Raw genomic sequence first — 288,358 nt, forward strand, 5'->3', positions numbered from 1 at the left:
GCCTTTGACCTTGGCAGATGGCTCTAGGCATGTACATAAGCAGATTGAGTCATTCTTTCTACCTCCTTTTGTCTATCTTCCTTTATTTTTGTCTTTATTTTCCTGAACTTTTGTAGAACTCTTACTGCGTGTCAGGGTGTTAACATCTGGCTCCGAAGAGATGAATGGAAAAGAGCACTAAGGAGGGAGTTGAAACCCCCAGACTCTTATCCAGCCTCTGCAGCTAACTCATTGAGTAACTCTGGTCACCTCTCTGGGCCTCAGTTTTTTCAGATATGAAAGAGGAATCAGAACCAGATGAAGCCAAGGCTCCCTCCAGCTCTGTGATTCTAGGACCAGCCCATGTCACAATGGGAGAAGGGCACCAGGTGTGGGGAGGGAAGGAGGATACTGGGCTAGTAAGGGCAGGAGTCCACCTGCACAGGAGCTGGCCCAAACCTTTGGGTGAGGTTGTCCTCCTCCCGGCGAGCAGACCCTGCTGGAATCCGCGCACAGTGAAGTCTTCGATTTGCTGTTTTCATCCTGGCGACGTACCCCTTTCATCCCAGGGGCTGGCTCTTACCAAGATGAGTGGAGTCTGTAAGGAGGAGGCTGGGAAGCCAGGAATTTAGCTCCAGGCAAGTAAGTCTGCAGGGGGTCTCAGATGGTCTGGGGAAACCGGAAGAAAATGAGTGTGTGTGACCCCCCCCCTCCCACGCCCCTCCTCCTGACACCCACGGGCCACAGGCAGTGGCCGGAGTGATTGATGGGGATGAGGAAAGGGCGCCCTGCGAAGCGGCTTCAGCCAGACTCTTTCTGGTCTTTAGCTTTTCTAGAAGAGAGAGTGGGTGGGAACGACCCAAGTAAAGTCCCAGAGACTCAACGCTGACGCACAGGAAAGCCTCAAGTGGGAGGAGAAATGCAAATCCCCTACTGACGATGGTGTCAGCGGCTGGGTTCTGGGGACCTTGAAGGGCGATTCCGACTTTGGACTTGAGCACCGCCTGGGACCCGGGCTGAGAGAGCCAGGTAAGGAGGCAGACCACACCTTGGCGTTGCTTCTCCGGAGCAGCGCGGGCCAGGAAATGCTCTGCAGGACGCTGCGGCGCCTTAGCTGTTTCCTTGCTGTTTTGACAGTTACTTCACGTTAACCTAGCTGAGGATGGGTAGTTTTAAAAAGAAGCGATCAACTCCACGATTCAGAGGTGCGCCGTGGCGGGTCTCTCGGCGAGACTCGGGCGCTCTGCCCCCGAGAATGTGACCGGTGGGTGGGACCGTTGTGGCTGCTTGGAGGTGTGTCCTCGCGAAGGGCGGAGTGGGCGCCCCCTTCACTTTCTTAGCCGTCTTCTCTCAACTGTAATGTCTGACATTAGATTGCGTGCCTCGGTTTCAGCAGACAGCCCCGCCGCTGAGGTAGCTAGTGATTGAGGCTTTGAGGAGAACAGTGATATTTTAGGGCAGGTCGCCTCCTTTGCATGTTGCGGCTCATCTCAGAACCAAAGTGGCACCATTAGCTGCCAGGCGGTGAGACAAAATGCCCGTTTATAGGGATCTTCTAGGACCAGGCATTCAAAGAGACTAGGCAGGCACTCAGTTTTCAAAAGAAATGCTCCATAGTTTTCTTGGGATGGGAGAATTAGCCCGTAGAGAGTGAAAGACGTTTTTAGAATCCTTTAAAGGCATTTCTAGAAGCTGCAACAGAAAAGAATGTCCTAAGACTGTGAACCTATCTTTTCCCTTTTCAGCCTTGAGTTCAGCTCTCTGGAGGATGGACTCAGGTCCTAGGAGTGATCTCTCTAACTTTAGGATGGGTTCAGTCCAGTTAATTCTTAGTTAGAAAACAGATTTTCGTCCAAATCATAGCAAGGGTTTAACAATAGTAGCAATTACAATTGTAATGCTACTTTCAGCACCTGTTCTCTTGTCATTAACTAGAATAAATTGATAGAGAGGGCAATGGCAATAGTAACATGGGAACAAATGTTCCAATTTTGGGTGGAATATGGTTACACCCAGCATCTAGAAAGACAACCATGTCTGGTGTCAGGAGACCTCAGGTTGATCCTTAGGAGCTGTGCATGTTGGGCAAGAGTCCTTTCGCCTATGTGTCCCTCAGATTTTTTACATTTTAAAGCTGGGGTAATACTATCCACCTGTGCTATTCGTAGCATCAGGAGTGCCACTCATTCTTCTCTTAATGAGCACTTAATGAGCACTTACAACACACCTAGGATTTTATGTGTAAAAAGTGATAGGAAAGTGAAACATTTCTTTTTTCCAGTTGCTTTCTTTAAGCAAAACATTGGCAATAATCTTTTTCTAATACATTTAGGTCAGGGAAAAGGTGCCCCCAGATGGTTGCATTTGAAACCTGAGGAATATGTATATGAAATATATGAAATTTATTATCATGATGTTCTGTAGGCAAAAGTAAATCTTAACTTACCTACAAGATAGGTTGAAATACTATCGTGATTGATCACATAAAAGTTTTTTCGGTTTGATCTAGAATTACTGACAAAACAATAAAAAATTTGACTTTGAAAAAAGTAAAATACTGTAATTTCAAGGAGAGATGTCATATTAATTTCCCTGAGTTAAGAAATATGTCTAAAGCTTCTACTGGACAGAGTGGGGTTATGTTGGGGAAACACATACTTTTGTTTTATGATGGGCTGCTAACTATGTATCAAGTGTGGTTTCTTCTTAAGTATCTTGAGGGTTTAACTACCCTCGGATGCACATCAGAGACTAATAAAAAGTAGACTTTAAAAGCTTTGCCCAGCCATAGCGGATCATTACAGAGAGAAAGAAAAATATTTATTTGTCCAGAGGTATTTTGAACTGAAAAATTTAGAGCCCACGAAAGTGTATACATGAAACTCTTCATAAAGATAAGTCTGAATTAGACTAGAAGTCTTGGAACATAAGGCTGACTCTAGAAGCCAGACAAATCTGAAATAAAGAAAGAAGGATTAGGCAGTTTTATATAAAAGAAGGTTTTATTGGGTGTTCCTCACACATAAAGCCCTAAGAGGGTCTTAGGAGGTATAGTTGAGTATGTTATTTGCCTTCAAGTTGCTCAAAGCCTAATAGTGTAGAGGCAGCAAGGGATAGGGAAGGAGCTTGTTGAGAATACAAACCTGTGTACACAGGTGTGGGGTAGGGTGAGGGGTGTTGAGCGGGAGTGAAAGCTTTCTAGAGAAGGCGGAACCAGAGTTTCTGTTAGAACAAAGAAGGACGTGGCTTGGGGGCCGAGAAAGAATCTTGTTTCCTTCACTAGTGATGACGTAGGAAAAAGCTCAGAACTACATTATCTTTGGATTGAAAACGTTTTTGCATTTCTGTTTTCTTTAATTGGGTGACTATAAGAGAAGAGAAATTTTTTTCTCCAGTTACTTGATGGACAACATTGTCTTTGTCTGAAATCCAAGAAAAAAAGAAAACATGTACCATAGTTATTAATTAACATTATTTTTAAACTCTAATTTTCCCTCTTCTTTGTAGTATGACTCAGTGGAATCAAGTCCAACAGTTAGAAATAAAATTTTTGGAGCAAGTTGATCAATTCTATGATGACAACTTTCCTATGGAAATTCGGCATCTGTTGGCCCAGTGGATTGAAAATCAAGACTGGTAAGATCAAACATTATTGTATTTTCCCTAGAGGTTGATGCACAAATGCTTTATGCTCTATCCACATGGGTTTATTCTATGGTCCACTTTTGACTCAGTTGATACATTCTTATCAGGTAAAGAACTTTCTTTGAGGATTTGGAAAGCTTCCTTAACGGAGGAGAATCATTGTCCTTTCTGGTTTCATCCATTGTAGATGAAAACTTAATGGTTCTAGTGCTTTGTTTTTTATAAGCTAAACTCCAACGATTTCTAAGTATTAAAAAGACAAGAAGTAAATCTATTGTTTATATCAATTCTCTATCACAGACTCAATATAAATATTTTTCTTAACATGCTTTACAAACATTTTCACCTTGTACAATTAAAAAAATTTTTTGCTTTAAATAGCTGTCTTAAAATTTTTCTTGTGATAAAATATACATAACATAAAGTTTACCATTTTAACCATTTGTTAGGTTTACAGTTTAGTGGCATTAAGTATATTCACACTGTTGTGCATCCATCTCCAGAACTTTTTCATCTTCCCAAACTGAAACTGTGTACTCGTTAAATAATAACTCCTCCTCATTCTCTCCACCCCGGCCCCTGGCAACCATTATTCTGTTTTCTGTCTCTGAATTCGACTAGTCTAGGTACTTCATATAAGTGTAATCACACAGTATTCGTTATTTTGTGACTGACATTTTACTTAGTATATTCTTTCAAGGTTCATTCATATGAGTAACATGTATCAGAATTTCCTTCCTTTTTAAGACTGAATAATATTCTATTGTATGTATCTACTACATTTTATTTATTCATTCATCCTTCGGTGAACATCTGAGTTGTTTCCACCTTTCAGCTATTGTGAATAAAGCTGATATAAATGTGGATGTCAAGTATCTACTCAAGTCCCTGCTTTCAATTCTTTTAAGTATCTACCCAGAAGTGAAATTGTATATAATATTTTGTTTATAATTTGAGGAATCTCCTACTGTCTTCTACAGTGGCTGTACCATTTTCCATTGCCACCAGCAATATATAAGGGTTCCAGTTTTACATCCTCACCAAAACTTATTTTGTGTTTTCAATAATAGCCATCCTAATAGGTGCGAAGTAGTACCTCATGGTTTGATTTGCATTTCCCTAATGATTAGTGATGTTGAATATACTTTCATGTGTACAATTTAATTTTTAAAAACCAGTAAATGCTTATCACTGTGGGATATATTTATCGCTTTAAAATGATTATGGTTAAAAAAAAAAGTAGACATTTTACTAAGTTGTTTCCTGCTGTGTAATAACACTTTTGTTTTTTAGGGAGGCAGCATCTAACAATGAAACCATGGCAACAATTCTTCTTCAAAACTTGTTAATACAACTGGATGAACAGTTAGGTCGCGTTTCCAAAGAGAAAAATCTGCTTTTAATACACAACCTAAAAAGAATTAGGAAAGTCCTTCAGGTGAGAATGCATTCTACTTTTTAAAAATATTTGGATTTACAAGTCTTAAATTTAGCAAAAAAAAAAAAAAAAAAAATGTAGCCTTATCTTAGTTCCAAACCAGATGTAAGAGGGAAAAAGCTGAATTGTCTTTCTATTTTAAATTTTGTGCTCAATTTTATTTCATTACCCAATGTTTGTTTTTCACCAACTTTTGAATCTAAAATACACTACAAGTGGGAGGGTATGTGATTTGCATGTGACTGTTTACTAGTTATGATCAAATTGAGAATGTGGAACAGAGATTTGAAAGATGCTAGGTTCATGGCTATCTCTCCATCCTCCCTTGCCTTTGTCTCTTACGTAACAATTTAGAGTTGGTATTGTTCTCATTCATAGATGGAGGCATTATGGTTGTATGTATCCTTCCAGATTTGGTTCAAACTTCACCTCCTTCAAAAGCATTCTGTGGTGCCCTGTAGCTTCCTATTCCAAAAGTTCACCCAGGCAAAGCCCATCTCTCTGTGTTCCCATAACACCTCCAACACATCTGTACCATAGCATTTAATACATTCTACATTAGTGTTATTTCTGTTTTTCTTCTCCCTCAAATTGTGGGTTACTTGAGGCAAGGACTTTATATTCAGCTTCGAATTCCCAGTGCCCACCACACAGCTGGACATATAGTAGGTGTGTAATATTCATTGATTAAAGGGATGAATGAATGAAGTAAGTGAAACAGAGATCTAAAGAATTAAGGGCAGACTGATAATGACCTAAACACAGAGATGCTTATGAAACAAACTGAACGTGGACGGCTCTAATATTTACTGAGTGCCTATACAACGTATTAGAGAACATGAAATATACATATGCCGTTTCTCAGTGAGGCGTCTTTAGAATCTCAAACTTACAATTAATGCATTTTTACAAAAATTTTCGTAGACTATGATAGAAATGTGCTTGATGTTACTAACACTTGTGAGAGGGACATAGATATTAATTTTTTATTGTTGTTTAGATTGTTTTTAATTGTTGTTATTGTTTTATTGTTGTTTGGGTTGGATTTTTTTCATTGTTGTTTTACTGTTACCTTTGCCCTTGTAATCCCCTACAAATTTGCAAGACACTTGGCTGGGGGTAGGAAATGAACTTGTTGCCAACAAAACAAGATTTTTCACAGTGTAAAGCAAACTATCTCTTCCAGAGGTAAGACATTTAACCTTGGCTTCATTAGTTAGTGCTCTAATCAATAAACCTAAAACAGGGGTTTGGCATACTGCTACCCACAAGTCAAATGTGGTCGCTGCCTGTTCTTGTACGGTCCATGACTAAGAATGGCTTTTACATTAAGTGGTTGAAAAAGAATAAAAGTAAAATAAATAAGTGGCATGAAAATTATAGGAAATTCGAATTTCTGTATTTTAGTGGAATGCAGCTTGCTTAGTCAGTTACGTACTGACTCTGGCTGCTTTTGCACTGCAGTGGCACCGTTGAGTAGTTGTGACAGAGACCGTATGGCTCCAAAGCCTAAAATAAAAATGTGTATATGTGTATTGTGTGTGTGTGTGTGTTCGCATGTGTATGTGTCTGTATTAAGCGTATTTATCTGGCCATTTATAGGAAAGGTTGCTGACCCTTGGTCTTTGCTAGAGGGACATGGGTGGGTAAAATAGGTGATGCATGGCCTTTGGAAATTCTGATTCTCAAAATGTGGCCTTGGACAAGTCACTTCATTTTTCTAAATTCCTATATCTTTTCATGTAAATGAGGTTGATTATTATCTACCTTTTGGGATTGTAAGAAAGACTGAAGTTTTTATTCTGGCAAAAAAAATAGCCTTTCAAAAAAGGGACCTTTTTGTTGATAGGGAAAGTAGCAGGATATTCTTAGTGTAAATCAAGGGTAAGTGTCCAGCCCATCATTTTTCTGAGTGGGGATAAGATTGTGAGGGAGCCCAAGAACCGGCGGTAATTCCCAGTCACATTTCAGCTCAAGCACAAATGTCTCTGCTTATGTCATGGGCCTTCCAGCATCTTGTCTCTGCCGACCTTTTCCAATAAACTGCCCCAAGCTCCTCAACATTCCTGCCCCAGAAAAATAGATCTACTCCTTGTTCCTGAGCACAACCAGCTCACTATTGCATGACTCTGGGCCTTTGTCCGTGACAGTCTCATGGCCAGGAATGCTCTGCCATCTCTCTTCCTCCAGTCCAGCTCCCATTCATCCCTCGAGGAGCTGTGGAGGTCCCAGGGCAGCAAGGAAGCCTTCACCAGTGCTTTACCCCTTATTCTCATTCCTCACGGAGCATGGGCTGCAAGATAAGCAGTATCTCATCTGTGCTGGATGTGTCTAAGCAGGTCACAAACTCTTTGAAGTTAAAAGTCTGAGTTCCTTTTGTGACCTTCCTCTTCCCTCCAGTACCCAGCATGGTTCTACTACGAATTAGAGACTCCCAAAACAGTTTGATTGGTTAGGATATTTTGTCTTTATTTTTATTTATTTTTTTGGCTGTGCTGTGAGGCTTGTGGGATCTTAGTTCCCCGACCAGGAATTGAACCCATGCCCCCTGCAGTGGAAGCTCAGAGTCCTAACCACTGGACTGCCAGGGAATTCCCTGGTTAGGATATTTTGAATGGACAAAAACATTTGCTCTTTCCTTTGATTTATAAACTATACTTATTGGGTATTTATATTAATTCAGAACATTGCCAATTATGTTAAGACAAGTCTTTTTGATAAAACAAGATCCCCCTCCCCTCAAAAGAAAAAAAAAAAACACCTCCTGCTGAAAGAATAGTATCACGGTTCTTACCTGGTTTGAACATTTTCATCCTCTGGCATTTTAAATACAATCCATCGTAACTATTATAGCATAAAAGAACAAACAGTATGGTATCAGGGGAACTAAGCAGGTATAAGGTAAATTTATTTTAGCCCTTGACAGAGCAACTGGGATCTCCAGTTTCAATATTTTAATTTACTATTTATATCCCACCTACTTCTGATAAGAATTTGGAATGGCTTGTTATAAAAGACAAACAAAACCATTGAACCAAGAGTCAAGGTAATCTCTGAGGTGGAAGCAGTGAACACTAATGTCCAGGTCGCCTTAGTCCCTCTAAGGGGAGAGGTAGCCTCAGGTGAAGGCCAGGAGCAAGGACTATGTTGGGTTGAATCCTGGCTCTGTGACTTCCTTGCTGTGTGGCTCAGGGCAAGATGTTTACACTCTCTGGCCTCAGTTTCCTCAGCGGTGTGAGTGGAATCACAATGGTACCTACCCCACAGGGATGTTAGGAGCATTAAAAAAAAATTGTAAAGCATGTGGTAAGGACTGTATTAGGATTTGCTAAAAATAAATATCTGTCCCAGATATTTCAAGAATGCTTCGCCCTGTTCTTAGGACTTTTTTAAAAAAAACAGACTTTATTTGTTTAGAGCAGCTTTAGGTTTACAGAAAAATTGAGCAGAAAGTACAGAAAGCTCCCATATACTCCCTCTCCACCTGCCTCTCCCCAGTTTCCCGTATTATTATCTGGCATTGGTTTTGTACATTTGTTTCAGTTGATGAACCTATTGTGGTACATTATTATTAACTTAAAGTCCAAGATTGCATTAGGGTTTACTCTTTGTGTTGTACAAGTCTATAGGTTTTGACAATGCATGATGTCATGTATCCACCATTTCAGTTTCACTGCCCTAAACATTTCCTCTGCTCCACCAATTCATTTGTCTGTCCCTCCCCCACTCCCTAACTCCTGGCAACCACTAATCTTTTTACTCTATAGTTTTACCTTTTCCAGAATGTCATATAGTTGAAATCATACAGTATGTAGACTTTTCAAATTGGCTTTCCTCACTTAGTAATACGCTTTTAAGTTTCCTCCGTGTCTTTTTGTAGTGTGATAGCTCTTTTTATCGCTGAATGATATTCCTTTTTATGGCGGTACTACAGTTTGTTTATCCATGTTGGGGATTTATAAACAAAGCTGATATTAACATTTATGTGTAGGTTTTTGTGTGCGTATGAGTTTTCAATACATTTGGGTAAATACCTTGGAGCCTGATTGCTGGATCTTTGTTCTTGGACTTTCTAGTGAAAATCTCTTTTCCTTATTCATCTTCCTGTCTGTGTCTTAGTCTGTTCTGGATGCTATAACAAAAATACAATTGATTGGATGGATTTTAAATAAAAGACATTTATTTTTCACAGTTCTGGATAGGAAGCCCAAGATCAAGGTGCTGGCACATTCAGTGTCTAATTCAGCTTTCTGGTTCATAGATGACTGTCTTTTTCCTGTAACCTCACAGGGAAGCTCTCTAGGTTCTCTTTTAAAAGAACACTAATTCCATTCAAGAGGGCTCTGCCCTTATGACCTAATCACTTATCAGAGGCTCCACCTCCTAATACCATCACATCAGGGGTTAGGATTTCAACATATGAATTGGGGAGACACAAATATTCAGCCTCTAACAACCCTTCTCTCTCTTTCTCCCTCAGAATGACTAAAAAAATTTAAATGGTGCATATTCATAATTTTAAAAATTGAAGCAATACAAAAATATGCAAAGAAAATATGAAATAATCTAAAATCTACTCCCCAGATATAACCATATTAATAATTCATGAACATCATTCCTAACATACATATATATATATATATGTATATATATACACACATACATATATATATGCAGATAGTAGGGCAGGCTGCTATTGACATTTTATACTCAGTTGCTATCAGTATCTTTGTAGCCTCCTGTGCCCCCACCCCCATCTCCACTCTGCTCTCTCCCCACCTGCAGTAACCACTAATCTAAATTTTAAGTTATAGAACCAAAAAAAATTTTAAACTATAAAACAGAACTGTGAGTAGGAGCTGACCTGGTGGCTGTCATATATTCTTAGATTCTAGAAATACAGGCCCCAAGCATGATAAATGAAAAGAAACTGCAGGACACCATAGAGGAAGAAAAGGTCCTAAAAGTAGCAAGAGAGACCAAATCTATTACCTATGTGAAAATGAGAGAGAAACTGAAAGCCAAATTTAAAACAGTATTAAGTGAGAGACGAGTGGAATAAACTCTTCACAGAGCTGGAGTACTGAATATATCTGGATAGCTGAATATATATATATATCCAATATCCAATATATATACTGGATAGCTGAATATCCATCAACTTAGACTTCTATACCCAGCTCAATTATTATACAAAATTAAAAGTTCACTACAAAGATACGCTCACAGAAGGAACTATGAAAGGGAATCAGACACAGACGTTAAGCGCACATGCTAAAATTTCAAAAGTACCACTACAAAAAGTGAAAATAGAGTGCATGAAAGATTGAAAGTGCCCAATAAGATATCAGAAAAAAATATCCATTATGTGGACAAAACTTAGCAATTCTAAGACAAACTGTAGTTTTTTCAAGGATGTATCTAAAACATGAAATAACAAAGTGATGAGATCAAAGAGGTGAGCTGGGCTGTCTTGTATAGAAGCTTGTGGGCCTTGGTCAGGAATCTGAGTCTTATACTGAGTGTGATAGGAAACCATTGAGAGGTTTGAGCAGAGGTGTGACATGAACTGATTTCTGTTCTTTAAGCTTACTCTGACAAATGAATTGTAGTTAGTCAAGGAACAATCAGGGAGATGTGTTAGAAAATTCCATTGATTTTTTAAAGCAACATACTGAAGTCAATCTTTTTCTATCACTGTGGGTTTATCAACTCTCCTAAACTTCTAGATGTTTTTCCTTTGTGTATTTGTTACTATGTTGTGAGGAGCATAAGTAGAAGATAATATTGGTGAATGCAACTTTTAAAAAATTAATATAAAATATCCTCTTTGACCCCTTTATTAAGTTTGCATTTTGAAACTTTATTGTGTGGCTTTCTTTTTGTTACCATTTGCTAATAGGCACATGAATCCATCTCTTCATTTTCATACCTTGTCTGTCACTTTATACTGAGTCTTTTATAAATATCACGTAACCAATCTTATTATCTAGTCAACAAATATTTAATAAGTTCTTATGTTATCAGTCACATCTTAAGCACTAGGAATACAATTGGAGGAAGTCATGAAGCTTACAGTCTAAAAAGTTCACACCTCCTGCATTTTTGTTTTTAACTTATGGGAACTTCTATGGCTACCCCTCACAAATTAGTGTTAAGGAAGTAAGGGGAAACAGGCAACAACAAACTTGTCTGAAAGTACAAAAAAACTCCATCTATTAGAAGGCTGAGTTCAGGGTTTTGGTGTTAAGTCTGTGGTTAGTAATCCCACCACCTACAGAGCATTTTTCACCCACCAGGGTAATGAGTCAATTAGTGAGAGTTTTAGACTCTGTGTGTGAGGGGGAGTGGGCAAAGGCAACCCACACCTAGCATGTTCTATTCCCTGTACCCCCATGTACACCTCTTTCTCAGAGGTGTTTGGATTTGCCTGAACAAAAACACGTGTTGGAGTTGAAAGCTCCTCAGAAGTTGGGCAAACAGTGCTTCCTTCCTGTCCTGTCTGTAAAAAACCTATTGTTGGTTCTGAGTATCAGGTGATGTGAGATTTTTAACATGACAAAGTGAAGAATAGGAGACACTATTTAGCGATATGGGGGAGAAAAAAGTTGCTTTAACTGCTGAGCAGCTCTGAATCTGCCAGATTGTATCCTCTAATTCATGCTGCTTTCTCAGTTCACTCCTCTTCCTTCCTCTCTGCACACCACATGCAAGAGAGGCCACCTCAACCTCCAACCTGAACAGAGCCTGGTGTAGCCACTCGGTGTTAACTCTGAAAGAGCTGAATGGAGGGTTCAGTCTTTCAGGTCATTTTCTGCACATGGGCGGCAGCCAGTGCGTCATTTTCAGGCCACAGTTATTTCCCCAAGTCCTCAGCACACACCCCCAAAATCTGTTTTCCTCTGAGAAAATTACCTGATGCCAACATCACAATGCTCATATTTCAAAGGCTAAGAGACCTGCATGTCGTGCCATCTAAGATGAAATGGGAGTTAGCTGTCAAGATTTTGTTTGCTGTGTAATCTGGGACAGCCATCAGAAGGTAGATGGTGTGCATCACAATCCTTGTCCTGTGCACGTCGCACTAAACTAGAAATCCAGCGTGATCAACTCAAGATCCCACCCACCTGAAACTTTATTCATGGGTCATTTTGTGCATATTCCCCCAAGCCTTCATCTTATCCAAACCTAGATTGCTCTCCCTCCTTATTAAGTTTTTTCTCACAGTTTATTACTTGTCTATAACGATTTGTCCTTTCCCTCTTTGTGAAATAATTACTTTGTCTATAGTGCACATGTTTTTAAATTCCAAATGATAGTTTGGATTTCTTAAAGTAGGGCTCATATAATTTGCTTAGTAGGTATACTAAGTACCTACTTCATAGACATTTGTTGATCGAATATTGGTTTCATTATATGGATTTTAACAGCAGGCTTGTATTGATTGCAGAAAATACAAGGGGAAAAGGACATAGATAAAACTCTGTTGTTCAAAGAGTCTGCGATCTAGCATGGAGACCAAAGTGCAGATAAATATTTATGATGCAGTGTGGTAGGCACCATGGTCAAGGGATCTGCAGTCATAATTGGCAGAGGTGGGAATATTTGAGCTGTTTCCAGTAGGATGATTCTGAACTCTCTGAAGAGAAAAAGGGAGGAAAGGGAATCATGTACAGAGGGAAAAGCAGGAGCAAGACAGGGGAATCCCTATCGTGCAATCAAGCTTTGCACTTCAAGCATTAAAGGGGGGTTGTATGAGGACCTTGAATGCCATGCTAAGCAATTTGGACTTTGGCAATGGGGAGCCATCAAAGGTTTTTAAGCCAAAGTGTGACATGAATATAGGTTTTTTATAAAACATATACAGAGCAAGCTTTATCTCTAGAAAGACCCATCCCTTATCTGCTGTAGGCAAAAGAATATTGGAGAATTCTCCTAAGGCTGAAAGTTTTTTCTTTCCTCATTCCAGCCCCTACTCTCCCTCTCCTCAAATCATCTAAATTTAGAGAATGAGCCAGAGATTGGATACGTTTCATTTTCCCTAACACAAAAACCAGCTATGGTGTTCCCAAGGGAAAAAAACACTTAAATTATTTATATGATGAAAAATCAAGTCCAACTCTTGGTTTTGGGAAACATGAAACCTGTGCAATTTATCCAGGAGCTGTCAAGGAAAGTCCAGACACAGGGATGAGGCCTGAATCTGCCGGCCTGACAACTGTAGCAGAAGCTTTAGAGGAGCTACCAACCCCAGAGAGAGCAGTCACCCCCAAGAATAAATTATCAATAGATTTCTATAGCCCTAGTGTGACAACTAACCTCACCACTGAGAACATGGGTGGAGAAACACAGATACCAGTTGAGGAAGAGGACATGAAAATGTTCAGTGTCGTAAGTTGACTTTTACTATCCATGTGTTTCATTTGCTGGGAGTGTCATGGTGGCTGTGAAGAAAAAGCTGAGCAGGTATTCACCTTAAAAGTAGGAGAATTGTATCATTCTGCCAACAGTTTTTTAAAAATTAGTTTCTTATTTCAGTTGTCCCTATCTCACGGAGATGAAGACGCATAGGAAAGCTAGCTACACTGTTCTAAATCCATTGTGACCTGGAAACTTTCCAAAAAGATACTTAGTCAAAACCAAGATAGTTTATAAGACTGGTTACCTTAGTATTTGCCACTTAAAACATTTTTGTACAAGTGAGTATAATAAAAGGGTAAAAATGGGAGCAAAAATAAACAAATCTACTTGTAAACAAGCTAGTCAATATAATCCAAGTCCGTTAGAAACCAATTTATGTTTAGCTTTAAAATTGTGAATTGAGTGAGTAATGATCAAGTTGCTATCTAAACTTTGTGTATAATTAGATTTAGTTCATAGGCATTGAGTAACTGCCTTTAATTGGTCCAAATCACTTTAAAGGCATCCATTGTAATTTATCAATGAAAAGTTCATTGTTGGTTTTTTTCACCAAGTCACCAGGTACCCTCTGAGCTTACATTACTGATTTCTCCAGAAATGACCTGAGGGACAAAAGATTTGCTCAATTGACCTATCTCTCACACTTCTTCCTTTAAAAAAATGAGGATCCAGAGCCAAGTACTTGGTACTTGGTTGATCATCAGCATCTATTTACCCTAATCCTCTGATTGGCTACTTTGGTTGAGAACATAGTGACATCACTCCCAGCTGCTGAGTGGGCTCCTAAGTGCACAGTGAGGTGCTAAAGTGATACAGGTAGCCAAGAACTACATTTACTAGAAAAATGAGAAGAACCTCCTGTGTGCCTATGGAGTCAAGAACCTGCCTATTTTCTGTCTTTGAATCTGTGATTTCTGCCTCAGTAGAAAGATGTGGAAATGAGAAAATAATCAGTACCATATTAAACTTTTAATGCAAGAGGGAAGAGAAATGGGAACATATTGTATATGTATAACTGATTCACTTTGTTATAAAGCAGAATTTAACACACCATTGTAAGGCAATTATACTTCAATAAAGATGTTTAAAAAAAAAAAAAAAAACAGCTAGTTGCCTTTCCTACTTTTACCAGGTTTTCATAACTTACCTCATCTCTGTCAGGATTTATTTTGGGAAAAATTAATATCTCATTGGTTCTCTGTATTTCAGTACACCATCAACTCACCATTTCTCCTCCTCTAGACTCTTCTATTTCTTCCTCTGAACAATAAAAAGTCTTCCAGAGAAAGAGGTAGAGATAGAGATGATAGAGATAGAGAGATAGAGATAGAGACAGAGACAGAGGCTTCATGGCAATGGTGTGGAGGATAGCGTGGCAGAGGTGAACATTGAGGCACAGAGACCTGTTTGCACATTATTGCAGTAGTTCAAGGGATGCTGAGCTAGACAATGACAAGGATAAAAAAAAAGTGCTGGAGTTGTGAGATAATTTGGTAAAAGAATTGACACATAATGAGTGAACAGCTATGAAATGTGTGAGAGAGCAGAGCAAGAAATAAGAGGTGATTGAGAGTTTTAGTCTGGGTTATTACATGATGTTGATGCATAGTGAAGATTAGGTTTGGGGAAGAAAGTGGGATAACAAGACGAGTTTGATGAATTCTATGTGAAGTGCAGTAGGAAATTAATGGGAAGTAACTGGAACTAATGTGTCTACATACTTACCTGTCTCCTCCACAAGGCTGTGAGCTCCTTGGCTTATACATCTTTGCAACCCTAGAGCTTAACACAAGCCCAGCACATCGTAAGGACTCAGTGTCTTATTTAATAAATGAAGAGTTCAACTGACGTTGAAAATGTGAATGTTGCCTTGTTGCAATGAGTATCCCTAAATAAATGGAGCAAATATAATGTCATTATTGCAAATGTAGTTTAGATCCCTAAACTCAGTTCACAGGATAAGATTTTCTTGATGAGATCAGCAATTTCTAAGGATGGAGGAAATTGGCTTTGGGAAGAAGTGTTTTTAGAGTGTGTGGTAACCGTGAGAGAATTCGGACTGGGTGGGACCAGAAGCAGCAAAAGCTGAGAAACCTTTCAGAGAAGGGAACACTAAGCATCTGGAAGCCTGGAAAAGATGTACTAACTCAGGAGAGGAGGAAGGGCTGAAGTGAAATGGAGTCAGAGACAATCGTTCTAGGACTAGCCTTCACCTGGGAAGGGGGAGGTGGTCTTTCTGAACCCATACCAGCTCCTCAGGAGCTAAGTGTCAAGAGCTCTAACTCTTTGTATTCCAGGAGTACAAAAGATTTTGAAGTTCCTCAGACAATAAAACAGAGTACAATGACAAAGTGATTGTTAGAAATTTCTTAGGAGGGCTTCTGCCATTCCTTTGCACTGCCCATTCCACTTTCATGATAATTGAATCTTTCCATCAATGAACATGGTATGTCATTATACTTAATCAGGTCTTTGTTTATGTTCTTTAGTGTTATTTTTAAGCCTTCACCATAAAGTTATAGTATATCTTTCCTTAGATTTATCCCTAAATTTTTTTTTTACATTTTATTCATATTTGAGTGGTATCTTTTTTTTAATGCATGCTAACGTTTATTTTTAAATATATTTTATTGAAGTATAGTTGATTTACAATGCTGTGTTAATTTCTGCTGTACAACAAAGTGATTCAGTTATACATATATATATTCTTATTCATATTGTTTTCCATTTTGCTTTATCACAGAATATTGAATACAGTTCCCTGTATATAGTAGGACCTTGTTGTTTATCCATACTGTATATGCTAGTTTGCATCTGCTAATCCCAAACTCCCAATTCTTCCATCTCCCACCCCCCTCCCCCTTGGCAACAAGTCTGTTCATTATGTCTATGAGTCTGTTTCTGTTTCGTAGATATGTTCATTTGTGTCAGATTTTAGATTCCACATATAAGTAATATCATATGGTATTTGTCTTTCTCTTTCTGACTTACTTCACTTAGTATGATAATCTCAAGGTCCATCCATGTTGCTGCAAATGGCATTATTTCATTCTTTTTATGGCTGAATAATATTCCATTGCGTGTGTGTGTGTGTGTGTGTGCATATGTATATACTACATCTTCTTTATCCATTCATCTGTCAATGGAGTTTTAGGTTGTTTCCATGTCTTGGCTATTGTAAATAGTTCTGCTATGAACATAGGAGTGCACATATCTTTTCAAATTATAGTTTTGTCTGGATATATGCCCAGGAGTGGGATTGCTGGATCATATGGTAACTCTACTTTTAGTTTTTTGGGGAACCTCCACACTGTTTTCCATAGTGGCTGCACCAATTTACATTCCCACCAACAGTGTAAGAGGGTTCCCTTTTCTCCACACCCTCTCCAACATTTATTATTTGTAAACTTTTTAATGATGGCCATTCTGACTGGTGTGAGGTGGTACCTCATTGTAGTTTTGATTTGCATTTCTCTAATAGTTAACGATGATGAGCATCTTTACATGTGCCTGTTGGCCATCTGTGTGTGGTATCTTTTTCTCTATTACGCTTTCTGTATGATTATTGCTAGTCCATAGAAATACTACTGATGTTTGAATACAGATTTTCCTGAACTCTCTTATTGATTCTAACTTTGTGTGGACTCTCTTTTTTACTTTATCTAGACGATCATATCATCTGCAAATAAGGAGAGATTTGGTTGTTCCTTTTTGAGTTTATGCTTATTTCTTTCTCTTAACAGTTAGGAATTTCATTACAATATTGAAGTGAAGTAGTCATAGCAGGTGAAATGTTTTATTAAGATAATGCTTGCTATAGGTTTATGGTGTTAAGGAAATTTTCTTATAATCCTGATTTACAGATATTTTTAGAAATCTTGACGAATATTATTATTATTATTTTTTTGGCCACACCATGCAGCCTGTGGGATCTTAGTTCCCCCACCAGGGATCGAACCCATGTCCCCTGTGGTGGAAGCATAGAGTCTTAACCACTGGACCACTAGGGAAGTCCCACCAATATTACATTTTATCAAATGATTTTTCTGCATTTCTTAAGATAATTATATACTTATCTCCTATAATCCATACTTAAGGTGTATAACATAGATTTTCTTATATTGAACCATTGTTACATTCCTGAGATAAACTCCTTTTTATATACTGCTGAATGATTTGCTAATATTTTATATAGGATTTTGCATCTATTGCAAATATATCCTTTTCTTTTATAGTTCTTATCTGGTTTTAATATCAGTATTATACTAACCTTATAAAATGAGTTGGAAATGTTACCTCTTCTTTTATTCTCCAAAGTAGAGATTACTTGATGGGATACAAAGCCACAATCTAAGGGTTTTTTCTTTAATATATTTTATATTTTTTTAAAAATTGTGTACAATATGATGATTTGATATACATGTACATAATGAAAGGATTACTGCAGTCAAGCTAATTAATATCATCTCACTTAGTTATCACTTTTGTGTGTATGATAAGAGCACCTGAAATCTACTCTCTTAGCGTACTTCCATCATTATTAACTATAGTCATCATGCTGTACATTAGATCTCTAGACTTATTCATCCTACATAACTGCAACTTTGTGCCCTTTGACCAACATCTCCCCAATCTTCCCCCACCCCCAAGCTTCTGGTAATCACCTGAAACATCCATATGTTTAGGTCTTAAATCTCTCTCGGCAATGTTTTACAGTGTTCTTCTGCAGGTCTTTCGTATCTTATGAATGCACCATACTTTACCCAGTCTTCTAGAACTGGGCATCTAGTTTCCAGTTTTCACTCCATTACATCTTTACAAGCATAGTGAAATTTAAAACCTCACATCTAACTTTTGTTTGTCATTTTTAAGTGCTATAATTATCATCTTAAAGTGCTGTATTGTATCTTACACTCGCTGCTCATTCTCCCCTTCCTATATTCTCATCTACAAGCAAGAAGTCAAAGGGCAAAGAAGGATAACCCAGGGTGTCCCACCCTTTGTTTGTTTTTTTTGTTTTTTTTTTTAATTTTTAGCTGTGTTGGGTCTTCGCTTCTGTGCGAGGGCTCTCCCCAGCTGCGGCAAGAGGGGGCTACTCTTCATCGCGGTGCGCGGGCCTCTCACTATCGCAGCCTCTCTTGTTGCGGAGCACGGGCTCCAGACGCGCAGGCTCAGCAGTTGTGACTCACGGGCCCAGTCGCTCCGCGGCATGTGGGATCCTCCCACACCAGGGCTCGAACCCGTGTCCCTTGCACCGGCAGGCAGACTCCCAGCCACTGCGCCACGAGGGAAGCCCCACCCTTTGGTTTTGAAAACCACAGCTGAACCACTTCAATCTCTTTCCTGTTATTTAAAATCTGTAGGGAAGGGTATTGCAAGAACAGACTTTGTAACCTTCTAATACCAACATGGTCATCAGAAAATGTCTTCTTTTGTCATTCTGCTGCAAATTAAACCCATTTTCCCATTATTCACTTGTCAGTGAATGAAAAAACTTATCAGTGAATGGAAGAACATCTGGTTTTTATTTTTTAAAACTAGTTCTCCGCGAATTAGAAAACAGAAACTGTATTTTGGGGGCTATTAATTTCCCATGTCTTTAACTCTTTTAGCTGTACATATTGGTCCTAATCTCCAACCTTGCTAATCAATTAATAAACATGCGCTTGTTGGTAGTCTGCTCTATAGGAGGCCTTTTAATAAGCATGTGAACACTTTTTCAGGTCTCCTCAGAGGCAGCCAACTGTCATGAGTTATTAACCCTCAAACAATACAAATCCAGAGCCTGATAGGTGGTTTACCTCTAAGTTCCTGTAGGTTCTATCTTTTTGCTAATGTAGCTCTATATCATACCTACTGATTTTTTTTTTTTTTTTTTTTAGAAATTCACGTTCTTTTATTTATTTATTTATTTATTTATGACTGTGTTGAGTCTTCGTTTCTGTGCGAGGGCTTTCTCTAGTTGCGGCAAGTGGGGACCACTCTTCATCGCGGTGCGCGGGCCTCTCACCATCGCGGCCTCTCTTGTTGCGGAGCACAGGCTCCAGACGCGCAGGCTCAGTAATTGTGGCTCACTGGCCCAGTTGCTCCGTGGCATGTGGGATCTTCCCAGACCAGGGCTCGAACCCGTGTCCCCTGCATTGGCAGGCAGATTCTCAACCACTGCGCCACCAGGGAAGCCCCATACCTACTGATTTTTAAAGAACTTTATTTCTTATCACAAACGTGATGTACATCCAATAATGAAAGTTTAGAAAACATAGATAAGTAAAAAGGAAGAAAATCATCTGTAATCCAATCTTTAACTGATAACCACTGTTAACATTATAGTATTATAAAATAGTATATTATAGTATATTTCCTGCCAATATTTCTACTCAAATATATCTTTCAACTTATTTTAAAAATTGGTATTGTTTTATATCCTTCCTAAGCTTAATACAGTCAGTTAAATAATCAACCAACCAACCATGGAATGGCATTCCATGCCATTAAATATTCTTTTTCAGCATCATTTGTATTCACCTATTAATTGGACATTTATTACTTTTTCCTGTTTTTTACCAATATAAACAAGTGAAGAACACATACCTATTGTCAAAATTTCATTCATATTTATGATTATTCTGTTAGAATGGTGGGTTTTAACTCTATGCATCAAAATCGCTTATAGAGTTGTTGTTTTTAATATACCCACTATTGACATGAGTGTAAACTGATATATTATTAATGAGAATAACACTAGTTACTGTACTAAATAAACTATCAGACAATAGGATTTTATTTATCATGCACATAACAGTTTAATATTGGTTACTCTGTAGATAAGTGGGTGGCTTTCCTTTTCATTGCAATTCAGGGATCCAAGTTTCTTCCACAGTGTGGCTTGGCTATTGCAAAGGGATGTCTTTGGAGATAGACAGGAGCTAGAGAAAGAGCATGAAGTCACAGCCACATCTAAGATTCCTTGGCCTAGTAATGACACACTATGTATGCATCCCATTAGCAAGAACTAGTTACACACCTTCCACACCATGCAAGGAATGCTAGGCAGTGTAATCTCTGAATGAGCTGCCACTTTCCACTTCAAAGGACTTACTGCATCCTATCAGAGAGGAAGCAGGAATTCGAGGGGACAGGTAGGTATGTCTGCCACATTTAGTAAAACCATTTTGGAAAGCAGTTTGTCAATATCAAAGTTCAGTGCAACTCATGAATTCCATTTCTGGATATCTATCCTACAGAAATTCTCACACAGGTAAAAAGAAGGATATCCACACAATGATGTTTTTTGTTTTGTTATTTAAGATAACAAAATGTGAAAATGATCTCAGATGTCCATCTTTAAATGATCTCAGTGGTTAAATAAATTGAATTATTTACATCCATAAACAGCTATTAAAATATTAGATCTGAATATACTGAAATAGAATAATAACTATAATATATGTTATAGAGTGAAAAAATGCAGAACAACGTGTTCTCTGTGATTACCCACAGGGAGTGAAGGGAGGAAGTGGAGGATGGGGAAGGATTTTAACTTTTTTAACTTTTAACTTTTTTCACTTTTTTTTCACTTTTTTAAACTTTTTTAACTTTCAGCAATTTTAACTTTTCTATTACCTGAAATTAAAAAAAAAAAAAAAGCCCAAATGACAACAGTATTTTCAAAACCCAGGTTCCCAGACCTTGCCCCAAATCTACAGAATCAGAATCTCCAGGGAGTGGGGCCCAGAAATGTGTAGTTCATAAAAGCTTCACAGGGGATTCTGATAAATTGCCAAGGTGGAGACCACAGCCTTAGGATAAATTTCTAAAAGTGGAATTACTATGTCAAAGGGTATGAAAAATGTCAAGGCTCTTGATAAGAATTGCCAAATTGTCCTTTAGTAACGTACCAATTCACATTACCACCAGCAGTGTGTAAAAGCTCATTCCACCATCAACACTGAGTGGTGCAAAGTGTTTTCATCTTTGCCAGTTTGAATAATGAAAAATGGTACCTCTGATTTATTTCGACAGAAGTGCTCGTTTGTTGCATCTGGTTCTCTTTCAGGGACATTCCGTCCCATCTATCTTCCTCTTGAATTTTGTAGAGAGATTCACCACCCTAAGTTAGCATTTCGTTATAAAAATCACTTGGGGAACTTGTTAAAAATGTAGATTTCTAGCCCCCGCTTCCAATTCTGATCGAACAGCTTGAAGATGTGGTTTGGGACTATGAAGAGGAGGGGTAGGATTCAGAGAGTTTACAAAGGAGAGATGCGTCCCAGGCAGAAGCAACAGAAGAAGAAATGAGCAGCGGTGGATTTAGTTTATGGGTATTTCATATCCCTAGGATAGATGCTTTGCTCATGATTTGCCAGGCCCTCTGCCCAGGACCCAGCTCCCCTTTCCTCCCAGCATTCATTCACCAGCCCAAGACCTATCTCCATGTCATTAAAATCCGCATCAATTTCTCCCTCCTCCACACTCCCCCAGCCCTTAGTGTATGAACAACTCACCCTGACACTTAATCACATGCTGCAATTTCTTTAGATAGATGAGAATCGACTTACAGTAATAAAGATATAGTCTAATGAAAATTGTAGAAGTATTATTTCAGGACAAGAAGAAATGTCCCAGGATAGCCTGGAAAATAATCCTGCAATAAATTACTTTTGTGTTGACACTAAATTAGAAACAATGGCATCTCTATAGAAGATGAAAATTGAAGTCAGGCAGCCTTAAAGAATTAGAAACGAGTGCTTCTCTGTCAAAACAAAATAGAGGTCACTTTTTACAATATCTTCCAAACTGGCAAAGATTAAAAACCTTTGATACCACTCGGGGCTGAGCGGTATTGTGGACTGAGCAACCCAGGTGATTCTTATGATCAGACAAGTTTGGGAAAGAGTGCCTCTCAGTCAGTATTCTCAACATTGCCTGCTTATTAGAATCATCAGAAACACATTTAAAAATTAGCCATGCTCAGCTCCATCCCAGAGATTCTGTTTCAATTGGGATTTTTTAAAGCTCCTCAGTTGATTGTAATGTGGAGCCAAGATTGAGACGCCGTGCCCAAGGCAATGCAAAAAAAAAAAAAATCATGTGTAGATAGCACATATAATGTATCTTATTATTTTTTGCCACTTTAAATGGAGGGGATAAATGAGTTGCTTTTCTAGTGGAAATGCTGGATTCCCAAGGATTTATTTAGTATCTCCCTCAAATCCATTGTCATTTGTGAGAAGTTTGAGTAAGTTCACTTTTATTCATTCATTCATTCATCCAACAAGTATATGCATTGAGGAAGTTCTCTGTCAGGAGCATTGCTGATGTTGGGGATATTGACTTCATGGTGTGTATAATCTACCAGAGCAGATGGAAATTTAAGTAATTGCAAGTAATTACATTGGAGCTGAATCTGTGGGTAGGCTTTAGTGATGTTCTGCTTTAGCCAAGAAAGTTAACCGTTATGGACTATTCCCAAAATATGCCACCTTTGTCTTAATTGAATGCATTGTGTTTAAAAAAAAAGCTTTCTAATTCTTTTAGGTTATTTCTTCTAATTTATTGTAAATCTAATTATTTTATTAGAAGATAATTTTCTATGGTACTCAGGGATATTTCTTTCTAACCTGAAATAACATTTCTCAACTTTTAACATTTCTCAACTTTCAGTAGGCTATTTTTGTTTATTATGACTAAGCTGATTCTTCTTTATCTAAACTTTATATTGCAAAGTAAATTGTATACCAACAAGACCAGCTGACCAGGGCATGAGTCCAGGTTGGAATGTAGTGGCCAGTAGGATCCTGTAGAGAAGGGGGTTACCAGATCGTAGGTCTAAAAGCATTGCATTATCAAACTGTTTCCCTCTTGTCGACATCAGTGGACAAAGGGTACATGTGATGTTTGTCTCATGTTGGGAACTGGAAACAATGGAAGGAGCCATCAAGATTTCCATCTGTCAGTCATGACCTTTACCCAAAGTATTTCATGTTATAAGCAGAGTACATTCCAAGTAAATGCAGTTTTTCTGACAATTCAACATCATTCAAAGTTTTTCTCATGATCATAAGGTTCATTTAAACCATAGGTTCCATGACCATAGGTTCGTTAATCCCATTTGACTAATCCCTTACTCCTGCAAGAATTAAGTGCTACTCTATAATAGACACAATCTTATCTGGCCTTTTCATGTAGCCCTGCTTGAAAACAACAAAGGACCTAATATGTAGAATCAGAGTACATTTTTGGACCCCCAAGAACTGATATATATTGATTACTATAGTCCTGGTATAACGTACATAAGATGATACCTAATTTATTAAGGAACTCTTCACTGTGCATTGGTAAGAAGTCATTATTTCCAAGGACCAGCCTGGACCCCCAAATACTTAAATGTAGCCCAAGATCCTCATTGGAAACATGGAGCTGTAAGCTATTGCAATTTTGCTACAGCAGGGGCATCATTCTGTCCAACTGTGCACAGATGAATAAGGACCCTAATGAGACACAATAAAAATGCTGCATAGGCTTTTGGGGAGTCTGATGAAGCAGCATTAAGCAAGACCAATGCAGATGTTTTCAAAACAGTAGAGCTTTCAAGGTCTTGAAGTATGGTTGACAGGCTATGAACTGCACAGATGTGCTAGGTTGGGGGAAAAGAGAGGACCCCTCTTATGAAGCTGTGTGTCCTGGTGTGAGACTGCCTAGGTTGCTTTATTGCAAGTCACATTAAGTTGTCCTAGGGCCCAACAGCTGCTTTGGTTTTCTTTGTGTTTTTTTTTTTGGCCTCGCCACATGGCTTGCGGGATATTAGTTCCCTGACCAGGGATCCAACCCAGGCCCACAGTAGTGAAGTGCCGAGTCCTAATGCTTTGCTTTTCTTTAATTTCCTATCTGCCTATGAGCCCTGACCCTTCCTCAGCCGAGACACATCCAGTTTCTTGTCCCCTTGGGTTGGCATTGTTTATGAACCTGACAGCATGAGGCAAAACATGACCACCAGCTAGAAGGGAGAGCCCAGTGTACGCACAACTACTTCAGGAGCAGTTGAGGCGTATTACTGAGGTCAGGACTTACCAGCCCGTCCAACTTCAGGCCTGTGTATGCTTAACTAAGAAATTATGGAGCTGGGAGAATGGAGTTGCTCCTTTTGCTTCAGTGAGGCTGTGTGAGTGAGGAGGCTGTGTTCAAATACTTCTAAAAAAATGATACAAATGAACTTATTTACAAAACAGAAACAGACTCACAGGTTTAGAGAATGAATTTACGAATTTACAGTTACGGGTGGGGGGAAAGGGTGGGGGGAGGGATAGATTGAGAGTTTGGAATTGACATGTACACACTGCTATATTTAAAATAAAATGCCTTTCCATTAAAAAAAAAAAAAAAAGAATTCTTATAAACACAAGGTGAAAGCACATAAGTAAAAGGAAGACCCCTCCTTGTGCTTAGTTTGTACCAAAGCCTAGAGTTCAAACTAGGCTTTAAAAAACATACCCTTTCCATCATCCTGCTTGACTCCATGAAGAAAAACTAAAGGACACAATACAGACTAAATCCAACTCCTCCTTAAGAGTACAGATCAAATCACACTTTCTCATTGCATTGATCTCTAACCCCAAAGAAGAATTATTTTCTTCTCTGGGCTTTGAACAATAACTTTGTGCACACCATTGTTAAAGCAGACATGTCATGGCTGTTTACATATCTGTGTTTTCTATTAGATTGTGAGTTTTTGAGAGCAAACAGCCAGGAATCACTTTGGCAAATGGGCTTTTAGTGAACTGGTTTTTGACAAATTGACCTGGTGGTAGAATTACATTTTATTCAACTTTCCCCATTACTTAGCACAATCTCTGGCACGTAGCAGATGTTCCATAAGTGTTGGTGGAATTGAAAAACAGATAACATTTTTTTTTTCTGTTTATAAAAGTAATGCACTTCCATGCTTGTCAAAAAAAAAATGTGGACTATAGAGGGAAATATCAACAAATTTAACTTTTGAGCACACAAACTAGTTTTGAGAACCAAAAACTAATAGCAGCAATCAATGACGACAACACAGAAACCAAGGCATATGAAATGTTGCCATTGAAAGTGGGACTATACCTTCCCCTGACCCAACAAAACACTGGTTGGCTGCTAAATTGAATTAGAAACAGACCTCCGTCCTCTTCCATTTTCATATTTGCTGTCTCCCCCTCAAAGGAATCCTCTAATCTCTCTACCCCTCAAGGGGCACGACCAATAGCACTGACCCTATGGCAGGTGAGATATTTTGGTAGGAGAGCCCCAGTGCTTTGATTGCGATGAAGGTGACGTCACATGTTATAAGTTGTGTCGTGATGGTGTTCTCACTAGAAGTGACTTCGTATTTCTAATAAATGCTCAGCTGAAAAATACACAGAGGATGGAAAACACAAATTATGCAACTGAGAACTGTGACTTCCTGTTGCACTTTGTGGAGGAGGTGAGAATAGAACAGTAAGAGAGAAACTATTCTTAAATGCTTCTTTTTTGACATATTGTTTCTTCTTTTGCTTTTCCCACTGTCTGTACTATACAGAGAGAACACTACATTATCTGTTTATTACACTATATGTATAAGCATCCTAGAAAAATAACATTTTAGATATGGAAAGGACCTTAGAAATAATGAACATCTATGCAACAAATAACCAGCAAAACGGTTTTGTTGTTGTTGTCGTTTTGGTTTTTTTTTAGAGAAAGGAACATTGTCTTGATATGTGGTCTCATTATCATGACTTTGATAAGACTTCAGGCTATAAATCTTTTTTAAGTTTTATGTCTTGTTCAGCTTTAAAAACTCTATTAGCAGCTTAGCATTGCGTACAGCAACACTTAAGTCTTGAGGTTTTTCATTAATTTCATTGATAATTATTCCCCTGTCTCTATGACAATTCAGTTGCTTAAACTAAGTCTAAAAAGCTACCTACATTGTAAAACAATTGTGGCCCAGACTAAATTCTAACAGCAGCTTCCTGTATATCACACTTTGCTCAGACCACAGCTTTCTTAAGAAACAGTGTATTTTAAACATCAGATTTGATCAACCATAAACTCTAGGGGAGCCTCCTGTCTGTGGTAGTTTTAAGCAGAAGAGAGAGGTGCAAAAAATACATATGAAAACATTTTCTCTATATAAATCACTTTCTCTATTTTAAAAACCTATAACGTTCATACAACATTCTCTGCTGCTCTTGGGGAGAACTTCCTCTGTGAAAAAGCTGCTTTTAAAAAAATTTAAAATTTCCAGAGATTTTCATTATACTGCTTTCTGTAATTATTTTTCCTTGATACTATTTCCCTGGTCCTTTTGCTGAAACTCCCACTTGAAGCACTCTCTAAAATTTACCTTTAACCTATTTAATCCCTCTTTCAAATGACAAAAGATGGTGACAGTTGGCCCTGGTGGCACCTAGTTGCCTTCCTACATCTCCCTGAGAGGCCAAAAGTTTCCTAGAGTTTCTTAAACCACTTCAGCCTTGTTCAAGTTTGGCTACCTTGTGTGAGTTTCTGAGCATTATTTACATCAAACTTTTTTATTATATCATTTGAACAATTTCCCTTCTCTTAAATTAATAAATTTTGAATAAGAGTTTGTCTCCCACATCTGAAGCCCTGTACCATGCACCTGCCATAGCTCTCAAGGTTAAAGGAACAACTACAATATAGGCACTAAGAGTGAAGGTCAGATTCAAAGAAGGGAAATATGGAGGAGGTGATGCTTCTTTGGTGTGGTTTTCTCAGCACCTAGATCAGTGCCTGACAATAATTTTTGTTCAATACAAATTTGTGGAATGAACCAATGAATGAATGAATAAGTGACATCGGTAATGTCTGCAAGCGCTGGCAGAATCTTTATAAACAGAGGTGTGAGCAGGTGTCACAGGTGGACAAAACTATGTATGCAAAGGCACAGAGGTAGGAAAGCAGTGTGAGGAGACATAGGAACCTGGACCAGGCAATTTGTGGGCACCCTTGGTCCATGCACTTGAGTCATGGGAAGATGGGTCAGAGCAATGGAGAACTATGGGGATACCCTTCCCGTGATGGAGCACAGTGAACTGGCATGGGGCGCAGGGCAGAAAATCCTTTTCCTTAATATTTGGTTTGGCCAAAGAGTTCGTTCGGGGTTTTCTGTAACATCTTATGGAAAAACCCAAACGACCGTTTTGACCAACCCAATATTTGCTCTCCAAATACACATATATAGACATAGGGCTACAAATTGTCTGTTTAATCTGAGTCACAGAATACTTATTAACTACTTTTGAGAAATGACCTTGAATTTTCTTCCTATGGTTTGTCCAAAGAGCCCTAGACCTGAAGTCGGAGTGTCTGTGTTCCACTCGTTAGCTGGATGACTTACCCTCCTTCTGCTTCAGTTTTCTTACCTGCAGAATGGGGGTAATATTAGGACTTACCTCACATAGCTGTTAAAACTAAGATGATGTCTGGGAAAGTAATAATAGTAATAACAAAAGTTTCATTTTTCATAGATTGATTCATTGCTGCTTTTGGGTTCATCACTATCCTATATTATACATAGATTGTGCCACAATATCTGCTTGTATGAAATATGTAAATGCATACACATAGCCATACATATTCATACATGTGCATGAATACATCTTAGAATAATGGTGCATGCTTAGTATACTCCAATATCTAATTTTATTAGCTCATTTAATCCTCACAACAACTCTGTGAGGTAGCTACTGTTATTTCCCCCATTTTATAGGTGAGAGAACTAAGGCTTAGAAAGGTCACACAGCTAGGAGGTGAGAGAACTAAGATACAATCTCAGTTTTTCTGAATCTAGAGCCTGTGCCCAAAATATTATACACATGTAGGTACTTTCCCCAATTTTTTCTTTATTTTCTCTGAAAAAATATAGTTTATGATAATTTCAATAATTTATTGAGATATAGTGACGTACAATAAACACATATTTAAAGTGTACAATTTGAGAAGTTCTGACGCAAGTATCCACCCATGAAGCCATTACCACAATCAAGATAATGAACATATCCATCACCTCTAAAAGCTTCCTTGGGTCCTCCCTTCTATGCCTGCCTGCCCTGGGTCCCTTCCACAGGCAACCACTGATCTCCTTTTGCTTACTAAAGATTAGTTTGCACTTTCTCGAGTTTTTATATAAATAGAACCACACCTTGTACTGTCCTTTTAACTGGCATCTTTAACTCAGCATAATTATTTTGAGCTTATTACTTTTTGTTGCTGAGTAGTATTCCATTGTATGTATGTACTGTAACAAGTTTGTTTATGATCATTTTAAATAATTCCCTATACCCTGCAATATGCAAGAAGTAAAAAAGCAAATCAGATTCTTAAATGTGGTGATAGTTCGTTCCCCTTAATTTATATTTCTTTTAATACTTAGTATCATGTTTCCCTGAAACATTAAGTAGATGTCTAAACTGAAAAAGAGTGAGATAGAGAGTTAAGAGAGAAGAGAACAGAGGATGGATAAGATTTGTCTCCCAGATGTATTATCACTCTGGTCTTTCAAAACCATGTTAATTTTGAAATTTTACCCTCACAGGCATGCATATAAAATCTATATTTTTGTATTCTATATATAAAGTTCTACATTTGAAATATTATGTTTACAATCAAATTAATCCAATATGGTGCTATAAACTACGGAAACTCACTCCATGATACAGTGCTTCAATTGTATCAGTTGAAATTCATACTTCTTTTCTTTGGTGATATAGTTGTGACCAATAAATTTTCCCACTTTAGATACACTTATACCATGAAAAAACACTTTAAAGAAAGACTAATGACTCTTTTTTTCAGAGTTGCAGACTGAAATCAATATGACATCTGGCTCCAGATGACATAGTAGAAAGACCCACGGATCTTAGGCTAGGATCTGGCTTCCCTTCTCCTCAGTTTCCCTGTTTGTAAAACAAGAACAATAGCTCTCTTGAAGGGCTGCACTGGGCTTTAAGTAAGAAGGCGTTTGAGAGCCTATGACACATGGAAGATATTTATAAATGGTATTTCCTCTCCCTGCCCTTCCCGAGTCCTTTTTCCTAGAGACTTCCTTAGGCTCCCAGGGAACTTAAGACTTAAGGACTCCTTTTACCATTCCTGTTTTAGCACTTTTCATATACTTTCTTCCCAACATGTATCAGAGGCAGGCACATAGCTGGTGCTGGAATATTTGTTGAATGAAGGCCTGAAGGGGACCTTTTCATCCTAGCACTGGGGATCAAACCAAATCCATGGTTGTGCAGACTGAGGAAGGGGAGCGATTGTTCTGCGGCCTGTTCCCATGAAAGGCATGAAGCAGTGTCTCTCTGGGGGAACTGAGGCCATTGTGTGGTTGGCATTTGCTGCGGGGCCTTGTAGATTGTGCTGTCAGTTGGTTGTTGGATCTTGGGTGGGAGGTGACAGCTCAGATTGGAAACCAGGGGTTTGCTAATTGTGGTCTTTCTTTGTGCATGAGGCCACCTGGGAAATGTAACAGCTTATCAAGGGCCGTTTAGCATAGCTGGAGTGTTGGCACACCCTCAAAGCCAGTGATTAATAAACCAAGAACCTTGCCATTGTGCGAAGTGCAAATATTAGTTTCCAGGGAGTCAATCAAGAGACCCTTGTGAGACTTTAAATGCTTAGAAACTTGAGCATGTTGAGTGAGAAAGAGAAAATGGCAGAATTGTTGCCAACATCAATAGGTTTGCTTAGACAGTGTTTCTGGGTCTGCAGTTAGGCCTTTTTCCACGAGTGGTTTGTTCTGTGTGTTCTGAGCCCCCATCCTCTGTACTCGTTCCCGCTCCAAAAAAGAAAGCCAGAGTTGAACTCTAAATGACCACATAAAACCAACAGTGGGGTTGTTTTGAGGGATGGAGTGGGACATGAGAAATAACAGGACTGAGAAATAAAATGTTTTCAAAAACATTTTTAAAACCACTGGAATCAGAGAAGTTCAATGCAATGTAAAACTTAAAGAAAAATGGCTAACCTGAGTAACCTTCTCCCTCCACTATTATAGAAAGACTTCTGGAGGGGCAGGAAAATTTGGTCTGAATTTCAGGTCGGCCTCTAACAAGGTAAATGGCTCCAAGGAAGCCACTTCACTTTGAGAATGCTCATTTCCCCCATTTGTGAACTAGTGATTCATGGCATCTATCCTACTGAACTACTTAGAAGAGGACAGACAAATGTGAGCAAATTGAGGACAGACAAACTGAACACAGGACTTAGCACATAGTGTTCAATAGATCTTTGTTGCATGAATGCCTGAAGGAGGCCTCCTCGTCTTAGCTGTACAAATGGAAAACATCCTTCTGGCTTCCCTCCTTCTCTTTAAAAATATTTCATCATATTTTATAAGTTTCTCTGAAAAGCTGAATTTTCATCAGAACTAATAGAGTTTCCTTTCTGCCTCTGTTCTGGTATCTGTAAAATGGGGATAAATCCATCTGCCTCCCAAGGTGTGTGTGAGAACCACAGGAAATCAGCGCAAGTGCTTAATGCACACCCAGTGCACTGCCGCTCAAAAAGCGTCTAAAAACGCTGCTTTTCTCAGGAGCAGAAACACACAGCTGTTTGCTAATACTTGTCAGTATCTGAAACCATTCAGACAGGTGGAGAGTCTCTTTGATAATAGTAAAGTAAATAAAGCTAATATTTTGCAATTTTCCATTAGAAACCAAGAGGTTTTTGTTTTTGCCAAATGGAAAAAGATTTGTCACACATGCAGTTTTAATTTTCAGGTAGTTTAGTAGACATGGAAAATTCAATTAAGAAAAGCTATTTTGTTAGTGAATCTCTATCAGATTTTTTAAGGGCATGTACCCAGAGTTTTAGAGTTTTAGGGGAGTTTCCATTAGTGAATAGCACTTGCTTTGGCTGTGACCTTTTGGCTGGTTTAAACCTGTCAGGTCCAACCACAGAATCACGGTCCCAGGGCACAAACTTGTTTTCTCCTTTTAATCTATTCGCCACCCCTGTTTTGCTGATGCTGACCAAAAGGTTTCCTTTTCTAAGTAAGAAAAATTCATCTGCTTAGCTTCGTATAACTTGTATGCATAAACTGAAGTGAAATAAGCAATATTTCATCTGTCCCTTTTCTTCTTCCCCCACTGCCTCCTCCTCTTCATTTCATATTTGACTTATTTGTCCTGAACACGCCAAAATCAGTTTCTGAATCTGTTTCTCAGAGCATCACTGCATGTAAGTGAAAAAGTATCTGTTTCCAAAAGAATATTCATCTAGAACAATACTGTAACTATCATTACATTTATATATAAATAAGTTCCCTTTTTTTTCCTGTTACATCTCCATAAGTTAAACAATGGATAATCTCTTTATTTCATCCTTGGTATGCTTCATAAATTACATAATAGTTTTCAGAGATCATAGAAACTACCTCTCTTCGTAAAATGTGGGCACTGATCAAGTAAGAAACATTCTATAGAAATTGGGGCCCTTCAGCCTATAGAAAATTTGGGACTTCCCCACATAATAAATACTTGATGAAAAACTAGAGCTATCATTGAGATTCTCTTTCTGTGACCAGACATTAAAACAGCAGGAAGGAGTAATAATAATCCAGATTGAAACAATGAAAGACAAAGAATTATACCTTGAATATTTCCACTTAGCCTGGGTAAACCGAAGCCATACTCACTGACCTGCTAACACATGTATATGGAATCTAAAAAGAAAAAAAAAAAATGGTTCTGAAGAACCTAGGGGCAGGACAGGAATAAAGACGCAGATGTAGAGAATGGACTTGAGGACACGGGGAGGGGGAAGGGTAAGCTGGGACGAAGTGAGAGAGTGGCATGGACTTATATACACTACCAAATGTAAAATAGATAGCTAGTGGGAAGCAGCCACATAGCGCAGGGAGATCAGCTCGGTGCTTTGTGACCACCTAGAGGGGTGGGATAGGGAGGGTAAGAGGGAGATACAAGAGGGAGGAGATATGGGGATATATGTATATGTATAGCTGATTCACTTTGTTATACAGCAGAAACTAACACAACATTGTAAAGCAATTATACTCCAATAAAGATGTTAAAACACACACACACACACACATTAAAACTAAAAAGTGGAAACAGTTTAAAAACAATAGCATAATGTTTAAGTGCACATGCATTCATGAATCAGACTACCCGGGTTGACTCCTGGTTCTGATTTACTAGCTATGTGACCTTTGACACGTTACTCAATCCCTCTGCACCTCACTATCCTTATCTTCCCTATCAAATGGGGAGAGTAGTAGTGCTATGCCCATTATCATAGGGCGGTTATGGACTAGATGACATAATTCATGTAAAGAGCTTAGCATGGTGCCTGGTACTCAAAAAGCCCTCAATGCATGTTATTTTATAAATATTACCATATCTAGAACTGAGTGTAAATGACATGTTTCTTTAAGACTGGTAACAGGACAATTACAAAAAAGAAATAAGGATGATTTGGGGAATTTCAGCTCATAAACATGCTTGCAGTACATACAGAGGTCATCACACTAGGTTTGACCTTGGGGATAAAAGGATGACTATCACACCATAGATCTCACAGAATAAGAAGGCTAATCTCTGAAACTTTTAAGCACTTTTCATCTTACTAACCTCCCTGGATATTGCATTAAAAAAAAAACACCTATATTTATTCCATGCAATCACAAGTTTCTGCTGATGTTAAGTGTGTAGAAGTACTTGAATTCAGCAGCTATGCAGATCAGCAGATCAGTATCAAATGCAATATCACTTGACTGACACACTAGGTATATCACCAAACACTAAACATGTCACCTCTTCAGATAGCAACATCCTTGTGTAGTTTACTTTACCGAGAGGATTCCAGGAATGCTCTCTCATAAAACTGAGGTTTCTCCACATACTGTAATAATCCTAATGGGATCTGGCCTAATTCTAATGCTGGGCATAGGCATATGCTGTCACAGGGATACAGTCTTGCTCTGCCCCTAAAGGATGTATGTTTGCTTTAACTAAAATGATTTGATGAATCATACACATTTTATTTTTCAGAAAGCTCCTTAAATTGGACACATTTTTATTTTTTTCCTACGCAGCCACTAAACTGTGAAACTTAAACAGAATTAGGCATGTGTTTTGACTTGTCTCCTGCTTTGCCAAGTTGGAAAATTCCCAGTACCGAGTGATCTGTTTGCCAGCAAAGCCACAAAAGTACAAATGAGACCCCAAGGGTTACAAGTTCTTTTGTAATATCTGTGTTCTAATGGATGGCTAATTATTTTTGGCTTGAGACCCATTAATAACAAAACAAAAATTAGGAGAGCTGGAATTCTAGCACCATTTAATTCAACTCTTAATGTTACTGATGATTCAATTGAGGCCATAATGACCTGACCAAAATTCCTCGGTAACAGAAAAGCTGACCAGGGATCTTTCTCCTGCTCATTCTCCTGCAGTCCTCACAGCAAATCCAAGTGATACACCCACAGTCTTAGGCTATCATAAGCCTCTAGGCTGATGCCAACACTATCCCACTCCAGAAGTTAAGGGTTAGCTGTTTTCCGTTCATATGTGTTAGCAAGGATAGCAAATACTATATTTAAAAATCAGGAACAACCTGAATGTTCATAACAGGGAACTCGTTCCATAACTGTGGCCTAGCCAAATAATTCAGTGACACACATTTATTTAACATCATGTTTTTGAAGGCTGTTTAATGCCATGGAAAAATTATCTTGATGTGTTATTTACTAAGTGAAAACTATGGAATACAAACGTTCATCTCAGTTTATATCATACTATATATACATATTAGGAAAAAATAATTTTAAAAACCTCAAGTAAATTACATAAAAATGTTACCGATGCTTATCTTTAGTGAGTAAAATTAGGCATGATTTTAATTTTTTATGTATAATTTTCATGTGTTTCATATATTTTATACAGTGGATATGGATTATATTTATAATCTGAAAGACAAAGATCATTATTTTAAACAATCCAATGTATTCATAATCAACTAGAAGAGAGGTGTCGGCAGCTGTAGGGACCGTCCCCTTTTAAAAGTAAGATGTCAGCATGAATATGATGCATGATGTACGTGCCAAGAACTCATGACTTTGGCTTGACTAGGACAGTGTAAAGACTTTTATTTTGAAATGAGAAACCACTGGAAGGTTTTGGTAGAGGAGTGGCATGATCCAACTTAGATTTTAACAAGATCACTCTGGTTGCCATGTTTAGCCAGGTTGAACAAGGATGGTCATGGTAGAGGTGGTGAGAAGGTTTGAATTCCAACTAGTTATCCATCACAATGTTAGGTTTTGAAACCTATTTTCCTACAACCTATCATTTATTATATGGGGATTTATATTTTTTTATATCTTTATTGGAGTATAATTGCTTTACAATGTTGTGTTAGTTTCTGCTGTACACAAAGTGAATCAGCTATATGTATACATATATCCCCATGTCCCCTCCCTCTTGAGCCTCCCTCCCACCCTCCCTATCCCACCCCTCTAGGTGGTCACAAAGCATCGAGCTGATCTCCCTGTGCTATGCTATATGGGGATTTAAATATGTATTTTATATATATTTTATCAGTAGAAATTGTGATGAACTGACAAAGCATTGGGTCTTCTCCATGAAAATAACACCAAGTCTGATTTTTCCTTTCCTTCTCAAACACCTGCTTCTATACCAACAGTTACTCTGTCTCTATGGAGCCAGGTAAGATGGGCCTTTGGGACTTCTCTGTCCAATCACCAGAAGAACCAAGTCTTAGTCCAGGGGGCATCAAGCACCAGCCAGGGCCCATCCTTAATAAAATTTTCACCAGTCAGCAGCAAAATAAGAAAATTTGCGAAGTCAAATTTATTCCTTTTAAAGGATTTTTTAAAAAATTCTATAATATTGTGTATCCTTTCCAGTCATTTGGGATAGGAATGTTCTGTTTTTTTGAAATGATGATGATATGCATGGCAATGTTTGTGGAGCTTTCCTTATATACTTATTTAAGCAGGATAAAAAGTTGACAACTTTATATCAGTCACCAAAACTTCTACTATTTTCTGGTCCATGAAATCCTCACGTCTGGAAAACACAGCATTAGTCTGTATGGCAAAATCTTCTTCACATGTGCCTACTGTGAATGTCTTTTTTTTGTTGTTTTTTTTTTTTGGTAACTGAATGAGAAATGACCACTAATTCTACAATTTTGTATCCACAATCTACTTTTATCCTTTCCCAGAAAACAAATGTTAGTTGGAACTGAACATGGGAAAAACATAATTCATTGGTTTAATTCCTTCATCGTTAACGCTTTGTTCAGTTAGAACAGAGTGGGTTTTTCTTTGATTATATAAGTAATGCATATTAATTATAGGAAATTTGGAAAATAAAGGCAAAAAGAAGATAATTATCCATAATTCTACCATCCAGATTTCTACCATGGTTGATACTTTAATATATTTTTTCTTATCATTTAAAATGTATTATAGATGGATGCATGCATTTTTTCACAAAATGGAGATTATATGGTTGTTTCTTTACTATATTACATCAAAAAGCTGTCACAGAGGCTCTGATACCTAGAAAGCTTAGCAACCCATTACTCATAGTCTCAAACCTTGTTTGCTCATCAGAAATGTACAAATGAAATTACATATATTTGAAAGGCTGGGGTGATGAAAAACATAGGCAAACTAGGGAAAAACTACAGATTCCCCAAAGTCTGCGAAACTTCCTTCATGTTAAAATAGAGATTAATAGACATTAAAGACATATTAGCATCTCAGTGAGACTAATATGGTAAAAATAGTGACAACCATTTTTTAAAAATCAAATTATGCTTCAGCTTGAATAGAACCAACACTATGAGCAAGAGAAATAGGGCTTTCTATTTTTGCTATTAGGAACTCTGACAAGAGATTAAATTTTAGCACATCCCTAAAGATGTCTTTTTCAGTCTACCATAGTGCCTGGAAATCATACCTTTGACTTTGGTAACAAAGACTTCAAGTTTACAATTGTATATAAAAATCTCTCCAAGCTTTTAGATAAAATACATAAGAGGAAAAAAAGACAAATACATACAACATTAAAACCTAAAATGACTGGACAGTTAAATACCAGAACATGAGTGAAATCTATACCAGTATGAGACAAATAAAACTAAATCAGGAAAATCAACCCCACATTCATCCATTGAAACATTGCCTAAAGATACATACCCAGGACTTATGAAAAAATCCTCATAACAAGAGACTGGCAAGCTCAAATTGATGTATTGAAAAACCAGCACACTTCTGAAAATGATCTACTCCACAATATGAAGAGTTTTTCAGGAAACCATCTGAATAAAATAGGAACAGAAATCTAAAAGAGGCAAATAGGTTTAAATGAAAATTTCAAACAGATAATATGAAAAGAGGGAGATGATAACTAAGATAGGAAGGGATTTTAAGAGGGAAAGAGAGAAACAGTAGAATTAAATCCATGTTGGACACAGGAAAGGATAGAACTGATACTATGGAGAATAAATAAGCGATGTGGGATGTATGCTTGAAGCACCCAATGTAGTGAAGTGAAGGAAAATGGAATATGGAAATCAGAGACAGAAGGGCCAACACACATATAATTGGTGAAGAGACCAGAACAAATGGAACAAAAATAACAACTGAAAATATATTCTAGAAGAATACTTTCTTGGGATGACAAAGAAAAGATTTAGACATGGAAAGTATGCTAAATTCCTTATTTAGACATGGGAATTTCAAAGCTTAACTTTTACTCCAGATACTTAAAATGAGGCTTCAATGGCAGTGTCATACAGCCATGGCATCTTGTGACTGGTGCAAGAGAAAATGGCAGAATTAGAGATGGTGCAACTGGGAATTGTACATAATCCACAGCCCATTCTATTAATGTGGCAGTGCATAGAGGAGTATGTGGTGAATGTGAGGTTATCCACCAGGTGGTTGTGGTGAAAACTAAGTTGTGAACTATTGGGTGCAAAAACCAGTTTTGATAAATTCAATGATAATTGCTATAAGTATGTAAAACTGTATTTATATCTTCCAAAATAGTGGAGAGGGTGACAGAAAAGAAGTGTAGACTATATAGCAAAAGACAGGCAAAGGAAATAGAAAACTGGTGACAGAGTAAAACCAAACATATTAAATATGGCAGTGAATGCAAGTGGATTGAGCTCTCTTCTTAAAAATAAGAAGATTCTCACTTAGAATCAAAACAGAAAATTCAATGACATGCTATTTACAAACAACCCCTAAAATGAGGTATAAGAAAGCTAAAAGTAAAAGGTTGGGCAAAGATATATCAGGCAAATGGAGAGAAAAAGAAAGTATGGTCACTATATATTGTTATAATAACAATAATAAAATAGAAATGAGATATAATAGCTGACATTTATTTAGTGCTCAGGACATGTAACATCTCATTTAATCCTCATGGTGGTTCTGAGGTTGTTAGACAATGTCAAATTCCAGTTCAGAAGCAATAATCAGGACAAATATTGTATTATTATCAGAGACAATTTCAAATGAAAGTATAACTTTCACAGACCAATATGCACCAAATATATTGAATCAAAATATAAAGTAAAAATTATAAGTACAAGAAGAAATGAGAGGGCTTCCCTGGTGGCGCAGTGGTTGAGAATCTGCCTTCCAATGCAGGGGACACGGGTTCGAGCCCTGGTCTGGGAAGATCCCACATGCCGTGGAACAACTAAGCCCATGTACCACAACTACTGAGCCTGCACTCTAGAGCCCGTGAGCCACAACTACTGAACACGCGTGCTACAACTACTGAAGCCTGCGTGCCCTAGAGCCCGTGCTCTGCAACAAGAGAAGCCACTGCAATGAGAAGCCCGTGCACCACAACGAAGAGTAGGCCCCTCTCCCCACAACTAGAGAAAGCCCGCACACAGCAACAAAGACCCAACACAGCTAAAAATAAATAAATAAATAAATAAATAAATTTTTAAAAATAAAAAAGAATGAGAGAAAGCAAGTAGTAGTGGGCCACTTTAATAAACTTTTCTTAGTTTCTGACATATCAAGTAGGCAAAACAAGATCTAAATACTGTAATTTAATGAGGTTGGTTTAATCAAGAATATATAATATCACAACATTTTAATGGTGAAAAATTATAAATAGTCTAAATGCCAACAGTGGAGAATTTATTCAATAAATCAGACTAGGGCTAAACTAACCATTCAACAGCTATTAAAAATGATATTGTAGATGTTTTAATGACATTGTGATTTAATTATCAATTAAATGGAAAAGCGGGTATGCAATAATATATAAAGTGTGCTCTAAATTTTATTTTTTTAAATGTCTGTAAATATATGTACATTTGCACATGGAGAAAATAAACTAAATGGGCACATTAAATGTTAACATTAGTTATCTCCAGATCTTGTGATTACGGGTGTCTTTTATTAGTGATTTTTGCATTTAAAAATTTCTCTTCAAAGGATATTTTTGCTTCTGCAATCTAAGCAAAACATAATTGACCTTTGTTTAATGATTGACTCTGATCTTATGAACATCCCACTTGGTTCTCACAATTTAAGAGAGAAAGGCAGGGTACAGATTTTAAAGGGGAGGAAATCAAAGCTCAGAGAGGTAAAGTGGCTTTTTTTTTTTTAATGTCATAGTTAATGGCAGGGCTGGGGTAAAACGCTGACTCTGACCTCAAATCCTGAGGACTTTCCAGTGCCTTCTGTGTAAACCATGTCTCCACAAAGGCCTGGCTCAGCATGGCAAGTGGTCCAGGCCCTCAGGTAATAAAATATATATAAACCCATGTATATTGTATAAACCCTTACAGCTTAATAGGATTTTTCATCCAAGATGATAGGAGAAAGAGGCAACTACATTTGGTTATAGGCTCTATATGAGCAAGAAGTGTGGGGGAAGGAGACGAATACATTTTGATGGAAGCTGACGGTACAAATAGTCCTGGAAGCCAGAGCTGGTCATCTTAAAAGGCTCAGGCACCTGAGGGATGAATTTCACATGGTTAGCGCCTTTTCTAGCGTGGCCTTGAGAGAAAATGTCCCTTTAAATATAAACATGTTAGTGTGACTTGCATTTTAAGCCTAAAGACCACTTTGAAGTGTCACTCTGGGTATCTGTAAACCAACATTAGGATTCCCAGTTTTAGAACTAGCTCTGAGACCTAGCCCCATGGTCACAGTTGAGTAATAGGTCATTTGGGCACTCACTTTCCATTTTCATGAGCTATTAGCAACCCTTCAGTTTCCATTTCTCTCAGTAGCTGAATGGTATTAATACCTCCACTGCAATTCAAATAGATTTCAGATTTTTGTTCAATGGAAAATGTACAGGGACACTTTGAGGATTGCTCCGTAAATGTCAGTGATCTTCAGAGAATGGTTTTATTTCTTCCGGTTGGAATGATTTTTCCACTTCTAGATTTAGGAGTTCTAATTTTTGCACAATATGTAAATTAATAAAAAAGTTTTTACTATGGTCTTTTTTTTTTTGAATCAAAAATGAAACTGCTTTATTATCAAATATTTTCATTTGAAGCTCTTAAAGCATTCAATACATAGGAAAATAATTTCAATAAACACATTTTATAATTTAAAAAATGTCAGAAACTGTTACAATTTCAAGATCAAAGAGAGTCAGTGATACCATTGGAAGAGACTAATATGTTCTAATATATGTACTATGGTCTTTTTTGATATGATGAAAATAGCTTTCTAGTTTTCCCCCAATTGCTTAAATAACACAAATCTTTGTAAAAATTCAAACAATAGTGAAGTCTAAGAAGAAACTAAAAATCCCCTAAAATTCCACCAAAATAAAATAACCATTATCATTTTTGTCACTATCTTTTCATGTTTTTACTGCACACTCACATATAATTTACCATAAATTAGACATAAAACATGCTGCTTTTTTATTACAAACTTTTTTCCTTTCTTTTTCCCTTACCTCCATCCACACCGTCACCCCCAAAGGCATCAGTGTTAACAATCAATGGGCACTCTTCCATACCGAGATCTGATTTATAAATAAAATGGGAACATGTATAATTTATCCCCACGTATATTGCGTGTGTTTGTTTGTTTTTTGTTTATTTTATTTTTGGCTGCGTTGAGTCTTTGTTGCTGTGCACGGGCTTTCTCTAGTTGTGGGGAGAGGGGGCTACTCTTCGTTGCGGTGTGCAGCTTCTCATTGCGGTGGCTTGTCGCGGAGCACAGGCTCTAGGCATGCAGGTTTCAGTAGTTGTGGTGCGCGGGCTCAGCAGTTGTAGCTCGCGGGCTCTAGAGCGCAGGCTCAGTTGTTGTGGCTCACGGGCTTTGTTGCTCCGCGGCATGTGGGATCTTCCCAGACCAGGGCTCAAACACGTGTCCCCTGCATCAGAGGTGGATTCTTAACCACTGCGCCACCAGGAAGTCCCTATTGTGTGTGTTTTTACGGAATTTTGTAAATGAGAAGAGAAGTTTTGTTAATTTCTCTGCTTTCCAAACTTTATATCACAGAAATCTCTGAATGTTAATGGTAGCAAATGGTCCATGGAGTGGATGTGCCATAATTTATTGAGTCATTCCCATTAGCGGAGCAAGCACTTTAATTCCAGTTTTCTCTACCATAGTGTTGTAACAAACAACCTTGTGGGTGTGTTCATATGGGCTAGTGCTCTTATTTTTACGGGATAGATTCCTAGAAATGTATTTACTAGTCAAACGTATTGATATAAGTATTTTAAATTTTAATAGGTATTGTCAAGATTGCTTTCCAAATAGGTTGTAAAATTTACATTTCCATCAGCAAAGTGTATGAAGACCCTCTTTCCCATAACTCCATTAATAGCAGGTATTTTCATTCCTTTTCATTTTTGCCTATCTGATTGTTAGGAAATAGTATCTCTTTTTACTTTGCTTTTCTCTGACTACATGTGAGGCTGGGCATTCTTTTTCACATTTATTGGTTACTTGGATGTGCCCTTTGTCAATTCCCCTTTCACTTTCTTCTATTGGGCTCTCTCATCAATTTTGAAGGGTTCTTTATATATTAAAATGTTACTTTAAAGATATTTTTCATTGTAAATAACTCTTTCATATGAGTTACTAATATTTACCTCAATCTATCATAAGTCTTTTGGCTTTATGACACCTTTTCCATACAAAAAAATCTTTAAATGTGGTGAAAAATCCACCTTTTTGTATAGTTTCGAGGGGTCTAGCCTTGGTTAAAAGTCTCCCAACTCTTAAATTATACATGTTTTCCTGAATTTTATTCTAACTTTTCTTTAAAAATTGTCTTTAATCTACATAGAATTCTTTCTATGGAGATCCAACTTTTTCTTCTGGATTGATAGACAATTATACTAGCAAGATTCTTTAAATAATCATTTTTTTCCCAACTGAACTGAAATGCCATCTTTTTGCATGTTAATTTTCTCATGTAATAATTCTCCACCACCCTCTGTTATGCTCTGCTAGTCTAGTTATATGTCAAAGCTATTGATTATAATATAAGTTATATAGTATATTTATACCTTATAAATAAATATACTACACTTTGCAGTATATTTCAGGATCTTGTATGGCAAGTCCTCCTCCCCTCAACTTGGAGACAATGACCTGGTGGTTAATTGGTTGAAAGCACACACTCTGGAGTCAAATTGAATCTTGGCTTCAAGTTGCTTCACATCTTTCTATCTCAGCATACCTATCTGTAAAATCAGGATGATAGTACTGATCACAAACAGTTACTGTGAAGATTAAATGAAATAAAACATAGAACACTTAGAAAATTCCCTGATATATTTTAAGCACTAAAAAATTAATTAGCTTTTGTAATTTTCTTAACTGTTGTGCAACATTTCTTTCATATGAACTTTATTGCCTCTTTCTTTCAATCCAAGTCCTCCAAAAGCAACTCTTGGAAGTCTAACTTCAATTGCATTAAATATATGTATTCATTTTGGGATAATTAACATTTTTAGGATAAAGTCCCACATCCTAAAATTCTGTTATGCTTATTCTATGTTGTGTTTTTAATTTCTGCCATCTCAGATCTTGTTTAAAGTCTTTAGTATGACCCTAGTTTAATTGATGTAAAATGTGTACCTTTCTTGTTAAATTTATTCCTAAGTTTTAAAAATACTTTCCTTACTATTTTGAATGCAACATTATCCCCATTGTCAGTCTGAGATGATTATTGCCAGTGTAGAAAAAAAGTGTCATCTTGTTTATTCATTCTAAAATTTTTTATTAGTCTCTTGTTTTCTCTAGATACACACTTACATCCGCAACAAGAGAGATGTGTGTATACCTTCTTTATCAATATTTACATTTAGGATTCCATTTTCTTGTCTTTATACTCTTAGCTAAATATTCTTCGATTATAATGATGATGTATCCTTGTTATCATGAGAGCAAGGGTGAAAGGGTGACTGAAGGATCCTACTAGACATAAGCAAAGGACATCGATTCTATTACTATCAGTAAAGGATGTGTCTTACCATACAGAGAGCAGGAGAGTCAGAGCATCAACCCCACTGTTCACATCTCCCCAAGGCAACCTCACTACCAGTGACAGTGGTCAACCAGGGTGAGGATCCCATCAGGTCTTTGAGAAGCAAAGTTGCCATCTCCAGGAATATTTCATACTTTGCTGTCCTCTTCCAACTAATCTCAAGACTCTAGTTTTATATCTTCCTGGCTACTAGGGTTAGGTGACTAACAAAAACTCCAGAAGGATTTAAAGACAGCATCTTTACCAACACTGAGATGGAATAATATGCTTTTTCTATTTTTTCTCAGTTAGAAGGAATTATTGTAATTTATTTATCTTCTCATTTGATTATTCAACAAGCATTTATGAGGTTCCTATAAGGTGACAGCTACTTCAAGTTCCATCTTGAAGAAGACCAGTTCCTGATCTTGAAAGATGCTGAGTATAGATGGGGAATAAGACATAGAAATAAATAATGGAAATGCTATGTGATAAGTTTTATGATACAAATTGGTATCGAGAAGTGTGCAAGATCTAGAATTTTACGTTCATCTCAAACTAACAAATGAGCTTGTTATTGTTTCATGGGTGCCAGATAAAACATGAGACTTCCGGATCAGTGGCAAAGACTTTATTATTCACAGCAAAAGTAGTAGTCAGAGCTTCATGCCCATTTGCATTGGTTTCCCATGTCCCCCAGGTCCTACAGGGGTGACACAGATCCAGCACACTCAGTGGGTTGTGTAACAGGAGAGGAACAATGAGCTTGAGGAATTCACTGCTTTTATAGCTAGGGGAAGCAAGCCTGCTCTTTAGCTGGGGGGAGACGTTAGCTCATCACTTAAGGTTGCTTGCTGCAAATGCAACCCTGAAAAATGAGATGATTGATGAGTGGTCAGGGCCTTGTATTCTTGGCATACCAGCAAGATCACACAGGGACACTCAGGGTCCATGTCAGATTGCCTCTACAAATAACGAGTATAACTGCCAGAGGTTATTAAGACTTAAGTCATCTCAGGAAAAGTGATTTAATAATTTTACAATCAAACACATGGTCATTTTTTGTTGGTTTGTTTAACCACTGCAACTATCTTGAGGTTCCATAAAGAAAGGTTAATCCTTGAACAGATTTATCATAGGAAATATTATAAAGATAATTTCCAGGGAAAATAAAATTAAATGCACCTGTGGCTGTAGGGGTCCAGTTAAATAAACAAGGAATGCATTTTTAATAAAGCAGTGGTGATTTGGAAAGGTCATAGTTTGTGGAATGAGATAAATCTGGTTTTTGAAGAGCTCCTTTACCTTAGCTTCTGAATTCTATGACTTTTCACAAATGACATGACCTCTGGGCTTCCTAATATGTACCTTGCAGGCTATTGTCAGCTTTTATAATGCACCCAGCATATAATAGGTAGTCAGTAATTGACAGGTTCTGTTATTGTTATGTTCAAACATATAAATGATAAGTAAAGTTTGTTAGCATCTAACTTGTTCTCTTCCTGTCATTTTGAATTAAGCAATTCATTTATCTCAATTACAAGACTCTGAGTTCCCCAAAAGCACTGAATTTTAGTCATCATAATGATCTAACTAGGTTCCGACTCTCCTTTTTTCTCTTCTCACCTGAATAACAAATTTTCAAAGCCAACATTCATCTTTTACAAAAAACCTTTGCATAAATAAAGCAAAGAGAAAGATCTGATATGGAGTATATATGTGTAATTTATCACTACTTGTTTCATTTTAATCATATAAGTAACACATGCTTAATTATTTTTTAAAATTCCAACAATACCAAAGAATTGAGGTAAAAGTGAAAATATCCAGCCACCCAATCCCATTTCCCCAAGGATGATCATTAATGAGAGTTTGTCACATTCCTTCCCAGGCCTTTTTCTTTGCATAGAAAATGTAGTATTGATCATTTTCTTCCAAAGATGTTATGAATTATGCTCAGGTGGGAGCACTGTATTATTATTTCTAATTGCTAGCTTGTATGAGTTGAGTTTTTATTCAAAGCAGCTTTTAATGCATTTGTGCCCGTGTGCAAGTTAATCCTAAAGAAATGCTGGGAAAGTCCCTACTCTTTAATGTTTTGAAAACCCCCAATACATAGTCTTCCTTTTTCTGGAGTTTATTTTGTATTCATGTAAGTATATTTCCCAGAATACAACTCGGTGTTCATTGGCTTCTTAATCAGTTTTCTTCCTTTCTGTGAAACTAATAAGAAGATTTTTATCTTGTTTTTACTGATTTACCATTTATGAGCTTTAAACTCTCCTAACACCCTGAAGAGGCAACATAGAAAACTCCTTCTATTTTCAGAGCGCTTTACAAGTTACAAAGCTCTTTCTCAATTGTCTGGCATGCTCCTCACAGTGACTCTATGATGAATGATAAGTATTATTATCTCAACTGACTAAGGGGCAACTAGAGTAATGAAGGTTAAGAAGTGACTTGCCTAAGGTCACACAGCTAGTAACAGCCACAAATGCAGGTTCCCCTGACTTTATATAGAGAATGCTCCAGCTGCTTCACAGAGCAATTGTCTAGGATGAGTTAAGCCTTCACAGACATAGAACATGCTGCCGGAAATAGACTCCAAATTTATAAAAAAACATACTTGATGCCTTTAAGAAGTATTTTCTTTTAATTTAAAAAATAGACTAAGACAAACTATTTATACCTGCAGTTAATTTTTAGTTTGTTTTAAAATGGATGTATTATTATTAGCATAAATAGAAATGGGGCATTAATTATTTGTATCCATGGAGAATCTATACCTCACTTCTCTTTTATTTATTTATTTATTTATTTATTTATTTATTTATTTATGGCTGTGTTGGGTCTTCGTTTCTGTGCGGGGGCTTTCTCTAGTTGCGGCAAGCGGGGGCCACTCTTCATCGCGGTGTGCGGGCCTCTCACTGTCGCGGCCTCTCGTTGTGGAGCACAGGCTCCAGACGCGCAGGCTCAGCAATTGTGGCTCACGGGCCTAGTTGCTCCGCTGCATGTGGGATCTTCCCAGACCAGGGCTCGAACCCGTGTCCCCTGCATTAGCAGGCAGATTCTCAACCACTGTGCCACCAGGGAAGCCCCTACCTCACTTCTCTTTTCTCAAGAAAATCTTTGTGGTGATGAGAGAATTTAAAACTAACTGAACAAGAGAGGCAGGCAACTCTAGTCATTTGAATTTGTTCATTCCTGGCAAAAGGAACAGCACAAAGATATGTGAGAACTATGACTTCAGAATGACAATATTTAAAAATAGGCTTAATTTTTTTTTTCTTCAGAGCTGTCTCAGTTTACAGAATAATTGAGTGGAAAGTACGGAGAGTTCCCATATACTCCCTTAGCCTCTCCCCGACACCCCTGGCAGAGATCCCCTATTATTAACATCTTGAATTATTAGTGTTGTACATTTGTTATAATTGATGAACCAATAATACATTTTTATTAGATAAAGTTCATAGTTTGCATTAGGGTTCATTCTTTGTGTTACACAGTTCTTTGAGTTCTAACAAATGCCTAATGTCATGTATCCACCATCACAGTAGCATACAGAATAGTTTCACTGCCCTGAAAATCCCCTGTGCTCCACCTATTCAGCCCTCCATCCCTCCCCTCAAACCTCTGGCAGCCACTGATCTTTTTACTATCTCCATAGTTTTGCCTTACAGTATTCCCGTAGCAATATGTTTTCAAGTTTCCTCCATGTCTTTGTGTAGCTTGACAGCTCATTTCTTTTCTATCACTGAATAATACTCCGTCATAGAAATCTACGCAGTTTGCTTATCCATTCACCCATTCAAGGACATCTTGGTTGCTTCCAAGTTTTGATGATTATGAATAAGGTTGCTATAAATATTTGTATGCTGATTTTTATGTGAACATAAGCTTTTAATTCATTTGGGTAAATACCTAGGAGCATGATTGCTGGTTTGTATGATAAGAGTATTTTTAGCTTTGTGAGAAACTGCCAAACTGTCTTCCAAAGTGGCTGTACCATTTAATAGTTCCTGTTGCACCATATGCTCACCAGCATTTGGTGAGGTCAGCGTTTTGAATTTTAACCTAATAGATGTGGAGTGGTACCTTATTGTTATTTTAATTAGCATGAAAGAAAATTGCTTTTTAAATCTATTAGACTGACCATTCTACATCTAAATCAGCCTTAAGACAACTGGATTAGCTCTTCTTCAATTTAGTAGTTTTTTTTTCACCGTAGACATATCCTTATGATTCTAGTGAGGAAATCTTAGGAAGAAGCCATTAAGAAAAATCGTGTGCTCAGAACAAAGAGAAGGAAACAATAAGAGGCTGGCTGTGCACCTGAAGCTAACACAACATTGTGAATCAACTATACTCCAATATAAAATTTTTAAAAAAAGAAAGAAAAAAAAAAAAAAAAAAGATCTTGTTGTTAATAATGTCCTTGCTCTTTGATCTTCATGGCAAATTAGTATATGTCAAAGCATTAGTATATTACATCGGTGGTAGAATTTCCTGTATCTGATTTTTTTCAAAAAGTCAATATATGGTCATTGTCCTCACTAAAGGTTATCACAGCAATAAAAAAAAAAAAAAAAAAAAAAAAAATAAGAGGCTGAAGCTGAGAGCGTGTTGTCATGGCCAGTGTGTTTGACACTGGTAAGGAGCAAGGATAAACATGATTTAACAGCAGTATTCGGGATGATAAAAGGGGAGAGAGTGAGCTGGCAGCCAGAATTGTGCAGTAGATTGCAGATTGCCAGTAAAAACGTGAATGAAAACATTTTACTCTGTAATTGGAGACAACTGCTTCATATCTCAGAGGTACCATAAAAGAAGAAATATCAACATTCGAGTGTAGTATGGTTGCAGGTAGTTTAAAAAAATGAGATGTCAAAAATTTCTCAAATTGAGGTTAGGAGGAGAGCTGGAATAGCAGAGGCAGGGGCTGCCCGGCCCATATCCCCTTGGACCTTATCATTTTAGTTCAATCGGGTGGACTTTAAGATGCCAGCATCTGTGTCTTTTTGCTTTAGGGCTAATAATGACAAGAGCTGATGTAAAAATACTCCAGTTCCCAAAGGCCTTGGGTAGATAACTCTAAGGCACATGTTCTACCCTATTCCCAGGGTTCCCAGCCAATCTTAGCCAATGGCTGGATAACACACCCTTTACTGGATGCCTTCTCTTTCTCCTCTCACTTACCCGCTCCCATAACTGTGTTTTTTGGGATAAACTCCCCATTATATTTCTTGCACTGGAATCTTTGTCTCAGGGTTAACTTCTGGAGAAATCTAGGCTCAGACACTTGTTGGTTACATGTTTCTTCAGAATCCTACTTCCCCTTTGGTTACTGTTGCCTTCCTCTTTCAAGGCTCTCCTGAAACTTCTTTTATTTGCCCTGGGACCCATTACTCTCAACCAGCAGGTGCCAGGTCACTGCAGCCAGAGAGCACATCTGATAAATCCTTCACAATGCAGAGGAAATTAATTAAATGTAGTGTTAACTCTCCCTCATATCTTTGCATTCTAAAGGGGATCCTGGGGGAAGAAACTCAAAAGAGTGAAAGTGTAGTTGTGAAATCTCAAATTTCGTGCCCCCTGAACGGAGGAGGTTATTTTGAGCAGCCTTATCGCTTTCTTTACCTCTGACTCTGGTAGTCCTTGGACCACCTGGGGGAAAAAGAGTAGATGAACTAGTCATTCTTTAGTGACAAGTCAAATTTAGAAATTAGATGGAAGGTAGTAGAATTTGAAGGAAAGCCAAGGAATTGAGCATAAAGCAGCAAAAATCATAAAATAGCACATTTGTTGTTTCTAAGACACCTTTTTTCTGCATTTTAACATCTCTGAAATCAAAATGCATCTTATATTCAATAGCATTTCTTAATTGCTATTGTCAGGTAGCAATCACAATGGCATTGCCATTTCCTGTGATGTAAAATTGGGTCATAGCTATTCATGTTGTTGTCACTTCAGTTGAATTATGTGCACAGTTGGTACAACACATTGAATTTAATTGCTGTTTAAGTGTCGTCAGTATAATACTGTGATTTAGGATTGAAATAAATGGTTTTCATGTATGCAGAATGGGACAGGAACAAATCAGCAGGGCATAATTTGATATTTGTTAAGCAAGTTAATAGTCACTAGATGGATGGTCCTAAATTCCATACTTTCTTAGAAAGCAACAATAAAGTGCTTTGCAGGATGTAAGAAAGGAAGGAAGATGTCCACTAGTAGAAGCTGTATTATATTTTATTACTGAGACTCATGCAAAAGGATTGCCTATGATACACAAAGCAACAGTGACAAGAGAAGTCGGCAAATTCCTCACAATAGATGAATAAAACCTCAGCACAATAGCAGGCTGGAGTAAATGAATCATGCATTGCCCAGGATTATCATTAAGATGTACAATATCCATTTATCAGAAACTTCCTGCTGATTTTGAACAGAATGCACTTAACTTCCAGCATGATGCCATTGAGGAAAAATTAAAATACGTGTTTAATCAAGTAGGTAATGCTGGGAATTGGGGGTGGTTTTCTTTGACAAGACAAAATTACACTGTCAATGCAAAAGGATTTTTTTTTAATTTTATTATTTTTTTTTAATTGGAGTATAGTTGCTTTACAATGTTGTGTTAGTTTCTGTTGCACAGCAAAGCAAATCAGTTATACGTATACATATATCCACTCTTTTTTAGATTTCCTTCCCATTTAGGTCACCACAGATCATTGAGTAGAGTTCCCGGTGCTATAATAGGTTCTCATTAGTTGTCTATTTTATACATAGTAGTGTACATATGTCAATCCCAATCTCCTACTTCGTCCCACCCTCCCCTTCCCCCCTTGGTAACCATAAGTTTGTTCTCTACATCTGTAACTCTATTTCTGCTTTGCAAATAAGGTCATTTGTACCATTTTTCTAGATTCTACATATAAGCAATATTATACAACACTTATTTTTCTGTTTCTGACTTATTTCACTCTGTATGACAGTCTCTAGGTCTATCCACGTCTCTGCCAATGCCACTATTTCGTTCCTTTTTATGGCTGAGTAATATTCCACTGTATATATGCACCACATCTTCTTTATCCTTTCCTGTACTGATGGACATTTAGGTTGCTTCCATGTCCTGGCTATTGTAAATAGCGCTGCAATGAACATTAGGGTGCATGCATCCTTTCAAATTACGGTTTTCTCCAGATATATGCCTAGGAGTGGGATTGCTGTGTCGTATGATAGCCCTATTTTTAGTTTTTTAAGGTTTTTTAGGGTTTTTTAACCCTAACCCTAACTGTAACCTCCATACTGTTACCCATAGTGGCTATACCAATTTATATTCCCACCAAAAGTGTAAGAGGGTTCCCCAAAAGGATCTTTAAAAAGATCAAGAGTACGAGTTTGGATTATGAAAAGTAGGGTATCACTGTAATCTTACGCCTAACTGCCAACTGCTGAAGGTACCACCATATTTAATTTAAACTGTAAACAATGTCTACGAATAGGAACTTCTTCAAAGATGTTATTAGGAGTGAACCAAAAAGGTACAGGTGGCGGTTGAGCTGATAGAGGATTTGTTAGACATCTTCTGGAACAGACATCTAGGAACCTGCTATATAGTCTAGTTCTCAGTGACTTTATGGACATGTATCTGAACAGTTGCCTAATAATTTCATGTAAAAGTACAATGGTTGTGAATCATGATGGCATAACTAGGCCACTGCAACCCCTCAGTGCTTCAGTCATCAAATCATTTCAGGACCATTTGCAGAAGGAATGTGAGTGAGTCCTGGTTCTTGTCTGAAAACTTTCTGTTGAAAACTTCTGGTAAGATCAAGGAAGTGCCAGCATCAAAACTCACAGAATGTAGATAATAGTGGTGCACATTTTAAAGAAATGCTGCATCACTGACTTTCTTGATGGCCCAGAGGACATTATTTTATGGGAAAAAACATGAATGCCAATGAATCTAATTTGAAAAGAGATTCAGAAAAGTTGAATTGTAAATATGCAAAGAAGTTTTATGAATACATAACCAATTTATTTCATGTATATTTACCCTTTTACATAGGTACGATGTGAATATGTGGTATTAAATATCTATATCTATGTTTAAATAAATCAAGAATTCTTTCAATAGGATGAAATAAAAATTCTAAGTGATAATAAGCATTATGTCATAGTTTATATTTTTGTTTCAAGGCAAAAAGCATTCTTAACAATAAAGGTCGGTTCATAGTAATGAAAGATTTGATTCACTAGTAATACATAACAAGTCTGAATGTGTATGAAAGAACCACAAGAAGAAAAATTCACAAACTAGATTTTAACATGCCTCTTTCAATATTTTATAAAATTAATGAGGCAAAAAAATCAGCAAGGATGCAGAAATTTGAACAAAACAATTAACAAAGTTGGGTTAATAAACTTGTATAAGACATTTGCACCCAACAACTGCAGAATTCACATTTTTTACAAGCTCACATGGAATATTTACAAAAAGTCCATATGCTGGGCCACAAAGCAAGTTTCAATAAATTTTAAGTGACTGAAGTCATTCAGAACATCTATTCTGATCAGAATCTTAAACTCTATAACAATCAATAAAAAGGATAATAGAAAATCCCTATCTTTGGATATTAACAAATACATTTCTAAATAAATCATAGTATGAAGGTGAAGTTCTGATTGATATTAGATAAATGAAAAGGGGAAAAAATGTTATCAATACTCATACAAGATATGATTTGTATTTGCAGAAAATCCAAAAGAATCTACAGATGAATTTTTAGACTTGGTAATAGATATTACAAGTACATTATTAGAATTGTTAAGAATTTAGCAAAGTTGCTGGATTTAAAGTCAATATATAAAAGTCAAATATATTTCTACATACCAGTGAAAACAATTAGGAAAGAAAGATACTATCCATTATGAAAAATTCCAGCTACATAGAAATAAACCTAACAAAAAATGTATAAGATCTCTGTGGAAAATTATAATGCTTAATAGAGAGACATTAAAGAAGACTTAAATAAATAGATTAGAACACAAAGATGCCAAGTATCTAAAGATTTAGTGCCATTCAAATTCTCAACTTGTGTGTGTGTGTATGTGTGTTTATAGCTTGACAAGGTGATTCTAAAATTTATGTGAAAAATGCAAAGAAAAGCTATTCTACTTGACGTCAAAAAACTTATTATACAACTCTAGTAATTAAGACAGTCTGTTGATAAAGCAGATAGAACCATAAGATGGGATGGAGTCAGAGGCAAACCCATCCATATATGGGCACTTGATTTATGACAGTCGGCCCAGCAGAGCAGTGGTAAAAGAACAGAATGTTCAATAAATATTGTTGGAACTGATATTCATATAGAAAAAAGTGAAAGGGACCTCTCATTATTAACAAGCTCCAAGTGAATTACAATTAAGGGCAAAATTCTAAAGGCTTAAAATATATTTATATAGGAATAAACCTCCATGGCTGTAGATTAGGGAAAGATTTGTTAAGTCATAAAAAGCACTAACCATAAACAGAAGAGTTAATAAATTTGACTTCACTAAAATTAAAAACTTCTATTTATTGACACTAAGAGATAGTGAAAAGAGAGCCACAGAGTAGAAGATATTTGCAGTACCTACACGTAAGAGAGACAGACACACGCTAGAAAAAGGGCAATTTCCCTTCCGTCCTTCGTCCCACCAACACTCACTTAGGGGTGGGTTTTCTTTTGTTTTTTTGTTTCTGTTTTTCTGTTGTTGCTTTTTTGGGGGGGTGGGGGGTGTCCATGGTCCATATACATGGTAACTACTGAAAGGTGAACATAACTACATCTTTGATACGAAAATTTAAAATGCTAATTTGAGACTCACAGACATAGAAAACAAACTTATGGTTAACAAAAGGGAAAGTGGAGGGGGGTGGGATAAACTAGAAGTCTGGGATTAACAGATACACACTACTATCTATAAAACAGATAAACAACAAAGACCTACTGTATAGTACAGGGAACTATATTCAATATTTTGTAATAACCTATAATGGAAAAGAATTATACATATATGGCTGAATCACTTTGCTGTACACCTGAAACTAACACAACATTGTAAATCAACTATACTTCAATAAAAAAAAAATTTTAAAAACCTGATCATTAGAAAAAGTGCTACTTTGGTTTTTGAATCTATAGCGGTCAATTTTCCATAAGATGTTTTCGTCTCATACATTTAAGTGAGAGCTAAGTTAGGAAAAATGCAAAAGGAAAGTGAAAAAATAGCCTGGATAAAAATAGTGATTCTTTACTCTTAACAAAGGAGAAAAAATGAATAATTTAACCTCACAAGACAAGGGGGAAACCAAATCTGAAAGGGAAGGTAAAAGAAGTTCAAGCAGGAAAGAAAAATGAAAAAGTATAGACAAAGGAGCTGAGAAATGCTGAAAGATAGTATCTGGATAATCAACAATGAAGAACTCCTGTAACAGTGAGAAAAACAAAGACAAATAGTGGTGATTCTTGGGATCTTAGAGGAACTCCTGATCTTGGATAGGAAAAGCTTTCAACGTTACATAAATAACAGTCTCCAAATTAGTCCTGGGAGAAACCCTTTATTTTCATCAGTGGAATATTTTTAAAATAAAGGCAAAATGAGCAAACACAGCTTTTCTTGGTGAGTTAAATGGAAGGTATATGGGAAAACAAATCAATGGGAAAATTTAAAAACAAGAACAAATTCAAACTAGGGAGAATCTGAAATCGTCAGCATGCAGGAATCAGAAATTTGCTATCCTTGCTTAATGAATAGGATAATTTTAATTTCTTTACCTTAAGAATTTCTGTCAATTCATTTTTGTTTTTTTCTTCTGGAGTGTTCTCATTTAAAGGGGAAAACGTTTTAAAAGCTATAGAATATGGAAAAGCAGGAAACCAGATACTTGGTGTTTACCCTAGTTTTACAAATAGAGATGCTAATTAGGATGCATCATCTAATAAAATTGTGGCAATGGTCAAGGCCTTAAAAATGTTTACAGCCAATAACCTCATTTCTTTCCAAGAAAGACCCTTTGGTTTACTAGTCTGTATAATCTACTTTTGATTATTAATTTTCCACTTTTATCTTTTCTGCTATTGCCCTTTTGGCCATTTCATGGATAATTAGCACCTCCTTCAGACAGGAGGGCAGAGGGAAACTAAATAAATGCATTTGTCTACATTTATTGTGTTTCCTGTTAATCCTGCCATGGAAGGGTCTAGCAACAAAGAAGTTTAACACTACTGACTAAAATGATGGTGTTGTTCAAATTAATCCTGTAAACCAAGAAAACCTACAGGTGCCTGGCAGGTAAAGTAAATGAGTGCCTAGGTCACTCAGTGCTGGATACTATGGTAACTATGGGTAGTACCTGTTCCCCTGAAGGGATTACAATATTTCAACTTACACAACATACCTTATGGCTGAATTAGACCCACAGGCTGCCAGTTTACAATATCTGAACCATTAGCATTGGTAATAAAAAATGTATATGCTTAGATGTCATAAAAATATTGTTGCTAAAACGTGTGATAGAGTTTCTCTCTAGCATACCGATATAGTTATGAGCTAATTGACATGAAGAGCACCAAACAGGGACCAAAAGAAATGCGTTAAGCACACCATGTAGTACAGAGTTAACAAATGAACAGCTGGGACCACCCTAGTTCATAACAATTTACAAAGAAGTAACTCTTGTAAAACTTATCCTAAGCCCAAAGTAAACTGATCCTCCTGAGTGTGTGTTCAGGGCCTTTCCTACAGAGGTGCTGAAGAACTATTTTTAATTATTAAAAATAACTTTTAGAGACAGAGCAATATGCTGCATAGGCGTCTACATTCACAATATTAGTTTCTGTGGCTTTATAATAGAATAGGTTGTTGAAACAAATCCCAAATAATTTCACATATTTATTTGGAGATTAGTTTTGATTTGCAAATAGTGATGTATATATTTAAGATTTTGTGTTGTTTTTTTTTCACTTTTTTTCAGGGAAAATTTCATGGAAATCCGATGCACGTGTCTGTGGTTATTTCAAATTGTTTAAGGGAAGAGAGGAGAATATTGGCTGCAGCCAACATGCCTGTTCAGGTAACATTTTCTTCCATTGTAATCTTGTTATCACCTGGAAGTCAATTTTTCTGAAACAGAAATTCTTGTCTTCTTTCCAGCCATCTTCTTCTACCTATGTTAATGGTCCCATCATCCTTCCACTCACTTGGAATCAAGGTCTTGGGATTATCTTTGAATAGTTCCTTTTCTCTGCCTCCTTATTGAGATAACTACCAAGTCTTTCCAGAGTTTGTTTCTGGAATCCTATCTATACATCCTTTTCTGTTTCCACTGCTCACACTCTGGTCCATGGTCTTACTATATCAGTTGAGGAACAGAGTAACCACCTCCTGGCTGAATTCCTAACTACCATTTAGGCTCTGTTTCTCTCAGCATGTTTATCCTCAGGAATTGATCTTGCTCAAACCCTTCAGTAGTTCCCAATTTCCTACCCCACAAATCCAAACTACTCCACGAGCAGGAATTTTGTCTTACAGAAACTCCATAAATATTTGCTTGTTTATTGTTTCAGTGTGCTTTGCCCTGCCAATAATATTTTAGATTATATTTTATCCCACTATGCTGAATGAACTCAGAGTCCCCGTCAAAGATAAGTAGAGGAATATGAAGTACCTGGGAATACTTTTTCAGTTAATCCTTTTAAAAAAGGAAAGAGCATGTGAATAATCAGCTTTCCACATGTCACACTCCATAAGTTAGTAAATCACACTAGTGTATTTATTTTTGAAGATCCAAGAAAAGTATCTTTTTTCAACTATTAAAAATTCTCAGATTTAGTTGCTGTCAGGTTATGGTTGTTTTTAGAGAAGTATGAAGCTTTAACAACGTACTCTTATTTTTTAGATGATAAAGAAGAATGGTATCACCTTTATTTAATTTAAAATCTAAAGTTAGTGAGTTTCTAAAGTAAATGTAGTTTGATTCAGTGCTTTTTGGGTAAAAATTGAGATGCTGTTACTAATATATGATATTCTCATATATATTCTGAGCTGTCTTTTTTTGTAGCCCTCTTATCTCTAGTCATTTTCTCTGTGTGTGTGTGTGTGTGTGTGTGTGTGTGTGTGTGTGTGTGTGTGTTGTTGTTGTTGTTCTCTTCAAATGTCAGGTATCAGCCAAATTAGAAACATTTATTTGAATAGATGTTCATCAAAATCATTCCACAAATAATCTGCTAGTGCTACATAATACAACAAAAGAAACACTGATTTGTAAATTTCGAACCAGTAGACAAAATATGGAGATACACACACACACACACACACACACACACACACAAATAATGGGGGCCTAAATGAGAGTGAATTTTACAAAGGCTTTACCCATCTGAAGAATGTGATGTAGTTGAAAAAACACTTGATTGACAGTCAAAGACCTGGGTTCCACTTGAGGTTCTGCCACTGATTTGTTATAGATCTTAGTCAAGTCATCATCCTTTCTAACCATACGTCCCCATCCAAGTGTAAGGTGAAGGGTTTACTGACATTGTAACTCTCAACTCCAGATAGCTACGTAAACGTTATATCTAAGGAACGTACTCAATGCCAGATTATTAGAGTGGCCAAGAAATGGGGCTTGCAGTTCCTAACGGCACAGACCGGTAGTGGTCTGTGGCCCTGGGGTTGGGGACCCCTGCTATAAACTGTCCTTTCCTTTGAGTGAAATGAGGAGAATAAGGGGGAAGAGAAATGGTTGCTTCTTCATTTACCTGCCTGGGACATAGAGGCTTCTCCCCCACTAGGGAAAGTAAAGCATAAATGAAGCTAGATCACATTTGGAGCCCAAAGTGGTTAACACCAGAGTTTGGACTTTACTGTAGTTGGTGGTGAGCAAAATGGGAGAGCCTTGACATCTCCAGACTTGCCTTTGAATTTTGGTAAAGGGCGAAGGAGAAGGATGGGGCTGGAGACCAGGAAACCTGAACTCACGTGGTGGGAGGGATGTGCAGAATGTCACACATGAGAATAAATCAAAGAGAAAGCTACTCTTAGAATTTAGAAAAGGAATTTAGGATCCTCAGATGAACACATCACTATTAAAGAGTTCTTTGAAAAGAAGGAAACAATGTTGTCCTTCTGTGCAACCAACAGAAACATTTCACAACATTCCACTGACCTTACAGCTTCAAACATAATGAGTACAGCTGTTAAAAATCATGATTTTCATATATATTTAATCACACAGAAAGCTGTTTACAGTGTGTTACAGAATGAAAAATAAAGTTATAAAATCATACTTAATATGAAAAAAAAAAAAAAGAAAGAAATGGGGCTTGGAGTAGCTGGTTAGCCTTTCTATTTAACCAGCCTAACATTTTTACATATTCTTTAGCAAACTCCCTTTGTTCCAATGTAAAAATAAATCTCATCCTGGCAGATTCAACATCCCTAATGCTGAATTTAAGTCCAACTTAATGTAGTTTCACTATACTAATTTTTAAATTACATGTATTCATTTTATAGAATTTCAAAAGCAATATGGATCTGTTATAGAAAATAAGGGGGAAAAAATTTAACCATAAAATCATCTGTAATTTTACTGCTCAAAGATAGCACATGATAATATTTTGGTATGTGTGTTCTTCCAGTCACATGTACTTGAGTTTACATGTCTATATATATATATCCAGATTTTTATAAATAAATAAATAAATAAGTATAAATATATATACATACATATACAAGCAACAGAGATCACAAACATATGGTGTCTTATAATTTGCTCTATTTCTTAACAATTTAACACTACTTGTATGTCATTAAATATTTTTCTACAGCATGGTTTTTAATGGCTGTAGAGTATTTCATATCATACTCATCCATACCTCAGTTCAAAGTATATTACATACACTACATTCTTCATAAACCTGTTTCATCAACATCATTGAAATTTCAAGACATTGTTTTTCCAGGGACCTCTGGAGAAATCCTTACAAAGTTCTTCAGTTTCAGAACGACAGAGGAATGTGGAGCACAAAGTGGCTGCCATTAAAAATAGTGTGCAGGTGAGTGATCTCTTACAGACACCGGGAAAGTCTAGCTGTTGTCACCATACTATGCATCTCTCTCTTATGTGCCCAAAGTTAGTGCGTACAGAAATCATAGGGTAATTTTTTATAAGATAAATCTCTCTCACACACTATGTTCATATTAGAAAAAATTTCTTTGTGGGAAGCTTTTAACTTCAATTTACTGGAGATTAGGGTTTCCGCACCAGACTCCATCAGTGAGAAGCCATGTGACCTTAGGCGAGTAAGCTGCTTCACACCTCTAAACCTCTGCTTCTTCATCTGTAAAAGTGAGGCTAACCACTGTAACAGGATTGTTGTGAGGATGACGTGAGATAATACTAGATGAAAAGCCTTTAGCTCAGATCTGGACACCGTTATATCTGAGCAGAAAAACATCACCAGGTTTGGAGAAGAGTAAAAGTAAAAATCTCAAAGACAGAAATGAACAGGAGGCACAGAGGAGCCACAGATATTTTTTTTTCTGAGAGGTAGAGAGGAAAACAATTTAGACTCAGTTGTCATAAACTATATCGTTTGAGAATGGAGATTTTAAGCAAAAAGATAGTTGGTACATTAATACAGAGTTGTATGGAGCTAAAATGAAAAAAGTATCCATACTCTCAGATAAGAAAAATATTAGTTGCATCATTTGGAATTAACTGAGAAATGAGAGGCAAGATGCTGAAATTTGCAAACACTCAGGAAGAGAAAATGGAAGAGCAACTTCAGTCTGGTTCTTCTAGCGCTATTCAACATTCATGGGCATTAGCTCTTTAGAAATGTAGATTCTGTATAGCTAGTCTGGGATATTACTGGGGATTGCAAGCACCAAACAGTGTATTTTGAAATACTGATGATGGATGATGTTGTTGTATTGACGTGCTTAATTGTAACAACAGAGTATGTTTTCTTTGTAAAAAGATGACAGAACAAGACACCAAATATTTAGAAGATCTGCAAGATGAATTTGACTACAGGTATAAAACAATTCAGACAATGGGTAAGTTTTTGTTTTGTCTATAATTCCACATAGGGACATAAAGGCAATGTGACTAGGGTTTCTTCTTTCCTGCAGAATGGATAAATTGATCCCTTTTTTTGAAGAGAGGGTGCAGGAGAAGTTAATTTATTTTGCTTCCTCCTTTTCTCTCCATATAAATATATCATTTTACCCATGATTCAAAGTAAATTATAAAGCTCATGAGAAATCACCCCTATTTCAGGATGCATCTCCAAAAAGTAAGAACGTTCTCCTATAGAATCAAAATATCATTATCACAACTAAGAAAAGTAATAATAATTGTCTAATATGATCAGGAAATTACTAATATTATCTCTAGGTGAGTTATTTAATATAATGTTTAAAAAGTAAAAGTAGAAATGTGACTCACTGTAGGAAATTTAGAAAGTAGAAAAAAGTATTACAAAATTAAAAACCACACAAAATTCTGCTATCTAGTTATAAACACTGTCAAAATATTAGTATATTTTCTTCCAGCCTTTTTCCTACACGTTCAAATATACATATCTATTTATTTATGAAAAATTGAAATCATCTTGTACATAGTTTTTTGTATAGCATTTTAAGCTAAAGTTTTATTTTATGTATTTCCTCATATAAAAAAATCTTCAAAACGTAATTTCAATAATTGTATAAATACCAAAATGTAAGGACACTGAAATTTATTTGACTATTTCATTGTGGTTAAATATTGAGGTTGTTTACAATTAGATGTTTTTTAAGAAATGTAAGGAAAGAATGATAAAATTTATAAAATCTACGATTTACAAGTAATAACATTTAAAGTGTGTTGCATTTAGTGGGACAATTGGAGAAATTCTCATTAGTTCTAGATTAGTTAATAGGATTGTACCAGTGTTAATATTCTGGCTTTGAACATTGTACTATGCTTATCTAAGACATTAGAAGAAGCTGGATGAAGGATATATGGGAACTCTGTACTATTTTTGTAACTTTTTTGTAATTCTAAAATAATTTTGAAAAACACATTAGATATAAATTCTTTTTACAGATGATTTACAGAATCATCCTTAACTACTGAAACCTTAGCTTAAAATTTATCTGGAAGGAAGTACTATGGATGATTGTGATTAAATTCTTTATTAACTTTCCATCTAAGATTTATAAGAGAGGATATTAGTTTTTCCTGGCATAGGTGAGATGTGACATGTCCTTCTGGCACCTTCAGGATGTCTTGACTCCCATGAAATGTTATTAAATATGTTCATAATTGTATGTACAATGTTTTTTCCTTTGGAAGAAATGACACAAACACAGGTTTCATCAGCTTATCAAAGGGGTCCATGATTCTTAAAAGGTTTAGAACAACTGCACATTTAATCAAGCATTACAATTCATTGAAAGCAGCCTCAACCTAAATTTCATATGTGAACTATGAATTTTATGAAATAGAATATACATTAAAACATACTGTTTACATTAAAACAGTAAAGTTATTTTGAACTTAATATATTACAATTAGAGTTACTTTAGTATCTTACAGTGCTTCATAAGCATTATGAAGAATAAAAATGATTATTACTAAATCAGCAAATATTTTGTTGATTATAAGTGAAAGGAAATGTTTTAAGGGAAATGAAAGATACATGGGAAACAAGTTATATCTTTGCTGGTGAAGACTGGAAAGTATTAGCTAATGAAGTTTTGAAATGATAAAATGCCATATCAGCAGGATTTTGCTACATATGGGATCTAGGAATTCGTGAATTTGTGAATTAATACAACCAGAAATGACTTCTTGGAGATCAGTGCTATTTTGTCTAGGACTTTGCCACAGTGTTGTTCAGGGGCCTCTTTTCACAATAACACAATTCAGATCAGCATTCCAAAACTTCATTTATTATAGAGATAAGCGGTTGGTATAAGCAGTCACTTACTATATACTAATAAAGTTCAAATTAAATAATACGATGTTTATTGTACATCTGTCATTTAAGGGGATAAATCATTTTGGGTTTTGTTCAGTCAGAGATTTTTCTTAATTTGCAACTCTTTCCCACTTCTTCTGGTTTTACTGTGAGGCTAGCCTGTTTTGCAAAGAAAAAGAGAAAGCAAAGGATTTAGTCTTTATTAGTTAATGAGACTATGTACTATAAAACGGCAACTCTTCCAGAAGATTGAGTAAAGGCATCAGGAGGGGTCAAATATGATTTAATCATAGGCACAGAGAAGGGCCCCTTTTCTTTCTTACACATCCCAACCAACCAAGGTCATTATTAATGTAGCGATGATCTAATAAAGAATCCGTTATAGGGGCTTCCCTGGTGGCGCAGTGGTTGGGAGTCTGCCTGCCAATGCGGGGGACACAGGTTCGAGCCCAGGTCTGGGAAGATCCCACATGCCGCGGAGCAACTAAGCCCGTGAGCCACAGCTACTGAGCCTGCGCGTCTGGAGCCTGTGCTCCGCAACAAGAGAGGCCGCGATAGTGAGAGGCCCGCGCACCGCGATGAAGAGTGGCCCCCGCTTGCCGCAACTAGAGAAAGCCCTCGCACAGAAACGAAGACCCAACACAGCCAAAAATAAATATAATAAATAAATAAATAAATAAATAAAATTTTTTAAAAAAAGAATCCATTATAAAAACATGTATATCTCCTCTCTCCCTGCCCCCAAAAGGACCATTGTGTGAAGAATGGTGTTCTCTCAAGGTCTGTAAGATGCTTGGATGTAATCCTTCCTGGCAGCCAGGGATTTACTTCTAAACTCATCACTAATGGCCCCATTTAGGCTCTTGCATCATGGGATCTTAGGATGGCTGCTTACAGCTGGCTTTGGCTTTCAGGACAGAGAGCTTCGCCTTGGAGAGGACTCTAAGTCTGATCTCTTTTCCTTCACAGATCAGGGTGACAAGAACAGCGCCCTAATGAATCAGGAAGTTTTGACTCTGCAGGAAATGCTGAACAGCCTGGACTTCAAAAGAAAGGCTAGTGAAGAACTTTAATTTGGTCTTTTGCCTATTTTTCTTCTTTTTCTACATCTAGTCCTACTAGATTAAGCTCTGAAATTAAGCTCTTTGATTTTATCAGTTCCATTTATGCTGAATGAATAAAAGGCAGTGTTTCTAGGAAGAGTATCATACTGTTTGCCATGCTTCTTCACCTAAGTTTACAAAGCAGAACCCTCCTAGAGTCTATTTATCCTGCTTATGTGGTACATGTACTGTAGCTACCATTAATTTCAAGGTGAACATTTTACCCAGTTTTTATTTGCCACTATTTCAGACATGACTGTTTTAGTTGCTATACTTAATATGCTGGAATGGGTTCTACTGCACATGTATAATTAAAATATTACTTGACAACTACTAAAACTTTGTTGCAGAAATAAGTGTCCCAGTTTCTATTCTGAAAAATGACATTGTGCTAAATAATTTTGTAGATTTCAGGAGAGTCCATTGAGACCTGAACATGTTCAATCTAACCTCTTCCCCAGGAGAGGAAGAAAATTTTCTGGCTCAATAAAATATTTTAAAAGAGGAGAAATATCTCTCAATTCTACCTCTCCTTGAAAATAGATGCAATTGAAATTTAACCAGTCACTGAAATCAATAGTTTATTTCTAAAAGTTTGGCTTCATCTTTTTGTGCAGGAATTTGTGTAAGCACAAATAAATGTAAAATTTATTTTCACCCTAAATTAATTATAAACTTAAACAGTTATATATCAGATTTTAAACATGTAAATATTTAACCCAAGATAAACTTAATGCTTTTATGCATAATAAATCTATGCTATACATTTTATGCATGCCATCTTATTCTACTTTAAATAAGATTTTAAGGAGAGGAGGAATCTTAGAAATAATTCAGTCCATTCACCTGACTGTATAGATGAGAAGATCAAGTCCCAACAAAGTTAAATGGCTTGTCCAAATTCACATAGCTGTGGCAAAGCCAGGGTAGAAATTCACATCTTCTAATCCCTAGGCCTTTGAAAGTTATATTTTCCCACTATGCTTCCCCAAACCCAGATAAAGTGGTACTAAAAACTAACACAGAAAGGCTTAAATTCTAGTCAGTACATTTAAAAATAAATGCATAAACATATTTATAAGAATATAAATTCAATTTATAAATGGCTTTTTAAGAAGCAGATATATGGCTTTTATGACTACGGGATTTAATATTGTCACAGGAGTTACAAATTCAACCTACTTATAGTAAATGATATTATGAGAATATTATGTGCTATTATGAGAATGTTAACTGTGGTCATGCTTCTTTCTCATGACATTATTGAATTGCAATAATTATTTGAAAAGGCAGTGCTATGGCAGATAGAAGGTAGTATTTGGTAAAATATTTGGTCAAAATTTTAACCAAGGCTTTATCTCTCAGGTCAGACAAATTATTTTATAGGTTAAATTATGAGTAGCTTTGGTTGTGTGTCATAAGACTCTTCTCAGTAGTCACTTTTGTCTTCAGGAAGCCCTCAGTAAGATGACACAAATAGTGAATGAGACGGACTTGTTAATGAACAGCACCCTGGTGGAGGAGCTGCAAGACTGGAAGAGGAGGCAGCAAGTCGCCTGCATCGGAGGTCCACTCCACAACGGGCTCGACCAGCTCCAAAACTGGTAAAACGAACTGAATTGAGTTTCTAGTGAAAACCACAGGAAGTACACAACAGTGTCGCTTAGCCAGAGAATGCAGGCTTAGACCCAAATGTCAATTCATTCAGCTTATTGATGGCTTATTAGCAGCTGGAACTCTACCGTTGAAAACAAATGGATGTAATTGTCTGAGTGTTCTTAATTTCCATTCCTTTGGGGAGAAAAATAAAGCATCTATAGAAATCTATAGAATGCATAAGAATTGCTTATTTTCTCATCTAATATATCAATCTTAAAAGACTCAAATGAACTTTTTCAAATCAGCAATAAATACACTTTCTTGAAGGGCGTGAGAAGCACTGGCTTCAAATACTATATCTCATTCTTAAAATGTGTATCTTAAGGTGTCAGAGTTAAACATTAGTTCTGTGTTTTCAACAAAGTGATTTATTTTTGTGTTTAAATGAAAAATTCTCAAATGGCTAATACAACATGGCATCCCCTGCCTGTGTACACATGCATACATGCAGTTATGTACAGATATTATCCTTTGTATTAAAAAAAATGTTTTTTGGTTTTCCCCTTCATCAATGTAAAAGAAAACTATGTGAGTGAAAGAACAATTAGAAAATATAATGAAAAAGAAGGAAAATTTTCAGTTGAAATCTAAAATTGCTTCCCAAGGTTACAATCCTATACAATGAAAAAGCACAGTACCTGGGCACACTTGCACTGAAAGGTCTGCACTGCCAGGCCTGCTTCTCAAGAAAAGTAACTGGGCTCTTTTTTAAATTTATTGATTTTCCTTGGGGAGATAATTTGATTCTCTAACCTCACTGTGCTCTGTTGTTGTGAAAACAAGATAAACAACAAAGGGAGCATAGCAGATAATGGTGCTCATACCAAATTCAGTAGGGGGTTCACAGTTCTTTCTACAATGTTATGTGGGGAATAAACTTTCAGTAGAAAGAGCTGCTGTCAGGGCACATGGACTTAGCAAGTCTCATGAGACTTCTGCCTCCTCTTAGTTGGAGGCCCCTTCTGTGTGCCTTTCAATCTCCCTCTTTCCCAGACTTCCAGCCCAAGCTACCACCTCTGTTTCTAAGGTAAGATCCAAGGTAAAACTCTATAAGCAGATACCTTTCTCCAGGAAGATCCACTGATAATTTTTTGGCTAATACTTAGGACCTGTAAAAAATATATATGGGGGTGGTCATACTGTTTTTTTCTTCAGTATTCTTACACATAACATTCTTCATATCATGTATTTTTAAAGTTTTAAATTTGCTCTCTTTGCCCTTCAGTGAGTGCAATATTTTTAAAATATATGTGTTTAACAGACTTTTTAGAAAGGATAATTAAAAGGGATTTGGTTCCAGATGTTGACAAAATTTCCTGAACGATTTCTTGTCTATAACTGAAGGTAAAAATTTTAAAACATTGAAAACAGTTAACATCTATCATGCATTTTAGCAAAAAGCTGGGTTAGGAAAACAAACATTTAAAAAAAAAAAACTGTCACTAACCTTTAATGGAATTAAGTGACTAATTTAATTCATTTAATAATTATTTGGTAATATTTGCTAAATATGGTTAATACTTAAAATGGTGGATTGTTAAGTGGAAAACTATCTGCGTTTTTCATTTGCTGTTCGATAGCTTTACACTGTTGGCAGAAAGTCTGTTCCAACTCAGAAGGCAGTTGGAGAAATTAGAGGAGCAGTCTACCAAAATGACATATGAAGGGGATCCCATCCCACTGCAAAGAGCACATCTGCTAGAAAGAGTCACCTTCTTGATCTACACCCTTTTTAAGAAGTAAGTCAACACTTTGCTATACACCTGAAACCAAAACAACATTGTACATCAACTATACTTCAATTTAAAAAAAAAAAAAAGGAGTAAGTCAACTGTTATCCATTTAAATGCATCCTGGGAGCCTCAGTCCTGTGGAGTTGGGAGGACACCCTGGCTGGGCTTTTGGTGTTCAGGTGAAGGAGTGGGAGGCAAGTGTTAAACAGTGAGCCTCAGGGTGCAGTGAATAAAGCTCCAGGCAGTTCCAGAAACATTTCTACTCTTCACTATTTATTCATCAACACTTCTCCCACCACCTAACTCGGTTTCTCATGAGCCACCACATCACCCACCCAAAGTTCATTTTTCATCTTTTAGAAGAGACGATTTCAAGGATTTCTTCTCAAGTACATATCCAAGAAATGAAGGGTGGAGAACATGTTTATGTTTATAAGCTCATCTAAAGGAAAAAAAAAATACTAGTATGTACCAGAAATCCTAATGTCTAGCTCAAAAATGGCATGAAATTAACTTTCTACTTGACGTTTAGTATGATAAAAATAGACTGGGGCTTTTATTCTTGACCCAATTGTAACAATTAAGAATTCTTTACTGTTGTTACTTAGGGACAATCTTTAGGTATTTCCCATCTCCTGGTATTTATTTATGAGAAGTCTTGGAGAGATTTGAGCTTAACAAGGGTTTGAATGTCTTCTAAGTGTAAAAAGTTTGGATTTTATAAGAGGACAGCATCCTGTTACTCTGTGGTTTTCAGCCTGTCAGTGTTTCCAGTGTTTTCAAATGACGTGCTTTATTTCCTTTGAACGCAGCTCGTTTGTGGTTGAACGACAGCCATGCATGCCAACCCACCCTCAGAGGCCGATGGTACTCAAAACTCTCATTCAGTTTACTGTAAAGCTAAGGTAGGCAGAACACATTCTCTCATTTCTTATTTATGATGCCATAGCCACTGTGTGATTAAGGTTAGTTTCTCTCATTGTGCCTTTCATTCAACTATTCTTTACTGAGCACCTCCTGCATGCCCAGCACTCAGCTATGGTAAATACCCACAGAAATGTTAAGGTGAGAGCCCTGCTTGTAAAGAGTAGAACAATGAATATGAGGACATGAGAGTTATTAGCGTGAAAGTATGAAATCACAATATCGGACAACATGGGATTAATTGTTCAAAAGGCTGGCTTGAGAGAAAACTGGGGAGCCTCGAGAATGCCTTGTGGTCACTGAGAAAGGACCTTGAGGGAAGAGCAGGGTTGTGGGAGAGTGAGACTATAGAAATAATGACTTCCTGGGTCTGTTTTGTAAGCATGGGGAGCAGGGAGACAGAGAATTGAGTAGATAGGTTGGAGACAGATTATGGAAGGGTTTGAATATCCTATCCAGGAAATATAGTGGAACATTCTTCACCTGTGATCACCCAGCAACTAGCTTACTGGATTGTCCATGAAAAATCTCAACACCACGATTTTCAGTATATCCTTATTATGTACCTGATTTAAAGAGAAATGATTATGTTGTTACCGCTTTACCTGTGTATCTGATCCTTTTCATTTGCATGAGCAAACAAAAGCATACAGCTTTCCCTAATGACACTCTTAAAATAATGAGTTTGGCTTCAGACTTTCAAAGATTTTCATCATGCCTCAATCTCTGAGTCCCAAAGCTTTACATTTCTAATCACTAGGTCACCTCTGGAAAGCTGAAATTCCAGACTAGTACTAGAGGTGGTGATGCCATGATAGATGGTTATTTAGGATCCCATGATGGCATCCCTGATCACAGATCACTATTGGAACTCCATTTTAAGTTTAGTGTAGTTTCATTTTATCGAGATATAATTGACATACAACACTGTATAAGTTTAAGCATAATGACTTGACATACATAAGTTGCAAAATGATTACTACAATAAGTTTAGTTGACATCTATCACCTAGGAACTTAATTTTTAAAAGGAAGGCATTTGTCTCTCGTTTGCATTTCAGAAACCCTTCTTGAAATTCTTAATCATTTCCTTTGTGTGAATTTGCACCAAGACTTTAAGAAACAAAAACAAAAAGCAGAGACCAGGTTCCTTTTTAAAATTTTATGATTTTCAGAAGGTGTTCCTTCCTCATCCCCACATCTCTACATAGCCCAGAAAATTGTAACACTAAAAGGAAATAGGATAGAAGGATGGTATATATGCTACTTTTCCTTGAGACACCCCCATAGATGATATGTTCAGTCTAAGATGCTCTGTGGGACGAAGGGGAAGATGAGTAGGGACTGCTCAGCAAAGGGTTCTGAGTGGAAGAGGTCCCTGAATGGCGTGGTGTTTGAACTGATTGCCAGAGGCATAGACCATTAGTCCCTGGCTTAGGTGTTCTGCCTTTCTCTTCCATCTAACTGTTCGGTCCCCATCCTTCTTCTCTGTACACTGTTCTCCACTGTCTTGATAGATGATCCTTTACTTAGTATTCAAGATTTTCCCTAAAACCCCTCTCTACCATAGCATTCCATCCTCCTGTTTCAAAGGAAGGGAGTGACATGGGACTCCCTTTTGTCATCAGCATCCTACAGTGAATGAGATCCTTCCTGAAATAGGATAGAGAGGAATGCAGAGGGGAAAAACATCTTGTCTTACTTCATATGACCTCCTCACCCCTCACTACCAACAGCCGTACATTTATTATATCCCAAGCCCTGAAACCAATCCTGGCAGGATTTGTAAGGAACCTTTGCTACATTATTTTTGTTTTGTTTGGGCTGTCTGTTATCTATGATTGTATTTCTCTAATGCCATTCAGTTGCTTATTACCATTCTCTATATTCCAGCTCTTTGGCTAGACTTCTTCCTTTGATGTATAGCCATGTCTACTCTGCTCCTTCCCTAATCTTCACTATGCCAGTTTCCCAGTGCCTGGGGCTGTACTGGGTCTATATGAGGAGTTCAATACATGCTGAGTGAATAAACAAGGTTTAGGATGAGTGCATAAATGAATGAGTGAGTGAGTGACTGAATGAACGTCTCTGAAACTGAACTGAACCTGCAGAGAGGGTATGTCAGAGGGTACAGCTCGGAAGAGTTGGGAAAAGCTAAGGAGTGAAGGAGGGCTGAACAAGAAGGAATTAAAGGAATTGTTATTCTGACCTTTGATCATTTGTTTGTTTGAAGTTAGGTCTTTTTTAGTTATGAACATTTTTGCTGTTACTTAAATATAGTATCTTTAAAGACTGCAAATGCATTTGAAGTGGAATTTTCCTTATTCTACCAGAGTCCTAGTCTTTCTCAGTATTTTACCATAAAACAGTTATCAAAATATTTAGTCTTACTAAGCTTACAATTTTTTTATAATATGAGAATAAAATGGAGCCACATTAATAGACTTGCAAAATTTTTTTTTATACATTTAACCCAAATTTGGGCTTTAGCCAAAATATATAGCTATATTTCTGACCTAGCCAATGTGTTATCCAACACACATCAACTGAAGCAATATGGAAACACTTTCCAGGTATGTATTATATTAAGTGGCTGATGTCAATATTAGTAACATGGCAAAGTAAAGAGGAATTGGACATTTTAAAAACACACTAACATATGACTGGAAATAATGTGAGTTTGATTTATATGTATTTGCTGTAAATATATTTAAATCTTTAAATATAAAAAGGCTTTTAGCCATTAAAATTTTTATCTTTAATTCTTTATGTGTCTTTCCAGACTACTGATAAAATTACCAGAACTAAACTATCAGGTAAAGGTGAAAGCATCAATTGACAAGTAAGTTTCTAATTTCATTTTGAAGCATGAAAATGTAAGACTTTTAAAAAAGAACTGTCCTTATTTTATAGAATAATTTAAAACTTTTAAATTTACTTCTCTAACATTACATATCAATGTACTTCAAATATTTGACTTTGAAGTTCAAACATTTAACAGAACTCCAAGGAAGACTTACTTTAAAAATTTTACTATAAAGACTTGAAATGAAATTTTATATACTATCCCCTAAAGTGTCATAGAAAAATTGTTATTAGATCTATTAAATAACTCATTTTAAAGAATCTTCTTGGTTTTACAGGAATGTTTCAACTCTAAGGTAAGACATTTACTTTAGAATTTTCGGCTGTTCTCATAAATATATTTTACCTGAGACCATGTAAACAGCCAAGATTTTCTCTCTAGCAATCGAAGATTTGTGCTTTGTGGAACTCACGTCAAAGCCATGTCCATTGAAGAATCTTCCAGTGGGAGTCTCTCTGTAGAATTTCGGCATTTGGTGAGTCTGGCAGTAAAATTACACAAGCTTTTTTTCCCCTCCAAATTAGACACATTTAAGCTAATAGGCCTTATAATTTAATGTGTTTTGTTCTTTAGTGTTTCTTATGCGAATTAAGGGCCATACTGAGAAATAAAACATGCCATCGTTGAAGAATTTTAACTGGTAAAAAGAACACTGAACCTTAACTCTGAAGGTGTGAGTTCTTAACAGTGGTGATGTTGTACCTAAGTATATGTCTTAATTAGTTAAAATATTTTGGTAATAATTACAGAGATAATCTGTCTTACAGTTGATAGGCATTCCTGGTTTCATTTTTTAAATCTCCCAAATGATACCAGTAATGACACGTCTGGCTAAAGGCTCTTTCATTTTAGGAGGATTAGCCTGAGGAAATATGATGTTTCTGGGTGTGAGTTGCACAGTTTGCCTTGGCATTTCTAGAAAGCTTCTGACCCAGCCTCATCCTGTTACTTCTTGCTTTTACCACTTCCTCTTAACCTAGAGTTCTCTTCCTGCTTTCTTTCTAATTCTTTGCATAGTTCTTAGATTCCCAAAGACCCTGCTGCTTGTCTTGCCAAAAATGTTGCTCATCTGGTTTATCAGCATTTGGGAGGTACCTCACCTGAATGTTGGGGCACCACTGAAGCAGTCTCTAAAGGTCTACTTCCTAAAAGATAAAATTTATGGTAACAGAAAGATATCTGCATACATAAATTTATGCTGGTTTTCATTTTTTATTTTGTTTTTGTTTGGTCTTCAGTACTGAAGAGTACATTTCTTTGTAACTGAATCCCTCTATATGACACTGCTAAATCAATAAAATGTAATGAGGAGTGATGACATATACATCCTTATAACTAGAACTCTTTTTGCTTAAGTTCAATTCCTATTTTCAAGGAACTTTCAATAATGGCCAATGTTTGCTAATAAGTGAAGCGGTAAGAGGCCCTTCTGTCTCCCAAAAGAGTCACTTGGAAAAGGAAGGACAAGGAACAAACCAAAAAGTGTTGGGTCTCTATTCCAGCAGAGATAATATATAAAATAAAAAAACCTTAGTTTTCATGGTGCTTTTCTAGTTGCTAAGCATTTTCACGTATATTATCTTTTACATAACACTTTAATCACTTTTTAATACAAAAGTAAATATAGAAAATCAGAGAAAAAATTTAAAACCACCTATGATCCCAACACCTTGACATAACATACTTATTTTTACATTTTCATTCGTATATATATATTCTTTTTGTTAAGTGGGATCAGATTGTACACACTAATTTTTTTCTGTCCTTTTTTTTCCCATTAAGTAATCTGTGTCATGAACAGTTTTGTGTCTCCTGCTCTCATGGCATTTAGTAGCTCTCTGTGCCATGTGGCACGCTGCCCCATTGTCTATTTCCCCAGGCCTGTGTGTTAGACTTGATCTCGTAGGCTTTGAGAATCATCACAGCTGAGCTCAGATGATACTTGTCAGGGACAAAGGAGTGCTGAATAGATTCTAAAACATCCCAGCATGATGTCCTCTTTCCAAAATGTGACTGAAAAACACAGTCTTATGCCAGCTTGCTCCCTTATCTCAACCAAAGTTTCTAAAGTGGCATACCTTGAGATGAAACAGGAAGCTCCTTTCTGTTGAATCCGGGCAGCTATGTCACATCAGGTTTCAGTGAGTTAGAAAACATCTCGGTTACTGTTCTAGAAGTCAAAATTATGGGCCAAGAAAACCCCAACTTGATGTTTAGCTGATAATGCTTCTCCATCTAAACACTGTTGTTTTCTTTTACAAAGCAACCAAAGGAAATGAAGTCTAGTGCTGGAAACAAAGGAAATGAGGTAGGAAATATTTTCTCCAAAAGAATCTTTCTAGGAAATAATCCTATAATGTCTTATTTTTACAAAGCTCTTAAACTGCCCTTTATATTTTTATATAAAGTCAAATTCATGTTTCTCTAATTATACATGTAAAGCTCAATAAATTGCAGACAGTATAAGAAATTTTGTTACTAAAACAGAAAATGCATATAACACCCTCCTAAGAAAATGACTATTAATATTTTGGTTCACATCATTCTAGACTTTTATCTTTTATCTAGACTTTTATACTTTGAAAGTATATATACACATTGTTTCATAACCTGCTTTTTTTATCACATAGCAATGTGAGATGAACAGCTTTCCATAAACTTAAATACTCTTGGAGAACATGATTTAAAGTGGTTGCATTATATTGCTATAATTTCTTTAGTCAGTCCATTATTATAAAATATCTTAAAATCACTCATTTTCCAAGATAAGAGGTAAGTCTTGAACATCATGACACAGTATGTGAAAATCACAAGTGAAAAACAGCTCTATTACTTTATGGTATCAATTACCTTGCTCTTATATTAAAGCTGGCATTTCACTGGATGAATCGATTAAAAGAACAAACCGGTGCAGCCCAAGTGTTCAAGTTTGAGTCAATAAATAATAGAGTGGTCAAATCCTGGATTGGAAGTGGCTTTGGGAATCAGCTATTTAGTTGACCTAGATAACTAAGGCATATGTTTATGCCCTACATATTTGGAATTAGAAAACCTGGGTATGAGTCCATTCTGACAGTGACCAAAACTGTGATCCTTGGCAAATGATCTGATGGAAAAATATTGCATTTGTTTTCCTCTAAGAGATCAGAGTAGTAATTCCCAGCGCTCCCTGCTCAGAGAAACTGCATACGTAAGACCACCTGTATGATGCAGTTATAAAGCAATGAGGCTTGTTTCTAGTATGGTTGGTATGGATCCTATCTCCTGGCTTTATAGTCACAGCTCCTATGCGAAATCCCTTTGAATTATTTGGAAGAAAAAAAGCACTTTATAAATCCAGCCTTCAACTGCAGTCAATCTAGCCCACTCCACAAAACCACAAAGATCCATCACAACAGGTTTTACGCTCTACATTTTCCCTTCCAAGATTTCTTCATTCCCTTAATCGTATCTTAAAGATCTTTTGCCAAATATCACAGCCTCACCGAGGATGAGCTAAGCTTTCCTCCCAGGGTAGAACCTTGGCTTAGGGCAGAGCATCAGACAGGTTTCTCAGCCCAGATATCACAGGAGCAAAGCTTTTGAGTTTAAGGATATTCTAGTGAACCAAATAAGTAGGAGTTATTCTTCTCACCTTATAGAAATCCATACAGGTTTTCCAAACTTCCTAGTTGGAACATTAGCTCATTATAAATAAAAGCCCATTTCATGATTATCCCTGGAAGTCTGGCCAGAGTTGCAAACAGTATTTCATGCAGTGACCTCCCTGAATAGTATTTACTAAATCTGAATAGACTGAGCACAATGCTTCTAAACTCTTCTTAAGGAAAACAAATCAAATGGGAATAAATCTAAATCTAAATCCCTGAACTCTTTAGTACCTTGTCATCTTTGTGAACGTAAAATCAAAATCTTTACTTGGATTTCTCTAGAGACAGAAATCTAAGTAAATCATCTTCTACTATAGAAAAACAACAGCCTACTTATCTCTCTTTGAATTTATTTCCTCTCATTTTCTGATTAATAACAAAATCATATGGTTATACCAGAATGATTTTATTTCTTCCTTTTCTTTTTTTTCCGAGTTTGCTGGAGCTGGATAATTTTATTTTAAGCTATTCTTTGAGCTCCCCCTGTTGACAGAATTTTAATATGACTCCTAGGTACATTTAAAACAAACCATAGACTTGAATGCTATTTTACGTGCCACAGGAACAATTGAGAAGTCGCACAATACATGAAGTGGACTCAGAAAGAGGAGCCTGGGGAATCAGGGGCTTGGCTAGGCAGTAGGGGTGACGAAAGGAAAGTCAGGAAAGAGTGGGGGAAGATCTGATGATAAAATGGGCTTCATAAATTAATGGGGCCAGGGATTGAAGGAACCAAACTTTAGGGAGAACAGGAAGCTAGGACGTTATAACCTCATTTTCGAATTTCAAACAGTAGCTGTCGCTTATCGCTTATCTGTGAGCACCTGAAGCAGGAGTTCACAGCCTGACAAGAACTTATTTGACAAATCCTCGTGTGGCATTTACTATATATCGGGCACTGTCTAAGAGCTTCACTGGCATTGATTTATGTAGCTCTTGCAAAAGGCTATGAAGTAGATACCGTTAGTGTCATACTTATTTTGGCTAGGGAAACTGAGGCACAGAGTGGTGGAGCTAAGATGATTCAAACCATAGCAGTCTGGCTCCCATATCCATGCTCTTGGCTGCTGTGCTGTGCTCCCTCTGTAGTCATGAAACTTTCCCTTGGAGAGGCTGCCCTGGTTGGCCCTCCTCTTTGACCCCTGCTGCCCCTTTATCTCATCCCAGCCCACCACTTGCTGAGATTCCTATAAGGGAGATCTTTGCGGGTTTGCAAACAGCCTCTCATCCTTTCCTCTCTGTTCCAGCTGCTGCTGTCGTTGTCCTCACTTTACCCACCTGCTCAGAAATCACATAGCTACCTCGCACCGGAATCCTTACGAAGGGTAGAAGGAATTTAAAATAATGCTTCCTGAGAAAACGTTGACTTCTCCCTTATCTCCTGCGTGCATCGGTGCAGTGGTGGAAATAGCACTGCCCACGGCTCTGCCTCTTACAGGCAGCTGACCTTGTGCTAGCTTTTTTTTTTTTTAATTTATTTATTTATTTTTGGCTGTGTTGGGTCTTCGTTTCCGTGCGAGGGCTTTCTCTAGTTGTGGCAAGTGGGGGCCACTCTTCATCGCGGTGCGCGGGCCTCTCACTATCGCGGCCTCTCTTGTTGCGGAGCACAGGCTCCAGACGCGCAGGCTCAGTAGTTGTGGCTCACGGGCCTAGTTGCTCCGCGGCATGTGGGATCTTCCCAGACCAGGGCTCGAACCCGTGTCCCCTGCATTAGCAGGCAGATTCTCAACCACTGCACCACCAGGGAAGCCGTGCTAGCTATTTTACCTCACCAACTCCTTAACTATAAAGTGGTTTCATGTTAACCTGCACTTCATAGGGTTGTTGTGAGGACCACTCGAGATGGCGTGTGTGAGAGTCAATTGCCGTGTGCTGTGCGGATGTCTGCCGTGGGCTTCCTGATCAGCTGTCCAGGCTGCCCCCTCTATAAAGAGCAGGTGGGGAAATGGCTCTAAAGGTGGTACCTGGCCTAGGATAAACCACTGATCCTTATCCTTCCTCCTCTGCCCACCTGCCAGGTGCTCTGCTGGAAACATTCCCTTCCAAGGGCCAGTGAGCATGGCTTTCTGGCTCCAGGTCCATGAAACCTCAGACCACCCCATATATAGGCCCCTTTTATAGGATTGCACGTCTACCTGCTGCCTGCCCCATCACCACACCCCCACAGCTTTGGGTCCCTCGGTTCTACGTTTGTGGTTGTGAGAGCTTAGACTGAATACTCATTAAATGATCACGGACACACCATGACAGTTTCCCCAAGATTGCCAATCCAAACCTCCTTAGAATTGCAGCACCCCGTGTCTGTTTGACTCTGAGATTAGCCAGGAAGAGGGGACCTGTCAGGATGTGCATGGGCTCCTGGCTGTAGCATTGGGTGAAGGGAGGACGTTGACGTTGCCCCTAGACTCATGCTGTCCCCAGAAGGCCAGGGAGAACAATGGCGCCACCTCCTTGGTTGGGGCTTGGTGAAGGGTGGAGCTCTGGGTCCCCCACCCCTGTTTCAATCCATCAGCTCTATTTTAAGTATTTTACAGATTGGGACCCAGGTGGGAAATTTACTTTTAAGAATATGCCCCAGGGTTAAAAAAGATTTGAAAACGGTTGCACTAGTCAATCTCTGCAGTTCCTTTGACTGAGATTCTGTAATCCTCAGAAGTGCAACAGAGGGTAGGGTCATTTTTTTAAAAATGAATTTGATTTTGAGAATTTGCTTTGAAATGAGGAATCTGTAGACATGCTATCTACAGATTCCCAGGAAGCAACCTTTCCCAGAGGTCCTTAGAGCCAGCTAGAGAGTGATTGTTGAAGTGCAGAAATTGTTTGAACAGGGAGGCTGGAATTGCAGTGTCTCAAGTTTGCTCTGTCAGTAGGCTTTAACTGATAAAAGACAGTTTTAGTCACAGACTGAGATGCTAAGTAATTTTGTTTATGTGGTGGAAAGTCATGAAGCGCAAAGAAGCTATTAGTAAAGCCTGGGTGATCTGAGTTTTGTTTAACAAAATAGCCAGACAGATGTTCTTTCAAGGTTCAGTGTTCTCAAACACAGAGCCACCACTCACACTCCAACTAGCTTGAGCATTTTCACGGGAAGTTGATTTCCTTCTGAACTAGTTTAAGTAGTTGCAATGCTTTCTTAAGACAAACGTTGGTACAAGAATAACACTAAAAACGTAGACTTTTTCTGCAACACCCTCCATACAATCCCCTTATATTATGGGCTGAGAATTTGTTGTCACTTTACATTCATTTCCTATGATTCTGTGATTAAGGTCTGTCTCTCATGTGACTGTACCATTATTTCCCCTCTTATTGTTTCCCAGCATCTAGGCCAGTGGTCTCCACATGATAGGGACTCAACAAATACTCATTAAGCAAATGGATTATTGCAGTTGTTTTCTATTCCCCATAGTTTTCCATGTGCTGCATTATCATAGAGTATGGCTTGTTAAGAGACGAGCAAGATAAACAATAAAGTCCTACTGTATAGCATAGGAAACTGTATTCAATATCTTGTAATAAACCATAATGGAAAAGAATATGAAAGAGAATATGTATATATATGTATTACTGAATCACTTTGCTGTACACCAGAAACTAACACAACATTGTAAATTAACTGTACTTCAATTAAAAAAATACCAAAAGATAAAAAAAGACGAGCAAGAAATTTAGATGAAAATCATCCTTATCCCAGTCATATTTTCTTAACAGAGGTTGTCTTTCAAGTCAAAATCCAAAAGCCATAACCACTTGTTAACATATTCTAGGTTTTCAGGGTGTGCTATTAGACACTGAGCAGAGGTAACATAAAAGAATATGGTGACATCTATACCTACCTTTCATCAGTTTGTGTATTTTTTTTCCAGGTGGAGCCCTGGTCAGGCTGTTCAGCCAGTTTTCCAGTTTCTTAGCAAATTATCCAGTGGGTACAATACAGTCAATCCAGTTATAATATCAATGTCATACAATATAAATATCATAAATATGGATATTTTAAATCTCTAACCATCTCAGATGGTTAAAATGGCTTTTAATACAGACATTAATGGTAATCTTATCTATGATATTTTGCCAGTGTGTAAGGAATGGACCCTGGGAATGTGAGATTGAATAGTGTCTCTGGCTTGGACTGCACTGATAAAATAATAAAGACTGTGATTGATGGCCATTCAAGCTTTGAAAATTAATGACACTCTCTTCTGTCAGAACTGCTCGTCTCTAGTCGTGTGTATTGGCCGTCATCTTCCTTGTCGGATTTCATTCTAAATGTGCCTCACAGTTGCATCAGGGGTTTTAAGTAAACATTAGAAATTAGTTTGAATCACTGAGAAAACCTCTCACCATCCACATTACAGTTCAATAAAGTAATATTTAAAGTACAAAATCTTTTTCCAAAGTTAATGGACAACACTGTGTGTCATTGCTCTGTCTGTGGAGTCCTGCCATTTACACAGTGAGCACACAACTGCCATAACCCAAAGATCTGAGGGAATTATCCATAATGAATTATCTTATCATATATGTATGTACACATTTAATCATATAAATTAAACTATAGAGGCTAGAATGGGGGAGGGATAAGCACTCAAAAGGCTCCCTTTGGCTGCCCTCCAGCTGTGGCCCTCCCTACAGAGAAAGATGTCTGAGCGGTCAAGGCTATGTGCTCACCCAGAGCGGAGCCTAGGGCTGCAGAATTCCCAGCCCAAAAGACCTCAAGCCCACTTCCAGGGCTTGTACAGACCTCTTCCCCAGGTATACTCTTTCAAGCACAGATGACACCATCAATGCAAACATTTCTAGGCACAAGGAGAGACCTAGGGGCCACACTAGTCAAAGTAAGCCCCTCACAGAGGTGGAAGAGAGGGGGATGGGCAACGGTCCAGGATGGCCGAGCTCTCCCCAGGCCAGCATGTTTGTGGGACTTTGAGGAGTTAAAACCTGGCCAGTTAGGTCATGTGAAAGCTTAGCTGTCAAGGCAGGAGACTAGACCATATTTTAACAGTTTGTTAACTTGCTTTGTAACAGCTAAATAGTTAGACATACGGTATGTGGTCTCTATCTGTGTGCTTGCCTCAGCCTTCTAAATGTGCTGCCCAGGCTTGTGTCCTGTCCACCACTGAACTCAGTGAGAATATGAGTAGCCCCCGTTAGTGAACGTGGACTTGTGGATTCTTCATTTGTCTCAGTGTTTGCATATTGTAAACACTTCCTCCCCATAGGGCAGTGAGATTTTCTGTTGTTTAAAAAAGTGTGGTTTTTGTTCACCTTGGTGCCTGAACATAGCCAACTACTTCATGTCACGCTCAATCAAAGGAAGAGCAATTTATTTATTTCAACACGTAAGGGGATGTCAGGGGAGGGAGCTGTCTGTTTGGTGTGTTGGGAGTAATTTTTTAGGGGTGGTCTAAGGGAATTTTCAAGAGGAATTTTCAGGAACATAACTTTCTACTAATCCAGTAAGAAGCAATCTCACCAGGTCAGTCTAGGTTACTCCAGGCAGTATAAGGTACCACAGTGATCTAGCCCAAGGGAGAGAGGAGGTGTTAATTTTCTATTTCCTTCTCAGTAACAAATTCTATTTTAATGTGCCTCATTATCACCAAAGTCTTCCCCATGTAGTCATTATTCATATCATCATATTAGAACTATTTTTATTTTTTGAAATTTAATACCAATGGATTCCAGCTTATTATCAACATATATTCAGCGGTAGATGTCCCTCTCCCTCAGAGCTGACTCAGCCACCCCCAACCCCACCCTGACTTTTCTAACCTAGATAATTCCACTTCTGTTCATATGTTCCCCCAGGGCTTGTTTTTAAAATCGTTTTGGCTTTCTGTACCATCTCTAAATTTTCCACATCCCTTTGGAGATGAAACACAATGTGGATACATCACATTGAGAATAATTGCCTCATAAATTCCACCTGGGGTTTTTGTTAAAATGCAGAATCTGGTTCAGTAGGCCTGGGATGAGGCCAGAAATCCTGTTTTTCTAACAAGCTTTTAGATGATGACAGTACTGCTGGTCCTGGGCACATAACAAGTTGCTGTCAGATTTCATCATGGAAAAACAGCAATTTCTGTTCCACTCCTTCCTGCTCCAAACCCACTCCCCAGAGATGACCATTTTTTGAGCTGTAGTTATCATGCTAATATCATACTGATACTTCCTGATTTTTTTATTTTATACACTTAACTCCTGAATTATTTCTATAAAAGATTAAGCTATGGCTCTCTCTCTCTTCTTAAACTTTTTATTTTACATTGGAGAATAGTTGATTAACAATGTTGTGTTAGTTTCAGGTGTACAGCAAAGTGATTCAGTTATACGTATAAATGTATCTATTCTTTTTCCAATTCTTTTCCCTTTTAGGTTGTTACATAATATTGAGCAGAGTTCCCTGTGCTATACAGTAGTTCCTTGATGGTTACCCATTTTAAATTAAGCTATGGCTCTCTTATACCAGCTCTTCATACATATGAATTTCACCCATCTTCACAGTATTACCATATAACATATTTTGGTTAGTTAATATATTCAATGTTTACGTTACTATGATTATATAAAAATCGTTAACAGCTGAACCGTATAACAGTATGATTGTATTTCCATTCTTGTATTATTTTAGTTTTCCCTGGATTTATTAGTTGCCTCAGATTTTTTATTTAATCAATTTATTTTATGTACCTGTTACTAATGTAGCCCCAAACTTTCCTTCAGAACTTGAAAGCTCCTTAAAATACAGTCATACAGGTCCATCTGAATTTCTGTCTTTTTCTTTCTTTTTGGCAACATCCCTCTGGGAACCCTCCATCTCTTGCTCCAATCTGGGCTGATTGCCCTCTGATCCTGTTGCACATCATGTTTTGTTTTTTTGTTTTTTTAAACTTACTCTCACCATCATCCTGGGGAGTGCATCTCCTACTTTACTAGGTATTGAGACATTATTCTCAAAAAGTGATTGTACCGACTCCCATCAGAATGTATAAGAGTTACCACTGGGTTATGCCTTTGATAGTTCCTCTACTCCATTTCCTCTGTTCTCTTTCTGGAACTTCTGCTTGTTGTTTTGAGTTTGTTGCTTCTTTATTTGTTATCTTTTCTATCCTATTTTTTATTTCTTTGGGGTTTTTTTGTTTTTTGTTTTTTTGGTTTTACTTTCTGGGACATTTCCTCAGCCCTACTTTCAGCTCTTCTATTGTTTTGTCTATTTCTCTTATTATATTTTTAATTGTTCATCATTCTTTTCTGAATGTTCCTTTTGGTAGTATACTATTCTTCTTTCATGGATGTAATATATTGGTTACATCTGTAAGGATGTAACATCTGAAGTCTTTTAAACATCTTTAAGAACTCTTTAATGAACAAAACATATATATATATATATATATATATATATATATACAACTATATACTAAAGTATATAGAGAAATACAATGAACCTTCATTTTTACATCACCCAGCTTCAACAATAATTAACATTTCCCCTATCTTAGTTAATCTATTTTCCCCATAAACACACACATTTTTCCTGGAGTACTTAAATTCCATATAGTATAGCATCTTACTCATTGATATTTTGGTAGGTATCTCTTATCTAGAAGATAAAATTTTTAAAAAACCTAACCACAATACACTTATCACAAAAAAAACAAAAATAGCATTTACTTAAAATCTTTCCTTAATAAAACTCCATTATTTGTTCAAATTTCTCCACTACCTTGAAAAGATCTTCTTACAGCTGGTTTGTGCAAATCACTATCCAAGCAATGTTCACCCATCACAGTGGTTGGTTTGCCCCTTTCCTATGCCATTTATTTGTTGAGATAATGTATAAAACTGAGCCTGATATACATTTTTTTATTATAGTTGTTTTAAACTTTTCATTTGCTTTTTGCATTATCTCTTTTTTTCTGAGTTCTTGGTTGTTGATTTTTGTATCTGCATTTCATGTGAGAGGCTTTGTCAAATGTTGGATGACCATTAGCTTACTGTTTAAGAGCACTAAAAAAACTGGAAGTTCTGTGTGCATGGTAGGGATTTAGACTTAAAAGAGTGATTATTAGGACCTGGCTGTCTCACTGGAGGATCCCTAAAGGCAGCATCTGTAAGTTGTTTCTCCCTTGGTCTGGCTACCTCCCAGATATCTCTCCTGGAGGTGTCAAGCAGAGACAGGGGCATGGACTTCCCCTAGATTTGACAGGATCTTCCCACACAGCACCTCACCCTGCCCTCATCTTGGCCTTGTATCCAAAATGCAGAGAGCCTCTCTAGTTCCTCTGATACATCCGCTCCAGAGAGTAAACTTCCTGTCTCCCACCATGTCGGGGAATGTTGGGAACCTCGCTGCATGGGCTGGGGCTAGTAACTGTTCCTCCTGTTCAGCCCTCACTCCGGACTCAGGGGGCCCAGTGCTTCCAACCCCTGGTTCTGAGACACACTACCCCTACTGCCACCCTTGCTCCACCCTCTATTACTTTACTGAAGTTTCTGGAAGGAGCTGGGGGAAGTACACATTTTCCACCTACCATGTTTAACCAGAAGGAAATCTTGCTTTCTTTAAAAAAACAAATCCATTATGACATTGACTTGTTTCTTTTATAGCTACACACATCTGGCTTGCTTTTATTAATGGTTGGTAAGTCAAAAGGGCTAATTTCCAAAATTAAAATAAGGAACAATTTGTCTGAATTCAACTGATGAAAATATGCTGGAATTGTAAAAACTAGAAATTATATTGTTTTGGAGACAAAATCATTCTGTTTGTGGAAATGAAGATTTCTCAAACTCTGTATATACTGTAAATAACCTTTTAAATAATAAGAAGGAATGTTCCATAATAGGACGTGTTTGAAGATATTTACTTTAAGAATTTACTAATGTTTATAAAAGCATGCCTAATAATAGATAACAACTATGTGTTTGTAAGACAGCAATTTCTTTCTCCCCTTAGGGCTGTCACATGGTGACTGAGGAGCTTCATTCCATAACATTTGAGACACAGATCTGCCTCTACGGCCTGACCATAGATTTGGAGGTAGGTATTTCAAGGAATATCTACTATTTACTAATAACATTTTCAGGAATTGGTCATCATTGGAAGATGAAAGCTCAGTATTTTCTAGGTTTTAGTACATTCCTTATTCATCATTTTTGTTTTAATTTAGAAAATCAGTATGTCAAATATTCACTGATTAGTCCACATATATTATTCTGGTTAAATATAAATGATAAAATCTCACAGTCATTATGATTCAAGACTTATTGAATAATTTGTTGCCCAGACTGTTTGTTTGTCTGTTTGTTTGTTTGTTTGTTTGTTTTCTGGGATTCCCTGAGTCATGGATACTCAGAGGAAAGCCTAAAGAGAAATAAGTATACTTGAACGATGTCATGTATGATATATTTTCAAAATTTTAACGTGTACATAAAAATCCCTCAGAAGACAGGTTTTTATAGTATAATGAGCAAAGACCAATGATAGGAACATTAACGGTACATTGTTTTGATCCTCTTATAACAGTTACTATTGAACTCAAAGAAGGAATAAGGAAACTGGGGATTAAGTTGAACATGATTAACAATGAGCTCCTTGAAGGCAGGACATTACACCTTTATCCCTCCATTACCTGTGCCTAGCACAATGCCTAGCACATAATAGATGCTCAACATTTGTTGAATAAATGAATGAGTGCATGAATGAACAAACACAATTTCACATGCTTGAATATGGTCCTATTTGTAGGATGTGTTGTTTTAGAGCTCTGCCTTTGCTCTTTTATCTTAACGAATGTAAACTTGTTTATAAAATTTTCCATGGATTCTTTCCTCATCTCTTTTCCTTAAATGTCTGTTTCCATGAGCTATTAAGTTCCTCAGGTGGGTATTTCACTGTCTACAAGCAACCTAACCTCCGTTAATGGGAAGGGACTAATGTAAGTTTGTTAGAGTCCCAGACTAGTCTGTGAAGCCTGTTTATTCCATAAGGTTGAAAACTTCAGCACGATAGTACTAAGTTGAGTGCCATGACAACAGATGAGGCAGCTCTATCTCTCCCATAATGCTTTGTATTCCAAGATCGCTTGCCTCTCCATCTTCTACAATTAAAACTCCCATATCTGATACTGACATTAATTAGATGTTAGATCATAATTTGAATATATTAATCCATTCCAGAGATAAGTTTTAAATAGATTCTTAATGTAATTTATTAGGAGGAAATTTGCTAAGTCAATACAAGCTCTAATTAGTTACATTTTAGGCAGTACATGATATAAGAAAGTAAAAATATCTCCACTATGTCAAGGAAGATATTGGAGCTGACTGACCAAGCACTCTGAAAGGATTCCTGTTTGTATAGCTCCTTTCCTCCCTGTACCTTGACTCATATATGCTCAGAAGGTTCCAGTGCCTTCATGAATCATTTTAGTGACCAAGGCAGTGTAGACACCACTGCCTTGGAGGAGTGGGGTTGGCTTGAGATGGCCCTTTAGGGGAGAGGGCCAAGTGTAAAATCAGTGTAAGGTACTACTACCTGTAATAACTGTGCTATTTTTTTTTTTAACCAGACCTGCTCATTACCTGTGGTGATGATTTCCAATGTCAGTCAGTTACCTAATGCTTGGGCATCCATCATTTGGTACAATGTGTCCACCAATGATTCCCAGGTACAGTCTCTCTCTATTCCTGTTTCTCCTCCTTTAATTCTATTTGATTTGTTTTATTGTTAACAAAACCCATCTGCCCCAAAAGATGTGTGTGTGTGTGTGTGTGTGTGTGTGTGTGTATAAATTTTGGCGTGTCTTTGTGGGTTGTTTATTCCAAAATTCCAATATATTCAGTTGTATGATTCCTCCCTCATGTCATATTTAAAGTAATATGTTCTGATGCACTTGGACCCTGAGAGAGTTCTGGCTAGCTGAAGTGACAGACAGGTATTCTTTATTTCTGAAGGTCTGGTCAGCTCCCAACTCTGTGCATCACAGAGAGTTCTAGGGCCATCCTGTGGCTCTGTTAACTAGGCTCTGGGGAGACTCCTCTCTCCAGAATTTGATGTCTGACTGTTGTGTTTACCTCCTCAACTACTTCTGGCCACACCTTATCCACACAGGCTCTTCCACAAAGGTAGAGAATTGGTTTCAAATAAGTGACTAGAATATTCATCAATCTCGCCTAACGACACTATACAAATTTTCAAGTTGTTTATAGATTTAATCCATTCTAGGCTCAAATTGGGTTTTAATGCCATATGGTGGTTATTTAAGATATAGAAGAAGAATTGGCCTCAAGTTTCAAAGCAAGCAGAGAATAGAAGCTCTTCTTAAAAGATGGCCAAGGAAGGGTGCGGCAAAAAAGATGAGTCAGCATTTCCCCTTGTTCCCTCTTACAAAACCCCAGTGTGTTGTCCTGGAAACCACCAAGGTCTAGAGAAAATAGGTCAAATGTAAATATTTCTTCTTGATTCAAAGCAAATGTTTCTTCCAAAGGGAAGAATTCTTTTACCTCAGGTCCTAGCAATAGGAATAGTCATGATGAGTCAGCTCCAAGTGCCTAATAAGGAAACAGCATGGAAAATGACTTTTGTTTTAATGTGCCTAATAAGGAAACAGCATGGAAAATGACTCAGCCCTGTTCCTTCTCATCCTCTGGTGCCCTGGCATCTGAGGGAGATTAACTGCAGAGAGGAACACTGTACAGAGTGCCCTGTGCCTTACTTCCTCTCAGCCTGCAGTGAGAACAGAACTCACTAGAAAAGTTACCTGGTCTGTAAAGCCAAAATCAGCCAACACTTCTGAGATTTAATGTCATTCCCCATTAGGAGCTACACGTTTGGAGCTTTTCATCCAATTCCAGGATGTAGGAAGGAAGATGGAATACTCCTCTGTCCTCCAGCCTCAGAGTGCAGTGCTGCTACACTTAGCTTTCTTCACCATCCTTCTTCTATAGGAAAGCCACCAAAGTTGTCACACTAACCGTCTCAGATTCTGCTCTAGTCTTGGATGAGGAATCTGGAGATGTATTTCATATACAGCTCCTAACACATATATGCACAGCCTACATACAGAGTTCAGCAGAACAAGTAACTCTGGTTTCTCTTCCTAACTCTATTCTGCTTCAAAACCTAAGCTCCTAGACCTTGATTATGTTCTATGCTTTTTGGTCATTTGTCCAGACATAATCCTTAGGTTCAAGGAAAACTGCCCCTCTAGAAATTCTTTCTCTCCATTCCTCCCCTACCTATTTCTCACTCCTTCTTGGATGCTGTGTCCTCTTTTATTGCCACCTTCTGAAGTCTCTTGAATTGGTTCCTTTTCTTGCTGCCCAGCTTAGTTCAGGTTCGCCAAAGGCCCTTCTCCCCATACTGCAATGGATTTCTTAATTCCTCCCCCCACCCTTCGTTTCTTAAAACATCTTTCTCGGCTTTCACACCTTCTGCTTTCCAGTAATCTGAGGTGAAGTCTTCTGTTCCACCATTGTTGACCCATTTTCTGGTACAAACAATCTTACTTGCAGTTGCTCATACAAAAGATCCTCTTGTCTGGAGCAAAATAAGAAAAGACCACAATCCTATCCATAAAACAGGAGTCCCAGGTTAATTATGATTCATATTGTAGGGTCCCCTTCTTTAGCCTGGGACTTAACTGTTTTTTGTGCTTTGGGATGCTTTGTCTGGTCAAGGTATAACTTGTACCAATCCGTGATAAACCAATTAAATGACATGATATAGGTTTTGTTTAAGATTAATATTATTTCAGAAGAGAGTATTTGTCTAACTTATTGAACAGTATTCAGTACTTGTATGAGTTGGTTGATAGACTATAGTCCAGGGAAAGTTAAAGAGCTACCCAGTGATTCTTTCAAGGATAAGATAGAGCCATATATTATATTAGACTCAAAGAACAAGGGACTCTTTAGGAAAAGGCAAAATCAGTCTTACTATAAAAGCACAACAGAGATGAGACAACAGTTCTGTATTATTAACTTAGGCTGGCCTAAAGAGTTTAAATCAGGAATCCTATATATTGAACTACAGTGTGTTCGATGTGATTAATACATATAATCATCACTACAACTCTGTTTCAGAACTTGGTTTTCTTTAATAATCCTCCATCTGCCACTTTGAGTCAACTCCTGGAAGTGATGAGCTGGCAGTTTTCATCATATGTTGGCCGTGGCCTGAACTCAGATCAACTCAATATGCTGGCCGAGAAACTTACAGGTAAGAGCTGGTAGATGTGGAGGACTTGCCCCTGTTTTTGGTACTCAAGCGTTTTAAAGAATGAGTGTATTACGATTTATAATAATAATGATCATCACAATTTATTGAGCGCCTACTATATCGCTGGGCATAGGGCTAAATGCTATATTATCTTTCTCACAAAATTTCCTTAAGGCAGAATATTGAGGATAATTCATCATTCTATCCATATTATACATGGGGATACTTAAGTTCAGAGGTTAAGTGACTTGCCACAGCTAGTACATACTAGAGCCAAGATGCAGGCCAGGGCTGTCCAGTTCTAAAGCCCCTTCCTTTCCACTCCACACTCCAGGCTCCAGGGTGTTCTTATGCCATTTCCACTGAATGTACTGTGAAGCCTTAATGGTGCCTTGATCTTCATATTAATATTGCAATGGTCATTAACCAACTGGAAAACAGCTGATCCCAGGATCAGGAAATTTATTAGAAATTTAAAACTATCCAGGTAATACTTAATTCTTCATATCGAGAAAATTTCAGTTTTGACCGATATTTCTAAAGTTTGCAAAATAGTCACTGGTGCTCCATGTAGTGACTACAGTGTAAGCTTTTTACAAAAGAATTTTAAAAGATATGTATATTTTGACAAGCACGGGGTGAACACATTTGGCACCAAGAAAAGAGTTAAAATTGAATTTGTATACATTTCTAGTTAAAGTAGAGCCAAAGATGAATTTCAGCAGCAGTAGTAGAATTGTGTGTGATTTGGTTAAACTTGACTTACAAGTGATGCTGGGTCGCCCTTGTACTTACTATCCGATCAATTAGTGTTTAAATAAATTGGAAATATTACAAAATTTACGTAATGTAAATATCCTTTTTGATCCTTATTTAATTCATAAACCACAATAGTAGGCATTCAATAAATATTTGTTAATGAGTGAATAAATCTTTTAAATATATACAGTATAAATAGCAGCCATATCCTTTTGGGTCTTCATCAAATTTTTCTCATAATTTCCTTAAATTTTAGATAGAACCTCTTTTTTCATTGTCCTGGATCAAAACAGTCAGTGGTTCCTTATTGCCAAGTGGATCTCTAGTTCATTCTTTTCATGACAATATTCAAGACTTCTGGCATTCTGGCTTTCACAAATTTATTTTATAATGTTTATTTACCAACATTAGGCTGCTCTTACTTTCTCCTATATAAGCTGTGTTCATATTCACTACGCCTCATCCTACATTATTCTCGCTACTGGAGTGGCCTCTTCCTTCTCCTCTGACAATTTATATCCTATCCATTCATGGAGGTCTTGTTCTAGACACCCACCCACTTCCTAAGGCTATCTTTAGCTCCTCCATTGAAAAGAATTCTTTCCTAGATAAAAAAAATTTCATGATATCTTTTATTTTTACTGTTTCTAGCATTAAATACACTGTAAACCCATAGCAGGTGCTTAGGATATGCTTAGCAGTGGTTGAGGGGGGAGATCTAAATTGAGCACCAAATTGAGGAGTCTAATTGTTTAATAAAAATCTCATTCTTTTCTTTCATTTTAGTCCAGTCTAGCTACAGTGATGGTCATCTCACGTGGGCCAAGTTCTGCAAGGTACAAATAGGGGGAGGGGTAGCATCATTTAGATTTTTTTTTAGTGTTCCTTTTTAAGCCCCCACTCGAAACTGTTTTTTCATTTAAAGGAAATATTTCATTGAAAAAAGGAACTTGAATTACCATACCAACATTACTATTGAAATAATCATTGTCCTAACATGTTTGTTTATTCCAATAGGAGCACTTACCTGGTAAATCATTTACCTTTTGGACATGGCTTGAAGCAATATTAGACCTAATTAAGAAACACATTCTTCCCCTTTGGATTGATGGGTGAGTTACAGCCTATATTTTCTATATGAACTCATTAGGTTCTTATTTTTATGCTGTCAATTTTTTCCCCTTTTTTAAAAAATTGAAGTATAGTTGATTTACAATATCGTGTTAGTTTCAGGTGTATAGCACAGTGATTCAGTTATACATACATATACATATATATGTATATATATATTCCTTTTTAGATACTTTTACCTTATAGGTTATTAAAAAGCATTGCATATAGTTTCCTGTGCTATACAGTAGGTCCTTGTTGGTTATCTATTTTATATACAGTAGTGTGTATATGTTAATCCCAAAATAAATCCTAATTTATCCCTCACTCCAACCCCCTTTCCCCTTTGGTAACCATTAGTTTGTTTTCTATGTCTGAGAGTCTGTTTCTGTTTTGTAAATAAATTCATTCATATTATTTTTTAGATTCCACATATTAGTGATATCATATAATATTTGTCTTTCTCTGTCTGACTTCACTTAGTATGATATCCTCTAGGTCCATCCATGTTGCTGCAAATGGCAATATTTCATTCTCTTTTATGGCTAAGATTCCATTGTATATATATACTATATCTTCTTGAGCCAGTTGTCAGCTGATGGACACTTAGGTTGCTTCGATACCTTGACTGTTGTAATAGGGCTGCTATGAACATTAATAATAAATGCTGGAGAGGGTGTGGAGAAACGGGAATCCTTGTACACTATTGGTAGGAGTGTAAATTGGTGCAGCCACTATGGAGAACAGTACGGAAGTTCCTTAAAAAAAAAAAAAAATAGAGTTACCATATGATCCAGCAATCCCACTCCTGGGCATATATCCAGAAAAGATAAAAACTCTAATTTGAAAAGACACATGCACCCCAATGTTCATAACTGCATTATTTATAGTAGTCCCTTTTTCTTTTCTTTCCTTTTTAAGCATATCTAGTGTCGTAGTGTGGAAAGTAGTTGCAGTTTCTTACACTTTATAGAGTATTAATATTTACTTTAATCTATATAAGAGTATTTCAGGCACTATTGACTTTTGATTATATCACAACAAATTCAGGTCTGTTCTTTGTGAAAGCAATAAATGCAAATGCAATGAATTATAGTCTTTGATCAGATAAAACTATGCCATGTTCTATTTTTAGGTATGTCATGGGCTTTGTTAGCAAAGAGAAGGAACGACTCTTGCTAAAGGATAAAATGCCTGGAACCTTTTTGTTAAGATTCAGTGAAAGCCACCTTGGAGGAATAACTTTCACCTGGGTGGACCATTCTGAAAATGGTACATGCTCACTACTATTTATTCATGTGAAATTAGTATTGTGATTGGTTACTGGTCTTTCCATCTTCAGAAGTGTGTGGCCTGTTGTTCTGTCTTTTATGTGTTCGGTGGGTTTGAATATTAGTTGTTACAGTTGTTTCAGAAGAGGGTAGCATGAATTTCTCACAGCCGATGTGGGTGTCCTCTATCACGTGGCAATCTGTACTGTCCACATGCAGAGAAGGGCTGGCATTGTTTTACAACAAGTGACATGAAGATAATGTGGGTAGGAAGAATGACCACAAAGAATGCCTGCAGGAACCTGAATATTCCCTCTGTTTTCTCTTTTTCCAGGAGAAGTGAGATTCCACTCTGTAGAGCCCTACAACAAAGGCCGGTTGTCTGCTCTGCCATTTGCTGACATCCTTCGAGACTACAAGGTTATTATGGCTGAAAACATTCCTGAAAACCCTCTGAAGTACCTCTATCCTGATATTCCCAAAGACAAAGCCTTCGGTAAACACTACAGCTGCCAGCCATGTGAAGGTTAGGTTCTTTCCGTTTGCTTTTCTTCTTCAGATTTTGGAAAATAATCTCAGATTGGAGTAAAGTAAATGAAGTTCTTCCCTTTATGTTTACTTTGATCGTTATAAGATCTAAGAGGTATGTGGAGGTCAAAGCCTTAGAAATGAAGTGGTGTGTCAGCAGTTCCTGAAAAGGAACAGCTGGGGCTGTCCAGCTAGCAGAGCAGTTAGTAATCAGTAGCTGTAGCTGGTCTTCACCATGGCCATGGGAGCCTCTCAGCCACTGGTAGAGTTTCGGTTTTCTCCTTTCTAATAGGAGTGGCACCAACTTCACCTCTATGCCTGGGGAGAGGAAAAGAAAGAGGAGGTAATGATTAGAAAGCTGTTAAAAGTTAGCCAAGGCTGTTTTTTACAAAAGAAGCTCGGGGTTGATAAGCTTTATATTTTTTACTTACTGTAGTCTCACAACTCAGAAAGTATTGTTCATTTGCCAGGGAGGGGACAAGGGGGTCTGTGCTTCATACCCCGCCTCACAGTCTATCAATAACAAGTCTTGACGTACCTGCCTTTTCAGGTTGTATCCTAAGGGTCTAAAATGATACCTGGCCAAAACAGGCATTTGGTAAATATTTGTTGAATACTTGAAAAGAACATTCATGAAATAGCTATATAATTGTAATGTAAGTTCACTATTCTGTTTCTTTAAATCAAAGCATATACAATCCATTACAATATTTCATCTGTAGCAACTAAATACATGAGCACCATCATGTGGAATATCATACAGCTGTCACTCACAGGTGGTGACTTGCTGCCACCCTCCTTCATCCCCCTCGGAAGCAAACAAAAGACAACAACCACCACAAAAACCTGTGGCTTTTAAGTGTTTCTACATCTGACTGAATGAAATAACAAATGTCAATGCAACAAATTACAGCTGAAAAATTACAGTTGGTCCTTACGATTGGATCACGCACAAGTTCAACGTAGTATACCAGAGAAATCTGGGGGGCGGGTTCCAAGGTGAGGTTTGCACATGACTGTTACTATAGCGCAGCAGTGCTTTTAGTAACACTGATGTCTGTGCCTCAACACTTTGTGTAATTATAAGATTATGATTGGTGTCAGTTTTAATGAAAAGAATTGCGTTACTATAAATCCCCAATCCATGAATAAATCTGTCCTTATAATTAAACTTAAATGTAACATGGAAGACAGATAATATAGTTGATTCCCAATTTTTCTCACACAGTTTAGAGCATTAATATGTAAAGTCAGATTAGGGCTGCCAAGAGATTTGTTTCTCTCTTCTTGCACATTTTATACTCATCTAAAATGCTGTTTCATCTATTCAACTAAAAACAATTTGTGAATCACTAGACAATTGTATTATCTCTTCTTTTTAGTATCACTTATACTTTTTTAGACTTTTTTTCTAATTTTATCAATAATAATAACATTTTTCCCCAACATGCCTTTCTTTTCCAGCTTCAAGACCAACAGAAAGGGGAGACAAAGGTTATGTCCCTTCTGTATTTATCCCCATCTCAACAATGTAAGTAATCTTAGCCACATGTAAAATAATTCGTATTGAACTTGTCCCCAAAAAGCTGGAAATTTAAGAGTAGAGCAGGGTACATGTAACTGAGAATAAAGCATTTTAATGCTCAATGTCCCATTACCTTTAACACATAAAGCTAGTCTTCAGGATGCACCACAGCCCATCACAAAGGAATTCTAAAGCTGCCCTTTTGTATGCCTTATATTCCATAGCAGGCTGAATGCTCTGATTTCAAATGATGAATTAAGCATCTCAGTGTCACAAATAGATAAAGTCCTAGAAATGAGTTCTGTTGGGGTGATGGAAATTTCCCCCTCTACCCCTTCCAGTTCTTATGGCTGGACTAATAATAAAATTGACACAAGGTAGATTAACAGGATAAAAGGAACAAATTTTAAGTCGTGTGCATAGAAGTCTCATAGAAATGACTGAAGAAATGGCTAAAACAGGAAGCTTTTATTCTTTTTGGGCAAAAAGTCAATAAATTTGTGAGGAATCGACAGGACAAAGATACTTAGGCTTTGGGTGCTTAAGTCGTGAAGAATCTAAACAGAGTTTGGGCCTGGGGTATTAAATTAAAGAAGTAACAAGGTTCATTTGTATAGGCTTCTCAGGCCCGAATGAATCCCCCATCTCTGGCAAGAAGGATATTCTTCCACCTCCAGATGCAAGGAGGGCGTCTCTCACAGAAGAGATTTATTTCCTGCTTTCAGGGAGGCAGAGAGGAGGGTCAGAGTGTCCCTCCTGCATTGGTTCTTTCTTAAGTAACTTAAGTCATTTAATTCAAAATAATCAATATGCCACTGAGGCACATTTTGGGGTGGCCTGCCCTGAGCCCTAACAGTTCCTAACACAGTAAGTCACTACAAGCTATTATTTTTAATCCTTTTCCATATTTACCCTGTCATCTCTTTAAGCCGAAGTGATTCAACGGAGACACATTCTCCAACAGACCTTCTTCCCATGTCGCCAAGTGTGTACGCAGTGCTGAGAGAAAACCTGAGTCCCACAACAATTGAGACTGCAGTATGTCCCCTTTCTTTCCATTGCTGTCAAGGGCATTTCTGAGGAAGCGAAGGTGGTGTGTGAATCAACGGGGGTGAAGATCTGCAGTGAGAAAACACATTTGTTGGAACAAATCCATGAGCATAACACAAGGGGTGTCCGTCTGCATGGTCCTGCGTGTTGCTGATGTTATGGGCATTGAAAGCAGATACCTACAATGATTTGAACTGCTTTGAGGTCTTTCCATCAAAAGCCATCCAAGGGCAAAATATCTCTGTATCCCCCTACTCCAGTACACTTCATCCCTACTTCCACCATCGGCCCCACCAATCCCCACCACTCTCCCCACTGTAGCAGACAATACTTATCTGTCATTATATGTAAGTCTAGTTTAATATTTTATTTTAGCAATTCAAGCACCACAAATCCCAATTTTTCTTGATTATTTACCTTATTGGTCCTGTCCTGGGAGCTTCTTCAAGTAGTATATGAACAACAATCAATAGCAGCATAATGATACTCTTTGGAGAACTGAGTCATAATCTTATATGCTACTATGTGCTTTAGGATGCATTCTATGTAGTATTATTCCCCAATATTGTCAAGCAGTTCAAAACCCCAATTACATTAGGATGCATGTACATCAGAATAATAGATTCTCAGAGGGACCCTGAGCTCCAAGAGATTAGTGTCTGGCTATAAATCAAGTGGTTTTTAGTCCTTCTCTTGAAGATTTCCAGGGATAGAAAAACTTATTCCAATGTTAATTGTCCTTAAATCATTTAGTTATAAGAGGACTTTTGCTACATTTTACACCCGTTTCTTCATTACGTTTTTGTGGGATGAATAGGTCTCCTTAAAATCGTTTTTATTTATTTTAAAGTTGCCTTTTATTTTAGATTGATCAACCTTAGTTACTTTTGTAAGTACTGTACTTAGTAGTTAATTGGTAGAAAGATTATGAAGTAAAGTATGTATTTAGTAGACAAGAGAATGTTTACCTAAGAAATGGTGACTTACTTGCAAAACAATAGTTTGCTCAAAGGTCATTTTCATTTTTCAATTTTAGATGAAGTCTCCCTATTCTGCTGAATGACAGGATAAGCTCTTGACACTCAAAAGAAGGAAGCAAATGAAAAAGTTTAAGACTGATCTTTGCCAACAATCACATCTTGTTTCTTCAGCTTTGTATATACCGGTTTCCAGGAAATGGTCAAGTCTGAAGCTTTCCTCTCACCGGTATGACACCCCCAAATGGGAATGTCATGATTGAAATGCTAAAAACCAAAGCTTCAGATAAACTTGTGAGATAAAACACTTTAAGAAACCAATGTTAATATAATATTAGCAAAAGACTCATTTGTATGTATTTGTTTCATTTCTGATTCTGTTTCTCTTGTGTTACTCATGATTTTGGCTCTAGCAGGTTTAAGTGTTCCGATTTCACAACAGGTCAAAAATAACAAAGTCACACGTACGTTACTCAAAAACCAGCAGGATGGCCTGATGGAAAAGCCGAATAAGCTAATATCCTGAGTTCTAGCAAGTAAGAGTCATCACACTAGATACAAGATGGAAGTAATGACAGGGCATTAACAGCAGCAGTTCACACGGTGTGTGTCCAGGGGTGAATTAGGAAGCCTCTTGGTTGCTATGTCAACATTGTCCTAACTTCAGGATTCACAGCTGCTGGTACCAGGGCCAGGGAAACCTCTGCTATTAGGGAGAGGGATCCAGAGTCATTCCTGGTGGTATCTCAGGCAAACCGCACTAAAAGCAGACACATGGGTAAAAAATCTCATGAAATGAGGACTGGGAGGAAGCTAACAACACTGGCCTTGGGTGAGTGATTTAATCCCTGGGTTGTGTGTTCTTCATCTCTAGAAGAGGTTAGGCTAGGTGGCCTATGGTCCTTTCCAGCTCTAAGAGTCTCTGGTCCCATGAATCCAACCTGAGCCAGGGGAAAGGAATTTAGGATGAGAAGTTCCATCCCTGGTGATGCAGGAGGGGAGGTGGTTTACTGAATGGCAATGCATGTATACGGGCTGCAGGTCTACTTTGATCCTTCCCTTGCCTGGACTGAATGCTTAGTGGTGCCACTGAACAGCTGCTGCCCTTAGTAATAGTGTGGGATCTCCCAGTGCCCAAGCCCTGGGGAGCTCTCCATGTCTCCAGGCCCTAGAGAAGCTGCTGAGCCGGGTGAGGAAGTCATGATGCTGAGGCATCTGCCATGACCAGCCACAAAATGTCCTGAGGCTGGTGTCCAAGGTAAGCCCTGACTGCAGAGTCAGAGATGGCAGTGCCCTGTGGGGTGTTCCTCACTAACTTCTTTAACCCATTTCCCGTCTTCCAGGTAGGTCAAACAAGGAGAAGCTAATGTTTGATGGAAAAGATTTCAAAGAAAAAAAAAAGCTTTTAATGTAACCTGCCTTCTCCCTTAGAGAGATTCCATCCTATCCATCTCATCCTTTATACACCCCCCACATGATCCTAGATTGTTCCTATGGGACAAACTCTGCACCTGTCCCAAGGCCAATTCCCTTACTCCTTTGCAAGCTCTTGACAGTATTCTTTGGATGAAGGTGTCTGTTCAATGTAGGACCACAGGCTAACTCAAGGTGCATTTTCCCAGTCTCCACTTCTCTTCACCAGCCCAATTTTCTTGAAATTCAAATATATCAATTGACAGCAGAAGTGGAAGAAATCATTTTAAACTTGGTTTAAGGAGGTAATTTCCTACCGGGAAATACTCATAAACAATTGGATTTAGATACCAAAAAATGTTGCAGAAGCTTTTTTTTTTTTTTTTTTTTTTAATTTATTTTTGGCTGTGTTGGGTCTTCACTGCGCATGGGTTTTCTCTAGTTGCGTCAAGCGGGGGCTGCTCTTTGTCCCGGTGCGCGGGCTTCTCACTGCGGTGGCTTCTCTTGTTGCGGAGCACAGGCTCTAGGCCCGCGGGCTTCAGTAGTTGCGGCTCGCGGGCTCTAGAGCGCAGGCTCAGTAGTTGTGGCGCACGGGATTAGTTGCTCCGTGGCACGTGGGATCTTCCCGGACCAGGGCTCGAACCCATGTCCCCTGCGTTGGCAGGCGGATTCTTAACCACTGCGCCACCAGGGAAATGCCGCAGAAGCTTTTTCTCCCCTGGAAAATATTAAAAGTATCATGGACTCTCACTTATTTCAGAAGAATTTTGAAAAGCTTGTAAATATAGGGCCTGGCAGAAGAATGTCAAGGTTTCGTATATGTGATCACAGCCATCTTTGTTATTTGGAGGTAGACAGTACAAGGACATTTGTAGTTTACTCCCTATAATAGAGGCAGAGGCCTCAGTAAGAATAAGAGTCCAGTAAGTGGCTATTTTTTATTTAGATTCAGAAAATCAAAATCAAGTTCTTGATCCCAGGGTAAAGAGTTATTTCCAACGGTGTGAGTCTTGCATTCCAGAAACCATCTCTATGGGGGTAATGGGATTTTGTCAGGAGATTCTTGGGGATACCTGTTTAGATCAGGATAAGATGTGCTGCATGAGATGGAAATACAATGGGAAGGGAATTTAGACCACATTTCCACCAAATCCTACCCCAGAATATTTTTCTTCTGCCAACTAATAGCAAAATAAGCAGCATTTAATGAAGCAAAATGTAAATTTATTTTCAAAATATTAATCACCTTTTCACTTCTCCCTCCAACCATCCAACACCAATCACAGATGCCCATTTTGCTAATTCCTTTTCAAATTCTTTTTAATGTAAAGACTCACTTTGACCAGTTGTACTGAATATCAATGTCTTTATCTGGAATAAATGGTGAAAGAAGGCAGCTGCCAGTGGATTTCCTCAGTCATAAGGTAACAAGGAAGGCTCCCCAAAGAACCAGGAACAAGGAGGATACTTCTGGCAAAGCCGAGGGAGTTTTCTCTGCCTCATATGGTTCAGGAGGCCCATGTACCCCCTGCAGTAGCAGGAAGAGAATTAGGGGTCAAAGCATCCTAGTGCTGTGTTCCAACAGCAGGTAATTATAGTCCGAACTGCGCAAACTGGTCTCGCTGTGCACACACTCCGATTTCTGACAGACTATTTTTCCTTTTTTTCAAATTGACTGTGAACACTGATTGATTTGACTGACTGCACTTCTAAAAGTCTGGCTTAGTGAAGCATAATTTACACATAATAAAATTCATCCTTTTCCAACAAACCCATACAGTTGTATAACCACCACTGTAAGACATAGAACATTTCCACCAGAGTCCTCACAAAGAGGACACTATGAAAACATGATGGACATTCTCCACAATATCCTTAGAGTAAATACAACAAACAATTCCATGTGGCCTCTTATGTAGACAGAGGGCTCTATTTAAAATAAATCGGATCATTTTACTCCTTGCTTAAAATCTTCAAAGGGCTCATGGTGCTGTGGATTGGCAGTTCTTAGCTGCGGTATGTGGATAGAATTCTGGAGAGTCATGAGTTTGAATGGCAGAAGTTAAAGCTTTATTTTCACAAACTTCTAACTGAAACTTCGAGTTTCCTTCAATTAGGAATAAAGGTAACAAACTGTAAACCACACCACGTTTTTGTCACATTACAGTTGTTACACTTATCTCAAAATATTGCTTATGCTAAGCACGATTTTGAAATTGCATTCATCCGACCCACTGCTAGATCTTACTTAATGCCATTAATAAAGAAGCACTTATATTACTCTATCACAAAGGTGGTTTTACTATTTTGATCTCTGTATTTCAATGTAATTGGTTTCCTATTTAATCTTATGCACTTTATTTTATTCAACAAAAAACAGTAAACTTTGAAAGAGCTCATAGGTTCATCAGACTGCCAAAGGAGTCCATGGCACAAAAAATAGTTAAGAATCCCACCTCTGGATGAGGACTCTAATTCTCAACAGATCTTTCCAAAGTCATATATTATTTAGTCTCTTCTTAGTCTTCAACTTATTCCTCAACACTTCTCCCCAACAATAGCTTCTCATCCTCCAAAATATACATAAGACTGAACTACTTTCAGTTTCTTTCACGGCCCATGCTCACTCCGCCTCCCTCTGCTGTATCCTCTCAGGTCTCCAACCCCAGCCCACCTACCCTCTCACCTCAATAACATTCACACATCCTTCAGGCTCTGGAAAGCCTTCCTGCCCAACACACACACACACACACACACACACACACACACACGTGCACATGTGTAGGGCTCAGGTCACATCATGCCTCCTCCATATCCTCTACATTACCCAGCACCATTCTTATCACCTTGGTTATAAATGCGTATCATCTGTCTTCATTAGACTCTAAGCAAGCTCTGTATGTACAGGGACAAAGAAGCCCTTGTTCACAGTTATATCCCTAAAATCTAGCACAGTCTGCCTCTTAATAAATACTAGTTAATGATTTAGTGTTTGAACTAAAGGACATACAGGACAGTAGTTTGTTCCTTTCTTTCCTTTGCTCCTTGATCTACCTGCAAGACCAGGCTAGAATTCCCTTTATAACCCTTCAAACTCTAAAATTGTGGAACAGTCCCCGATATTTTACTTCAAACTGATTAACCAAAACACACTTGCTATTGCTCAAAAAACATAGGACGTTTCCTCTACTTCACCTCACTCATGACTTCCAAACACTATAGAAATGCTCTGGAATTAGACTGTCCATTAGCTCACTCTAACTTCCCTTTAATTTAGGTATCTCATGTGTGCCTAGCATCCCAGGCATCTGTCCACCCACAGATGAATCAAGTGTTCCTGAAATTTCCCCTTAATTCCCCGTGATTAAACTCATTGCCTTTATTACTCCCGCCCCTGGTAAAAGTCCCACACGACTCTCTCTTACTTAGGCTGGACAGTCATCCACTGGGATGTCTCACAGGCTGCTGCAGATGGAAAGAACCCTAGAGGCCCTCCAGACAGGGTGGAGATGGGGGAGAGGTTGGAGGGGTGTGGAGGAGTTGTGCTCTCACTGAAGTTTTTTGGAATACACCTGTTCTTAATCCTCCTCCCCCTCAATTCTAGCTCAATAGGCTAGAGCCTGTGCTGAGGTCTGAATGGTTGATTTAACCTCTGATTCCCTATCCCAGGGTTATTCATTCAAAAATATTTTTGAGACTATGTATCAGGCATTGCCTTTTTCAACCAGGGTTTCCTATCTGAACCACAAGACACAGAAAGTGATTTGCTTGACTATTTTCTCAGTTCTCCCAAGGATGGTACATAGTGCCATTCTAGATAAACAGGAGAGAAGGTAATTAATACACAGATGCCCCGGGCATTAGGCTTAATTCTCTCGTGGAACCTGAGATGAGATAGGCTGTAACACAGCACAAAGTCCCTCCTGTTGTGAGGAGAGATGAAAACAAACAAGCAAATAATAAAGGACAGATTTAATAAGTGCTATGAAGAATATAAATGTGACATAGAGTAACTGGAAGAAATGGTCACTGAAGGTCTCTCTGAGGAGATGACATTTGAGCTGAGACCTAAAGAATGAGAAGAAGCAAGTCCATTCCACAGCTGGGAACACAGCATCCTAAAGGAACAGCATACACATACATAGAACCCAGGCAGGTAAAAGCTGGGGGTACTTGAGGAACAGAAAGAGGTCACAGGGTGGGGAGTGTAGAAGAGCATGGAGAGAGTAGGACAAGATGTGTAGGAGAGGGAGACAAGATCAGATGGTGTAGGGCTCTACTGGGAGTGTGGAAGCCTCTGGATTTTATTGCAAATGCTTTAGGAAGGAGTGGTGTTATAATTCGTTTCTTCATTATATCTAAGTTTTCATTTGTTTTAAGTAAACATGTAACAAGGTTTCTATAGAAGAACTCTCCCCTCCCTCCAGTACCCCTACTAGGGACCTCATGGGTGTGCAATGTGTGCATCTATAAAGGGCAGAACAGTCAGAGGCTCCACACTTGGTTTAGTGCTCTGCCTTTGCCTTCTTGAAATTCTTAATAAGTTTGAATAAGGGGCCTCTTGTTTTCATTTTGCACTGGGCCTGCAAATCATATAGCGGGTCCTGTCCTCTCCTAAAGGGAAAAATAGATGTCCATTTGTATTCTGGGAATTATGTACAGTGCCCTTGCAGCCCTGGGGACTGGTGCTCACTGTCATGAGGCCAGAAGCTGTGGTCCAGTAAGGTGGGGCCCATCACACACTGGAGGTCTTAGGTTGGTCCCCAGGTCACCGTAAGTAGATAGAGCCTTTCAAAGAATGGTTGAGCAGAGCCCAAAGAAACGCTGTCCATGCCTCCTAGAACCATTCAGTACGTAACACACATAGCAGGCTGGGCCAAAACAATTTTTTCTGGTCCTGCCAAACTTTCAAAATCATGGTCCGGTGACTAAATTATTCTTCTCCATTATACTTCTTCCCCACTCCCTCTGATATAATCACCATAAGGAAGAAGGTGGGGATTGGGGGTGAGAAGTGGGAGCGGCGAGAAGACGCCAGAAGAAAGAGAAAAGCCCCCTCTGCAGATCTAGAAAAAGACAGTTGAAGAAACAGCCAGCCTCCCACCTTCATCTTTGGATTAAGGGCAGTCAAACCAGCTGGGTGAGGGTCAGAGCTGGAAAGACCAATGAGATCTGAGTTAGCATGTGTGCAGACTGTGTAGACAGAGAAGTGAGGGAGAAAAAAGGGACGTCTCCAGGCCACGGGAAGAAAGAAAAGATGGAAGAGGATGGGTAAGGTTTCCAGCACATTAAGCAATTAGAAAACGTCCCCCGCCATCCCTCCAAAGTTAAGAGGCACCCAGGCCCCCGCCGCTGCCTTGCATCGTGTCCAGGGCCACTATTCTCGGACTCGGGCAGGGAGGGCGCCGGGCAGCTACGGCCGGGCCCGGGCGAGCGTGTGGATCCCGCCCTCGCGGAGGCTGCGATAGGGAACCGGCCGCTGGGCGGGCTGTCAGCTGGAAAGCCCCGGGCCCGCGCCTGCGTACTGCTCGCTCCATCTCTACTTTCACTTTTCGGTTTCTTGTCAATTCTGCTACTTCTCGCTCCCAGACTATTTCCCCGAAAGCACGTGAGACGGCTCTTCTGAGCATCCGCGTCCCTCCCGCCACGCGCCGGGCCAGCTATTTTGGAAACTTATCAAACAGCCTGACAGACTGCACCTCCCCGAGTGTACCTCATCCTGGGCGGGCCTGGGCTGCTCTTCTGAAAGCACAGGACTTCAAAAGGTGCTCGTGAGGGTGTTTGGTCTACGAATGTAATACTGCTCGTAATAGACATTAAAAAAAAAAAGAAGAAGAAGAAGAAGAAAAGTAAAGAAAATTATAAGAAGTAACCCACCACCCCGGAACATGTTAGGGACATTCTGTAGAGGGTCCAGACTAGCAGGCAAAGTTTGTGTTTATCATAAATGCAATGAGAGTTGTCAAGACTTTTGAGCAGGGAGTGACTGTATAAATAAGGTGCTTTAGAGAATTTAATGTGGCAAATACAGTCGAGGGGGAAAGGACAGAAAAAAGGTAGTGTAACTGGCATCTACTGTAGCATTCCAGTTCTGAACTGATGAAGGCCTACAGTGGGGTATTGTCAATGATGGGAAAACTAAGGCAGATAAAGGCATAGGGAAGGAAGCATCCACAGAACTTGATGACAATCAGAATGTGGAGAGCCAAAGAGAAACATCCTATTTGCAGCTGTTAAGATTATTTAATTTCCCTGTCAATACTGAAGCTAGTCTCTGTGCAAATTTTACAGTACCAGAAAAAAATATGTTTAACATATTATCTACCTTTCGTAGAGCTTTTCTCAGACATTGTCTGGGCCCTTAGCACAGGATGTTAGTAGAAGGGGAAGGACTTTTTTTGGTGTCCTGGCATCTTTTTCACAGAAGGCTGCTACTTTGGTACCAAGGGTCATTGCTATCAGTACCGGCTTTGGGAGGGTGAATATGTGACAAGAGGAAGGAGCATATAGATGTGAGAAGGGAAAAAACTATAATAGATACACAGATAAGCATACCTCTCGGAAATTATTTAGAGCCTTTTCCTACCCAAAGTTGCGTTATTATTCTAGGCTTGATTCAAGTCCCACCTACTTAGAGGAACCAATTGATTTTCTGTGCACGCAATTCCAAGAAGATCTAGTCTAGGCTGGCCTCAGAGATGCCTACCTGGGGAAGTGACATTTAAGCTTAGATTTTAGCTAAGACATAAAAGATGAGTTAGCCCGCAAAGAAGTTGGGGGAGGGGGACATTGGCTCAAGGGGCTTTCCAGATGGAGAACTACTGGTGAGAAGGCCCTCAGTTTGTGGAAAGAGCTTGTCTTATTTGAAGAACAAAAATGCTGAAGTAAGGAAAGAGTGGCACAAGATGGGGTTAAAGAAAGTGATGGGGAAACCAGGGCTTTATAGGTTACATTAAGAAATTTGGATTTTGTAAGAAAAGCCATCAGAGGATTTTCAGGTTGGCAAACACATGATCTGCTTTGCAATTAAAAAACAAACCACTCAAACTGCTGTAGGGAATATGGATTAACCAGGAGTTAAGAACTGAAGTGAGGCAGCCATTTGGGGAAACTACTGCGAGAATCCGAATGAGAGAAAAGGGGGGATGGTGTGGGAGATGGCAAGAAGCGATGAGACTTGAGAAATATTTAGGTGGAAGAATCAACAAGGCTTGAGGACTGGTGGGGGTGAGAAAGCAATGTCAAAGGTGGCTCCTAGTTTTCTGGCATGCGTCAGTTCTAGAAAAAGGGCAGGTTTCAGGAGAAAGATGATGAGTTGGTTCTGAACACAACTAGTTTTTAGAGCTTACCAGACATCCAAGTGGAGGGTCAAGTGTGGGCTGTACACGTGGGTGTGGCGCTCAGAGGAGACGTGTGGACAGCGTACCCGTGTAGAAGTTCTACATATCTAGAAAGACATTGAAGCTGTGGATGAGGTCATCACAGGACAGCCTGAGAACTGTAGGTAAAGTAGACCAAGATCCGGACCCTGACCACACTTTGAACGGTTTGGTGGCGGAGGAGGAGCAGAGGATGGAGAAAGGGTAGCAGAGAGGTAGGAAAAAGCAAGCAAAGTGTGTCGGCATCATGGCCCAGGAAGAAGTGTTAAAGGGTGGAGGTGTCAACTGCTTAGAAGGTTTCTGAGTGGTCAAGTAAGGTGAGGACAGAAAAGCGTCCCCTGGGTTTAGCAACATGGAGGTCAGCTGCTAAGCCGAGCGTCTAGAATGACAACGTCTCCACCTGTGTCCTCTGCCTCGAATTCTCAGGTTTGGGGCTGATATAAGGATCTCCAAGTTTGGGCCTCTGCAAACACATAACTTCCTTTTAGTTGTTCTCTAAAGCATGTGTAAACATAACCCGCAACTTGCAACACAGAGCTGAGCTTCACCTCCTCCAGATGGAGACCCTCCCCGAATTCTAAGAAAAGACCCAGCGGGTTGGCAGAGCAGTGGCCCCGGGGGGGAGGCGGCGCGCGCTCGGAACAGCCGCTTCCGATTGGCCGAGAGCAGCAGCAACCCGGTGATTGGCGGGAGCGGAAGGAGGCGGGGCGTCCGGCCGTACCTTTTCTCCCGGGTGGTACTTTCGCTTTGCTGCGGTTAGTTTGCGGAGAGCCAGTCGCGCCCGGGACGACGCCGGTCAGACCCCAGAAAGCAGAGGCGACCCGGCGCGCCCGGGAGAGGCAGCACGGCCGCGCCTTCGCCCACCTCTGCAGGATCCGGAGCGCAGAGTGAGTGGGCGTGAGGTTCCGGGTGCCGGGGTGGGACGTTCCTGGACCGCCGTGGTCGGGGCCCAGCGGCCGGATGCCCGGCGAGGGCGGGCTTCAAAGTGCTGACAGGTAAATCCGTTATCCGGGAAAGAACGCGTATCCCAGGTGTTGTTTTCGGTGATGGCACGGTTGCCCCAGCCAGTCGTGCTCTGGTAGTAGAAAATGTCTTGTGCAATAGAATCCTGCGCCCCTCCCCCGCCGAAAATACTGCATCTCCCCATTTACCCTCATTTTTCTCTCTTTTCCGCCGCTTCCATCAGAGTCATGTTTTCTTCTCTCCGCAGAAAGCTTTCATTTGCCGTGTGCCACCCCCAGAGAGCTAAGTTATACGCTCGCACCCTGTGCATGCAAACCTAGCAGTCTTGGCATCTGACGTGCTGTGTGTAGCTGCTGCTTGTGTTGAATCCCCAGCCCTTCGCTGGGGCACAAGGTGACAGGTTAGTAAAATGTTCACGAAACGAATGAATGAGTATGTGACTTTGGAACTTAATTATATGTCTGTATTTAAGGATAAAAGAGCTTAATGTGCTCCTGGAATGTAAAAGTGATAATTAGTTCCTGCAGACCCCCAAATAATACAATTAGTCTTTAAAACAAATTCTGACTAGTACCAAAGAGTTTGGGGGAAGAAAAACAGGTGTGTGATTGTGCTTTAAATGTTGTTTGTATAAGTTGGATAGTTTGTTTTTATGGGACAGAAATAAGACTTGAGCCTCCAGCACAATCCAGTTTGCAGTTTAATGGAGGACTCAAACTTGTTGGACCATAATATGGTTTGCCCTTTACTTTCTAATTCAATCTGAAATCTACTAGATTTCACTTCAACAGACTACTATTGAGTACATAATATGTGCAGGACACTATCCACAGTGCAGACGATGTTTAAAAAAAAGATAGTCCCAGCAACTCTGAAGCTTACATGCTGCAGGGGAGACATCATAGAGCTTTTTAAGGAAGACAGGGACTGATGCTCTAATAGAGATACAAAATGTAATGAGGCGCACGTTAATGAAAGCTTAATTATCTCTGGGTGAGCCTCTGACAGCTTATGGAGGAAGGGCTATTTGTACCTACCTTTGAATGCTGGTAGAATTTAGAGAGGCAGAATGTGGAAAAGCTGTTTTCAAGGGTGAGTGACAGCTGGAGCAGTGCAGAAAAAAAAAAGTAGGTAATTTGGTGACTGGGTTGCTTTGTTAATGGATGAAAATAGGGTCAGAGTGGAAATCAGCCTGGTAATGGGCAAACTGTAGCAATTTTGAACTAGAGAATGATGTGGTCAAAACCCGTGTGCAGCAGAAGGCCAGATTGGGAAAGAGTGTTGGAGGCAAGGTGGTTGGAGGTCTTGGGACTGGAGAGGAAGAAGTCAGGTAACTGGGGGATGGTCTTGCCACTCCCTGTGCTGGTAACAAGTTTTGTGAGAAGAGGGAATGGATTCTGGATTTGTTAGCATGAATTTATTGATCGCCTGCTTTGTGCCAGGTGCTGTATCTGTATTAGGTCATTCAGTCTTAAACAACCACCCTGTTGAGAGGGAAGTGAGTAACTTGAGGTCACTCACCTAAACAGAGGTATTGCAGTCCCCGCTGGTTGACACTCTGGCCAGCATATTTGCTTTAGGCATATCCTTATTAGACACCTAGTAGGGAGGGAGAGCGCCAAAGATTTAGAGTCTCCCACTCAGGTAAAGTAAATTCGAAGTGAAAAATCAAATTGCTACAGCAAGTGTAGCAAAGGTGTGGACTTGGGTCCATTCGTACTGGTATTTGTGATGGTGACTAGCTTTGTAGCCTCACCACATCCTTACCTTCCTTTGGAAGGAGGTTTGTGGAGTAGACGTGACTTCATGCCTGCCCAGGTACGCTTGCCAACAAGCATGCATACGCTCTTCCACGCCCTGCTTGAAAATCCAGACCTCTTCCTCAGGCCTGGTAGGACAAGATTCACTTATATCTACTCTGAATGTTGTCAGCTGTGCACTGATGTAAATCCTAATTTACGCTATGGTGAAGAGAGGCTTTTCATTTTCCTAATGGATGTTCGGACTTAAATCAGGTGTTTTAATTTTTAATCTTCAGAACTGCTATGTAAAAGTTGACTTGTTGTTATCCAAAGAGATAGTATTATTTTATCCTTTCAGATTACATTTAACAATGTTGTTTCAGTCTTTAAAAATTATTACTTAGGTTTAAGAATTCTTGTGCAGACTTGTTGTTTGCAGTAGGCAAAGAGGAAAATATATCTCTTTTAAAAGATATATAACCTGGGAATTCCCTGGCGGTCCAGTAGTTAGGACTGTTCGATTCCACTGCAGGGGTCACGGTTTTGATCCCACGTTGGGGAACTAAGATCCTGCAGGCCGTGCAGTGTGGCCAAAAAAAAAAAAAAGAAGATATATCTCAAAAATAATTCATTTTAATCACTTGAATCATAAAATATAAAACACCAGTTTAAAATTCTTTGGATTAAATTACAAATGTTCTATAATTTATAAGAGCAATTTCGGGGAGAGGTCTTGCGATTTGTCCTAAAGCAAATCTAATTAGTGTTTTCCATTGATTTATTTGATAAAAGTGTAGATTCATTTTAAAGGCATACGAACACCTACTGTATGCCCAGCACTGTTCGGAAGATGCAGCGGTGAACAACCCCCCCACTCCCAAATCCTTCCCTTCATGCGGGGAAAATAGACACTACTCCAAATAAAAAAGAAAATATGTGATAGGTCAGATGGCGGTAAGTGCGATGGAGAAGAATACATCAGGGAGGAGGGATAGTGTTTTCCAAGGTGAGAGGTGGTGTCATTTTAAATAAGGTGGCCAGAGGAGGCTTCCCCGAGGTGCTGGCATTTGAGCAAAGACCTGAAGATGTGTTGTTTTGGAGAAGAAAACAAACTTTGACCCAAAACTCAATTAAAAAACAGGCTTTGAAATATAGACACCGTTTTAAAAGTATATTTCAAAGGCAAATTGTGGCGTTAATTAAGCTAGATATTTAGAAGGAGCACAGTGGCTAGACAGGCTTTCTTTGGAGCTGTGGACTTCCATTTGTGATCTGTATCCTGTTTCCCTATAGGATGTCCCAGTGGTATGAGCTTCAGCAGCTTGACTCCAAATTCCTGGAGCAGGTTCACCAGCTCTATGATGACAGTTTTCCCATGGAAATCAGACAGTATCTGGCACAGTGGCTAGAAAAGCAAGACTGGTAAGGAAAACTCACTTGACAGAAGAAGGAGTTCTTCCACACGTTTAAAATAACTTGTTGATTAAGTGGCCTGGAACCACACTGACTGGAAGATGAGTCTCATCAGTAGCCATCGGGATTACCTGTTGCAGAAAAGAGTGTTGCCTTGAAAAATGGCATGTGTCTCTAGAAAGCTAAATGCATGAGTCATTAATTTCATGTATTTGTCGATTTAATTATACATCCTCCTAAATGCTTTGCACAAGTTAAACAATGCTGCCACCAATTATTTCCAAGTTAGGATCCAGGTTATAGAAAGAGGTAAGGTAAAAGTAATAATTAAAGCCAAGTTTTGGTAGAACACTGATTAGAAGTATGCAGAAAGTAAAAAAAAAAATTAAGGAACTATCTCTTAAAACTGGTATATGTTCTATTTTACAATTATTGTTTGCTCATTGCAAACACTTCAAATGTTCTGAAAGTATTTGACGTAGAAAGTGAAGGCCCCTGTTGATTTTTTGCCTCCAGAGATAATCGCCATTAACACTTTTGTGCACAGTCTTGGAGTGCTAGAATTTTTCATGCCAATTGTATATGATAGAAATATTGTACAAACTGCTGCTAATAGCAATGGCAGTTTCAAAAGAAGGAAATAAAACCCAAGAAAACACTTTAAATTATTTTTAGTCATTTCAACATGGAAAGCAGTGTCTATTTTGTCGTTTTAAAGTAGTATCTAAATGAAATGTGTAAATTTTGAATCTCCTAGGGAGCATGCCGCCAATGATGTTTCATTTGCTACCATCCGTTTTCACGACCTCCTGTCGCAGCTGGATGATCAATACAGTCGCTTTTCTTTGGAGAATAATTTTTTGTTGCAGCATAACATAAGGAAAAGCAAGCGTAATCTTCAGGTATGACCTGGTTTTTGCGTTTAAGTTGAAATGTTTCCATGTTTACATAAGAATTTATTGCATTCAGCAAATACTATTGAGCACACACTCGTTGGTATTTAGAAAAGTACAGACACTATAAATAAACTACCGTTATGTAGCTAATATTTTATAGCAGAAGTAAAATAAAATATCAGTTCATTTTGTAAACACATAAGGAGTATTCAGGCTGAAGGGTATCACTTAGACGTAAGTAATTCTGGGAGAAATTCGATGCTATGATCTTGTCTTATTAAAAGCCGTTGATATGTGAATTGAAGAAAAAGGGTTTTATTTTAAGAGCAGTGAGCTGTAGTAACATGTTAAAGCGCAAAGGAACTTTAGTGATGAGTCAAGTCTAAGTGCTTGGTGTACAGATGAAGAGTAAGTCCAGAAAGTGTTGAAAGTTTTGACGTCTCTAAGGCTCAGTAGTGAGGTGGTGAATTGGAGCTGACTCCACCTTGCCATGCTTCTGCTGAAGTTACCCCCCCTTGGAAGAAAAAGTCAAAGGGAGTTGCACGCAGGTGAGAGTATGCTGCAGAGTTTTGGGAGTTCTTCATCAGTACTCCCAGCATCCCTTAAGCCTGGCTACCATTTTTATTTCTGTATTAATGGAACTTTTCTGTTTTAATGGAGGTGAGTGCTGTCATTTTCTTCTTTTACTCCTCACAACCAAACTGTTCAACTTAGGTAATTAGAAGCTTTTCTTCCCCCTCTGTGAATGTGTGTATGATTTTATAATACCAGTGAGTGGGAAAGCCAGATTAACTTTGCAGAAATTTGCTCTCCTACAGATTTTGCTTGATAATACCTGTTATAAAGAGGCACGATTGCTGGTATTTTGCAAACTAGCTTTGACAAGAAAACAAAAACTGAGAAGAATATCTTTGGTCTAATTCAAATCAGAGGCCAACAGATAAATTAATTGAGGAATATCATGGATAATTTTTGTATCATTTGCATTATCTCAGGATCCTAACAAGATAATTGGGCCCAAGAACAATAAAACTAAAGTAAAAGTATTATAGGAACTACATATGAAAATACTTGTTTTTTTAATCAAGAAATAATTTAGGTACCTGCGCTTAATTGGACAGTTAAAGCAGCTTTTGTCATAGTTCGTAAAAAGAATATTTTGATTTTATCAAAAATGGCTTATGTAGAATTTAATAAGTGCAGGATGAGCTTTCTTTTGTTCTTTTCTTTAAAGCTGGTATTTATTTTATTGAACTCAGTAAGTACATAAAATTGAAAGGCTCCACATTGTCATATATGCAGCTATTTCCTTTCACTACTACAGATAATTAAAGTGTAGCCACTGCCTTTGGAAATGTACCAACTCACTGCAGAGCATAAAAGTATATAATAAACTAGTACATGTTGGTTAAATGGGAGATAGCATTCTTTTTTTTTTTGAATTTTTGAATTTCATTTTATTCATTTTTTTATACAGCAGGTTCTTATTATTCATCAGTTTTATACACATCAGTGTATACATGTCAATCCCAATTGCCCAATTCATCACACCACCATCCCCACCCCCCCACCCCCCCCCCCGCGGCTTTCCCCCTTGGTGTCCATACGTTTGTTCTCTACATCTGTGTCTCAACTTCTGCCCTGCAAACCAGTTCATCTGTACCACTTTTCTAGGTTCCCCAGACATGCGTCAATATACGATAATTGTTTTTCTCTTTCTGACTTACTTCACTCTATATGACAGTCTCTAGATTCATCCACGTCTCTACAGATGACCCAATTTCGTTCCTTTTTATGGCTGAGTAATATTCCATTGTATATATGTACCACATCTTCTTTATCCATTCGTCTGTCGATGTTGCTTCTACGACCTGGCTATTGTAAATAGTGCTGCAATGAACACTGGGGTGCATGAAATATGGTTTTCTCTGGGTATATGCCCAGTGGTGGGATTGCTGGATCATATGGTAATTCTATTTTTAGTTTTTTAAGGAACCTCCATACTGTTCTCCATAGTGGCTGTATCAATTTACATTCCCACCAACAGTGCAAGAGGGTTCCCTTTTCTCCACACTCTCTCCAGCATCTGTTGTTTGTAGAATTTCTGTTGATGCCCATTCTAACTGGTGTGAGGTAATACCTCATTGTAGTTTTGATTTTCATTTCTCTAATGATTAATGATGTTGAGCATTCTTTCATGTGCTTCTTGGCCATCTGTATGTCTTCTTTGGAGAAATGTCTATTTAGGTCTCCTGCACATTTTTGGATTGGGTTCTTTATTTCTTTAATATTGAGCTGTCTGAGCTCTTTATATATTTTGGAGATTAATCCTTTGTCCGTTGATTTGTTTGCAAATATTTTCTCCCATTCTTAGAGTTGTCTTTTCGTCTTGTTTATGGTTTCCTTTGCTGTGCAATAGCTTTTAAGTTTCATTAGGTCCCATTTGTTTATTTTTGTTTTTATTTCCATTACTCTAGGAGGTGGATCAAAAAAGATCTTGCTGTGATTTATGTCAAAGAGTGTTCTTCCTATGTTTTCCTCTAAGAGTTTTATAGTGTACAGCTTTACATTTAGGTCTCTAATCCATTTTGAGTTTATTTTTGTGTATGGTGTTAGGGAGTGTTCTAATTTCATTCTTTTACATGTAGCTGTCCAGTTTTCCCAGCACCACTTATTAAAGAGACTGTCTTTTCTCCATTTTATATCTTTGCCTCCTTTGTCATAGATTAGTTGATCTTAGGTGCATGGGTTTATCTCTGGGCTTTCTATCTTGTTCCATTGATCTATGTTTCTGTTTCTGTGCCAGTACCGTATTGTCTTGATGACTGTAATTTTGTAGTAGAGTCTGAAGTCAGGGAGTCTGATACCTCCAGCTCCATTTTTTTCCCTCAAGACTGCTTTGGCTATTCGGGGTCTTTTGTGTCTCCATACAAATTTTAAGATGATTTGTTCTAGTTCCGTAAAAAATGCCATTGGTAATTTGATAGGGATTGCATTGAATCTGTAGATTGCTTTGGGTTGTATAGTCATTTTCACAGTATTAATTCTTCCAATCCAAGAACATGGTATATCTCTCCATCTGTTGGTATCATCTTTAATTTCTTTCATCAGTGTCTTATACTTTTCTGCCTACAGGTCTTTTGTGTCCCTCGGTAGGTTTATTCCTAGATATTTTATTCTTTTTGTTGCAGTGGTAAATGGGAGTGTTTCCTTAATTTCTCCTTCAGATTTTTCATCATTAGTGTGTAGGAATGCAAGAGATTTCTGTGCATTAATTTTGTATCCTGAAACTTTACCAAATTCATTGATTAGCTCCAGTAGTTTTCTGGTGGCATTTTTAGGATTCTGTATGTGTAGTATCATGTCATCTGCAAACAGTGACAGTTTTACTTCTTCTTTTCCAATTTGTATTCCTTTTATTTCTTTTTCTTCTCTGATTGCCGTGGCTAGGACTTCCAAAACTATGTTGAATAATAGTAGTGAGAGTGGACCTCCTTGTCTCGTTCCTGATCTTAGAGGAAATGCTTTCAGTTTTTCACCTTTGAGAATGATGTTTGCTGTGGGTTTGTCATATATGGCCTTTATTATGTTGAGGTAGGTTCCCTCTATGCCCACTTTCTGGAGAGCTTTTATCGTAAATGGGTGTTGAATTTTGTCAAAAGCTTTTTCTGCATCTATTGAGATGATCATATGGTTTTTCTTCTTCAATTTGTTAATATGGTGTATCACGTTGATTGATTTGCGTATATTGAAGAATCCTTGCATCCCTGGGATAAACCCCACTTGATCATGGTGTATGATCCTTTTAATGTGCTGTTGGATTCTGTTTGCTAGTATTTTGTGGAGGATTTTTGCATCTATATTCATGAGTGATATTGGTCTGTAATTTTCTTTTTTTGTACTATCTTTGTCTGGTTTTGGTATCAGGGTGATGGTGGCCTCATCGAATGAGTTTGGGAGTGTTCCTTCCTCTGCAATTTTTTGGAAGAGTTTGAGAAAGATGGTTGTTAGCTCTTCTCTAAATGTTTGACAGAATTCACCTGTGAAGCCATCTGGTCCTGGACTTTTGTTTGTTGGAAGATTTTTAATCACAGTTTCAATTTCATTACTTGTGATTGGTCTGTTCATATTTTCTATTTCTTCCTGGTTCAGTCTTGGAAGTTTATACCTTTCTAAGAATTTGTCCATTTCTTCCAGGTTGTCCATTTTATTGGCATAGAGTTGCTTGTAGTAGTCTCTTAGGATGCTTTGTGTTTCTGTGGTGTCTGTTGTAACTTCTCCTTTTTTATTTCTAATTTTATTGATTTGAGTCCTCTCCCTCTTTTTCTTTTTTTTTATTTATTTTTAAAAAATAAATATATTTATTTATTTATTTATTTTTAACTGTGTTGGGTCTTCGTTTCTGTGCGAGGACTTTCTGTAGTTGTGGCGAGCGGGGCCCACTCTTCATTGCAGTGCGCGGGCCTCTCATTGTCGTGGCCTCTTTTGTCGCGGAGCACAGGCTCCAGACGCACAGACTCAGTAGTTGTGGCTCATGGGCCCAGTTGCTCCGCAGCATGTGGGATCTTCCCAGACCAGGGCTCAAACCCGTGTCCCCTGCATTGGCAGGCAGATTCTCAACCACTGCACCACCAGGGAAGCCCTCCCTCTTTTTCTTGATGAGTCTGGCTAATGGTTTATCAGTTTTGTTTATCTTCTCAAAGAACCAGCTTTTAGTTTTATTGATCTTTGCTATCGTTTTCTTTGTTTCTATTTCATTTATTTCTGCTCTGGTCTTTATGATTTCTTTCCTTCTGCTAACTTTGGGTTTTGTTTATTCTTCTTTCTCTAGTTCCTTTAGGTGTAAGGTTAGATTGTTTACTTGAGATTTTGCTTGTTTCTTGAGGTAGGCTTGTATAGCTATAAACTTCCCTCTTTGAACTGCTTTTGCCTCATCCCATAGGTTTTGGATTGTTGTGTTTTCATTGTCATTTGTCTCTAGGTATTTTTTGATTTCCTCTTTGATTTCTTCAGTGATCTCTTGGTTGTTTAGTAACATATTGTTTAGCCTCCATGTGTTTGTGTTTTTTACGTTTTTTTCCCTGTAATTCATTCCTAATCTCGTAGCATTGTGGTCAGAAAAGATGCTTGATATGATTTCAATTTTCTTAAATTCACTGAGGCTTGATCTGTGACCCAAGATGTGATCTATCCTGGAGAATGTTCCGTGCGCACTTGAGAAGAAAGTGTACTCTGCTGTTTTTGGATGGAATGTCCTATAAATATCAATTAAATCTATCTGGTCTATTGTGTCATTTAAAGCTTCTGTTTCCTTATTTATTTTCATTTTGGATGATCTGTCCATTGGTGTAAGTGAGGTGTTAAAGTTCCCCACTATTATTGTGTTACTGTCGATTTCCTCTTTTATAGCTGTTAGCAGTTGCCTTATGTATTGAGGTGCTCCTATGTTGGGTGCATATATATTTATAATTGTTATATCTTCTTCTTGGATTGATCCCTTGATCATTATGTAGTGTCCGTCCTTGTCTCTTACAACATTCCTTATTTTAAAGTCTATTTTATCTGATATGAGTATAGCTACTCCAGCTTTGTTTTGATTTCCATTTGCATGGAATATCTTTTTCCATCCCCTCACGTTCAGTCTGAATGTGTCCCTAGGTCTGAAGTGGGTCTCTTCTAGACAGCATATATATGGGTCTTGTTTTTATATCCATTCAGCAAGCCTGTGTCTTTTGGTTGGAGCATTTAATCCATTCACGTTTAAGGTAATTATCGATATGTATGTTCCTATGACCATTTTCTTAATTGTGTTGGGTTTGTTTTTGTAGGTCCTTTTCTTGTCTTGTGTTTCCCACTTAGAGAAGCTCCTTTAGCATTTATTGTAGAGCTGGTTTGGTGGTGTGAATTCTCTTAGCTTTTGTTTGTCTGTGAAGCTTTTGATTTCTCCATCGAATCTGAATGAGATCCTTGCTAGGTAGAGTAATCGTGGGTGTGGGATCTTCCCTTTCATCACTTTAAGTATATCATGCCACTCCCTTCTGGCTTGTAGAGTTTCTGCTGAGAAATCAGCTGTTAACCTTATGCGAGTTCCCTTGTATGTTATTTGTCGTTTTTCCCTTGCTGCTTTCAATAATTTTTCTTTGTCTTTAATTTTTGCCACTTTGATTACTATGTGTCTCGGTGTGTTTCTCCTTGGGTTTGTCCTGTATGGGACTCGCTGCACTTCCTGGACTTGGGTGGCTATTTCCTTTCCTATGTTAGGGAAGTTTTCGACTATAATCTCTTCAAATGTTTTCTCTGGTCCTTTCTCTCTCTCTTGTCTCCTTCTGGGACCCCTATAATGCGAATGTTGTTGCGTTTAATGTTGTCCCTTAGGCTGTCTTCATTTCTTTTTTCTTTATTCTGTTCCGCAGCAGTGAGTTCCACCATTCTGTCTTCCAGGTCACTTATCTGTTCTTCTGCCTCAGTTATTCTGGTATTGATTCCTTCTAGTGTAGTTTTCATTTCAGTTATTGTATTGTTCATCTCTGTTTGTTTGTTCTTTAATTCTTCCAGGTCTTTGTTAAACATGTCTTGCTTCTTCTCGATCTTTGCCTCCATTCTTTTTCCGAGGTCCTGGATCATCTTCACTACCATTATTCTGAATTCTTTTTCTGGAAGGTTGCTTATCTCCACTTCATTTAGTTGTTTTTCTGGGGTTTTGTCTTGTTCCTTCATCTGGTACATAGCCCTCTGCCTTTTCATCTTATCTGTCTTTCTGTGAACGTGGTTTTTGTTCCACAGGCTGCAGGATTGTCGTTCTTCTTGCTTCTGCTCTCTGCTCTTTGGTGGATGAGGCAATCTCAGAGGCTTGTGTAAGTTTCCTGATGGGAGGGACTGGTGGTGGGTAGAGCTGACTAGGATGAGGTTTCTTAATGGATGTGAACAAACTCATTTCAATGTATGATACACAGTGTATAATACACAATGGTTTAAACATTCTGAAATTTAATTTATTTTTATTCTAACAACCCATGTCTAGGATAATTTTCAGGAAGACCCAATACAGATGTCTATGATCATCTGTAACTGTCTGAAGGAGGAAAGAAAGATCCTGGAAAATGCCCAGAGATTCAATCAGGTACTTTTTTCCTAATTGAACACAAAAGATAATAAAGAAATAAAAACTCATTCATTCATCCAGCAAGTATTACTGAGGCCCTGTTTCAAGGCAGTGGTGACTAGCCCTCTGATTTTATAGCCCCAAGAAGTGGGGAAAAACAGATATAGAGATTTTGAAAGGACCCCAATCTAATGGAAGTCATCCTAGTGAGGGAGGAGCCAACACAAAAACAAAATCTTTTCAGATAGTGATAGTTGCTATGAAGATAGTAAAGCAGGATGCTGTGTGGACAGTAGTGGAGTGTCAGGTTGTTTCTTTAGGTCATGGTCAGGGACACTTCTGGGGTGCTGGGGCAGGAAAGGAAGCAGAAGACAGTGGGCTCTTGCAGCAGACTGAGGGAGCGGAGGGGAAGTGCATGAGGTAGAGGTGCAGTCAGTGGAGATGGGAAGAAGTGGACAGATTCCATTATGTTCTGGATGTCGTACCAATAGGGCTTATACTGAAGGATCAGATGTGAGAGTGAGAAGGAGCCAAGAGTAGAGGGTGAGTCTGATTTGTGACTTGCGTTTCTTAGAGATACTGTTTACTGAGCTGGGGAAGACAGGGAAGGGACAGGAGTAGGGCTTTTGCAGGGCACAATAGGTTTTGGAGAAGAATGGATTGATGGGAAAATCAGCAGCTTTGTTTTCAATAGGACCGAGATACGTGTTAGATATCTAAGACAGCCAAACAGTGAATGAGTCAGAGTTATACTAGTACCAAGACTTTTTTATCATGATTTTACTAATCCTAATACAAACCGTCCTGGTGATTAGGGTTCAGCAGTTTTTTGAAGTTGCCATGGCACTGATTCATGACTTTCATTGATGGGGTGGTGGGAACAACCCAGCAGGCAGACAGTTGTGAAACCACTACAGTATGAGTTACTCTGGCTGAGACCATTCCAGTATGACAGGGAGAAGGCCAGAGTACGCAGTGGAATGCGTCCTATGTGCATTTCTCTAACGAATAACTAACAAAGTGTGCTGTGAGATTGGGAGGTGGGGGGTGGAGAGAGAGAACTTAAATAGTGGCATTGAATGCCATTTTCTGTGCACTTTCTGAGCATTTGCCCCAGTCCTTGTGAATCTGCTGCTTCCCCGGGCATTTAGTTCCTGTCTCCCTGTCATGCTGAAAGCACCTTGCTGCACTGAGCATTTAAATATACATATTATTTGTTCTAAACTCAGACTGGCTAGTTCATCCTGGACCCAGCCTAGTGAGCAAAGGTGCCTATCAGGAGGAAAAGCTGGCTGCATTGTCTTCTCTGAGAGAGGTGTGCCTTCTTCAGTATGGCATGCACCTGGGAGACTTTCAGCAGGAAATTTTTGACTGTCCTGTGGGATTTTCATGTTAACAGCACTATGCAATGGACTGCTCCTGTATCTCAGATAGGCTTGGGAGGACAGTCAAGAGCAGAGGTGGGCAGAAGAGTGAGCTGTCCACATCGGTACCTAAGCATTTCTCTCCTCGTTTGGCCCAGAGTCAGCACTGGGAGACAGAGGAGGTGATTTCTGCTCTCCCAGATCAGCCCCATCTCCTGGGTGTGCTTTGGTCTCAAAGGCATGTCAGCTTTTGACCTCCTTTTAAAAATGTGAGGTTCCTGGGGAGACGTTCATTTTCATCCTCTCAGAGGACACCTGACTTATCGGTGAACCCCTGGAACGAGGTTAGTGGACTGCCCAGCTGCGAGCAAGAGAAGCAAGACCTTTCTGGGATTTGAGGGAAGGTCCTGGATGTCTGGGGGTATCGAAAAGATGCTGAAAAGGATGACAAAATCGAACACTCATCCCCAATTTTAAAAAATTCGATAAAATAGGAGTTGATGGATACCTCCTTAACCTATTAAAGTATACATCTCCTGGTTCTAAAACAGTATCTTACTTCACTGACAAAGCATCAGTAAGTCAGAACCACGGCAAGGATGTCCACTATTTCCACTGCTGCTTAGCATTGTATTAGTGGTATTGCAGTTGACAAGAGGAAGCCATTAGAAGCATAAGAATTCAAAACAACATCATAAATATATCGGCTTTCCCTGAGTTAATTCATAATTTTAATGTGATCCCGATAAAAATAACAAATTGTTTTCTGACTATCAAGGATGAAGACTAACTATACCCATTGCATCTGGGATGATATTCATTATTACTTTATAGGAGCAGATATTCATTGAAGTCCTTAATGGCAGTACTGTTCAATTTTTAATGTTTTTTAAAAATTAATTTTTATTGAAATATAGTTGATTTACAGTGTTGTGTTAGTTTCAAGTGTTCAAGTGTACAGCAAAGTGGTTCAGTTATGTACACACACACACATATATATTCTTTTTTCGATTCTTCTCCGTTATAGGTTATTACAAGGTATTGAGTATAGTTCCCTGTGTTATACATTTAGGTACTTGTTTGTTATCTGTTTTAAACATAGTTATATATGTTAATCCCATACTCCTAATTTACCCCTCCCCCGACCTTTCCCCTTTAGTAACCAAAAATTTGCTTTCTACGTCTGTGAGTCTATTTCTGTTTTGTAAATAAGCTCATTTGCATCATTATTTTAGATTCCACATATAAGCGATATCATATGATATTTGTCTTTCTCTGTACTGTTCCAATTTTGATATACCTCTGAATTATCTGTAATCTTGTCAAAATGGGGTTTCTGATTCAGTAATCAGATTAGGACCTGAAATTCTGCATTTCCAACAAGCTCCCAGGTAGTAAGATTCTGCTTGTCTGGGGACCACGCTGTGAATTGCATGGCTTTGAGACAAATGAGTACAGGGTTAATAAGAATAATGTTGTCTACAGAATTTGAGAAACTAAAATAACTTCCTGTGTGGTCCCATGCAACTGTATGAACTAATGGAAAATTCCAGAAATACTATTTATTTTAGGCATGAACTGAGCCCGGTCTTTCTGTAGGCTTGTTAACAGTTTGCCAGTATTTTCCGGGGCCTTGGGAACTGAGCTTTTCTTGTGCACACTCATGTGGGAGGCCTGCAGGAGGTTTTGGAAGGTCCGGGAGTTAGGTGGGGCACGGGGTAGACTTGACTTTGGAGCATAACCAGCAGGTAAATATGACAGAGGAAGTAATGGCTGTTAACTGTGTACCTTCCATTACAGGCTCAGGCAGGGAATATTCAGAATACTGTAATGTTAGACAAACAGAAGGAGCTTGACAGCAGAGTCAGAAATGTGAAGGACAAAGTTATGGTGAGTATTTAGTAAATGTATACATCTTCTTTGTAACTTTTTGTAGAGGAAAAAAGGTTTCAATTGCTCTAGTGTAAGCATTGTAACTGATTTCAAGCTTTTAAGTAGTTGAGAAGAAAAGGTTCGGTCAAATTCCAAACCCTAAGTAAACAAATTGGTGAAACCAATGAGCAGATAGACATTTTTGGCCCCTGTTACAACTTCCAAACATTGAGCTTATCTTTTCCTTCCTTGCAAGATTGTGCAGTAACTGTTGACTTTGCCCTATCACCCAGTAAACTAGCTGTTGCCGCTCTAAATAGCCCTTTATGTCTGCACCTCTCAAATGGGGGTGTTCCTGGGGTTACATAGAGCCCTAGGATAAACATGGTCTTCCTCAAGCACCTGTTTTATTCTAAGACTTGGAAGGGGAACAAAAACATCTCAAACAAGGAAATTCTGATGTATTTCTGATTAGAATAAAATATCCACAATACTTTTAAGATAAAACTTCCCAGACATTTATGGAGGTGGTGCCCTTGGTGGTATGTGTCCACTCCCCTCCACTGTGGGTGCTGTCTGGGGGAAAGGGTGAGGAGTCCAGCCTTGCACTGGGCCTGTATCTGTGGAAACGGCCTTTCTGCTGAGGGGCCGGCTCTCCTGTGGGCCTCTGGTTCACACCAGAGTGGCCTTGACTTTGTGCTTCAGACGGCATGTTGCCAGACTCCAGGTTCTTTGGAGCAACTTTGTCTTGCTGCCTCTGAAAGAAACGCTTCATTAAAGTAGACATCAAGTGGCCCAGTCCAGAAATGGCTATATATTTTCTTTCCTAAAAAGGTTATTATGTACTAGCTAAAGAGATAGAAATTATTTCATACGTGTGCTTAGAATTTTGCAAGTCTAATCCATCTTTGAGGGAGCAGGATTGCATCCATGGTTTTCTGGGTCCTATAGTACCAGTAATCTGTCTCCTAAAGTCTTTGTCCTAAGTATGGTGGAAAACTTGTTTCTGTCTTTACTTGTAGTGTATAGAGCATGAAATCAAGACCTTAGAAGATTTACAGGATGAATATGACTTTAAATGCAAAACCTTGCAGAACAGAGGTAAGAGTTAACATTTAAAGCAGTGTCCATTGCCTGTAATTTTTTCTACCTACACTAGAGAACAAAGGCAGATACTCCTTCATATTTACCAAACATTTCAAGACTCTGAATTGCTAGTCTTGGCTTCTTGGTGACCCAGGCCAGGGTGTTTTAACCTCAGTACTATTGACATTTTGGGCCAGATAACTGGGGGGTTGTCCTGTGCATTGTAGGATGTTTAGGAGCATCCCTGACTTCTGCCCACCAGGTGGCAGTAGAACTATCCCCAGTCCCCAGCGGTGACAACCAAAACTGTCTCCAAACATTGCCAAGTGATCCCTGGGGGGCAAAATCGCCCCCAGTTAATACATACTGGTTACGTGCTATTCATTTTACTTACTGTGCCTAGCCCACTGATGGACGTAGACGGATATGTGTGTGGAGTTCCCCTGCCCTAATAACTAAAGTTCCTCCAAGTATTCCAGCTCCATTTGTATACTCCACAGGTGAAGTTCAGCATTTTTCACATGTTTTAAAGCAGTTTCGCTCGGATTTTGTTGTTGTTGCTCGTTTTTAATGATGACAGGACATCCACTGAAAATAATCCAAAAGTGTGCATTGTGTAGAACAAGCAGGGTACTGCTGTAACCCTAGCAATCATTTGGAGGATACCATGGTAAAATGGAGAGATTATTAGTAATAATTTGATAATAATTTAATAATAAAAGTATGAGAGAAAGAAACCTCAATTACAATTTCCTAATTGTCTGCTTCTCTTGAAAGCCACAGAGACTCTTTGTATCAATTTTTTTTTAACTGAGGTTGTGAATTTTGTCACTTATATTCATTTAGGTAATATTCTGACAGTGACTTAAGAACCAGACAGTACTGTTTCCCGTTTACATGAGTCATTGAAAACAAGGACTTTGTTTCAGTGTGTCTGGTTTTTGTACTTAGGCCATTTTTCCTGTTTTGTTCCTTCAACAATGATTGAAGAAAAACCAACCTTTGACCTATCTCCAGATAGCATTTTGATCATATTTTTCCTAAATGGATGTGAATCTTGGCTTCAGTTGGTTTTGTCTTCTTTTGTATTTATATTTATCTGCTGTCTCTCCCAATTCACAGAACATGAAACCAATGGTGTGGCAAAGAATGATCAGAAACAGGAACAGATGTTACTCCAGAAGATGTATTTAATGCTTGACAATAAGAGAAAGGTAGTGATTCACTTTCCAGAATAACATGTCGCTTTTGTCACAGACTGTAAATAATAATGGACTTGAAGTTTGGAATAGAGGCAAAATTATTTTTATAACCATTTCACTTAGAGCAACCCAGTTGATATGAAAGAATAAAATTCAGTGATTAAAGGTGATGAGTTTATTTCGCTTTGTCTCTTTCTCTCCCTTTAGGAAGTAGTTCACAAAATAATAGAGTTGTTGAATGCCACCGAACTTACCCAGAAAGCCCTGATTAATGATGAACTTGTGGAATGGAAGCGGAGACAGCAGAGTGCCTGTATCGGGGGACCCCCCAATGCTTGCCTCGATCAGCTGCAGAACTGGTAAGATTCTCCAAAGCAGAATATTGGCAGCTGACTGGCTGACCATATAAACTCGTAAAGTGCACGTTAAAGTGCACGTTCCAGCTGTGTTAGTTGAATGGACTCTGTCAAACCTTTGTTTTAGAGTTTGATGTAGTCCAACTGTTTCTTGCCCTGGAAACACTTGAAAAGCACAGTGTAAATCACACCTGTGGCCACGTTCAGCCCCATTCTGCATGGTTTGGAGGACTCCTCTCCCTGCTGTATGTGTGCCGTGGGACATGTCATTTGTGCCAACACACCAGTGACATGGTCATCACACAGCACAGTTAACAACTTGAGTCCCAAGGTTTTATTAAAAACAAAAGGGCATTATACAGGCTTACATGAAATAACAGTTTGTGGGCCATACGTTTCAGTCATCCGTCTAGTAAATACTTACGAAATGCTGTATGCCAGGCCCTGGGCTAGGACCTGGAACACAAGGTGAATGATTCTTGGTCTTTGCCAGTAAGGAGCTCTCAGTGTGGAGGCGGGAGATGGGCGTGGTAATAACTGTTCAGTGAAAGGTTGCCAGGGCTCCAACAGAGACCATCCAGAGTTCATGGAGGATGAAGGAAGGAGTCACCAGGAAAGATTAATGAGACAAAGTGGTCTTGCACGGACTCGAGAGTGAATAGGAAAACTTCATGTAGACCAGGAAGGAGAAGAGTGTGGACGGGGCAGAGGGGAGGGGAGGCTGGCATGAGCCGGGGCCCGCAGTTCTCATGCTGGCTGGCTAGAGAGTCGGGTGCCACAGAGGGAAGGAAGAAAGTGGAGCTGGCAAGAGGCTGGAGCCTGGTCACGGAGGTTCCCATACTGTGCTGGGGACTCTGGGACTTTACCCAGTGGACACCGGTGAGCCGGGCAGGCCTTTTATTTAAGTGGAGGTTCGTTTCTCTGATTTTTTATTTAGGTCACTCTGGCTGAAGCCTGAGGATAGAATAGAGAGAGAAAGGCCAGTTGGTCTGCTCTGAGTGTATTAGCGTAGTCCAGGGGAGGGCTGACAGAGCTGAGCAGAGGGGATGGAAGCGGTAGAATCAGTGGGTAGGTGGGGGTGGTGGCCTGGAGCAGTTCTGAAGGGCCCAAGGACCAGCGATCTCATGAGATTACTTTCTGGATTGGTGTTTTTAAAAATTCACAATAGTCAGCCATTGATTTTTATTCTGTGAGTTGCCATTCCATATCCCAGTTTTTTGTGGATAGGAATGGAGCTCCCCACCCAGCCCAGTGTGCCCCCGTGAGCCTTGTGAGATGCTGACCTCCGAGCCCCCCAGGTGCCCAGCGAGGCCCCCCGCTGTCCGGGGCCCCCATGGTCACCTTAGGCCACAAGGAGTCTGCTGCAGAGATGTGAATACCCCTCAGTATCCCCCACTGTGCGGTACAAGGATTGTCGGCATTTTCCTGTGTGTCGTGGCCTGAACAAGGTTGGGAATCACCGGGTTAGGATCCCTCTGGAACTCACCCACCCACCATTATCCTGCCTCTCATTTCATGGCCGTGGGCTGTGCTCTCGGTGCTTCGAACTGGATTCAAGGAATGGAAACACCGAGTGAAGGAGATGTTTTTCACTGGGGAATAGATGTTCTTCTGTCATTCCTCCAGGCCAGTAAAATGAACTTCCACAGCCTGACTTGGCTCGGAGGCTGCATCGCCTTTGGTGGTTTCCTGTCAGGACGGAGGAACCTGAAAGCAGTCGCTAGGTTTTCTCCTTGGTTTATATATATATATATTTTTTGAGTGTCTAGATTGCGCACATTGCCTTCTCCTTTCAGTTCAGTGACACAGTAACCTCTGTTCCCTCGTCTCCTCCTAACCCAGCCTGCATCCGCTCTCGGCCTCGCTTCCTCAGCGTCCAGGTTGCCCTCTTGCTCCTCTCTGCACAGTGTCACTGCCCTGATAGAAAAATCTGCAGGGGCCCCTCACTGCTCCACACATCACTGCCCACAGCATCTGCCTTGTCGTGTCCCCTGCCTCTGTCCCCCCCGCCCCCACTCCCTTTGCCCTGGCCCTTTAAGTCCCAATTATCTCACAGCTCAATTGAAGTCACAGATTCCCCAGCAGCCTCCACCCCGACCCATCTCTCCTTAGGTCCATCTCAGCGGGATGCAGAGGTTTTTTAATCTGGGCTGTAATCGTTCATGCGCGTTAGCTTTTTCACGCAAATCAGGTTTGTTCTGTTTCTCCCTGCACTTCAGAGCTGGGCAGATAACATCGTGTGTTGTCTGTAAAAAGTACTTGTTGGTTTTCCATGGTTCTGTTTAATCCAGGCTGCTTTGGGACTGTTTCTGATGGAGACGCCTGTGGCTTGTACCTTCCCAGGTTCACCATAGTGGCGGAGAGTCTGCAGCAGGTTCGTCAGCAGCTTAAAAAGCTTGAGGAGTTGGAACAGAAATACACCTATGAACATGACCCTATCACAAAAAACAAACAAGCGTTATGGGACCGCACCTTCAGCCTCTTCCAGCAGCTCATTCAGAGGTAACTTGAGGGAGATGTTTTTGTACCTTTTGCAATTATTTTACCCAGAGGAAAAGTTTTCTGGTAAGTCAGATAATTTAGAAGGGTTTAATAGGTTATGTAAAATTTTTTATGGCTTCCCCGAATCAGGTCTTCCCGAATTCCTTGCTTATGTCGATGGCCTGTCATTCTTGTGACCGTTTAGACTGGTTACCAGTCTCCTTCCCCGTGGCCAGTCTGTGACGAGACCTGTCTAGTCTAACCTGATGATATTTGTCCTCTCTTTTCCATTCCATGGTCTCATCACGTTTCAAGCTCTCAGATCCTCTCTACTGAGCTGTTGCATGGTAGCCTCGCAAATGGTCCCTCCCAAGCCCCTTCCTCCCTGTCCCTGTGACCCTGTGCTCTCCCAGAGCAGAGGTCAGTCAGGTTTTTTGCCACCTGCTAATCACAGGGGAGCCCTGCATCTGGTCACCCAAGCCGCACCTGCACAGCCTGGCCCTCACTAAGCCACTCCAGAATTAGCTTCTATACATGCGCCATTTCTAGGCAGACTTGACTTCGTGTGCACCCTGGACATTTGCTTCTGCATTCCCCTCCCAACAGTATTTTCTCTGCCTCAGAGCTTTCTTGTACCTCATTTCGAAACTGCATCCTGAACGTTTCACCTTATATCTCATCATGAAATCTTCCCAGAGTTCCCGGGCAGATGTTGTCTCCCTTCCGGATCTGCATAGTTCATTCTTTATTTTTCTCCCGTTCTGGATTTTATTATATCATTGTCTGTGTATTTCTGTTTTCTTTGTCGTAAATTGAAAGGTCCTAGTGGACAGAGATGTGCCTTTGTCATCTTCTTCCCCAACCAGGGCCTTACGTAGTACCTTGCCCATGGGTAGGTGTTTCATATATGCTTAGTAGGTAAACAAATGGCACTAAGTAGAAGAGTAGAGTTCATATTGCAATTTTTTAAATGCTAACATAATAAAAGTGTCTTTGGTTCCCTGTGGCTAATGTCCAAACAGGAATGCCTAGATGTTGGATTTTGAAATAATCGAGGACATTTACTTGGGTTTTGGAATGCAAATTTCATTCTTTTTTTTAAATTAAATTTAATGTTTGGAAATGTTTATTAGATAATAAATATTACTAAACAATTTTAAAATCAATTTTCCAAAGGATGCTAAAATGTCAGTTTCAAATTATGGTGGTAAGCAATATAGTACATGGTTCACTTTCAACTGTAGTAAAATTTATTTTTATCTTGTTTTTATTTTTTTATTTTATTTTATTTATTTTTGGCCACGCCACGAGGCATGCAGAGTCTTAGCTCCCTGACCAGGGATTGAACCCATGCCCCCTGCAGTGGAAGCATGGAGTCCTAACCACTGGACCACCAGGGACTTCCCTATTTTTATTTTTAAATTGAGATATTATTGACATATAACCTTGTATTAGTTTCAGATGTACAACGTAATGATTTGATATTTGTATATATTGTGAAATGATCACCACACTAAGTCTAATTAGCAAATTTGATTCTTAAATTTGTAAATGAACAGAATCCCATTCAGAATTTTCATTGTTGAAGAATCACAGTTCCCTGCAGTTACTCTGATTTTGTTGAGTGCAATAGATTTGGGGATTTCTTTACTGACTAGAAAACCTCACTTTATTCATCCAATTTGTTAGAATCTTTCAGACTTTTTTTAGCTTGTGCCCTCTAACCCCCTCTCCTCTTTAGGGAAAAAAACCTTTTACTGCCTCAACATTAATGGAAATGCTAATTTACCCTTTGCTGGGAATTTACAGCTCATTTGTGGTGGAAAGACAGCCCTGCATGCCAACTCATCCTCAGAGGCCATTGGTCCTGAAGACTGGAGTACAATTCACTGTGAAGTTGAGGTAATAAAGAAAAGACCCTGCACCTCCTATCACAAAGTTTGCACCCCAGCTTCCTTTCACAACACTGTTATATATGGTGCTTTAGAGGAAGTAATTTTGCAGTAGGCATTTTAATATGAATTCTTACTTAGAATATCTAAGAGTCTTGTCTTTTCTATTCAGACTAGAAATATAAGAGATATATGTGTATGCACACAAACACACACCTGATTTTTTTCCAGTTATAGATGTAATGAATGCTTACTGTAAATAGGAATTCAAAACTGCAGAACTGCATATAGTAGAGAGTAGAAGTTCCCATTAGCCTCATCCCCTCTTGAGCATAAACTCATAACCTGAGCTTTACATTCCCCCCAAAATGTATGCAGTGTGTGTGAATGTGGACTTAGGACAGGTACATTTTTCTGCTGAGTGTGTTCATAGCTTTCATCAGATTCTCAAAGTTGTATGTGATCTAAATATCTGTAGACCACCATGGTAAACAGCCTGGTGTCAGTCCTCCCAGAATTTTGTCCACGTCTACCTAAATATATAAATAAATACATTGTACTTATGCATATTTTTTTCATGCATAGACACACAAATATATATGACATACAGTGTTTCATTTTTAGAAACCAGGGTTCTGCTGTCTGTTCTTTGGCAGCCTGTTTTTATCCTTCATAATAAATTGTGGAAGTGTTTCCACGTTAGAACGTACAGCTTTTACAGCTTTACTTCCTTCCGTTGCACGGCTGCATTCATTTAGCTCTTCCTCTGCTGACAAGCAGCTGGACTCAGAAGAGCCGCACTTGCCTTCAGAGTTGGCCCTAGTCCTTTTCTCCAGGGTGCTGCTGAGTTAGGTCCGCAGGTGCTACCTGTTGGTTGCCAGTGAACAGCACCACGCTTTAGCACCCGTGAGGTCCCAGAACTCACAGCTGGCAGGAGGAGAAATCTAATCCCATCATCTGCTTCACTAAAGGGAGCCAACCAGTGAGGGGCGCCTTCCCCAGGTCTCCAGCTCACAAGAGCAGAGCACACCTGAGTCTCAGCCCACGCCTCCTTCCATCTTTCCACACTGCCCTGGGGGTGATTATAGATGTGACCTTCACTTTCCTGATTATGGGTGATAGTTTTTATTTTCTCCCAGCAGAATAAGCATTAGATACAAGTTTTAGTAAAGGGCAGTGTTTGCTATTTTTACCTATAGAATTAGCCCAAAATAGAAATTTTGATAAAACTCAGCATTGGCGAGGCGATACAGGGAAGCAGATACCCTCACTAATGTTTGGTGGGAACATAAAATCGGTGCTGCTCTCTGTCAGAATTTAATGTTACAGTTTTGTCCCAGCAGTTTCACAGCTAGGAATTTATCCTACAAATACACTTTAAAAACATCCAAGTAGACATACAAGGATGTCACTTCCATTGTTTGTAATAACCAAAAACTGGATGAGGTGGGGGTTATTGAAATGTTCATCAATAGGGAATTGGCATGATAAATAAATGGTAACAGATAATTTTTAAAAGTAATTATGACTTTTTTCTTTTCAGATTGTTGGTGAAATTGCAAGAGCTGAATTATAACTTGAAAGTCAAAGTCTTATTTGATAAGTAAGATATCTTTAATATTATCTAAGATACACGTACTATTGAAATGCTGGCTTTGTTAACTAAACGTGGACTTTTGCACTGGGGCCGTTTGTAAGTGATCCCGGCACATTTAAATTGATAGCGCCTGTTCTGGATGTTGGGAGCATCCCCTAGAGCTGCTATCAACGTGCTTGTGCCTTTTTAGACTATAAGTGAACAAAAGAATGAGTGCATTTTATGCATATGAGCTTGTAATGATCAAGTCTCCAAGCAGCTACCACCCCTCCTCCTAGGCCAGCCCTAGAGGAAGGGCCCTTGATCAAACTCCAGGCCACCATGATTCTGCAGCCAGTGTGGACTTGTTTCTGGAGTGAAGCTGACAGCATTCTGGGGGGCCTGTGTGGAGCCTGCGGGCTCCACACTTGTCTCTTCTGGGCAGTAAGAACCCAGGAATGGGCAGGATCTCTCATGGGGTCTAAATGGAGCAGGCCCATCCTGTTTTGTCCTTAGTCCCTGGACCTGAACTATCAGTGACCTAAGCACTTACATTAAGGAACAAGATGGCTTAGCCCCTGCCATCCCCCCTTGATATATTTAATGCTGTTGTTGGTGTGTGTAACATACTGGTTTACCAAGTTTCAAAACCATTTATGATAATCCAAGTCATTTTCCTCTGGCTTTTTATCTCTTTCCATTCCTGTAACTATAGCCTTCTTTGTAGCATAGTCTGTGCCTTTGCTTTTCTCCCATCATCTTTGGTTTCTCTGTGTATCAGTTTACTTTTGCTGCATTAAAAACCCCAAAACTTAGTGGCTTCAACTCTAAAACTTATTAATTTCTCTTATGCTGTGGGCTGTGTGTGGTCCTTCTGGTCTGGGCTGGCTTGGTTATTGCTGGGTGGTCTAGCATGGCCTTGTATGTGTCTGTCTCTGCTGGGATAACTGGGCCCTTCTCTGTCAGGCTCTCAAAGAGGCCAGCCTGGGCTTTCTCATGCAGCAGCGGTGTTCCAAGTGGGTCAGAGCAGCAGCGTGCTGGGCCTGTTAGGCTAGACCTGGAACTTGTACGGCACGACTCCCATCCATCGTGTGGGGAAAAGCAAGTCAAAGTCCCCTGAGATTCAAGGGACAGGGAAGTACATTCTGTCTCTTGAAAGGAAAAGCTGCAGAGGCTTTGTGGCCACTACAGTTTACCACACTCTGCTTAACTCAGTCTCTCTTTCAGTTTGTTCTTGCTCTTTTGTCTTTTCTGTCTGTTCCAGTTCTGAGTTTTCTTCTTAGCTTTGACAAGGTAGCTTTGTATCACACTATTCCTTTTATTGTGAATTTTCTTTTTTTGCACAACAATGTGGGTATATTTAATGCTACTGAACTGCATGCTTAAAATACTTAAAATTTTCTGTTATGTATATTTTACCACAATTTAAAAAACCGAGATGCCACACTGGAGAAACTCAAGTTGAAGGACATTCCATAAAACACCTGAGCGGTGATACTCAAAAGTGTCAAAAACTTCAAAGACTAGGAACGTGTGAGAACGTGTTACAGACCAGAGGAGGCTAGGGTGATATGATGACAAATGTAACGTGGGGTCCTGGCTGGAGTCCTGGGGCAGGAAAAGGACGCTGGGGGGAAGTGGTGAAGTCCAGGTGAAGTGTCGAGTTAGCTAATTGTCATATGCCAAGGCTGGCTTCTTGGTCATTAGAAATATTCCATGGTTATGAAGTGTAAGTTCTTTTTTTTTTTTTTTTCCAGACAGGAAAATTGGTCACTGTTATAACTGACGGTGATTCTCATTCACAAAAGCATTGAACTTCTAGTTGAGACAGGAAAGGAAGCTAACTCATTTAACTATGAGTGCGCTAATGATCTCTTAACCTTCGCCTGCGCCTGACAGATACATTATTTGTCCAGATCATGACGACGTTATCGCTGCATTTGTATAAGATACAGGTCTCTCAAGATTTTAACCTCAGATTTAAAACTTAAACTTGATAGTTTCCCCAAATAATTGACTATTCAAGTACTTCTCTGAAAGCGTTAAAAATAACAGAGAACAAAAATAAGGATCGAGCTGTCACTTTGGAAGGTCCTCTGAGTTGTGTAGCCACAGAGCAGTGCTCTCTGCTCAGTCCCCAGTGCTTAGCTCGGTGCCTCGGAAAGGCACCGACTGAGTCACTGCTCAACAAATAGCCATAACTCAGGCTTACGTTTACTGAGGGTGTGCTCTGTGCTCTCTTCACCGGGTAACAAGTTTCCTTCTCCCAGTGTCCTGTATGGTTGGTGCTATTAGCATGACGTACAGTGGAGAAAGGTGAGGCCCAGACAGTTAATTTGCCCAAGGTCACTCAGCAAAACTTGGCAGTGCTGGTGCGGGTTGATTGAGGGACCGAGTGAGTGAATGAAAGGAAGGGCTGAACAGCCCCATTATTTGTTATTGATCTTGTACTTTTATATTTTTGTTAAAACTTATCTCAAATTTTAAATACACGTATATGATCATATATATATATATATATATATATATATATATTTTTTTTTTTTTTTGCAGAGATGTGAATGAGAGAAATACAGTAAAAGGGTACGTGAAGTACTTTGCGCTATATTTTACTATCGCTTTGTTTGTTTATGTGTTGGTTTAACGGTTCCCAGCCTTTTAAGTATTTGTACCCTGTACTGTCTAGGTTTAGAAAGTTCAACATTTTGGGCACTCACACGAAGGTGATGAACATGGAGGAGTCCACCAATGGAAGTCTGGCGGCAGAATTCCGACACCTGGTAGGGAGATCAGTTTCCCCCTTTTCTGTTGTGTCTGGTTTATTAGGACTTGATTTGTGATCGAGTGGCACTTAGTGCCCTGTGTGATGGGCAGGGCACCCCCTAGGAGAAGACTTCCTAGAATTCATGGCTGGTGACTTCAGCAGCACTTGGGGAATCTTGGTTCCTCCTCCTTATCCCAGGACTGTTCACTCTGTTTCCTGCCAGTCTTTCTCTCAGAGATACCTTCTTTGGGGGGTAGTGATCTCAGTAAAATATTCCATAAACCAGTGTGCACATAAGCTATCCGTACATGGTTCCTCCAGGACCTCAGTGATCACTCACTCTAGATTCTTGGAATTTTCCCAGAGGTCATTATTGCCCCACATCCTGACCGTTCCTTCTCCCCCTCCAAGCGTGGCAGGCCCCAGGAGTCTCTCTTTGGCCCCTTCTTCACCACCTCCCTCCCGGGGTCTTGCCCACAACCACTGTCTCGAGCACTTTGTCTCCAGAGGAGTAGGGCCCGGGCACCGGGCAGTGGAAATCAGCAGAGGGGTTTAAGTGGGTGGTGCCTTCTCTCCTCTCTCCCTGAGAATCGGGGCTGCCAGTTGTTGTTCTGTAGATGTGTTGGTGCTGAGCCCTGCGCACTTCCTGGGCTTGGAGCCTGCAGGGAGGTTCAAAGCATCCTTTTTTTTTTTATTGGCAACCATTTCGTGAACCCGCAAACTCATAGTTGGGAAGCTAGACCTTGTGTGAGAGTCTCAGTCCAACCCAGGAGTCTGAGGGTGTCCAGAGCTGCCCTGGGGGCTCCAAGTTGCTCCCTTATAACCTGCGTGGTTGAAGTCCTTCTGAGGGCAGTCTTAGAGGCCTGAGTCACAGGCCTGGGAGACTCTGCGGAGGGAAAGGCAAGAGAAGCTGTGCCCTGAGCCTGGGGAGCATGAAACAGCGAATGACGGTGATGGGGGCTGGTTCGGGAAAAGCTAGCCTGGGGGAGGGAGCAGGACGCTGCTCCCTGGGATGCTTCTGAGCCCTCTGGCGTTTGCAGGGGGTCGGAATGCTGGGAAAAGGCACTCTGCCTCGTGAACCCACGCAAGGGTTGCTTCACCTCCTGTTCCACATTCTGAAAATAATTTCACTTCCTTCATTCTTTCTAAGTCCTCACTTTGGTTTGGTTTGTAGATGAAAATAGCAACTTTGATGATTATGGTACTGTTTACTAAGTTTTTTTTTTTTTTTTGTAGCAACTGAAAGAACAGAAAAACGCCGGTGCCAGAACCAACGAGGTGAGTCTTTCTCTCTTGTGATTGGTCTCTAACTAGCAGGTCTGTCCAGTGAGGTTGGCTCCGTGGCCCCGGGGGCCAGGGACCCCTCACAGAGGGGCGAGCAGCAGGAAGACCCAGCAGGGAAGGGCAGTGGACAAGCTTTGGGACATGGTGTATCTGTCATAACGGTAAAACCACTCTGTGCTTGTGCTTTATGGTTGTCAAGTGATTCTGCACATGAATTTATTGGACCCTCAACAGACAGCCCAGCAGAGTAGGTACGGGGGGGCTACTGTGTTATTCACATTTCACAGGTGGAGAAGTTGGACCACAGGAAGTTTGCAGGATTTAGCTAAGGGTGCACAGGGAGTTACCTGTCAGAGCTAGAACTAGAGGCCAGCTTCATGACTGCCCTGCCAAAAACGATGTGTGCCGAGAGGGTTTTCCTGCCACGTGTCCCCTACCCAGTGCGTCATCCTTCTGTCAGTTTCATTTTCACAGCCAGTCCTTGAGGAGCTGTGTTTGTGAGGCATTCAGATATGAAGCATGGACAGAGGACAGAATGCCTGGAGTTGCTTTGGTTTGGACCGGTTGTCATCCTTTGTGCCTGCATGGCACGCACGCTGTCTTTCCCCACGACAGCCAGCAGAGGTCGTGTGGGACAGTGGGACAGGCACCGGCCCGGGCCTGACCAGCCCTGGTTTGGATCTTGACTATCTCTGTGACCTTCCAGGGATTTAGTTTCCTCTCCTGTGAGCAGGGATGGCAGCCACATCTCTCTGGTTCTAAATTGTTGTGATGCTAGTGTAAGGTAATATGTATGAAGGTGCTCTGAACACTATATAACCTTTCTACCCATACCAAGACACTTTATGACCAGCCAGGCTTATGCAAATCAGCCCCCTCCCGATAGAAAATCACACCTGGAACACGTGTGCACTTTCCACCCCGTGTCAGCCTGAGGTGTGCAGCCCGCACACACCCTCAGAAGGGGCTGAGGGCCAGGATGCCTTAGGTCATGAATAAACCCATTAGAAGTTGCTGTTTCCCTATCGACATGTTTTTCCCCTTAATCCATATCCCTTGCCATAATATCAGAAATCTGATCTTTGAGAGAACAGTGAGATACTTGGGATAATGAAATCTGGGATAGATGGTCAAAAATTGGAATGCTCTTCTGAATTGCAGCTGGTTAGGTTCAGGCTTTCTGCAGCCTGTTGCAAAAAATGCTTAGTAGGCTCTTGCAAGTTGCAGGATCAGTGAATGAATCGCTCTATTCCTTTTGTTTCCCTTTTCTCTTTTAAGGGTCCTCTCATCGTTACTGAAGAGCTTCACTCCCTTAGTTTTGAAACCCAGTTGTGCCAGCCTGGTTTGGTCATTGACCTTGAGGTAAGACTTACATGTTCCAGATATGGAAAACTTTATTTTTACTTTAAACTGTTATGTGTATTTTTATTTCTCAATTTTTATTTTAGATGTATTTACCTAATTGCTAAAAAAGATTATTGTTTTCAGCCAGTACTATCTTGATATTAATTTAATCGTTCAGGCAGCTAGAGAACTGAATTAACCTTCAGATACTATAAGCTAAATGTTCCAGTTGAGATGTCCTGTGTTAATTTTTTATATGAAGCATTGAAACTTATTTCTTAAAAGATATATCAAAGACAAATTCAACTACGAACCAAAGAACATACCTTTACATTCTTAATTTTCAAATATAAAAGATAATGCAAATGTACAAGGAATCCCTTGCTTAGTTGTGAGGCTGCATAGTGGTCTGAAGGTGATGTTTCTGTGATTCAGATGATTTCAAGGTCTTTGTCATCTTCTAGACGACCTCTCTGCCCATCGTGGTGATCTCCAATGTCAGCCAGCTCCCGAGTGGTTGGGCCTCCATCCTGTGGTACAACATGCTGGTGGCAGAGCCCAGGGTATGGAAAACACATCTACTTTCATACCAGGGGTTAACCAGAGACCTCATGCTCTAGCTTCTGCATATCTGAAAGAGCCCTTAAGGGCCAGATGTTGAAGGAAAAGTGGCACAACTCAAGTGGCATTGCTAAGGATCGGAGTAATTCTGGAAAAGCAAAGCATGTGTATGTATTAGAAATGAGAATTATGATTTTCCTTCCATGTGAATAAGCTCAGGCAACAGATAATTTCATACGGCTTTTACTGTGGAAGAGGTCCTTTATTTTTATGCTTTTTAAAAAATGTATATATGCTAAATAAGCCTGCTCCATTCTTAGGGTGTGGATACTCTAATACGGTTGATTAGTTACAGTTGATTCTGGTTACTCACTGTACTTAAAGTCCTTTAAAGTCACTGTGAACACTGAGTTGGCAGATACTGAACCACTGCGTCTAGGGGAAACACGGGGTTAGGTTCCCATGAGCCTCTGGCACAACCTTTGCATTTGCTGATCAATACATAACCTTGTTTTGTTTAAAGATCCCTCATCTAATATACTTGTTGATTCATTAACATTGAACTCATGGCAAGCAGCTTTGTAACTCACATCTGAACAAGGCTTATATATCACACGCATTTTCTCCATAAGGCACTTTGGAACACTAGACAGCACTTCAGCCCTGCACTTGAGGGCCATGTTAAATATGAAATCACCAACAAAAAAGCATATGAACATGCAAAAACCGTGGCACTAAACAGACCTCAAAAAAGACACTCGGGTATAGTATGAGAGCTGAAATAGGAAGGCAGATCATAGCTTTGTTTGACCTCACCTGGAAACATACATGTTTGGCAACTCAAACTTTTCACTGCTGTGTGCCTGGGTACACCTGCAAATGACTGCAGAAGTGCCACGAATATTGATTTGGGAGTTAAATTTTAGTGAGTTGATGAATTCACAGATGTGAATCTGCAAATAATGAGAATTTCTCTTCTTTAGCTGTGGAAACATCTGTGTGTCATAGACGAGAACTGAACTTTGGCACAGATCCACGTTTCAGTGCCAAGCTTGTGACTGGTGGCTCGTCAGTAGCCCTTAGCTTCTGGGTGTTTTCTCTCTAGAATCTGTCCTTCTTCCTGAACCCACCTTGTGCACGATGGTCTCAGCTTTCAGAAGTGCTGAGTTGGCAGTTTTCTTCTGTCACCAAAAGAGGTCTCAATGTGGACCAGCTGAACATGCTGGGAGAGAAACTTCTTGGTATGAGCATATTCCCTTTTTACGTAACTAACAATTGAAATTCATAAAATATCTTGACTTGCTCCTTTCCTCCTCTTTGCTCTTTATTTTGTTCAGGGTAGGAGCGTGTTAAAATCTATTGGCTTTTCCAGCAGCAGTTTATTATAGCTAAGTGAGAATGATGCCTTACCTTAGAAGGAGATAGAGACCTGATAAAAGATTTAAATGAATCATTTCCCCATTATCTCATATTAACATTTCTGAACAGGGTTCCTAGGGGAAAGCTGTCTAAATTATGTAAAATATATTACTTGTGGCTTAAATAAATTCTTTGAGAAATATGAAGTTTTATTACCCTTGGGGAGAAAAACAGTAAGCCCCCAACATGGTAAGAATAAGGTCCTCGGGCTGCCCACCACACAGCACACGCCCAGGTCTCGTACCTCAGGTGGCCCAGGTGTGAGGAGACACTGTCCACATCAGGAGGATGCCCGTGACCAGCCCTGCCTGATGGGCAGGGGGCAGCCCATGATAGAGAATTCCCTTTCAGTGGCTGATGTCATGGATTCATTAGTGTCCCACACTAAGCAAATCTAAGACCTACTAGTCTCAAGGTCAGATCTTCAGTGAATGGGCCTATCTGAACTATTTCTTTAAAAATCCACGGTTGGGCTTCCCTGGTGGCGCAGTGGTTAAGAATCCACCTGCTAATGCAGGGGACATGGGTTCGAGCCCTGGTCTGGGAAGATCCCACATTAAAAAAAACAAAAAAAAAAAAAACAAAAAAAAAAAAAAAAAAAAAAAAAAATCCACGGTCACCTTTTTTTCCAGATTTGCTTTCTATGTAGCAGAACTGCATGTACTGCAAACACCAGTAGGCTTTTCCTAACCAAATGGCTCTCAGCAGTGCCTTCTCTTGGCCATGCAGCTGTCACAGTGAGAGTCTTGTGCAATTTAATAAAAAGTAAGAAGTCATTCCTATTCCTTTCCCTTATTTGGTGAGAGTTAAGACAGATATCTTTTCTGCCTACAGTGGCTTATTTGGGGTTCTCTGTGAAGAGAGATGTCAGGCTCACCACCTCTTACGGCCAGGCTTCTTCAATTTATGTAGCTGATAACCCCGAGGCTTCCTTCCCCTCTCATTTCTCTCACTGGGCTTTTGACTTGCATCGACCTCCCTGAGCCTGTGTCCTATTTGGAGGAGGGCTGAGGGAAATGCCTAATTAATATCTAAAATAATCTTGTAAAGTCAAGTGTCAGTTAAATCGATCACCTAGGGGTGATCTTGGTCTTAGTTTGAACTTGAAAAAAATTTCTCAGGGTCACTGGGAGAGGAGCCTGCCAAGGAGGGAGAGGGAAGCAATGGGAAATGATACTGCACAAGGGGGACCAAATCGAGGCTTCTCCAGAAAGCACAAGTGATTGTATTAGTGAATCTGAGAATATCCACTGTGTACACACAACCTTCCTTTGTTGAGTGTTGGCTCTTTGAGAGCAAATACAACACCCATCAGTCCAGCCAAAGCTTCAGAATTGATTTCCATTTCCTTAAAAAACTTATTTTTATTTGTTTAGGTCCCAGTGCTGGCCCTGATGGTCTTATTCCATGGACTCGCTTCTGTAAGGTGGGTGCTGTCTGGAGTTTATGCTCTGAGTGCTTTCCGCTCTCTGTTGAGGGTCTCGGATTTCTCGCCCTGGTGCCGGCTGCACTGTGCTTGCTTTGGCGTGTTCCTCTCGCCCACGGAACCCCTAGGGCAGGTTGTTTACTTTCCTTCAGCGCGCTGAAGGTTAGTCTCCAAGCGCGAGTCTGACAGGAAGCACCTGCCTGGGTGATAACATTCTCTCATATCCGACATGAGTCTTCTGTTTGCTCACGCTGACCCCTGGCCTGGCAGCGTTTTAGCCCCGTCCATGAGTAACGTGTGGTCTGTGCCGGCGTCGACAGCCCGCTGGGCCGGAGGGGTGTCTTGAGCCTGCTCAAGCAGTGAGACCAGTTGGGGGGAATAATCAGACCCCGGTAGGGTCACCAGACAGTGCTGACAAGCTCACGCTACTGGAGTTTTGTAGTGTGAAGGCAACTGGTATTCTGGGATCACCCTGGAGGTCATTCCCTGGCTGGGTTGCTAATGTTTGGAGAGGGAAGCAGACAGAGCCTGGCTCAGGAAATGGAGAACTTGGTGTCTGAAAGCTGGTAAGAGGGGAGGGACGGCTCTGTAGGGGGCAGTGCTAGCTTTGGCAGCTGGGCAGTCTTTACAAACTAAAACCTGATGGCGGGAGGAGACATGTTAAGTCACTGTTTTGGATTTCTTGGTTTCTAATGTGTGCATCTGTATACTTGCAGGAAAATATAAATGATAAAAATTTTCCTTTCTGGCTTTGGATTGAAAGCATCCTTGAACTCATTAAAAAGCACCTGCTCTGTCTCTGGAATGATGGGTAAGGGCCATTGATAGGTGTATTTTTGAAACATATGTTGAGCACACACTCCATTACTGCAAGGCTGAGATAGGCCTGACCCAGACAGACTTCATTATTTGGCAAGACTTGGGTGCATCTCACAGAAACAGATGCTTGCAGGCTGTCCCTTCAGGCATTCACGATAGTAGACCCTCATAAGATTAAAATTATATTTCCATAGTATATGTATATGAATTTTCAAAGCTAAATTTAAAAACCCTGAGTGCCATTCATGCCTTCATTCATTCTACAAAAATTTCTTGAGCACCTGCTTTATTGCCTCCAAGTAAGGAAGAAAAAAACTTTTTTGACTCGGTAAATTGTTTCTAATTTTTTCCCAGGGTCAGTTGATATTTCAGCAAAGACTTTAACTTGGTCAGAGGTCTAGAATATGAAAATGGATTGTCTGAGCCTTTCTCTTCACTAGAAAGGATGCATGAATTCAGACATTTTCATGGCCTTCAGAATCCCCAGGTGAAAATGAAAGGCTCATTAATCCAGCAAGTATTTATTGATCATCTGTAGCATCCAACGGGCATCATGTGAATGAGCTTTGTTGGGACTTCAGCATATATATGTATGAGTGAAATGCTTCCTGAAGTGTCAATGAAATAGATTTTAAAGCATCTAAAATAGTCGATACATTTCTATCCTGTGTTCTTGTGTCAAGTTGCAGTCATCTTGATTTGTAAGTGAACGTGAAAATTACAGTCATGACTGAACCTCAGAGTACCTCCATCAGTCCCTTTCCATGTGCAGGTGTATCGTGGGCTTTATCAGCAAGGAGCGAGAGCGGGCTCTGCTGAAGGACCAGCAGCCGGGGACATTCTTGCTGCGGTTCAGTGAGAGCTGCCGGGAAGGGGCCATCACGTTCACATGGGTGGAGCGGCCCCAGAATGGAGGTGGTAAGCCAAGACACCTTGCACACACACCGATTCAAAATGTGGGTGCAAACCCTTCTTCGCTGCAAATCAACTCATGCAAATAATGAGCTTTTGACATACAATTGCAGCTCCTCCACTTATCCCCAGCTGAGCTTCCCCAGTAGGATTTAATACATCACCAAGGGCTATTTGGGATTCGTTGCCTGGAACATATTGTGCAAGTGATGGTTTTTTTTAAAAGACAAGGCCACATTCTTTCCTTTTTGTCAGGTTTGTCACCCGTAGGTGAAAGATGCGAGTCAGTATGACTGGCAGTCATTTATTGGGAGGAAACCCATAGTGCACAGGCGTGAGCTTCCAGACCCACGGAAGGGAATCCCACGTGGATGTGCACGGATGAGGGCAGGCTCTGTGAGAGGGGTCCTGGGACTGGGTGCAGCCCTCCACCCTGCCTTCTGACAGAGAAGGCTCGTGCACGTTTATCTGGGTTATATCTTGGGTTTCTATTTGACCAAGTGCATCCATGGCAAAAACAATTCCGAAAACCTACGCGTTATGAAACAGGTTTCTGGGGAATGAGAAACAGGTTTCAGTGGAGACAAGAAAGTGATAAAGACAAACTGGTGACTTTTCACTCTTGCTTGTAGTTTGCTCTGTTTGAAGGATTGGAGGGAAAACTGATTTGTTCCAGTGACTTACGCTTTCAGTTAGAAGATGCAAAAAGATGGGATACTTTTCTTGTTCTATTTTTTTTTTCTTCTGGTAAAAAAACAGGAGAGCTGGGATTAGAGCCCAGTGAGGACAGGAGATGGTAGAGCCTGCCCTTTTCTTCTTCTCCCCTGGTAGTTCTTTTCCTGAACTTGCTGAGAGATGGAACTAGCAAACCAGACAAAGATGAAAACCGTTGGCAACCGGAAAGTTGAAAGCAGGGCAGCACCAGCTACAAAGCTTTGGTCTGAAGTTCTAGAGCAGAGTCCCCAGAGCACCTGACAGCAGCCTCTGGAATGTGTGCCCCAAAAGTGAAATCCTGGATCAGTTAGGAAGCAGGATTCCAGTGAAGTCTGGGACTAAGACCAGGAGTGAATTAAACTGTGTTTTTTTACATTAAGGATTAGAGAAAAAAATAGCAAATAGGGTCTCTTTTTGGTTTGTTTAAAAAGTTGTTTTCCATGTGTTGTCGTTGTTTGTTTTCATTTTTCAATATGAAAAGAAAGACAAAGTGAGTTTATCTTCTAGTAACTTAATCTATGGCTTGAGCCAAGAAGACCCAATTAGTAATTAGTTATTTTAAAGGTATTTAATAAATTTCTTTTGGCTAGACTTACAAATCTAAGTAACTAATGACAAATGCAGTATTCCCGAGAGTAATGATGGCCTTTATTTTTACTATTTTAAAGAAAGGATAATAATCTATTTAGGAATAAAGGAGTTACACGCTCTGTGATGTAACTCCTAGATTGTGTTTAGTTCTTACCAGGTTCTGTCAAATCCATAAACTCTGCAGTGTTTGTTTCTCTCCTCTATTGTTGCGGGATATTCTGTGGGACTCACTTTGCTTTTTTCTTCCTTTTAGAATCTTGCTTCCATGCGGTTGAACCCTACACAAAGAAAGAACTTTCTGCTGTTACTTTCCCTGACATTATTCGCAATTACAAAGTCATGGCCGCTGAGAATATTCCAGAGAATCCCTTGAAGTTTCTGTATCCAAATATTGATAAAGACCATGCCTTTGGAAAGTACTACTCCAGGCCAAAGGAAGGTAAGTGGGCAGAGTGTGCAAGCATTGCCCGATGCGTCATAGCACAGCCCGGCCGTTCCTGTGGTCGTGTTCTCCCTTCATCTAGTCCAGAGGTTTGCGGGAGACAGGCTTTCACCCCACACACTGCCCTTGCCTTCCTATCAGTGCAGGGTGCCAGCACAGACTCCCCCATGCCATGTCACTAGCCCACCCCTTCTTTTGAATTGGTAAAAGCACGCTTTCTAATAAATAGCGCAGTTGAAACATAATACATTGTTTGGCCTGATACAGATAGTAAGAAAGGAGTAAATGGTTTTTGATCTTAGGGGTGTTGGAGAAGGTCCATTTCTGGTCGCGTGTACTTGTTACATTTTTACTTTTTCTACGTGGAGGGGTAAAACGTAGGACCTGTGATGGTCACCTGCTTTATGTCAGCCTGCTCCTGAAATTGAGGAAATGGAGGCCCGGGCGAAGTGAAGTGGTCCCTTCATGGTGACCTGATAAGTTATTAGGTCACATCACTGAGAGCACGTCTAAGCTTAGCACACGGGTCTCCCGCTGCTTAGTCTTCATTGAACCACGTTTGAGCAAGTGGAAGTTAGACTAATCTGGTTTGGAATGCACCAACAAACTTAATGGATCAGTAGTCTCAATATTAGCGCAGTTACTTTGGGGAGAAGATGCACCCAGCTTACCTTGACAGATGTGTTTATTGCACCAACCAGGCCAGGACCATAAACCAGATTAAACTTCTGTAGGATTTCAAGCCTTAGCCTGACTTCTGTGCTGAATGTGCCTCCCCTTTTTGTCCGGTTGTTGCTGCATTCGCATTACAATTTCAGGTGACCCAGGCAGGGAGTCTAACCTGACCGCCAAGGAAAACAGTCCAGTCTTGATCAAAGAAAAAGTTGATTGTTCTTGTGTAATTTCTGCTAACGGAAAGTGTACGTGATGTGTTTGCTTCTAGCCCCAGAGCCTATGGAACTTGATGGCCCTAAAGGAACAGGATATATTAAGACTGAATTGATTTCTGTGTCTGAAGTGTAAGTGAACACAGAAGAGTGACATGTTTAAAATCCTCAAACAAGCCCCCCTCCTGGCTGGGGCCTGTTGAAGATGCTTGTTCTTTGCTTTTTTCCATTGTAATTGTTGCTGCCACCATCACAGATGGACCTGTGGAAAGATCCTAATTAGAGATCCTGGTGTCACTGCCTATCAGCGTTTTATTGCCTTTATAAAAACAAACAAACAACAAACCCAAAAAATCCAAAAAAAACAAAGTTGTATTTAAGGTATATAAGTTCTCCCCAAACTGATATTTTGAAAAAGTGTAAATAAAATGAACAAAAATTGATCAGAGTGGGAAAGCAGTTCTTTTCAATCTAGAAAAGGCCAAAGTAACGACTGAGATACATTTTTTTCCGTTTGCTTTTATTTTGTTGTTTCATTTTGTAAAAGGTAGAAAAAATTTTGGAAAAGTCATTGTCAGTTATTTGGCCTGCAGCACTGTCTTGGGGTGAATGGATGTAGCCTTCATGTAAAAACCCTCTGGAGCAGCTTTATCTGCATACAGACCTCAAGGTAGGGATGAGGGACTCCCCAGACATTTCTCTGGCGCTTCTCGGGCCAGGGTAGGTGACACAACTGCACAAGCTCGCACCCATGTTCACCCAGGCAGAAGCGGTGCAGGATCCAGACTGGCTATTTCTGGCTCACATCTCTAGAGTACAGTGTGTTTCCCAAGGGGCCGGGCTGGGGACATGAACCTCTCGAGATCTGTCCTTTTTCAAATGTATTTTACAAGTGTATACACTTCCCTGAAATAAAAATCTAAAATGATGATTCAGTCACAGGCCAAAGATGAAATGGCAAAGTTTGCACCACTGCTTTCATAATCTAGATGTTAACATTTCCTGTTTCCTTCTCCCCATTTTAGTCACCCTTCTCAACTTCAGACCACAGACAACCTTCTTCCCATGTCTCCTGAAGAGTTTGACGAGGTGTCTCGGATAGTGGGCGCTGTAGAATTTGACATGGTGAGTACCACACGGGGACGCGTTCAGCACGCTGAGTGTTTGCTCTCTGAGGCAGGGAGGGTGCCTCGCAGACCCTGGGCCTGTCTGTGAGCTGTCAAAAGGAGCCTCTGGCAGAGCCCAGAAGGGTGTTTTTCAGATTGGCTATGACAAGTTGGAGCCTCCTGTGTTTAAATAAGCTACGTCGTCACCAGGATTTTTACTCCTGGCCTTCAGCACCTTCCAAAATATAATGACATTTCAAATATTTAAAAGCTCCCCCTCTGCCTTTTAAAGTTGTCCACATAGAAATCTCATATGTTAAGGAACTAGGATTTCTCTGATAAAAAAATGTTTTCCTTTCGGCCCGTTGTTTCAGCACTGAGTCTGGGTGAAGAGGTGTTGTTTTTAGGAAGGGAGGAGACTAATGCTTGGTATACAGTCATTATAGAGACTTGGGCAGCCACAGCGGAACACTTTACCTGATTTATGTTTGAGAACTAACTTGTACCGCTAGCACCTGGGGCTGTGAAGGGCTTTGCCAAGAGTAAAAAGTTCAAGGAGTGAAGCAGAGTGTCATGAGTACCATGATAGGGATGGGAACAGGGCTGTCCACGAAAGAGTGCATCTTTCTTTGGGAGAATGTTTTTCAGTGTGTCAAATAGTATTGTTTGCCTGTCAGCCTGAAATCCTTCCCCTTAAAGATTTTATTTATTTGTTTATTTTGATTGGCTGGATTTTTGCTGATGCTGTTTTAATTTTAAGCTCTTTTCCACATGAAGCTATTCCAGTTCATTTTTTATAAATTTATCTATTTTATTTATTTAGTTTTGGCTGCGTTGGGTCTTCGTTGCTGTGCACGGGCTTTCTCTAGTTGTGGCGAGTGGGGGCTACTCTTCGTTGCGGTGCGTGGGCTTCTCATTGCGGTGGCTTCTCTTGTTGCGGAGCACAGGCTCTAGGCGCGCAGGCTTCAGTAGTTGTGGCACGCAGGCTTCAGCAGTTGTGGCTCGCAGGCTCTAGAGCGCAGGCTCAGTAGTTGTGGCACATGGGCTTAGTTGCTCCGTGGCATGTGGGATCTTCCTGGACCAGGGCTCGAACCCATGTCCCCTGCATTGGTAGGTGGATTCTTAATCACTGTGCCCCCTGGGAAGCCCCCCAGTTCATTTTTTAAAATTTGCTTAATGTTTTAAAGAAAAGCCTCTCTGAGTCATTACTGGCCTTTCTCCATCACTGGTGCCTGGCACAGACTGCTCAGCGATGCAGGAGGGAGGACAGGATGAGGGGAGAGGGCGCCATCTCCCAACGTTCAGGGTCGCACATCCCTGCGTTCAGGGAATGCATTTGTGCGGCATTAGTAATATCTGTTTAGACTCAGGTTTCTGGTATGTAACCTTTTCCTTATCCTTTTCCCTCACCTGAAGAAGTACAGGCTAAAATCTTTACACCCTCCTGATTGTTAAGGCTGAAAAAAAAAATCACTTAGAAAAATGCTTAGGTAGTGTAATAGCACAATAGTTCTGTTCCTATTGGCGAGTGAAAGATGAACCTTGTACCTGTGTAAGGTTGCATCCTCTGTTGGAATGTAGCTCCCCACACTGCTCTGAAGTGTTTTGTGAGCCCTACACAAAAATGGAATAACTGTAAAGCCCTATTTAGAAAGTGTTAAGATCGATGGACAGAACCAAAGAACGGCACGATCTTCTTTTTCTCCTCCTTTGCTGTCCTGAGCAAGTTACATCAACATCATGGTCATCACCACCATTAATCGGTGACACTTGTTAAGCACTTACTGTGTACCAGGCACTCCACGGGTAGTAACTTAGTCCTCACAACAGCCTTCTGAGTTAGGTATTATTGCTTTTCCCACTTTACAGATGTAGAAAAAAGAGACTCTCCAAAACTATGAAACTTGACTAAGATGAAGTAGTTAGTAAATGAGGGAACGAATATTTGAATCCACCTGGGGTGTCTCTAGACTGCATGTTCTTGTCTACTCTCCTGGAATGCCCCCCACAGAAAGCTGATCTCTGATTCATTCAAAACCTGCACCCAAGAGAAGCTGTTTGCACTTGACACTGAGTATGTGTTGTTCTGGTTTGTTAAGACGAAGGCAGCGAAGCCTTTGGGTGAGAGGCCTGTGTTTGGGATTTGGAAATCAGAGCTCCAACTCTGTCATACCATTATGCCCTGTGACCTTGAGAAAATAAGATGGATTAGTCCCCGCCATCTGTGCATGCAGTATGACTGCTTTCTCTGTGCTCTCGGAACGATACTGTGAGAGCACTTTAATTACTCTAAATAAATGCCAGGAAATGGTTTTGTGGCTCTGGATCCCCTCTCCCCCTGACCAGGAGCCATCCATTTCATTCCAGATGATTTCATTCATTTCATTTGTAGAATAAAATAAATCTATTTTTATATACACGTGCACACACAGATCTCCAGAGTAAACCCATAGAAGATTTAAGAGCTATAATATGGGCGCAGCACTGGTTAGACAAAATTAAAGTTGGATTAGTCTCCGAATTGGGTGGACTCCACCTTGTCTGTCCCAAATTGTCCTCAACCTTGGCCACGATTTCCTTTCCGCATCCATCCACTCTTGGAGTTAGGGCATATGCTCTGAAATAGACCTTTCATGGAGCTGGCTGGTTTCGGCCGTGTCTGGAGGTTGCAGCTCTGGACCAGGGGGCACTGGGGCCAACGCCTGGTGCCGCCTCAGGAGCAGGAGGACCGCAGGCTCCTGAGGGACAGAGCACCAGTGTTCTCTGTAGCCTGGCTTCAGTGCTTGTTTAGTCTGGCTTTCCTGTACAATAAACTGTTTCCTCTGGGACTACATGAGAACCAGTCTCCTCTCCTAGAGGCCTTTGGGCAAAGCTTGGACAAAGCTGATAGTAATTTAATGATAAATATTAAATAACACTTATTAATTGTCTGCTATTTTCCATCTAGTCTACTAAGCATTCTACATATGCTGTATAATTTAATCATTTCAACAAATCTATCTGTTAGAGACCATTAGTCTCCTTTGAATAGATGAGGACCTTGGGATTTAGAGGTTAAGTAACATGACTTGGTCACACAGCTAGTAAGAGACAGTGACAGGATTTGAATCCAGGGTCGCTTGCTTTCTCTCTCTCTCTCTCTCTGAAGACCACCATCTTTACATATTTTACTCTCAGCCAGACTGAAACATAGGGGCAAAACCTTCATTGTGCTTTTCAATCCAAAATATTTTCCTAGGAACCCACTATGTACCACCCACTATTGAGTACTCGGGATTTAAAAAAAAAAAAAGGACTCGGTTCTCAAGAGGCTTGTAGTCTAGAGCTGTGTTGCTATTGGTGTTTTGGGTCTGAATGATTCTCTGTTATGGGGCCGTGCTATGCGTTGCAGAATGTATAGTAGCATCCCTGGCCACTACTCACTAGATGCCAGGAGCACACACACCTCCACACCTGGTCATGACAATCCAAAATGTCTCCAGATGTTGCCAGAGGACAGAATCACCCCTGGTCGAGAGCACCTGGTCTAAGGGGAGAGCCCAGCATGGAAGTGAGATAGGAAGTCGGTGGCAGGCCGGTGTCCTTTGGATGAGCAATTCACTGCCTCCGAGGGGGCCTGCTGGGGGAGGTGGAGGGGTCCCTAATGATTCTACTTCTCTAGCCTCTACCTGAAACTCATTCGTTTGTTATTCCTGCTGAGTGGCCTTTAAGGAAAATTCGTCATTTCCCCCAAATCCCTCTCTCCCTCTGGCATACAGCTCAGCATTGCCTCACTCTTGTTTTGCATGAGCAGATTTGCCATGTTGCTCTGTCCCCAGACTTGCATACTAGCAAAAAGCTTTATGCAGCTTGGATGAATTGACAGAATTAAGCCAGCAGGCTGCAGAGTAATAATCCATCAGCTTAGGTGACATAAAAGGTCTCTTATTAGTCCAGGAGAAAGGATAGCACATGCCGAAGGCCCTCCAATTCCATGGTGGTTTTTTGCCGGGGGATGTGTCTTTCTGCTACTCCATTGTAGAACACACAAGTAATGTTAAATATATGAGTCTGCGTTTTACAAGAGCAGTGTAATAAATGTAACCACATTTTCTTTTTACAGATGAATGCGGTATAAGAGCATGAATTTTTCTCATCTTCTCTGGTGACATTTTTCCTTCCCACCTGTGCTTCCCTCCTGCTACTCTGTTCCTTCACATCCTGTGTTTCTAGGGAAACAAAAGAAAGGCCAGCAAATTCGCTGCAACCTGTTGATAGCAAGTGGATTTTTCCCTAATTCAGAAACATCTGTTACTCTGAAGGGCTTCATGCATCTTATTGAAGGTAAAATTGAAAGGCCCTCTCCACAGAGTGGGTTTTACAAATAAAAAACATCCAGATACACCAAAAACATCAGAACTAGAATGAGAGTCCTTTGGGAAAGGTGAAACATTTAGCAGCATCTAGCAAATGCCATGCCTAGAGTCAGTGCTCAGTTGTTATAGGTGGTTGGGTAGATCACACGGTTATTTAGGCAACTGCTTCATGCAGGATTGGCATACTTCTATTCTGGAGAATTCTTATTTGTTCTCTCTGCTTTAAATGTGGCTAGAAGTTTTCCAATGGTTTGCCTATGAAATAGTGCAAAGTTAAGTTTATATAGAATTACATCACCTCTTTATTGAAGGTAGCCATCCTGTATCTGGGCAGAGGATAAAAGTTGTGTTCTTTATTATATCTTCCACGCTAGCCATTGAAAGCTAGAGACAAATTCTCTCTCGGGAGAATTAGTTTTTCTGTTTGTTATGGCTTTATGATACTGGCTAATATCAAATGGAAGGAAGTAAACTTTCCAAATTCGTGAGTAGTGTTTTCCATTTAAACTTTAATATCCAAAGCTGAATATATATTCTGCCTTCATCACGGTCACTAGTAAATGAAATTGTCTTCACAGTTCTATCAAGGGAGCCAAACTATTAACAGCTCTCTTAAGGTAAATCCTGTTATTTTTCAAAAAGTTGAAATTAATTGTAGATATAGACAAACTCAGAAATTTAATGCATGTTTCTTAAATGGGTTCACTTGTCTTTATTGTTATTAGCTGGTATTTAGTCTTAGTCATAAAATTTTCAAATTGAGAAGAGAAAATAGTAACTGACAAATCATTAACCAGAGATTATGAGAGTCAAATAATTTGAAAACTCACCCTGTGTAACTGCATTGAGAATTGCGTATTTTTCACTGATAAATGTGTTTCTCTCACAAATACATTGCAAATGGTTCCACTGTCTCTCTTGTGCTTTTTCTAGACCCTTTTTGGACTGGATGATGTTTTGTGAAGTGTGTTGTGTTACTTACCTCGTCCCTTCATTAGCACTGACACGCAAAAAAGTGGTTTAGGGAGTGGGTTTGACAGGGTTCTTCTAGATAACATTCACAAACTGCTGTCTGCAGCTGCATCTTATTTTTCTCCTGTCACCACCACAATCATACTGTTATGTAAATACTGTATTTTTCTGGTGGGAATAAAGTTTCCTTGAAGTCTATCTCAAAATTAAAGCTAAAGTATATGTACTGCATTAAATATAATATGCACATGGTACTTTCCTTCGTATTAAACACAGATCAAGGCCTCCTCTCAGATTTTACATAAGATGATTGCCATCAACCTGACTGGGTTTGCGTTGACTTTTTAAATTGAAATGATGAAGGAACAAAGATGACAGTTAAAAAAAATTGTTTCTAATTGCTAATATTTAACTATTTGGTATATTTTTGCCCTCTAAGAGTGCTTTGGCATGGTTTCATTTTACTGCACCAGTCAAGAGACTTTGTTTACTTTTAAAAAGTATTAAAATTATAAAGTTAGTCTCTTACAAATAATATTTTGTATAAAGATTTAAAAAGTTACTGGCATTATGTGTAGGTTTGATGTTTTTCTCACCTTATGATTAAGCATAAAAATACATCAGTCCTTATTTTTAAATACGATTAATACCGTTTTCCTAAGTGTTACCCTTTCTTACCCAGATTAAGATAGGTTGGTGGAAGAGATCAGAGGAAACATTATTGAAACAAGCTATAATGAGTACCATAAATAGCAAACAAACAAAAGTCCTTTGGTCTTGGTGACCACCAGAGCTGCCTCCAAATGCAGAAATAATTTGGCATTTATTTTAAAATGAATTTCAGTACTGCTATAATGCAAGTTTTTAACTTTTAAAATACATGTAAAATGGGACTCTGTATTGTGTCCATAGCAGCATCTGAACTCCACACCTCCTTGATGAGGTGAGGTGTTACTTTCTGAGAAGTTACTACACCCACACAAAAAGCTGCCATTTTTTTCTCCAAAAACGTTATCAGCTAGAAAGCTGTGCCCTTCTCAAAGTAAAAGGCATTGTGTGCTGGAAAAAAAAATAGTAAAAGAATCGCCAAGTTAGATGTAAGTCTGGCAGGTTAGACTCAACTGTTGTTTGATGAGCTATCAGGGAATAGTGGTATAAGCTTGAATCCTGGCCTCATAGCAAATATGACTGTTCTCACCTCCCTATCTGTAGTATTTACATCTAGGAAATATAAAGTTTCTTCCTAACGAACATGAAGAGTTGTATTTCTCCAAGGAGTGAAGTAGATAATGCCCTGCCTAGCCGGTATGTTTGTATTTCTATATAATTGATCATGGTAAGAAGTCACTAAATAGATCCTGGCTAAGGGATGTTTGTGTGTTTTAAGAGTATTTCTGGTATGGGGTTTTATAAGCCTAGGACTTTTATGCACCACTCAGGACAAATTTCTCCCTTTTCAGGAAAGTGTCTTCTGAGATGGCAATAAATAGATTTTGCTATTTAGTCAGCATTCAATGATGGAAGTCTATTTGTTGCCTGTAAGTTGAAATGGAATATTAAGTCTTAATTGAACAAAGCATTCCTTTCACATCTGACTATCCCAGGAAAAAACTAGAAGTTGTTTTGAAAGCTCTGGTACCTACTTTTTGAACTGGGATGCTGTGCCCAGAGTAAGGGGTGCTTACTCAAGTGGCTTCTTTGGTTAGTTAAGATTCCTTCATTTATTAGTTCACCAGATATATATTGAGCACCTGCCATGAGCCAGGCACTATTCTAGATGGTTGGGAAACGAAGTCGGTAAACTAAAACAGACAAAGATCTCTAGTTTGGTGGAACTTAAGATGTTCTGAGATACTGGATCATATGTTCTGGTACAAACATCTTACCTGTTAAAACTTAAGAAAGCTTTTGTGAAGCAAACATAGCCAAAAGCTACAAATAATTTAAAGGGTATACAAAAATATACACAGTTTCAAAGTAATGGCATTCATCTATGAAAGGGTGAGAAGATTAGAGATTTCAGATATCTCTTCCAGTTCTAAAATGTCAGTAATACAGACAAATAAACACATTTGACTGCTATAGCAAAGCAAATTACTTTGTGACAAACAACTTTGTTGAAAATGGACAGCCATGGTATATGTGGTGTTCGTGTGCCTTCTCTGTGGTTAGAAAACCGTATGCTAACCCTAAACCAGAGGTTTCTGGCATTGGGAGTGAATGCCGTTTCACACACCCATGGACCAGGTGGGAGCTGCCATTACCAGCTTGTCCTACGCAGACCCCAGTGTGGCAGCTCCACAAATAGATGTCAAGTCTTTTGTGAAAATACCCTCTCTTCTCATTAAAGGAGGTTAGAACCCTCCTAGTGAAAGAAAGATTCAATGCAGCAAATATTTACTGAGCACCTCCTAACTGTAAAAGGATAGTGTTAGCTTCTAAGAGGACTAGAAACATGCCTGCCTGTCCTTCTCACCTTCAGGGATGAACTGCTTACAGAATTGTCATCTTAGTCATTGCGGTAACCGCACTGGACACCGCGCATAGTACCTGGCCCACAGAAGGCATTAAAAATGCCTCGACATAGTTCCTGTGTTCAGTGGAGTTCCCAACCCAGTGATATAAGAGAAAATCTTTAAAAAAATTCATTTTCAGGTTTTTTTTGATACATGTATTTATTAAGCTGTAAAAAGCAACACTACCTAATTTCATTTAAAATAAATATTTTCCAATTTCAGAATACTTACAACTTACAGTTTTAAGATTAGATTCACTTTGGGAGGTTCTGGAAGCAAATACATTCATAGCTGTACAATCCCCAGGAAGAATCTAAATCCAACATCAGGTCATTCAGTCCCTGCCAGGCAGGTAACAGCATTAAATGGCTGATAGCTAATCCAGCTCTGCAGCTAAAGGGCAGTGTGGGCAGCAGTGGGGTACAGCACATTACACTCAAAGATGAGATGATAATTAGAACTGAGACCAGCGAAAACAACAGTGCATACAAAGCTTTAAATAAACACCACCCTATAGAGCTCTGTGGTACAGAAAAAGCACATATGATCCTAAAGCCAAAACAAAAAGATCTTTGGAGTATACTGATGGCAGCAGTTAACAGCACAGTTAAAAGCATTTAAATCAAATGTACTCATTTTTATCACCAGCCAACAGCAAACAGCCAGAGCAGGAACCAGTGTACAGTCATAAATAACCTCATGGGTAAATAAGGGCACATTTAACTAAACCACAAAGACTTCACAAAATAGTTACGATCTGAGAAAAGTTGAAAACTCTTTGTTCCCAAATAATAGTTAGAACCTCTTTTTATTAGAGAAAAGCCTCAAAATCATTGGTAATCTTTAAGCTGTGTAATTGAACCATCTTAATGTTTCATTTAAATCACGCAGAGCAAGCTGCTGTTTGAGCAGTTATTTCAGTTGATTTCTATTAAAGAGTGTCTACCCCATAATATCTTTGGGAATAATGCTGTTCCTCTGCAGCGTTTTACAAATACCACCTGTCTACATGTCTTGATAGATCCATGAGGCAGGAACACAGCAGCAAGGCTGGACACCCACCCACCATACTCCCCACAGAAGCACACACACGAGAACGGCTTCGTGCCTGATGCAGCTCAGTTAAGGAACACCGGCGTGTTCCACCAAAAGAACATGTCTAGGTTAATAAGGGGGCAATGGCTGAAGTCACTGATTTAGACTGGAAGCAATAATCGAAACACTTGGAGGCTGCTGGAGTGGGAAAGGAGCCATTAGGCATGATAAAGCTTGGAAGCAGCAGTGTGTGCTGATTGATGATAGAAAAAGAAGAAAAAGAAAAAAGGAATTTGGTATATTAATGAAACAACCAGCATTCATGTAGTTGAGGATTCTGCACATTTCACTAAACACAGCTTCAAAGAAGTCCATTTGTGTGTGTGTGTGTGCGTATGTGCCTGTGTGTGTGCTTAATATCAGAAGTCCTTATTAACATACCCTTTTACCTCTGAGGTATGACAGGATAATGTATGTGTGCAGTTCCTCTCCAAGACAAACGATGGGTCTCGATTTAAAATGAAATGGCCTTTTCTTATTATTAAACTCTAAAAAGTCCACAAAAAATATAAGGTAGAAAACCAGGAGAAAACTGGAGTGATCTAGTGATCCCCCAAATAGAACAAATATCTTGATGCAGACTTTTAATGACAGGTTTAAAAACAAATGTTATTTGTAGCAGTTCCCATACCTTCATAATAACTTTGGTAGCTTAGAGCACTTCTGAATTTATCTTTATCCTGAAAGCTGAAAAATATCTTCTTAAAGAGCTGCGGTAGCACATCCCTTCCTTTTATTGGCCGATGAATTTGACTAATTTGTACTTACTTAGCTTAGTAATTTGTCTCTGGTTCATCTCCTATAGACAAATGGCATAGTTACAGCTCGGATGCCAGGTACATGAGGCGTTTTCTGATTTATTGTGGAAAACGTGAAAACTGCATAGTATGCCAGCACCCACTTTCCCAGCTAAAGGAAAGAGGCAAATAGCTAAACATCTGGGAAGAGAGGCTGGTCTAAGGGGATATAGAAAAAGGAAATTATTTCAAAAATTATTTTAACTACATTCACACATATGTTTTGGTCACCAAACATATCTTAAACAGATTCCCTGATACAATCTAGTCAGAATTGGTCTGTCCTACTAATAGTTATTAACTATTATAATTTTTAGAGTCACATCATGAAGCTAGGATGACAGGAGATATTTCAAACAAACATATAACCATAAGTGCATATAACTGTTCAAACACTCTAAGTACATATTTGAAGTCATGAAAGTCACACTGTTTTGCTTCTAAAGGCAGCCTTGATCCATTTGGACAGACTGTACAACAGAGTTTAATTTATAAATGCATATCAGCAGATCATCACCATAAATTGAAAATTCACAAAATACACAAAAATAAATCACAAAAGACCACACAGTTAAGCTAGCATTGGTAACTGTTTCTTTTACATCAAATTATACAATGCGCGAGGTAAATATTGCTCACATTATGGAGGGAGATTGTTTTATTTCTATTTTTTCCCAAAGAGATCAGATTTGTCCTGTGTGCACAATGAAGAAAACTCCAGTAACACTGAAATGACAAATGTTGTAAAATATACATCACTACCAGATAGAAATACACATGTTCTTCATAATCATTTTCCACAATTAAATAGGTAAGTGATTTAAATCTTGGGCTTAAGACCATTATAACAGTCCATCAAGATTCTTATGGACGGTTTGATTCTCCTTTCCATTGTCGGAATCTCCTTGAGGCGAGTACTGGACTTGGTATTCCTGCAGGATTTTAAATACATCATGGTGTCCAAAGTGCAGCGCTTCATCCATGGGAGTATTATTCCACCTAAACAAGTAGCACAGCATGGACTGGGTCATTAGGTAATTTCTGTACAAAGATGATAATCCAGCATTCTTAGATTTTAAATGCCGGTTAAAGGGCCATTCAAATTTAGCTATTTAAGCAATATTACAAGTAATACTGATGAAATGCAGAAAGGGATTTATAATCCAAAAAGTGGTCTTGGAGACAACTTGGGATATGGGGAGGAAGAGAAAACTACCTTCTGCAAAAGGGTCTTGTTCACGTTATCTAAGTGCTTATGAATGGGAAGTTCTAGTGTTGACAGATGGATAGACAGACTCTAGTATTTCTAAATTTTAACTTCATGGAAAGCCCAAAGGATCACTCTTTAAATAGAATGTTCAAAGAAAAATCAGCTCTATAGCATCTGTCACCCTAGCCTTTGGTAGAAAATTTGTGTTCCTGTCAATGTAAAATCACAGTAAATCTCAGAGGTCTGGTAATAACCACAATCTTATTAAGGCTCAAATATACTTTGGAGGAGCAAGACTGGCCTCAGAGGAACTGACATTTTCATCATCTCCGGTAAGGATGGGACTCTCGGGGCTCAACTGGACCACTGCACAGCCAGAAGAACAGCTACCCTTTCCACAAGAAGTGTGTTTCTGAGCTGTGCTCTTTAGAGTCATATAGATGAAGACTGGAGACAAGAAGAAAGGAAGAGTTGCCAGCAGTGGCTAATCAGCTAATTAGCCTTTTGAAAGAGGAGCCAACCCTGTAAATCACAACCCAAGTAAATGACAGAGCATGATAATTAGCCCCCTAGTACTTCACAAACTATTAAGCTTCTCTTCTCATCCACTCTGCTTTATGTCACTTCACTTCTCCATGGCTACCAGGCTCTCTGACTCCACTTTTTCACACGCCACTCTCACCAGCTTCTGGTTTTCCTTCTTTCTTTGTTCTTAACCTTTTACCTTCTCAGTGGGGCCCCAATATGGAACTCAAAGGTTTTTAAAACAATCTCATTTAAAAAATATTTTTGAATAAAGTTTGGTAACCTGGTCTTAAGTTTTAAAATCAGGTAAGTAACATTTTACATGTATCTTTGTGCTTCTCAAAAAACTGCCAAATTAAGTTGCCTTTTACTTCTACATTGGCCTTCATTAAGTTAGGGAGTCAGTGGCCTGAAACCGGGAGGTGGGGTGACTTCTCAATCATCTACAGCGTATAATTATCTCTTTCTGGAAAAACTGAATGTTAACTGCAAGTTATCTTTTTTTTACAACTCTTCTTTTCCATGAAGTAATGCAAAATATCAGCTCTAAAGCATACACTAAATCTGCTCAAGCCTATTTTACAATTTGAGGTGACACTGATTCTATGAAATAGAGAAAAAAGACGTGTTGGTCTAGCTTACATTCTCAAATCATGAATACTCAGTTACCAAGTTAGTTACTGAGCTAACTTTTGCCTCTCAGATGGGTGTTTCTGCTTTCACATTCCTAGAGGCCAATTTAGGGCAAAAACCAAAACAAAACATTTTGATCCTTAAACATGCAAAGCGCAGTAAATATTTCCAGCCTGTAATAGTGTTTTACTTGGGATTATAAATACTGGGGGCAGGGGAAAACACTCTCTTCAGTTTCTTGCTCTAGAAAGAGCTGGTATGGGCATTACATTTGAGGATAAAAGGGAGAATTGTCACCCTAACATGAGGTTTTAGAATATTGCCAATAAAGATCATGATTTTAGGTAATCAAAGTGTTACCATACTTACAAAATTGCTAACAGTTTTCAGACACTGATGTCATAACTTTTCTGCATATCTTGCAAGCTGAGCTAATAAAACCCAAACCACTAATATAAAAAATAGTAAAACCTTACTAAAACAGAAAGATCTAATAGCTAGAGAATAATCAACTTGCTCCAAACTTACTTCATATAGACCTCAAATACCCAAACTCCTAATCATAAATATCAAACCTCTCCCACCAAGTATTTTTTTTCTGTTCTTCTGAACCTTTATATTCTCATTACTCACTGACTCATCCAGTTATGTAACTCCAGTTATATAACATGCCAGTATGTTAGTACAGGCTTTACTTTAAGCATATGTATATATGTAAGCTGCACTCTTACCACTCCCTTGACTATCCACTTTGTGAACAGTGTTTTACAGCAAGATGAATGTCAATTTGCCATGTGGACCAGAAGGGAGAGGAGAGGAGCAGAACATATTCCAGGCATTATTTCTCCCACTCTATCTAGAGTGCCCTTCTCTTCCTTCCGTGCCTCAAATCTCATCTCTTCCCCAAAGCACTGGTTAAAATTCAACTTCCATGAAGCTTTCTAAAACTGACTCCAACCAAATCCAGGAATTTCAACAAACTCCAATATATTCATTATAGAGGTCTGTAACAGTAGTCTCCTTACACGTATTTAATATGCCCCTGCAAATGTTCTATCTTGTCTACCCTGTGTAGTCAAAAGGCCCACGAGGATAAAATTCCTATTTTATTTTTCCAGACACCAAGAATTGTTTTCTTCATACAGTATGATAACTGACAGGCTAACCAAGAAAATTCTAAGAGACCTTCTTAGGTAAGAAAGAGGATATAGGAGAGAGAATGATCTACTGAACAGAAACAAGGTTTTGTTGGTTGCCTTTATAAGGCTCCATAGCAAGTTCAGTAACGACTCCAACATATACATAGTGGATTTAAATATACCACCATTTAACTATTATAGCCCTGTATGATAAAACACTGGCGTGCCAATTATATGTTAGAAAGTAACTTAAGGGCTCACCTGTCCTTGGGGAAAGGATTTACTTTGCAGGCTTCCAGCAAAAATTTAACAACTTCAACATGACCTACATCCAAAACAAAACAAGCAGGTTTTAGTATTAAGTAGAAATTAAGTCTGAAAAAAAATAAATGAGTGGTTCATATATTACCCTCTGCAGCAGCTACATGGAGTGCTGTTCTAGAATCGTAGTCTCGCTGTTCCATGTCCATAGCTGACAAAGCAAATCTGAAAATTTGTTAAGTATAGCTATTCATTATATAAAAAATTTAATTCACTCTTGTAACATTTCCTCCATCAGTTCAGTCTAAGGTCCTGTGAGACAGGTGTCATCCTTCACCAGGCTCACTAATGGGACACCCTGTTTAACCAGTACACAGACACCTTGAGTAAATGCCACTTCACCGTTCTTCCTTAGCTTTGCTCTTTTTGGATAAGAAGAAATGTTCACCATCTCTCACAGGATTAAGCTTCATTACATTATTCTCCAAAACACAAGAATGGTGGCACAACGATACCCTAAATTTGCGCATTGGAAGGGCAAGAAACTAACAACTATACTAAAGTTAAATGTTTTCACTAAGGCTCCCATTCTTTAACAGTCTACAGATTACAAGTACTAATCAGACTTTAAAATTAAAAAAATAAAGTGCACATTTTTATTGAAATAAAGGTATGTGAGTTTAAGGTATACAACATGTTGATTTGATACATTTGTATATTGCAAGGCGATTACCACTGTAGTGTTGGCAAACATCTCATTCATGTGACATAATTTTCATTTCTTTTTTGTTGTGAGAACAATTAAGATCTATTCTCTTAGCAGCTTTGAAGTTTATAATACAATACTGCTGATGCAAGTACTAATCACACTTTAAAATGAAGGTGGAAATTAAGCATAGACATTTTTCCACCTTAAAGTTCAGTTGCAACTCGCTACAAGAGACCTTATGTTAAGTATACAGTCCTATATGGCCTTTCCAGCACTGGGGATCTGCAGAACACCAAGTGCCCCTATTTGCCCACCACCCCCCTCACCTCCAAAGATGGAGAGTGGTGGGTAGATGGGGACTGAAAAGTCATTGTCCAATTCCAGTAAAACACTAATACCAATTAGCCAGATTAATTGAACAGTTACCACTTGGGAAAACAGAGGACTGGGCTTTTATAGGAGGTTGAAAAGGAAAGGCTGTACAGCAAGACTAAGGAACTGGAAGTGGGAACTTAATATAACTTGGGATCATTTTTATTAGAGGAAAATGGCAGTGAGACTTTATTTAGCTTTAAAGTGGCCCTTTGCCCAGAAGCAACTTCATAAACATCTGTAGGCCATATGCTAACCCACCCTGTTAACATACCTTCGAAGTGCAGATACATCTCCAGTATACGCAGCAAACAAAAGGTTTATCACCGACTTTACCTGTGAAGAAAAGAAAGTTCAGGTATCCACAGGGGAAAATAAATACATAGAATGTACAACTGTCACCAGGTAAGTGGTTTCCATGTGCTCTGAACACTTCAGCTGGGTCACACACAAAAATTTATCGTAAGTATACTGCTGTAACTAAAAAGAACACACGTGTGTTTTTTTCTTTTTAAATAGAGGATTATGAGGGGAAATCCAACAATAAAGAGACATGAGGGAAGGAATGGAATGATATCAATTGGCACAAAAGAATGGAAACTTCTGACCTGTGAAACACACATAGTTGCGGCAACTGAAAATTGGAACCTTTCTCATTTAGTATGTCTCAGTGGTGGGAGCTGACTTGTATACTCATAAAATTCACATCACATCATTATTAAAAACTAAGTCATGCTATATAAATGTCTAATCCCTGCCAACAATCCCTGTCCTCACCAATCACTGGCTTCTTTGGAAATCTTCAGAGACAACATTCAGTATTAATCATCTCACACTTACTGTACTTCACTGGAAAGGCAGTCTTCAGTTCAATGGCCAGGCAGTACAAATGGGGGCATTCTCAGAGCCTGTGACACTGCCTCGGCCCAAAAGGTGGATAAACTCCCAAAATATTAAGTCACTGACATTGAGCACTCCAGGAATTCAAAGTGTATCTTCTTTTGATATTATCCACTTTCTTGTCATTAATTAAGGAAGAGGCTAGTTATCCTAAAGGCCACTGGATTTTGGTCTGCTTTCATAAAGACTATCCAACCCTGTTTTTGAGAAACCAAACTATTGAACATACACTGTTTGTAAATACTTCATAAATCCCCACTTTTGTCTTAAACTTTGCAACTTCAACATTCATATTGATGATCCAACTGATATTGGACTCAATGGTAGAAAACAGTTTACCTGGAGGGATGGAAAGTAACCCAGCTATCCACAAACAAAGGCACAGCCCTGGAAGATCTAGATCTTAACCTGGACATTCTACCTTTCCACTACAGCTTCCCTTTCCCACAACCTGCGAACTTTTAAATCGAACTGGAACTAACCATTGCTGGACGTCCCTAATTCAGCATTTTCAAAATGTGTTCTGCAGAAACTAGTTCACAAAGGCGCCATGAAAAAAAGGGTTCCGTGGTCAGCTATTTTCTTAAAATATTAAATCCCCTTCTTGGAGATACAGAGCCTTTCGTATGCACGTGAAAAGTTCTGCAGTACGGGAACGTAACCAGCTGAGCACACCCCCCAAATTTTACTGCTACTTACTGTTATTTTTGAGATCACTCCAAAAAACCTTACTCTTCATCTTTCAGTCCATTAGCTTCCCTTCGGGATACCCTTTACTACTCCTGCCCAGCCTGCACTCTGTCAAGTCTCCTACTAACCCCCAAGTCAAGAACAGTTTTCTCAATGTGGGTGGGAGTTTAACAGAATCACCCAGAATGTTTTAAAAGTATATGTAAGCATCTCTCCTCCCATTTCTAGTCGTCCTATTCCCACACCTCAATTTGACACATTTTAGGGGATACAATATTTTGAAAAAAGTCTCCAGGTGATTTTGATATGCACTCCTCTGGGTTATGAACCACGGTTTCAGGTGCCCTTAACGTTTAAAAATTGGATCAGTTTGGAATTCTCAATTCCCTTGTGCTCTTGGGTCCACAGAAAAACACGATGGGCTATTACAAATTATTCTTCATATTTCCAACTGGTCTCTCATCACTGCTTGACAATTTTTTCTCTTATTGGTTCCCTTTTATACTTTATTCAGACCTTTAATACCAGTGGTGACCCCCAAAACATATGACCCCTAACCACAACTTTACTAAGATGATAAATTGTTTCCATCTCTCCTTCCTCTCTTATGCAAAATACCGGCTTCGAATACCTATTCTCTCTTCCTTTCCTCCTTTACTGGTTCCCTCATCTCTGCCTTAATACAGACACAACCATCCTATTTTGAAAAACCAATATATAACCCCATTGTTACCCCCTTTCAGTGCATATTTTCTGAAAGTAGTTTATATTTTTAATTCCCTGCAAATTACCTTCATACCCACTACTACCTCTCAGTAGTACCCTCAAAAGCTTCAGCAGCCTTCCTTAGCCCTGATCCTTTCTACCTCTCCAACATGCCCCGCCCTCACTCGTTTTCCATAATGCTGATTACCAGGGTCTTCCTCCTGTTGACTGCTTTGCAGAGTCATTTCCCACTTTCCACTGCCTGATAATACCCCAAAGGCAGTCTCCGTACTTCTTGTTTTTCAATGTAATTTCCCTCAAAGGTTTCATATATCCCTTTGGGCAGAATGACTTCCCAATACACATCTTTAATCTAAATCTCTATTCCTAAACCCTAATTCTACAGCTCCACCTGCTTGTCATGCTGTCATTTCAAACTCAAACTACAGAGAGCAAACCTCTCTGTAGCCCCAATGGCCTGGCCTCCAAAAGTCCATATCCATCTGCCTACTTGACACTGCTCAAATTAGAATTTGATTTCCACCACCTTCCCTCACCCCAAGTTAGCTCCTCTTGCACAGTCCCTCATTTTGGGATGACACTACAATTTATCCAGTTGCTGAGGTCAAAAACTGAGTCATGATCCAGGGCTGCTGCATTTGATGGCACAGACTGAGCCCCCCACCAGGATGCCGGGCCAAGTAGGGGTACTCAGCCCGTGCTCCTCTCACCTACCTCTGGTGCCCAGCACCCAGGTACGTCCATGGGAGGAAGGGAGCCCTCTTCACAGAAACGTGCTGAGAGGGTCTGCTTACACCAAGAGGCAGAACTAGCTTTTTCTAATTCACGCAAACCGACCATATAGACTCTGGGAGTATTCCTGCATTCTATTTCATACAACCCACATCGAGCTCAAACACATTTGCCCCACCTCCAAAATATACTTGGAATCCCACCACTTACTACCTCCATTACTATCACCCTAGGCTCTGAGTCACCACCTTATCTCACCTGGCGGACTGCCTCCTAACTGTTCCACTTGTTCAACTCTGTTGCCACAGGGATCTTTTGAAAACATAGACTGTGGCACTCCCAGTGACTTTCTGTGAAACCTAGAATAAAATCCAAACTCCTTACCATGGCTTTCAGGACACTAAATGCTCTGTTCCCTGGTTACATTGTGCATCTCATTCCCTACCGCTCTGCCCCTTGCGGCTCTCTCCAGGCAGGTGTGTCTTCTTGCTGGTCCTCGGGGCACTCAGGGCCTACACTTGCTGCGCTGCTGCCTGGGATGCTCTTTCCCCAGGTAGTGAGGAGGCTCCACTCCTCACTTCATTCAGGTCTCTACTCAAATGTTACCTCACTGACTCTAAAACATTGCCCTCTTTTTCATCACTCCTTATCCCTTATCTTGCTTTTCTCTTCAGAGGACTTATCGTTATCTGACATATATACACTTACACACACACACACACACACACGTTTCTTGTCTCCCCCACTAAACATAAGGTCCAAGTGGGCAGAGATCTTGTCTTTTCTCCTCCCCACTATAACCACAGTGCCTACCACACGTAAGTACTCATTAAATATAGGTTGACTCAAATCAACACGCTGTACAAGTTAAACTTACACAATGGTATATGTCAACTATATTTCAATTAACAAGTGTTAACTGACTAAATCAATATTCTCTCCAGAAGCATCAAATATTCAAATTGCTACCGGCATTTGGGGATTAAATTGTAATCATTATTAATTCTTCTACCTCCCTTGATGTTCACTTCTTCAAATGTCATTACCACATCTATTCAAGCCTCCTAACTGGGGCCTCTGCTTCTAGTCCTTCTTCCACCCTCCAAAACCTTCCCACATACGTCTAATCACCTTCTCAAAACGGTGCTGTGACCACTAAAGGTTTCTCAGCAAGGGAGTATCCAAAAAAAAAAAAAAAAAAAAAAAAAAAATCCCCAAATCATTCCTGATAAAATTTAAATTCATTAGCCTTGCATTCAAGATTCCTCAGTGTAAACCTCAACTTCAACAGAGTAAAACTGGTCTCTCTCACTACCCTTGTTTTGTTTTTATCTTAGTGCCTATGCTCCTTTCTTTGGAACATCTAGATTCCTAATCAAATCCTTCCCTTCCCGCAAGGGCTAGCTTCAAAGCCCCTTCCCCCAAGCATCCCATCCAGCATTCACTATCCATGTAGCTTGCTGTCAGTTACCCACATAGTGCTCTGTGACAGCATGTGCCAAGGAGTCATCAATCACATACCTTCTGCTCCTACTAAACCATAGTACATACTATTTATTTCCTGAAAGTACCTTTTCTCCACCCATTTCTCACTGCAATGTTATTCTTAATCCCTTCTCTGTGAGCCCTACACCAATCTCTTAAATCAGAAGTCATCTCTACTACATTTGCCTCACTATGGCACTATCACATATGGTATATTTACTTGTGTTTCTTATCTCCCCCACTACTCAAGAGAAATCCAGAATTCTTATGTGCAAATCATTGATATATTAACTACCCATAGTTCTCACTCTTTAAAGTATATTATCCTTCTAAGCAATAAATCCTTGACTTATTTCAGTTACTGTATGCATGAACTACATCCCTTTTTAAAATTCTGTATTTAGACCAAGCAAGTTTGAAGATATTTTATTATATATCGTATATACCACTTAGTCACTTAATTATTCAATATTTCCAAAGCTCTAAAAGAAAATTCCTTATTAATGAGACCCAAGAAAGGCTGATTTTAGGGTATAATCAATTTCTTGAAGGTATACTACTAACAAACACTTTATTCACAAGCATGTTTCAGCTCACAGAGAAATATAAAATGTGTCATTCACTCCAAGACAGAAAAACACGAGGAGGCAGCACACGCACAAAGCACCATTTAAAACTAAAACTACGAATGCCTCTTTACTCTAGCAAATAGCCACCTATATTTTTAAGGTTTGCATAAATCAAGAAATGAGCTATGAGTAGAATGCCAAGAAAGACAATGGAACAGTTTAACAGTTTTGAGACAGCAGATGGAGTGTTATTTCACTTAGGGACAGTCCACTTCGTGGCCTGTTAAAAGAGTTCCATAAATACTCCTCAAAGTGACACACCCTCTGGAATGACTGCTATGACAAACCAAACTGAAGGAGAGGACAACCTATAAGATGACTCATCCAACTCCAAGCCAACTGTTGCAAAGGATGTAGGTGTGCTAGCCACTGATCAAGCCTCATTCTCCTAATTTCCCAATGGATACTTGAGTTATATTAATTTTGAAATACCTGTCAAGAAGGCCAGGGTCCAGAAAACAGTGAGTTAACTAACAGTAACTGCCAGAGGCGTGGAGCCTGTGTTTTGATGAATCATTCCTCAGTACAAAGAAACAGAGCTTATACAGCAGAACAGTAGCCCATGTAAATCAAGGACTCTGACGTTTAATGTATGTCTCTGCCTAGCAAAAAGAAACTTCACTTGGGCAGGTAGCCACTAAAAATTTATAAATTAAATGTTAAGTTCTCCTTTTTTTAAAAAAATTTATTTATTTATTTTTGGCTGTGTTGGGTCTTTGTTTCTGTACGAGGGCTTTCTCTAGTTGTGGCAAGCGGGGGCCACTCTTCATCGCGGTGCGCGGGCCTCTCACTATTGCGGCCTCTCTTGTTGCGGAGCACAGGCTCCAGACGCGCAGGCTCAGTAGTTATGGCTCACGGGCCCAGCTGCTCCGTGGCATGCGGGATCCTCCCAGAACCAGGGATCGAACCCGTGTCCCCTGCATTGGCAGGCAGATTCTCAACCACTGCGCCACCAGGGAAGCCCCAAGTTCTCCTTTTATTTGCAGATTTTCCAGTACTACTAGATTTTCCTTATCAAATATCTTTATCAGAACCTGCCAGAACCAGACAACCTTATCTTAGTTTATCTGTACAAAGTTATGACAACAGTGGAACAAAAATGTAACAGTTCATATGAGTTCATTTAACACTGGCATGCTTGGCATATCAAAATCATACTTTTTTTTCCCAAAAAAGCTAGAAGCAGTTATAGATTCTACCAATTTTACAAGTCTAAAACATGACATTCCTCTCTCCAATCCTATCATTCTATTTATTTTGAGCCTGTTTAAAAGTTGAATTGTGTACCTTTTGTATCTTCCTCCCAAATACCCTAATTCTGTACAAGTAGCAATTTTTAGAATTACATAAGCATATTACTTTGTATTTATAGTAATTTATAGTGAATGACCTTGAAAAATTCAACATAAAAAATTATAACTGTTTTTAAACATCTTTGACAGGCTTGCTGTAAAATATAATTTTATTTATTACTACCACTAAGGTTAAAGGCCTTGGCTCAAGGTCATATAGCATATCAATTAGTAATGTAGCTGGGATACATTTCCAATTCTTAATAGATCTCAGACTGTATCCAAAGGATAGAAGTAAACTAAAAGACTAAATAGCAATTTAACTTTAAAGATCCTTTGACAAAATACTGGAAGGAAGGAAGGAAATATGGGAGGACAGGAGTGGAGAAGGTAGAGGAGGAGAGAGATGAGGGAGGGAGGGAGGGAAGATGGATACATTGGCTTGACACTTCAAGTATTTTATTTCCAATTCTATTACCAACTGCAAAACTGTGGTTTCCCTTGTTTTTCATCATTAGTTTCTGTCTTCATACAAAGACTAATTCGTCCTTTTGGAAATGCTTTAATGAAAAAAAGCAGGTAACTGAAAATCCATCCTTCTGTTCCTACTATGTCCAGTTTGACGTAAGCTGCTCTCTCATTTCTAGCTCACTACAGTATCTGTTGCTGTGGAACGGATACTCTTCACCATCTGTTAAATAAACCATCATCACTCCAGATCCAATTCTGTTTTAAATGCTTACCTCCAACTTGGCCTTTTATAGCCTTTTAATGAAAATAAATTTTCAGCCTTCTTTCATAAATATTTTTCTTAAGGTCAGGTTAAAAAATACAAGCCTGTATAGTGTAGCTAAAGAAAAACTTTAAATTTCCAGCAAATGTAAATTAATCACTTGCCAACAAGGTTAGAAATATAAACCTGTACAACGTGTATGTGATCAAAGATATTCTCTTTCCCTTACTACTGAGTTTAACATTTGTATGGATGTGTAAAACAGTTATGATTAGACAGTCTGAGTATGAGGCCACATGTTCCTAAGCTTTCCAATGACTTATTCAGACACAATTATTAATATATAGTTGGCCTTCCATATCCGTGGGTTCCGCATATGTGAATACAGAGGGCTGACTGTAAGCATCCTCGGATTTTAATATCTGTGGTGGTATAAGGAGGAATCCTGGAACCAATCTCCAAGGATACCGAGGGATGACTCTTGCTATATATAGACAGAACTAATCCAACTGACATGATCAGAGGATTAGAGAAAATCCTTTATAGGAATAACAGTTCAGCAATTTCATGACCACATTTCCAAATTTCTACACAAATGCAGGAGGTTCTCATACTATAATTTTAGTAGAGAAGAATAAATCAAACAGTAAATTTTACTCTAAAAAGAAAGTATAGAAATTTCACTTACAAAATACAACCTCAAAATGGCAGCTCCAAACACTGCATTTTGCTCTCCGTCAGCTAAGTGATAAACTCTCTTAAGCATACCATTTTCAAAATTTCTCAATGAGTAGATTAATTTGTAATAAATTTACTTACTCTTAAACTAAGAAGTCACAATTATATCAAAGAAATCTAACAACCCATGAAGACAAAATAATTAGGATTATATATTTTTTACAACAAAATAGCTAATATATAGCACCTACTCTCCCTGGACTGAACTAAGTGCTTTAAGTGTTGTTGTCCCTGTTATTATTCAAAGGAACTTGAGCAAGGTAATAGTGCTGGTAAGTGGCAGAACGAGGGCTCAGGCGCAGTCTGTCTGACGCCAGGGTCTGTGTTCTTTCAACCTCTACTCATTATCCACTGGGCCAAGAGATTCCTAACAAAACCTGAGATGAGATTTCCTCACCAATATGGTACCAAGACTAAAATATGTTGTGATAGAAAATCAGAAAATAGCATCTAAGAAACAATTTATAGGGAAATCAGAGATACTAATTTTCTATTGAGGTGCTTTTTTTAATTGAAGAGAAAATAAGGGAACAAAACAAATCATTCAATTCAGCATATCAATACCAAAAAGGAAAAAAAGAAAGTATCTTCATTCTTTAAGTCTCTGAAAATGAAATACGAGTTTTGGGTTAATGTGAATAGAGCAAGTATGACTGCTACAGCATTGGCAGCAAATAAACTTCTTATCTCAGTGGCTCATATTATTCTGGTAAATGCCAATGAATGGTCTAAAGATACCAATGGGCTCATAAGCAACCCTCCTTTTATATCCGAGTATAAAAGTAGCTAACAACATATCTTTGTGTGGGCTGACAAACAGCACTCTAATTAAGAAGCAAGCAGCAAACAGGAGAAAAATAGAAATGAGCAGGGCAAAGGCAGCTATTCCTTTGAAGAACAAAAGTGCCTTTTCCATGTGGCAGACCTAAGAGTATTTGTACTGCACTGACAACTATCAAAGTTTTATTTATATTCACTATCTTCCTGGTTCTCTTCCTCTCTTATGCAAGTAAATATTTATAAAACTCTATGACGATTAGTTAACATTCATTAGTGTTCAAATAGAAAACAAGGTGCCACACTTCTGGCACGATCAAGTGTCATGCTTATTTACAATTATTATTAACGAAAAAGACAAGTACACAAAACTCCAAAGAGTCAAAGAAACTAAAAGCAAAGAGTAAGAAGACAGGAAAAACAATTGGTCACCAAATGCTTGTACATACTACTTTAAAAAAAATCAAGATCAGGGCCACTGGAATTACAAGATGCTATACTATGTGGTATAAATTAAAAATAAGGAAATACAAACAAGTTCCCTGAAAGAGATAGGGTTCTCTTTCTGATGAGAAACAAAGTTTTGGCACCAATAGAGACAGAATTATTTCAATTTAAAGGACCTGACTCTCCTTTGCATGCCCTGAATACTGCTACCACAACAAAGCAAGGCACATGTACATGACTACTCTACAGTTATTCCAACCACAATACATCCTTACTAATTGCTTTTAGGAAAAAAAAAAATCCCTCATTTTCATCGGTCTCCAGAGAGCCATACTTAAGTCTCTGCATTCTTTAATGTTCATTTCACAGTTCTATTGTGAAAACTCCAACATGTGTGCTTTATGGACAACACACAGAGAACAGGTACATTAACGATATGTTTCTCTAGTGCTATGTACTTTTCAAAACGCCTTCACAGACGTTCTTATTTGATTACTATTCAAGTTATGCGAACATATTCCTCACGCATATAATACAAGAAGCTGCTGGAGAATAGGATGTTTTTAAGACCCTCAAAAATAAAGCAACAGGGAATCCCCTGGCGGTCCAGTGGTTAAGAATGTGCGCTTCCACTGCAGGGGGCATGGGTTCGATCCCTGGTTAGGGAACTAGGATCCCACATGCTGTGCGGCACAGCCAAAAAAATAAAATAAAATAATAAAACACAACAATGGAAGAATTAAACAACAGAAAAACATATTTTAAAAAAATAAAAAATAAAATAAAGCAACATAACATTTTATATATACATAATTAGGCCTTATCATGAGACTGCTTACACCTATCTATATTTAAACATTTATAATTCTTACCAGTAATACTTTATTCTGTGAAGCAAGGAGGATGGACATGACAAAATTATACCCAAAATTCATCTTGTTAGTGTAATCTATATTAGTTGAAAATTCTTTAAGTAGAACCAGCTTCTAAAAGGAAAAAAGACCTTCTAAGTCTAAAAGACCCTAAAAGCATGCCTTCTATGTAGCAAGGGTCTAAAGTACATTCGAAAGCCTACTGTTAAAATCAATTTCTGGTAAATGCTCTAAAACCCCTTGCCTGATCTTCTGCAGTTCCTAAACCCAAATTTGGGATACATCCATAGCATACAGGGTGGGGTGGGAGTGGGAGGTACAACAGAACAGATTGCCAGGACTATAAATCTGTGGTTACCAACCTCAATAGTATTCTAACAATGTCACCATGTTTCCCTCAGCTCTCTCTCCCACTCTCCAAGAACAAACATTTCCTATCTTCTCTATGCTCTGAAACCTCACAGCCTCACTCCAACCCCACAACTCATTCTTAGCAGAAAGCCTTCTTTCATATTCTTCAGGAAAATGGAAACCAGTGGACAGAAACTGTCTCAACCTCCTCCTACCATATCTGCAAATCTACCTACCTGCCTGCTTGCCTCTAAATGACCTACTTTATTGGAGGAGATGCTCTTCCTTCCACCAAACCTAATCTTCCACTGTGCTGAGAACTCCATCTCTTTCCAGGGATCTCACTTTATTGGCCTTTTCTTCTCTTTTGTACCTACTTCAAGCTTTCCTTCTTTACTTTTCTATCAGCTGCCAAACCTGCTCTACTCCCAATAGTTCTCTGACCTTTAAATCTCAAAGCCAATAAAATATTCTTAGAAGGTGGGGAGGAAGTTACCAATATGGGCTACCAATATTGTATTTTCTGAGTGCAAACAATAAAAACAATCCTACCGTCTACTATTATCATTTATTAAATAAAAAGACATTGTAACACCAAAAGAAAGAAAATTAGGAAGGACATCATGTAAATGGACACTCCTCATCTTACTTAACACTTATCTGCTTTGGTACAGATGACTGCTCAAAAATTCTTAAAATACTCTCTTTCTTTGACTTCTGATACTACACTATGCTGGATTTTCTCTTCTCTGCCCTCTTTTCCCAAATGGAGCCCTACCACTCTATCTTACTTTCAAAATGGAAGTTCCTTAGGGTTCCTTCTCATTTCACACTGTCTCCTGGAGCAATCTCACATACCTCCCCACAGCTCTGAATCTGCTCTTCCATTCTGACCACTCACACAATTCTATCTCCAGCTTGGACCAACCTCCTAAATTCTAGGCCTGTATGTGACACTTACTCAACATCACTACTTGGATATCTCACAAATACAGACATGCCAAAAAGACGTTAGCTTTCACACACTGCTAATTGCCTACCCATTATCCATTTCCTACCCTGTTAGTATGGACTAATAGAATTTCTATTTATTAGGGGTAGCAATAAGCCCAATTAAAAAATAGTTCCCTAGATTCCCTTACATCTAGTCTGGCCAGTGAGTGTCAGATGGGTGTCTGGGAAACTTCTTTTACCTGATTTAGGTGTCACTCTTTCTTCTACTTTGACCATACAAGTGAGGCCAAAAGTGAAACACCTATCTGGCAACTATAAGGTGGCAGGCATGAAGTCTAACATCCACACACTAAGGTTGGTCAGAGCAGAAAGCATACCTTACTGATGGCACTAGTCCTGGATTATCTACCCCCAGACTTGTTATATTAGAAAAATAACCCCATTTGTCTAAACCACTGTTGATCAACCTCCTGATATCTATAGTCAAACAGATCCCTAATTGTTACAACCAAAATTAATTTGTTTCTGTACTTCCAAAGTTTGCAGGAGGAAACTGCCCTTTTGTTCCTACTAAAAACATGGTAGTCAACTTGGTATCTCATTCTTTTTCACCCACCAAATACTATCAACAAGCGCTGACAATTTCATCTCTCAAACATATATCTATCCACTTTTTCCACCTCTAATACCTTATTCTAAGCCACTACCACATCTCATTTCGGGCCCAGAACTTCAACTTTTGTCTCCCTCTAATCTGTTCTCACAGAGCAGTGTTTAAAGACCAAATCATGTCATTCCTCTTCGTAAAAGTCTTCAAGTTTCCAACTGCACTTTGAATAGTCCAGAACTCTTAATATGGCATATAAAACCCTACATAAATGTTTGCCAAACTGTGTTCAGAGAAGTACCTGGAGCAGAAACACCTGGGATGCTTATTAAAAATGCAGATTTTAAAATCAGTCTTTGGGGTTGGGCTTTAGGAATCTCCATTTTAAAATTAGGACACTAACAATTCAGATGCACATTAAAATATGAGAAGGCCTACCCTTACATAATGTGATCTTATCTCTAAGACTCATCCAGGGCCAATCTCTGTTCACCTTGCCTCACATTTGCTTTCTTTCACCTTCTGAAATGTAATAAACTCCTTCCTGTCCTGGAGCCTTTAAAACCAGACTATTCTATTAATCCTACTCTGCCCTTCCTCTCATTCTAAATTTAACTATCACCTTTCATGGAAAACCATACCTCTTCATCCAGGTAAAATGAGGTCTTCGTGTTATACCCTCTCTTAGCACTCTCCTCTGTACTTTTCCTTTCATTTATTACCATCATATTTGATTAGTATTTTTTAAAGATATAAAATATTAAAGATACAGCTAACTATTTCCCCTGCATCCACTCCCTTTCCTCCCAGAGGTAAGCTTTACTGAAGACTGGAGTGCATGTTCTTATACTTTAACTACGTTGTGTATTTGTCTCAAAAAGTCTGTTATGGGTATATAAAAAGTGTCATATGGTATATATCATTTCACCTCCTTTATAGCAGTTAAAATGAACTAGATAGATCTACATGTATCAGTATGAACACATTACTTATCACCTTTTAATTATTTTAGTAATGATTTATTCAATATCTGCAACCCCCTCTAGATTGCAAACACCAGGAGCTGGATCATACTTGTCTCATTAACCACTGCAAACATTAAGCACTCTGCAGTTTCTAGCACATAATAGGCAATAAATAAATAAACACTAGTTGAATGAAGAACTAATTCATGAATGAATAATGAACAAGATAATGCTAAGGTTAGTTTATATAAAATCTGACCCTCTGCCAAATTAAATTAGCGAAATATCTTGAATTAATTCTGTTACGTGCTGTTTAAACAAAAACTAATAAATACTGAGAGATAACTGGTTCTTAATAGAAAGAAAGAAAAATAATTTTAAAGGTTATATGTATTAATTTATACAAAAGGATCTAATTTTGGACATTGGTGGGGGACCTACACATAGCAACAGAAGAGGAGAAAACACACACAAGAGGAAAACAAAATTCTTGGTATATAGAAGAGATGAAAAATTGTTTGGTAACTAAGTAAAACAGGGACTAACAATATTGAAGAGGAAACCTAGAGATCAGAAGAGTCTTAGCCACTTTCTTACAGCTACATAAGTGGGAAAGCAACTTCACAGAAAAAATGGACTACCTGACCACTTTTGTACCGTACTACATTATTATAAAAGCAATTCTGGAAGAAAGGAGAACAGATGGAAAATATGTACATTTACCACTCACCACCAGAATATAGGCATTGGGAAAGGCAGAAGTTATTTTTTAAATACACTTTAATAGCAGAATTGTTTCCTCATAGTCTAGTATACATGGCATATTTTTGTGATTTTTGCTTATATTTAACAGTCATTAAACTAAAAATCAAATGTATAGGACAACTGTAAATGTCTCTAAATGAGGATAGAATATTTCATTATTTCACTTTTCATCACTGAATCATTCTAGTTTTGTTGGTTTCCAAAAAAGATTTATACTAAAAACAAGTGCAGGGGCTTCCCTGGTGGCGCAGTGGTTAAGAATCCGCCTGCCAATGCAGGGGACACGGGTTCGAACCCTGGCCTGGGAAGATCCCACATGCTGCAGAGCAACTAAGCCCGTGTGCCACAACTACTGAGCCTGCACTCTAGAGCCCGCAAGCCACAACTACTGAGCCCGCATGCCACAACTACTGAAGCCTGCGTGCCTAGAGCCCATGCTCTGCAACAAGAGAAGCCACAACAATGAGAAGCCAACGCACCGGAAAGAAGAGTAGCCCCTGCTTGCCTCAACTAGAGAAAGCCTGTGTGCAGCAACAAAGACCCAACACAGTCAAAAATAAAAATAAATAAATAAATTAAAAATAAAAAGTGCAGATGTGAACAAAGATACATTCATTTTTGGTAATAAAGTTCCAGATCACAGAACTTTTATACATAAATAGGATTAATGAAAACCCCTAGCTTTGAGTTCTGTGAAAAGTAAGGATTTATAAAGGTTTTAATAAATTGAGTTTAGCTAATAGACATTTAGAGGAGACAAACAAAAGGACTGAAAAATGCATCTTCTGAATCTGGAAGAGGAGGGAACTCTTCCAAACTCATTTTACAAGGCCACCATCACCCTGATACCAAAACCGGACAGATATCACAAAAAAAGAAAATTACACGTCAGTATTCCTGATGAACATAGATGCAAAAGTCCTCAACAAAATATTAGCAAAGCAAATTCAGCAATTCATTAAAAGGATCATACACCATGATCAAGTAGGATTTATTGCAGGGATGCAAGGATGGTTCAACATCCACAAATCAGTAAATGTGTTCCACCAAATTAACAAAATGAAGGATAAAAATCATAAGATCATCTCAACAGATGCAGAAAAAGCATTTGACAAAATTCAACATCCATTTAGGATAAAAACTCTCAACAAAGTGGGCATAGAGGGAATGTACCTCAACATAATAAAGACCATATGTGACAAGTCCACAGCTAACACCACACTCAACAGTGAAAAGCTGTAAGCTTTTCTTCTAAGATCAGGAACAATATAAGGATGCCCACTCACCATTTTTATTCAACATAGTATTGGAAGTCCTAGATAAAGCAATCAAGACAAGAAAAAGAAATAAAAGAAATCCAAATTGGAAAGGAAAAAGTAAAACTGTCACTATTTGCAGATGATATGATATTATATATAGAAATTTAAAGGCTCCATCAAAAAACTGTTAGAATAACCAAATTCAGTGAAGTTGTAGGATACAAAATCAATACACAAAAGTCTGCTGCATTTCTATACACTAATAACAAACTATCAAAAAAGAGAAATTAAGAAAACAATCTCATTTGCAATTGCATCAAAAAGAATAAAACACCTAGGAACAACTTTAACCAAGGAGGTGAAAGACCTGCATTGAAAACTACAAGGCATTAATGAAAGAAACTGCAGACAACACAAATAAACAAAAAAATATTCTGCGTTCATGAACTGGAATACTGTTAAAATGTCCATACTGCCCAAATTAATATACAGATTCAATGCAATCCCTATAAAAATTACAATGGTATTTTTCACAGAAATAGAAAAAAAATCTAAAATTTGTACAGAACCACAAAAGACCCCAAATAACCACAGCAATCTTGAGAAAGAAAAACAAAGCTGGAGGCATCACACTCCCTGATGTCAAATCATAATAGAAAGCTACAGTAATTAAAACAGATGGTATTGGCATAGAAACAGATACAGAGATCAATGGACCAGAATAGAACCCAGATATAAACCCAAATATATATGGTCAATTAATTTACAACAAAGGAACCAAAAATATACAATGGAGAAAGGACAGTCTCTTCAATAAACAGTGTTGGGGAAACTGGACAGCCACATGCAAAAGAATGACACTGGACCACTATCATACACCATACACAAAAATTAACTAAAAATGGATTTAAAAACTTGAACCTAAGACATAAAATCATAAAACTCCTAGAAAAAACATAACCAGTAAGCTCCTTGACACAGGTCTTGTGATGATATTTTTGAATCTGACACCAAAAGCAAAAGCAAAAATAAACAAGCAGGACTATATCAAACTAAAAAGCTTCTACACAGCAAAGGAAACCATCAACAAAATGAAAAGGCAACCTACTTAATGGGAGAAAATATTTGCAAATCATATGTCTGATAAGGGGCTAATGTCCAAAATATGTAAAGAATTCATACAACTCAGCAACACAAAAAATAGTCCAATTAAAGAATGAGATCTAAATAGATATTTTTCCAAAGACATTCAGACGGCCAACAGGTACATGAAAATATGCTCTACATCATTATCGGGGAAATGCAAATCAAAACCACAGTGAGATATCACAACCTGTTAGAATGGTTATTATCAAAAAGACTAGAAACAACAGGTGTTGGCGAGGATGCAGAGAAAAGGGAACCCTTGTACACTGTTGGTGGGAATGTAAATTGGTGCAGCCACTATGGAAAACAGTACGGAGGTTACTCAAAAAATTAAAAATAGAACTACCATATGATCCAGCAATTCCATTTCTGGGCATTTATTGAAGAAAATGAACACACTAACTTGAAAAGATATATGCACTTCCATTTTCACTGCAGCATGATTTATAATAGTCAACATACAGAAACAAAGTGTCCATCAATGGATGAGCAGATAAAAAGTTGTGAGACACACACACAGGAATATTACTGAGCCATAAAAAAGAACAAATCTTGCCATTTAAGACAACATGGATGGACTTCAAGGGCATTGTACTACATGAAGTAAGGCACACAGAGAAAGACAAATACTATATGATCTCTCTCATATTTGGAATCTAAAAACAGAAAAACAAGCTCATAGATACAGAGGACAGATTGGTGGCTGTAAGAGGTGGGAGTGGAGGGTGGGGAAAATGGGTGAAGAGCCCCCAAACCGACTTCTAGAGCATTGAAGAGCCTACTCAGAATCAGGCAGAAACTTTGCAAACGGGCTATTATCACCAGTATCAATTCTTAAAGAAGTTCTTTATTGTTTCCTATACTTAAAAATATTTGTAATTTTAACATTCCAAAAAGATAAACAATATTCTGTCAAGTGGCCCAGGTGGCCATTAACTCCAAGAATCCAGCTAAAGAAGGCTTTTTCTTGGTTCAACAATTAACTATGCAATGATACAGACTGAAGTACCTAAGTTAGCCTTTTTTGGGGGTGCCTGCTTAACAAAGTTTGAGATTTCAAAATTATTAAGATAGAACAGTGACATAAGTTCATTTTTTTGTAGATATAACACTATTTGAAATTATCTTATGTAGTTACTTATCTAGGCTGTTATTTTCTGTATTGACTCCTGGTATTTATGGTCTATGAGATCATGTCTCATGTGATCTTGCCCAGAACATAGAGTAGTTCCTGTCTTGTAGTAGGTGCTCCAAATTGCTGCATAAAGGCAAATGAACAAATGAATAAACTTTTGCACCTATTTTGCACATTATTTGTAAAACACTTTTTAACTTCTCTAGTAGTACTTCCTTCCTCCCTTTTCCTTGCATCTCTACAAAGGAAGTTGTCTAGGGCAAAATAAATTACAACACGGTCACTGGATTTGGCCCCAAGTCCTGTAAAACCTGTTTGTTTTTGTGCATTTGGTCCAGCAGCCAGCAAATACTTCATGAAGACAGCTAATTGTAGTTTTCTAATCAGGAGGGTGGCACATTATTACTTCAGTCTGAACCAGTCCTTTCTCTTTTCTCCTTTCTGCTGAAGATTTACAGTCAACAAGAAGCTTAATGAGATGGTTTTAAAGTGAGCTTAAAAAAAAAAAATTCATGTGTTTATAGACTCTTAGGCTTATATTTAGTCATCTATTTGGTAGGAGTGGGTGAACAGATAATTGTACTTTAAATAAATGTCAGGATTTGAAGGGTGAATTTTATTAACTTACCAAATTGGAAATATTTCTTTGAGATTTTTAGAATTATAGTGAAAAATCAGTGGTAGATTGAGTCACTGTACAAAATTTCCTTTATCTATCAATGTTAGACTTGAGCCTTACAACTTTAGGTCAAACTCATTTGGCATTATGTACATTTACAGACAAGTCAGTGTCTATTATTGTTACTTACTGAAGAAAAGCTGACAGTGACATAAAAATGTTGGCTATTATTTTTTCTCTTGGTACATATTTAAAGACTTTTTGGTTACCACCCTTCATTTTATCCCTTCAACCTTCCAGGGATTGCTTAGTCAGTTATCAAACACCTGGCATTTTTTTCAAGCTTTATATTCTAAAGTTTTCTAGATAAGAAATGAAAAAAAGGAACTCACTGATTTACCGTATTGAGTTGGCACAGGGTAACAAATTTGTGCCAATATAATACTAAAGAATGGCATATTTCTGAACCTCTAGCTGAGTGGAATTAAGTGAGCCAAACATACAATTGATGAAATTGAAATTTTATCTAGGAGTCCCAAGGATGTTTAGATGCCAGTGTTATTTAATGTGCTTGCTGGTATATGGCACAGAAAACTCAGCCCCATCAATCCTAGAGTTAGAGAATTGAGGCAGCCTCCCTGTTTCTACAGATTGTAACCATCACAGGGGGAGGAACCTTGCCTCTTAGAGCAGCATCTCCAACACCTAACATACTGCCTGAACACTGTGTGTGTGTGTGTGTGTGTGTGTGTGTGTGTGTGTGTAAATAGAAAAATGAAAAGAAAGGCAAAACAAAACTCAGAAATTCATGCCCACAGTACATCACATCAGGCTACCCACTCAGATCCTATGCCCAGCTGCCAGCACTCATTGATGCTATGTAAATCCAAAAAATACTAGGTACACCAAAAGTTTCAATCTATTAAAAACTTCTGCAGAAGATCCCAAATTCTTAACTAACGCAAAATTCTAAATCTCGCCACGGCAATGAATAAGAACTTTCGCAAAAAGCAAAAACTGTGAAACACAATATGCAAACAGCAGCAGCTCTCTATCCAAAAGCCCCATATGTACAAGGTAAGTGTACTAACATGCCACTAAGTAGATCATTACATGACAAGCCCAACATGTAAGGGATACCAAATAAACAACAGTGATGGTTCTGTGGCAGACATATATGGTGGATGTAAAATAAAATTGCACAACAGAGACAAAATAAAAATTAAAGCTTCTCCAGTTTTTATTACTTGGCTAAAAACACAGCAATTAGTTTTTTCTCCTTTGTTTCTCCTTTAGGTGAAAAAGAAAAAATGTCATACAATGACTGTTTTAACAGCATATTTTAGTTGAAACACTTCACAAACAGGTAATAGAAAGTTCAGCTCCACTTCCCTCCTCCCGAAAACCATTCTCTAAAGTTTCTCTTTCGGGTAAAAAGAGGAAACATTAAGGCAGAAATATTTTATTGGTATGATTAAAGAGGATTAATAGTATTAGTCACCACAAGAATTTTAACAAAATCACTTGTCCTGCAACTTTAAAGGATGTGATGTCAATGAAGTTCCATTTTGCAGAAAATATAACATTTATTCATTTCAGTTCAAAGTAGAAACAATATTATTTAGTTCATTTCTTTAAGTTATAAATCTTGTGCATAGACCTGGACCCACAGATGCATGTATTCAAAGTTGATTGTAAAATAAGTTACCAACAATAAGCTATATCATATTGAAAAAAAGTTTACACTTTAACACTTATGGATTAAAAAAAATTTTTTTAAATAAAAGTAGAGTGGCAAATGTCAACAACATTAAAAGATTTGGAAATGAACATATCAGCACTATGAAGATTTGAAAATGAAAACCCATTTTATGAGCAACTTTGATATAATTTTTAAAGTTACCTCATTTTCAGCCAATAATTAATTATGATAGGAAAGGATGAAAAAGAAAGTATACTCAAGATTAACAGATTTTGAGTTTTTCAATTAGGATCTTTAATTTTGAGGGACTATGAGAAAGAACAAAAAATAGACCTTGGATTGAGTTCAATAAATAATTTATATCACATCATTAATCTCTTTTAAATGGAAACAAGACTTAAGTTTTATGTTATCCCCTCAAAGGACGAACTGTAACGATCCTTAGCGATGATTCGTGAAAGGCATACACAAAATAATGAAAACTAAAAATTCTAAGCTAAGGAAAAGTTTAACAAGAGGCTGAAGATCATGATTTTAATTTGGATCTTACAATGGAATGGCCCAAACATGAACAGTTATATTTGCATAACTGATGCTAATATTTCAGCATCATTCTAATTTTAATAGATATAAGGTGAAAGCAAGCAGAGCTTATTTGAACAAGAGCCAGTCATTTAAAAGTTCAGGTTCTCACCTATACAAACTTGGGGGGAGAAGAGCTTCCTAGGCAAGTTTAAATTTTGAGAAGAAACTTGTACTTTTTTTAAAGAGTAATAATATTTAAGTTTTAACATTTAAGTCAACTAAGTCTCTTAAAAATTAATGCATTTCAAGAACAGCAATATATTTACTTTATGAATAAAAAATAAAAATCCCAGAACTACGAAAAAGATGGATGCTAAGGACAAGACACACAACAGAGTAATAGACAAATACAGAGCCTTATTCTGAAGCCACTCAAAGATCCAAACATCTAAAATAAAAACAACGTGCTGGGAAAAGCTAACCTGAAAAGAAAAAAAAAAAAAATTTTTTTTTTTTTTCCAGAAAACATTGGTTTAGAACGCCAATAACCTTTGGTTACTTAAAATCTTTTTACTTATATATTTAGCCTAATCCCAAAGGAATTTAATTTAAAAAGCCAGTGGTGCAACACCTATTTTTAGAGTCACATTTCTGCTACTCTTTACTTTCTTTCAAAGGTTCTGGGGTAATGTTTTATTTTTAGAACTACTGTATAATTGTGACATTCACTTCTAACTTTACTAGTCTTTATAAACTTGGCATATAACTATATACTAGAAAAATACAATTAAGTAGTTTTAATAAACACTGATGGGACAATCAGTTTGCCAAATAACTTACAGTCGTATTCACCAGTACTGCTAATTATGCTTCTCAATAAAAATAAACAACCAACAAATAACTGTCCCAAAAAACATAAAATAAACTAACCCCATCAAAAAAGAGAAAATAAAAGTAAATACGTTAATTGAGAAAGCAAGGTGCTACCTGGAAAAGAGGGTTGGGAGGAATGGGAGTTTGCACCAGATAATCTTTAAGATTACTTTCCAGCTCAACCATGTGATTCTAATAAATTACAAGATTACGGTAAATGAAAGAACATCAAAGATCTAGAAAGCATGAACTATGTTTTAAAAATAAAACAAATTCTTCAACTGTTTACAGGATATGAATTAAAATTATAACTAAGGGTTCCAAGTGGAATTGCTAGGCCAAAGAGATTTTCATTATATAATCAAAAATCACCAGAAATATAATATGAAACAGACATTTAAAACTGTCTCAGGTAAGAATTTTTCCTTTTAAAAGCTAAGCCCTCCAAATAGATAATTTTAATCATCTGATACATTAGGACTGAAAACATTTCAGCAAGGTAAATACTTGATGAAATAAAAATCATTATTTTTTATAATACTATATCCAGAAAAATCAGGTCCTCAGACATTAAAATTTGGCTTAAAGTATACCAAATTGTTCTCTACCACTGAGATTTTAACTAAAATATTTTCGAATTAGTAGATGAAATTTAGAGTTAGAAGTCTAATAATAATAACAACAGTGTTATGAGATCAACGGCCAGAATTTGTCATTTCATTACTCTTTTCTATGAGCCTCCATACTGGACTGCTTACAGAGTTCATCAAAGCACTTGGAATCAAGGATCATCACTTGTTCACTTTTTTATTTAACCAAAACATAACAGTTCCCGATAAGAAGTGCTTTGTAATTTATGCCAAAAATACCACGGACACCACCAGAAAAACAATGTGATAAGTGCTAATTAGTAGCCTATTCATTTTAATTAAAGGTTAATGGATCAGGAAGCCATTATAAAAGTTCTGATCAGTGCTGGTTTTACACATTTTACATATCTTAAAAATCTCTATAGCTACAACTTATTAAAATTACTAACAGATCTACAATCTACAAAACAGGTAAGGTTAACTAAGTCAACCTTAAAATAAATTTCCTTCCTTTCGTATGCTCACAATATAAACTTAGAAAGGAATGTTTTAAAACCACAATAAAATCAGTTCATTAAATAAAGATTTATGATCAGTCTATTTAACAATTTTTTTTTAAAAAAAGTACCTTTTCTATTACTACTTAAGTAGTTAAGTACTCTAAAAAAAGTCAAGTTTTGCCAGCTCTGTTTTATATTGGATAGATTTTTGCCCTAGATGACCTTATAGTAGTTTTAAAAGCAAAAAGTCCAGACTAAGACAGTGTAATTTCTAAATTTCTTCAATGTGCATTGTATGGTATTCACATTAATAAACTACTACTGGATCAGAAAGAGGGAGAAGAGGAAAAAAAGAATCTCTCCTAGTCCAGTTAAATTCCTTCCATTTCTAAACAGTGTAGAAAACAAATGTTTTAACTGTGTTACAATCTGAAATAAAAGTGGTTGAACTTGATATACTTTTAATGTATGTTCATGTATAATTTTGGCCTTGAACTACTCCATGACAGTGAATGGACTAAAGTAACCTGAATAAATGTGCGTAAAAATCTGAGGGATGGGCCATGATGAATCATAACAAGCCCCATCTCCAACATCTGGTTTTAATATTATATTTAATATAAAATGGTAAAGAAGGAACTGAACAGAAAGCATGTTACTTTAAAAAAAAAAAAAGCATTCTAGCATTTTCAAGACCATCATGGAGAAAAAACAAATTTTTACAAATGAATAGCAAAGACTCTTAAAACTAAAAATTGTGCACTATTTTTAGAATAAAACTATTCCATAAAGTAAACTCTTCAAACTAAGAAGTACATTATTTTAAGTTGAATACAATCCTTCAATATAATAATTTTGGACACTACTTTAAAGTCAGCTTCCACATGAAATCTGATGTTCCTGCTTTCTCTTTTGTGGAGTTCTCCAGTATCATTATCCTACTCTGACAGTGCTAGTAGTGAATGGGAGCAAAACTGAAACCACAAATCTTTAAAGGTAAATTGAACAAGTAAAATATGTTATATTTTATAAATTCTGGGGCAGCAAAAATGTTCCAAGTTCTCTTACGACAAAACCTGGAATAGATCGATGAACCATTTATACGTGACATACTATGAAAAATAATTGTTGCTGATTTTTAGGCTATGGATAATGGACATAGATAAATATAAAGATAGATAGACATCTACTAGATATACACACAAACACATACATTGTATATAAATTATCAGGATACAGACTGACAATATCAGTCTATATCAGTGGTTCTTTCCACATATATACATGCCTATGAAACTACACTGTCAGATCAAGCTGAGTTACCTCTCTGTTTCAAATGGATTAACAACATCAACAACAAAAACAACCCCAAATGTATCTTTAATAGCAAGTGATCACAAACTTACATATTGAATATACCATGACAATGGAACTGCCTATTTACTAATCCCAAAAGAACTTTATGAAAAATTCCCACAGATAAATACAAATTCCTGTAAACAACAGTATTTCCCCTTCAAACAGTTTTAAAAACTTCTACAATATATTTGGGATGTCTTCTCTGGATATGAATGGACGATTTCATCAAACAAGAATTTAAAGTACTGTATTTGACCTACAATGCATGTAACCTCATTATAATTTGGATCATGCTGTGGAAATATACTAAGTTCCTTCTGAAAGTTAAATTCCTTAAAAAGTAGTTAGGGTGAATTTCAATATTACAGTTATTCTACTCAATATACATTCTACCAGGACTGACAGTTCTATTCTAAAGCAATAATACTCTTCATTTGATTTTAGCAACATGTTATTCCTACTCTGGACAACAGGTAAAACAACAATTACATAGTGAATCACGGATATTCTTCCTCAGAAAGCAGAAAGAACCTGCAAATGGGGTAGTGGGTTTTTGGGTTTTTTTTTTTTTAAGTTGTCAAAGGGAAAAACAACAAAAAAAATTGGGAGAAAAGTCTTTATTCAAATACTTCTAGTACAACCAATAGAAAAACATCCTCCCCGCAAAAAAAAAAAAAACCCATCAACGCTATACTGCCTTAAAAAAAAAAAAGTATCGGGCTTCCCTGGCGGCGCAGTGGTTGAGAGTCTGCCTGCTAATGCAGGGGGCACGGGTTCGAGCCCTGGTCTGGGAAGATCCCACATGCCGCGGAGCAACTAGGCCCGTGAGCCACGACTGCTGAGCCCGCGCGTCTGGAGCCTGTGCTCCGCAACAAGAGAGGCGCGATGGTGAGAGGCCCGCGCACCGCGATGAAGAGTGGCCCCCGCTTGCCGCAACTGGAGAAAGCCCTCGCACAGAAACGAAGACCCAACATAGCCAAAAATAAATAAATAAATTAATTAATTAAAAAAAACAAAAAACAAAAACTGATAGCTGTTGCATGTTGTAAAGATCTTTATTAAAAAAAAGAAAAAAAAGTATCAAATGAAGCCCTTGAGTATTTCTATACTTCCTCTTCACAGCAGCCTCAGAATTAACTAAAAATATAAAGCATTTTAATAATATCTTCATAAAGGATGACTTTTTAAGTTAAAATTCCAACTATTGTACTTAAAATGCTGAAGTTGCTTTCATTAAAAAAAAAACAATAAAATCAGCTTAAAATAAATTTATTGTACAATACAAAAAGTAGGCATACTGGAAAATAAAAGGTACATTAATATACAAAGCAAATAAAAGAAAGCTAAATAACACAAATGATTTAATCCAAACACTAAGATAAAATGCACAACATTTATGCTAAAAATAAAGTATTTCAGAAAGGATATGCATTTCAAATGAAATGTTAACGATGGAAAAAAAAACCAAATATGCTAACTTCAAAATGCTTGAATATCAAGAATCGGTAATGGCATAAAACATTAAATCCAACAATACTGGGTACTTTTCATGAACTTTATTTGAAAAGATATTTAAAATACTGAAAGAATCAAAATAATGTCTTTAAATCCAGCAAAGGTTTTCCTTTTTTTTTTTTTTTTTTTTTTAAATAAAGTTTGGGGGCCTGTTCACAATATCTTCCCTCTTCTTCCATTTATACCTTCCTACAAAAATTTCTGGATGCTCATCCGTAACAAGATTCTATAAACGAAGTAACTTAGGTAACGCTACTCCATTGGTAAGTGTGTATTTAAGCCTTACCAACATAATAAGTGGCACAAATTAACATAATTTTGAAATCTATACAAATATGGACACAATATGAAACATTAAGTTTCCATTTTATAAAGTAAAACCTACCTCCAAATGAAATAGTAAAATGTAACAATTAGAGCACAGGGGCCGAAAAAAATAAAGCCTGTTTTGCAAACTATAAATTAAGACATTCAGTTCCCCAAAGCACAACAGCTCTGTGAAACTAATTTGAATGACACTGTTCAAAGGTATAGCAGAGGTTAAGGCCTTCAGACACACCATTCTCATGTAAATGGCCAAACCAGAAGCATCCAGTTAGGATATGCATCTGTACATCAGAGGAACATTGAATTAGCCATAAAATCCTTGGTAATATCCTCTAAAACCTAACGTGTAATTATTTAAATATATGTTTAATAACTTCAGTTAGGCCAAAAGACTTTTGACCAAGTTTGGAAAGGAACTTCTTTTCCTAATATCATAGTTCCCAAACTCATATAATCAAGACTTTCTATATCTGTATTTGCACTAGCATCTAAATCATCCAGGAAAAAACTTTTTGCTACACTACAATTACTTTTATAGACTTTACCCTACCACATGTATGTCATGATACTAAGAACCTATCAACTTCTCCTTCTGACCTCACCCCTGCCCTCCAAAATCTTGAAGCTGTGGGGGAACTGCGGGGAGAACCAGAGAGGTATATAGAGGAAGGAAGAAGTGTGAATAGGTCCTACACAGTTTTACAATCACTTTGCCAAGACTGACTTTAAACATTGTGAATTATTTGAAATTAGGTTGTGTAGAACCTATAGTCCTTTTCTTAAAAACAAGTTTTGATTCTCAATATTGCATTTATATAACCGAACAAAAGGATTCAGGCATTTTAGTAGCATACTAACTACCTTCAGACTGAATTCATTTCCTAAATACTCTAAAAGAATTCAAATAAAACAAACTTTATGAGATGTTATTATAATTTATCATAAAAGATTCATTAGCATTTGTGAAATTATTAAAAGCTAAAAACCAAGATTCACCATTCATACTTAAATATAACATGGAAAAAGTTACGTGGATATTACGAAAATAAAATTGTTCAGGTAAACATTTCACTTGAAGACACTCCCTGTTGCTCCTTCTGAGTAACCATTATAGCTTTTTAACAATGAAACATGTCATATTACATCTGAAATTCTTTGGCTGGAATGCTTTAATAACATAAGACACTCCTGTACATGACAATTCTGACAGAACAAAGGAGTTGCAAAGTGAAAAAGCAAAGACATTTTAAAGTGTTTGATAAAATTTTAAATAAATTTTTAAAACTTTAAAGCCAAAAAAAAAAAGTTAAAGCCAATCTATTACTAAAAATAGCATAATATCTTCAGCTAATTTTATAATCTACTGCTATATTAAATAATTTGGAACTTATTATTAAGTCTTTTTATTTTTGTATTTAGCACAGAAATACTTTCTATTGCTACTAGAGACATCATGTCAGCTTTAAAACTGGAAAAGAAAAAACAAAATGGTTGAAATTTATGAGTTCAGTGTGTGGGTTTCAGAACCAAGAAATTACAAATTTCTGTTACTATTTTAAAATGGGATTATCTGACTGCATATATAGTTAAAATTTTAATTACACCAAGAAAAATTTTTAAGAAATTTTTCCTTTCATTTTTTAAAAATAAAGCAAATTTGCTTTATTTACTTATAAATACTTTTTAAAAGACTGACAAATCCACTTTTTAATCTATTAACTTTACACAAAGATTAAAAGAGAAAAAAGCTTTATGGCTCCAGCACCCAAGGTTGAGAACACAAAAAACTCAAATAAATATAGTATGCCAGAAAACTAAAGATGTTTGAAAGGTTAAATGAAGAACATTCTGAAACTAGAACCCATTTCTTTAGCTTTTCTCTCCCAGACTTTCCATTCTATATACTACAGTTGTAGAGATGTCCTCATTTGACTCAGGTGACACTTTTTTCCATACTGTCTCTTTTAAAGCAAGTTCTTGTTGGAGACTTTCATAGTCCAATGGTCCAAAGGAATGCTAGTTGTTCAAGCAACATACATAATTTATTAGTGCACTTGAGTGAAGAAAGGTCCAAGCTATAAAACGGTATTTTTCAATGAATGTTATTAAAATCTGTTAACATTTTCACCCACCACCATCTGATGTTTTGCTCCATGTTACTCATGTTGATGCCCATGGAAGTTTCTATTCTGTCGGCTTTGCATAATTCTCATATATTATTAGAAGTTACTTTGATTGGAACTAACGATAGGAAAATTTACTTAGTATGTGTTAAAATTTTTTTCTACTTATAAGTGCTTCATACATATTAGCTTCAAGTCTAGTTAGGTAATTTTACTCTAAACATTTTCCATTTGGGATGCAAAGAAATTTAAATTCAAAACAAGTCCTTTAGTGCAGTGAACAACAACAAAGACAAAAAAAATCTTGTTCCTGGAGTGTGAGCCCTGACTCCTTTAAAAAGGAGTATATATGTGCAAAAATATGAAGCCAAACACACTGATAATAAACAAATATTACCTTAAAATAACAGTGTCAGGAATATTGCATTAAATATTGCATTTCTACAGAAAAATACTTAATCTATGGTGACCTATAAAACTTACTATGAAGCTTTGTCAGGTCTCTCACTAATACTATAATCCTTTCCCATTTACATATCCATCCACATCAAAATAAACTTCAATTTAAGAGTATAACTGACAAATATTAAGAGTAAAAACAGACTTTCTCTTTACAACATGTAGCACTTTCCAATTTGTCTTCTTTTAACAGAATCAATTTTTTAAAATATTGCTTAAAATAGCAGAAAAATGGGGGAAGGGAGAAACCCAACTCCTGCTCCTAGGCTAACCAGTTCCAATTTAAATAAAACAGTAATATTTAATATCTATGTACTATTGGTCCAGGATGATGATGTCAACAATTTTTTTACACTCATTTGTTATTAGTAAAGATATGAGGCCACTAACAAACTAAACTAAGTTTTACTTAAACTGGTGAAGTTCATTTTCTCTCTCAAAAAAAATTACATAATAATCTAAGAATTTTGCTTACCCTTTGATCACCACCTTCTCTTCGAGGATCAAGTTTTTTTGCAAAGTGTCTCAAATTATCATAGTTATGGAAATTACACAGAGAAACAAGATCCTGTAATTAAACAAAACAGGTATAAGAAACTGGCTAGTCATTGGCTATTGTTTTTTCATATTTTAATAAATTACACTAATACTGTCCAACTTAACTACTATCTCATGGAAAGGACCATTGCATGTTAATAAAGCAGCATGATGCGTCAAGAAGAGAACTGAAATCAGAATAAGAAGATGTGGATTACAGATTTTGAAAACACTGCTTACTAGCCTGACCCTAGGGCTCAGCCACTCAAATTGTTTAACTGCCGTCTCCTGTAAAATGGGCATTATAATAATAGGCCACATGAAATAATTTTTCTATCAAATAACTATAAAGCTGCACAAAAATATAAAGAAATATTATGGTTATAATCTATTTTAATCTGTAAGGAATCCAATGTCACTCTCTAGTTTTTGTAAAATATGTAAAACTGAAAAATAAATTGGAATTTTAATTGAGAAAGTCTGCAGAAAAACTTATACTTAGTGCAGACTATAGGAAGTAGTAAATGTAAATAAAACCAGAAGATAAAATATTAGCAAGACTTGGGTAACAACATAAAATACTGAACTGGTTAAGAGTAGTAATAATTTTAAATTGCAGTACTTATGTCCTCCAAAAAAAAAAAAAAAAAGATTTTTAAAGGTAGTTTACGGATAAAGATATTCAACCATGCAAATTAAAGATGACAGTGTAAACTATAATAATCTTTCATTTATGTTGGGATTTAAATGACTTCTCCAAGTTTAATATCTTTTGCTGAGCTTTGGAAACTGAAAACTAATTATAACCATGAAAATTAAAATACGAGCATCAAACAAATGTAATTTGTAATTAGTGAGGATGATTATATGGGAGCTGTGTGGTAGAGGCAATTTAAAGCTCCTTTATGAACATGTCCATGGCTACTGAGTAACTGACAGACTGGCAGTGAGAGTGCCAACAATCAATAAGCTCTGAAAATGAGCAAAAAAAGTAGAATCATCAGATGGCTCAACTTATATGATCATTATTTTCATTAAGAAAATATGCTTACGTGACAGAAGTGAATTCCCTTAACACTGTTGCCCATCTTGTCCAGGGGAGGAGACCAGCACATCATGCCCATGACATTGGGGACAACTAAAAGAATGCCCCCAGCAACTCCAGATTTTGCAGGAAGACCAACCTGAAAATAATTTGAAAAAAAAATGGACATTCATGTTAACATTTTAAAATAAGAGAAGTCATGTCCAGCAATAAGGGAACTGGTTAAAATATTATGGTATATATATCCATATAGAATTCCAACATTAAAAATGTTGTAGATATGTATTTATCAACATGTTTATAATATAGTAAATGAAAAGAGTTATAAAACAGTTGGGATATATTTAAATATAGGAAAAAATTTGAAAGATATACTCTAAGGAATTAAAGTAGATTACATCTAAGTTGTGGGGCTACGCACATTCTTATTTTATTCTTTTTGACTATATTTTCTCATTGTTTTATAATAAACATGTATTGCTTTAAAGTATGAAGTGATTTTCAAAAAATATTTTATGACTAAAACAATGAGAAATTATCTCTTCTTAGAAGATTCTCTATGGTATACTGGCAGAGAAATTCTAAAGAATAGAGGTAAGATGGTACTAATTCAAATTAATGCTCTTCAAAACATTTAAGCTTACATTATGTAAAATTTGACAACAATTATGATAAAAGACAAAATTAATGTCATCAGGGCAGTGTTCATTAATGGCTTACTAACCATTCAGACCTCTTGCTAGAAGTAATCTTGCACAAAAGTAACAAAACAAAATAATCACCTGAATGGGACCTACCAATTTACAGGGAATACCAGGGACAAAGGAAGGGACGTAATAAGCAAAATCAAAACTCTAAGAAACTGTACAGGAAAAAATGACCTAGTTTTTTCAACCAAAAATAACAAGAAAAAAGAGGTTAAGGGGGAGACTAAAGATTTAAAAAATAATAATAGAGGCACAACCAACCACAATGTATGGCCCTTATTTGTAACCCAAGTGAAATAAATTGTAAAATAATAATTAAGATAATCCAGATAATCTGAATATTGACTAAATATTTTTTAAAATTTATTTTATTGAAGTACAGTTGATTTACAACATTGTGTTATTTTCTGCTGTACAGCAAAGTGATTCAATTATACATATATTCTTTTTCATATTCTTTTCCATTATTGACTAAATATTTTGATGATATTAAAGATTAAAATTCTTTTCAGATTTTTATACATAACAATGGTGCTGTGTATTTTTTAGAGCCCTTGTCATTTAGAATTCCATACTGAACTATGAAAAGGGTGGGGGAAGTAGGTGTAGTATAGATGAAACAAGATTGGTCATGTATTGATAATTACTGAAGTTGAGTGACGGGAAACTATTTATTTATTTATTTTTATTGAAGTATAGTTAATTTACAATGTTGTGTCAGTTTCAGGTATACAGCAAAGTGATTCAGTTTTATATATATATATATATATATATATATATATATATATATATATATATATATATTTTTTTTTTTTTTAATTCTTTTCCCTTATATGTTATTACAAAATATTGAGTAGAGTTCCCTGTGCTATACAGTAGGTCCTGTTATCTATTTTAAATATAGTAGTGTGTATATGTTAATCCCAAACTCCTAATTTATGCCTCACCCCCTTCCCCTTTGGTAACCATAAGTTTGTTTTCTATGTCTGTGGATCTATTTCTGTTCTGTATATAATTTCATTTGTATCATTTTTCTTTTAGATTCCACACATAAGTGATATCATATGATATTTGTCTTTCTCTAACTTTAAATGCATCTATTTTTCTATTTTTAAAATTTTCAAAATAAATTTTTAGGGCATTATGACTAGACATAGAATGAAACAAGAAAAGTCTATAACATTTCACAAGTGGCAAATGCACAACAGAGCTTAAAGGAGTATATTTTTGTTAAGTTTTAACTTTAATATACTTTAAGTCCTTTAAAACACCTATGGCTGTAACCAAAGATGTTAAACATCACAGTTATGCACTCCTTCTGAACTTAAAGAATTCCTGAGGTACGTAATCACCATAATATTAAACATTAGCAACTAAAAGTAAAGTCTGTACTAAGCCTGTACAGTGAAATGCCTTAAAAATAAAAGTGATAAGGTTCTATAAATTAAACTTCAAGTTCTTAAGAACATGTCGTAGACTGCTTAACTCTATTTCTTACCAATTCTGTAACAAATTAACCTTGAAAACAAGCCTCTCTCTCAAAAATTAATGTACAGCTCTAGAAGCAAAGTTCAAACTGTATTTTTAAAAGAACTAGTCCAGACTAGTTTCCTGCCAGAGAAATTAAGATTAAACAATTACTTACATGGAAAGCAAACTGCCCCGAGAAATCATACATGCCACAGGAATGCATCAAACTGAGAGTATTTCGAACTGCTTCAGGACTCAGTACTCTTTCACCAGTAATTGGGCAGAAGCCACCATTAGCCAGTGTTGCCGCCATCACACTAGCTGATTCACAAGTTACTTCAATGGAGCATAGCTAAAAGGAAGAAAAAACTAAATTCTGAAAATTTAGGCTCACATTATTTTTAGTAGTACAGTTGACCTCTAAGATAATCTGTGTCATCTGGTATTTCATACAGATCTGAAATATTTCTTCCAAAGGGATAACTTGATGACATAGAAAGACTTAAATGTGAACAATGTTCTAGCCCCTTTAAGGTTTATCCTAATTTGCCCAGTTATTCAGTCTTTTAATGGCAGACCTAAGATAGGCAAAGCCAGCTCCTAAGCACTAAGATTTGTAATTGCCTCATGTGATATTCAAACTTGCTTAAATATTAATGCTTTCTGTAGGATACACAAACATAATTATTTTTAACTCAACAGGGAAAAAAGAGCCGTGATCTATTTTTAAAACAAAGCAACATACATCACTATTATGATAGTTAGCATCTACATGAGAAACTGCTACTTTAAGAAAAAAATTACTGACATCTTGCCTGTAACAAAGCTCAGCATCCCCATACGGCAACATGCAAAGGACTAAAGGAAAAAAAGCTAAGACAGTTCTAGCCTGCACGCTCTGTGTGCCTAAAACCAAAATGTTACATTTTAAACCATTTATTAACATTCAAACAGTTATTTGCTATTGACTATGGGTGCTAGATATACTATAATGACTGAAAAAAGCAAAGTCCAGGTACACTGTAGGGTGAAATTTTTGCATTTCAATATAATCAAAATAATGGAAATAGTTTACCACACCAAACCCAAATTTACCCATAAAACTAAAACAATAAATAAATGCTCTATTTTACTTTTCACTAACAGCAACCAAAACTGAGAGGAAAGTGGAAGAGAAGGAGAAGGTAGGAAGTAGGAAGAAAAAGACATGACAGTTCTCAACTTATAATTTTCCTTTCTCATACCAAGATCTTTAAGAGGCACAAAGGGGTTTAGAAATAGCAATAAGGAAACTAACTAACTGCAGTGAATTTGAAAACTGATTAGAAGCCACTTTTTGACTGACTTCCACTTTTGCCTATTTATGTTAAAACCCCTTCTCTATTTCTTCAAAACTACAGAATCTACTTATTATATGGACCCACATAGCAAAGACTTATAGTACAGGTGATTTAATTATGAAAGGTTTTCGAAAAGAAGTAAGATTTAAACTCCAATGACCAATTCCTACTTTATAATTAGTATTAATGGAAATTTTGTTTGTCATAAGGTGATACACTTCCAATTTGACAAATCGCAATTTAAGAGTACTCTCCTGGTAGCCTGACAGATGTTCAGTTAGATGCAGCCCTTCTCCAAGAGAGCAAGTAAGTTTTCTACGGCTGTCTCTTGATTTTTGCCCTGAAGTATAGAAATTTCACAGTAGATTAGTAGCACCTAAGCTATGATAGCCAAAGTTAAATACGTGTACCAAAGGAAAAGAAACTTTAACATGTGGAAGAAATCCATATAGGCTAGGGAAAAAATAAGGGACACTGGATAAAAAGTAAATATGACACTGTATTTCATATAACATTTTATAGTTTCAAAGGAATTTCACATACATCTCATGTACTTGTCCAATGTAATGCAGGAAGTTAGGTCAAAGCATATGCTACAGATAATGAAACCAGGGTTCAGTAATTGGAACTAAGTCACATGGCTAAAACGCAGCCAGGTTAGACTGATTTTCTATTGATAGTCTGGATTCCCAATTCATAGTTCTTCACAATGGGCAGGTGACAAACTCTGACCTGGACTTCCATCAAAATCTACTCGTTATCAACTTTCCTTATATATTCTTTACGATTACTAAAAGGTTACCTTAAAAAGTAAAGGCAGGCAATGTAAGGTAAAACAGAAATTAACAATAATTAATTTATTATTATGTAGCTTCACATTACAAACTCATCAGAAGCACCAATGGCATTAAATCTGTAAGAAGGAATTGAACTGAAAATATGGGGGAAAGAGAGGGATGTCCAGGAAGGCTATCTTAAATTGAGTTATATACTACAGAAGACTGTGTAAATGGCCCCCTCCCCCATGAATATGGAAAGCTACTCTAACTTATTAGAAAATCCATTATGTGACATTGTAGAAATGAACTAAACAAACTGAGAAAATGCCATTTTAGAATGTTGATATGAACCTTCTGATAAAGAAACAAGTAACTCCTTCAAACAAAATTTTAAAACTAAGAAAACAGAGCTTGGTTTATAATAAAGAGAAGCCAATTGCTGAAGCTGTACATTATTTTTCACACTTCTTAAATATAATGGTTTTATAGAAAAAAACATTTCCCTGTTACATTCTGAGACATCACTTTTTAGGAGATACAGACACGAGATTGCCTTTAACAAGGACATTTTTCCGAAAGTCAATGGGTAATGTATTTTCTCTCGGCCTAGAGCCAAGATTTCACAGACATCTATATTCTGCAAAATGTGACACACCCATTTATGTACATAATTCATATAGTTAAAATAAATTACCTGGAAATAGAAGTCTAATATACCAACCATGTCTGTGCCTTCTGGAAAACACTGAAAAAATAGAAAGGCAATTAAAAATATAGGTATACAGGGGAAAAAAAAAATGCACACAAGTAAAAGATACATGGAGATTAAATTTAAAATATACACACATTTCATTCTAATTGAGAACAAAATAGCACACAACCTATAAAAGGGTGCAAACATGAAATAATGAAGAACAATAAATCAAAAGTACACCACGTAATTATCTAGATTTCTAGATACTAGTTTAACTGGCAATGATAAACTGATTCATAATTCATGAACCAAGTTACTAGACCAGCCACTTAAAATTTAAAAATCAAGTGTAACCAGCAACAGTCAAGCATTATGCTTTTGAAAAATGGGACAATCCTTAAGCAAAATTTGCAATACTATAACTAGTCAAATATTTGAATACTACCAAATACAAATTGCTTGACTATTAACACTGTGATAGTATTAACTCAAGAGTGTTTAGCAAAAACCTCTGCACCTTAGTCATAGGTAGCTGCTTAAAAGCTATTGTTGAGTTTTATTACACTTCATGTATTTTAATAAAATTTTTTATTTAATAAATAAAATAATTTGAAATAGAAACAGAATTTAAAAACCTTTTTTTCTTTTAAGTAATAGCCTATTGCAAAATTTCGATCTCCACTTTCTCTTTCAGACTGAAACCTAAAAGAAAAAAAAAACATTTGATCCATTTATTTACTTTCTGTAAAAGCGTGATTGTTCTGTAGGTTAATTTGTATAGCAAAGTGCAGTATAAAGAACACTGACCTAAGAGTCAAGGCTGCTGGGTTCCAGTCCCAGTTCTGTCAACAGGTTAGCTATGTGGCCTTGGGCAAGTCATTTAAGTAACAATTCTTTCTGCCTTAATTTTCTCAGCTGTAAAAGGACTGAAATGAACTAGGTCCTTTCTAGTCTTCATATTTTGTGAAGAAGCTAATTTTTAAATTATCAAATATTCAACTGTTAAAATTTACTATTAATTACAGACTCTTCTGACTCTCCCCAGAAGTACACTAAATAGCCAATTCCAACTGAGGGAATCTATGGAAATTTCACTGAGAGAGAGAGACATGAAATGGACCTTACAGCATTTGCTGGATTAATAAATTTCTGGGGGAAGCCTAGGAAGTGGCAAATATTGTACAGCATGAACAAAGTTATAAAAGACAGGACTTCATTAAAGAATGGCAAATATTCTGATGTATCTGGGAAAACAGTTTCATGGAGAAGAGTGGAGAAATACCAAACCAACAAAGGAGACTAGGACCAAATTATCAAGACTGATAAATGCTAAAAAATGTAATGGCTACTGATTACCTACAAAATGAAAGTTTGAAGGCTATCAAACAAGTTACCTTATCAGATCTACATTTTAGAAGGATAACTCTGACATCAGTTTGGGAAAAGGGAAAAAGAAAGGATGAATGATATTATTAGAAGACTACTGTAATGAGAGCTATAGGAAGCCTTAACTTAGGTAGTGATGATAGGAATGGAAGGAGAGGTATGATCAAACATGAGAGCAGTGGACAAGTCTTCCGACCTAATGGGAAAGAGGAGAAACGGGGTAAAGTCTGGTACAAAGCCTAGATTTCTAACGTAGTCTACAGAAAGGATGGCAATATCAACTGACATTGGGATCCTTAGGGCAACGAGCAGTTTAGTAAGGAAGAGAATGAGTTTTGATTTAGACAGATTTTATCTGTGGTACATTTGAGAGCTCAACCTATAAGAGTTCAGAAGGGGGACTTCCCTGGTGGCACAGTGGTTAAGAATCCGCCTACCAATTCAGGGGACATGGGTTCGAGCCCTGGTCCAGGAAGATCCCACATGTTGCAGAGCAACTAAGCCCATATGCCACAACTAGTGAGCCTGTACTCTAGGGCCCGTGAGCCACAACTACTGGGCCCACGTGCCACAACTACTGAAGGCCACGTGCCTAGAGCCCGTGCTCCACAACAAGAGAAGCCACCACAGTGAGAAGCCTGCACACTGGAACAAAGAGTAGCCCCCGCTCGCCGCAACTAGAGAAAGCCCGCGCACAGCAACAAAGACCCAACACAGCCAAAAATAAATAAATTTAAAAAAAAAAAAAAAAAGAGTTCAGAAGGCTGCTGCTAAAAGAGGAACTGTGTGTGACACTTTTCTTATTATTGATCAGGGGCGGACAGCTCCTTCTAACTGCACATTTTAATATTTCTATGGTCGGAAAAAAAATGTTGGATATGGAAAAGTTCTTGGAAATTAACTTGTCAACTTGTCATACTTTAAAAAAAAAATCAATATAGTATAGATAAAGTACTAACAATTCAGCAATGATCACAGCGCCTACCACATAGTTCTGTTCATCAAACACTGTGTTCAGTACTTACTATCCACTAGATAACAGGAATACAGAAATGAATTGGAAGATACTCTATCCAGGTCTTAAGGAAGTCAGAGTCTAATGGTGATGACGAGGCAAAAAGAGACATAGAATCATAGAATAAGTTCAATAAAATATGGTAATATGAGAGCACAGAAGGAAGGTGAGATGAGATTCATAAAAAACTTCCTGGAAAAGATCCTTAAGCTGATGAATAAAAGCTGGTAAGGCAGACAACATGAAATACAAAGCATCACCTAGTTTAGTTTTCATGCCAAAACTGCTTAAGCTTTATCTGATCACAAGGAAATAATCAGACCTATTCAAAATGAGGAATGTCTACTACAGCCCATGGGCCAGATGTGGCCCATGCTTTTATAAATAAAGTTTTTTGGAACACAGCCTCACAATGTTTATTGCTTGCTTTCCTACTGAAACAGTGGAATTGAATAGTTGCAACAGAGACCATATGGCCCCCAAGTACAAAATATTTACTATCTGGTCCTTCACAGAAAAAGTTAATTCCTGTTCTATAAGACAAATGGTTGGTACTCTTCGAAAAAAGCCAGTTAGTAAAATTTTAAGAAGGGTCTAGGGTACGAGGACTGTTCTATTTTAAAAAGACAAAAAAGACGTAACAAAAGTTATGCATGACACTAATTTGTTCCTGAAAAAAATGAAGGCCATAAAAGGCATTTACAGGACAGTTGAGGACATTTATATATTAATATCATGATATTTTAAAATTAATGTTAATGTTCTTAATAAATGTGTTGATGGCATTGTGATTATAAAGGAGAATGTCCTTATTCTTAGCATACACATGCTGAGTAATTTAAGGGTGAAGTAGCATGAGGTCTACAACTTAATTTCAAACAGTTCTGAAAAAAAAAAACCCCACATATATGTATATTTACACATATGTACATGTATATGTATGTAGAGATACACACTTATTTTAAACTGTCCATCTAAAGAGAGAGAGACAGGTTGAGAAAAAGCAAATGAGACAAAATATTAATCAGAAAATATAAGTGAAAGATATCCAGATTTTCATATTTTGTCTTTCAACTTTTCTGTAGATTTGCAAATTTCAAAATAAAAAGTCGGGGTAAAAATCAAGTTAGCCAGGCACAGAGAGATTATGAGGTAAGACAGTATTATAGGCAAAGAGAAAATTGAGAAAGTGCCAGTCACTTAAGGTAAACTTAGGGTCTCTTCTAATTCTATGATTTCCCACAAGAAGTTTATCAAAACTAGTTAAAGCATTTTAGGTGTCCTCCCTCAGGTAATTTAGAAATCATACATTTCTCTCTAATGACCAAATTCTAATTACTTATTCACTGAAGTATACATACATGGAGTAACAAAACAGTATTTAAAATAAAACTCTATAATCTAGATTTTTAAAATTAATTTCAAGAGATCTGACCTATCATACAAACCTAAATCATAAATCAGACTCACGTTGCATTATTGAATCCAACATATTCATTACCAGCCATCTTATTCAAAAACTGCATTACCTATAAACCAAAATTAGAAAGTATTTTTAGTAATCAAAAAACAAATATAAAGAATGTAGCATGAAAACTGAATTCTATATTGTACTTACATAGTCAAATTTTTCAGCATTATTCACTCCTTGCTGCAAAGAAATGAGACATAAATATGTTAATATAGGGCCCCACCCCAGTTAAGCTTTAAGTGAATATAATATCAAAATTCCAAACTGCTATCATTATAATTAATATACTGCACATTAGTACTTTTAAATCTAGGAAATACTTCTAAGGTAATTTAATATTTACATAAGCTTTTTTTATATGTTCTTACATTAACACCCATATGTTGAGAACGGATCTGAATTACAAAGGGAATGCTTTATTTTAAGTATAACTTTTCCCAACCCAAAGTTACAGAAGTTTAAATATAAGCTCCTCAAACCCCCTTATCCTTCATAACACCACCTAATCTGTTAGAATGTATGTTATTTATTTAATTTCACATTTTAAAAAAACTTAAAATCAAGTTTTACCCTTAGCAAAGAATTAGGTATATATAAATTATGGTTTTCAATTAAGAACAATCTACTTATATTTCTAAAATAAACTTAAACCAGTATTACTGTTAGAAAATGAGTTATGTTGCAAAGCTATCTTTTAAAATTCTAGTACATGTAAACATTCTGGATACATTTTACTAATGTAGAGAAAGCTCTACCTTTAATATCTCACTTGTTAAAACAATGCTTGAACTAAAAAAATTATATTTCATAGTCTAAAAAAATTAGCTACACTTGTATTTAGCATTATGCCAATTCAGAGTATGGAAGATGTATTGTTTCATCACTTCTATTTCTGACATGTTAGCTACTGCAAATGTCAATAGGAAAAACCTATGTAATGTAGATCAGTTCAAGTAGCCAAATGGTTTCATTTTACCTCGGCGAAGTTTACAAAGCAGTAAGTTGTAGATCTGAAATCAAACGTATTAATTGGTGATGTGCACCCAAAAGAAACAATACATCTCTAATTTTTAAAACAAGTTTAAAATGAAGTAATTTGACAACTAAAATTGTAAAAACGAAAATTTTTAACTGTACCCTCAAAAAACCCAAAACAATACACTTTAAAATTTTATTTGGTGGGGGGGGCGGGGGACTTGTACCAGAGTATTATTTAATTGAATAAAGCCAGGTTCATTATCCACTTTACAAGTGGATTAGGATGTGGCTGATAATCTGTGAAACCTTACAAATCAACTTATTTGAGAAAGAATGTGCAATCACATATACAATCAGTAGCTGGAAAGAACACCACACTATTTCATCAAAATCAGGCATTAACGAAGTTTAAACAAGTTAAGAATAATTTAGCTACAACCATATAGTAATCACTATCTATGTATTTTCTCTAAAGCGTCCTTTGACATATTTTTAAGTTTTCTTTCTTTATAATACACCAGAAATCAAAATGTAGAAATGTAACTCCAAAGCTGTTCAATGAAAAATAATTAAAAGAAGAAATTACCAACTTCATTGAACTGTTGCAGTTGTCAAAATATTCCATAGATCCTAATGCTGTAAAATATGTAACAACATTTAAACCACAAAAACCTTTTTAACCTTTGAAAAAGCACAAAAAACAACTCTTTTGGAAAAGGATGTCAGCATTTGCATTGGGATGTCACATGGATAATTACTGGTTATACAATTAATCAATGTAAAATAAACAAGTTATATTTGAACTTTCATTCTCTGACCTAAACTGTACCCTATAAAACTAATACAAATTTTCTTTGTTTAGCTGTCATGTTTAATTTTTAAAAAACCAAAAACTGTCTCAACTCTTGACTATGGTCACATTCTTGGTCTACTTTGCAGCATACTAAATTAAAGTACAATTAGGTTTTACTTCTATGCTATTTTAAAGAAACAACTGGTATTTATCAATGCCTATCGTAATATAACATTTTGGGTAAGCTACTTGAAATGTCCTGGCAGATTACGTAAACAGGCAAAATAAAATATTTGAATGATTGTGTTGACTCAAGAAAGTCTCTACTCAAAACTTCCCAATTTAAATGTAAAAGTGCTTGATTAATGTTTCTTCTTCTTCTCTACCTAGAAAGAGCATTTAATTGAAGTCAATAAAATATATTCCCCCCTGTAATCTCTTGGAAAGATTTCACGTACCCCAGGGATATGTGGGATTTAGTAATCATTATAAGATGTCACGTCATTTTAATTTTCAAAAATTTACAGTATAAAGTTTATGTGCAAAGATGTTAGAAAAAAACACACATACACATACCAAATAACCTAGAGTAAATGCCCCCAGCCCCTGCACCGCCTTGCCAAAGCAAAAACACAAACTGTTAAAAAAAAAAATCATCATTTCTCCAGTAGTGAGGTACAGAGGGGTGAAGGAACAGATGTTATGAAAATTGAAGCCAGGAATGGGTAGATGGGGGATGGTTATACTTTTCTGCTTATTTTGTGTATGTTTGAAATTTTTCATACAAAATTAAAGGAAAAATGTTTATTTGCTAATAATTTTGCACAGTAATTACAGAACTGTTCCTTTAGAATATTTTCTTTCTTTTTTGAAATAGTAACTGATTTTTAATTAGTTCATGTATCAGTGGATATTTTCTATTGTTAGAATATAAGTTTAAATTCTCTTACTATTCTAAATTTTTACAGATGTACAAATTGAGAAATCCTGCTGACAACAGATGAGTAGATGGAAATAGGAAAGACTTTGTTATGGCAATGCACTCAATCCTTTACACATTTATCTCATTACATACAAAGGTCACACAATAAAATATACCCTGAAAAACTACACTTAATGCTCTCATTAACTAACAACTTGATCAGATCCTCTTTCCATTTTGTTGAAACCAAAAATCTGGAAACAACCTGGTATATAAGATTTGTTCCCAGTCATTACAGTGATTCACATCCTCAATACCATGACCACAATATTTCAAAATGTTCTCTTTTGATGGTGCCCAAGACGTTTTTACAACCTGAAGCAGTGCACCACAGTAAAATTTAGGACACGAGAAGTATATACCTTTTGGAAAATGGGAGGAAACCTAGACCAAAGGCAGGTTAATTTTAAGAAAGGCACATATGGAAACAGATTTAGAAACTGATAGTCTTAAAACTATCAATGCCTCTTTATCTCTTGGAAAAATATTCCCATGCCCAGGGATATGTTTATTTCAGTTTTAACTCACTGCACAAGCATTATTAGATATCACATTATTTTAATCTTAAAATTACAGTAATTTATATTAACTATGGTAGGAAAACTTAAAAAAGATAAACTGGACAAAATACAGTTACCAAAATTTCTAACCCATTTACCACATAACTTTTAAAAAGCAAACCACGTGGTTTGTTTGAAAAGGTTAGTAATCAGACCTTGAGATTAGAAAATTATACAAATTTATTCTTCTATAAACATATCTATCAAGTTAAAGAATTTACATTCCTTTGAGGAAAACTTTTATGAATGAAAATTTGATAAAGAAGCACTGAGTTTTAACACTGGCTATTAAAAGAATTAATAAGTATACTGGAGTAGTTTTATAAGCTGTTTATACAACATACTCATGAACTGAATCATGTATTATACATCACAACACAGGTGAAAATATCACTATTAACAGGCACATGTGCCAATAAATTTAATATTAATATGACTCATTTAAAGTCAATGCATTAATCACAGTTATTTTGTAAGTAAATCACTTGATTCCATTCATAAAGTATGGAGGTGTAGAAGCAAATTGAAAATTAGAAATCATAGAGGAAAAAAGGCATAGGAGAAAGAGGCAAAAAGAGGTAACTAAAAATGATTTTACGAAACACTTGGTTTAATCTCTCCAAAGAAAATGCTTTAAAGCTAAATAATACGTGAGAATTAATATAAATATTGCAGGTGAAAAATAATGTTCTAAATCTAGTATTTTCATAGATTAGCCCTAAAAATAAAGTAACAAAAAAGGGAATTCTGTTGACAACAAATTACCCGCCTTTTATTTGAGGAAAAAAACCCTCAAGCACATCAACTGATACGATCATGAAGTAAATAAGCCAATATAATCCTTTCTTATGAATGTTACCAAGTTCAAGGCATCATCCATTGCTCCCCAGAGCCACAAACTGCCTTAAAAATGTGGCTTATAAGCATGTGTAACAGGTGATTGCTAACATGACCAAACTGAACATTACACACATATTAACTAAATTTGTCTTGATTTTTTAATGGAGCATGATTAAATTATTTTTTTAAAAAAAGAGAGGAATAAACCTCCAATATTTTAAACTCAAAAATACTTCTGATTAAAAAAAAAATCAAGTTCTTCAAATGACAAAAACCAGAAACTACTACCAGAATAGAGACACAAACATAGAAGACAATGTGACTTACTCTTTATCTTTAAAATTAAAAAGCAGAAGTGTGACAATTATAATATGTTGTCCTTATTTTTCCACTCTAGCCCTCAAGTTATGAGAAGATCTTAACTTTTAAACTGAAACTAGGTGAGATTCAAAAACTATGTAAGGATGCTGCTATTTCATCTTGAGTAACTGTGCTTTCAAATTTATTTTTACTCTTTCCTTTAAATCAAGCAACCACATTATCATCATCAAATAAAACCAAGTGCATCAAAAAGTATTCCTTTAAGTTTAGCAGCTACCACAGAGAAAGAGAGAGGAAGTATAGTACCTTCATGGTTTTTTAAATTATGTGCCTTTTAAGTACAATGACATTTGTTTTTATGAAGGTATTTACCTATATAGTGTTTAAAATTTTAAATATTGAAGTTTTCCTACAAGTTTAGTAGTTAAGAATTTATGCAACACGTTCCTTCTGTCCAAATTCTCCTTTTTTACACAATCTGCTAATCCTTTTGAACATTTGCTCTGCCTCTTCCCCCATTTTCCTGAGGACCACCACCAATCCTACAAGGGAAAAATATCAATACTACAAAATTATGAAATAAAGAGTCTTACTAAAGACTCCAGTAATTTGTGTGTGGTGGGGGGGGGGGGAGGGGGAATAACTTGAGGGGAACGTTTTAATAGCACCATAATAAAGTTCTGAATTTTGAGAGAAAAAAATAGCCTTAAGGTCATCAGCTAAAAGCTAAAAAACAGAATTCACATCTAATAGCCATGGTAAAATGGCCACATTTTGGGTACTCAAAGTGCAAGCTCCTTGAGAAGAAGCCTAGTTCCTTATGGATAGCAAGCACTGACTAATGTCCAAAGAATGACTGTACACACTCACTGAGAGTTAGATTGACTTTTAATCCAATAACTAGTATCTTCTGTAAAAGTTAAATTAGGAAAATAAAATTTCTGCCTTTTGGACAATATAACTATGCTAGGTAAAGACAAAAATGTCATCAAGAGAAATAGCAAACAGCTACATTAAAAATGGTAGAGTGAATTTGAATGAATAGCAAACAGAAAATTGGGAGACTTAGCTCAATCCCAATTCTACTGCTGTTAGAACCTATCCAGTCTGTTTCCTCATCTTATCTATTTATAGAGTAAGAAGGCTGAGCTTGAAAACCCCTTCAGCCATGGTTTTATTACTTCAATTTCAACTACCAATTCATCAATATTATCTGATCATATAATCTGCAGAGATCACAGATAGGTATATATAAAAGTTTTGAATTCTTTTTTAAAAAGTCCAAGAAAAGTATTACATTCTGGGACAGTTTTACACAGAGGTATGTCAAGCTTATCCCTTCAAGATTTAGATGAACTTCATTAAAAAAGAAAAAAAAACCCAAACCAAAAAAACCCCCAAAACTTGTGAAACAAATTCTAAAAATAAAACAAAAAAGGTCAAAGAAACTGACCTTAAATATGAACCATATCCCAAAGCCTCATTGCCAACTTTGTCAGTAAATTTACAATTTTTCTAAATTTAAAAACACTGATCAAATTTGTAAATACAAGATGACTTAGTTAAATGTTTGCACAGTTGGATGCAACCACACTTATGCTGTGTATGTGTGTTTTTTTAACTGTTTCTAAGTACTCACGTTAATGTTGCTCATTGTATAGTTTATGGCTTGTGACTAAACATATCATGATGTGATATGACCAGACATGCATTTCCCACATGCAGCATTTCAGTGTAGTATATTAAGCCCATGAATCATTAAACAAAAGATGTTTAACTGCATGCAGTTAAGCAAGACTTCTATTAATCATTTACATATGCCCTTTCTTGAAAATACTATTGGTGTGCTATGTTAATCTTTTTCCAGTGTAAGAGTTCTTAAACTGAGATCCATGGGTCAGCTTCAAAGGGTCTCTGAATTCCCTACAGTTTATATAAAATCATGGTATGTGAACATTTTTTCTGGGAAGACCCAAAAAAGGTTCAGAACCATTCTAGTGGTTTTCTCATCAAGCACTAATACACACATTTTATTATCATAACTTTCCTTACCTCTAACTTAAGTAACTTGTTCAAATCTGAACAATTATTAATGAGACTTTTCTCTCATCACAGTCTTTACTGAATTTCATTGTAAGGGCCCATTTACTGGTGTATACCCCACATTATACTGTAAGTTGTGGCATGACTGTGCCTAGTACATATTCATATTATTATTTTCTATAATAAACACGTAGTTTCTTTCACCTCAAACTTACAACTTTTCTCTTATGTACAACAGTGACAACTAGATTATAGTGGGCAAGCTGAAAATTTTCATAGCTTAAAATTAGTTACATTAAAAAATAACACTTGGCTATAATATCTACATCACTAGAGTTACAAGGATTAAGTGGGCCAGTGCTTATGAAGCATCTGCTCTAAAATAACAACATATATATTCTTAAGATAGTACTCTTCTATTTTAAAGGCTTTTCTCATGAATGAAGAAAAAAATTCATTAAAGTTAAGAGAGGATTTCTAGCATACAAATTAGATGAATTTTTATTAACTGGGCCAAGGGTATAATTTATATTCAAACATTCCTTGTGTAACTAGGGTACCCCATCTTCAGAAATGCATCTACAAAGGCACATAGCTATGTTTTTTTCAAGCATGGAATAAATGCACACAGATTTACTGAAAAAAGTATATAAATGTTCCAAACACAAATGAAATATAATTGAATACCAATGAAACTTATAATTAGAAATTAAAAATCTAAGCAGTATCACAGAATAGAACCATTTTCAAATACTTATTTCAATACATTAGTGTTTCCAATTATTAAGGCAAACTAGACACTTAACAAAAGAAACAAAACATACCATGTAAACCAAAGAGTAGGAAAATAATATACCTTAATAACTGGAATAAGTGTTATTTACTTATTACATGATCCAAGTAAAACAAATGAAACAAGTTCAAATGAAAATTGTGATTACAGCTCATGAAAGTATAAAGGACTTGAGACCAGTCAAGGGTAAATGTACTTTGTTTTAACACAAAGTACCAGAACGTTTGTCCCTACATATGCTGATGACAAACATCAAACAGTAACAGGCTATTACTTCTGTTTACATCTGTTCATTCTAGAAGAGCCAAAAAGAAGAGAAAGAAAAAAATATTAAAACTTTAAGAAGAAAAACTTCTGTGACTACTGTTCAGAAGAGACTTCTTTTTGAATTTTTGCCAGATCTTCAGGTCAAGAGTAACTGTTGGAATTTATAATGAGTCATCTGTTTTTAATTTTGTCCTTGAAATTACATCATTTATTTTGAAATAAATAAAAATCCTAACCTTATGCCATACCATTAAACACCAAAAGAAAATTTTTCACATTTCTACATAAATTAAGATTCCTCTTTATGCCTTAGTATTTAAAATTTTTACTAGATTAAAAGGAAATGTCAACATTTTACCTTTATTAATGAAGTCACAACAATTGCTCCAGCATTTACCATAGGATTGTGTGGTTTATCTGAAAATATAAAAGCAATAGCATTACTTTAAGTACCTGATATAATTTTCTGTGATGCACAGGTACTTCCCATGAACATACATCTATTTTCTTTATGTAAGCCATTGTTACAGTTCTTTTTGGGGGTCGGGGGTGGAGAGTGGAGGAGTGCATTAAAAAGTCAGTTACACATCAAACCAGTAATATACTTCTAAGAAGCTGCTACAATTATACAGGCAAACAAAGATTCAGGTACAGAAAGACAGTGAATAGTGCTGTAAGAGCACATCCAAATTTCCTAACTCTGCCATTTGATCCTGGGCAAGTTAACTGAACTTCACTGTGCCTCAATTTTCCCATCTGTAAACTGGGAGTAATAAGAGCACCAATACCTTAGCAAGTCATAATACTTCAATGAATTAAAAAACATGAAATGCTTTGGCACAGCACTAAGCAATCAAATAATATTATTATTAAAAATCACCTTGGAAAAAGCATATCTACTGTGGACCCAATTTTCCTTTTTTAAAGTATTTTATTTTTGTGTTTATGTATATACATATACATATGCAGGAAATGAAAACAGGTGATACAGATAGGATAAAAAGATTACAGGGTATTTAAGTTGTATTCAGCATGCTTTCTATATTTCCTGACAATAAGGATGTATTTCTTGTATAATTACAAAATTACTTAAAATATAAGTTCATCCAAAATTCTACCTCTTCTCCTAATTCTTACAACAAACAGAATTTCAAATCTCAGCTGATTATACTGTCATTCATAGCACAGCACAAACGCCAAACACAAAACTCTTAGGGCACTGAAAACATTTATTTGAAAGCATAATTCCTAATCTATCTGTTTGTGGTAGTAATTTACTTCTTTGGGAACAAGTTCTTATCTAACTTGACACATCTAGCAGAATTCATAAGTTATTGCTACATTATTAGTCTCCTTGAATTTTAAGCAAGTTACCTTCTGTGAGATGAGTCTACAGCTAAACAAGCAAATTCTTCAACTGTTCAAGAGTTACTATATGACCCAGCAATTCCACTCTCAGGTATGTAACGAAGAGAAATAAAAACATGTGTACACAAAAACTTGTACACAAATGTTCTCAGCAGTATTACTGATAACAGTCAAAAAGTGAAAAATAACCCACAACCCAAACATCCTGCCAAATGATGAATGGGTAAACAAAATGTGGTATTATTATCCAAACAATGGAATATTATCCAGCAATTAAAAACTGAAGTATTGACATAAGCCACAACATGAAAGCACCTTGAAAACATTATGCTTAGTAAAACAGGCCAGTCATAAAGACCAAATATAATGATTCCATTTATATAAAGACCAAATATAATGATTCTGTTTATATGAAATGTCCAGAACAGGCAAATCCATAGAGACGGAAAGTAGATTACTAGTTTCCATGGGTAGAAGAGAAATAGGTATTGACTACTAATACCCCTAATACCTAGGGTATCTTTTGGGAGTGATAAAAGTGTCCCCAAATTGACTGTGGTCATGGTTGTACAACTCTATGAATATACTAAAAGCCATTAAATTGTACATTTTGAATGAGTAAATTATGTAGCAGGTAAATTATATTTCAATAAAACTGTTAAAAATGTTTAGTTAAAAAAATCAATAATGACAAAAAATTGGGTAACTTAACAGTACACCATTTTCCGCAATATAAGATCAACAATATGATTTAGTAGCTAGCTATGCTTTAAATAGTGTACATTTTGGGTTATCCATGATAATGACAAGTTCCAAAAGTTAAAATAAAACAGTACAGGTATACTATCTAAGTAGTACAGTCAGGATTTCACCTATTTCAAATTATGCTAAGGGAAGTCTGCTTTCTTTGAGATCACACAAAATGACAGCAATAGTTGTCATAGAAAAATACTATGCAACAAAAGGGAAGCCAAGAAACAAAAAATTTCCAGTATTATCTATCTAAAAGAAAAACCACATGCAGACACAGAAATCAAAATATGGAAATCAGGCTGTCCTAAATTAGTTTATACTCGTATGTGTGTATATTCATGTATCTGTCCTTTCATTTTTTTTTTTTTTTGGACGTTATCAGGTTTAGACTATAGGGCCCTAGGAGGTAGCTAATGTGTGTATTCCAAATGGTACCACATAAATGTGGGCATTTACTATTTTCTAAATCATAAATATTCAGCAAAAACTACATAAGCTACATTTAAGAAGATCTTCCAAGAACACTAAAGCATTTCATGGCATGACAGAGCAATTTTCAGATGTAAGCACTGCTCACTCTGACTTTGGCTCAAAAGCCAGACATCTGAACACTTGGAAATACACCGGAGATATTAAAACACCAGCTTTACTGCATTATAAAACCTCAGTCTAAAAGTGGAAATCTCCTTTTCCACTCCACTCTGCCATAGTTAGAAGGGAAGAACTGAAGGGTTCAGTTTAGAATTTTTAATTTAAAAAGAATTATGACAACAGAAATAACACAAGCTAATTAATAAAGGCTACTATCTGAAGTAATGACATTATATTAGCTTAGTATAATGACAAAATGGACATGGGTGACATCTGAAATTTTGGGGCATGTTTTTAACTAGAATGCAAAAAATTGATTAATTTTAACAAATATTTATTCTCTCTAAGGGAATAAAACAAGCAAAAAATTCTTCCATATTATACCAGAAAAAGCTTTTCAAACTAAGTATATGAGCCTTACAAAGATGTGGTTCATGACTGAGGATGATATTAAAAGAGTAACTACTATAATTTCTTTATCTATTCATTATATTCAGATTAATGTTAATTTATCATCACAATCTTATAAAGCTAGGATAATATTAATACATTTGTTTCTTTTAATTTTATAATGCTAGGTAGACACACACGCACATACACAGAGTGTAGTTTCACCACAAATTACCCTTGAAATTTTCAATATAAAAAAGACCCACAAACTTTTCTTGCTGGGGCTAATCTAAAACCAAGACTCTAGAGCACAGAACCTATGCAGAACTCAAGGAGTGGTATGGTATAGTGAGGCCTTCATTTTCCCATTATTTCCCAGATTCCTGGTATTGGCTCAGGCTTGGAAAAAGTCAAAGAATATCAAGGCAAACCTCTTGTTAAACTTTATATTCAGTTATTACAAAACAGTGCTAAATTCCTGAGTTCTTATTGTGATTTTTTTTCTTATAGACTTAGTGTCAATAAAATGTATGTGGCAAATAAATGTATTACTTACCATGTTAAAGTCATTTACCCCAAGCCTATTTTATTTTTTTGTTTTTGAAATACTTCTTCACATTCAAATTCCTATATTTGTTAATTTCTACTCTTTAAATACCTCTCTCAAAACCAGTCAATTCACCAGAACCACCTAGTTTATTCAAGTTTGTATTTTTGGGAAAATAGTAATTTTTCTTGTAAAATGTTTAATCTTGTGAGAACAAAAATATTCTTTCCATATTAAATCTAGATGTCAGTGAGTTTAATAAATAAGGTACTTCTGCATATGATGTCCTTATTGAAGTTGCTAGTTTACAGTAATCTCCATAAAATCAAATGTAGCATCAGGATAGAAAGATTATGGTAAAATAAGTAGGAAAATGCAACTGCCCTCAAAACAAACAGAAAGAGAAGCATAAGAAAGTATCAGCCTTGTAACTTCATTTAAAAAACTCATAAAACAATACTGAGTATAAGGCATATTTTTTATTTTTCATCCAGCAGAAAGAAAAAATACAAAAGTATATTTCTCACAACCATTACTGTAATCACTGAATTCCTTCACTCTTGTTTTCTTCAATTCTATTTTAACTTGTCACACAATGAGGAACCTAGCATATGCCTGAAAGATTAAAAAACAGAAACAAATCTATAGGTTGGTGTTCAGATTTAAAACCTCTATCAGATCAAAAGTACTAACTACCTTCGTCCTCCCCTTTTCTTTTGGATTCCTGTAAAGCAATAAGACTTGTTAGTTATCCAACTATTTAACACAAGATATTTCTTTCAAATACTAAATGTTATGAAGGAGAAAAAACAAAACACCACCTCAACCAGGGCCACCATTATAGCTTTTTATTATGGAAGTTTTCAAATATATACAATATACAAAAGTAGAAAGAAAAGAATATAAGCATGCATGTACCCATCATTTAGCTTCAATGATTACCAACATACAGTAATGATCACATGCAGCACTCCCAGCTACACTCCACTGAATTATCTTAAAGGAAATTCCGGACCCTGTGAGATTTTATAAGATATTCGCCTATAGGTGGTTATAAAGTGAAAATCTTACTTCCTGCCTGTCTTTTCTCTAGCCCACTTTCCAGTGGTACGAGATGCCTAAAAAACCTGTTTTTTAAACTAGGTTAACTATCTCTATGGGTTTCACAGAAATTCCATGACAAATGAAAAAGTATCAATGCTTTTAATTTTCTTCTTCTTCGAAAAAAAAACTAGTTAGATTTACACAGGAAAATGAGGTATTTCTTCTTCCAAGTAACTTTTATATAATTCTTACCATCTTCATTTAAGAACAGCTTGTTGAACCTTAATCCACTTGGCTCTTTCCCAACATATCGATGCACATATTCTGTTCCAAGATCATTAACAGCAATGGCATATTTCAAAGGTTTCACACAGGATTGAAGGCAAAATGGAACTTTGGTATCTCCAATAGAATGCCTATTTAAAAGTAGATTTAAAAAATAATTAAGATCAACTGTGAAAAAATGTAACAATAACTGGAGCTGTTATTTACATGTTAATTCTAATTTATAACAGTTTTCCCATAATTCAACAGCAAGTTTACTTGGATATTGAAGAATAAATGTAAGTATGTTTATTTTAAGAGGGATACTGCAATAAAAAGGCAAAAGCTTACAAGTACTCAGGTAATAGACTGGTTCAAAATTAGATAATAAGTAATGTAAAAAATTGCCTCTGAGGGCAAGAGGGTATGGCCCTCCTTACTCCTATCTGTATTCAATCATATAAAATAAACTAGCCCTTTTAGAAATTAGTCACAATTTTTTTTACTCATAGCTTTAATCATGGCTAAACTGTGGTTAGTTTTTAAATGGAGCTCAGTTTATTCAATACCACTCTCTGAGACCCTGTCTATAAATGCCTCATCTTGTGAACCATATCTATTGACAATTTCAGCCCCATTAAAAGAAACAGCATCCAGTTTTATAAACCTGACAGAGCTGGCACTAACGGCAATCATTATCACCATGTAGATAAACAACAGAACAAACTAAGATGCAAATGAAATAGAGAATAGGTTTGAAAATGAAAAAACTGTAACTGGCCCCATTACAATGTAAGCTTCACAAGGGCAGTGATCTTTGTTTTATTTGCTGAAGTATCCCAGGTGCCCCAAACAATGTTCCAACACATTACAGGCACTCATTTATTCGAGTGAAATTTATTCATAGGGAAACTGGGCACTATAATAACTACCCCTGGGCAAACAGGGGTTTAATGGAGACATCAGAGAGACACCTTACTTCTAAGTATATGATGGAATATAAATAAATATGTATATATATATAAAAAAATATATAATATTTTTCCTGTCAAATTTATGAATAACTTCTAATTCAGACCATAATTTCAATTTGGTAATCATTCTGAAACCCGACAAAAGCCTGTCTTATTACCTTTGGATTTAAAAATACCTATGTTCTAGCCCAAAGTCAAGTTTCTTATCTCTAGATAAGAAAACTGAACTAAAAGAATCATCTCTACACACAAAGTATGTTTAAGAAGAAAAAACACGTGTGCAATAATTAGGTGATAATAATTTCTTCCAAATATAAAAATTTCCACTACATGATAAACCATTTCCTCCAAATACAAAAAAATAGGAATACCACTCCCTACTGGAATTTGCTCCGTAAGGATAAGCTATGCTATGTCTTCTCACGCATTTGTGTCTGTTCATAGCATCCAATATTTAATTCAACACACAAGTGTTTAGTACATTTCACAGGCCCAGATAAGGATAAAAGCCTGTCATAATGGAGAGAACAATGGACTGGAATTTAAGAGACCCAGGTGCTAGTTTCACCTCTGCCAGTTTTATACAAACTCTGAGCCTCAGATTCCTTATTGTAAGAATGAATGAGCCGGGCTTCCCTGGTGGTGCAGTGGTTGAGAGTCTGCCTGCTAATGCAGGGGACACGGCTTCGAGCCCTGGTCTGGGAGGATCCCACATGCCGCGGAGCAACTGGGCCCGTGGGCCACAACTACTGAGCCTGCGCGTCTGGAGCCTGTGCTTCGCAACAGGAGAGGCCACAATAGTGAGAGGCCCGCGCACCGCAATGAAGAGTGGCCCCCGCTTGCCACAACTAGAGGAAGCCCTCACACAGAAACGAAGACCCAACACAGCCAATAAAAAATAAAATAAAATAAATAATAATTAAAGGTGCTAATAATTAAAAAAAAAAAAAAAAAAGAATGAATGAGCCAAACCACATTTTTTTTTTTTAACTGTAAATATTTGAGGAAGATAAGTAGTAAAAAATAAAAGGATCACTTACAATGAAGGCACTTAAGAGATACAAATTTTAATAAATGGGTGGAAAAGCTTTAACTGGGACATTATCTTGAAAAATAAAATCTAAAATTATATGGCTAATTGGCTTGTAGTTTTAACAAAATTTAGGATAAAATTGTATCTCTGATATAAATTCATCAAGCTGTATACACCTAGGAGTTGTATATCTCATTTTATGTAAGTTATATTTTAATGAAAAAAGAAATAATTACCTTAGTGAAAGCAAAGAAAAAACCAGAAAGATTATACCTCTGAGCTAAAGTCTTCAAATGAGTAAAAAAATATTGATTTTTCTTTTTCTGGCATAATTTTCTGACTGATAAAACCAAATTGCAACATGAGAAATCTTATGTCTGACTCATAGCATAATAAAAAAGGTCATGCTTAAAAAAATATTTCAGAACTCTGTCCATTTTTAAAAGGGCCTCTCTTAATTTACTTTTTTTTATTGACTTTTTTTTTTTAATTAATTAATTTATTTATTTATTTTTGGCTGTGTCGGGTCTTCGTTTCTGTGCGAGGGCTTTCTCTAGTTGCGGCGAGCGGGGGCCACTCTCCATCGCGGTGCGCAGGCCTCTCACTATCGCGGCCTCTCTTGTTGTGGAGCACAGGCTCCAGACGCACAGGCTCAGTAGTTGTGGCTCACGGGCCCAGTTGCTCCGCGGCATGTGGGATCTTCCCAGACCAGGGCCTGAACCCGTGTCCCCTGCATTGGCAGGCGGATTCTCAACCACTGCACCACCAGGGAAGCCCTTTTATTGACTTTTTAAATTAAATCATTCTATTTGAAGTGCCCTCATATTGTTATCCTTTTTATAATTCTGCTGGATCATCAAATGTCAGTGGTTATGCCTGGAAGGTGAGTACATCCCAAAGATCACCTTCATAGACTTCATGAAATCCTGTGTCTTTTGAAAATGACTGATGGGTAAACGACTATGTTACATTATGTTGCCTTAACTACCATGCTAATCATATAAGCAGCAAGAGGAACAAAGATAATGACAGGATAGGTAACCCATGTTAAGCCAAGAAAGGTGAACTAATTTTATTAGTGGTCAGTTCATTGGTGAATAATTTCATGTTCTGCCAAATCCACTTTTCCTAAGCAAATGTGTAACTGTAGTTCCTTGAACAATAAGCATTCAAGTAACAAGACTACAACTGGGAATAAGATAGATGAAATGCCTCATAAAATTTAGTATAAGGTATTGTTTCAGTTGAGTTTTCTAACTTAAACTAAAATCTAAACTTCTTTACCTTCTTGAATTTATGTCAGGTCAGGGGGCTAATTACTATTACAGAAGAGGCTCCTCTCTACCTCATGTTCACTGTTATGCAAAATTTAAGGCTTAGAGTTGGTTTTGATGGATCTGAAATAAACTTACCTCTGTCCATCTACTGTACAAACGGACACACCCCACAAATCAGGACTGAACTTGGCTAACTGAGGAATATAATCTGCAACCTATCCAAAACAATGGAAAGAAATTAACAGATATAATATAGGCAAATAGTATTTTCTTCTACCAAAAAATTGATCTCAATTTAGCTTCCACCAATGAACAGTTATTTTATAGTACTCAGTGGCTTTGTAGTCTATCTTCTATAACAATATTCATAAAAACTAAGGGCACAACAGACTTGAGGATTACAAAGTGAAATCTAAGTGACTTCTCTCAGTCTCCATCACCTACTATGTTTTCCAATGCATACTGTCTTCCTAAAAAAGCACAGTCTAAAAGAGGAACTAGGACTTGATATTTTTTTTAAGGGAAACAGAGAATTTCTTTAATCAGGGTCATGCTAATACGGTTTCATTACCTAAAAACTTTCAATATGGAGAATACATAAAATAGCACTTACATTATGTAGAGGATTTTTAAAACTGGGAACATTTTATTCAATGTTCAAGGATATCATACCTGCAGAAATTCCCAGTAAGCTACTTCTTAATTAATTAAAAATTTAAAAGCCATCTCAATCATTTGAAAATCAAAAAGAACTCTTAAGCTTAGATTTCTTTTTAGCCAAAATAACAATTAACTATTTGAAATATTTTAAAAGCACTTATTCCAGTGGCTTCACTTAAATTTCTTAATTAGCAACACACAAAACTACAAAATTTTACTCTCTATACCTCAAGTTTAGTTGAATTTATTAAGTGATAGGCTTAGGAAAATATTCACATCAAAAACATTACCTTTCCTCCAGACTGCTTTTTAGCACTCTCATATAACTCATCAATGTGTGAAGTAAAAGACATAAAGTCAGGAATGACAAACTTTCTTCTAAAGGCTTGTGTCAACAAAACAATGTTGCTTTGAACACATCTGTGGAATATGAGAAAAAATTAATAGACTGGGTACCTTTCAAATATTAGTACTTGCTAATAATAACAATATTAACCAGGAGAATATTCAAACAATAAAGAAATTCAACATTTTAAACAACAAACTAAATTCTATAAATTATACTCTTTCTACATTATTTTCTTTCCTTCAAGCAGCCTTTCATGTAGCTGCTTGTAAGCTGTTGAACAAGTTAAAGAAATAAATTAGCCTAAAAATTGTGTCAAAGATTAAAACAGCAGAGCATTCCACCAGATTAAGTACCAAGACCATCTAAAAACAAGCTTTTCAGCCTACCAGAGTTGATAAGCATTCAGCATGACATTTGGTTAACAAAAATCAGACTTTAATACATAGTTGAGATCCTGTTTATTTTTCCATGAAATAACCTCAGCCATATATCCTTTAATTTCTACGTAAGTATTACTAGTATTTCACAAAAAAAATAAACATTTTGTATTTTAATATATTTTTCCTAAATTACATTTTGAAAAAATTTGCATTTCTAAGCTAAAAAAAAGGGAAATAATACCAACTTTATTTAGTCAGATTTGTCTCTTATATGAAATACTTATTAAAATGCTTATAAAAATAATATATAACTTTAAAAATTATATACAGTAGTATAATTTTATATTATTTGAATCACCAAAAATGTTAAATTACATTATTCTATTCACTGTAAGATGTGTATTACATTGTAGAATAAAATTGTTTCACTGTTAAAAATTATTTAAAAGATATGGTAAACCATTTGGATGGGAGAGCATGAAATCTAATGATGTGAACCAATATTCTACTTTGTTTTAAAAAGGATTCAAGCTAGAAAATCAATTTATTAATGTAACCTTAAAGAGTTTAAAAATAGGTAACAGCCAGCCATATACTCTAAACTCATCTTCTTAAGAGAGTCTCAGAAACTTAGTAATAGAATAGTTAATTGATAAAGGAAGACATTTGCAGACCTGAGCATCAAGCCATAATACCAACTTAAGACTAAGCCCATAACAGACTAAAAAGTACTAAGTTTCAATTACTATTTATCCTGTTTAACCCTCAAAACATGAACACTTTGAGAAGATGATTTCCCCACTTTACAGATAAGAAAAATCTGTGTTTAACTTGCAAGTAAATAACATGCACTAATTATAAATGGAGAGTCGGAGAAGCAGACACTCTCAGTATTTCTTTTTCAATCCATGATAAATGATAAATTTTTATATCTCAGTATCTTAATTCAAGTTGTTCTAAATGAAACATCAAATTAGAATTAAAAGTCAGCTATCACACTTTAACTATTAATAAAAATCCAGAATATATACTCACTTGGTCAACATAAAATTAAACACTGATTTAAAATAAAATAGGTTATTTTCACTGATAAAGATGTGTTTCAGTTACAACATGAAAAAGTTACAGTCCTAATTCCCATTATTAATCTACAGACGTAGAAATAATTGACATCCAAGAGATAACAAATATTTACTTCAATAAACTTTGATAAATTTTGACACAGTTTCAATGTTAATCTAATAAATACTTTTTGCCATTGACTTAATATTTAATATGCTCCAACCAGCAATTCAACTTGCACATGAGTTGCAAGTAATATATAACAAAAGACACATTTCTCAGCAGAAAGAAGTTAGGACAATTCCTGATCTTAAATCACTATATCTGTATCAAATCAAATCTACATGCCCCCTTTTTTAAGAAGTATTACATGAGAAAATATGAGGACTGCCAAACAAACATAAATTATTAACCTTACTACTATTTAACTACTCAAAATTAAACAGCACTTTTAAAAGGAGGCTTTATCATTAACAATATTGTACAGTCAGTGAAACTGGGATTTTTTTTTTTTGCTCTATCAGAAGGTGTTCGTAAAGCTGTGCTAACAGCCTTCGCTGGTGAATTACTATGGCCAACCAAGGCAATACCATTCAAAATAGTGTCTAGCTGCACACTGATGAACAAACTGTAATGTTTTTCTTGGGAATTATTTTAATATACATGTCATGAATCTAAGTAGAAAATCAGAAGGCATATAAAGTGACCTGAGGAGGAAGTGCTTATGCTTTTCAACAAGTCACATCTTTCTCATGCTTTGTTCAGTTTTCTCATCTGTAAACTAGTAATGATAATTTTTCTTTCTATCTTTACTTAAATGTTTAGGGTTAGCAACTGTAATGCACATCAATGTTTTACAAAATATCTCACATATAATTTTTCATTAGTAAAATAACATAGTGGATAAGAATTTTTTAAGAAAAAGCAAATACAAAGACTACCATTCATTTCCTCCAAAACAAAAAAGATAAAAAAATTATGATCACACATAAAAATACTTCTAATATTTATATGGCTAAAAATGCATGAATAAATAAGGCATTCCTTTTCAACACAAATTTTCTACTTCTATTGAGATTATCAGCATTAAAAACAATTTATTATCTACATAGGTACAGGCAGTCTCCAACTTTCAAATAGACCATGCTCCAAAAAGTATGCATAGAACTCATCTTCCCATTCAGAAAAAATTCTACATATTAGTTGTTTCTCAGATTACCCTCAAAGGCTAAATATATTAAGCAACAATGTATTTTAGGTAAAATATCAACACATTGACTTCAACCAAACCTTTCCACTTTCCTTTATAAATTACTTCTTTGGGAAAATGAATTCCATTGTACCCACTTGCATGGAGGTGAGATAATTTATTTCTGGCAACACTAACTAGAAAACTTCTCATTTTGAAAACAGAGAAAAAACTTCTCTGAAGCAATCACCGTTCCAGGTGACGTGAAAAGGTTCATAGTCAAAGGTTTTGAATCACCTCATTCTAGGGATGAAAAGAGAAATCATATGCCTATAGACATAAACTTTTCCACTGCCTGTTCACATATACCACTAAGCATTTGTCAAGTTGGGAACTGCCTATATTACAATCATCAATTTTTTAAAAAAATTGGATTAGTGTTTAAAATAATGCTAATTGTTATTTTTTAATATACTTATGGGTAGAAAATTTTATGATTGTTTCCTGGCTTCATACTCAATGTATTTAAATTACTTTTAATTTCATATTTAAACAGAGCAATATGTTTATGAAGCACAAAAGAAATTTAACCGGTACTAAAAAGGTATAAAATACTGCTTTCACTTAGGAATTCCAAAGCAATTCCTTATATCCATTATCAACAGACCTACCTACCAACTCTCGGACAACTTCATTCTCAGATATACCAAAATAACTCCCCAGAAGGCACCACAATCAAGATACTTTGCACAGAGAGTTCACGAACACTAAAAAAAAAATAATCTTTACTGCAAAGGCACAGCTAACTAGCAGTGATTTCCTTCCCTTCACAAAGAAACAGGTTCTGAAGATTCAAAATTCCTAACACCAATTCCAACATGGAACTAAAATCTACACTTTATAAGGTCAGCTGAGTTCACAGAATCAAGAACCTTGTGGTGAAAAGACAGAGATCTAAAATTGCCAGCAGTGCTTCACAGTATGCCAAGATACTTGGGAGGATCTCAGTTAAATACTTATACCTTCAGATGACTTAATATTCCAGGATATTCCCAGGAGATATCTAGAACAAATCATCCAGCCCCCAAAAGACAATAAAAGAAAAAAAAAATAAAAATGCATACATACAAATAAACTTTCAAGGTAGATGCTGGAATTCTTTGGATCTATTCCAACCTAAGCCTACGGTCTGGAAAAAGCCAGTATCTTACAGTAGTGTTTACAGTTTTATACTAGTTTTCATTTAATTTTAGTTGTAAAATACCATTTACCTCCTTGGGATCCATGACAAACTTGCTGTCTATTAAATCATTAAGCAATCAGACAAGTAGGAACACATTAATGAAGATAAATAATAAAGATATGCAAATATAAGAAAGTCAAAATAAATATTCTCATTCAACCAAATCAAGGCATTAATGTCCAAAGTTAGCATTAAGTTTAAATATTATGAAAAAACCAAAAATAGCCAAAAGCCTATGTAATAATATGTCTGAAGAGAGGAGAGAAGCAGACAACAGAGACATATAAAACTAACGAATACAGGCTGCCTGAAGCCTTCTCATATTATGGTGTCATCTAAAACACCTTGCAGGAAAGAACAGAGACCACGTTGAGAAAGGCTGCAAGACATGCAGATGAATTAAGAGATCAATTTAAACCATGACAGGACAAAGAGTGTGCTCTATTCAAACCGAATGCAATCTCCAGGTACTATAAATTGGAAACATCCGTGGCTACATTTCCTCAGAACAGTTTCAAAGTATATTCTTAGCCCCAATGTATTATAGAACTTTAATGTGCACCAAGTTGTTCCAAACAATTTATAAGTCCCCTCCCCCCTTTTTTTCAGTTACACAGGAAGCACTGGCCTTCAAAGATGCCATTTTGTTTTAAAAGAAACATCACCATATAGCATAGCAAATGACCATTAAAGGTTTGGCAGAAATTTTTACTTTTTAAAAAGATCTTTGTCTAGCATGACACCATCTGATGTTGTTTGAAGAGTTAATCTTAACATATCCATACACTCTTTCAACCTGGGATCAGACGTTCGCAATCCTGTAGATTTGAGTGCCTGTTTTTAAAAAAATAAGAGTTTGTAAATATAGAGTGCAAATAAGGTATATGCTTATTCCAACTACAAGTTTTTAATTCTTGTATATAAAAACTTCTACACAAGACCTGAGTATGTATATGGCATTTTAGTGTCACTATTACCCACTTTCTGGACAAGTTTCTCATTGTTTCTTTCATTTTCTTTCATTGATTACCTTGAAATGAGCATGATGAAAATTTGAAAATAAGAGAAACAGTGTCAGTCAGAATCTACACATCGGATGACCTTTAAGACTACATTTCAATATTACTATATTATTGATTCAGTATTACTGATTTTTAAAAAGTGAAGATAGAAAAATATAAAAACTTACTGTAATAAATTTATGAACAGGTATTTTCTCTTGTCCTTCTGCGATTGTATAGAATAGCAAATCTTCCAAGCTAGGTAACAGACCCTGCTTTATTTTACTAAAGGGGGAAAAAAGAAGACAAAATTAACCCTTATGTGAACATTGAAGTGGATTTTAGCTATATCCATTTAAAAATAATCATTGAACCAGACTACAGTTGAGTTGATCTATTCATCAAGACCTACTATCATAATAAATGCTGATTTACCAAAATCAAAGAGTATTACTGAAACTGCACTGAAAAACAAGTTTAAAAAATGATTCATTAATTAATACAGATATCTTTTAATCCCAAGTTTTAAAATCTTGAGTACTATTTCTAGTGGTGCTAATGCCTAGCCATCTGTTATGGTAATACCTTCCTGTACAGCCTAATACAATCACCCAATACTAATTATGGAGCCTAGCAAATGTTCAGGTAAGAGTCAATACTTTGTCCTCTTGCTGTCATTGTTTTTTATTATGATGACTCTACATATATATTGTTCAAATAGTTAACCTGATTGTAAATCTGGGGGAGAGAACAATTAAGTACTGGACAGTGAAGACTAGTGCATAAGTTCTTGAATCCTGGCTACAATACTTACTAGCTGAGTCACCTTGGACAAAATTAATAAACCTTTCTGTGAATCAATTTCTTCATTTGAGAAAGGGAGACAATAGGGCCTACCTCACAGGGTTCTTGTGAGAATCAGTTGACTTAATACATTCAATATATTTAGAGCACTGCCTGGCAGAGAGTAAGTACTCAATTGTTGGTAGTTGTAGTTACTATTTCTAAAGTGACCTAGGCTTTTACATGTACAGATCAAATGCCACAAATCACAAAGACTGTCAGAATAAAAATTTTACCATAAAAATACATTAAAATCTAGTATAAGGTGCTATGATTAACCAAACTTTTAATCAAGAAAAATTTTTTCCTATCTGTTGAAAAGCTTTCAGGTAAACAAACTATAACGAACCTATTTAATGCCTTCTTTTTTGGGGCTCTGAAACTGAAATGAACACATTTCAATATTCTGAACATCTATGACTGTCATAAGTATTATAGTGACGTTATAAGAATTTTAGATCTAGGGCAGACCAACCCCTCTCCATCCATCACTATTTATTAAAATCAAAGGTAGAAATATATTATGTGTGTGTATATGTATATATGTGTATATATATAAAATATCTGGGAAGACTTTACCTGTATTTCAAGAAAGAGAGAAAATTAGAGAGTGGTCCATATATTTCTAACTTAAAAGACAATAGAATACAGTGTTGTTTCACAGAGCATGTACATTTACATATGGACATATAAAATTTCTCCTAAAAGACACATTAATGTTGGCATTAATATCATTTATACTTCTTTTCAAAGCTGTTATACCAACTTTTAGTTCTTAAAGTCAACCCTAAAGTATAGGAATTTCATACCAATGTTTAAAAAAAACTAACACATAGGATTATTGTAATTTAATGATATATCCCGGATATATAATTATTCCCTGAAACAATTTTGGCTCTTAAAGACCTTTTTAAAATGTATTTGGAATATTTTAATAATAAGAGTTAAAATTTATTGATCACTTTTGTTAAGTACTCTGCTGTTTTACATTCGTTCTAATTTCATCCCTCCAATGATGTCATAACAGAAGGTACCATTATCCAAAATATAGTATGGTTCCTGGTACATAGTAGAAGCTCAATTTATTTATTATTTGTTAAAAAAAATGACTGACTCTATCCCCATTTCACAGAGGCTCAGACAGGTCAACAAACTTCCCAAGACTGCAAAGTGGTAGAGATATAGTTAGAACCTCTGTTTCTCTGAATCCAGAGTCCAAACTATATACCACTACAGTTTTACTGGCTCTCAAACGTACTAGCTAGTTATTACTTTTATAAGGTACAATTTTTCTAAGTTTTACCCTGATCTAAAACCATTAAACAGGATTCAACAATACTGATGACTTAATATAATACGTTTAAAGAAAAACTGAGCCAGCTGTCAAAAACAATCAGTGGAAAATAACATACCAATTATTTACAGAAAGTGGTTTGTCAAATAAACTTCAGATAGTGGTAGTTTATCACTTTAAAAAACTGCGGAATAAGCTTTCTATGTATTTATCACACCAGTAAATGGTATTTGTTTTGCCTAAAAGCTATGTAAGTAACATAAAATATACACTTCTTTAGCTTATGGTACACATAGAGCAAAAAAATTAAAGTGACCATGTATACTTCCACAGCTAGCAAAAAAAGGTAAATATTTACTTGCTTTTGGACAAGAGACTAATTTTTATCCATAGGAGAGAGATTTAAGTCATCCCTAAAAAATATGCTCTCAAAATAAATGTTCAAAATTGATTTTTTTAAAAAAAGTACTACCAATCTCAGCATTTAAAAGCTCAGACTCTGATCTGAGAATGAGTTCACTTCAACAGTCTGGTGAACAAATGCAAAGATTCTCCGCAAACAACACACAGAAATTATTCCAAAGACCTTTCTTGGTATTACCCGCTTTTCTTTCCCCAAATTTAACATGGCTTTGTGGAAACGCTTCATGATAATACATTTTGCTCTTAAAACTCAAAAGCTAAAAATTATAGTTTTCAGACTATATAGTAACTAGGATATTCTTGAGAAGTATTTAAGTTTTAATGACAAAAAAATAGACTATAACAATTGTAAATATTTATGCACCCAACATAGGAGCACCTCAATACATAAGGCAAATACTAACAGCCATAAAAGGGGAAATCGACAGCAACACAATCATAGTAGGGGACTTTAACACCCCACTTTCACCAATGGACAGATCATCCAAAATGAAAATAAATAAGGAAACACAAGCTTTAAATGATACATTAAACAAGATGGACTTAATTGATATTTATAGGACATTCCACCCAAAAACAACAGAATACACATTTTTCTCAAGTGCTCATGGAACATTCTCCAGGATAGATCATATCTTGGGTCACAAATCAAGCCTTGGTAAATTTAAGAAAATTGAAATCGTATCAAGTATCTTTTCCGACCACAACGCTATGAGACTAGATATCAATTACAGGAAAAGATCTGTAAAAAATACAAACACGTGGAGGCTACACAATACACTGCTTAATAACGAAGTGATCACTGAAGAAATCAAAGGGGAAATCAAAAAATACCTAGAAACAAATGACAATGGAGATACAATGACCCAAAACCTATGGGACGCAGCAAAAGCAGTGCTAAGAGGGAAGTTTATAGCAATACAAGCCTACCTCAAGAAACAGGAAACATCTCGAATAAACAACCTAACCTTGCACCTAAAGCAATTAGAGAAAGAAGAACAAAAAAACCCCAAAGCCAGCAGAAGGAAAGAAATTATAAAGATCAGGTCAGAAATAAATGAAAAAGAAATGAAGGAAACAATAGCAAAAATCAATGAAACTAAAAGCTGGTTCTTTGAGAAGATAAACAAAATTGATAAACCATTAGCCAGACTCATCAAGAGAAAAAGGGAGAAGACTCAGATCAATAGAATTAGAAATGAAAAAGGAGAAGTAACCACTGACACTGCAGAAATACAAACGATCATGAGAGATTACTACAAGCAACTCTATGCCAATAAAATGGACAACCTGGAAGAAATGGACAGATTCTTAGAAATGCACAAACTGCCAAGACTGAACCAGGAAGAAATAGAAAATATGAACAGACCAATCACAAGCACTGAAATTGAAACTGTGATTAAAAACCTTCCAACAAACAAAAGCCCAGGACCAGATGGCTTCACAGGCGAATTCTATCAAACATTTAGAGAAGAGCTAACACCTATCCTTCTCAAACTCTTCCAAAATATTGCAGAGGGAGGAACACTCCCAAACTCATTCTACGAGGCCACCATCACCCTGATACCAAAACCAGACAAAGATGTCACAAAGAAAGAAAACTACAGGCCAATATCACTGATGAACATAGGTGCAAAAATCCTCAACAAAATACTAGCAAACAGAATCCAACAGCACATTAAAAGGATCATACACCATGATCAAGTGGGGTTTATCCCAGGAATGCAAGGATTCTTCAATATACGCAAATCAATCAATGTGATACACCATATTCACAAATTGAAGGAGAAAAACCATATGATCATCTCAATAGATGCAGAGAAAGCTTTTGACAAAATTCAACACCCATTTATGATAAAAGCCCTGCAGAAAGTAGGCATAGAGGGAACTTTCCTCAACATAATAAAGGCCATCTATGACAAACCCACAGCCAACATTGTCCTCAATGGTGAAAAACTGAAACCATTTCCACTAAGATCAGGAACAAGACAAGGTTGCCCACTCTCACCACTATTATTCAACATAGTTTTGGAAGTGTTAGCCACAGCAATCAGAGAAGACAAAGAAATAAAAGGAATCCAAATCGGAAAAGAAGAAGTAAAGCTGTCACTGTTTGCAGATGACATGATACTATACATAGAGAATCCTAAAGATGCTACCAGAAAACTCCTAGAGCTAATCAATGAATTTGGTAAAGTAGCAGGATACAAAATTAATGCACAGAAATCTCTTGCATTTCTATACACTAATGATGAAAAATCTGAAAGTGAAATTAAGAAAACACTCCTGTTTACCACTGCAACAAAAAGAATAAAATATCTAGGAATAAACCTACCTAAGGAGACAAAAGACCTGTATGCAGAAAATTATAAGACACTGATGAAAGAAATTAAAGATGATACAAATAGATGGAGAGATATACCATGTTCCTGGATTGGAAGAATCAACATTGTGAAAATGACTCTACTACCCAAAGCAATCTACAGATTCAATGCAATCCCTATCAAACTACCACTGGCATTTTTCACAGAACTAGAACAAAAAATTTCACAATTTGTATGGAAACACAAAAGACCCCGAATAGCCAAAGCAATCTTGAGAATGAAAAATGGAGCTGGGGGAATCAGGCTCCCTGACTTCAGACTATATTACAAAGCTACAGTAATCAAGACAGTTTGGTACTGGCACAAAAACAGAAATATAGATCAATGGAACAGGATAGAAAGCCCAGAGATAAACCCACACACATATGGTCACCTTATCTTTGATAAAGGAGGCAAGAATATACAGTGGAGAAAAGACAGCCTCTTCAATAAGTGGTGCTGGGAAAATTGGACAGGTACATGTAAAAGTATGAAATTAGAACACTCCCTGACACCATGCACAAAAATAAACTCAAAATGGATTAAAGACCTAAATGTAAGGCCAGACACTATCAAACTCTTAGAGGAAAACATAGGCAGAACACTATATGACATACATCACAGCAAGATTCTTTTTGACCCAGCTCCCAGAGAAATGGAAATAAGAACACAAATAAACAAATGGGACCTAATGAAACTTAAAAGCTTTTGCACAGCAAAGGAAACCATAAACAAGACCAAAAGACAACCCTCAGAATGGGAGAAAATATTTGCAAATGAAGCAACTGACAAAGGATTAATCTCCAAGATTTACAAGCAGCTCATGCAGCTCAATAACAAAAAAACGAACAACCCAATCCAAAAATGGGCAGAAGACCTAAATAGACATTTCTCCACAGAAGATATACAGATTGCCAACAGACACATGAAAGAATGCTCAACATCATTAATCATTAGAGAAATGCAAATCAAAACTACAATGAGATATCATCTCACACCAATCAGAATGGCCATCATCAAAAAATCTAGAAACAATAAATGCTGGAGAGGGTGTGGAGGAAAGGGAACACTCTTGCACTGTTGGTGGGAATGTAAATTGATACAGCCACTATGGAGAACAGTATGGAGGTTCCTTAAAAAACTACAAATAGAACTACCATACGACCCAGCAATCCCACTACTGGGCATATACCCTGAGAAAACCATAGTTCAAAAAGAGTCATGTACCAAAATGTTCACTGCAGCTCTATTTACAATAGCCAGGACATGGAAGCAACCTAAATGTCCATCGACAGATGAATGGATAAAGAAGATGTGGCACATATATACAATGGAATATTACTCAGCCATAAAAAGAAATGAAATGGAGGTATTTGTAATGAGGTGGATGGAGTTAGAGTCTGTCATACAGAGTGAAGTAAGTCAGAGAGAGAAAAACAAATACAGTATGCTAACACATATATACGGAATCTAAGGGAAAAAAAAAAAAAAGCCATGAAGAACCTAGTGGCAAGACGGGAATAAAGACACAGACCTACTAGAGAATGGACTTGAGGATATGGGGAGGGGGTGGGGTGAGATGTGACAGGGTAAGAGAGTGTCATGGACATATATACACTACCAAATGTAAAATAGATAGCTAGTGGGAAGCAGCCACATAGCACAGGGAGATCAGCTCGGTGCTTTGTGACCACCTAGAGGGGTGGGATGGGGAGGGTGGGAGGGAGGGAGATGCAAGAGGGAAGAGATATGGGAACATATTGTATGTGTATAACTGATTCACTTTGTTATAAAGCAGAAGCTAACACACCATTGTAAGGCAATTATACTTCAATAAAGATGTTTTAAAAAAAAAAATAGACTATAACAGGCTTTCAAATTATAATATCAACAATTGTTGATAAGCCCTCAGATTCCCTAAGGGAAAACATGAATGGCTATGACACTCAGCAACTAAAATGGGATATACATAAAAGATTAGTAAATCCAAAGTAAAGTCCTTGTTTCATGCCTTGTTATTCCTTCCCTTTTATTCTCCCTCATTTCCTTTCTAATTTCTGCCTTTAAGATCTTTTCACCGCCATTTTGTTCCTTCTTGTACCCATTCCTTCTCCAACTTTACCCTCACAAAATACCTGCCTACAACACAGAAATGATTTCTTTAAAAAAATTTTTTTTTAAATCCCATGTATTTAACTGGCATCTATAACATGTACAGCATTATATTAGTCATTACTTACAGTCTAAAAGGGAAATAGAAGACATACATCATGAGGAATTGCAAGAAAAAACAATGGGATCCAATCACTGGAAAATTACTTCACTGTGAACTAATAAGGTAAAGTTTTAGGAAAGGTGGAATTAGAGCTAGACTTGAAAGATGGGTAGAAGCTGGAAATATGGCAACAGAAGAGGATTTCCGGCCAAGGAAATAGAATGACCACAGCAAAGAAGGTAACCATTCACTGGGTATTCACAAAGAACAGCAAACAGTTAGAGCACAGTATATGTGAATTAAGGTGCCTGTTTCCACCCATGAGCTGTTAAAATACCTAATTTTCAGGGTTGAGAGAGATCTATATAAATCAACCAATAAATGAAGAGACTACCAAAAATTTACATATGGAGTTTAAATTCAGGGGCAATTTCTGCAAACATGAAAAGAGACACTGTCTTTGATTACTGATCAACCAGTTTCCCAATACCAAAGGACAATTAAAACTCCTCAGTCTGATATTCAGTTTATAATTTTGCTTGGTACTATCTATTCTATCAAAATTTTCTAAGTAAAAAACTGTACTATCAAATGAAAGGAGGAAAATGAACTGCAAAATGAGAAGAGGAAAAGAAATGGAAACTAACTATATTGTCTTATTGTTAAATAATGTTTCATATTACTTGACCTTTCCAAACTATAAAGGCTGGAGTAATGTCTGTCTTTCTTTTCTCTTTTTTTTTTTTTTGTCAACCCCATATAACTCAAATGCGTAATATAGTGTGGTAAACCTATTAGATAATCAAAAACTTTCAACTAGATTAAAAAAAAATGATGCCCACTGATAGAATAAAAAAGAATGCTTTGGTGTTTTTACTTGTCTTCATTTTAAAACAATGATCTTTAAAAAATATTTGGAGTTGTTTCTAAATCAGTTTATCATTTTGATTTTCAGAGTGATCTGATTGATAGAAAGTGTCCATCAACACCAGTAAATTAGCAGATTAAACCTGTGAGGTTGAAAGTTGAATTGATAGTGGCTGACCATATACCATTGTAAGTCTGACAAAGTGATAAATTCTGCTCATCCTCTAAATCATTTTGCCCCAAGGCTAATTATTGGGGAATTTAAAAACAAAATCTTACATCTTTTAAAGTTTTATTGTTAAAAAAGGACTTTCTGTTGTTTCATCTTGTAACTTAATGTGATAAAGCAAAGTGGGTAAACTGTCCCCTATTTACAGATAAGGACAGAGTCTCAAAGTCAAGCAATATGTATGTCCAATGTCACACAACTCTTAAGTGACTGGACCAGATTTAGTCCTAGAAAGCCAGTACTTGGCTCCTAATCCCAGATTCCTCCTGCTATGCCACACCGGCTGTGCTGAGTTGTTACACTCCAGTTTATGAGGAATACCTGGAGTTTACTCAGAATAATGAAAGATGAGACTCTGTACATGTTGAAGAATTTCTAACCAAAATGCTAATAGGGGAATTACTTATGTTAGATGACTAAACTGTTATTCTGCCTTGTTGAAACTGTACCTTGTACAAAGCAAGGATGAGATTATATTAAATTAGGGCTGCTGTTTTGGCTGGACTTTATTTAAATTTATTCAAGAGCAAGTCAAAGTAAGAAGCACAAAAGCCAGCTTTACGTAAGGAAGTGGCCAGGCTGTCCACATCAGCTGACGGCAATCTGTCCATGTGTAGTGCTTTAGAAGTCTAACCCAGGGGGACAGTCTGCCTGACTCCGATGGGAGAATGAGGACCTGGGCAGATCAAGTCCCTGAAGTCCAACTCTGTTAGTCCTTCCAACCTTGTATTCCTTCAGTCAAGTATCAGTTAACAAATCATTCTAGTTGTAAAAATACAGATGTGTGAATTCTGTTACTGCAATCACTTTGATATCACACTAGAGATGACTTCTTCAAAATAACTAAAATATATAGGTAGAAGTTAACAAAAGGCAGACCAGCTACACATAAGGAAAAACAAAACAACTCTGAAAATGGAATGGGCTGCCTTCAAAGGGACTAAATTCTTTTGTCAAGAAGTATTCAAGCAGAGATGAATAACAACCTGTAGGGAGTATAACAGAAGAGAAAAAACCTTCAGCTGTGGAGATGGGTTTTTAAGGTCTCTTCGAATACTGAACCTAAAAAAGTAATCAATTCAATAAAGTACTTTATTAATCTCCTAATATTGGAAGAAAAAACAAAATAAGTCCTAATATTGTACGAACTTGGTTAGGTCATTTAATACCTGTAGCCAGTTTATAAAAAATGTAAAATGAGGTGGAACTAGATGCCTTTAAAGTCACTTCCAACTCTAATTCTCAGGTTTTTAGCTGCTCAAAATAGATGTCCTCCTAAACTCCTATACTAAAGATCATAAACTTTACTCACTCAGGACCTACGTAGACATAAAGGACCTATAGATACATATTTTACATATAAAGCTTAATTATCTGGGTTCTTTAAAAAAGTAATGGGAGTACTTAATACCACTGAACTGTACACTTAAAAATGGTCAAAATAGTAAATTTTATGTTACATTAATTTTACCTCAAATTTTTTTTAAAGCTAAGGGGAATTAGATATAGAAGGTGAAAGTGAGGGAAAATAGCTAAAGTGGGGACATGGAGGCCAAGAACAAAATGTAGCAACTGATATAAGATACAAAAATCCACAGAAGAACAAACCATTCAAAACAGAACCAATCAGAGTATGAGAGAACACCTTACACAAATAAATACATTTTAGTGCAGGGGCCACTAATAGCTTACTACCGCAATGGCCACAGGTTTTTGTAAATCAAGTTCTATTGCAAGACAGCCATGCCTACTCATTTACCTATTGTCTATAGCTTCTTCACTACAACAGCTGATCTGAATAGTTTTAACAGACCAGATAGCTTGTGAAGCCAAAAATATGTACTATTTGACCCTTCAGAGAAAAGGTTTGCCAACACTTGTCTTAGAACATCACTGTATTTTAGCACAGTATAGTAACACCCCCTTACAGTAAACCTAAGTTGAACAAGAAACGTTAAACTCTATTTTTTATAATATAAATTTTAATATGGCAGAAAAATAGGCAACATTTTCTAAGGAGACTTACGCCGAAAACAGTTTAGAAATTACAAAGTTTCATGTTTGAGGATAAAAGAGAATACAACTGGATAACGCTGATAAATAGCTGTACAAATCCATTCATAATCTTTTTCATAACTTTTTTCAATGTGAGGATGCTTACTGTTATACATACTAGAAACAGGCTATTAGGATAGCAGACTAGGACAGTAGGGTAGAGATTTACAAATTTAAAATTTAACAGATGTGTTTTCTCTGATGATAGAAGTTATCATAATGAGAAATCTTAAAAGTAACTATAAGGAGGCAAGGAAAAACAACGTCTATTCTCACAAACCACAACTGCTAACATCATTTTGGTTTATTTCCTTCTATTACTTTTTGTAAGCAACTTGAGATCAAACCGCATAGAAAATTTTGTTTTATAACTTTTGACTTAACATTATATTTTCCTATATCCCTAAAAAGTATCTGTATTCATTTTATATTACTGAATAAGAAATTCTCATGTGGATGTACCATAACTGACTTAACCATTCCACTTATGTGGACCACAAGTTTTTCCCCACTTTTCTCTAATAAGCATAATACTGTGCCAAAAATATTAGTGAATAAATCTTTCTACACCTCAGTTTGTTCTGTTAGCCTAGATTCCTAAAAAGGTACAAATATAGTTAAAGTTTTTCTACAGTTTAAAAACTGTTCTTCAGAAAGTCTGTACTCTTTTAATAACTCCCACCAAGAATCTAAGTGCTTATGTCATTCAAAATATCCTCATCAAGGTGACAATTTAAAAATCTTCTTTTGAGGCCTATACCAGGAATTAGTAGGGGGGAAAAAAAAAAGTCTAAATCCTGAAAGCTATCAATCTTTTGTTCATTATGCAACATTGATAATTCATTGTTTTAAAATAGTACTTCCACTGTAAACATTTCTTTAGAAATCACCAACCAGAGAATACTTCCCAAAGGAAGCCAAGATTAACATTTCCTTCTATTACACTGTAGGTGGTCAGAAAAATCACCAAGCACAGTTCTCAGTCCTATGCACCTGTGTTTCATAACCAAAGCAATTTTATACCTGAGTAGATTCCAGGATAAAATCATAGTAACAGCATCTTTACCTGAAAGCTATTTACCTTATTTAGAGATATCTATATTAGATATATATCTGTTCACTTAGCTTTAAGCATTCCCTTTAGTATCAAATGACTTAACAAGTGAAATGGCACACAAAGGCAATTCCTTGGTTTATACAGGATTTGAAGACTGAGGTCCTTAAAAAATGCAAATCCTACAAGTAGACTTTCAGTTTCTACAGTCATAATTTTTCTTCACCTCAATGTCACAAGAAGGAAGTAGTGCAGCTTTTTACTGATTTTTTTAAAACCTGAAGAAACCCACAAATATCTTCCAACAAATTTCTCTTCAAGGTGACTTTTATCTTTTTCAGACTAAAATTGTGTCTCCCCCCCTCCACCCCACCCCCACTGTTCCCTACATACAAGCCTTCACCAAAAAAGACTGAATTCTATTTGGTAGTCACTTCCTGAGTTAGTTGACTTTTAGGTAGGCAGACTTCTTTGTAAAAACGTAAAGCCTAGAAACAAGAAGCTGAAACTCAAGTAGACTAAACTTCAGGATCTCATTCATGCTCCTTCAGTGAACTACATCTAAGTATTAATTAAGAGCATGCAGCTCATTACAGATTATGTCCAGATATTATCAATAGCTAAATAGATACATGTGGTTTAAAATAAACATTAGGCAGCAAAAAATTTTATGATGTACTTTATGGCTGGCCATTCAAACAAAACTAAAACTCACTGATAACTGTAATCTAGAAAAAAATTTTAATATTGAGGAAATCGCAAATAAGATGACTGAGGGGTTCACTGAGAAGCCCCACACCCAAAATTAAATATATTTTCAATCCTGATTTTAGTTTAAGTGAATTGTAAACATGTTCACTTTTACAAATTAAAAGCAAATGCATTATTAAAGGATCATAACCGAATTTGTCCCCTATTTCAACACAGGTCCTTTCTATTCCAAAATATATTATCTATATTTCCCAAATACTGCTTCAACCTCGTTATCAGTACTATTCTATACAGTAGACCTAATTCAATGTTGCTGAAATGCTTAAGTACTTAATCTTTGAAATTCAATTTGCACAGCATGTGGGGTAACGATTCTTTCCCCCTTGATTTCCACTGATTAAGAATAAATATGAACTACCAAAATAAAATCATATTATCTGAAGCTAGCGGAAATCATTTTTGTTTGCACCTTCTCTTTTAATATATTTCTAACTATATAGATGAACAAACATACAATTACTGCATTATGGGTATGCAGTTTTTAACAGATACTACCAAACTGCCTTCCAAAACAGTTGAATTTATACTACCATCAGCAACGTAAAAGTTCCTATTTCCTATACCTTTGGCATCACTTAATTTAACATCTGCCAATCTGACAGGGGGAAAATGATCTTGTTTTAATGGAATACTTTCAATATTGTAACCTGTATGAATTACCTATTTTCTAAAGAGCATACACGTGCTGATACTTTCCCAGCATGGTCCTTCTTTCTCTTTCCCTTTCTAATTAAACAATAAAATGCCGAAACAAAAAGTAACTTAAAAATATGTGCCCTCTTTCCCACCTGCCAACCCTTCCCAGAGATCCTTCACTAAGACAGAATATACACTTCTGGGTTTTACAGAAATGAAGTATGGCATTCTTGAGAGAGAAGAGACAGTGTGATAAAAACGTTCATGTTGGGCAATAATTGGCATAAAATAAAGGTTAATCAAGAATCTCAAATGCTACATAGCATTGTTTGATATAATGCTCATCCCAGTCCATACTGGTTTTCTGGAAGGAGTGGTATTTTGAAATTAAAACTCTATAATTAATCTTGAAACAACATGCAAAATAGATTGAAATGAGACAAAAGAATGGATATGGAGGTACAGATTTTAAATCTGAAGTCATCAGATATGTGGAGATAAATATGAGAACAAAACTTGGATGAAAGATGAACTATTATCTACACGAAGATTAGAGAATATGCCATGGAGAAGGTAGATAAGTGGGAAAGAAGCAAAGGCCTCTCAGCCTCAGGGTTTACCCAGTGAGCAAACCCAAAAAGAGCCACAGAACAAGAGAGAACAATTTAAAAAATGAAGACATGCTATAAAGCACAGGAAGCTCAGCTCGGTACTCTGTGACAACCTAGATGGGTGAGATGGGGGAGCTGGGCTGGGAGAGGATACAGGTATACGTATAGCTGATTCACTTCATTGTACAGTGGAAACGAACACAACATTGTGAAGCAATTATATTCCAAAAAAAATACTACTAATAAATTCTGTGAGGAAAATAAAATAAAATAAAATAAAAAATGAAGAGAGCCATGCAAAGTGGTTTCCAAAATGATGGAATAATAGTAACAAAATTAAATAAGAGCACTGCAGGGAAAACTGAGCAATGAACATTATATTTTTCTGTAAGATATTTAGGACAGTAGTAAAATCTGAACCTTAACCAGTGACCTAAACCAGAATTGAAGTTGGTTGAAGGAGATGGCTAGGATGACAGTGGTTCAAAGAGTCTGACTATGAAAAAAGATAAGAAGATAACTCACTTACATCCTACCTCCTTCCAGAATATAATATGGTATGGTTAGTAAAATATAAAGTTAGACCAAGGGAAGGAGGAAAAGCAAATATCCCAGCCACATAAACTAATAAAATTGCTATGGTTAAGTATTAAATTCACTCTGAGCTTACTGGTAAGCAGGGCAAAAAAGTAAACAGTGCATATCACATTTTCACAGAAGTACAATGACCTCTCAAGAGAAATTTTTTCTGGAAACCAAAAAAAAGAAATTTCTCATTTGAGCCTAAAATTCAAAGGCCAATGTCCTTGTAAGGTTTTACAAAAAATGAAGCAATTTTTTAAAATGAGAAATTATAGAGTATTTAACAAATGCCCAATATTGTCCTAATAAGCCTTTTACAAAATGTTAACTCATTTAATTTTCACGTGGCTATTTCTTTTAATAATCCTCTATAGAATCTGGCAGAAACCTAAGTGAGTGCTGGCATTCCAGATGGCTTGATGATTCAGGGATGACCTATGCTTTGGAAGCTGAGCATAAGAAAGGATAACAGGATCAGCTGGAACCTTACCTCCCAGAATAAGAGAAATGTTTATTTACCACAAAGTCAAAATGGATGAAGTCAATGGAAGAAAGCTACATTTAAAAACCAGATCATTCAGGAAATAGAACCTTTAACCAGATTAAAAAATTTTTTCACAATCTTGAGGCCAGTGCTCTTAATTTTATAATGCAATTTGGAGATAATTGGGGTTCACTCTTGAAATCCTTGATTGAAAGCTCTCAGGTTTATCATATACCTAGATTGCCCCTAAACCCATCTAGCTATTGCTCCAAACTTTGGTGGCAAAAACAGACTCCTTTGAACTAAGGTAAACAAGGTTTCGTTATTGGCCATTCAAACTCCCAGGGCATCTGAGCAAATATTCTTTTTTAAAAAATTTTTTTTAAAGTTTATTTTATATATTTAATACTTTTATTAATTTTAATATATTGAGGTTTTTCTGTTTTTTGGGGTTTTTTAACATCTTTATTGGAGTATAATTGCTTTACAATGGTGTTAGTTTCTGTTTTATAACAAAGTGAATCAGCTATACATATACATATGTTCCCATATCTCCTCCCTCTTACGTCTCCCTCCCACCCTCCCTATCCCACCCCTCTAGGTGGTCACAAAGCACCAAGCTGATCTCCCTGTGTTATGCGGCTGCTTCCCACTAGCTATCTATTTTACATTTGGTAGTGTATGTATGTCCATGCCACTCTCTCACTTCTTCCCAGCTTACTCTTCCCCCTCCCAGTGTCCTCAAGTCCATTCTCTACGTCTGCGTCTTTATTCAAGTCCTGCCCCTAGGTTCTTCAGAACCTTTTTTTTTTTTATATTCAATATACATGTGTTAGCATACGGTATTTGTTTTTCTCTTTCTGACTTACTTCACTATGCATGACAGACGCTAGGTCCATCCACCTCACTACAAATAACTCAATTTCGTTTCTTTTTATGGCTGAGTAATATTCCATTCTATATATGTGCCACATCTTCTTTATCCATTCATCTATGGACACTTACGTTGCTTCCATGTCCTGGCTATTGTAAATAGAGCTGCAATGAACATTGTAATACATGACTCTTTTTGAATTATGGTTTTCTCAGGGTATATGACCAGTAGTGGGATTGAGCAAATATTCTTGAAGGATTCCCTCACTAGACAGGTTTTTTTGGGGGGCTGGGAGGGACAGGATGGGACATTTTTTTATGTAGAGTTGTCAATAAGTATTAGACAAAATAGTGTTTCAAAGTTATTGCTAAGAAATGATTTCTTATTTTGAAGGCAATGGAGCTAGAAGCTTCTGGGAAACATGTAAATCACAAAAGCAGCTCAATTTTCTATCTGACAAAAGGGGAAAAAAGAGGGATACATGAGCCACTGAAGAGATAGAATGCAAGACATATTTTCAATAGAAAGCCGTTCCCATCATATAACCTTTAAGGACAACTTCTAAATACTAGTAACCTCATTTTTCAATTCTGGGCACCTGAACTTAAACTTGTTACATGCCTGGTAATTCAGATGATGTTAAGTAAGGTAAGTGAGTACCAAATGAAATTAAGCATACACATTCTAGTCTCTCAAGAACATTAAAGAGGTAGAAATTTGACAAAAGTCTAGCTTTTTAGAATGTGAACACATTTGAGTCATCCAACTGAAGATGTTAAATGACCTGCCCACAGTCATAAGGCTACTTTGTGGCACAAAACCATTATCACAGGATATCACAAATTTTGCTCATCACCAAGTGATTTTTTTTTAAATAACATTTTTCAGTCTGGGAGAACAACTTTAGCTTGGAATGCTTTAGGAAGGTGCCAATTTCAATTACAGGAAACATTAAGCCAGGTCTGAGACTGAAAGTATAAGAATCACACTTTCAGTTTGACTTAAGATACTATGGGGCTGGAAAAAGCAATGTAAGTAGAAGGGAAGCAAAACAGGTCACATAACGTCAGTGCAAAGTCAGAAAAATAGCAGGATATAAAGAAAGCAGGCAGGTAAATTTTTACCTACAGTGAGAAAACAAAGTTTGCGTCCATTTATATTAACTCAAGAAAAAATATCCAGGAAATTGCCTCACATACTGCGTAGGAAAAACCAATTTTGTTTTAAAACTCAACTGCTGTGCGGAATAGATGAGTTAACACCCTATCACTATTTATGTAAGCCACAAACGCTACTTAACTCGGGTTTTTTCAGAGTTAGCGTCACATTTCATCTTGGCTATTTTGAGTTGTATTTTCAAAAATTCGCCCATCTTATGGAAGATGTCAGGCCAAAGCTGGTCCCCAGTGCCAACAGGTGGTCTGTACTGCGTGCCCAGTCTCCTCGGCCACATGACCCTTTTCCTCCTAATCTCCTTTCGGAAACGTTATTTCCGGTGCCCCAGATGGCTCTACACACGCCTGAAGAAGCCACTCCAGAAATATTCAGAATACTCTGCTACGTTAGGCTTCCAAAGAGACGGTGGCAGAGGTGGAAGGAGGGCAGGCAGAGAGGAAACTCGAGCCTAGAAAAGCAGCGAGTCAGGAAGGCACACGCTTTGCCCATCGCCTGACTCCGAAATGTCACTCGGTGATGTTCGTGGGGCACCACCCACCAAGAGCTGGGCGGGCGGCCAGGCGCTGCAGCCCGGAGCCGGGGCGCTGAGCACGCGGCGTGGGCCGGGCTGCCACAGCTCCAGAGCGGGGGTGGGTGGCAGACGGGCCCCTCCGGCCCCTTGGCTGCTCCACCCGGCGGCGGGGAAGGGAAGTGAGGGCCGAGCGAGGGGCTCAGGCGGGGAAGGCGCGGGCGGGGCCGGGCCTAATCACATGGCGCAGACTGCGCAGACCGCCCGGCATCTCTTTCTTTCTCCTTCTCGAACCTCCGCTCCCATCCCGCCCCACCGCAAGCCCCTCCCGGGCCCGGGCCCCACGGGGGACAAGGCCTCCTGCGCCTCGCGGAGACACTCACTTTTCGCCTGAAGCCACCAGCTCCTTGCCCTCGCTGTTGCCGAACCCGTCTGTCTCCCCCGGGCCGTCCTTGGGGTCGGACGCCGGCGGGGCCGCGGGCGGCGACGCCCCGGGCTGCGGCTGCTGCGGTGGCGGCGGCTGCTGCTGCTGTGGCTGCTGCGTGCCTCCCTTGCCCAGCTCCTGCAGAATCTCCGAGGGGGAGCTGGACAGGCCCCTCACGAGGGGCCCCGCCGGCCGGCCGCCCCCGCCCCACCACGGGTAGAGCCGCGCGGCGGCCGCCGGGCCCGCTCGTCCCTCGCCCCGGGGACGCCGGCACAGGGTGGCGAGGGGCTGCGCCCGCCTCAGAACCGCGCAGGCGGCGGCGGGCGGGCGAAGGAGCAGGTCCCGCAGCATCGCCGAGCCTCGCAGCCGCATCATGCCGCCGGGTCCGTCAGTACCCGCTCAACAGGGGAGGATGCTCCGGACGTGGGCGGGCGCTCTCCTCCGGGAACTTGGTCTCCGGCGGGACGGCCAGAGGGCAAAAGAGGGCAGGGACAGTGAGGTGGGTGTGGTTCCGGCTGCAGCTCCCACAAGCTCCGCCACCGCTGCCGCTGCAGCTGCTTCTGAGGCTGCCCGGGACCGCTTCTCACCCGTGGAGGACTCCGCACTGAGGCTGAGGCGCAGGGGCGGGCCCGAGACATTCGGCGCTCACCCTCCCGGGGGCGGGAGGACGCCGGCGGCCTGCCCCCTTCGCCTGCTCCGATTAGCTCAGATCCCCGACCTCGCTTCTGATTGGTGACTGGAGCAGTCAAATTTCTCTCGGCGCCCGGTGCGCGGAGAGTCGTGCGGAGGACTGGCGGGGGACGGGGAAGGGGAGGAGTCAAACTGACGTGTGAGGCAGGGCAGCCAGGCAGGGCTCCGGAGTAGCCGTTTCCTTATCGCTTCGTCAGCACCGAGAGTGCCCTCGTTGGGAACGGGGCCCTTAGCGGTCTCGTCATTTACGAAGCGGATGGGCTCCTGGACTCTGGGGCCTCGAACTGTTTCGAAGACTGATGGGCAAAAGCCCCTGCAGCCCAGGGGTCGGCGGTCAGGGGGCTTGGCCGGGGCTGGAGTTTGGCCGTCGGAGCTCGGCTGGTCAAAGCTTGCCGCTGGTTCCCGGCTATCCGGTAAGGGCGTGTGGCGACGCCTCTGAGGGCCGCGGACCCGCGGCGGCAGCCCCAGACGAGCTTGTCCCTCTCCCAAATGTTACATTTACTTGAAACTTTCCATGGTTGGCGACTGTCCAGGTGTGAAGTGTTTTGGAAAAAATGAGCAAAATCCTTTCAGCTATGCGACTTAGCCATTTGGAGGATTGGAGTTCGGGGGACCTCAAAGAGAGAGGGGGAAATTCCAGAACACGACAGCTTTCCTTTTTAAAAATTGCTTTTTAAAATGCAAAATTGTAGACACTTTCCTACTTTAAAGCTGCTTCATCGTTGTAAAATAGAAGCATACGGATACTGGTTCTCTAAATCGTTTTCAGCCTGGTATCACTTTATCCATTTATCCTTTTGGACCTGTAGGAAAAGAGTTCTAAGGCGGTGATAAACTCTGAATTTTTCTTTAAGCCTACATGTATAGTCCACGCCAAAAAAACAAAAAACAAACAAAAAAACGAAAAACACAGACTTTACATGATATCCTGAAGCAATAAGGTTTAAATGCATGGATTCACAAAGGTTACTGGGATAATTTTTATGAAACAGGAAGGGTGTGTGTCAGGTGCATCGTTAACTGATCATCAGATTTAGTAATCATCATCTTAAAATATTGCACTAGATTAGTAATTAGGAAATCTGGTTGTACCTACAGGTTATGTGACCTTTGGCATGTCACACGCTTGCCATGTTTAAGTTTTTTCTATCTACTCTTTAACCAGAAGAACATGGAAAAAGCTGTATGTGTAGAGCACTTAACCACATTTTTTTAAGACAATTGCAAATTATTTAGAGGGCTTTTATTACTACTTAATGTTACCTGTCACTAAATTTGGTAAGAGTCAAAGTAACAATATATTCAGGAAAAGGAACATTAAGTTTTGGAGGAAAGGTAACATACTACATCTGCCTAACATTTCCAGTCTGACTTATCAAAGACATGAACCTGAATATTGTTCCATCTCTTAGATATAACTAGTTAAAGGACTGCCTCCTTTCTCTCAGCCACATCCAAGCTATTGACAAATCCAATTATTATTTTCCTCTTGCTTTTTCTCTTAGTTTCTCTAATTTTCCTATGAAAATTCTTTCCAGTGTTTAAGGGTTTAAATACTTTATAGTATACTTAACAAATGTAGAAAGTAAACCTAGTAAAAGATAATTTTTTAGAGTTTCAACTTTCAAGGATGAGCTGGTGAGAATGGACTGATGTTACTCCTGACATTTAGAAGAACTTCGAGTCCGCTGAAATTTAACCCCTTGTTTGAGAAGACCAATAAAAAGTTAGCAAGTTGAAACTACTATAAATTGAATTAAAATGTGACTCATTAATACTTTAATTTGATTATTTTCTTCATCTTATATAATTTTTTAAATCTTTAGTGATTTTTTAAATCAAATACAACTTTGGAACTATGAGTTGGAGTTAATTACTATTTCCATTAGGTTAATTATTCACCTATTGAGTCATATAATCATATAAAATAAAGTATCACTGTACAAGCATTTTATGCACATACAATAGTCTACCAAAATTCCTACAAATAGAAAATGGCTCTTCAGATTAACATGTGGCTGGGTTGTCAGAGCTACTCTTAGACTTCCTCTTTGCTACTAGATACGTGCAGCTATGCTACAATAGGTTGTGGTCTCATAGCCATTGAGAAGGTAGTCAATCATAGAAAGGAAATATTGGAATTTTGCACTTTGTATTTATTCTAACTAGAAGAACAGTTCCTGTGCTTCTGTGTTCTTTTGAAGATTAGAAAAGGCTAATGTTTCAAGATGGTAATGTAACCTATATATAAGTTCCAGATCTTACCCTTTGTAAAAACTAAAAGGGTATTATCACAAAAACTAAATAGAAAATAATTCTCCTTTGACTAACAGCTTAAAAGAGTTGCCTAAGTTTTTTAGGTTTGTTGGTTTGTTTGAAATTCTTCTGTTTAGAGAACAGAGTAAGGTTCAGGAAACCTCTAAACAAGCTTCTGCTACTACTTCCCTTTCTTTTCTTGGTTTCCTGCTTTAACTGGCCAACTTCCTAGCCTCGCTGATAAACCCTGCCAAACATAACTTATTTTTCCAAAGCTGAATTTAGATCTTTACTAAAGTATTATAAATCCCTCATCTATAAAATGGGGATAATATTGGTATCATATCTCACAGGGTTGTTGTATTAAGTGAATCAATACATGTAAAGCACTTGGAACAATGCTAGTTGCACTCTATAAGTGTTAGCTATAATTATTATTTTTCCATGAGTGAATAAATTTTGTTGTGCAATGTGATTAGTTGCCACATCTATTATTGAAAAGGCAAACTGGGAATTGTTTTAAACCATCTAATCATAAAATAGCATTTAAGAAGAAGCTAGCTCCCTAAAATGAGATCATTTTCTTCATTTTTAGAAAACAAACCAATAATTTCCAAAGTATCTTAAAATAGAGAGAGACTGCTGCAAAGATAGATTAAGCAAAGCTGGGCTCAGTGCCCAACGTACCAGCTACTTACAAATAACTAAAAAAAAAAGTAGTAAACAAAGAATTGCTAGACCAAAAAAAAAAAAATAAGCTGGCCTGAATATACATGTCACATACAATTAAGGCTAAAAATCTATCCTTTGCCATCTATGTAAAGTAAAATGAACTTCTGTTCCTTGCAACATCACACAAAAATGGCAAGAGAGATTTTAATCACATCTGAAGAGACTATTTGCATGGTCTCATTTAAAATACTAACTATATGAAATTCTTTTTGAGGGTCCCCTGATGGCTGGGATGGAAGTGCAGTGGTAATCAGTCATTTTTCTTCATTCAGAGTGATATGGTAAAGATTTCAGTTAGTTCAGTTTATAAATTAATATTGTTTAGACTTAGATCACAATTACATGCACGGGGCCTCCAGATATTTATTGATTTTTTCAAAGTGATTTTAATTTCTTATTTTTTTGTAGATTCATAGAAAATATTAAATTGGACTAAATCCCATCCTAGATAGCAGAAGGTCTTACTTGTATATTAGCAAAACCTAAAAAAGTTTTGATTTTACAAGTATCCTAAAAGTCAGTCAAAAGGATACCTATTTGACTATGAAAACAACCTCTGTGGTGGATTGTATTACTGTTCCCAAATATTTTTGTCCCTCTCAATGGGAGGTCTTTACTTCCTCACCTTGTTGAATGGCAGGCTTGGCCTTATGCCTTTGTTCAACGAAATGTGAATGGAAGTGATGTAGGCCACTGCTGAGCAGATAATGTGAGTCATCACTTGGTTCTATCATCTCTCTTTTCCTTTTGGTACATGAACAGCAGTTTCCAAAGAGGGGATGATTCCTTTACCTGGGTCCCAGATTGATGGAACAAAGCTGAAGATGACTGTGGTTGACAAACAACATGAAGAGAAATAAACCTTACTGTAAGTAATTTCAACTTGGGCATTATTACCATAGAATGACTTAGGTTGACTGATATATCATCCAACTTGAATGAAAATTTGGCAGCCATGAGACTAATATTGATAACAAAGAGTATTTGAGAACTCTGAAAGATAGGCAGTCGTCCTCTAGAGCAGTGGTCCCCAACCTTTTTGGCTCTAGGGACTGGTTTCTTGGAAGACAGTTTTTCCATGTGTGCGGCGGGGGGAAGGTTCAGGCGGTAATGTGAACGATGGAGAGTGATGGGGAGCGGCAGATGAAGTTTCGCTTGCTCACCTGCCGCTCACCTCCTGTGCGGCCTGGTTCCTAACAGGCTGTGGACCAGCACCTGTCTGCAGCCTGCGGGTTTGGGACCCCTGCTCTAGAGCAGTTGAAACTGAGAGCCACTGAGAGGACAGTCAGAATAGGCATATTCAGAATAGGTGTTCTCTTTCAGGGATGATTAAAACCAAAGTTCAGCTAGGAGATGCTTGATATATATATATATTTGGACACTTTGGGGAAAATTAACAGTGGTTTGAAGTATGAGCTCCATATCAATTATGCTATGTTGGTTTTATGCTCTGAAATCTAATGTTGGTTCCACATCTGAAATTTGTCACATTTTCTAAGCCCTGGAAAAGAAAAATGAACCTGGGCTTTTGTCACTTTATGCTCATCAAATGGTAAGATCATATCACCAGTTTGGAAAACAATTACTGAACCCTGCTGAAATCATTATTTATGGAGCTAAATCCAAAATTCAGACATTTGGGAAAATAGCATCAGAGTCCACAGCAACATATTTTGATTTTCTGAGGTGAAGAGAAATCAGTATTCATTCTCTGTAAAGAGCAGGTTCCTTCAAATTATCTTTACTTTTCAAGCATCTGACATCTACAGTTAGCATGTGAGTCCCTCTGTCTAATTATAAGTCGCAAGAGGCAACTCTACAAAAGAAAGATTGACTTGTGATAGCGCTGCTTCTCATAGTGACAACACCATGTGGTATGTTCTGACGCAGAGCTTTATTCATATGCACCCAGATAGTACAACAAACAAACGGTGTGACGTATAAAAAAAATCTCTGTAGAAACAATCTAAACGTTTATCAGTAGGAGAATGGATTAAAATGATGAGATAAAATATATTATTTAAAATGAATGATCCCCAGTATCATGTATTAAAGTGGATAAGTTTCAAAAACAAATTACAGATGGATATGTATTTTATGATACCATGATTATAAAATTGTAAAATGTGCAAAACAATATATTATTTATAGATGTATACATATGTGGTTTCCAAAGTTTCAAATGTGCATAAGAATGATAAACATCTAATTCAGTGCACTGGTTATTATATCTGGGTATGTAAAATGGGGAATGGGATTGAAGAAATGTACAAAGAGCTTCAACTGTAATGAACGAACTGTCTGTAATGACTGAATTTTTAATTTTATTTTATTTATTTTTGGCTGCATTGGGTCTTCGTTGCTGTGCGCAGCCTTTCTCTAGTTGCAGCAAGTGGGGGCTACTCTTTGTTGCGGTGCGCAGGCTTCTCTCATTGCGGTGGCTTCTCTTGCTGCGGAGCACGGGCTCTAGGCTCGCCGGCTTCAGTAGCTGTGGCACGTGGGCTCAGTAGTTGTGGCTTGCAAGCTCTAGGGTGCAGGCTCAGTAGTTGTGGCGCACAGGCTTAGCTGATCCTCAGCATATGGGATGTTCCAAGACCAGGGCTCGAATCTGTGTCCCCTGCATTGGCAGGCAGGTTCTTAACCACTGTGCCACCAGGGAAGTCCCTGTAATGACTGAATTTTTAAATAATAATTTTTTAAATCTGAAGTGAATATGGTACCGTGATAATTGATACACAGGTGTTTGTTATATTCTCTTTTTCTCTGCGGTTGAAATATTTCCTAATTAAAGAAATGAAGCTTTGTTATAATGTTGAAAGCCATTACTTTTCTCTAAAAATTATAAGTGTAGAAAATATTACAAATCCAGTATTCAATTTTTAATGTTCCCTTTTAAACCTTTTTTAATTTTGCCTAACCAATGCTGGGTGATACAAGTAGTAGGCATATATTTACCTTGTAAATATAGTTCAGGTGTGCAACCAACAAACAATATCCTTGAACTAAAGGCTTTACAAAAGGTACAAATGACTAATATTTAACTGAAAAACCTATATAAAAAATTATCTGGTTCTTGACTATATCAAACATAAATATGAAAGCAATTCTTTAATACAATATGAATAAAAGTACATCCTTTTTTCCTTTGAATTTAAAGAAGTTATTTATCTTTGTAACATTCCTGTTGGGGACAGGTGTTAATTGTTAAATTTTATGGCTATAGAAATTATAAGTTAATAAGATAACGCAGCTAATTAATAATACAGTTGGCAAAGACATGCCCTCCAGCAAGATGTGGCCCTTGCCCTCATTTCTTTTGAACCATTGAAGAAGTGCCTACAAGAGATATGCTCATTGGTGCAAAAGCACCACATGGCTCTTAAAAATCTTTAAGAGTAATTTCCCCAGTGAGAGGCTCCGTAAGTAACTTGAGTAAAGCAGACCAGGTTAATATGTTAGGGAATGATGAATTCAGCCCAGTAAGGTGGAATCGGAATGGTCTGTCTAAAGGGGCAGTAGTTAATCCACTCCAGCCAATTTTAGCTAAGTGGAATGCAGGCACATTTAGATAAACCTTTGGATTCTTTAAGATAATACAGAAATATGATTTTAAGAAATAAACAAAATTATCTGACTTTTAAATGCAGCTCATTCAATTTTCTTTTAACACTGTGCTAGTCGAACAAAACATCTACAAGAATAATTTGGCGCATGGGCCATCATGTTTCCAACTCTGCCCAGAACAATCAGATGATGATAGCAATATAACATTTTTGAGGTTTATTCCTGGAGCAGATTCTACTCCAGACCATTAGTCCTAGCCAGTCTTGGAAATTCCATTTCCCTTGAAATTGCTGCAGCTATCTTAGTACCAGGAGAGAGCCAGCCTTAAGGCAAACCCAACACGCCAAGGCCAACAGAGTGGAGAGATAGAAAGAATCTGGAATCTCCATGATATTCATGGGCTACTGACTCAACCAACTCTGATGCCTTCCCTCCTTAGTTACACGTGATACATTTCTTTAATATTTAAGCCATCTTGGATCTGGGTTTCCATTAAGACAACCTGACTGATTCAAAATCACATTATAGAAGACTCTTTCTCTGTGTTTATCTTTCTCTTTGCCCTGAGTGCAATTTATCAAACCTTTTTCTCTCTCATTTTTTAACCCCACTAAATTATATTATCTATGTTTTAACCTATTTACATATTATATGACTCCCCCAATTGTTTGGGGACCATATATGATACCCTTGCATGATTTAAAATAAAGGGATGGAGTTAGGGATACAGTAAGCATTAAGGAGCCTGCCCCAACCTTCAGTTTGGATCCTGAATCACTTCTATAACTCTAGATTTGCTTCCCTTCTATCCCAACAAAAAATACTGAGACATATTAAGACAACCAACTTTACCTTTTTGCTAAACTAGACTTCTCTACCTGTTTCTGATTGGTTAGTGTTTGAACCTTAACTTGCTGTTATTTATTCTTGCCAAAATGATCAATTTTCCTTGGCTTAACCAACTTTCCTCCTTGGAGTCTTTCCTTACACCATTCTTATCACCTTATATGTCCTAAGCTCCTTTCTCTATCCATCAAAATTCCACTGACCCTTGAAGGTCCCCACCATATATCTTCATGGTGCTCTCCAATTTCTTACATAATAGCCTTTTGCCTCATAACAAGCCATTTGAGATGGGCAGGTACATACAGTCTCATTTTGCAGGTGAGAAAATTGACACAAACATTAAATAATCTGTTCAACATTTTAGTGACTTGCCTTAAAAGTACCACATATTTTTTGACTCTATCCTTACTATTACCCCTTACCATTCCCATCTGGATATACCTTCTGTTTCCTAAGAACTCAGCTCAAATATTGTCTCCTCTTCAAAGCCTTCCTTGACCTCTCTGGGAAGAGTTCAAGGGTTCTTTCACTCTATATCAGGGCTTATTTGGTAATATATTCATTATTCTATTACTCTAATTATTCATGTTCACCTCTGTCCCAACTGGACAGGATAATTTAAATTTTTTAGCTTTCACCATATCCACTATCATTTTGAATAATATCATTTTCAATAACATAATTGAGGCTGTTTAATATAACATAGGAGTTTATTAACTAGAAAATAAAAGAAATATATTAGAACAAATAAAACTTTCACAATTTTATTTGAATCTTGAGTAAATTCCTTCCCTATTATATTATACAAAGAGGAGGATGCTTATTAAAAATTCAAACTGCAAAAGGACTTTATAAGCACCCTGTTTTTTAGTGACTGTCTACCTGTGCCAACCACCGTACGGGAGCTTAGATTACGCAGATGAATAAGACATAGTCTTTTGGTCTAAGGAGGTAGATGAAACACAAATACATAAAGTCCTAATTAAAATACAGTATTCTGGATGCCATAAATATTATGTATATATGTATATTCAATGGATAAAGATGATATAAAATAAGTTCTTTCAGGGAGATTTTGGAATATTCTAGAAAGTAGGTGATATTTGCCAGATAGAAACTCAGGTGTAAGAGGTTAACAAGGGCATTCTGTCAAGAACAAAAAAGAGTGAAGTTAAATGGTAGGTTCAGGGAATTACCAGAGCAATCTGGTGTGGTATTATTAACACTCTCCACTAAATACTTCCAGTCTCCTCCTGTGTAGGACTGCATGTCCCTGCTCCCTAGAAGTTGGATGTATCCATGCAGCTTGCTTTGGCCAGGGAAATGTGATTATAAGCTTAAAAAGCCAATGCATAATTTTTTACTATCTCTTTCCCTATGCCATTCTAACTATTAATGCTTAAAGCTGGTGGCTGCTGTCTACCTAGGTCTCTGAGTTCAGAGAAAGAAACTGTTACTTTAAGCTTCTCTGCTTTTGGGGCTGCCCTTTCCTGATTGATCCATCTAATATGAGAGGAAGGTAGGAGAAAGAGCATTGGATCATAGAGAAGCCAGTCCTACTGGCAGCACGTAGAAAGGTCAGCCTATAAAATGACCATTTACCTAAAAGTGTTTGCACAAAATATTTGAATCAGTGAATTCATGTAAACATATTTTATGCTTTTTCAGTTAAATTCCACTTCTGACTAGCTGTTCTTATTTCCACAACTAACTCTGAAGCTGACAAATGTAATTTGAATCAAGAAATAGGTGTCTTCATAATCCATCTTTACTTAATCTCACAGTTACATAATAACTGACTTATTCCCATCAGTGTTCCAGATGCAGAAAAAAGTATCCAGAGGCATCTGCCGCCTTGATATATATTAACTACACTTGGTGATTAGGACTGGATGCTAGTACATTTCTACTGCAAGAGGCATGGTACAAAGGAAAATGCTTACAATTTTGGAGGGGGACAGGCTTATGTATTAATTCCAGCATGGTGTAGTGCCTTCACACAGTACTGTCTTCATGGATTTTACCTCCCCGCTAAAACTGATTCATTTTAACAGGGGTTTGTAGAAATAATGTCTTAATCCAAGAGAGTGACTAAAATAGTGAGAACTTGACATCTCGTGATAGGCAAAAACAGGAGGACTTTGTGTTAGTAAGCACGTGAGCTTTGCTAACATACTACCTGAAAGGAGGAGCTAAGAAGATAGTATATACTGTATAGGTAAGTTTATAGGAAGAGAAAATGAGGTCTAAAAAGGTCTAGATGTGAAGGGGTATCCTAAGCTGTAAGCACGTAAGGCCAAGGGCCCATGAATAGGTTGGGATACACATCCTTAAGACACCAGAAACACTAAGAGGAAAACCAAAGGGAGAGGATGGGGAAAAAAGACAATGACTCTGGAGATAAACTTAGTTTCCTTCATAATGTTGTTTTTCCTAAGTAATTTGTGACATAGGCCAAAGGAAATGCCTCAAGTGTTTATACTTGGGATCTGCCCAAATATTGAGAGGAAAATCAAGTCCTTGTACAGTAAGAAATACAATAAATAAATTTTAAGTCTAATTTTGCAGACTAAATTTGTGGTTCATTATTAAAAAGTGTAAAAATGTATATGGGTCTCTAAAGTCTTTCTGAACTGAGAGTCAGGCAAGTAGAATTTAGCTTGAGCCTGGCCATTGCATCCCTGGTGGACCTAGGAAGTCCCTTGATCTGTCACTGCCTCAGTTGCCTCGTGGAAAGATTAGCCTAAGTGACCTTAAATGTGCCTCCGTGAACTGTGATTCTGAGCACTGGTTACAAGCAGTTGTGGCTCTTATCTAGAGATTATTAGTCACTTACTGATGAAATCTCATGTCTATTTTTTTCCAACAGATATTATGGGAATTGCAGGTGATACATTATAAATATCAAACAAGGTTATAGAATGTTTCAAGTCCAGTCACCAGACAAAACTTATAAGGAGCCTAGCATATAGCAGTTTTGCAAGAGCAATGAAGGGTTCACACACCTTTTGCTTAATAATCAAAGATTTTTAAAGGAATGGTATGAGAAGGGACAAAGGCATACACAGCTAAGAACCTCAGGGCCTGGGTAGGAACTTGTCCTAGTGTGTGGAACAGTGTCCCTGTAACCTGGTTGGTACAACTTCAATCTCGATGGATTTTCCCCCAGTGGTAGACATTATCAGAATGTGAAGGCAACTATATTCAAGGGTAATTCATGTACTGTGTAGCCGGCTGACATTCACACTCATGGCAGGGGGCTCTGTAGTCACTCAGTGTGCATGTGCTCACTGTCATTAGAGGCAGCTGTTGCCTCTAAGAGCCCTGCAGACTCTTCCAACAGTCTCCAGGACAGTATTTTGGTGCAAACCTTAGTGTGTGCTTTCAGAGAATCATTAGCGAAAGGAGATAACCAGAAGTAAATAGAAAGCAGGTGGACTGGTACAAATGGTGTTGCAAAAATACTTTTCAAGTCAATTACTGTAGGCTTTTTTTTTTTGTACTTTTTAAGGGGATGGGATATCTAAGCTCCACTTATCTCTAAATAATAAAACTTTTCACTCCTAGCAACCACTTCCTGGAAAACAACCTGACAAAAAGATCAAAACAGTGAAAAGAGGTCTTTCGCATATTTAACAATGATAAGAGAGGTTTTAAGAGCAGAATCCTATAATAGCTTCAATCGTACGGCTATATCCACTATCTCCCAGATGAACAGCCAGGGTCAGGAATACCCTTGCTGAAAAAAAACATGTATTAACCTTTCTGTGATCACTGCATTCTGGATATGACTATCAACTACCTACAGACTTTTATGAGGAAACAATCATTGGATTTTATTGGCTGTAAAGTAAGCCCTATGCATTCACTGCACAATAATAAGACAAATTGCACTCATTTCCTTGCTTCTCCCTGTGCTATGCTGGGCAGTTTATATAATCTCAAAGGGCCTCTCAGTCCCCTTACTTGTAACATGAAGATGCTAACACCCACTCTGGGGGGCTGTTGTGAGAATTAAGTGAGTAATGCATGTGTATTGTTCAGGGAGAGGCCCACGAAGAAATTCAACAGATGTTAGCTCCTTGTCCCTTGCAGTTCATTTCTATCCAGAAGGCAGAGTGATCTCCTTAAGCTATAAATCAGATCATGTTACTCTCCAGCTTAAAACCGTTAATGGCTTCCCATTACCCTTAGGATAAAATTAAAAATTTGCAATCTTCCTTAGAAGGCCTCCTTGGCTCTACCTAAACTGTAGCTGCATCTTCAGCCAGTCTCCCACTGAGGTTTATGCTCTGGCCACAGCTGCCTTCTTTCAAGTCTTCAAATAAGCCAGACCTATCTCATGGCTCCTGCATGGTAGTAGTACAAGGGGAGAGTTGGGGGGCTTTATCTTTTATCTTTTAATATTCTATTCATCAAGCCCATCTTTTCTTTGATATGCACAATTGATATTTTAAAAATCTATGTAAAATGCTATGCAAAAACAGCTTGTAGCCCACCACTCAGAGTCAAATCGCTGCCTCTAAGGCCCTCCTAAATTGTAATTTGGGAACTGTCACTGCTTCTGCACGTGCTGTTCCCTCTGCCTGAAACCCTCACCTTTCCTCTTTGTTGCTGGTGAAATCTTACCCTTTAGGTCTCAGCTTAAATGTCACCAAGTCAAATATGCTTGCTTGTTAAGAACTCTCATAGCTCCTGTTCTTTTCTTTCAAGAAAATGGATAATCCTATGTGACTATTTCTCTCCTACTGGACTCTAAGGTTCATAAGGGCCAGGATAGCACGGCTGCTTCATTCAAGGCCATAGTCTGACATAGAGAAGGGATGTGGGAAATGCTTTTTGCTGACGTTAAAGATTTACTAACTAATAAAGTCCACCCAAAGGTATAGCAGAAGGTCTGACCCTGACATGAAAAATTGAAGAGTATTACTCCAGCCATCCTGATGTCAAATTTTGAGGGTCCTTCCTGAGTCAACATGCAGGAGCAAAAGAGAAAGAAAATGCCTCCATCAAAGACTGTACCTTTGTACCCTGGGATCTTTCTACTTCCTCTTTAACTCACTTCCTTTCTTCCATCCTGTTCACTGCACTTCAACAGATGGTTCTGGAGCAAAACTAAACTTTACGTAGAAAGAGGGATTTGAGAAGGAGGAAGTGCAGAGGCCACCAACTATGAACAGAAGAGATAAGCCATGAGTACTGCCTCAAGGCATTCCCTCTCCCGAGCTCTCAGCAGAAAAGACCCTGCCAGGTATATCTTTGTACCTTGCTTCTAGTCTGTGTCACATGTGCTTTGGATCATTTATCAATGAGCTAAGCTACCTGTTTTAGTTTCCTGAGTTGTGCTTTTGCATAGGTCCCTGAAGAGAAGTAGTAATATCCTTTTCTGTTTGGATTCCAGATTTGGCCCCATGTTTGTTTTAGTCATGACAGCACACTTTATAGCCTGCCACCTCTTCCAACAACTCAGGATGCTTTTATAGGAGACCCTGTCTTCCCTCCCTTCCTTCCATGATACTTAATGAAATGTCCCTAAGTGCCAAAGACAGTGCTAGGTACTATCCCTTCTGCATTCTCTGGCCTTGGCAGTCTATCTAGATTGACAGTCTCTCCTGCATTATCTTATCCATTTTGAGTCTTCGCTCCTATCTAGCTTTGATTTTTCTTTAAGGTTCCTCTCCCCAGCCTGGTCTCACATCACCCTTTAGACTATCCCTGTTTGGAAACTCCCAATGTGGAAGGTAGGTCCTAGGGAAGTTCTTGGAGAGATTTCCAAGTCTGTGTTTAAATATATATTACCACTTAACCACCCGGTCTGAGGCTCCTCTGAGTGAGGACCCGAGGCCCTTCCTCTGAAGTATGAGAACACAGTGGCATCTGCTTTGTCAGGGCCCTTTGTATTTCAAGTTTGCTCAGAATTTCTATCCTTCCATTAGTTGAGATGGCCACATATTCCGGTCTTTGTCTCCAAAATTCTACTGTGTGTCTTGCCTACTGAATAAGATAAACAGAATAAGAACAGTCATGGTGTCAATTATCTATTTTTTATACTGTATTTCATTTGCTTTCTTTGCCCCCTTCACTCCAACTTTCTATGGCAGTTTTCCCTCGCTACATTAAAAATAGCTTTCTGGAAACTTTCATGGAAATTCTTGTGTATAATAGTGTGAATTTAAGAAATCATCTTCCAGGCAGATATCTTTAAGTTTTATCTTTACAGAGTTTAAGGTTTTGGCATTCAGCTGCTTAAACCCCTATAAAGAAATTTCATCCCATAGTGTCTTTGTCTCCTCTAAAAATCACACCCCAGAAGATCTGTCTGTTCCACCCATAAGTGAGCCCTGCCCTGTCCCGATGTTCCAAACCCTCCCCTTTGGGTTCTAACAGTCACCTCAATTCTCAGGGCACATTCCTCCTCTGCTCCTATTTACAGAAACTACCCACTTGAGTCCTAATCTTGCAAAACCAAGCAAACTGCCCAGGAGATGAGAATGGGGAGAGACCATAGTCTGTAGCCTGTGGTTTTATTTAGTTAGCAAAGACTAACTTCAGAAAGGTGTCGGTGCTTCTAGTCACACATTTTCTACACTTTGGCACAACCCCTCATCTTGCAGGAGCGTCAGTAGGGAGAAAAGAGGCTAAGAAATCTCTCCATACTGTGCCTAAACACCATGGATTCAGATGTATTATGTCTAGTCCAAAAAAGTACAGAAGTGTAGAATCATAGAGGTGAGAAAGCAGGGACTTGAGAAATATAGCCCACTCCCCTATCTGTTCGTGAACCCCTCTAACATTCCTCAAATTGGCCATCCAGCCACAGTTTTAAAAAAAAGATTTTTAAAATAATAATGAGCCTAATTCTAAAACCCTAATCAGTATTTCTCAAAGAATGCTTTGCAGACAGCCTGCATCAGAATCACCTGGGTGCTACTGATGGGTCCTTGGGCTCTACCCTAGTTGGACAGAATCCTAGACTCTGGGGGCAGGGTGCAGGGGGAGTCTGTACCCCCAGGTGTTTCTTGTGCATGCTAAAGTCTGAGACCCTGCATTCTAACAGGGATCTGCCGAGGCAGATTTACCGGGGCTGGAGAAAGACTTTTTGTGCCTTGAGTGGAGCAGTCCGTGCCTGCAGGCATTTTCACAAGAATGTGGTAAAACAGCTGCTACAAACCTACCCTCAACATTTTTTTCCACATCACACTCAGGGCAGCCAAGAGCGGTTATGAAGCTGGCAGATGCATAGGTTTCTACTTCCCGATGAAGATGAAGAAAAGAAGCCATTCCCTGTACCAAGGAGAGGGAGACTGAGCAGAATATTAACATCGCACTTAGTGCTGGTGAAATCATGTTCCAGGCCCTCTGGCAGTATATCTAGGCAACCATACTAAGGGAAAAGGTTTGAACATTAATGACAGTCTGGAGAAACTGTGATTTATAAGGAAGCATAAGTAAATGCATCTAGGCCATGTGGAGCATATCATAGTCAGTTTGTTCAAAAAACCAGAACACAGGACGCGAAAAGGAAAACTATGAAAGTAATTTAGCTACAATTCAAAGTATAGTACAACAAGCCTTAATAGTTTAACCATTTCAACAAAACAGTGTATTTTTAGAACAAGGAGGGCAGTGCAGCTCTCCCTATGGAGGAGGCCCGTGTTGAGCATTCCAGAAAACCACGGAGCCTCTGAGCTCAGTATACAAGGGTCGGCTGTGTTGAAAATGCAAGAGCCAGAAATGACACATACCAAGCAGATGACCAAAAACTGACCAAAAGCTAACCAAGAGAGAACAGAGAAATCCATTCTTCTTTCTCCTAGAGAGGAAAAAGTGTCACACTGCACCTCTCTTAACCTCCTTCCACCTCCCTCCCTGAAGAAAGAGCATTAGACTAGGAATCAGAAAACCTAGATTCTAATCCTGGCTCTGCTACTCGATGATTTTAACCACAAAATTTAATATTCCCAGCTCTTCATTTCTTCACCTAGATGTAATAGGATGTCTTGACTAGAATGTACTTTAAAATTTGTGAACTTTTTTGTGTGTGTTTTTGGTTTCTACAAATAAATATTCATTCATCTTTCATGTGAACTGTTTCTTTGTTATAGGAAGAAAAAAACCAGAATGGTTTCTTTTAGTTACACAAAAAAAGAGCAAGTACCGTTAACCTGAATGGGACGTTAAACACTATGGTTTGGTAAGGGAAATGGCTGATTGTGTAGCCTTGGGCTAGATTTCTATCTCCAGGTCCCCTGTGTGAGTGTGTGTGTTCACGTTTACTTGTATTTCAGTGGTAGGGAAAGAAAACATTTTTCTTGGAAGCATATAAACAGAATAGGGAACACACAGAGAATGCTGCTTCTCCCTTCTGTTGAGACAAGTTTTTGTTTAAAGGTGATAGAGGAAGAAATTCTATTTTGAGAGACACTTGGTGCTAGCAATGGGGGTCTTGGAGACCAGTTGACTGTAGAGGGGGGCTTTCTCCCACCTTCCATGGCTCTGCTGGGTAAAGGCAGAATTAGGAGTGGCATCCCTGACATGCATCATGCTTAACAGTCTTTAGCAGTAGTGGCAGCAGTTTTCTTAAGGAAGCTTCAGTTGCAGTGGACATTGGCAAGAGGGAACCCAAGTAGGAGAGGAGAGACTTGATATGTCTCTCCATGTGAGGCACCCCTGTCAGTGACTCTCAGAAAATAACAGGGAGAAGATTTTCAAGTTGGTAGGAGTAGTGTGTGAAGTACAGCTATCATACAAGAGTTGTATTGGTGGCATTCAAGGTAAGCTTTGTATAGGCTCAGCAGCGCTGCTCAATATACACTGGCTGGCCTGCTGTGCAGAGCTGCCTGAAGAGAATTAGGGCCTGGGGACAGGATTATTTGACACCCAGATATGATGGTTTTGCTCATCTTACATAACTTGCTTGCCTCTGGGAATCTGGGGAGCCAACATATAAATCCTGTGATCCTCCCATCATCGTAGGATTAACTCCTCCTTAAATTCTACTAGTTGCTGCCTTGTTACTTCCTCTGTTATAGCCCATTTAGTAGTGAATGGAATGACCTGTGGCCCTTTCCTCCACTAGAGGGCAGAGGCTTGTCTTATGGAAGCCTCTATCTCCTGGTACAATGCCTCACTCCTACCAGGCACTCAATAAATAAACCCAGGTCTTAGAGACCTAGATTTGCAGTTCAGTGCCATGTTATCCCAAACAAATTACTAACCTCTCTAAGATCCAGCTTCTTTATTTTAAAATGTTGATAATAATGCTTGTGCCATGAGGTTGATTTAATAATCAAATGAAATAATGGTCATCTTGTGTCTGGCACACAATAAATGCATAATGATACCTTGTTATTAACGATCAGAGTTTGTTGAATTGAATATGGTTCAGGGGAAGAATCACCAAGAGCTATGGCTATCACACTAGAAGAAAGGAATGAATGTTTTTCAACTCATCCACTCCTTCGAGGGCCTTCTATGGGCTAGGCACTGTGCTCAGGCACTGGAGATAGAATAATATCAACATGGCCCCTGCATTCCTGAACGCGAAGTAGAGTCACTTTATTTTCCTATGTTGGTATCCGACCAACACTTGGACCATTAGAGAAGAAATATAATTGACTTTCTTATCCACATAACCAACAATTTAACCACCTATATCACACCAAATCAGCAGCATTATGTCCCAAATGTCCAATATTTAAAGTGGAAGCCAATCTTAATCCTTAGTTCGGAAATAATCATTAATATTGTGAGAACATGTCCATTTTCTCAAAAGCCATGTCCCTACCTTCCATCCTCTCAAAGCTACCACAGATATTATATATTTTACTTTTAAATAAACTGCTTTAAAATTTATTTTCCGAAAGATTTTCTTGTCAGTCATGTTCTTTGAGCATTATTTAATAAAATAGCACTATTGCCATTCACGAGCCTTCTACACATATATCTTAGCTAAATGAAAACAAAAGGACTTTACTCCTCCGGTGAAACTCTTTATGGCCCCTGAAACTTTGATCTACCCACCATAAACTGGAAACGCACTTTGCTATGATGTTATGTAGTGCTTATCCTTACCCACATCTTTAAACCATTTAATCCTAAGATTGTGAAAAATTAATGACAGTAATAGAAATTGACTTATTAAAACTGTGTCCAGTGAGAAATTTTTTTTTAAAAATCTATATTTTAGTGGGTTACCATGGCATTTGAGACAATGGTACTTCCATTCTTATTTTTCCTTACGTACTGATTCTTTAAAAATGATCTTTTGAATGAGACCAAATGTGACTCCAACAGTAGTTAGATGAAATTCTGAAGTTATGTTCCCCCCAAGGGAATAGTTTCTTCCAGGGGTGCTGTCACAATATTAGAAAGATCAATGTCAAAGCACCGAACAACTCCTCACTAAGATGCCATCTGAAGAAAGCCTTGATTTTCAGAAAAATTTCCCATCCTTTTAGTCTGAATTTCTGACTCATGTTAAGAGAGTCGACTGGCATTAGTCTGAAGATATTGAAGGGAAAGTTCATGTCAGCTTTTGCCCATTCACACACTGTATTCCTGAACAGAGATATGGTCGCTGGAGGTCCAAGGCAACTCGACCCCTTGGAGGATGTGGCTGTCGGAGCATGTTGTGTTTCCCATTAGAGAAGGTTCTAACAGGCCCTAAAAAGGGTTGGCTGAAAGTTCTCACCAAGGTTGTTCCACACATTTGGACATGTGTAGGAGGCATGTTGGTTGTCACAGTGACTGGGCAGGTGGGCTGGCAGGGGATATCCTTTTGGACTTTAGTGAGTGGAGACCAGGGATGCTAAAATATCCTGCCATGTATAATACCATTTTATAAAACAAAGAATTGTCCTGCCCCAAATGCCACTTTCATCCCTTTTTTGAGAAATAAGTCTTCTTCCAATAGGAACTGTGGAAAACTGGGCTGGGCTTATTGAAACAGAGAATGCTACAAAGGTGGGGAAGAAACCACCTGCCTCTCACAGATTTTGGTAAGCATGCTATTAGGAACTCTTCTAAGCAATGCAAACAGTTAGCCCATTTCTTTTATCCCAGCCCTCCTCAGGAGAGGGGAACAATGTTGGCAGCCCCTCAAATGATGTATTTGATGGACACAAGAAGATTGATCAATCATGCATGTGGAAATCCCCACCATTAGAGTCATTTCTATGCATTTAGATATTGTCTCTAAAAAAAGGAGAGGAAAATGTAAATATGTTACTCAAAAGGATAAAATTAGAACATACTTTAGCATGGATTAATTTACCAGATTAGCTAGTTGGCATTTTGGCAACTAGTCCTTAAGAAAATAGATTATAAGCAAGTGATTTTGATACAGGCGTATTAAAAGAAGGAATTGGAATGCAGAGAATTTCCAGAGCTCAGCCATGAGACCTCTGAGAGATCAGGAGAGGCTATTGGGTGCCTCAAATAAAGATCAAAACATAGAAGACAGCTAAACACTTTTGCCCATATTCTACCCATACTGGTGCTGCTATAAGCTTTCTGAAAAGAAATATTTCAATGCCAAAATAACCTTATTTGAGGGCAGAAACAGTATCTTTTCTTTGCTTAATTCCACAGTGCTTTGTACAATGAACACAATAAAATTTGACACTTAAGGAATAAAAAATAATGTGTCTTAGATTGGCTTGCTGGAAAGCTATCAAATTCCAGGTTCAAGAAAATATACACCCACACAAAGTTTTGTTTTGTGTTTTAAGTTCACAGTACAATTTTTATGAACCTGAGCATACAAGCTGCTTTCTTTAAGCATGAGGAATGCTTCCAGGTGTTTCAGAGCAAATTGAAACTGGATAAAAGTGAAGTGGACTTTAAACTCCACATCAGCACTCTATATTTGAAAAGATTAGGCCACTTTCTCTTATTTTATGTAGAATCACAAATTTTAAGATCTGAAACAATGTAAATGAAAATAATCCTGTCGAAATAATAAATGACCGCGGTTTACCCTGGAAGTTGGTGTTTTTCTCAAGTAAGACAATAATAGTAATAATAACAAGAAGTTATTCTTAAAATTCTTAAAATGTATTCTTAAAATGTTATAATACAAATGTAAATAAGGCATGAGTATTTTGTTTTATTTAACATATTACATCTCAAATGTTCTTAAAGTACACTCTCGAAGTAGCTCTTAAGCCCCGTGTTAAAAAATCTATTGCTATAGCTTATTGTAAACCCAAAATATATACCTGGAAGTCTTGAAAAATATGCTCTTGAATTCTGTACATGTGAGAAGATTGTAAAGAAGACCCTTGATTGAGTGCAGAGTATCAGCACTGCCAACTGTCACTCTCCTTAATGTTTTTAGTTTTAAAGGTACACATTTGGATCCAGGGACACAGCCTATGCAGTCTTTCCACAAATTAAATAAAGGTGCCTGCTTTAAGGGGCAGATGAAGTCTCCCCCACCTGGCAGAGAATGAATTTTGATAAGTGAAATTGGGTCTGGATTTCAGTTCCCCTAGCTGTTCCATCAAGTGTCTGCATAACACTCACACTAAAAATCTGTCTGTGGCTGCCCTACTCACATCTCATAGTCTTAAGTCTTCTCACCTCTAAGGTCCATCTGCATTTTCTGTTAATCTTCATTTTTGCCTAGACTCTTTGTTGACCCCTTAGTATTCTTTTTCTGTCTCCTGTCCATTCCTTCCTACACTCACCTCTCCCCCATCCTGCTTTCTTAGGGAGAGACTTCCACAGAGCCAGAGGAGACTGATGACATTTGATGTCAGGAACTGTGGTATTTCACCTGGGGGTTTCCAGCACCTGGCATGTAGGTGGCATGATGTACCCCATTCATGTTTGATGGATGAATAAATGAACACATATGAGGGTATCTCACTAGTTAAGCAATCCAAGTTCCCATCATTTGATTAGTAGAAAATCCAATATTAAAACCCTGAAAAGAGGTAATTTCTATACCTGTGGAAGGATTTCAACTTCCACATTGGCTCCCCTTGACTCCTCTTCCAGACAACCTCCCCCATCAGACTAGTCCTAATACTAACCTGTGAAGAAAAAATTTTAGTCAAACCTGCTGGGGGCAAAAATCCTACTTAATATTTTTAAACTTAAGAAATTATGTTTGGTTTATCTGCCTGTTGAGAATATCTGGACTGCATTATGGCAATAATGCATTAGTGCCTCACTGCATTAGTGGCAACAATGAAATGTTGACTGCGAGGTTTCCTCTTCAATTCTCTGGGGCCAATTGAAAATGTTTTACACATTTAAAATTAGCTTTCATTCAATTTCAAAATGTTTCTCCTATCTCAAACACATATCAATTTCTTTCTTTTTGAGTTTAGTGTTAGTAACAAAATAACTTAAAATGTCTGTAGACCAGATGGAACAATGATAATAACAACAGAATAATATAGGGACACTTTTACACGTGTTGTACTGAAAGAAGAAAAATGAATATTTCAGAATTTCATTTTTCTGAAAGTGGTAAATTCCAGTATTCAGGGCTCTGAGCCCCATGTACTTTCTCTGTTTGGGAACTGTACTAATGGGGTTGACTCAAAAGTACATCATGATCATTAAAAGATTTTCTTCTGAATCTACTTTACTGTTAATACAAACCTGCCTCCATATGCTCTAGTGTCAAGAAGTCATTGGTTATGAGTGATGTCATTTAATAAATATAGAAGAAATAATAGAAACAGAAAATTACCATTTGTCAGTCATCACTATAATAATTTATTTAGGGAGGTGTGTGTGTTTGTATGTGTGTGTATGTGTGTAAAGAGAGAGAGAGAGAAAGACTGCAAATGTAGCAAAATGTTAACAACTGTTGAATTTAGGTGAAGAGTATATGGGTACTCTTTTATTTTTCATTCAACTCTTTTATAGGTTTGAAAATAATAAGTTTGAAGAGAAGGTAGTTGATTAGAAATTTTATATGGAGCTTGGGACTGTGAACTAGGGCCCAAAATACGAAATTTGGTCTATAAAATGCTTTTTTTAAAAAAAAACCCTCTAAACCAAGGATAATATAACAAGGTGACAAGCCTGAGTCCCTGGGCCTCTAAGTTTTGGGTGAAATTGAGAGATATGCCGTCTTGAAAACAGAATCTAATTTTGTTTTCATTTATTCATTCAGCAAACGATTTTTGAATCCCTATCATATGCCGATATGTTCTTTGTGCTGCAGAAACAGCTGTCAACAAAACAGAAAGGTCCTGCTCTTAGCTCACAGTGCATGGAGGTAGAAACATCAACAAACACATAAACAAAGAAATGAACAAACTAATTTTAGAGAATGGTAACCATGGAGAACATCAAACATGATGTGATAGTGGGTGACCAAGGTGGAGGAGTGTTACCTCTGACTGCAGGCTTCTTTGAGCCGGCAACATTAAACTGAGGCCTGGGATGACACAAAGGACATGCCACACAAAGAACTCTCAAGGCAGAGGGAGAGCAAATGAGAGACATACACAAGCTTAGTGTATTTCAGTAGCTGCAATAAGGTGAGTGTGGCCAGAGCAAGGAAGAGAGAGGAAGAGGCCCAATAGGGAGTTGTGCAACAGGAAGCCTCTGGAGGATTTTCGGTGGGGGAGTCATGTGACCTGATGGGCTTGCTGGGTGGAGAATGTGATGAAGAGGGCAAAAAGTGGAATTACGAACACGAGTTAGAAAGCTATTGCTGAGGTCCCAGGTGAGAGATGATAGTGGAGTAGACTCAGGTCCCAGGGATGGAAATGGAGAAAGGTGGACAGACATTTTGAAGTATGAGTCAGTATGGATCGGATATTAGAGGAAAAGAAGAATAAAGATGAACAATATAAATGAAATATCCAAACCAATTTCAAGGCTTGATCAATGAAAGGTACAGTCATGACTATTTTACTTCTACTAGAAAAATGAATTGGATTTGAAGAGCTGATATTTTATCTTTACAGGAGTGATCCCCTGGGGGACAGGTCTAAGCAGAGCAGAAAAGGCTGAACTACAGTAGACATCCTGCAAGGAATCCTATGAGCTAGGCTGACCTCTGCCTTTCCCAGTCCTTGACGGTGCTGAGAAAAGGATGGAGGACCCAGGGAGATAGTGCAAAATCCTCCATCACATTGGTCCACCTGTCTCATTTTGATACCTCACTGACATGAAGAGCTGTTTGATATTTTGAATTTCCAAAGAGATTATGTTATTTCTCTAATTTTTTCCATTTAAATGTACAGTTTTTTCCAGAAACTGGCAGGCTTCCCAGATTCTGGAAATCAAGATTTTTGAGTATCTCAGCAATAACTTTTGGATACTAGCTTTGCCCACAGAACTTGTTTATGACACATCATCATATTTTACCCTATTATGAGATGGCATGTTTCCATTTCCTTACGCATTTAAAAGGGGAGAGGGTGGGAGGAGTAATTAGTAGTTCCGAGCAATACTAACAAAATGTGTTTTGCTATGGCTTCATTTTGAAATCCCTAAATGTATGATTGCAAATTAATATAATGCAAGAGAAGCTTTATTTGTTTGATCAAAAATCTAACTAAGAAACATTCTAGATAGAAAAGACTGATTATCCTATTTTTAAAATCCTGAACCATTCTCTCTTACTTTATAGCACTCAAGTTTTAAGTTTGGTTATGGTGGAGCTGATAGAGATTGTATTTAGAAGTCCATATTTTAAGGTTCAGTTTGCTTATTCAATTATTGATCAATGAAAGATTCCAAATGACAAGGGAATCCTATGGTCTGGTATATTTCAGAGTCTATGTCTTTCTATAAAGTTAAGACCACATAATTGGCAGAATTTTAAGGACTCATTAACTCTTTATTATTAGTAGTATCACTATTGTTATTTTATAACAGCGTTTTTGAGATATAATTTACATACCATATAATTCTCCTATTTAAAGTGTGTAATTCAGTTTTTTAGCATATGTCACAGAATTGTGCAACCACCACCCCAATCAACTTTAGAATATTTTCAACACCCCCAAAGGAAACTCAATTACCCCTAACATTCCCTAGGCCCTCATTATGGATTTTTTTTCAATTTTTTATTGTGGTAAAATACACATAACATAAAATTTGTCATCTTAACTATTTTTAAATGTACAGTTCAGTGGTATTAAGTGGTACTGTTAGGCATCCATCACTACGTATCCACTCCAGAGTTTTTTTCACCTGTGAAACTAAAACTCTATATCCATTTGGCAATAACCCTCCATTCCCCCCTTACCCCATCCCCTAGCAACCACAATTCCGTTTTCTGCCTTTATGATTTTGACTTCCTTAAGTACCTCATGTAAGTGAAATACAACATTTGTCCATTTGTGGCTGGCTTATTTCCCTTAATGTAACATCCTCAAATTTCATCTACATTGTAGCATATGTCAGAATTTCCTTTCTTTTTAAAGTTGACTGATGAAGGACTTATTGTGTCATTTGCTATTTGTTTTCTACATGCTTTCTGGCTTTTGGTCCCCATTTTCTGCATTTCTGTCTTCTTTTGTGTTTAGTTTTTTTTGTAGTGAAATGTTTAAATTCCTTCCTCATTTTCTTTTGTGTATATTCTGTATCATTTTATTTATAGTTACCATGGGAATTACATTTAATATTCCCAAGTTATAACACTCAAATTTGATTTCTGCCTCTTAACTTCAATAACATATAGAAGTTCTGCTCTTGGGCTTCCCTGGTGGTGCAGTGGTTAAAAATCCACCTGCTAATGTAAGGGACACAGGTTTGAGCCCTGGTCCGGGAAGATCCCACATTGCCGCAGAACAACTAAGCCCATGCGCCACAACTACTGAGCCTGTGCTCTGGAGCCCGTGAGCCACAACTACTGAGCCCACGTGCCACACCTACTGAAGCCTGCATGCCTAGAGCCCGTGCTCTGCAACAAGAGAAGCCACCGCAATGAGAAGCCTACGTGCTGCAACGAAGAGTAGCCCCTGCTCACCACAGCTAGAGAAAGCCTGCACGCAGCAAGGAAGACCTAACACAGCCAATTAATTAATTAATTTTTTAAAAAAAGCAGCTCTGCTCCTTTGCATCTCCATTCCTACTGCTTTTAGTTGTTGATGTCACAAAATTACATCTTTTTACATTGTGTGTCCAAACCATAAAATAATTTGTAAGTTATTAGTCTCTTGAACAATGCAGAAAAAAGGGGAGTTACAAACATTGTAGCAAAAACACTAGCTTTTATAATTGCCCATGTGTTTACCTTTATTGAGATCTTTATTTCTTCACATGGCTTCAAGTTACTGCCTAGTGTTCCTTCATTTCAATCTGCAGAACTCCCTAGAGCATTTCTTGGAGGACAGGTCCAGTGGTCATGAACTCCCTCAGCTTTTGTTTATCTGGGAATGTCTTAATTTCTCCCTCACTTTTGAAGGACAGTTTTGCCAGATATAGGAGTCTTGGTTGACTTTGTTTTTTCTTTTATAACGTTGAATATATTAGCCCACTGACTTCTGGCTCCAAAGTTTCTGATGAGAAATCTGCTAGTAACCTGACTGAGGATCCCTTTTACGTGATAAGTTGCTTCTCTCTTGCTGCTTTCAAGAATCTCTTTGCCTTTGGTGTTTGACAATTTGATTACAGTATGTATCAGTGTGTGCTTCTTTTTTTTTTTTTTTTTAAACATCTTTATTGAAGTATAATTGCCTTACAATGGTGTGTTGGCTTCTGCTTTATAACAAAGTGGATCAGTTATACACATACAATATGTTCCCATATCTCTTCCCTCTTGCATCTCCCTCCCTCCCACCCTCCCCATCCCACCCCTCTAGGTGGTCACAAAGCACCGAGCTGATCTCCCTGTGTTATGTGGCTGCTTCCCACTAGCTATCTATTTTACATTTGGTAGTGTATATATGTCCATGACACTCTCTTACCCTGTCACATCTCACCCCACCCCCTCCCCATATCCTCAAGTCCATTCTCTAGTAGGTCTGTGTCTTTATTCCCGTCTTGCCACTAGGTTCTTCATGGCTTTTTTTTTTTTTCCCTTAGATTCCGTATATATGTGTTAGCATACTGTATTTGTTTTTCTCTTTCTGACTTACTTCACTCTGTATGACAGACTCTAACTCCATCCACCTCATTACAAATACCTCCATTTCATTTCTTTTTATGGCTGAGTAATATTCCATTGTATATATGTGCCACATCTTCTTTATCCATTCATCTGTCGATGGACATTTAGGTTGCTTCCATGTCCTGGCTATTGTAAATAGAGCTGCAATGAACATTTTGGTACATGACTCTTTTTGAACTATGGTTTTCTCAGGGTATATGCCCAGTAGTGGGATTGCTGGGTCGTATGGTAGTACTATTTGTAGTTTTTTAAGGAACCTCCATACTGTTCTCCATAGTGGCTGTATCAATTTACATTCCCACCAACAGTGCAAGAGTGTTCCCTTTCCTCCACACCCGCTCCAGCATTTATTGTTTCTAGATTTTTTGATGATGGCCATTCTGATCGGTGTGAGATGATATCTCATTGTAGTTTTGATTTGCATTTCTCTAATGATTAATGATGTTGAGCATTCTTTCATGTGTCTGTTGGCAATCTGTATATCTTCTTTGGAGAAATGTCTATTTAGGTCTTCTGCCCATTTTTGGATTGGGTTGTTCGTTTTTTTGTTATTGAGCTGCATGAGCTGCTTGTAAATCTTGGAGATTAATCCTTTGTCAGCTGCTTCATTTGCAAATATTTTCTCCCATTCTGAGGGTTGTCTTTTGGTCTTGTTTATGGTTTCCTTTGCTGTGCAAAAGCTTCTAAGTTTCATTAGGTCCCATTTGTTTATTTGTGTTCTTATTTCCATTTCTCTGGGAGCTGGGTCAAAAAGAATCTTGCTGTGATGTATGTCATAGAGTGTTCTGCCTATGTTTTCCTCTAAGAGTTTGATAGTGTCTGGCCTTACACTTAGGTCTTTAATCCATTTTGAGTTTATTTTTGTGCATGGTATCAGGGAGTGTTCTAATTTCATACTTTTACATGTATCTGTCCAATTTTCCCAGCACCACTTATTGAAGAGGCTGTCTTTTCTCCACTGTATATTCTTGCCTCCTTTATCAAAGATAAGGTGACCATATGTGTGTGGGTTTATCTCTGGGCTTTCTATCCTGTTCCATTGATCTATATTTCTGTTTTTGTGCCAGTACCAAACTGTCTTGATTACTGTAGCTTTGTAATATAGTCTGAAGTCAGGGAGCCTGATTCCCCCAGCTCCATTTTTCGTTCTCAAGATTGCTTTGGCTATTCGGGGTCTTTTGTGTTTCCATACAAATTGTGAAATTTTTTGTTCTAGTTCTGTGAAAAATGCCAGTGGTAGTTTGATAGGGATTGCATTGAATCTGTAGATTGCTTTGGGTAGTAGAGTCATTTTCACAATGTTGATTCTTCCAATCCAGGAACATGGTATATCTCTCCATCTATTTGTATCATCTTTAATTACTTTCATCAGTGTCTTATAATTTTCTGCATACAGGTCTTTTGTCTCCTTAGGTAGGTTTATTCCTAGATATTTTATTCTTTTTGTTGCAATGGTAAACGGGAGTGTTTTCTTAATTTCACTTTCAGATTTTTCATCATTAGTGTATAGAAATGCAAGAGATTTCTGTGCATTAATTTTGTATCCTGCTACTTTACCAAATTCATTGATTAGCTCTAGGAGTTTTCTGGTAGCATCTTTAGGATTCTCTATGTATAGTATCATGTCATCTGCAAATAGTGACAGCTTTACTTCTTCTTTTCCGATTTGGATTCCTTTTATTTCTTTGTCTTCTCTGATTGCTGTGGCTAACGCTTCCAAAACTATGTTGAATAATAGTGGTGAGAGTGGGCAACCTTGTCTTGTTCCTGATCTTAGTGGAAATGGTTTCAGTTTTTCACCATTGAGGACGATGTTGGCTGTGGGTTTGTCATATATGGCCTTTATTATGTTGAGGAAAGTTCCCTCTATGCCTACTTTCTGCAGGGCTTTTATCATAAATGGGTGTTGAATTTTGTCGAAAGCTTTCTCTGCATCTATTGAGATGATCATATGGTTTTTCTCCTTCAATTTGTTAATATGGTGTATCACATTGATTGATTTGCGTATATTGAAGAATCCTTGCATTCCTGGGATAAACCCCACTTGATCATGGTGTATGATCCTTTTAATGTGCTGTTGGATTCTGTTTGCTAGTATTTTGTTGAGGATTTTTGCATCTATGTTCATCAGTGATATTGGCCTGTAGTTTTCTTTCTTTGTGACATCTTTGTCTGGTTTTGGTATCAGGGTGATGGTGGCCTCGTAGAATGAGTTTGGGAGTGTTCCTCCCTCTGCAATATTTTGGAAGAGTTTGAGAAGGATAGGTGTTAGCTCTTCTCTAAATGTTTGATAGAATTCACCTGTGAAGCCATCTGGTCCTGGGCTTTTGTTTGTTGGAAGGTTTTTAATCACAGTTTCAATTTCAATGCTTGTGATTGGTCTGTTCATACTTTCTATTTCTTCCTGGTTCAGTCTTGGCAGTTTGTGCATTTCTAAGAATCTGTCCATTTCTTCCAGGTTGTCCATTTTATTGGCATAGAGTTGCTTGTAGTAATCGCTCATGATCTTTTGTATTTCTGCAGTGTCAGTGGTTACTTCTCCTTTTTCATTTCTAATTCTATTGATCTGAGTCTTCTCCCTTTTTCTCTTGATGAGTCTGGCTAATGGTTTATCAATTTTGTTTATCTTCTCAAAGAACCAGCTTATAGTTTCATTGATTTTTGCTATTGTTTCCTTCATTTCTTTTTCATTTATTTCTGACCTGATCTTTATAATTTCTTTCCTTCTGCTGGCTTTGGGGTTTTTTTTGTTCTTCTTTCTCTAATTGCTTTAGCTGCAAGGTTAGGTTGTTTATTCAAGATGTTTCCTGTTTCTTGAGGTAGGCTTGTATTGCTATAAACTTCCCTCTTAGCACTGCTTTTGCTGCGTCCCATAGGTTTTGGGTCGTCGTATCTCCATTGTCATTTGTTTCTAGGTATTTTTTGATTTCCCCTTTGATTTCTTCAGTGATCACTTCGTTATTAAGTAGTGTATTGTGTAGCCTCCACGTGTTTGTATTTTTTACAGATCTTTTCCTGTAATTGATATCTAGTCTCATAGCGTTGTGGTCGGAAAAGATACTTGATACGATTTCAATTTTCTTAAATTTACCAAGGCTTGATTTGTGACCCAAGATATGATCTATCCTGGAGAATGTTCCATGAGCACTTGAGAAAAATGTGTATTCTGTTGTTTTTGGGTGGAATGTCCTATAAATATCAATTAAGTCCATCTTGTTTAATGTATCATTTAAAGCTTGTGTTTCCTTATTTATTTTCATTTTGGATGATCTGTCCATTGGTGAAAGTGGGGTGTTAAAGTCCCCTACTATGATTGTGTTGCTGTCGATTTCCCCTTTTATGGCTGTTAGTATTTGCCTTATGTATTGAGGTGCTCCTATGTTGGGTGCATAAATATTTACAATTGTTATACCTCCCTCTTGGATCGATCCCTTGATCATTATATAGCGTCCTTCTTTGTCTCTTGTAATAGTCTTTATTTTAAAGTCTATTTTGTCTGATATGAGAATTGCTACTCCAGCTTTCTTTTGATTTCCATTTGCATGGAATATCTTTTTCCATCCCCTCACTTTCAGTCTGTATGTGTCTCTAGGTCTGAAGTGGGTCTCTTGTAGACAGCATATATATGGGTCTTGTTTTTGTATCCATTCAGCCAGCCTGTGTCTTTTGGTGGGAGCATTTAATCCATTTACATTCAAGGTAATTATCGATATGTATGTTCCTATTCCCATTTTCTTAAATGTTTTGGGTTTGTTATTGTAGGTGTTTTCCTTCTCTTGTGTTTCTTGCCTAGATAAGTTCCTTTAGCATTTGTTGTAAAGCTGGTTTGGTGGTGCTGAACTCTCTCAGCTTTTGCTTGTCTGTAAAGGTTTTAATTTCTCCATCGAATCTGAATGAGATCCTTGCTGGGTAGAGTAATCTTGGTTGTAGGTTTTTCTCCTTCATCACTTTAAGTATATCCTGCCACTCCCTTCTGGCTTGCAGAGTTTCTGCTGAAAGATCAGATGTTAACCTTATGGGGATTCCCTTGTGTGTTATTTGTTGTTTTTCCCTTGCTGCCTTTAATATGTTTTCCTTATATTTAATTTTTGACAGTTTGATTAATATGTGTCTTGGCGTGTTTCTCCTTGGGTTTATCCTGTATGGGACTCTCTGTGCTTCCAGGACTTGATTAACTATTTCCTTTCCCATATTAGGGAAGTTTTCAACTATAATCTCTTCAAATATTTTCTCAGTCCCTTTCTTTTTCTCTTCTTCTTCTGGCACCCCTATAATTCGAATGTTCGTGCATTTTATGTTGTCCCAGAGGTCTCTGAGACTGTCCTCAGTTCTTTTCATTCTTTTTTCTTTATCCTGCTCTGTAGTAGTTATTTCCACCATTTTATCTTCCAGGTCACTTATCCTTTCTTCTGCCTCAGTTATTCTGCTATTGATCCCATCTAGAGTATTTTTAATTTCATTTATTGTGTTATTCATCATTGCTTGGTTCCTATTTAGTTCTTCTATGTCGTGGTTAAATGTTTCTTGCATTTTCTCTATTCTATTTCCAAGATTTTGGATCATCCTTACTATCATTATTCTGAATTCTTTTTCAGTTAGACTACCTATTTCCTCTTCATTTGTTAAGTCTGGTGTGTTTTGACCCTGCTCCTTCATCTGCTGTGTGTTTTTCTGTCGTCTCATTTTGCTTATCTTACTGTGTTTGGGGTCTCCTTTTCACAGGCTGCAGGTTCGTAGTTCCCGTTGTTTTTGGTATCTGTCCCCAGTGGCTAAGGTTGGTTCAGTGGGTTGTGTAGGCTTCCTGGTGGAGGGAACTAGTGCCTGAGCTCTGGTGGATGAGGCTGGATCTTGTCTTTCTGGTGGGCACGTCCACGTCTGGTGGTGTATTTTGGGGTATCTGTGGCCTTATTATGATTTTAGGCAGCCTCTCTGCTAATGGATGGGGCTGTGTTCCTGTCTTGCTAGTTGTTTGGCATAGGGTGTCCAGCACTGTAGCTTGCTGGTCGTTGAGTGAAGCTGGGTCTTGATGTTGAGATGGAGATCTCTGAGAGATTTTTGCCGTTTGGTATTACGTGGAGCTGGGAGGTCTCTTGTGGACCAGTGTCCTGAAGTTGGCTCTCCCACCTCAGAGGCACGGCCCTGATGCCTGGCTGGAGCACCAAGAGCCTTTCGTCCACACGGCTCAGAGTAAAAGGGAGAAAAAATAGAAAGAAAGAAAGAAAGAAAGAGGCTATAATATAGTGAAGTAAAATAAAGCTATTGTAAAGCAAAGGTATACAGACAAAATCTCACCCAGAAGCATATACATATACACTCACAAAAAAAAGGAAAAGGGGAAAAATTAATATATCCTGCTCCCAAAGTCCACCTCCTGAATTTGGGATGATTCGTTGTCTATTCAGGTATTCAACAGATGCAGGCACATCAAGTTGTTTGTGGAGTTTTAATCCACTGCTTCTGAGGCTACTGGGAGAGATTTCCCCTTCTCTTCTCTGTTCGCACAGCTCCTGGGGTTCAGCTTTGGATTTGGACCCGCCTCTGCGTGTAGGTCGCCTGAGGGCGTCTATTCCCCGCCCAGACAGGACGGGGTTAAAGGAGCAGCTGCTTCAGGGGCTCTGGCTCACTCAGGCCACGGGGAGGGAGGGGTACAGAGGAGGCGGGGCGAGCCTGCGGCGGCAGAGGCCGGCGTGACGTTGCACCAGCCTGAGGCGCGCAGTGCGTTCTCCAGGGGAAGTTGTCCCCGGATCACGGGACCCTGGCAGTGGCGGGCTGCACAGGCTACCGGGAGGGGCAGTGTGGAGAGTGACCTGTGCTCACACACAGGCTTTTTGGAGGCGGCAGCAGCAGCCCCAGCGTCTCACGCCCGTCTCTGGGGTCCGCGCTGATCGCCGCGGCTCGCGCCCGTCTCTGGAGTTCGTTTAGGCGGCGCTCTGAATCCCCTCTCCTCGCGCACCAGGAAACAAAGAGGGAAGAAAAATTCTCTTGCCTCTTCAGCAGCTGCAGACTTTTTCCCCGGACTCCCTCCCGGCTAGCTGTGGTGCACTAACCCCTTCAGGCTGTGTTCACGCCGCCAACCCCAGTCCTCTCCCTGCGATCCGACCGAAGCCCGAGCCTCAGCTCCCAGCCCCGCCCGCCCCAGCGGGGGAGCAGACAAGCCTCTCGGGCTGGTGAGTGCTGGTCGGCACCGCTCCTCCGTGCGGGAACCTCTCCGCTTTGCCCTCCGCACCCCTGTGGCTGCGCTCTCCTCCGTGGCTCCGAAGCTTCCCCCCTCTGCCACCCGCAGTCTCTGCCCGCGAAGGGGCTTCCTAGTGTGTACAAACCTTTCCTCCTTCACAGCTCCCTCCCACTGGTGCAGGTCCCGTCCCTATTCTTTTGTCTCTGTTATTTCTTTTTTCTTTTGCCCTACCCAAGTATGGGGGGAGTTTCTTGCCTTTTTGGAGGTCGGATGTTTTCTGCCAGCGTTCAGTGGGTGTTCTGTAGGAGCAGTTCCACGTGTAGATGTATTTCTACTGTATCTGTGGGAAGGAAGGTGATCTCCGCGTCTTACTCTTCCGCCATCTTCTCTCAGTGTGTGCTTCTTTGAGTTCATCCTGCTTGAGTTTCATTGAAGGTTTGAATATTTATATTCATGACTTTTATCAAATATGGAAGGTTTTTGTCCCTTATTTCTTTAAACATTCTCTCTACCCCTTTTGCTCTCTCTTCTCCCTCTGGGACTTCCACTATCTGTATGCTGGTCTGCTTGATGGTATCCTACAGGTCCCTTATGTTCTGTTCACTTTTCTTCAATCTTTTTCTTTATGTTCCTCAGGCTCAATAATTTCCATTATCCTATTTTGAGTTTGCTGATTCTTTTTTCCACCTGCTCAAATATGCTTTTGAGTCCCTATAGTGAGTCTTTCATTTCAGTTATTATACTTTTCAGCTCCAGAATTTTGGTTTCTTTTTAGGTTTTCCATCTCTTTATTGATATTTCCTTTTTTTTTTCATGTGTTTCCTTGACTTCCTCCATGTCTTCCTTTAATTCTTTCAGCATCTTTAAGACAGTTGTTTTTTCTTTCTTTTTCTTTCCTTCTTTCTTTTTGTTGAAATATAGTTGATTTACAATATTACATTAGTTTCATGTGTACAACATAGTGATTCATAGTTAAATAGTGATTTTTATAGATTGTACTCCATTTAAATTACTCTGGGAACTTCCCTGGCAGTCCAGTGGTTGGGACTTCGCCTTCCAATGCAGGGGGTACAGGTTCGATCCCTGATTGGGGAGTTAAGATCCCACATGCCTCCCACATGCCCCGGTGCCAAAAAACCAAAACACAAAAACAGAAGCAATATTGTAACAAATTCAATAAAGACTTTAAAAATGGTCCACGTCCAAAAATCTTTAAAAAAATAATAAAGTTATTATAAAATATTGGCTATGTTCCCTGTGCTGTACAATATATCCTGATAGCTTATTTATTTATTTAACATCTTTATTGGAGTATAACTTCTTTACAATGTTGTGTTAGTTTCTGCTGTATAACAAAGTAAATCAGCTATACGTATACATATATCCCCATATCCCCTCCCTCTTGCATCTCCCTCCCACCCTCCCTACCCCACCCCTCTAGGTGGTCACAAAGTAGCTTATTTATTTTATACATGCTAGTTTGTACCTCCTAGTCCCCTACCACTTTGTCACCCCTTCACTCTGACCTCTTCCAGCTGGTAATCTCTATATCTATGAGTGTTTGCTGTTTTATTATATTCATTAATTTGTTTTATTTTTTAGGTTCCACGTATAAGTGATAACATACAGTATTTGTCTTTCTCTGTCTGACTTATTTCACTTAGCACAATACCTTCCAGGTCTATCCATGTTGTTGCAAATGGCAAATTTTCATTCTTTTTAAATGGATGAGTAATATTCCATTGTATATATGTACCACATCTTCTTTAACCATTCATTTGTTGGTAGACAAGTAGGTTGCTTCTCTATCTTGGCTATTGTAAATAATGATGCTACAAACATTGAGGTGTATGTATCTTTTCTTTTTTTAAAAAATGTATCCACTCTTTTAGATTCTATTCCCATACAGGTCATTACAGAGTATTGAGTAGAGTTCCCTGTGCTATACAGTAGGTTCTTGTTAGTTATCTATTTTATATATAGTAGTGTATATATGTCAATCCCAATCTCCCAATTTATCTCTCCCCCCCACGCTTGCTCCCTTGGTAACCATAAGTTTGTTTTCTACATCTGTTACTGTATTTCGGTTTTGTAAATAGGTTCATTTGTACTATTTTTTTAGATTCCACATATAAGTGATATCAAATGATATTTGTCTTTTTCTGTCTGACTTACTTCACTCAGTATAACCATTTCTAGGTCCATCCATATCGCTGCAAATGACATTATTTTGTTCTTTTTTTATGGCTGAGTAATATTCCATTGTGTGTGTGACATATATATATACACACACACACACACACACACACACATATCTTTTCATATTAGTGTTTTTGTTTTCTTTGGATATATACCCAGGAGTGGAATTGCTGGATCATATGGTAGTTCTATTTTTAGTTTTTGAGGAGCCTCCATACTGTGTTCTGTAGTGGCTGCACCAATTTACATTCCCATCAACAGTGTACAAGGGTTCCCTTTTCTCCATATCCTTGCTGACATTTGTTATTTGTCATCATTTTGATGATAGCCTTTCTGACAACCATGAGATGATATCTTATGTGGTTTTCATTTGCATTTCTCTGATGATTAGCAGTATTGAGTATCTTTTTATGTGCCTGTTGGCCATCTGTCTGTCTTCTTTGGAAAAATGTCTATTCAGGTCTTATGACCACTTTTTAATTGTGTTGTTTGTTTGTTTTTTAAAGCACTTGAGTATCATTTTTTAAAATTAATTAATTAATTTATTATTTTTGTCTGGGTTGGGTCTTCATTGCTGGGCACGGGCTTTCTCTAGTTGCAGCGAGCGGGGGCTACTCTTCGTTGCAGTGTACGGGCTTCTCATTGCAGTGGCTTCTCTTGTTGCAGAGCACGGGCTCTAGGCAAGCGGGCTTCAATAGTTGTGGCACGCGGGCTCAGTAGTTGTGCCTTACGGACTCTAGAGCACAAGCTCAGTAGTTGTGGTGCATGGGCTTAGTTGCTCCATGGCATGTGGGATCTTCCCAGACCAGAGACTGAACCCGTGTCCCCTGCACTGGCAGGTGGATTCTTAACCACTGTGCCACCAGGGAAGTCCCGGTTGTTTGTTTTTTTGATATTGAATTGTATGAGCTATTTATATATTTTGGATACTAACCCTTTATCTCTCATATAACTTGCAAATATTTGTTACCATTCAGTAGGTTGTTCTTTTATTTTGTTGATGTTTTCCTTTGCTGTGCAAAAGCTTTTAAGTTTAATTAGGCCCCACTTTATTTTTGCTTTTGTTTCCTTTGCCTGAGGAGACAGATCCAAAAAAATAATATTGCTATAATTTATGTCAAAGAATGTATTGCCTAGATTGGTTCAAGATGGCGGACTAGAAGGACGTGCTCTCACTCCCTCTTACAAGAACACCAGAATCACAGCTAACTGCTGAAAAATCATCGACAGGAAGGCACTGGAACTCACCAAAAAAGATACCCCACAAACAAAGACAAAGGAGAAGCCACAATGAGACAGGAGGAGGGACACAATCACAGTAAAATCGAATCCCATAACTGCTGGATGGGTGACTCACAAACTGGAGAACACTTATACCACAGAAGTCCACCCACTGGAATGAAAGTTCTGAGCCCTACACCAGGTTTCCCAATCTGGGGGTCCGGCAACGGGAGGAGGAATTCCTAGAGAATCAGACTTTGAAGACTAGTAGAACTTGATTGCAGGGCTTCAACAGGACGGGGGGAAACAGAGACTCCACTCTTGGAGGGCACACACAAAGTAGTGTGCTCATCGGGGCCCACGGGAAGGAGCAGTGACCCCATAGGAGACTGAAGCAGACCTACCTGCTAGTGTTGGAGGGTCTCCTGCAGAGGCGGGGGGTGGCTGTGTCTCACCATGACGACAAGGACACTGGCAGCAGAAGTTCTGGGAAGTACACCTTGGCGTGAGCCCTCCCACAGTCTGCCATTAGCCCCACCAAAGAGCCTGGGTAGGCTCCAGTATTGGGTTGCCTCAGGCCAACCAACCAACAGGGAGGGGACCCAGCCCCACCCATCAGCAGACAAGTGGATTAAAGTTTTACTGAGCTCTGCCCACCAAAGCAACAGCCAGCTCTACCCACCACCAGTCCCTCCCACCAGTAAACTTGCACAAGCCTCTTAGATAGCCTCATCCACCAGAGGGCAGACAGCAGAAGCAAGAAGAACTACAATCCTGCAGCCTGTGGAACAAAAACCACATTCACAGAAAGATAGACAAGATGAAAAGGCAGAGGGCTATGTACCAGATGAAGGAACAAGAAAAAACCCCAGAAAAACAACTAAATGAAGTGGAGATAGGCAACCTTCCAGAAAAAGAATTCAGAATAATGATAGTAAAGATGATCCAAGACCTCGGAAAAAGAATGGAGACAAAGATTGAGAAGATGCAAGAAATGTTTAACAAAGACCTAGAAGAATTAAAGAACAAGCAAACAGAGATGAACAATACAATAACTGAAATGAAAACTACACTAGAAGGAATCAAGAGCAGAATAACTGAGGCAGAAGAATGGATAATTGACCTGGAAGACAGAATGGTGGAATTCACTGCTGTGGAACAGAATAAAGAAAAAGGAATGAAAAGAAATGAAGACAGCCTAAGAGACCACTGGGAAAACATTAAACGCAACAACATTCACATTATAGGGATCCCAGAAGGAGAAGAGAGAGAGAAAGGACCCGAAAAAATATTTGAAGAGATTATAGTCGAAAACTTCCCTAACATGGGAAAGGAAATAGCCACCCAAGTCCAGGAAGCGTGGAGAGTCCCATACAGGATAAACCCAAGGAGAAACACGCCAAGACACATAGTAATCAAATTGGCAAAAATTAAAGACAAAGAAAAATTATTGAAAGCAGCAAGGGAAAAACGACAAATAACATACAAGGGAACTCCCATAAGGTTAACAGCTGATTTCTCAGCAGAAACTCTACAAGCCAGAAGGGAGTGGCATGATGTACTTAAAGTGATGAAAGGGAAGAATCTACAACCAAGATCACTCTACCTGGCAAAGATCTCATTCAGATTCAATGGAGAAATCAAAAGCTTTACAGACAAGCAAAAGCTAAGAGAATTCAACACCACCAAACCAGCTCTACAACAAATGCTAAAGGAACTTCTCTAAGTGGGAAACACAAGAGAAGAAAAGGACCTGCAAAAACTAACCAAAAACAATTGAGAAATTGGTCACAGGAACATACATATCGATAATTACCTTAAACGTGAATGGATTAAATGCTCGAACCAAAAGACACAGGCTTGCTGAATGGATACAAAAACAAGAGCCATATATATGCTGTCTACGAGAGACCCACTTCAGACCTAGGGACACATTCAGACTGAAAGTGAGGGGATGGAAAAACTGATTCCACGCAAATGGAAATCAAAAGAAAGCTGGAGTAGCTATACTCATATCAGATAAAATAGACTTTAAAATAAAGAATGTTACAAGAGACAAGGAAGGACATTACATAATGATCAAGGGATCAATCCAAGAAGAAGATATAACAATTATAAATACATATGCACCCAACATAGGAGCACCTCAATACATAAGGCAACTGCTAACAGCTATAAGAGAGGAAATCGACAGTAACACAATAATAGTGGGGGATTTTAACACCTCACTTACACCAATGGACAGGTCATCCAAAATGAAAATAAATAAGGAAACACAGGCTTTAAATGACACAATACACCAGGTAGGTTTAATTGATATTTATAGGACATTCCATCCAAAAACAGCAGATTACACTTTCTTCTCAACTGCGCACGGAACATTCTCCAGGATAGATCACACCTTGGGTCACAAATCAAGCCTTGGTAAATTTAAGAAAATTGAAATCATATCAAGCATCTTTTCTGACCACAATGCTATGAGATTAGTAATGAATTACAGGGGAAAAAACGTTAAAAACACAAACACATGGAGGCTAAACAATACGTTACTAAATAACCAAGAGATCACTGAAGAAATCAAAGAGGAAATCAAAAAATACCTAGAGACAAATGACAATGAAAACACGACGACCCAAAACCTATGGGATGCAGCAAAAGCAGTTCTAAGAGGGAAGTTTATAGCTATACAAGCCTACCTCAAGAAACAACAAAAATCTCAAGTAAACAATCTAACCTTACACCTAAAGGAACTAGAGAAAGAAGAACAAAAAAAACCCCAAAGTTAGCAGAAGGAAAGAAATCATAAAGATCAGAGCAGAAATAAATGAAATAGAAACAAAGACAACAATAGCAAAGATCAGTAAAAATAAAAGGTGGTTCTTTGAAAAGATAAACAAAGTTGATAAACCATTACATTAGCCAGACTCATCAAGAAAAAGAGGGAGAGGACTCAAATCAATAAAATTAGAAATGAAAAAGGAGAAGTTACAAGAGACACCGCAGAAATACAAAGCATCCTAAGAGACTACTACAAGCAACTCTATGCCAATAAAATGGACAACCTGGAAGAAATGGACAAGTTCTTAGAAAGGTATAACCTTCCAAGACTGAACCAGGAAGAAACAGAAAACATGAAGAGACCAGTCACAAGTAAAGAAATTGAAACTGTGATTAAAAATCTTCCAACAAACAAAAGTCCAGGACCAGATGGCTTCACAGGTGAATTCTATCAAACATTTAGAGAAGAGCTAACCATCCTTCTCAAACTCTTCCCAAAAATTGCAGAGGAAGGAACACTCCCAAACTCATTCTGTGAGGCCAACATCACCATGATACCAAAACCAGACAAAGATACTACCAAAAAAGAAAATTACAGGCCAATATCACTGATGAATATAGATGCAAAAATCCTCAACAAAATACTAGCAAACAGAATCCAACAACGCATTAAAAGGATCATACACCATGATCAAGTGGGACTTATCCCAGGGATGCAAGGATTCTTCAATATATGCAAATCAATCAATGTGATACACCATATTAACAAATTGAAGAATAAAAACCATATGATCATCTCAATAGATGCAGAAAAAGCTTTTGACAAAATTCAACACCCATTTATGATAAAAACTCTCCAGAAAGTGGGCATAGAGGGAACCTACCTCAACATAATAAAGGCCATATACGACAAGCCCACAGCAAACATCATTCTCAATGGTGAAAAACTGAAAGCATTTCCTCTAAGATCAGGAGCGAGACAAGGATGTCCACTCTCACCACTATTATTCAACATAGTTCTGGAAGTCCTAGCCATGGCAATCAGAGACGAAAAAGAAGTAAAAGGAATACAAATTGGAACAGAAGACGTAAAACTGTCACTGTTTGCAGATGACATGATACTATACATAGAGAATCCTAAAGATGTCACCAGAAAACTACTAGAGCTAATCAATGAATTTGGTAAAGTTGCAGGATACAAAATTAATGCACAGAAATATTGCATTTCTATACACTAATGATGAAAAATCTGAAAGAGAAATTATGGAAACACTCCCATTTACCATTGCAACAAAAAGAATAAAATACCTAGGAATAAACCTACCTAGGGAGACAAAAGACCTGTATGCAGAAAACTATAAGACACTGATGAAAGAAATTAAAGATGATACCAACAGATGGAGAGATATTCCATGTTCTTGGATTGGAAGAATCAATATTGTGAAAATGACTATACTACCCAAAGCAATCTACAGATTCAATGCCATCCCTATCAAGTTACCAATGGCATTTTTTACAGAACTAGTACAAAAAATCTTAAAATTTGTATGGAGACACAAAAGACCACGAATAGCCAAAGCAGTCTTGAGGGAAAAAAACGGAGCTGGAGGAATCAGACTCCCTGACTTCAGACTATACTACAAAGCTACAATAATCAAGACAATATCGTATTAGCACCGTAACAGAAATATAGATCAATGGAACAGGATAGAAAGCCCAGAGATAAACCCACGCACCTATGGTCAACTAGTCTATGACAAAGGAGGCAAGGATATACAATGGAGAAAAGACAGTTTTCAATAAGTGGTGCTGGGAAAACTAGACAGCTACATGTAAAAGAATGAAATTAGAACACTCCCTAACACCATACAGAAAAATAAACTCAAAATGAGTTAGAGCCCTAAGTGTAAGACCGGGCACTATAGAACTCTTAGAGGAAAACATAGGAAGAACACTCTTTTACATCAATCACAGCAAGATCTTTTTTGATCCACCTCCTAGAGTAATGGAAATAAAAACAAAAATAATTCATAAAAAGGAACAAAATTGGGTCATTTGTAAAGACGTGGATGAATCTAGAGACTGTCATACAGAGTGAAGTAAGTCAGAAAGAGAATAACAAATACCTTGTATTAACGCATATATGTGGAACCTAGATAAATGTTACAGATGAACCGGTTTGCAGGGCAGAAATAGAGACACAGATGTAGAGAGCAAATGTATGGACACCAAGGGGGGAAAGCAGTGGGGAGTGGGGGTGCTGGTGTGATGAATTGGGAGATTGGGATTGACATGTGTACACTGATGTGTATAAAATGGATGACTAATAAGAACCTGCTGTATAAAAAAAAATAAAATAAAATAAATAATAAATACATAAAAAATAAAAGAGTGTATTGCCTGTTTTCTTCTAGGAGTTTTATGGTTTTCAGTCTTACATTTAGGTTCTTAATCTTTTTCGAGTTTATTTTTGTATGTGGTGTGAAAAAATACTCTAGTTTCATTCTTTTACATTTAGATATCCATTTTCCCAGTGCCACTTATTAAAAGACTGTCTTTTCCTCATTGTTATTCTTTCATCCTTTGTTGTAGATTAATTGACCGTAAGTGCATGGATTTATTTCTAGGCTGTCTATTCTGTTCCGTTGAGCTTATTGTCTGTTTTGTGCCAGTACCATACTGTTTTGATGACTGTAGCTTTGTAGTATAGTCTGAATTCAGGGCGCATGTTACCTCCAGGTTTGTTCTTTTTTCTCAAGATTGTTTTGGCAGTTTGGGGTCTGGGAGGTGGGGAGTGATAGCTGCTACTGTGCTAAGAGCTGAAATTGTCCAAAATTAACCAAAATTTACCATCCAAGCCTTCCCCTGGAAGTTGTAAATCTTCCAAGGACTCCAGAGTTTCAAAATTGTTACATCAGACAGATTCTGTGAGTGCAATTGTTGTCTAGCTGGGGAGACATTCCTAGCGCTTCCTACTCTGCCATTTTCCCCAAAGACTCACTAACTTTTGACTAAAAGTCTCTTTCACTATGAGGATCTTGTTCATCTGCATCCTAATTATTAAACCCTCAGGATTAGAAAAACAGCTATCTTTGGCCTCCAAAGCATTTTCCAAACTGTAATATTTTGTATAGTGTTCTACACTTTGTTTTTATCATATGTATTATTTTGATTCTTTACAATAACATGGGGGAAGTAGTAAGGGCAAATAGTGTTATCCCTATCTTATAATCAAGAAAATTAAGCCTTAGGGTATGAGTAAATATTAATGATTACTCAGTGAGCGATAGAATAACAATTCGAACCAAACTTTTTTCACTCAAAGCTAGAGCTCTGTCTGCCACCCCAAACTACCTCTGTAGAGCAACAGTACCTTCTCTATAAAATCAGAAAGTTTGGCTCTGAATAGTGAGCACAGTCTAAAAAGAAATATCCTCGCTGTCAAAGCTATCACTGACCTTGGAAACCATCACTAGCTCTCTCTGCATGTTCTGATTGTGAGTGAACTCACAGAAGAGTGAGAAGAAGGCAAAAAGGAAGAGGATGCTATCTTTTTTATCTCCTCCAGCAGTTTTTTTCCACTTGCTAGAGAGAGAATGAGATAGGTAAGAAGTTAGGAAACTGTGTCTAAGCAAGCTCCTCATGGCAGCTGTGCAATTCTTGCTTTTACTTGAAACTAAGAGAATGATCAGATGCCAAATTGGTTTGAAGTAAAAATATATATAGCCTCTCTAGGAGGGCCCTGATTTCTTCAGGATGTGGATTTAGGATGAATATCCAAATTTCTGTTTCAGTGAGAGGATAAGAACAGCGTTAGAATAAAGTAATTTAAAGTAGTTAAGCATTAGTGAAAAACATAAAATTATACCTAAAATTTGGTAATTTAAAAATACGTTGATCTCTATATTAATTTTCAATTATTGTATTCCTTGATGGTACAATGTTGTTTTTAGCAACAAAAGTTAATTTTTACTTAAAGAAGTCTAGAAGGTTAATGCATATAATCTTTCTTGTAACCATACTTCCTGCCTTAGCCCGATTATTTGGATGAAGAGTTCACACACTAAAATGCCACAGAGGCCAGGCAGGTAACCTGAAGCAGGCTGGGTGTAAGCACATGTGCATATATTATATGAATGATGGAGTGCTGGAGACAGCCTGGCTCTCCAAATGGGGCAGCTGGAGTCAGCTACAACCAACTGTTATCTTGAGGAAACACAGAGCCAGTAATTGCTAGCTATTCTGATTTTTTCCAGAAAAACTGAAAATCTATATTTTTATGTGAACACTCCTGATTTTTAAATGTTGACTTAAATTTAAAATGAACAAGCCAACAAACCACTTGAACCAAACAAAATATGGCTGCTGGCCACTAATTTATCTCTGGTTCTGACCATGTGATAAGATATTTATTGCCACCTGGTGGTAGCTTTCCTCAATTCTAGCTTTAATGTTAAAGGATGATGTGACAGCAAATTTCAGTGTTTGGCTTACTTGTGTGAGGAGCATGGTCCTGCTGGGTGGGCGAATTGCCCACTTCCAATATCCATGCCAATGCCTCCTTATATTGGCACAAATGGCCAAAGTGAAAATCAGCACTAAAATAAGAGTTGGTGATTCAAATACTGAAAATAAATGTTCATTAACACAGATATTTATGTGATAATCAGTACAATATGGAGTTATTTTTACGCCTATATTATCAAATATTCAGGGTGTATGTTGGGCACAGCTAAAGCAAGGAGTCAGAAACGTGGGGTTATTGTCTTGGGCCCTTGCGGCTGCAAGACTGAGCATCAGGACCATGACTCACTCAGGCAGTTGGCCAATTCCCCAAATGGTACTAAAAACGGCCTGAAATACAGTTTTCTCATCTGTAAAATATGGGGATAATAATACCACCTGCCCCATAGGACTATAAAAACTCAGTGTCCTCAGCACGCCTTTTTTTGGTGCGGGGGGGGGGGGGGGCTTTTCTTATATATGAATGCAGTGAGCCCAACCTATTGCCATACCCTTTGGTCAGCAAGGCACACAGGTAAGACTGGCTTATCTTCTAAGCACACCCTCTGCCCAAACTGGGTGTGGCTGTTCTGAGACTTCCTCATTCTCTTCTTTAAGGTTGATTTCTTTTAACCTGATGTTCCCATATAAAAATGTTTGGAGCAGAAAATGGGAGAATACAGTGTGATTTGGGCTGGTTTCCACTCCCACCTCAATGTCAACCATGTAGTTAGAGCATATGAAAGATGTGTCTGCTTGAAAGGATCTCGAATACTAATTTGTGATGGAAAATTACAGGAACCCATCAGAAAAGAATTATTATAAAATACCACCTTTCACAGGGGAGTTGAGAGTGCCTTCATCTGCACTTTGCTTACTTTTTTTTTTTAAACTGGGAGACTGGAATAGTAGAAAAGTTCCTAAGATTCCAAACAAATAATTTAAAACCATGAATTACTAGGCCCAGGAGTTTTTTAAAAAACCAGTATAATACAAGAAATTCCTCTAATTAAAAAAAATCTTATAGACACTCACTTTCATGTCTTTCATATTTAAATGTGAGGATGTATTGAAGGAAAACAAGGGCTGCTAAAAATTAAAATCTACCCAGTTCTGAGAGTTATTAACATGAATATTAAAACAAGAATATGTCATACTCCAAAGAGAAAACAGACAGCGTATTAATACCAAATATGAAGTGAGAGTATGAACAGTGTGAATAACTTTGTAAAAAAAATACTACAGTACTTATATATTTAAAGGATTCAGCAGAAAAGAAGTTATGTGCTTGTTCCAATGCTAAGATTTGTGGAGTTCCTTTTCTTGCACTATCTTCAGTTTTTGTTTACTTTGAAAATTCCTCACATTGGCTTATAGTCATGCTTCACATTGAAATCATTTAGGTGATGGTTAGGTTTTGTATCTACATTACATAAAGGTGATAATATTTTGAAAGTGACCTTCATGGGCAGGGGGAGCAGGAATAAACAGGAAGTGACACAGGGATTGAGAAGGTTTATCAGAGAGGCAGAGAAAGCAGATGGAATCCAAAACAATCTAAAACCAATCAGTCAAGGCATTTTAAAAGTTACATAAATATTTATATAGCCATAGAGATATCATGAAATATTTCTTTGTGACAAAATATTTTTTCTACCCTAAAATAATACTGTAAGCAATAGAGCAGGGTAAATGTTTTTTTCAAATATATGTGGTATTTTAATAAAAGGGGGAAATGAGAAAAATATTTCATCTCATGCAGCAACTCTGAAGTCCTGATAAAGAAATATGAAACAAAGCAGAGCAAGTTAAACTATTAAAGAGAACAGATGGAAGCTTCCCCCTGAGATAATCCTGAGCAGAATCCTCGGTACCTTCCTGGAAAATTTTGAGTCTATCCATCTCATCAATTTCCTTTTTTTTTTTTTTTTTTTTTTGAGAAATGTTTATGAAATGAGTTTGTACGAGACTGGCTGCAGTCCAGCTTTTGCAGGAACAAGCTGCTTATCTAATTCCTGTCTGAAGGGCATTTATTTTTATTAGTGGACATTGTACCAGCTATCCAATGCCTTGCCTTCTCAATGAGGGAAAACAGATCTTGAGAGCCTCCTGAAGACTTTTTATTATACCTTAGGTAATTACGTATTTGTATTGCCGAATGTACACACACACGCACAATAGTGAGAAAATGCATGGAGAAAGAGGTACACACATTTTTATAAAAACAAAAAGGAAAGTTTATTAGCACATTTATAATAAAAACCTTTTAGCACTTCCCTGGTGATGCAGTGGTTAAGAATCCGCCTGCCAATGCAGGGGACGTGGGTTCAAGCCCTGGTCCAGGAAGGTCCCACATGCCGTGGAGCAACTAAGCCGTGAGCCACAGCTACTGAGCCTGTGCTCTAGAGCCCGTGAGCCACAACTGCTAAGCCCACGTGCCACAACTACTGAAGCCTGTGCGCCTAGAGCCCGTGCTCCACAACAAGAGAAGCCACCGCAATGAGAAGCCCGCACACCGCAACGAAGAGTAGCCCCCTCTCGCCGCAGTTAGAGAAAGCCCGCTCTCAGCAACGAAGACCCAACACAGCCAAAAATAAAAAATATAAATAAATAAATTATTAAAAAGATAAAAACCTTTTAAGTAGTTCTATGTGAAGAATAATAAATTTAGGTTTTAAGACCTTGTCTCAATTACAAGTATATATGGAAATATTGACTGAAGGTAAAATCTTGCTGTCTGAAATTTGGGTTTTTAAAAATTTTTTTTTATCGAAGTGTAGCCGACTTACAATGCTGTGCCAATCCCTGCTGTGCGGCAAAGTGACTCAGTTACACACATGTAGACATTGTTTTTTTATTATTCTTTTCCATTATGGTTTATCCCAGGATATTGAATATAGTTCCCTGTGGTATACGTTAGGACCTTGTTGTTTATCCATTCTAAATGGAATAGTTTGCATCTATCAACCGCAAACTCCCAGTCCTTCCCTCCCCCTCCCCACCAACAAAAAGTCTGTTCTCTTGAAATTCAGTTTTGAAATTCAAGCATCCGGTCCTTCACTGAAAAGAAGAATGATTTTAATGAAGTTAAAGAACTTTAGTTCAAACATGCAAACGACTTCAATAACATAAGAATTATAAATAAGAACTGTATTTCATGTGCAGATTTGTACCTTTCTGAAGCTCATTCTTCCAGAGGGTCATGGCCATACCCTGGAGACCATTACCCTGACAATGGTGGTTGGATTTTTGTCCTGAAAGCATCTTCTATCTATCTTCTGTCACTTCTCTGCCCACAACCCCAGCCTACATCTTTCTACAGTTTATCCTATTGACTTGGCATTTTACTAATTGGAAGTTTCGTGTCATATGCCACTTTGGAGATTTCACACACATGCTCACCTCAGAATCATTTACCAAATTGTTTTCATAAGAATGCTTTAGAGCCAATCCCTGGCTTACCCTGATGTTTAAATCTCTTCATCCAGGTGGAAAGGAATGTTAAAGTTGAAGTTTCAGCTGAGATCCTAAGGTATCAGGTACCTAAGGGAATTGTTAATTGATGAATTTTAGATTTACAACACTCACATCAAGGGCATAAAATGGTGGTTTTACTTTGCATTTGTAAAAGTATTTTTTTTTAAGAGCGAGAGAATTAGAAATACTACTTCACCCTATATTTCAAGTCAAGAGAGAATCTTAAAGTGAACCAGCAAAGTGAGCTCTTCTTACATAAGAGTAAGAAGAAAAGCCAAGTTTTTACAGAGAAGCAGGGGAAGGACCAGACCCACTGAATAAATGTAAGTGGGCAATTGAAGAGAAAAGGAAAATTGTTTTACTAAGTACATTCCACAAGTTAGTGCTTGTTCAGTGTACTAATACATGCAAGTGCCCATTTATCCTTATCCTTTGTTTAGTGCTTTTAGAGCAGTTCTTTACCCACAAAATATTTTCCATGATGATTTTTGGGTTTTTTAAGTGTTTTTAGTATAGAATCTTATCAAAGTGTACTAAAACATTACGTTTGTTGTTGTGCTCTCATTAAGATATTTAATTTTGCTTTCAAAGGAGTCTAACACATTATTTAGATATGATTTCCCCTTAATGAAATAAAATACATTTTCTATCAATATGTAAAGTTTGTGCAAGTTTTCAATGATCTTATACTCCGTGGTAAATTATATCAATAAAGCTTAGATAGAGATAAGACTGTGCTGCTCTTCCTGCCTTTTAAAAATCAATAAAAGGGGACCAAAAACCACAGTTACAGAAAGATAGAGAAGATGAAAAGGCAGAGGGCTATGTACCAGATGAAGGAACAAGAAAAAAACCCAGAAAAACAATTAAATGAAGTGGAGATAGGCAACCTTCCAGAATAAGAATTCAGAATAATGATAGTGAAGATGATCCAGGACCTCGGAATAAGAATGGAGGCAAAGATTGAGAAGATGCAAGAAATGATTAACAAAGACCTAGAAGAATTAAAGAACAAACAAACAGAGATGACCAATACAATAACTGAAATGAAAACTACACTAGAAGGAATCAATAGCAGAATAACTGAGGCAGAAGAACGGATAAGTGACCTGGAAGACAGAATGGTGGAATTCACTGCTGCGGAACAGACTAAAGAAAAAAGAATGAAAAGAAATGAAGACAGCCTAAGAGACCTCTGGGACAACATTAAACGCAACAACATTCGCATTATAGGGGTCCCAGAAGGAGAAGAGAGAGAGAAAGGACCCGAGAAAATATTTGAAGAGATTATAGTCGAAAACTTCCCTAACATGGGAAAGGAAATAGCCACCCAAGTCCAGGAAGCGCAGAGAGTCCCATACAGGATAAACCCAAGGAGAAACACGCCGAGACACATAGTAATCAAAGTGGCAAAAATTAAAGACGAAGAAAAATTATTGAAAGCAGCAAGGGAAAAACGACAAATAACATACAAGGGAACTCCCATAAGGTTAACAGCTGATTTCTCAGCAGAAACTCTACAAGCCAGAAGGGAGTGGCATGATATACTTAAAGTGATGAAAGGGAAGAACCTACAACCAAGATTACTCTACCCGGCAAGGATCTCATTTAGATTTGATGGAGAAATCTAAAGCTTTACAGACAAGCAAAAGCTAAGAGAATTCAGGACCACCAAACCAGCTCTACAACAAATGCTAAAGGAACTTCTCTAAGTGGGAAACACAAGAGAAGAAAAGGACCTACAAAAACAAACCCAAAACAATTAAGAAAATGGTCATAGGAACATACATATCGATAATTACCTTAAACGTGAATGGATTAAATGCCCCAACCAAAAGATATAGACTGGCTGAATGGATACAAAAACAAGACCCATATATATGCTGTCTACAAGAGACCCACTTTAGACCTAGGGACACATACAGACTGAAAGTGAGGGGATGGAAAAAGATATTCCATGCAAATGGAAATCAAAAGAAAGCTGGAGCAGCTATACTCATATCAGATAAAATAGACTTTAAAATAAAGAATGTTACAAGAGACAAGGAAGGACACTACATAATGATCCAGGGATCAATCCAAGAAGAAGATATAACAATTATAAATATATATGCACCCAACATAGGAGCACCTCAATACATAAGGCAACTGCTAACAGCTATAAAACAGGAAATCGACAGTAACACAATCATAGTGGGGGACTTTAACACCTCACTTACACCAATGGACAGATCATCCAAAATGAAAATAAATAAGGAAACAGAAGCTTTAAATGACACAATAGACCAGTTAGATTTAATTGATATATATAGGACATTCCATCCAAAAACAGCAGATTACACGTTCTTCTCAAGTGCGCACGGAACATTCTCCAGGATAGATCACATCTTGGGTCACAAATCAAGCCTCAGTAAATTTAAGAAAATTGAAATCATATCAAGCATCTTTTCTGACCACAATGCTATGAGATTAGAAATGAATTACAGGGAAAAAAACGTAAAAAAGACAAACACATGGAGGCTAAACAATACGTTACTAAATAACCAAGAGATCACTGAAGAAATCAAAGAGGAAATCAAAAAATACCTAGAGACAAATGACAATGAAAACACGACGACCCAAAACCTATGGGATGCAGCAAAAGCAGTTCTAAGAGGGAAGTTTATAGCTATACAAGCCTATCTCAAGAAACAAGAAAAATCTCAAGTAAACAATCTAACCTTACACCTAAAGAAACTAGAGAAAGAAGAACAAACAAAACCCAAAGTTAGCAGAAGGAAAGAAATCATAAAGATCAGAGCAGAAATAAATGAAATAGAAACAAAGAAAACAATAGCAAAGATCAATAAAACTAAAAGTTGGTTCTTTGAGAAGATAAACAAAATTGATAAGCCATTAGTCAGACTCATCAAGAAAAAGAGGGAGAGGACTCAAATCAATAAAATCAGAAATGAAAAAGGGGAAGTTACAACAGACACCGCAGAAATACAAAGCATCCTAAGAGACTACTACAAGCAACTTTATGCCAATAAAATGGACAACCTGGAAGAAATGGACAAATTTTTAGAAAGGTATAACCTTCCAAGACTGAACCAGGAAGAAACAGAAAATATGAACAGACCAATCACAAGTAATGAAATTGAAACTGTGATTAAAAATCTTCCAACAAACAAAAGTCCAGGACCAGATGGCTTCACAGGTGAATTCTATCAAACATTTAGAGAAGAGCTAACACCTATCCTTCTCAAACTCTTCCAAAAAATTGCAGAGGAAGGAACACTCCCAAACTCATTCTATGAGGCCACCATCAGCCTGATACCAAAACCAGACAAAGACACTACAAAAAAAGAAAATTACAGACCAATATCACTGATGAATATAGATGCAAAAATCCTCAACAAAACACTATCAAACAGAATCCAACAACACATTAAAAGGATCATACACCACGATCAAGTGGGATTTATCCCAGGGATGCAAGGATTCTTCAATATACGCAAATCAATCAATGTGATACACCATATTAACAAATTGAAGAATAAAAACCATATGATCATCTCAATAGATGCAGAAAAAGCTTTTGACAAAATTCAACACCCATTTATGATAAAAACTCTCCAGAAAGTGGGCATAGAGGGAACCTACCTCAACATAATAAAGGCCATATATGGCAAACCCACAGCAAACATCATTCTCAATGGTGAAAAACTGAAAGCATTTCCTCTAAGATCAGGAACGAGACAAGGATGTCCACTCTCACCACTATTATTCAACATAGTTCTGGAAGTCCTAGCCATGGCAATCAGAGAAGAAAAAGAAATAAAAGGAATACAAATTGGAAAAGAAGAAGTAAAACTGTCACTGTTTGAAGATGACATGATACTATACATAGAGAATCCTAAAACTGCCACCAGAAAACTGCTAGAGCTAATTAATGAATATGGTAAAGTTGCAGGATACAAAATTAATGCACAGAAATCTCTTGCATGCCTATACACTAATGATGAAAAATCTGAAAGAGAAATTATGGAAACACTCCCATTTACCATTGCAACAAAAAGAATAAAATACCTAGGAATAAACCTACCTAGGGAGACAAAAGACCTGTATGCAGAAAACTATAAGACACTGATGAAAGAAATTAAAGATGATACCAACAGATGGAGAGATATACCATGCTCTTGGATTGGAAGAATCAACATTGTGAAAATGAGTATACTACCCAAAGCAATCTACAGATTCAACGCAATCCCTATCAAATTACCAATGGCATTTTTTACGGAGCTAGAACAAATCATCTTAAAATTTGTATGGAGTCACAAAAGACCCCGAATAGCCAAAGCAGTCTTGAGGGAAAAAAACGGAGCTGGAGGAATCAGACTCCCTGACTTCAGACTATACTACAAAGCTACAGTAATCAAGACAATATGGTACTGGCACAAAAACAGAAACATAGATCAATGGAACAAGATAGAAAGCCCAGAGATTAACCCATGCACCTATGGTCAACTAATCTATGACAAAGGAGGCAAAGATATACAATGGAGAAAAGACAGTCTCTTCAATAAGTGGTGCTGGGAAAACTGGACAGCTACATGTAAAAGAATGAAATTAGAATACTCCCTAACACCATACACAAAAATAAACTCAAAATGGATTAGAGACCTAAATATAAGACTGGACACTATAAAACTCTTAGAGGAAAACATAGGAAGAACACTCTTTGACATAAAGCACAGCAAGATCTTTTTTGATCCACCTCCTAGAGTAATGGAAATAAAAACAAAAATAAACAAATGGGACCTAATGAAACTTCAAAGCTTTTGCACAGCAAAGGAAACCATAAACAAGACGAAAAGACAACCCTCAGAATGGGAGAAAATATTTGCAAACGAATCAACGGACAAAGGATTAATATCCAAAATATATAAACAGCTCATTCAGCTCAATATTAAAGAAACAAACACCCCAATCCAAAAATGGGCAGAAGACCTAAATAGACATTTCTCCAAAGAAGATATACAGTCGGCCACGAAGCACATGAAAAGATGCTCAACGTCACTAATTATTAGAGAAATGCAAATCAAAACTACAATGAGGTATCACCTCACTCCTGTTAGAATGGGCATCATCAGAAAATCTACAAACAACAAATGCTGGAGAGGGTGTGGAGAAAAGGGAACCCTCTTGCACTGTTGGTGGGAGTGTAAATTGATACAGCCACTGTGGAGAACAATATGGAGGTTCCTTAAAAAACTAAAAATAGAATTACCATATGACCCAGCAATCCCACTACTGGGCATATACCCAGAGAAAACCGTAATTCAAAAAGACACATGCACCCGAATGTTCATTGCAGCACTATTTACAATAGCCAGGTCATGGAAGCAACCTAAATGCCCATCAACAGATGAATGGATAAAGAAATTGTGGTACATATATACAATGGAATATTACTCAGCCATAAAAAGGAACGAAATTGAGTCATTTGTTGAGAAGTGGATGGATCTAGAGACTGTCATACAGAGTGAAGTAAGTCAGAAAGAGAAAAATATCGTATATTAATGCATGTATGTGGAACCTAGAAAAATGGTACAGATGAGCCAGTTTGCAGGGCAGAAGTTGAGACACAGATGTAGAGAATGGACATATGGACACCAAGGGGGGAAAACTGCGGTGGGGTGGGGATGGTGGTGTGCTGAATTGGGCGATTGGGATGGACATGTATACACTGATGTGTATAAAATTGATGCCTAATAAGAACCTGCAGTATAAAAAAACAAACAAGCAAAACAACTAATACTAAACTTTCATTGGGTTATTTGTATGGAAATATGTTAATATAAATGTTTCAGACATTACATGAAATTTCTAAAAATCTTATATGTTCTGGTATAATGTTATAAGTAATAATCCTAGTTATTACTTTAAAATGTATATCTCAGAAATAACTAATTTTCTTGTCAACTGCATTATTATGAACTTTCATCAAATCTTTAACTGTGGTCATTTTTAAGTCTTTTGTCATTGACAGACAGTTCTGGGTGTACTCTGATGCTTTTGCAAATATGTTCCTATAAAAGGGTTTCATCTTCAAGAAATTCATGGAAAAGGCTCTGACAAGTACAGGTTTCTGGTAACTGACTGTACTGCTGAACTGAATGAATAAGCATTTTCAGAACTCTAATGAAAAACTGATGAACTCAAAACAGTGCTAACAAAAGATCAAGATGAAAAAAAAAAATTTAATTACATGGGACTGAGTGAACTGATGAGGATGAGTATAATTTTTGTGACTTTCTGTCTGAATTAAAAAAAAAAAATCCCACAAGGACTCAGAGGCAAAGAATATACAAATCAATTTTCACTGCAAAGTAAAGGAGCTGTTACAGTGGAGGATTACTGGACTGAATGTCAATATTATGACATAGTATGAGTGTGTTTCAGGTTTGGTAATTGCAATCATTGTTGCTTTTGTTGTGGTCATCCATGTACAATGCTTGGTGTCAGTCTATTTATCTCTTGTAAAAATAAAATACAGTGTGTGTGTGTGAAAAAAAAAAAAAGAAGGAGGAGGGCTGGTAACAAACAAACAAACAAAAAATCAATAAAAGACAGAATAATAAGCTAAGAAAGAGAAGTCAGAGAGGTAGAGGTCTCCAAAAAGCCAGTGGCAGAAAAATTTAAAGAAAGTCAATAGAGTCAAATGATGCAGAGACATCAAGAAGGATAAAAACAGAAATTATTGTGATTTAGGGAGTCAGGACTGACCTTTTTTGAATGTTTTTGAGTGGAGTGGTAAGATGAAATACAACAGTGAAAAGGCTGAGGAGCAAATGAGGGGTGAAGTAGTGAGGATAAAGATGTACGTATAGTGCTTTTTCCAAAAGTTTGGCGTTGGAGGGCAGAGTAAAGAAAAGGTTTAGTGTTTTTTAAGTCAGGAGACTTGAGCCTACATGGCAGCTGAGGAAAACAAGCCACAGAAAGCACAGGAGTAATGGTGTGAGCATGTAAATGGGTATAACTGGGCCCTGGAAGGGGAGAGGAGGAAGTGCCCAGGAGGATGGAGCAAGTCTGGAAACAGTATGTCTTCCAGACATGAGGGAATATGCAAAGACAGAGTTAAATCTGAGGTGGAGAAGATGGAAGGTGAAGTTCACAACTCGTGGTCTTAATTTTCTTTGAGATTTGATGGTAAGTTCATCCACTGAATGGGTGTGTGAGTGGATTAAGGTTGTGCTCTTCACAGGGTAGAGTGGAAGCTGAAATTCCTGAGAGGATGCCTTTTTCTAATTCTTACAAAGGTACCATAAAGACTAACCACAGCCTTTGGTAAGAGCCTTAGTAAGAGTGGTGAATTATTGGAAAAATATGTTCCTAAGGAGTTATCCTATAAGTTGTTGGTTAATTAGTTGTACAAGGTGTAAACATTATCACAATTTGATCTAATCATTCTAATTTGGTTGTTCAGAAGAAAATTTGGGCTTGGAAATCCTCTGATGCCTCCTAAAGGGAGACAATTAAATTTGTACTTGTTATATTTTAACTGGACTCTGTCATTTAGGGATTTTAAAGAGTATCTTAGTATTGGTTTTTGAGTCTCTCTAGACGCTTGAGTTTTTCTTGAGTTCCTTTTTGACATCTAGATTTTAGTTGATACGTTTAACACCAGTACTTCTGTGATATTTTGTGAAGGCAAACTTTGCACTTTTTGAAAGTTGCCTTTCCTCCTATAGCAGCCTCTTTTGTATTGCCAGTTGTGCATTTAGGTTTTGTTTTGTTTTTTGTTTTTTAATTCCTGAAGAACCTGATCTTTCTATCCATGGTTTAATTTTTTTCTTGTGCTTTAAGGTTCTTTCAAATGCCCCATTTTTTTCATTTTTTTTGACTTTTCTCATAAACAATGCCCATATACTGTGTTGTTTTTTTTTTTTTCTTGAAATGAATTACTCCGTATGGAACAATTGGAATTGTCCTTTTCCTACCAGGATGTTGAATCATTCAAGATTTGTCTGGTAGCTTGAGACATCCAGTAGGGTAGTCATAGGGTTGGGCACTTTTTTATGAGCTCACTTCTGATCTTCTCCTGTCTCACAAAAGGTGTAACAGATATTTCACAGAAGGCAAGGAGAAAACAGGCTAAAAGTAAAAAGAAAACAGGACTTTAGGCTTGATTCCCTCATGTGAAGTCCTTACCTCTACATCTTGGGTTACTCTGACAATTCCACTCATCATCCTTGCTTTAATGGTAAACTTTTATTAACTCAGTTTTCTTAAGGTGAGTCCATTTTTTGTGCTGAGGACTTATGGAGAAGAGAGGTGGGGTGAAAAAGAGTTGTTGATCATCTGAACTACTGGTCCAGTTCAGAGTATGTGTATGTTGTTACATATGCGGTGGTTGAAAGGATTACAGAGGGTATGTTAATCCAGGTCTCTTGGGAAGCAGACAAGAAGAGATTGGATGAAAAATTTTATTTAAAAAAAGGCCTGTAAGGGAAACAGTGAGATGGGAGTGGCCAAGAGAGCCATCAGACCATAATGCAGGTCTACCTTTAGATAAACTGAGAAAGAGAAGGAAGGGAGGCAGGTAGAAGCATCTTAGACTGCAGTGCAGTTCTAAAAAAGTTAGGTAAGGCTGTCAGGAGTCCTTAGGCAGAGTCACCTTATGGGGAATCCTGTGCCCTTCTGGGAATGGACCTGCTTCGCTCAGTCATTGCCTAGGAGCAACCTGTGAGAAGTGTGGTTTCAGCGCAAATGCAGTGATATTCAGAGCACAGCAGCTAGGGCTGTCAGTCAATTATGCTTCCCAAGGTTAGAAATCTGAAAGTCAAATTTTCATGGCTATTACTATCCACCCCATTCACCAAACAGATCCAATTTTCCACATAGGTTCAGGGAGCAGCAACTTCATGGTTATCATGGACCTATCTTCCTAGGGGGAAACAAAGAAGAGGGAGGTTAGTGAGATGAACTACAGACCCTGTTACTGCAGTAGGTCTCAGAAAGGCAACTGGTACTTATTCTCTCACTCCTCCAGATAGTGGTGATAGCTGAGGCTCTGTGAGCAGGAAAGGCAGACCCTAACCTAGACTAGGTATCTATCCCTTGCACATGAACCAAGTCCCCAACGTAGTCAACATTAACCACCAAATGGCCAGCTGGTTTCCTTGAGAAATAAATAGTGTCTTACTGGGGGCTCAACATTGGTCTCTGTTGCTAACAGGCTGGACATTCAGAGACAGCAGTTGCTAAATTAGCCTCCATATGTGGTAGGCCATGCTACTGGGCCCTTATATAGCCTCCATGTCTGCCACCATGGTTACTTCATTCATGTACCCATTGTGACAGTTGTGTGATGACCAATGACAAAGACTGGCTAACATGAACTAACTAGTCATTTTGTCTACTTAGTTGCTGAGAACTTCTTTCATGGTAGATGCTTTATCATAAGCATTAATGTACAATAC

The 288,358-nt window shown here is 37.8% G+C and overlaps 3 protein-coding genes across 8 annotated transcripts; 2 read left to right on the forward strand and 1 right to left on the reverse strand.

Annotated features, from left to right (window-relative positions):
* The first annotated feature begins 883 nt into the window (after positions 1-883).
* STAT4 (signal transducer and activator of transcription 4) lies at positions 884-93,761 on the forward strand. The gene is made up of 24 exons (XM_068544762.1): positions 884-1,008; positions 3,487-3,615; positions 4,918-5,062; positions 55,043-55,141; positions 58,032-58,124; positions 59,052-59,130; positions 62,010-62,095; positions 63,596-63,747; positions 65,383-65,541; positions 66,348-66,440; positions 69,241-69,300; positions 69,602-69,619; positions 69,706-69,799; positions 71,588-71,632; positions 81,931-82,014; positions 83,546-83,644; positions 86,061-86,196; positions 87,742-87,791; positions 87,973-88,067; positions 89,201-89,337; positions 89,671-89,862; positions 91,329-91,395; positions 92,319-92,427; positions 93,476-93,761. Exons 2-24 carry the CDS (start codon positions 3,488-3,490, stop codon positions 93,500-93,502), a joined length of 2,247 nt encoding a protein of 748 aa, XP_068400863.1. The 5' UTR covers positions 884-1,008; position 3,487; the 3' UTR covers positions 93,503-93,761.
* A 9,193-nt stretch (positions 93,762-102,954) lies between these two features.
* On the forward strand, positions 102,955-145,683 carry STAT1 (signal transducer and activator of transcription 1). 2 transcript variants are annotated; one of them, XM_068544763.1, is made up of 25 exons: positions 102,955-103,095; positions 103,419-103,571; positions 106,207-106,335; positions 107,084-107,228; positions 114,244-114,342; positions 117,489-117,578; positions 118,583-118,661; positions 119,769-119,860; positions 120,056-120,207; positions 122,548-122,706; positions 124,495-124,587; positions 126,121-126,180; positions 128,707-128,736; positions 128,840-128,933; positions 130,154-130,195; positions 131,480-131,563; positions 132,010-132,108; positions 133,212-133,347; positions 134,902-134,951; positions 135,668-135,762; positions 136,543-136,688; positions 138,241-138,426; positions 139,373-139,448; positions 140,342-140,441; positions 144,525-145,683. In XM_068544763.1, exons 3-25 carry the CDS (start codon positions 106,208-106,210, stop codon positions 144,537-144,539), a joined length of 2,250 nt encoding a protein of 749 aa, XP_068400864.1. In that variant the 5' UTR covers positions 102,955-103,095; positions 103,419-103,571; position 106,207; the 3' UTR covers positions 144,540-145,683. The 2 variants fall into 2 exon arrangements, with proteins under 2 accessions (XP_068400864.1, XP_068400865.1); XM_068544764.1 differs by lacking the exon at positions 102,955-103,095 and adding an exon at positions 103,102-103,203.
* Positions 145,684-148,405: 2,722 nt separating this feature from the next.
* GLS (glutaminase) lies at positions 148,406-232,980 on the reverse strand. 5 transcript variants are annotated; one of them, XM_068544765.1, is made up of 18 exons: positions 232,316-232,980; positions 215,136-215,232; positions 214,659-214,780; positions 210,014-210,143; positions 209,199-209,278; positions 205,768-205,931; positions 201,181-201,239; positions 193,393-193,425; positions 193,245-193,303; positions 190,009-190,075; positions 189,374-189,424; positions 186,736-186,912; positions 184,391-184,522; positions 183,277-183,369; positions 155,281-155,342; positions 154,074-154,150; positions 153,926-153,989; positions 148,406-151,156 (listed from the first exon to the last, which is right to left on the reverse strand). In XM_068544765.1, exons 1-18 carry the CDS (start codon positions 232,729-232,731, stop codon positions 151,000-151,002), a joined length of 2,040 nt encoding a protein of 679 aa, XP_068400866.1. In that variant the 5' UTR covers positions 232,732-232,980; the 3' UTR covers positions 148,406-150,999. The 5 variants fall into 5 exon arrangements, with proteins under 5 accessions (XP_068400866.1, XP_068400871.1, XP_068400870.1 ...); XM_068544767.1 differs by lacking the exons at positions 148,406-151,156; positions 153,926-153,989; positions 154,074-154,150; positions 155,281-155,342 and adding an exon at positions 179,919-182,235; XM_068544768.1 differs by lacking the exons at positions 148,406-151,156; positions 153,926-153,989; positions 154,074-154,150; positions 155,281-155,342 and adding an exon at positions 182,209-182,294.
* Positions 232,981-288,358: the final 55,378 nt, after the last annotated feature.

This window comes from Eschrichtius robustus, chromosome 5, assembly GCF_028021215.1.
Source record: "Eschrichtius robustus isolate mEscRob2 chromosome 5, mEscRob2.pri, whole genome shotgun sequence".
NCBI classification, from domain to species: domain Eukaryota; kingdom Metazoa; phylum Chordata; class Mammalia; order Artiodactyla; family Eschrichtiidae; genus Eschrichtius; species Eschrichtius robustus.

Coding starts and splice junctions, on each gene's coding strand:
- STAT4 (XM_068544762.1), top strand. CDS start 3,488: ATGACTCAGTGGAATCAAGTCCAACAGTTAGAAATAAAATTTTTGGAG. Junction 62,096..63,595: donor GCCTGGACTTCAAAAGAAAG/GCTAGTGAAGAA, acceptor TTTTGTCTTCAG/GAAGCCCTCAGTAAGATGAC. Junction 89,338..89,670: donor GGTGGACCATTCTGAAAATG/GTACATGCTCAC, acceptor CTCTTTTTCCAG/GAGAAGTGAGATTCCACTCT.
- GLS (XM_068544765.1), bottom strand. CDS start 232,731: ATGATGCGGCTGCGAGGCTCGGCGATGCTGCGGGACCTGCTCCTTCGC. Junction 209,279..210,013: donor AAAAGCAGTCTGGAGGAAAG/GTAATGTTTTTG, acceptor TGTTTTGGATAG/GTTGCAGATTATATTCCTCA. Junction 190,076..193,244: donor GTTGGATTCAATAATGCAAC/GTGAGTCTGATT, acceptor TTTTTCTTTTAG/GTTTCAGTCTGAAAGAGAAA.
- STAT1 (XM_068544763.1), top strand. CDS start 106,208: ATGTCCCAGTGGTATGAGCTTCAGCAGCTTGACTCCAAATTCCTGGAG. Junction 117,579..118,582: donor ATGTGAAGGACAAAGTTATG/GTGAGTATTTAG, acceptor CTTTACTTGTAG/TGTATAGAGCATGAAATCAA. Junction 131,564..132,009: donor GTTTGGTCATTGACCTTGAG/GTAAGACTTACA, acceptor GTCATCTTCTAG/ACGACCTCTCTGCCCATCGT.